At 43.9% G+C, this 288358-nt stretch overlaps 1 protein-coding gene across 2 annotated transcripts; it reads right to left on the bottom strand.

Annotated features, from left to right (window-relative positions):
* Positions 1–7589: 7589 nt before the first annotated feature.
* Positions 7590–227926, bottom strand: LOC143765059 (paralemmin-1-like). Of its 2 annotated transcripts, none has more exons than XM_077251346.1 (7): positions 227700–227926; positions 77836–77916; positions 73116–73246; positions 25048–25162; positions 24251–24272; positions 20924–21025; positions 7590–8452 (listed from the first exon to the last, which is right to left on the bottom strand). In XM_077251346.1, the coding sequence occupies exons 1-7, from the start codon at positions 227742–227744 to the stop codon at positions 7710–7712; spliced, it is 1239 nt and encodes a 412-aa protein (XP_077107461.1). In that variant the 5' UTR covers positions 227745–227926; the 3' UTR covers positions 7590–7709. The 2 variants fall into 2 exon arrangements, with proteins under 2 accessions (XP_077107461.1, XP_077107452.1); XM_077251337.1 differs by having other exon boundaries at positions 20924–21028.
* Positions 227927–288358: the final 60432 nt, after the last annotated feature.

Consider the following 288358-nt stretch of genomic DNA (forward strand, 5'->3'; position numbering starts at 1 on the left):
TGTTCTGTGTTATGTAAATTCTTTAGGATTCAGAAACCCTGAAATGGTTAAAAGAAATTACATGCTCTTTCTTCGGTGGCTTTCACTGCACAGTATGGTATTAACACCTCCAGCAGTGGAGCCACTACAAGAAAAACAGTGGTTAAAAGAAGTGGCATGCTCATTCGTCAGCTGCTTCCACTGCACAGTACAGAATGAACACCACCGACAGTGGAGCCACTACAAGAAGAACAGTGGTTAAAAAAAGTGGATAAAAGAAGTGACATGCTAATTCGTCGGCAGATTCCACTGTATAGAATGAGCACCAGCGACAATGGAGCCACTGCAGGAAAAACAGTGGTTAAAAGTAGGGACATGCTCATTCGTCAGCAGCTTCCACTGCACAGTGTAGAATGAACAGTGCTGGCAGTGGAGCCGCTACAAGAAAACAGCAAAGCCTCTTCAGCAAAATGACGCTCAGTGTTTTCCTTGAGCGACTTCGATCATGAAAATTTGGTGGCTGTGCCAGAATCTAAATGTCATTGTGTGCACATACCCTTAGATTGGACAATGCTTAATTTGGAGTGGATTCCATCAAGATCCATTTTCACTAAATGACATGCCCCATTTTCTATTCCAGGTGTTTTTCAAGACGTCTTCAGGAAAAAAAACAAAGCCCCAATACTCCTCACATGTACAGCAAAGTTGATTTCCTATAGAAATTGATAGTTTTCCAAGCGTTCTTGAAGCTGTTTTTGAGGGGAACTTTGGAGCACATTTGTGAACATGTGCTTACGAACACATATGGCAATTACTGGGAGATTTTTCTTTATCAAACCAATTAGCACTTAAGCATGTAACTTAGATACATTTTTATAGTTAAAAAAGTCTGATTAGCCTCTAGTATGGAACACATTGGAAGTGTGGGCTTACTAACTGGCAAAACTAAGTAATATTCTATACTCTTATATTGTTCTAAGCTTAGCTCTTAGGCAATAATAATCTAGAAATGTATAGGAGGAACAGGCAATGTCTGTTGATTGAAAAAGGCATTCTATGGCAATTAACTTAAGGACAAAGTGTGATTTTTATTTTTCAAAGTGTCGTTGTGAGAAGATTTTACATATTCATTTACACTGTATGAATAAGGCACAAGCATGCTGTTTATTTACAAGCAATGGTGCATAAAGAAATGTATAGACCAGGTTACTTTCAGATAGGAAGATTTCTTTCTACACTGCATAGTCGTACTCGAAGTATTAAAAAATAGCAGTGAGGGTACAGATGCATTGCCACCGTTACATGACTTACCTGGAAGCACAAAACTTTCTGTTATCACAATTATTTTTTCAGGTTTATTTTACTTTATATGGATTGGGAAGGGTTGGATTGTTAATCATTGTATTAATCCATAAGAGGTCTAATTTGTTGACATGAGCAAATCAATTTGCGGGACTCCATTCCAGGGGCCAGGTCACTGGTACTTGGTGGCTAGACAGTAGGCCGGCAAATCTTTTCCCTTCCGGGATCCCCTGGCATGGCATTTGATTAGCCAGGGCCGGTGCAACAAATATAATACCATGCCCGAGACGCCGGAAGGTAGGCATTTCGTTGGCTTCCCATCAAACTGCCAGTTACCACTGACCTGGACGCTGAGTCGGAGTCCTGCGAATTGATCTGCTCATCTCTACTGATTTGCTTTCAGAAATGGGTTAATATTTGCAAAAAGTCACATGTACAGATTCCTGGTACCCTATTTGATTCTCGGTGGAAACGAAGATGAATTGATTTGAAGGTTTTAGCATCATGCTACATCTGTGCTACCATTCAGTATGGACATCATACATTCATTTGAATACATTACATGCCTTTTAGGTACCTGAAAAATCAATATATGAAATTATCTCCTTATTTTCAACTTCTACACTTGAAATTATTACTTCTGGAAGTAATTTATTTGATAAGTTTTAGGGAAAATGAGGCTTCAAAGAGAATGTTGTGCTTGTACAGAATTTGGAAAAAGTGAAACAGAAGAAGCAGTGAGAGATACAGGAAAATAAACCATAGTCGAGTATATAGTATAAAATACGTAGTAATAATTATTTTTATCTAATTGAAGTCACATTAAAAATCTAATTTGCAAACAAACACCTTGAATCATCCACACATAGATGTTAATAAGCTGTAGATATAGAAAAACAGATCTGTAGATTGTAAACCCTGTCATTTTCTATCCTGTGTCAAAGTAAATTAAAAACTAGAATATAAACGATCTTAAAATAATGAGAAAACAGTTCACAATTTGTCTAGAATGTAAATTAAGTCATATAATAAAATAGAAAAATATGCTTAACTCATAAATGGTGTATCAAAATACTTTCCGAACATTTCTAACTAAAAACTTACATTACTATTTTTCTGTAATAAAGTGGTTTTGTTCTTTTTTTTTGCAGGTTCTTGAGCCCATACATAATAAATCTGTGCTGCGTTCTCTTGTCAGGCAAATGTTATGGATGACCTATTTATTTATTCATGGTGCCAGTGTACGGTATGTCAATGAGGATTACATAGTGTGAAATTCTAAAACTGACGATTTACGATGTGGTATTAGATCCTACTGTCAGTTCCCCTTTTAATGGCGTTGGAGTTAATTACTTGTCTTGGTTAAAGTCTTATATAACACATAGTTATTTAGCACCAAGCTTTTCCTATAAAAGTACGTCATAATAATTAGCTATTAGCTTTGTGCTTCTGTAAGTGGACATAAAATTAGAGTCTCTAGTCCCAAAGCAAACTTATAAGGCTCAAGTCATCTTGTGAGCATCAAGTGTTCTTTCGGTAGTAGTCTAGAAGGCTCCAACTTGCCCAATCCTTCTTTTTCTCTAGTGCACATTGGTAGAAAGAAAGCACATTTCCTTATACTTAAGGTAATTGACTAGTTTAAATGGTTCGGTCCATTTGTCTTTGATCTTGCTTTATAATTAATTGATGAAGAATAGTGTTAAGCTGGTCATACACATCTGAGAAAATCAGACACTTTATGCTAATCACACTCTGATCAGAATTTGATCAGAGTGTGATCATAATGTGATCTGATTTTCTAGGATAAGGAAAAGAAAATTCTCTCGTCTACTCCATTCTGTCAGTCCGTAGAAATCAGACTGCAAAAAGATGTCATCCGAGTGCAGTCCAATGTTTTCCACTGACTCATTGACATGCATGGTCGAGTGCAATATGATTATCCAAATTGGACTTGTGCATGGCCCTATAGAATAACATCGGTCTGAATGCCATCCGATGTTTTGTCAGATCGCACTCAGACCGATAATACAGTCATGTGCAGTCAATAGTAGATATCAGGGGTAATAGTTTGGGGACGTTTGCAAGGCAGTTAGATAAAAAAACAGCTAAAGGAGCTAACTGGCATTACATTCTTAAAGCAAAGCTAAAAGTGAATTTAGTAGGAAGTTTTATCTGGACATTAAGGTTACTTTAGTCCCTGGCACTGTTTTCCCAAAAGGAGAATAGACACATTTGTTCAACTGTAACAAGCAGAAGAACTAAATGAATAAACTAGGGTGGTATCAAACCGTATGACTAATTTATATGTGCGTACAGTTTCCTAGCCAGATGCCAGCCTAATGTGACAACATGGCTCAAGAATGCTTTTTCCTCTATTTCAATGGCCTATTGTTTGCAATCTTTTCTTCTTGTATGCAGTATGCTATGTGCAGTAAACATGAAAGCCTCCAGAACTACATCTCCTTGGATAATGGCACTAGGGGGAAAACAAGCTGCAACACTCAAGTGTTCTGATCCGTTTAGACTGGGATCACAGTGGCATCAGGAGTTCTGTTTTTCAACTCCTAAAAAACCTGTTCAGGTCTCTGATGGCCACAAATGGTGCTGGATGGACCCTACTAACTGTAATGGGGTCAGTATGGTTTCTATTTAGGTGGCTGTCATCTGAAGTATATCTAGGGATATAATTAATGCAAAACTCTCTGGCTACTTTTTTTTATGTTTTATGTTTTATAGGTAAATCTAAGCATGTTGCGCATAGTGAACTAGTAAAACTTATTGATAAATGACTAAAAGGAAAATATTGGAAATTTTATAAAAAATGTTGCCCATAGTGCCCAGCATAGTTACATTCAACAAAAGGCAGCTGACAGTCTAGCACATACACAATAAACAGATCCATTTTAGATTTTTTAATAACCACTTTGTGTATGGCTCAAGAGGTCCTAAACTTTGGAAAGCACATAATTCAGATTTTTCTATTCTGTTGTCAAAGCGCAAACAGTTGATTTGACTGTTCTAATATTAGCAAACTGCAGGAATATTAAAAGCATGTTAAATAATTCATCAATCTTTATCTTTGGAGCGAGATTTGGAAAGATGTTTTCCGTGCAAATGAGGCAGGTCTTAGATGTGTTTGATCCAACGGTGACGGGTGAAACAGAAAAATAATAACGGGGAGTCTTTTCAAGGTTGTTAGCAATATACTGCAGCTAAAAATATCTTCCAGAGCAAAGAAAATCGGGAATTCCACTAATAAGATAAACTGTCAGGAGTCCCAAGCTAATTTATAAATGATGTTTGTCCTTCTGTAGGTTGGGACGTCACGCTTTTAGGGATGACATAGTCTTGGTCCAGAAATGTGAGTCTCTGGAACGATTTGTATGTCTAATATAGGTCTAGAAAAGTGTCTGAAATTTGCTCTAGTAATTTTAAACATAAGGCCGGGGTCACACTCGTGAGTCCAATGCGAGAAACTCATGTGAGTCTCTCTCATCAATACCTGGCATTGCCGCCAGCAGTCGGGACCGGAGTGTGTGATTACATGTATTTCTATGCAGCTGAACGCTCCAGTCCTGAGTGCCGGCGGCAGTGCCGGGTATTGAGGCGAGAGACTCGAGCAAGTTTCTCGCATTGCACTCGCAAGTGTGACCCCAACCTAAACCTAATATCCTTCAGATAAATGGACAACGACATTAACCACATAAATAAGTATTATCTGCACCCTGAAGTTCATAGGTGTTTATGAGAAGAGGACGTTTTGGGAACAGAAATTGGGCAAGTAGAAGTGGTCTTCTCTGAAGTTACCCTACCAGTTCTCAGCTCCATTTGAATCATTATTATTCAGCGCTATACTGCCTTATATCCAATGACTTAAAGGATTCATCTGGTCTTTTTCTATAATAAAGTGACTGCAGACTTCTGATCCCTCACATCTCGAGCAGAACACACTATCAGGATTCTCCGGTGTTGCCAGCCACAGCAGTCAATCACGTGAACGCAAGTGTGAGAATTGTATACTTCCGCCCACATTTCAACTAGATGAGCATGGCCTTGCTCAATGTACCTGTATCGAGTAAGGCTGAGGACAGCAAGTGACCACATGTATGCAAAATGCATACAAGGAGTGACGCGACTGTCCGCTCACTACTACTGACAGTGTGGTGTGAGGATTCAGAAGTGTGCAGTCACATAGAGCAACTACAGACTTTTAGCAAATGATTGGACAGCCCCTTTAATATTGACATGAGCTTCAATGTCTACCTTACTAATTAAAAAACTATAAAATTCAAAAAATTTCCCCTATATATAGATTGTGAAAATAATTTCATTTGCAAAACCATGCAATAATTTCAAATAATCAGCACCATGTAACGCCCATCTCCTTCCTACATATTTTAAGGTCCCCTTTCTGCTGTGAGTGGTACCAAAGACCACCCTAGTCAGGGACAGGTGTACTGTGCAGCACAGAAGAGAGAGGATTTCATAAGTCACTAAAGCTGTGCTTTATAACATACAATAGAATCGCAAGAACATTCACTGATGTTTATAGTACGTTTTTTACAATCAGATTCTAATGAATGGACATGGGTTTTACGTCTGTTATCAGCTTCAGATATGTGAATTCATCCTTCATTTACCATTTGAAAATTTCTCATCTATATCCATAAACTGCCAAGACAATTCTGGGAGCGCCAGCTATATTATATCCTGTATATTTTTTTTTTAGCATGTACACTATAGTAAACTTATTCAAAATAATATCAAAAGTTCTTCTGTGATATGACTAACCAAACATCACCATACACAGGCACCGATATAGCTATAGCATCATTTAAAAAAGAAGAAATAAACACAAATTAGGATTAAAAACAAAGCCAAATAAAACACAATTTCAAAAATAATAGATAACATAAAAATATATACGGTATATAATAATCTTTAATTAGACTACATCTGTCCTTCATTAAAATACTTCACGATGTTCTATGCACATGAGGCAAATAATAATAATAAATAATAAAAAATAAAAGAGTAAAAAATGAAAAGTTACTTTCACTACACAGTCGTTCCTGAAAGGAAATCTATATTTCCTGTCCAAAGCTTCAGTGCATGTACTGGACTGAAAGACAGTCCAAGTGGTTTTTGGGGTCTTATATACCTGAAATAGCTGTTAGCTGAACACTTGCTTAGCCCGCAGCTATGTCTCCCATCTCTTCTATATACCTGCATTCCAGTGTTTTTATTTGGGAGAAGAAAGTAATCCTCTACTAGGTTCACATTTATCTAAGGAGTTTTTACCGATGCATCAATTTTTATGTTGGATCAATAGAGCATGAAGAATTTTTAAGGAGCTGGAACATTATCGCATTTTCTTTAGCAGACAACACGTCCCATCAAGACGAAGTTCCATGCACCCATGGTTTGGTTGGTTAGCTGGCTGTGGTTTCTTACCACGTTGTTGTTGTCTCTTATTTGTCTTGGGGTACGTCAGCTCAATAATATTATAAAATATTACAATTAGAAGGTAGGTCCACCTTTGCAAAATTTCTTATTGCTCAAAAAAATGAAATAATTTTGATTCATAGAAAAAAGTATTTGTATGCTTAATTCTTAGAAACACTTAAATGTCTTCATGGTTAAAGACCATAACCAAAAACCCGGTGTGTATTATTATCCTGCAGTTGCTTGTTACTCTCTTCTATATCTGTCCCCATCTTATTGCTAACCCACACACAGTCCGAGTGGGGGCAGCTGGAGGAACCGAACCTATGACTGAAGGATTAGACTGCCGAGCGTTGGTTGGCGGTCTGTAACAACAAAGACACATCTGGAACACAAAATGCCAGGATAAGCTTCATCAAGTCTGGTTGCAGAGGTGGACGCTTTCATTTAACGCAAGAAAAAATAACCAGGCAAAATTCCTAATGTTTGCAGACTGGAAAAAAAAAGTCCAAAAATATTAGTGCTATAAATATTATCTGTTTAACCTAAAAAAATGACGAACTTTGATGAGGAATATATGTAGACATCTATTTAAGTGTCACGTAGAGCAATATATTAGGCTATACTTTGTGCCTTCCTTAAAAATAATTGAATAGATTTGGTTTTAAGTAATTTTTACATGTGATAATTTCTCATAGTGTCTATAAGTCTAGTGAACAACTCTTCATTCAGCAAATCAGTCGTCAGATGCCATATTTGACAAAGCATGTTGTATGTGTGTATGTATAATATGTATATATATTACACATACACACACAGTATATATATATATATATATATATATATATATATATATCTAGCTAAACAAATTCAATGCGCTGTAGGCATCCACTCTCAGTACATGGCATTGTAGATCGTACACAAAGGTGGGTGATACAAAGTTGGCAGTGTCGGTGCTGTTTAGCGTAAAAGGAGAGGAATAATCACATGACAACACAGCATTTGCAGTGTGCTTTCTTATCAGTACCTGTTATTGGCTCTGTGACTAGACTCTCCTCTTTTCCATCAGGAGAGGATGGCTCGGTGGTCTCGGTGAGAAGCTTGCCGGAGACCAGTTCTGCAGCATTGCCATCCATGGTGGAGACATCAGTGACTGTCTTCTCTCGCAATGACTTCTCATCATCTTCATCAATGAGCACAAGCTCAGCTTTCATGGTGTCATCATAGCCCAACACCTTTTTAGTCTCGTCGTCATCATCAATATTCTGGTAGCCCATGAAGATCATAGTCACTGGTTGTTCTAACGTGGCGTCAGCCACGTCACTACCACTACTTCTTACTTGTTGTTGTCCATGTTTTAACGGAAGCCCTTTGATAGACTTGTGCACCATCTCTAATTTTGCTTCTTTAAAATGTAATTCCTTCAAGTTACTAGAGATTCCTTCAGTGATTAGTGTTCTCTCAGGTAAAGTGCTTTGCCCCGCTACTATGTTTGATTGTGCCGATTTGTGTATGAGTTCATCTACATCCCTTGTACTTAACTTATGGATGCCATTTTCTACCACAGCACCCGAATGGCGAAGCTCATACACTACTTTGTTACCATCATCATAGACCTTTACTCCTCTCTGTTGAACCACCTCTGGGTCAATTGCAGCTGTAGAGAGAATCTTGGTCTCTCCTGTCTTTCTGTCTTTCTCCACATTTATTTCCATGGCGTACAATGCTTAAACAGAAACAAGAAAGGAGGTGTATGTTACAACACATAAAGCAAGTGGATGGTTAATCGGCAAACATACATTGTAATGTGCGTGCACTAATACCATAACGTCATTACATAAAAAGCACGGTGTGTTAAGAGTTAACCCCAATGTTATTATATGTGAGCACACCGGACAGACACATTGATAGAAAATAACATGTCAGCTGTGATTGGTTACATTTATGATTTCAAATGAGAAGCCACGTAATATTGCCACATGACGTGTAACATTCTGGTGATTCTCGTGACATGCAATTGTCGCCTCGACGCGGGATGGGGAACATAATGTAGCACCAGAGTCATACATAGAAAAAAGCACATGGTGCCTTATAATCCATAAACCTATAGAATCCTACACTGCAGTCGAGTGATAATTATCGAGTGATAATCTCCTGCTGATAAAACATTGATTTCATTTAAATTACAACACACAGACTACTAAGTGACACATCACTGGATTCAGGGTCACTGCCCCTACATCATACTGCTCTCAGGCTACATAGCAAACACCTGCTGACAAATTTTCTTTAAAGGGGTTGTCCTATAAGTAATATTTATCTCCCAACACACAGGATAGAAGATAAAAGTATGATTGTTTGGTGTCTGATTGCTGAGATTCCCTCGATCCCAAGAATAGGAGGTCCAAAGTCCCCTATGTAAACGAAGCATTAGAGAACATGGTAGCCACTGATCCACTTACTATCTATAACTTACAGTATTGTGCAAAGGCAAGTGTAGAAAAAATGCAGCAAAGTAAGAATGCATTCAAAGGATTTGCACAAGCCTACATCCATTTATCATCTTTCCTGTGGATAGGTGATATATGTTGTTCTTGGTACTTGGTTCTTTAAGACAACTATATCTCTATATTCAGTGATGTTACATATAGTGACAAAATACTTTTTTTTCTGCTAAAAGTGCAGTTATCTTATGACCATAGGTGAAGGGTTCATTTGATGTAGAAGCATGGTGGATCTCATGGCTCAGTGGTCAGACAGTAAAATGGCTGCATTACTACATCAGTGTTACACCAATAAAATAATCATATATTGAAATTACCGGTTTATATATTGCAGTCAAATTCTAATTGGAGGTATAACATTCTCCATGCACAACCAAATCTTCATATTAGCACAATGTTCTGAAAAACTATTAGTTTCTTGCCTGCTACCAAAAATGTTTAAGGTGTCTAGACTGTTTATGAGCATTCTATATAAAGAGGCAACTACACCCTGTTGTTCTCAATCAGATCACCTAATAATAGAGAATCTGTACTGATGAAAGTTTTTTTGTGTGTCCGAATAATAACATTTCCATAGCAACTTACAGTAGGGGCACAACAAGAAGAGCAAGGGCCCAAAAGCAAACTTTTAAAGGGAATCTGTCAGCAGGTTTTTGCTGTATAATCTGAAGACAGCAGGGGATAGAGGCTGAAACACAGAATTCAGGGATGTGTCACTTGTGAAAGTGCGTACTGTTTACTAACTGTGAAGGATTCATCACTAAGGGTACCGTCACACAGTGCAATTTTGATCGCTACGACGGTACGATCCGTGACGTTCTAGCGATATCCATACGATCTCGCAGTGTCTGACACGCAGCAGCGATCAGGGATCCTGCTGAGAATCGTACGTCGTAGCAGATCGTTTGGAACTTTCTTTCGTCGCTTGATCACCCACTGACATCGCTGGATCGTTGTGTGTGACAGCGATCCAGCGATGCGTTCGCTTGTAACCAGGGTAAACATCGGGTAACTAAGCGCAGGGCCGCGCTTAGTAACCCGATGTTTACCCTGGTTACCAGCGTAAACGTAAAAAAAACAAACAGTACATACTTACATTCCGGTGTCTGTCCTCCGGCGTCTCAGCTTCTCTGCACTGTGTGAGCGCCTGCCGGCCGGAAAGCGAGCACAGCGGTGACGTCTGACGTCACCGCTCTGCTTTCCGGCCGCTGTGCTTACACAGTGGAGAGAAGCAGAACGCCGGGGACAGACACCGGAATGTGAGTATGTACTGTTTGTTTTTTTTACGTTTACACTGGTAACCAGGGTAAACATCGGGTTACTAAGCGCGGCCCTGCACTTAGTAACCCGATGTTTACCCTGGTTACCAGTGAATCTCGGCATCGCTCCAGCGCCGTGATTGCAACGTGTGACCGCAGTCTACGACGCTGGAGCGATAATCATACGACGCTGCGACGTCACGGATCGTGCCGTCGTAGCGATCAAAATTGCACTGTGTGACAGTACCCTTAGAGATTAACATTGCATTATCAGCAAGTTGCCAATCAGTGGTGGAGTTACACATATTAGCTGGACTAGCCTGCAGTGATAATCTCTTGTTTATAAAACACAGTTTGTATAATAACTATAGTAAGCAGCCTAGTAAGTGACACATCCTTGGAATCAGGCATTCCAACCCAGCAAATTTTGCTGCTCTCAGATTAAATAGCAAAAACCTGCTGCCAGATTCCTTTGAAAGGGGATTTTGGGGCATTTTTTTTATTATGAGCCCAAAAACAAACAGTCAGGTAGTTGCAAACTACCCGCCTGTCCTATCCAGCGCTGTCTCAGAGAGGTCATGGACCGCTCCTGCTGGCGATTCTACTGGTCGATGTTAAGAGCAACTGTTCTGGGCTCCTCTGTCAATAAGAAGACTGCTAGCGAGAAGCTGATTGACAGACAGCTCCCCACAGTTAGGCAGTGGGGAGCCGACTGTCAATAATCATGACATCAGCATTCACGCCTCATCAACAGAGCAAAGAGGCAGAAAAGCAGCTGCTCAGTCAACATGACATCAGTGGAAACCGAAGGATCGCTGGCAGAGGTTAGCAACTACCTGCCTGTTAGTTCTTAGGCCCATAGTAAAAAAATTAATTAGTCCCAGATAACCCCTTTAACTAAACGACTACAATCTGGGCTGCGCTGGACTCTGAAGTTATATTAGCTAAAGACACTGATGCGTGTGCCACGCCACGGCCCCAGTGCTCAATGGAGCAGTCTGTAGTATAATGTTTAATAGAATGCATTATTTTTCTAAAATGTCACTAGCTACAAAATGCTCTGAGGATAAAATTGTGTATCCAAGGGGATAAGTGGTGACACGCTGTTTGGCGTCAATCTTTTCTAGGTAGTCCTAGTCAGCCCATTATTCTCTGAAACGGGATAGGACTGACTGGGAAAACAAGGGTACTGCCACCCCAAATAAGGCACCTTTACTGCCCCCTGTGGCTTTATGAACTGATATTTCATATTTTTACTGACTCATTAAATACAGAAATTATGTCTCACTTATTGTGTAAGATTTTTATTTTATTTTTTCCTGGCAATAAAAGTTATGTTTAATTGTTTGTCTCTTTTGTGATGTTATTTTTGTGGTAGAATTGATTAGTAAACTTCATCTAGCAATAATTAAAAAGAAATAGAAGAAACATCAAAGTCATGAACAAGTAGAAAATGCTGAAAGTAGCAGATATGTGAGATATAACAAGGAATATTTAACAATAGGAAGACGCGGCACTTCTAAGCCGATATCTAGTGGGCTATGCTATCAGTTATGGCTACTTGTTCAGATGGGCCACTAAATATGATGAGATCACGATTGGCTAGATCCTGTTTTCTTTTGTCAGGACGACAGAACAGACTTTGTTCTAAGGGACATTGTTATGGATAGGACAGTGTAAATGGGAGTAGAGTAGCTTGATCTTCAGTCTTCATTCATTCATACCGAGAAGAGCCTCAGTCCAGTTCTCTAACCCTTTAATGCATCCTTAGTGTTTAGGATATTTACAGAGACAGACATTGTAAGAAAAGACATAACATGATGATAAACGCATCTGACATCCATTGTCTGGAGAAGAGGCACAACAAACGTGGACGATTACATAGAGATGGCCAAAAGTCAGACCAAGAATTTCAGGTCAGCAAACGAACCAAGCCTCGGAGGCAAGAAATAAAAATAGGATGTCATTTATGAACAGGGCAATTGACAGCAGGAGGCAGACCATTATTTATTCTCTAGAATTCCCATGTTGTATCGGCACCTAGAGCACTTCCAGTAGTAAGTGATAGACTGTTTCCTACCAGTTCTGTCCTCTGCATTTATCATGGTTGCTTTCTAACACCATGCGTTGAGGTTACTTCATATGTTTTGTTGAAAGTGACAGTCAAAAGTGGCCTGAGTATCGTCAGTGTTTTTAATCACAGCTTGGTCAGAGTCAGTTTTTACCATCAGAGTTTGACTAGAATGTCCTCAATTATTCTCGGATGAAAAAAAAACAAAACATGGATGTTTCTGAAGCTCCTCCTATTGAATAGGTCATGACATTGGACAATACACGGATGGCATCTGAGAACTGTCCAAAGTTTTCACAGATCCATAGATTTCCATTGGCGAGTTTGAGCACAAACTCGGATCAATATTGGACAAGTGTTCGTGCTTTGGTGTGGACCAATTGGTTCAAGGAAATAAATTGGACATATGAACGTCCTCACAAAATATCATAGGTACAAGTTCTATCCATGAAAACACAGATAGCACGCGTACGATAAAAACTGATGTCTAAATGAGTCCTTATAAAAAGTACTAAAATGCTGCAATAAATTCGGCATCATAGAGTACCGCCCAACTAGAGATGACACATTTATCAAATAAAGTAGAAGTGTAAATATATTAGAAAACTAGAACAAGTTTATATATGTATAAATTGTACTGCACATTACATGTCTAATCATATCATGAGTTACATGTCAACGATCCATAATACAGCCAAATTGTGGAATAGCAAGGACAGTTGTTTTTTTTTTTATTTTTCTACCTCTGGCATATCACTTGTCGATAAAGCAGTCGTCTAGTGATTCATGTATTACCAACCACCTCACTCACCTTACAGTCCCCTGGCTGTCCCCAGTCACTATTATAGCAGTATGGTTACAGATTTATGTTCTCTTTTAAGGTGGTTTATGTAACCTACTAACACTGCAATGTTTGAAGAAAGAAGTTTTATCCTGTAGTGTCCCATATTCTAGTGAGGCAGGACTAAACAGGTTGGCACTTCTTGTCATAGGGTTACTGCGACAGTGTGGAGCCAGAAGACCGCAGCATCTGCTCCTCCTCCGGCACTGATAAGAAGCACTTCTCCTTCATTTTAATGGTGTTTATTCATTCTGGCAGAACAGGGGTTAATCGGCCATGTTGGAAATCTCTGTGCCCGCAGCTGAGCTCAGTTAGCCACTCCTTTTCCCTTTATAATCTGGGCTCTGATGCAAATCCTTGTCGGAGCTAGCATTTGCTACATGGCTTCAGAAAGGAGAGGTGTTCATATGAGGAGAGTTGGAGAACTTTATCTGTGACTGTTGCTTGGTTTGTAAGTGTGGTAATTACCTATTCTTCTCTGTTTTGGTTTATTCCCCTACCTTCACTCCCTGGTGCATTCCTCTGTTATATGTGAGTGAATATTTTATATGCCTGGAGTTTTCTGCTAACCCTTGTTTGTGTTGCCTTGTTTGTCGGGTTGGTGTACTGTGGTGCATAGTAGCGCCCCTCTCTCCTGGGTGGGGGAAGAGAACAGACGGAGGGCTAACTCAGGAGATAAGGCAAGGGTGGAGGCCCCGGCATCTTCACCTTCAGAAGTATCCCGGCGAGTAGGGCAAGCTAGGGCACCCCCTAGTGATAGGGTTAGGGAGAAAGCCCCTGGTCCCTGTGCGCTGTGGTGATTCCCGGTTTCAGACCTAGGACCGGTAGGTATGTACGAGTTATACAAGCCCCCAGCCAGTGAACATGGAGTTGCTTTCCATATGCTTGTATACATATCCTTTGGTCCCGGGTCAGAAACCGGTGAATCCCCACAGCGCACAGTGCGTAAGCTATGGGGATTCATAAGTTTGCAGTCACACAGTGTTTACAATGATTGTAAACTGTGTAGAGCAAGGGGTCCTATACACAATGAGCTGCTGCGCTAGGCAGTAAACATAGGGCGCCATAATAACTGCATAGAGCATAGCTCTTGTAGTAGTAACAAAAACAACATCTGAATAAAGACAGTACAATTCTGGATTAGTTTCATATTCATGATAATCTGCTGATTATTAAACTGGACAACCCCTTTAAGATAAAACTCCACACTGATACACTATAATATCTACCATGATATGGAGTTGTATGCTGTTTCGGTTTATGAATAGTGTATGAGTTTAAAGAGGTTTTCCAGGCTCCACACACATTTCAGATTACTGAATCTTGACAGCGTGCTTATTTGCATAGTGGCACGACTCACTTGAGCGATTGTCTCAGCTGCAGGTATGAGATTCGCATACTTGTCGTCACCTACCGACTAACAACTTTCCCGCTTCTCTCAATGGTCTAATGAAAAGCAAATGAGAAGCTAATTGGCAAATTACAGCAACTATGCAAATCGCTGGCAAAAATATGGAATCGTGACACTATGCAAATTGCACACTGTCGGGATACAGCAATCTGAGTCACTGCAGAAATGGATGTGGACAGCCGCGTGCAGCGCTGAGAGGTGAGTATAGCATCATTTTTTATTATAATTCTTTTTTTTTTACACTAATATGGTTCACAGGGCCTGGAGGAGAGTCTCCTCTCCTCCACCCCGGGTAGCAACCGCACATTATCCGCTTACTTCCCGCATCGTGGGCACAGCCCCATGCGGGAAGTAAGCGGTTCAATGCATTCCAATGGGTGCAGAATCGCAGCGATTCTGCACAAAGAAGTGACATGCTGCGGGTTGTAAACCGCTGCGTTTCTGCACGGTTTTTCCCGCAGCATGTGCACAGCGGTTTGCGGTTTCCATAGGGTTTACATGTAAATGTAAACGCAATGGAAACTGCTGCGGACCCGCAGCATCAAAATCACCGCGGATCCCCGGTAAAACCCGCAAAGTGTGAACATGGCGTAAATCGAATCTTATGATCTTGATATAATTCCTATTTTTGTTTCTTCACTTCATATTTTTTATTGTAGTCAGAAAAAAAGATATACCAGTATAAAAATGTAATATATTGTTATACACGCATTCCTCATTCTATTTTTTTCTTTTTCTTCTTTCACTTTCTCTCTACCACTTTCCAGCCTATTTCTGGAAAATAGTGAAGACCCCCAACAAAACAAAGCAATGTGGTTTCAAATTTGTCAAAAAATCAAAGGGACTGTAGCAGATTTTGGGGAAACATTTTTCATAAAAAGAAATCTTTATATGTTTTGTAAGTTTTATCCCCCTTTCTATGATAATAATCTGAAAATGTGCAAAACTAATCTGTATAACTTGATGATCCAGCCCCTACTAAGTGCCACGGATGTAGAATAAATGGAATTTTACTGTATGCTGGTTTTGGTCAGACTTTATTACACTTTCTCTATGGTCATATGATAATATAGTTTTTACACGAATTAGGGCTCATTCAGGTGTCCGATTTTTCCAGTACAAGAAAAACGTAAAGATTATTCTGATTAGAGTTTGTTTGGAGTGTGGTCCAAGAGTCATCTGAATTTCTCGTATATAGAGAAATAATAAAAAAAAATCTTCACCTCCATTCTTAAGGCCCCGTCTCACATAGCGAGATCGCTAGCGAGATCGCTGCTGAGTCACAAGTTTTGTGACGCAACAGCGACCTCCATAGCGATCTCGCTATGTGTGACACGTACCAGCGATCAGGCCCCTGCTGCGAGATCGCTGGTCGTGTCGGAATGGCCTGGACCTTTTTTTGGTCGTTGAGGCCCCGCTGACATTGCTGAATCGGTGTGTGTGACACCGATCCAGCGATGTCTTCACTGGTAACCAGGGTAAACATCGGGTTACTAAGCGCAGGGCCGCGCTTAGTAACCCGATGTTTACCCTGGTTACCAGCGTAAATGTAAAAAAAAACAAACACTACATACTCGCCTTCTGATGTCCGTCAGGTCCCTTGCCGTCTGCTTCCTGCTCTCACTGACTGCCGGCCGTACAGTGAGAAGTGAGAGCACAGCAGTGACGTCACCGCTGCGCTCTCAGTGTACGGCGGCTCAGTCAGAGCAGGAAGCAGACGGCAAGGGACCTGGACACCGAAAGGCGAGTATGTAGTGTTTGTTTTTTTTGGTAACCAGGGTAAACATCGGGTTACTAAGCGCGGCCCTGCGCTTAGTAACCCGATGTTTACCCTGGTTACCGGGTGCTGCAGGGGGACTTCGGCATCGTTGATGACAGTTTCAACGATGCCGAAGTCGTTCCCCTGATCGTTGGTCGCTGGGGAGAGCGGTCTGTGTGACAGCTCCCCAGCGACCACACAGCGACTTACCAACGATCACGGCCAGGTAGTATCGCTGGTCGTGATCGTTGGTAAATCGCTATGTGAGACGGGGCCTTTACAGTCAGTGAAAATTGGACCACACTTGGATGTCATCCAAGTGCAGTCCAATTTTTTCACAGACACATTGACTTGCATGTTTGAGTTTGATCTGACCCTTGGATCAAAATAGGACATGTCTCCACGATTTTCTGTAGACCTCTCTGTCCGTGAAAGATCAAAGACATGTGAATGGGCCCAGAGGTATGAGGGCTCTCGATGAAAATCCCGGATATCACTTGTATGCAAATAGCACTGTTATATTATTGTTCGGGTGCCACAATTAAAAGGTTCCACAATCAAAACACTTCAAAAAATATTATTTGTGCTATTTTATACTATTGTAGTTCATCTTTTTTTCATCGACAACCATCTTAGACTTTGTTTTTACATTTTCATGACATTTTTGGGTATAATACAGTTGCATGTAAAAGTTTGAGCACCACAGGTCAAAACTACTGTTATTGTGAACAGTCAAACAAGTTGAAGATGAATTGATCTCTAAAAGGGCTAAAGTTAAAGATGACACATTTCCTTTGTACGAGTATTTTAGACAAAAAATATTAATTTATTTCCATTTTTTTTTTTTCATTTTAAAAATTGCAAAAAGGAAAATAGGTTGATGAAATAGTTTGGGCATCCTTGGGGATTTGTGTGCTCAGATAGCTTTGACCAAGGTTTCAAACCTTAATTAGCCTGTGAGGCTGCAGTCACACTATCAGTATTTGGTCAGTATTTTTCATCAGTATCTGTAAGCCAAAACCAGGAGTGGGTGATAATACAGAAGTGGTGCATATGTTTCTATTATACTTTTCCTCTGATTATTCCACTCCTAGTTTTGGCTTTCAAATACTGAGGTAAAATACTGAGCAAATACTGCTAGTGTGACAGCAGCCATAGGGTTATGGCTTGTTCACTAGCATTGTTAGGAAAGGCTGGGTGATGCGAATTTCCCAGCTATATAAAAGCAGCAATGGGTTCTTCTAAGCAGCTGCCTAACCCTCTGGAAATTAAAATGGTGGAGGGTCACAAAGCAGGAGAAGGCAATAAAAAGATAGCAAAGCGTTTTCAAGTTGTCCTTTCCTCAATTCGAAATGTAATTAAGAAATGGCAGTTAACAGGAACAGTGGAGGTCAAGATAAGGTCTGGAAGACCCAGCAAAATTTCAGTGAGATCTGCTCGTAGAATTGCTAGAGGCGCAAATCAGAACCCCCGCTTGGCTGCAAAAGATCTTCAGAAAGATTTAGCAGACTCTAGAGTTGTGGTACATTGTTCTACTGTTCAGAGACACCTGCATAAATATGGCCTTCATGGAAGAGTCATCAGGAGAAAACCTCTCATGCGTCCTCACCATAAAATTCAGCATCAGAAGTATGCAACAGAACATCTAAACAATCCTGCGCATTTAAGAAACAAGTCCTGTGGACAAATGAGGTTAAAATAAAATTCTTTGGTTACAATGATGAAAGGTATATGTGGAGAAAAAAGGTTCAGAATTTCAGGAACAGAACATCACACCAACCATTAAGCATGGAGGTGGATCTATCATGCTTTGGGGTAGTGTTGTAGCCAATAGCATGGAGAACATTTCACTGGTAGAGGGAAGAATGGATTCAATGAAATTTCACCAAATTGTTGATGCAAACCTAACACCATCTGTAAAAAAAGCTGTAGTTGAAAAGAGGATGGCTTCTACAAATGGATAATGATCCTAAACACACGTCAAAATCTACAATAGACTACCTCAAAAGGCACAAGCTGAAAGTTTTACAGTGGCCCTCACAGTCCACTGATCTGAACATCATTGAATATCTGTGGCTAGACCTCAAAATAGCAGTGCATGCAAGATGACCAGGGAATGTCACAGAATTGGAAGACTTTTCCAAGGAAGCATAGATGAAAATCCCTCAAACAAGAATTGAAAGACTCTTGGCTGCCTATAAAAACCATTTACAAGCTGTGATACTTTCAAAAGGGGGTGCTACTAGGTACTAATCATAAAGGGTGTCCAAACGTTTGCATTTGCCTATTTTCCTTTTTGAAATTTTTAAAATATAAAAGATTAAAATGTATATATATATATATATATATATATATATATATATATATATATACATTTTTTTTTCTTAAAATACAAAGGAAATGTGTCATCTTTAACTTTAGCCCTTTTAGAGATCATTTCATGTTCAACTTACTTAACTGTTCACAATAACAGTAATTTTGACCAGGCCTGCCCAAACTTTTACCTGCCACTGTACAATTCATCCAAAAACTGAGTAACTGGAGATATCAACTTATTCTGCAAAAAATGTATTTTCCTTTAAAAAATCAAATAAAAACAAGCTTTATTAACAAATTTGATAATTTTACACTTTTTGTTGCTGCAGTTGTAATAATACCAAGAAAATGTAATTTTTTTCATAATAAAGCAAGAAAGAAGTTTGCTTTTTGGCTTGGGATTTTCTCTCTAAACTATATTTGTCGGGGGGTGGGGTTACAATTTTTTTTGGCATGCTATGAAAAGTGATTGTTTGAGAGCTTTAAAGAGGCCCCCAATTTTTTTCACTAAATTTGTGTGTATGTGTATTGCAGTGTAGTGTGTGTGTTAATATACTCATCTTCTGCCACCTTCTCCGGTATCCTGCACTGTTCTGTTCCTCTTCTGAGTGATGTCATCACACATCAGACTCTCCAATTAGCTCTATGCTCTATAGTGAGCCACACGTCTCTTTTACAATGTAAGTCTATGTAGCCTTGTTCTGACGCTTCATATGCTCTCACTGTAAAAGCCACTTCGGGGTCACGTAGTGACATCACTCAGGTGCTGGAAATAGGCAAAGGCAGCGATAGTGGAGTATAATAACACACACACTACAGTGCATACACATACAGGGCTCAGGCAGACGTCCATGTCCATGCAACTAGCACAGACTGCAATGCACGGTCTTACCGCCGGTCTCCTCACCTAAGTGGGACAGCATCATCGAATTATATGAAGCTTTCACGCTCCAGTCGGGAGTCCCGCAGTCAGTCCTTGCATTGCGGTCCATGCTCAGACCTTGTTGCATGGATGTCTGCATGAGACTATACACAGATTTAGTAAAATTTAGCTTAGGACCGTCCCAATCAGTGTCACCTTGTCGCGGTGGGATGGCTTTTATGCTATTTTTGATCAAAAACAGTATTACCAAGAACCCTGTGTTATTTAAATGCACTTTTGCTTTTTCTTATTTAGTGACAGCAGGGTTTTTGCACATTTTGCTTCTTGTAGGTTCTGTTTGCTTTATGGCCAATGTGTACATGCGTTTATGTGCTACATGTATACCAACTTAATCCAAGCTCAATTTTTGTGTTTTTTTTTTATACACAGATTTAGTAAATATAAAAATAGTTCTTGAAAGTGCTACTTTAATAACATACTTTTTTAATATAAAATATTAGAAAATTAGCATATCTGGCATATAGTATATCTGTCAGCTTCACAGCCATGGCTTGGGGGCTTGGGGAGGAACAGTGCTACACATGAGGTAAATATTCAGGATTGGAGCAATTGCAGCTTCACGTCAGCTCTATAGTACACTGTGTGGGAACTACCAGCCACCATGGAAATGTATGGCACGACGATGCAGTAGGGGTTAGGTAGTGATTCAGATTATATAGGAAAGTGGGAACCTAAAATCAAATTCCCAATGGGGGCTAAACCAAGATTTCTTGATGGCCATCAGTATAACAATAAAGCTTCACAGCCCAACAGCTGAATGGGCATATCATGGGCATGTTTACCACATTATGGGTGTAAGTAAGCAAGTCCCAGAGTGTAAGCAGTGACCAATATCCACCTATTTCATCGTTAAATATCTATCGTGAACCAACCTGGTGCTTGGTGAGTGCTGCAATGTATAAACCACCAATAACAATAAAATGTTTCTATGATTCATACCTTTTCTCGGTTGTGTAAAAAGGCTGGGAAGGAGGCTTTCAGAAAGCATGAGGTTTTTTCCATTTCAATTTACAACCAATTAAATATCACTTTATTGACAAACCGTCCACTAACACCTTAAACATGTATATCTGATAGGGTTTTATATACTCACCAGGTGCCCTTGTGGTTCTGTCACAAACGTGAGACGGTTCAGGTTGGTGTGAGTAGAGGTTTGTGATGTCAGGGATCTGGGAGTAGATATAACTTACTGCATCTGCTTTAAGAAAGAGCAAATACGGTTAGGTTATCAGCATTGTGGAGCCCCACAACCGGAGCGGTGCTTAGACAGCAGCAGAGAGCTAAATTATCAGCCGGCACAATGTACATCAGAGCATTGTACTGGACAGCTGGATCAGAGGACACAAAGTGCAGATCATTGCCTTGTGATCGGAGTTCAATAGACTAGCTGAGGCAGGAGGGAACAAACACATCCAGGTCCCTCAAGCTTAGTCATACCATGATGGTGTTTTGGGAAATTTACACTGTGGCAATGCTAAACTGATACTTATGGCTTATGCAAATTATTTTACATTAGTACCACGGAGAAAAAATGGCTGCAGAAGGTGTATATGTAGTTTAGCCACACGAATTATAAAACAAGCCGACCAATATTTTCTTTAAAAAAAAGATGTAGTAAAATCAAAGTTGATTTTTTTTTTCAAAGCACTCAATTCTGCAACTGTCCGTTTTTTCTGACTGAACCCGACTCAGGCAAATAGAACCAATTTGAAGAAAATTTTGAAACAAAATCTGCAATGAATTGACCTTGCCAAGTATGGACCGTAATGTCAGGACCAGGTACAGGTTTCCTGACCCAAACTCAACAGCCGCATCTCTATTTGGACCATGAACATCGGAAGTGTGAAACCATTCTAAAATGTCAAATCGGGACTAGGGAAGGCAATCAGCATATTGTAACCTATAGCACGAGCTTAACATTGTTAGAAATGTCTGATTAGTGGCATCAAAAGACTAAAGCTTTAGGCCCCGGTTCAAGGTGAATTCTGGAGTAAAACACCTTGAAATATATGAACATTTGTGCAACTCGAAGTGTTCCAAAAATGGTGCACCTTTTGGAGTTTTTAAATCACTAACCGTCCAACTCCGCTGAAATTTTGCTGAGATGGGGTGGGACAGGGCTTGCTGAAGCCCACCTAGTAAATTCATCATCATTTACTCCACCTAAGTGGCGTGCATAAATTACACCAGAAATGTACCCCCGCTCCTGGCTGGAGTAACATCTGTGGCGAATACGCACAGCTTTTATAAGATGCACCAGATTCATTAAGCGCAGTGTCTTCACTAAGACTGGAGGGCTTAATACCAGCCTTAATAAATCGGCGACTTAGACTTTAGCATAACGTTGGCATAACATAGGGGGTATTACAGAATAATTGCATTTTCTGTTTTTTGTTCAAAATAATACTGTTTATAGGCAAAGATGTTTCTTTCTTTGATACTTAAAAGCCTCCAAGTACAGAGGACTACCACTAATCTGTTAACATGCAGAATTATTACCAGCATTTAAAACATATACACATATACTTAGGAGATTCATTTTAAATTGGATTACTGCTAAAAATAGGAAAACGTAATCACATTCTGCTGTAGCCATTGGTCTTGAATTCTGAATTAGATCATTTCAGCTACCAGGAAAATTAGAAGGAAGGAGATGTTACATTTTTTCATTTTGTTATTTCTGTGCAAGTTTATGAGCTCTAGCACATAAAGAAAGATGAGTGTCAGCATCCTGGTACTGTGTATCCTCATCAGCTAGGGCTTATGACTCCAAAATACCATGCCCTACAAATACCCTTTATCATCAATTATCTTTATTAATCTTGTTGTGATTATTATTAATTCTTAGCAATAATATATATATATATATATATATATATATATATATATATATATATATATATATATATATATATATATATATATATATATTTTATAAATTTATATAATTAATACAATGTGATTTTCTGGATTTTAGTTTTGATATTCTATCTCAATGTTAAAATTAACCTACCCTTAAAATGATAGACTGTTCATGTATTTGTCAGTGGGTAAATCTACAAAATCAGCATGGGATCAAACACTTATTTCCCCCACTGTGTGGGATTTTGAAGTTTAGAGCACCCAATATTCAAATTTCCCTTTCAACTAAGGGGGCATTAATAGTGATTCTTTTTCGTGATGCGTTTACTTTTTACCATCTTTAATGCTGTCCAATCATTAAAAGGCAGCGTCATAGAGGGGAAAAAACAAAAGCCCATAGGAAAGGTAAAAAAAAACCACCACATAATTAGGCATTTTCAGCGTGATTTGGTGAGACTCGATGCTTCCTATCATTACAGCACCAGCAGAGGAGGTGAGCTGCAGTGTGAAGCTCATCATGGGGGCCGCATTTGTCACATACAATGCTCTGGACCAACTACAGGTATCCGGGCATTCATTAATAGAGGCAGAAAAAGCAGCACTCACCAATCCTTTTTTAAAATGTAAAGTCCTTTATTTTTCTAATTATAAATCCATACAATCTGCAGGGTGTTAGAGAGTGTGGACTGCGGCCGTTTTGCACCTGTCTGGCATTTCTACGGGTCCAGGTGGAACCGGTGATTTTATATTTTTAAAAAGTATTGGTGAGTGCTGCTATTTCTGCTTCTATTAATGACTGTTCTTTTAAACTTCTGAGTATTAGCACCACAATCATTTAAATTGTTGCATAAGCTCACAAAAGAGTCAAGATTATACATGTGTTGCAGTTGTTGGCAGTCGTTGGTATCAGGGCATACCATCAGTCTCCTTGACACCTGCAGCAGATCCAGAGCCCTGTATGTGACAAATGCTGCTCCCATGATGGTCTTCATTGTTCCAGGCTCTAACATACTGTAACCTTCCACGGCTACAAGAGCTGTAATGACAGAAAGGTATGGGAGGGAGGACTTCTCAGCGTGGTCAAGTGAGGCACAGCATGTCTCATCAGATCATGCTGAAAATGCCCGTTTTGACCTTCTCTGTGTGCTTCTGCTTTTTTCCCACTCTATTCCACTGCCTTGTAACGATTGGGCGGCGTCATAGATGGGAAAAGTAAATTTCCCCAGGGAAGAATCTGTTATTATATTTGCAATACAGTGGAGAAAAAAAAATATTTTTATCAGCACTGTAGCCCCTTTTTAGTGTTACATACATTTATACATGTTTTGAAAGGTGATCTTTAAGTCCCATGATGTTAGTCGCACCACAACAAAATCACTGCTGTCCAAATAATCGGAAATTGTGACACTTGATCTCACAAAATTTGTATGTACTGTGAATCATAAGTGAAAATAGTAATATAATCAACTTGTGCCCAGAATGCATTCTTCAAATCACAATATGGTAATCCTCAACTACAGCCAAAGGTGTTTAGTAAACTGTACTGTGAATATCTTACCTTTATCCGGATTTGACAGACTCTATGAAAAAAGTAAAAGAAATATTTCAGAACTCCACAGAGTTTTATGCATTTAGTTATAAAATAAGAATTAAAGACAATAATAATTAGTAATTTAAATATCCTCTTCACAGAGTAAAGAGCCGGGATCCTAGGGCCACCAATGCTACTTCCAACAGGTGGTACTAGAGACCCTGCACTCTTCCTGTGAGAGTTTCCCAGGGTAGCATTGCATGGCCTGTAAGTGTCCGTGCACCAACTTGGCACCCTCCCAAATAATTAAATTAATTAATAATTAAAATAATATATATACACGGTATGTGTCTTTTGATAGTGTTCTACATATGTGTGATATGGAGTGAGGTAATTTGCCACTAAAGCTTTGTTGATACTTCCTCTCTTTTTCCTCAGGTTTTTGTCACTTTTGACGACCAGCATGCTGCTCCAACATGGAAGCCATCATAAGATAAAGCGATTTATTAGAATTAGCTACAAAATAGATTACGATAGTTCAATCTTGGCTCTGGTAAAATGTAATCCATGATAGCTATGTGAATGGAGCCTCAAATGAATGTTCCTAATATAAAATTGACAGCATATCCCAAGTTTTTACTCTTTCAGCATGTATAGATAGCCCATTCTCCTAATATTTGAAGATCCCAGATTTGGAACCTACCCCATCAGCCATTAAAGGCATGTCCTTAAAACACCTAGATCCCTTTATAAATAGAGTTGTGAGTGGAAAAAAAACTCACAAAAATATTTTATCACAGTCAGAGACATAGTGTTTTCTTTACCTTCTGCAGATCTACCAATGAAATTTCAGTCTCTTTCAGTTTTTCTCTCAGTATTTGTTCTTTGGCAGATATTAGTGATTCTTCACTTTCTAGCTGCACAATGTCCTGTTCTATTCTGGAAGACACAAGTGAAATAATTTGTACATTGTAGTAGATCTAGTGGGTTATATACAAGGCAGACACAAACTGGAAAGACAAAACGGTACAATACCGGCAAAGACTATTCCCTGTCAATACTCAGTGATTAATTTAGTAACTAATGAAATAAGCAGGACTGGAAATAAACAAGTACAGCCTGAGCACTAGTTAAATAACCATTAATGCTTTTGAGTTTTGCTATAACGAGAATACAACCTTAGCGGGTGAAAATGACAAAGACCTAAAGAAGGCGCTGTACAAGAGAGATTGCCCTTAGTATTAGCAATTTGTATGGACTCTTTACTAAAAGGAATCTGTCACCAGGTTTTTGCAATTGAATCTGAGAGCAGCATAATGTAGAGCCAAAGACCCTGATTCCAGTGATGTATCACTTACTGAGCTTCTTGCTGGAGTTTTGATAAAACCACTGTTTTATCTGCTGCAGAATTGCCAGTTCTGTGAATGCTGAACTATGTATAACCTCACACTCACTACTGACTGGCATTTTATGTGTACACTCTGCATAGGCAGAAAGCTGACAATCAGTGGTGGGGCATGGTTGGACTCCCTAGTAGTAGACCATGTGATAATCTCCTGTAGATAAAACAGTGATTTTTACAAAAACTACAAAAAAAAACGGTCACCATTACAACATTTAATACATGCTGTATTTAGAGGGGTTCCTTTTAATTATTTATCTCCAATGGTTAAGACTTAAATCATAACAAACAGATCAATTAAAGGGGTTGGTTGGCCACTTTAACATTAACAAATGTGTAGAGACATGCTTTTTTGTGAGACATACAGATTCTCCTTCTTTGTGATATGCAATCGGATTGTTAAAAACACTAGGAAGATTGTTTTTCAATTGGAGGAGGCTGAATGACAGGTCTGTTTACAAAAAATAGATCAATCCATCAGAGGATTATTATAACAAGCTAACAAAATTATCCCCTAAAATACAATTTTTATGCAATATATATATATATATATATATATATATATATACTGTATATATATATATATATATATATATATATATATATATATATATTAGACAGATTTAATAATGCAGGTTAACTGTCATGTTGAGAACAAGAGCTCTGCACAGTCTCTACAGGAAAATATCAAAAATGTCCTTTTTGGCAAAATTGTATTTGCAGTTGTGAGAAGAACTATGGAATCGTGCTCAGCTCTTGACTTGACAAATATTACTTTGTTTTCTTTGGTCTATTTTGGCTTGTTCAGTGATTTGGCATTAATGGGGTCTTTTAAAACTGATGGCCTATGCTTAGGATATGCTATCAATATTAGATTCATGGGGGTCCAACTTTCCGCACCTCCACAGATGAACTATTGACTTGAAATGGTTGCAGTGTTCAGTTTGGTGCCGTGATCCCTACAAACCATTCCCCCCCTCTGCCTAGAGTCAAGCCCTATTGATGTAATTAATTAACCCCCTATTCTAAGATTAAACCACCAATTTTAAGAGTCTAGACAAGCCCTTCAGCCAAACAAGTCACAAATATAAAATTGTTTTTGTGATGACCCAATAAAGTCTTCCTTTAGCTTCCTTAGCTAGACCATATGCTACCATCTGTTGCCACCTGACCATCGGAAGTCGATCAACAAGTCGTACTGATGTGTGAGATACCGTACTTTTAAGCACTTCCACGCGGTATTGAACTTTGTCATATTTAAGAAAAAAAAAATTTCAGGCAAACTGAGCAAAAACTGTTCGATGTCAATGAAGTGAAGGCATCACATCATCCATTGTTCTGAGGGTCATTGGTCATCCTTTTGTTTTCATTTTAGAAAGTTTGTTTAGTTTTTTCCTAAATGGTTTTTCCTTCAATGCAAGATAAGATAGTTTCCCTTTAAATACTAAGCTTGGCACATTAGTCAAAGCCTTGCAATGATAAGTGGGTGAAGGCTGTTTCCCAGAGGAAGTCATTAATGATGTCATTAACGATGACAGCTTTGTAATCCACATTGGGAGTCTCCATACAGGGTGGGCATTAAAACGGAAACTCGGAATGCTTCATGGAAACCATTATGTAATCACGGGCCATTTGGTTTCCCATCTATTTCAGTCACCAGATTAAATGCAAATAACGTTACTGCTTTTAATGCATACTGATGTAAAACACCCATATCATACAGATCCAAATGTCTTTTTACCTTAATAGATCATATAATAATCAAAATGTCAACTCACCGCTCATCACCTCACTTTAAGGCGGGGGCTTCACCGCGACATGCCAAAACTTTTGACTATAGTAGAGGTGCGATTTTGCTTATAAGTCACATGCACATGTGATCTCAATGTCATGTAACCCCAGAGTAACTGAGCATGTATTGGAAGAATTTGGACAGCAGAATACAGAAGGCATGTCTTCTAGGCAAATAATGGGCATATACTGTAGTAACATCATGGGTCTGCATTATAGCTACACCAGCACCAGTATTCACACCGTACCAAAAAGTGTATGGCAGTCCATGCCCCAATGATACATAAGATTCATCATAGTGCACTGCCAATAAATGATCACGAGACAGAAAACTATTATTATTATCATCATCATCATTAACACAACAGTGGTCATCGCTGTAAGTGCTATAATATTATTATTACTACCATATCTAATAATAATAATATTATAGCACTTACAGCTATGATCACTGTTTTGATAATAATAATATTTTCATAATCATTATTATTATTATTATTAACAAAGCAGCGATCATTGCTGTAATTGCTAGAATATAATTATTACTACCTTATCTAATAATATTAATAATAATAATTTTATAGCACTTACAGCAATGACCACTGTTATGTTAATAATAATAATAATAATAATAGTAATGATGATGATGATGATGATAATATTGTTTTTATTATCATAATCATCATTATTATTAAAACAGTGATCATAGCTGTAAGTGCTGTATTATTATTATTATTATTATTATTATTATTATTATGAACAAAACAGTGGTCATAGCTGTAAGTGCTATATTATTATTATTATTATTATTATTACCAAATCACATAATTATAATAATAATTATTATTAATAATAATAATGACCACTGTTTTGTTAATAATAATAATAATAATAATAATGATAATTAATAATACTATGGTGGAAATAGCAGCATTGACCATACAAGAGATATTTTTTGCAAATCTTGAGAAATAATTGAGTCAGTGTAAGAAAAACAACTAGACCATTACCACATTATCATTCTAACTGAGAAATACAAGAAAATGGAGAAAGCTGCTTGGCTCTGTCAGAAGTGCAGGGATGTGTCATTCCTGTGGGATAGATTCAAGGTTAGCTAAGTGACTCTGGGAAAATGAGCCTAATCAGGAAGCCACATGCATTGTGGGATGTGTTAGTTCTCTAGTTTCCACCCTCACTGGTTTCCTGTTATTGTGTAAGGTACTATCCACCAGTGTGTGGCTATATTGTCAGAATCTGGGCACTCAAGCTCTGGCCTTCTCATCTGTCACTCTGATTTCTGCCAAACAAGACTTAGGAACTGAAAAGGGATTCCTGGGGGAGTAATTCTATGACATTCCAGTCTTTAAAGGAAAATGGTCCTGGATTTGAAATACACACACTATCATCACGGTCCCCATTGAGGCTCACAATCTAGATTCCCTATCCGTATGTCTTTGGAGTGTGAGAGAAAACCGGAGAACCCGGAGGAAACCCACGCAAACACAGGGAGAACATACAGACTACTTGCAGATGTTGTCGTTGGTGGGATTTGAACTCAGGACCCCAGCGCTGCAAAAGCCAAACAAGTCAAACCTGTCACGAACCATTTTGGAAGCGTGGCATCTCTGGTTCCACTATGATTTAAATGTAGCTTTTTTTCTTTTCAGTCCAGCAGGGGTTAATGTCAGTTTCCCTTGCTGGCTGTGTGCTGCAATTGCAGAGTTGCTAGGTCAGCTGATGTGGGTGGTGAACACTCCCACCATCCTTTAAATAGTCACCTGATGCATCAGCTGACTGTCGGTGATAGAGCAATCTATGTTGACTAGTGTTGAGCGATACCGTCCGATACTTGAAAGTATCGGTATCGGAAAGTATCGGCCGATACCGGCAAAGTATCGGATCCAATACCGATACCCGATACCAATACAAGTCAATGGGACTCAAGTATCGGACGGTATCCCTGATGGTTCCCAGGGTCTGAAGGAGAGGAAACTCTCCTTCAGGCCCTGGGATCCATATTAATGTGTAAAAGAAAGAATTAAAATAAAAAATATTGCTATACTCACCTCACCGAGGAAACCGGCAGCGTTGTTTGCTTAAAATTCGCGCGTTTACTTCCTTACGTGAAGTCCCGGCTTGTGATTGGTCGCGTGCCGCCCATGTGGCCGCGACGCGACCAATCACAGCAAACCGTGACGTAATTTCAGGTCCTTCAGGATTTTAAAATTACGTTCTGGCTTGTGATTGGTCGCGTCGCGGTCACATGGGCGGCATGCGACCAATCACAAGCCGGGACTTCACGTAAGGAAGTAAACGCGCGAATTTTAAGCAAACAACGCTGCCGGTTCCCTCGGTGAGGTCCAGGCTGCGTCGGAGAGGTGAGTATAGCAATATTTTTTATTTTAATTCTCTCTTTTACACATTATTACATTAATGTTGTTTCGATACCGATACCCGATACCACAAAAGTATCGGATCTCGGTATCGGAATTCCGATACCCGCAAGTATCGGCCGATACCCGATACTTGCGGTGTCGGAATGCTCAACACTAATGTTGACCAAGCCTGAAGTAATGAGCTCTCTTGTTGCAATGGTGAATCTTCTGGTTTCGTGGAGCTCGTGGTCTGGGTGCCTTTCTTCTGCTGTTCAGTGCTTTGCAGGAGAGAAAGCTATTAAGCTAAGTTTGGTGTTTTCTCCTAGTCTGTCTCGTGTATGTAACTCTCCCCTGTGTTGTACCATTTGCAGTGGGGAGGCTAGCGCCCTTGCCGGCCAGTGCACTAGCCAGGGTAGTGCTAAGTTTTAGCGAGGGACAAAGTTCCTGACGGTGGTGGGGGGAATACCCACTTAGGGCATTAGGGGAGTGCAGGGACAGGCTCAGGTTTGAGCAGGAGGTGACCATCCCTCATTCCCTATTGATAGGGTCTTCCTCTTCCCATTTCCATCTCGTTGTGTGTGTGAGTTGAGCCGTCCGCTGACCACCCCCTGTTGGGTCGCTACATTTCATGACAGAACCTACTACTTTAGTGGAGGCAAAGTTTAAAAAACAAAATTAGGTACAAATACATGTATTAACAGACAAAACATAGCTCCAAATTGTTTCATTTCTGCCACCCATTTTAATGTTATAGGTCGAGATCCTAAATCCACCTCTGGTATCTATGATGGGAACCTTCTGAGGCCACAAACAATCCCTGCAATGCATGGCACCCTCTCTAATGAATAGACCACCACGCCATACATTGTTAAGTCACAGCAAGCATCACTCTTTCCAGTGGCTGTCCATTCCATTTCCTAGTGGCTAATGAAAGGTAGCTGAAATCATGGGACCACCTCTATAAAGTTCATATATATGTCATGTTTAGACAGTCCATTTTGGCTACATAACAAGAAGGTAGTCGAAAAGATGGGACAACCTCTATGTGGTTCATATGCCTAAATGGTCATGTTCAGACAGTCCAATTTGGTTACAAATCACAGCTGCACTGTATACAAGCAGTGGGGGCACCACAATACTACTGAACAACATCTGCAAGGAGTCTGTATGTTCTCCCCGTGTTTGCGTGGGTTTCCTCCGGGTTCTCTGGTTTCCTCCCACACTACAAAGACATACTGATAGGGAATGTAGATTGTGATCGCCAACAAAGCGTCATAATAATAAATAAATGCTATAATACCATATGAATTCTGCAAGTGATTTGCACAGGCTGCTCCTGGTGGTCCTGTTCTATGCCTCATTACCCGTCTAAAACACATACTGTACCCGAGCTAAAATCTGATTACAGCTGTTCAAACGTTAACCGCACAAAAGGTTTGGGCTGAGTTTAAAGAATGACAAAAACGTTGTCTGAACATTCCAAACTCCTTCACAGACAGCTGGAAGTTCTTGTACTTTATGTGGTATACAGTATATGCTGGAAGTATTTGTGGGGACACATTCCTTTCTCGGTTTCCAGTGTGTCAGCGGAGAGCATGACTGACATTACCGCAGGAGGTGGGGTTAGTAAGATAGGGTAGGCATACTATAGTAGGACAAAGTGATGAATTCCTGTTTGATTCATGGAAAATAAGAACAAGATAGCCTTTTAGGTTGGATTTGTCATGGATGTCTCAGTTGTTTCTCATTAAATAAATATTAATGTAGGAAGAGTTATTCTACAACTTCCTCATCGACTGCATAGATATCCTGCAGCTATATAGTGGCAGATAACTTCAGCAAGCTCCAAGTCTCTGGGGTCTTTTAACTACCCCTTCACACAATCACCAAATTGAGTAAGCAAACAGCTGTTTCACCGGCTTGAAAGCTCCATTGTTAGATCTAAAGCTTCTGTCACTCCAGCTCTATTCCCCACCAAGCAAAGCCTGCTTCTGATTGAGAGAAAGCTCCTTAGCCATAAGTCACACAGCATAGAGGCTGTCAGGGAAGAAGGAGGAGGTAGTGCTAACCTGAGAATAGAGCTGGAGTGACAGAGGCTTCAGATCTTCAGCCTCATTTGCATATCAATTCAAAGGCTGATTTCTCAGTAACTGAGGAATGTACTGGCCATGTAGAGGTATTGCTGGACTTGTCTTTGACAGAGCTACATGTGCATATATATAAATAGTTAGGCGGGAGGTGAAATCCTATTGACCGATTCATTTTAATGGAATTTCCAGAAATACAAAATAGAGAGAAAATTATTTGAATGCTTTCTGCTCTTATGTGTCCATACGATAAAGCCAGTATAAACTAATGCAGTTAAAGTAGAAGAGCAAACCTGCCCTAAGTAAGGGATTATTTCATATGTGTTCTAAAGGAGTTACACAAGTCAAACGTGTATGTCACAAGAACTTATATATACAGAAGACTAATGTGTTAGTATTTTTTTCTCTTTCAATGCAGAATGCTAAACAAGCACATTCAGTGGATCAAGGCCAGGAGTCTTGCTGGTGCTATGGAACTCATGGAAAGGACACCAACTGAGGCAGAACCAACCCTCATTAAAGGAGTTGTCCACTATTAGGATAACCCCTTCTTCAACCAAATGTTTGGCCCCGATAAAATAAAAAATTCTATACTCGCCTCCCATGCTGGCCAATGTTCATCAGTGTGCTGGATCAGATTTTCATTCATTTAGTCTGTGTATTCATTTTTATCATCAGTGTGTCATTTTTCTCATATAAGAAAAAACATTACTGTGATTTTCTAAACTTGTCATATCAACCAGTCAGCACATGGATGCAACATTTACAGTGCCCATTTTTGTTTTGTTTTGTAGACCCATTTACTTGAATGGCTGATTTCATCCACAAATAATATCAAAATCAGATAGATGATTATTTAAAAGAAACAGATATGTGAAAAAGACCATACACTATAATGGTTATTAGGCTCGCTCACAAGACTGTATAACACAGCGCTATCTAAAGTTTTATCAAATAGCACTCGGCCAAATGTCATACTATGGGGCAGTGCAGATATGTGATTTTTCGGCATAAAAAAACTGTGAGTGCATCCAGATCATTCGCACCCATAAAAGTCTATGGGTGACTGTGTAACATCAGACTGAAATAGGATGTCATCCCAGTGTAGTCCAACATCGGCAGACTCTAGCAATGGAGAAGATGGAGAAATTAAGTTCTCTGTCTTCTCCGCACCTGTGATGCGATTTTCTCTTGGGAGAGAATTGCATCACAGTAAGGCCGGCCTCACACTTGGCGTAAGACAATACGCCACGTATTATACGTCCGTACTACGGCCGTAATACGGAGAAATGTTCCCAAAATATTGATCCGTAGTCAGGGTGTGTCAGCGTATTTTGCGCATGGCATCCTCCGTATGTAATCCGTATGGCATCCGTACTGCGAGATTTTCGCGCAGGCTTGCAAAACCGACATCTAATGGATTTATGTGCTCAAATGTTCGGGAAACCATATATACAGTATATATATATATATATATATATATATATATATATATATATATATATATATATATATGTCATTGAGACACATATATATATATTCTGTATTTAGATTTCATTCAGTGCGATATCTGTGAACAGCCGGTAATTCAATTGCCGGCTTTTCATTTCTCCTGCACAAACCCGACAGGATATGAGACATGGTTTACATACAGTAAACCATCTCATCTCTCCATTTTTTTTGCATATTCCACACTACTAATGTTAGTAGTGTGTATGTGCAAAATTTCAGCGCTGTAGCTGCTGAAATAAAGGGTTAAATGGCGGAAAAAATTGGCGTGGGCTCCTGCGCAATTTTCTCCGCCAGAATGGTAAAGCCAGTGACTGAGGACAGATATTAATAGCCAGGAGATGGTCCATGGTTATTGGCCCCCCCGTGGCTAAAAACATCTGCCCCCAGCCACCCCAGAAAAGGCACATCTGGAAGATGCGCCTATTCTGGCACTTGGCCACTCTCTTCCCACTCCCTGTAGCGGTGGGATATGGGGTAATGAAGGGTTAATGCCACCTTGCTATTGGAAGGTGACATTAAGCCAGATTAATAATGGAGAGGCGTCAATTATGACACCTATCCATTATTAATCCAATTGTTGGAAAGGGTTAAAAAACACACACACACATGATTTAAAAGTAGTTTAATTAAATAAACACAGCGGTTGTTGTAATAATTTATTGTTCTCTCAATCCATCAGGAACACCCTCGCTTGGAAAAATAATAAACGCACAAGATACATACCTTCTGGTGAACCGTCTCGTCCCACGAAGTAATCCATCTGAAGGGGTTAACTAATATTACAGGCAGGAGCCCTGCAAATGCAGCTGTGCTCCGTGCCTGTAATCCCCGGCGAATGAATGAAATGTAGGTCATTGACCTACATTTCCTTCAGTCGCGGTGATGCGCCCCCTGGTGGATGTCCTCATATGACCTGGAGCGTGGGAAAAAGTTCCCAGGCTGCAGTTCATGAGAACATCCACCAGAGGGCGCCTCACCGCGACTCAATGTAAGTACAGATCCTGCTTTCCTTTCAGCACCCGGGGATTACAGGTACAAGCGAGTGGTTTATCGCAGCTCGTGCCTGTAATATTAGTTAACCCCTTCAGATGGATTACTTCGTGGGACGTGACAGGTCATCTGAAGGTATGTATCTTGTGCTTTTATTATTTTTCCAAGCGAGGGTGTTCCTGATGGATTGAGAGAACAATAAATTATTACAACAACCGCTGTGTTTATTTCATTAAACTACTTTTAAATCATGTGTGTGTGTTTTTTAACCCTTTCCAACAATTGGATTAATAATGGATAGGTGTCATAATTGACGCCTCTCCATTATTAATCTGGCTTAATGTCACCTTCCAATAGCAAGGTGGCATTAACCCTTCATTACCCCATATCCCACCGCTACAGGGAGTGGGAAGAGAGTGGCCAAGTGCCAGAATAGGCGCATCTTCCAGATGTGCCTTTTCTGGGGTGGCTGGGGGCAGATGTTTTTAGCCACGGGGGGGCCAATAACCATGGACCCTCTCCTGGCTATTAATATCTGCCCTCAGTCACTGGCTTTACCATTCTGGCGGAGAAAATTGCACGGGAGCCTGTTGTGAATTTGCTTTTTGCTCCCTCTAGTGGTTACTAGTTTTTTGACTCTGGTTTTTCTGTCATTCCTTTTATCCGCACCTGGGTCGTTAGTTAGGGGTGTTGCTATATAAGCTCCCTGGACCTTCAGTTCAATGCCTGGCAACGTAGTTATCAGAGCTAGTCTGCTGTGCTCTTGTCTACTGATCCTGGTTCCAGTTATATCAGCTAAGTCTGCCTTTTGCTTTTTGCTATTTGTTTTGGTTTTGTATTTTTGTCCAGCTTGTTCCAAATCTATATCCTGACCTTTGCTGGAAGCTCTAGGGGGCTGGTGTTCTCCCCCCGGACCGTTAGACGGTTCGGGGGTTCTTGAATTTCCAGTGTGGATTTTGATAGGGTTTTTGTTGACCATATAAGTTACCTTTCTTTATTCTGCTATCAGTAAGCGGGCCTCTCTGTGCTAAACCTGGTTCATTTCTGTGTTTGTCATTTCCTCTTACCTCACCGTCATTATTTGTGGGGGGCTTCTATCCAGCTTTGGGGTCCCCTTCTCTGGAGGCAAGAAAGGTCTTTGTTTTCCTCTACTAGGGGTAGCTAGATTCTCCGGCTGGCGCGTGTCATCTAGAATCAACGTAGGAATGATCCCCGGCTACTTCTAGTGTTGGCGTTAGGAGTAGATATATGGTCAACCCAGTTACCACTGCCCTATGAGCTGGATTTTTGTATTCTGCAGACTTCCACGTTCCTCTGAGACCCTCGCCATTGGGGTCATAACAGTTTGCCAGGCCCGTATTAAATGTTTAATGCATTGCAGAAGAGGGATTATAAGAAAGAAGATTCTGAGTTTTTTTTTTTCTCCTTCCCCTTTACCTCAGAGTGGCTATGCTTGCTGCAGACATGAATGTCCAGACCTTGATTACAAGTGTGGACCAGCTGGCTACTCGTGTGCAGGGCATACAAGACTATGTTATCAGAAATCCTAGGTCAGAACCTAAAATACCGATTCCTGAACTGTTTTCCGGAGACAGGTTTAAGTTTAGGAATTTCGTGAATAATTGTAAATTGTTTTTGTCCCTGAGACCCTGTTCATCTGGAGATTCTGCTCAGCAAGTAAAAATTGTTATTTCGTTCTTACGGGGCGACCCTCAGGATTGGGCTTTTTCGTTGGCGCCAGGAGATCCGGCATTGGCTGATCTTGATGCGTTTTTTCTGGCGCTCGGTTTACTTTATGAGGAACCCAATCTTGAGATTCAGGCAGAAAAGGCCTTGCTGGCTATGTCTCAGGGGCAGGACGAGGCTGAAGTGTATTGCCAAAAATTTCGGAAAAGGTCCGAGCTATTCTTGATTGGACTCAGCCCTCGTCAGTTAAGAGTCTTCAGAAGTTCTTGGGCTTCGCTAACTTCTACCGTCGTTTTATCGCTAATTTTTCTAGCATTGTGAAACCTTTGACGGATATGACCAAGAAGGGCTCCGATGTAGCTAACTGGGCTCCTGCTGCCGTGGAGGCTTTCCAGGAGTTGAAACGCCGGTTTACTTCGGCGCCTGTTTTGTGCCAGCCTGACGTCTCACTTCCCTTTCAGGTTGAGGTGGATGCTTCGGAGATTGGGGCAGGGGCCGTTTTGTCGCAGAGAGGCCCTGGTTGCTCTGTTATGAAACCTTGTGCCTTTTTCTCTAGGAAGTTTTCGCCTGCCGAGCGAAATTATGATGTGGGCAATCGGGAGTTGTTGGCCATGAAATGGGCATTTGAGGAGTGGCGTCATTGGCTCGAGGGTGCTAAGCATCGTGTGGTGGTCTTGACTGATCACAAAAATCTGATGTATCTCGAGTCTGCTAAACGCCTTAATCCGAGACAGGCCCGCTGGTCATTGTTTTTCTCCCGCTTTGATTTTGTTGTCTCGTATTTACCAGGTTCAAAGAATGTGAAGGCCGATGCTCTTTCTAGGAGCTTTGTGCCTGATGCTCCTGGAGTCGCTGATCCTGTTGGTATTCTTAAAGATGGAGTTATCTTGTCAGCTATTTCTCCGGATCTGCGACGTGTGTTGCAGAGATTTCAGGCTGATAGGCCTGAGTCTTGTCCACCTGACAGACTGTTTGTCCCGGATAAGTGGACCAGCAGAGTCATTTCCGAGGTTCATTCCTCGGTGTTGGCAGGTCACCCGGGAATTTTTGGCACCAGAGATCTGGTGGCCAGGTCCTTTTGGTGGCCTTCCTTGTCAAGGGATGTGCGGTCATTTGTGCAGTCCTGTGGGACTTGTGCTCGAGCTAAGCCTTGCTGTTCTCGTGCCAGCGGTTTGCTCTTGCCCTTGCCTGTCCCGAAGAGACCTTGGACACATATCTCCATGGATTTCATTTCTGATCTTCCGCTATCTCAGGGCATGTCTGTTATCTGGGTGATATGTGATCGCTTCTCCAAGATGGTCCATTTGGTTCCTTTGCCTAAGCTGCCTTCCTCTTCCGATCTGGTTCCTGTGTTTTTCCAGAACGTGGTTCGTTTGCACGGCATCCCTGAGAATATTGTGTCAGACAGAGGATCCCAGTTCGTTTCCAGGTTCTGGCGATCCTTTTGTAGTAGGATGGGCATTGATTTGTCGTTTTCGTCTGCTTTCCATCCTCAGACTAATGGACAGACGGAGCGAACCAATCAGACTTTGGAGGCTTATTTGAGGTGTTTTGTCTCTGCTGATCAGGACGATTGGGTGACATTCTTGCCGTTGGCTGAGTTTGCCCTTAATAATCGGGCTAGTTCCGCCACCTTGGTTTCGCCTTTTTTCTGCAACTCTGGTTTCCATCCTCGCTTTTCTTCGGGTCATGTGGAGCCTTCTGACTGTCCTGGGGTGGATTCTGTGGTGGATAGGTTGCAGCAGATCTGGAATCATGTGGTGGACAACTTGAAGTTGTCACAGGAGAAGGCTCAGCGCTTTGCCAACCGCCGCCGCGGTGTGGGTCCCCGACTACGCGTTGGGGATTTGGTATGGCTTTCTTCCCGCTTTGTTCCTATGAAGGTCTCCTCTCCCAAATTTAAACCTCGTTTTATTGGGCCTTACAAGATATTGGAAATCCTTAATCCTGTATCTTTTCGTCTGGATCTTCCTGTGTCGTTTGCTATTCACAATGTATTTCATAGGTCCTTGTTGCGGCGGTACATTGTGCCTGTAGTTCCTTCTGCTGAGCCTCCTGCTCCGGTGTTGGTTGAGGGCGAGTTGGAGTACGTGGTGGAGAAGATCTTGGATTCTCGCCTCTCCAGGCGGAGGCTTCAGTACCTGGTCAAGTGGAAGGGCTATGGTCAGGAGGATAATTCCTGGGTGGTCGCCTCTGATGTTCATGCGGCCGATTTAGTTCGTGCCTTTCATGCCGCTCATCCTGATCGCCCTGGTGGTCGTGGTGAGGGTTCGGTGACCCCTCACTAAGGGGGGGGTACTGTTGTGAATTTGCTTTTTGCTCCCTCTAGTGGTTACTAGTTTTTTGACTCTGGTTTTTCTGTCATTCCTTTTATCCGCACCTGGGTCGTTAGTTAGGGGTGTTGCTATATAAGCTCCCTGGACCTTCAGTTCAATGCCTGGCAACGTAGTTATCAGAGCTAGTCTGCTGTGCTCTTGTCTACTGATCCTGGTTCCAGTTATATCAGCTAAGTCTGCCTTTTGCTTTTTGCTATTTGTTTTGGTTTTGTATTTTTGTCCAGCTTGTTCCAAATCTATATCCTGACCTTTGCTGGAAGCTCTAGGGGGCTGGTGTTCTCCCCCCGGACCGTTAGACGGTTTTGTTGACCATATAAGTTACCTTTCTTTATTCTGCTATCAGTAAGCGGGCCTCTCTGTGCTAAACCTGGTTCATTTCTGTGTTTGTCATTTCCTCTTACCTCACCGTCATTATTTGTGGGGGGCTTCTATCCAGCTTTGGGGTCCCCTTCTCTGGAGGCAAGAAAGGTCTTTGTTTTCCTCTACTAGGGGTAGCTAGATTCTCCGGCTGGCGCGTGTCATCTAGAATCAACGTAGGAATGATCCCCGGCTACTTCTAGTGTTGGCGTTAGGAGTAGATATATGGTCAACCCAGTTACCACTGCCCTATGAGCTGGATTTTTGTATTCTGCAGACTTCCACGTTCCTCTGAGACCCTCGCCATTGGGGTCATAACAGGAGCCCACGCCAATTTTTTCCACCATTTAACCCTTTATTTCAGCAGCTACAGCGCTGAAATTTTGCACATACACACTACTAACATTAGTAGTGTGGAATATGCAAAAAAAAAGGGGATATGAGATGGTTTACTGTATGTAATCAGGTCTCATATCCTGTCGGGTTTGTGCAGGAGAAATGAAAAGCCGGCAATTGAATTACCGACTTTTCACTAACAGCGCTGCGTATTTCTCGCAAGTCACACTGCAGGTCCGTGCGGAATCCGTATTTTTCTCGCCCCCTTAGACTTTCATTAGCGATTTTTTTGCGCAATACGGTGACAAACGCAGCATGCTGCGATTTTGTACGGCCGTAGAAAGCCGTATAATACTGAACCGTAATATACGGCTAATAGGAGCAGCCCCATTGAGAATAATTGTGCCGTTTATTTTGCGAGTTTTACGGACGTAATTTCTGCGCTCTTACGTCTGTAAAACTCGCTAGTGTGAGGCCGGCCTAAGATGACACTCGGATCAAAGTCTGACAGAGTTTAACCGAGTGTCACTAGCATAATCGGCCCAATTCTCTCACATGAGAGAACATACGGCAGTGTGACCCTGGCCTGATAGTGTGAATAAAGCCTAAAGCTCATTCAAGCGGCCAACATAAGTTATAAAAATGTGGAATACGAAATGTTGGTGAATGCACTAAACAGACTTATTTTTAGGATTGCAGGACACCTTGTGGCAACTAATGGAATTTGCAGTTGGTAAAAATCCTACAGTATCACTAAAATGAAAATATTATATATTTAATAAGAAATATTTGGCAACTTCTGATATAATGTAATGCATATATGTATTATATTTAGTTATATTATTACACAGTTACAGAAGGTTGATATCCATTACACAGTTACAGAAGGTTGATATCCACTACTGAATGATATCTGAATTTGGACATTAAATAAGCAAATGAGAAAATAGACGTTAAATCTATTATAAACCTCTTACATGGTGTATGATACTATGGTACCTGACTAATTTTTGGCAGTTTCAATTAGGCCACATGCATATGTTGAGTATTTGGTGAGTTTTTTACCTCAGTAGTATTTGTAAGCCAAAACCAGGAGTGGGTGCTAAATACAGAAGTGGTGATGTGTTTCTATTATACTTTTCCTCCGATTGTTCCTCTCCTGGTTTCATCTTGCAGATACTGAGGTAAAATACTGACCAAATGCTGATAACGTGACTGTGGCCTTATATCGATAACCGTCTGCACAGTATCTTTGTCATAGGCTCAGTATTTTAGTTGTTCTTCTCTTTTGAGTAAAAGCCATCATCGATTACCATTTTTTGCTTGTCTCAATCTACTATATAATTGCCTAAGGGTACTTCCGTCTTTCTGTCCTTCTGTCACGGTTATTCGTTCGCTGATTGGTCTCGGCAGCTGCCTGTCATGGCTGCCGCGACCAATCAGCGACGCGCACAGTCCAGAAAAAAATGGCCGCTCCTTACTCCCCGCACTCACTGCCCGGCGCCCGCAAACACCGCTCACACAGGGTTAATGCCGGCGGTAACGGACCGCGTTATGCCGCGGGTAACGCACTCCGTTACCGCCGCTATTAACCCTGTGTGTCCCCAACTTTGTACTATTGACGCTGTCTATGCGGCATCAATAGTACAAAATGTAATGTTAAAAATAATAAATAAAAAAAAACAAACCTGCTATACTCACCCTCTGTAGTCCGCTGAGCCGCTCGCGCCGCCCGCCATCTTCCGTTGCAGCTTGTGGTGGCAAAGATGCTATGGCAGCAGGACCTGCCATGACGCCACGGTCATGTGACCGCGACGTCATCACAAGTCCTGCGCGGCAAGGACCTGACGTGACGTCACGGTCATGTGACCGCTACACGGTCATGTGACCGTGACGTCATCACAGGACCTGCGCTCAGACCGACCAACCCTGGGACCGGAAGCTGCCGTGGACTACAAGGGGCCCTCGGAAAGGTGAGTATATGTTTATTTTTTATTTTTTAACCTGTGACAAACGTGGCTGGGCAATATACTACGTGACTGGCTAATATACTACGTGGCTCTGTACTCTATACTACTTCGCTGTGCAATATACTACGTGGCTCTGTGCTGTATACTACGTCGCTGGGCAATATACTATGTCACTGGGCAATATACTACGTTGCTGGGCAATATACTACGTAACTGGGCAATATACTACGGCGCTGAGCAATATACTACGTCACTGGGCAATATACTACGTCCCTGGGCAATATACTACTTCCCTGGGCAATATACTACGTGGCTGGGCAATATACTACGTCGCTGGGCAATATACTACGTCCCTGGGCAATATACTACATCCCTGGGCAATATACTACGTGCCTCTGTGCTGTATACTACGTCACTGAGCAATATACTACGTAACTGGGCAATATACTATGTGACTGGGCAATATACTACGTCGCTGGGCAATATACTACGTAACTGGGCAATATACTACAGCGCTGAGCAATATACTACGTGGCTCGGCAATATACTACGTGACTGGGCAATATACTACGTGGCTGGGCAATATACTACGTGGCTGGGCAATATACTACGTGGCTGGGCAATATACTACGTGGCTGGGCAATATACTACGTGGCTGGGCAATATACTACGTGGCTCGGCAATATACTACGTGACTTCGCAATATACTACATGGCTGGGCAATATACTACGTGGCTGGGCAATATACTACGTAACTGGGCAATATACTACGTGACTGGGCAATATACTACGTGACTGGGCAATATACTACGTCACTGGGCAATATACTACGTAACTCGGCAATATACTACAGCGCTGAGCAATATACTGCGTGGCTCGGCAATATACTACGTGACTGGGCAATATACTACGTGGCTGGGCAATATACTACGTAACTGGGCAATATACTACAGCGCTGAGCAATATACTACGTGGCTCGGCAATATACTACGTGACTGGGCAATATACTACGTGGCTGGGCAATATACTACGTGGCTGGGCAATATACTACGTGGCTGGGCAATATACTACGTGGCTGGGCAATATACTACGTGGCTGGGCAATATACTACGTGGCTCGGCAATATACTACGTGACTTCGCAATATACTACATGGCTGGGCAATATACTACGTGGCTGGGCAATATACTACGTAACTGGGCAATATACTACGTGACTGGGCAATATACTACGTGACTGGGCAATATACTACGTCACTGGGCAATATACTACGTAACTCGGCAATATACTACAGCGCTGAGCAATATACTGCGTGGCTCGGCAATATACTACGTGACTGGGCAATATACTACGTGGCTGGGCAATATACTACGTAACTGGGCAATATACTACGTGGCTGGGCAATATACTACGTAACTGGGCAATATACTACGTGACTGGGCAATATACTACGTGGCTGGGCAATATACTACGTGACTGGGCAATATACTACGTCGCTGGGCAATATACTACGTAACTGGTCAATATACTACAGCGCTGAGCAATATACTATGTCGCTGGCCAATATACTATGTCGCTGGGCAATATACTACGTCGCTGGCCAATATACTACGTCGCTGGGCAATATACTAAATACTACGTGGCTGGGCAATATACTACGTGGCTGGGCAATATACTACGTGGACATGCATATTCTAGAATACCCGATGCGTTAGAATCGGGCCACCATCTAGTTAACCATATACGGTAAGTGTGAAGAATATTGGAGATATAATTCCATGTCAATCATTTGTATACTATTTGGGCAGCACGGTGGCTCAGTGGTTAGCACTGCAGCCTTGAAGTCCTGGGTTCAAATTCCACCAAGGACAACATCTGCAAGGAGTTTGTTCTTATGTTTGCGTGTGTTTCCGCGGGGTTCTCCAGTTTTCTCCCACATTACAAAGACATACTGACAGGGATTCTAGATTGTGAGCCCCATCAGGGACAGTGCCTATAATGTACGTAAAGCCCTGTGGAATTAATGGCGATATATAAGTGAGTAAAATAAATACATTTGGCATGGGATTATAAAAAACCTCTTCAGTATGCAGTTGTAACAGAAGATCTAGCAGCAGCAGGGGTGGGGGGTGCAGAGTCAAAGGGCTGTGAGTGATAGATCTCAAACCTTGACCAGCTATGAGTAGAGCAAAAGGATTGTCATGTGGATACCATGCAATCTAAATTGCTTTGTTAAGGGTACCATCACACTCAGCAACTTTCCAACGATCACGACCAGCGATACGACCTGGCCGTGATCGTTAGAAAGTCCTTGTGTGGTCGCTGGAGAGCTGTCACACAGACAGCTCTCCAGCGACCAACGATGCCGAAGTCCCCGGGTAACCAGGGTAAACAGGGCCGCGCTTAGTAACCCGATGTTTACCCTGGTTACCATTGTAAATGTAAAAAAAGAACATACTCACATTCCGGTGCCTGTCACGTCCCCGGGTGTCCGCTTCCCTGCACTCCTCCTGCATCCTGTGTAAGCGCGGCCGTAAAGCAGAGCGGTGACATCACCGCTGTGCTCTGATGTATGGCCGGCCGGCGCTGACACAGGATGCAGGAGGAGTGCAGGGAAGCGGACGCCCGGGGACGTGACAGGCACCAGAATGTAAGTATGTAGTGTTTTTTTTTTTTTACATTTACAATGGTAACCAGGGTAAACATCGGGTTACTAAGCGCGGCCCTGCGCTTAGTAACCCGATATTTACCCTGGTTACCAGTGAAGACATCGCTGCATCGGCGTCACACACGCCGATGCAGCGATGTCAGCGGGTGATCCAGCGACGAAATAAAGTTTCAAACGATCTGCTACGACGTACGATTCTCAGCGGGGTCCCTGATCGCAGTAGCGTGTCAGACACAGCGAGATCGTAACTATATCGCTGGAACGTCACGGATCGTGCCGTCGTAGCGACCAAAGTGCCACTGTGAGACGGTACCCTAAGTCAGCTATGATTCCATGAGGTGGTGTGGAGGCACTATACATCCTAGCAGTATATTTCTGAGATCTCCAGACCAGACCGAACACCTTCCAGTGTCTCAATACCTTCTAGCCTCAGAAGGTGGGCATATACGTATAATAGCTAGTAGGAAACAGATAGCAAAGGTGTGTTTGGTCTTAACGTGTAGCAGGGGCCCGGCCAGATCCGATGGCACCAGAACAGCTGCCCTAGAACCGTCCAGAAAGTAGTCTTGATCTTTCATAGGTTTTTGGAGATTTAACTACAAACCTCCAAAGGAGGGGATATTGGTCATGTTGAGTAATGTGCTGTGAAGGATCTAGGACTCCACTGGAATCCGATGCCACCTGAGGAACAGCGCATGCATGATTGAATGTCGCACCAGTAATTGACGTGATCCATCTGCTTATATCTTTTGAACTATACCCTGTATTTGCATATGTGACCATTATATATGTATAACCATAGTAAATAGTGTATTGTTTAGTGTGCCCTTAAAGTGATTAAATCTATAATTTAATCTTGGGCTGCTCTTTTATCTCGATACACACATCCATTTCTCGGTTTAACTTTCCATGCTACTGGGGCTGGTTTCTGGCCCGATATAATTCCCGTTAATGGATCGGGCTTATATCGAATGAGGAACTGGTGGCACTTCTACCGGGTTGATAAGGTTCTGTTTCACTGGAGCTAGTGAAAGGGGTCACAGCCAGTCAAGGCTGTGAGCGAGTGTGGTGCCATGTCAGTGACTGTGTGGGCTACCCCCTCTCACTCCCTGTGCCTTTCTGAGCCCGTGTGGACAGAGAGTGTCTGTGTAAAACAGTGCCAAACTGGCCTTACATGCCCCCAGGGGGTGTGGACCGTCACATTGGTAAAAGTGAGGAGACCTTACCACGTGATCCCACTGACGTAATATTGACGTCAGGCAGGGTGGCGATGTGCGGATCCTTCACATGTGGTAGCGATGGGATTCTATGTAATCTCTCTGCTGTCATCCTTCAAAGTGAGTTACTGTCTGAAGGTCTGATTCATATAGGTGTGTCTGAATATTAGTGAATTAACTCCAGTGAATTACAATTGGGCTAGTCTGAATGCAGATTTAGCGGCTAAACCGAAGCATGAATATAAATTTCAGATTCAAATATCAGCATCAGATTCTTAAAAAACAACAACTTATGGCTGACAATGGTAAATCTTTGTCAAGTGAACATGTACATGCACAAACTGAATTGTGCACGACGACACATGGAGCAGTCCAGTGTTGTGATCATCAGAGACTGCACATGCAAAGTGGAGTAAACTGCTGAAAAATGCTTGATGCAACAGGGTAGTCACATGAATGGATTTTACGATTGTAGCATCCCGTAGAATGACATTAATTTGTCATTTTTGCTGCATAGTAAACAAAGAACAAAAACTGAAAATTCAACGGACAATGGCAGATTTCCTTCTTTTTCTCATCACTATGTCCTCAACTACTACTGCAAAAATATATTTACTATAAGGTATATAAAACAAGACCTCATATGGCTATGTGGGTAGACAAACAGAATGTCACTCGATGGCTTCTACCTTCCCTGCTGTGGTCCTTGGTGATTGACACGACAGAAACGCTGCAACGTCTCAGAGTAAACCATATCTGGCTGCCAGTTGTTCGAGCAGCATGATTCTCATTAGTTTCACATTAAGTATCAAAACACCAGCAGTATTAAAGATTTCATCTCATTGTATATATACAGAGTGTGAAACCAGAAGTAAAAATATAGAATAGTATCTAAAATTATACTAAAAGTCTGAATGTAAGCCATTTTTGATAACTAATCCTGTAAACCGTGTCCAGCCGTAATAGGGCACAGTTCACTAATGACATCATCATCATATAAATGAATAGCTTTCAGCTTCCACGCCGGAAAATATGCAGCCAAAGGTCTGGTAGTCAGTAACCCAGGAAAAAGTATTCTAATTAACCTTTTAATTGCACAAATAACAGCTGCACATGTATACATGTATTGCATCTGGATACAGTATGTCTAATAAAGAACTTTCTCTGCACTGATGTTACTTTTATCTTAACTAAAACCAGGAAGACATTCCTAAAAGGAGAATATGGTCATAATTCCCCTTTATATCTGTCCTGGGATCCTGTCCGATCTTCTTTATAGTATTAAATATGAAAAGGGAGACTGTACACATGCACTTTGGCATTTTTTGTCATCATGCTAGAGTAACTTACAATTAAGACATTTTACTTTGCTTCATGTTCCGTTCATGTTCAATTCTATGGTATTTTAATGGGATAAGCATTTAGTGAAGTCATTGTATAACTTTAATATATGGCTGTGATAAAATAAATGCTGAAGGGTTTTAAGAGATTACATAAAGATTGGCTTTTTCCCCCATTTGAAGGGACTCTCCCAGCACAGAATGACTGTGCAAACCAAGCGCAGGTACTCATTGTACCCTCGGTGTGGCCATACAGTTCAGTGCTCTTTCCACTTATCTGCCTTGCATCTATCCCTGTTCCCTATTTTTTGCATGATAAGTCTGGATTTACAGTAGCTAGAGAAGGGTAGAGATAGATGAAAACAGGTAAGTACAAGGTAAGCTGAACTGTTTGGTCACACCATGGGTGCACTGAGAACAGTAATTTTGTGCTGACAGTGCTGCTGACAAGTCTTTCTTTAAGCATACATAAAAGAGAGACCTGCCGATCTTCTGTAGCAGCATCAGGAAGAGCCGACTGGGAGTGAAGCCAGACTAGTCTGGTCTCCGGTTATACACTTGGCTGGAATCATGGAACTAGGCTGCAGTTCATGTCTCCAGCAGTTTGGGCAGTATAAATTACCTAAAAGTTCCTCCCTGTGTCTTGTACTACAGTTCAAACTCATATAAAGGGGCTGAGATCCAATATTGGACATAGTTGATACATATGCAGGGGTGATGCTTTTTCTGGATAGGCAGTAGATTCTTGTTAGTAATTTTATGAAATACATAAATAAGTAAACCTAAAGCATCCATTGTCTCGCACGTAGAAGGCACTGCTATGCTGTACACACAAGAATACTAGTCACGTTGTGCCTGCCACTCACATCAAAGTCCCATCCTCAGCTGTGCATTCCAAACCCAATGGGGCCTATCGATTAAAGTAAACTCTACTTATAAGATACTGTGAAATAAAACATCTGCCCCGGTCGGGTACGGTGTACTGACTGACTTCTTCACTACAAAGTTATAAATGAAAGCATTCCTATTAGTGGCCATTGTGTTGAGTTTGTACCTTTCGTAACTTAGTAAGTGAATGTTCATTAAAGGAAACCTACCAGTTGGTTCATGCTGCCGCATCTACAGGCAGCATGAATTAGAGACCGGGCTTGCTATTGAAACCATGTATGTTTCACTCTGAAAGTCTACAGCATTTCAGAGAAAACATAGCTGCTTCTCCCTGCCCCAAACCCTGGACTAACAGGTCTTTCCCTGCACACATGGTTCGAGCAGGTTACTTTTTACAGGATCTTGTCTATTAAATAGCATAGTCTATTCAACTGTTCCACACTATGTTGTGGTATACTGAAGCTAATGTAGCCCTACAGACACAATTAGTGCATATACAGGGAAAGCTTATCTGGAGTACACAATAAATGTAGAAAAAAATTATGTGGTTGGGGTCTTAAATGTTTCTCATCAGAGCTACTTAAAACTCTCTATGATCTCATGTGATGCCAAAGAACCATTTTTTTATATAATGCCCACCCTACAACCCTTCTATTTAGCTCTGAATCCCTTATTGAAAGAGTCCATTTTGTACATAATGACCAAGCCAATTTTTACAATTCTGACCACTGACACTTTATGTGTCAACAACTCTGGAACACTTCAACATATCGCACTGATTCTGAGACTGTTTTTTTTGTGACATATTGTACTTCATGTTACTGCAAAAATTTCTTCGGTATAACTTGTGTTTATTTATGAATTAAATAGAAATTTGGCAAAAATGTAGAAAATGTTTCAAACTTTTACATTTTTTGCCCTTAAATCAGAGAGTTATGTCACAAAATAGTTCATAAATAACATTTCACACATGCTTACTTTACACAATTTTGGAAATATTTTTTTTTTCTTAGGACGTTATCAGGGTTAAAAGTTGACCAGTAACTTCTAATTTATCCAACAAAATTTACAAAACCGTTTTTTTAGGGACCACCTCACATTTGAAGTGACTTTGAGGGGCCTATATGACAGAAAGTACTCAAAAATGACACCATTATAAAATCTGCACCCCTCAAGGTGTTTAAAACCAAATGCAAGAAGTTTATTAACCCTTCAGTTGCATCATGAAAACTGAAGCAATGTGGAAAGAAAAAATAACATTTTACTTTTTTTTACAAAAAAAATTATACTCAAACTTTGTTATTTTCACAAAGGTAACAAGAAAAAAATGGACCACAAAATTTGTTGTGCAATTTCTCCTGAGTACGACAATACCACAGATGTGGGGAAAATCCACTGTTTGGGTGCACGGGAGAGCTCGGAAGGGAAGGAGCGCCATTTGACTTTTTGAATGAAAAATTGGCTGGAATTGAGAGTGGATGCCATGTCGCGTTTGGAGACCCCTGATGTGCCAAAACAGTGGAAAACCCCCACAAGTGACACCATTTTGGAAACCACACCCCTCAAGGATTTTATCCAATGGTATAGTGAGCCATTTGATCCCACAGGTATGACACAGAATTTGATAACATTTGGTCGTCATATTGAATATGTTGCTATTAGTGTTGAGCGCACGTGCTCGCTACTCCAGCTTACATTGAGTGCTCAGGTATGCACCAAGTATCGCGGGTGCTTGAGTGACATGCTCGAGTCCCTGACCCACATGTTTTTTAGGATGTTTCGCATCCACAAAAAAATATGCGGGGATCCACGATACTCCATGCATACCCTAGCAAAGCACAAGATGCAATCTCGAAAAGATAGCACTTGCGCTCAAAACTAGCCATCATCATTTTTTTAACTTTTGAAAAAGAAAACAATTCTAACTCCGACCCTAACACAAACCTAACCACAGCACTAACTCCAACCCCAACCCTAGCTGCAAGGAATGGAAAAAATGGAAATCATTTTTTTCTAATTAAGGTAGTGACGAAGGGGGATTTGATTTACTATTTTTTTTTTTTTATTGTGATCACTGTAATAAGGTCTATCGCAGTGATCAAAAGGAACCAATAGGAAAAATTCTCTATTGTTGCCGAGTAAAAAACGGCCCTGATCATGTTCTCCAGAGTCTCAACTACCCCTCGTAGTCGAGACCCCAGAGATTTTCCGACGCTAGGGGCACTATACCCTTATTTCTGAGCGCTGTTAAAAAGCGCTGAGGAATAAGTACCCTTAACTGCAGCCATTAAAAGGTGTATCTGCGGTCGTTAGCTGGTAAATGGATGAAATTACACTTTCCAGTTAAGCTCTATTATCCCATAACGCTGATGATATTAACCCCTTCACCCCCAAACCTGTTTTCACCTTCCTGACAGGGCCAAATTGTACAATTCTGACCAGTGTCACTCTATGAGGTAATAACTCTGGAAGGCTTCAATGGATCCCACTGATTCTGAGATATTTTCTCATAACATCTTGTACTTCATGATAGTTGTAAAATTTGTTCGATGTAACTTGCATTTATTTGCAAAAATATTGAAAATTTGGTGAAAATTTTGAATATTTAGCAATTTTAACTCTTATGCTCTTAAACCAGATTTGTCTCACAAAATAGTTAATAAAGAATATTTCCCAAATGTCGACTTTACATATGCATAATTTTTTAACCTTTTTTTTTGTTAGGATTGGAAGTTTGAAGGGTTAAAACTTGATTAGCTGTTTCAAATTTGAAGTGACTCCAAAGTAGCCTATAGGACAGAAAATACTCAATGTGCTCAAAACAACATTCAAGAAGTTTAATGCAATGCAATGTGGTAGGAAAAAATTTTACTTTTTTCACAAACATTTTACTTTAGCCCCAAATGTTTCATTTTCACAAGGATAACAGGAGAAAATGGACCCCAAAATGTGTTGTCCAATTTCCCCTGAGTATGCCTATATGAGAGCCGGGTATCAGCTATGATGTCAGCTGAATACTTGGTGGCTTCTGTGCGCACAAAATCGCCATAACCCAGTAATGTAGAAGGTGAGGAAGTAATTCCCATCCATGATGTACTAGGTACATCCAACTTCAGGAAGAGGTTAATGAAAAATGTTTTCCATACTAACTGGTTCTCTTCAAAAGAGCCCCCAGGAAATGTTTTTTTTTTCATAGTAATAATGTATGTGAACGTCAACTTGACACACATTAGTTCAATTTATTTGTAAAAAATGGATATTTATGACTGTTCTTTAATAGTTCAGTTTGGAAATTAGAATGTGAGAAGAGAAGTGGTAAACTAGATTTAGGACCGTCTACATGTCAGATGCTAGAACATTATTATGTTGACCATTAATTTTAAAAATAATAGTTTTCCACCAACAGCTCAGATGTAAAAAAAAATAAAAACAGGATTATGAGATCAGTTTTAATTAGACTTAAGCCGTTATTATCCACAGTCAGGGAAAATCCTCCTCGTAAACATTAGTGAAGATGATATTATGCTGGACCACCATGCCAAGCTAGGGCTGTGCCTTTCTTTTCAGTTGAGTTATTCACATGAGCTCAGCTCCTCCAGGGAATAAAATAATATTTTGCTTAAAAATGTTTATCTAGGTTTAATTAAAAGTGTTATGAACTAAACAAATGGGAGTGTGTTTTAGAAGTAGATCTAATCTGTAAAGTGATGCTTATCTTTGACTCACCTGATAAAATTGAAAATGAATTTAGCAAATTTAATTTAAACTGTAAATCCATAAATCTTATCTAAGAGCAAAGGGTTTAGTACCAGAAGGAAAAAGGAAGTGCGATAAGCTACTTTTTTACATGGACTATACATATGTGAGAGCTCCAGACCCACATGTATAAGTGCAATCATTAAAGGGAACCTGTCACCAGGTTTGGCCGGTAAGAGATACAGCCATCACCTTTCAGGGCTGATATACAGCATTCTATAATGCTGTGTATAAGCCCCAATCTGACCTGTAAGAGAAGAAAAATAACTTTTATTATATTCACCTGCGGGGCGGTCCGGTCCGATGAGCGTTGCTGCTCTCGGTCCAGCGTCTCCCATCTTCTTACGATCCTCATACTCCTTCTTGCTTTGTGTGGGTGACGCAACCCTGACCAGTGACGCACATTGGACTGGACCGCCCCGCAGGTGAGTATAACAAAAGTAAACAAAAAAGTCTTAGAAGGAATGATATGGACCCCAAAGAGCCCTGATCTCAAAATTATTCAGTCAGTCTGGGACTATATGAAGAGATGAAAGACTTTGCACAAGCCTACATCCTCAGAGGTTCTGTGGTTAGCTCTCTAATATGTTTAGAAAACTCTGAATGCAGAGTTCCTTCAAAATATACTGTATGTGCAAGACATCTTAGGACAATTGATGCTGTTTTGAAAGCAAAATTGATTTGACTTGGATTTCTTTTACGTTCATTAACTTTGCATTTTGTTAATTGATAAAAGTAATCTATTAACACTTCTATTGAAGGACCTGTTACAGAATGTCAAGATGGAAAGCTCGAACAACAGACTGCTACTCAACACAAAGAAGACAAAGATGGATGGCGAAAAACTGGAAGTTTTAAAAAGGCTCAACCTACTCAGATCAGTGATCACTCAAGATGTAGTGACGGTACTGAAAATCAATAGAAGAATGGCTATGGGCAAATCAATAATGAAGTCACAGGACAAGGTTTTCAGATAGTGGAACATTTCACTGATGACAAAAACATAGTTTGGTCTTTTCTGTGGTAACATACAAAACCTGGACGATAAAGAAACAAGACAGAAGAAGAATCAGAGCCTTCGAAATGTGGTCCTGGAGAAGGATGTTATCAATACCATAGATTGCAAGAAGAACAAACAAATCAATTTTGGAACAAATCAAGCCCGACATGTCACTCGAAGCAAGGATTACCAATCTATGGCTTGCCTGCTTTGAACACATCATATAAAGAAAGCAATCACTGGAGTCAAACATCATGGTCGGAAGAATAGGAGGAACAAGGTGAAAAGGAAGTCACCATAGCTAGACATTGAGCCAAATTACGTTAAAAAATAAATAAATAAATATTGAAACCACTCTTACTCTGCTACAGTATTTTTTCTCACCTGCCTAAAACTTTTACATATGACTGTATTTTGCTTTTAGCAAATGCCTTTTTTTTAGTAAGACTGTTTTTGTCCATGCTTTGATGATATGAACACAAAGAAGAAGACTACCATATTTTTCAGACCATAAGATGCAACGGACCATAAGACGCACCCCAAACTTTCAGAAGGGAAATAGTGAAAAAATGAATGCGTCAAATGGGGGTCCGTCTTACAGTTCGAATTTAGCTTACCAGGGGGAGGGGGTGGGTGGGTTGGAGATCTCAATCTGCACATGCGCTGCCTCCGGCGGCTATTTTCCCAGGGGCCACTGCATTGAAGCAATGGAAGTTCCGGGATTCCGGGTTTTTACAAAATGTCTCCGGAGTCCCCGCATGACTGAACACTGCCGAACCTCCCACACTATCCAGGGATGGGAGTCAGATCATCGCCCTGCAGCGTCGGACCACCAAACACCCCCTCTTCTCAGCCCAGGGCTGGCAGAATTGCCCGACTCCTGCTGCCGTCACACTCCTGGTAAATACATTCAGAATAAAAGACGCACCCCCCATTTCCCCCAAAAAATGTTGGGAAAAAAAAGCATCTTATAGTCTGAAAATTACAGTATATGTTGCAATACTTACAGGATTTCAGGGATACTTTAATTAGACATCCAATGTCCATGGGGAAAGAGAAAATATATTTATTGGTATTTAAAAATATTGTGAAATGTTGCAAATTTGTAACTTACAATTTAAAAAAATAAAAACAATGTTAAATTCAATGTTTAAAGCACCACTCCATGTATGTACATATCATGAAGGTAGAAACATACACACCAGTCTTCTCTGGGTTTCAGTGGCACTGGGATCAGCTGTGGCATCATGTGATCACATATGTAACCTGCTGAATCACTGAGTGGAGCACCCATTACTCTTTCAATGTAAGTATGTGAGCATCAAAATGAGCCTCTGCAGCCTCATTCCCTGCAGACTTGCATTGAGAAATTTCAAAAAGGTCACTGTGTTATTTGACAGGTAAGAAATGTGGTTGTGCAGTGCAGCAAAGGACTAAAGCACCGCTTAAACCAGGAGAAGACCGGTTAATATTTTACTACCTTCTTGACACTTAGGCCGGGGTCACACTTGCGAGTTCAATGTGAGAAACTCGCGCGAGTCTCTCGCATCAATACCCGAGACTGCCGCCGGCACTCGGACCGGAGCGTTCAGCTACATAGAAATACATGCAGCCGCACACACCGGTCCTGAGTGCCGGCGGCAGTGTCGGGTATTGATGTGAGAGACTCGCGCGAGTTTCTCGCATTGAACTCGCAAGTGTGACCCTGGCCTTACACACATGATCCGTAACCAAGGGAAAAAAAAAAAACTTGAGCGGGGCTCTAAACTAGAATTCTATGGGTAGGAAGCAGACTGCCTCTAAAGTTTCTGTGTAGGTCCCAGAAAAAAAAAAATATTTTACTTATTATGCTGGGGTCATATATGGACCTGTTTTACTGTCCCATTTTGGATAACCAATGGAGCCTGAAGAACCTATTGAGTTTGGTAGGGTTAATCTGGGTTCTATAATGGAGTTCGCCATTTTGGCAGAAGAAATAGCAGCTTTTTATTTTTTAATCTGCAGGTGTGAACCTAGCCAAATGTAGTTGTTTTATTTGTCTTCATTTTTTCTATGTTGAGAATTGATTAATATAAAGGAAACAATTATATGATTAGTTGCTGCAATGTGATACATCTGCTTACTTCCAGCATGCAACAGTCTTTTTTAATGCAAATCACAGTATTTTTTTTCTTAGCTAGTAGAATTCTAATTAAGAATGTCTTGCCATGTGGCATAAGCACTTATGATGGCACACAGTGCAATTTCCTAAAAACAGGAAAAATGGAAAAACAGCCATCGGGTATTCTGAAAGGACCCTGTCTGTCAAGCCATCTATGGCGTCAACATTAAGGGCTAATTTCCACTTGTGATGAAACCGGACAAATGCAATCTAATTAAAAATCAGATTGCATTCGGACCAATGTTATTCTATCATTGTGTGTTCATCTGCATTTTTTTTTCCAGCTCGGATTGGATCATGATCGAACTGGAAAAAAGTAGCAGCATGCTGCTACTGTAATCAGAATTCAGATCACATCCGGCAATAGAAGTCAATGGGTGCAAGAAAAAAATTGCACAGCACTCGGACCATGCGAGTGCTGTCCAAATTTTACACACCAATCTCCTCATAAAAGCCAGCAATTCATGTGCCGCGTACAGTAAAATCACACTGACAGGTTAGAATATAACAGATATATACACATAGAATACATAGATATTTAGATATCACTGACACACACATATATACATGTATTTATGTTACATAGATACAGTGGGTACGGAAAGTATTCAGACCCCTTTAAATTTTTCACTCTTTGATTCATTGCAGCCATTTGGTAAATTCAAAAAAGTTCATTTTTTTCTCATTAATGTACACTCTGCACCCCATGTTGTCTGAAAAAAAACCCAGAAATGTAGTAATTTTTGCAAATTTATTAAAAAAGAAAAACTGAAATATCACATGGTCATAAGTATTCGGACCCTTTGCTCAATATTGAGTAGAAGCACCTTTTCAGCTAGTACAGCCATGAGTCTTCTTGGGAATGATGCAATAAGTTTTTCACACCTGGATTTGGGGATTCTCTGCCATTCTTCCTTGTAGATCCTCTCCAGTTCCGTCAGGTTGTATGGTGAACGTTGGTGGACAGCCATTTTCATGTCTCTCGAGAGATGCTACATTGGATTTAGGTCAGGGCTCTGGCTGAGCCAGTCAAAAATGGTCACAGAGTTGTTCTGAAGCCACTCTTTTGTTATTTTAGCTGTGTGATTAGGGTCACTGTCTTGTTGGAAGGTGAACCTTCAGCCAAGTCTGAGATCCAGAGCACTCTGGAAGAGGTTTTCATCGAGGATATCTCTATACTTGGCCGCATTCATGTTTCCTTCAACTGCAACCAGTCGTCCTGTCCCTGCAGCTGAAAAACACCCCCATAGCATGATGTTGCCACCAACATGTTTCACTGTTGGGACTATATTGGCCAGGTGATGAGCAGTGCCTGGTTTTCTCCACACATATCGCTTAGAATTATCACCAAAAAGGTCTACCTTCGTCTCATCAGACCAGATAATCTTATTTTTCATAGTCTGGGAGTCCTTCAAATGTTTTTTAGCAAACTCTATGCGGGCTTTCATATGTCTTGCACTGAGGAGAGACTTCCATCGGGCCACTCTGCCATAAAGGCCCGACTGGTGGAGGGCTGCAGTGATAGTTCACTTTGTGGAACTTTCTCCCATCTCCCTACTGCATCTCTGGAGCTCAGCCACAGTGATTTTGGGGTTCTTCTTTACCTCTCTCACCAAGGCTCTTCTCCCACGATTGCTCAGTTTGGCTGGATGGCCAGGTCTAGGAAGACTTCTGGTTGTCCCAGTAGCGTAGCTACTGGGGGGGGCAGAGGGGGCCGTCGCCCCGGGCCCTGTCACATGAAGGGGCCCACTGGGAGCCAGGGCAGGGCCACTTCTGTGAGGAGGCAGAACACCGCATAGGAGCAGAGCAGTATAATGTCTGCTCCCATCTGACGGAGACTCTGCAGGCTATTAGCACAGTGGCGGCTGCAGTCTCCCTCCTGCAGTTAATGGTTTCGCCCGTCTGACCTGATGATGAAGCTTTCCCCTGCAGTTTTCTTCACTCTGTGCACGCTGGGATTGGCTCAGGCACGCTGGGTCCTAGTGCCCACATCTAGCATTTCACTTACACTTCCTGGTCCTGCCTGCAGTGCAAACTTCATCAGTAAGTGGGGATGGAAGATTTTAGGTTTATTAAATTCAGGTATGTCACTGTGAGACCATTGGGGTATTGTGGGGGCGGAAAGAGAGTGAGGGGGGACAGGGTACTCTGAATGTGAGACCATGGGGGTATTGTGGGGGAGGGGAGACAGGACACTGGGGGGGTGAATGCACTGAGACCATTTGGGTGTTGTTTGAAGGTGGGAGGTGGGACAGGGCACTGAGGGGGTGGATGTGAGATGATGGGGGTATTGGGGCTGAAGTGGGGGGGGCAGGTCACTGGGGGCTGAATATTATAATGTTTTGTTATGATATTATATGTACTCCATCATGTAATATTTGCTGTCTGGGGAGGCTGGAGATGGGGGTCGGGGGCTTTTGATACGTACCACCTGGGTCTTTTATGAGTAATAGTATAAGGAGCCCGCATACAGTAACCAAGAGCTGCCTCACATTTACAGCACCACTCCAGCATTATTTTTTATTTCACTGCTGGAGCGGTGCTGACAATCCACATCCGCTGCCCCCTGTCTGATACTCACCTTCTGGCGTTTTCATCTGTTTTAGTCTCCGCTCAGCTACGTCTCCTGCAGTTTGTGACCTGTCCGAGGCTCCAGTGTTTCATGGAGCAGCGCAGAGGTCACTAATCAATGTGAGTCTGTGGGAGCCTCGTTCTGGCCTCTTTCTCACTCTCAGGCTATGTGCACACGGTGCGGATTAGCCGCTGCAGATTTGCAGCAGTTTTCCATCTGGTTTACAGTGCCATGTAAACCTATGGAAAACCAAATCCGCAGTGCCCATGGTGCGGAAAATACCGTGCAGAAATGCTGCGTTGTATTTTCCGCAGCATGCCAATTCTTTTTGCGGATTCCACAGCGTTTTACACCTGCTCCTGTATAGGATTCTGCAGGTAGTAAAACGCAGGTGAAATCTGCACAAAAAGCACAGGAAATCCGCGGTAATTCCGCACACGAATCCACAACCAGTGCACGTAGCCTCATAGTCTTACATTGAGCGCCTGTGACATAGCTTCTAACTTCTGGCCTGTCAGAAGCTGCGCTCACAAGTTTGAGCAGCGGCACTGCAGCAGTGCCACAAAATAGTGAATACTCCGGAGGATGAGTAAATGACCGGGACATCCAAATCATGACAGGGAGCTGTGAGTCCATCATACTGTGTATACGGGAGCTGCGGGCCCATCATACTGTGTATATGGGAGCTGCGGGCCCATCATACTGTGTATAAGGGAGCTGCAGGTCCATCATACTGTGTATAAGGGAGCTGCAGGTCCATCATACTGTGTGTATGGGAGCTGCGGGCCAATCATACTGTGTATAAGGGAGCTGCGGGCCAATCACACTGTGTATAAGGGAGCTGCGGGTCCATCATACTGTGTATAAGGGAGCTGCGGGCCCATCATACTGTGTATAAGGGAGCTGCGGGTCCATCATACTGTGTATATGGGAGCTGCGGGTCCATCATACTGTGTATAAGGGAGCTGCAGGCCCATCATACTGTGTATAAGGGAGCTGCAGGCCCATCATACTGTGTATACGGGAGCTGCGGGCCCATCATACTGTGTATAAGGAAGCTGCGGGCCCATCATACTGTGTATACGGGAGTTGTGAGTCCATCATACTGTGTACTGTATATGGGAGCTGCGGGCCAATCATACTGTGTATAGGGAAGCTGTGCACACATCATACTGTGTATATGGGAGCTGTGGGCCCATCATACTGTGTATACGGGAGCTGCGGGTCCATCATACTGTGTATAAGGAAGCTGTGAGTCCATCATACTATGTATAAGGAAGCTGCGGGCCCATCATACTGTGTACTGTATATGGGAGCTGCGGGCCAATCATACTGTGTATAGGGAAGCTGTGCACACATCATACTGTGTATATGGAAGCTGTGGGTCCATCATACTGTGTATACGGGAGCTGTGAGTCCATCATACTGTGTACTGTATATGAGAGCTGCGGGCCAATCATACTGTGTATAGGGAAGCTGTGCACACATCATACTGTGTATATGGGAGCTGTGGGTCCATCATACTGTGTATACGGGAGCTGTGGGCCCATCATACTGTGTATAAGGGAGCTGCGGGCCCATCATACTGTGTATAAGGAAGCTGCGGGCCCATCATACTGTGTATACGGGAGTTGTGAGTCCATCATACTGTGTACTGTATATGGGAGCTGCGGGCCAATCATACTGTGTATAGGGAAGCTGTGCACACATCATACTGTGTATATGGGAGCTGTGGGCCCATCATACTGTGTATACGGGAGCTGCGGGTCCATCATACTGTGTATAAGGAAGCTGTGAGTCCATCATACTATGTATAAGGAAGCTGCGGGCCCATCATACTGTGTACTGTATATGGGAGCTGCGGGCCAATCATACTGTGTATAGGGAAGCTGTGCACACATCATACTGTGTATATGGAAGCTGTGGGTCCATCATACTGTGTATACGGGAGCTGTGAGTCCATCATACTGTGTACTGTATATGAGAGCTGCGGGCCAATCATACTGTGTATAGGGAAGCTGTGCACACATCATACTGTGTATATGGGAGCTGTGGGTCCATCATACTGTGTATACGGGAGCTGTGGGCCCATCATACTGTGTATAAGGGAGCTGCGGGCCAATCATACTGTGTATAAGGGAGCTGCGGGTCCATCATACTGTGTATAAGGGAGCTGCGGGCCAATCATACTGTGTATAAGGGAGCTGCGGGCCAATCACACTGTGTATAGGGAAGCTGTGCACACATCATACTGTGTATAAGGGAGCTGCAGGCCCATCATACTGTGTATACGGGAGCTGTGAGTCCATCATACTGTGTATAAGGGAGCTGTGAGTCCATCACACTGTGTATACGGGAGCTGCAGGCCCATCATTCTGTGTATACGGGAGCTGCGGGCCAATCATACTGTGTATAGGGAAGCTGTGCACACATCATACTGTGTATATGGGAGCTGTGGGTCCATCATACTGTGTATACGGGAGCTGTGGGTCCATCATACTGTGTATACGGGAGCTGTGGGCCCATCATACTGTGTATACGGGAGCTGCAGGCCCATCATTCTGTGTATAAGGAAGCTGTGCACACATCATACTGTGTATATGGGAGCTGTGGGTCCATCATACTGTGTATACGGGAGCTGTGGGTCCATCATACTGTGTATACGGGAGCTGTGGGCCCATCATACTGTGTACACGGGAGCTGCAGGCCCATCATTCTGTGTATACGGGAGCTGCAGGTCCATCATACTGTGTATAAGGGAGCTGCGGGTCCATCATACTGTGTATAAGGGAGCTGTGAGTCCATCATACTGTGTATACGGGAGCTGCCGGCCAATCATACTGTGTATAGGGGAGCATTGGGCTCATACTGTGTATAAGGGAGCTGCGGGCTCATCATTCTGTGTATAAGGGAGCTGCGGGCCCATCATACTGTGTATAAGGGAGCTGCGGGTCCATCATACTGTGTATACGGGAGCTGCGGGTCCATCATAATGTGTATACGGGAGCTGTAAGTCCATCATACTGTGTATACGGGAGCTGCGGGTCCATCATACTGCGGCGCCCCCACACCGCCGCAGGGCCGAGGGGTACCCGGAGCCGGGCCTCTAGGTCTCAGTCCTGGGGTTGTCACGGTGGCTAGACCCGGTCCGTGGCCCTGTCCGTCAGTGGGGGACGTCCGGTGAAATAAGTGGTGCTAATGGTGATGTAGCGGTGCAGTTGTGGGGTGCAGGTCGCGGTAAATAACGAGGACACCAGGTTGCAGTCTTTTTACCTCTTTACTGGAGATCTCTGAGTCCTCAGTCCAGAATACGGTTCACCAGGCTGCGCAAGTCCGGCCGGTCCAATGGCACCTCCAGAGTTCTCTTCACAGGTGGAAATCTGTGCCTTCCCTCTTAGCGCTTTGTGTTGTAGTCCTTCCCTGCTGTGCTTACGGAAAGTACCCCACAACTGTTGTGTCTGTTTCTTAAGTTCCCTCACAACTCGATTAACTGGTCTTCTGCTAATCTTCCGTCCCTTCCTGATGTTACAGTAAGAACGGCACCCGTTTGTCAGGTAGGCCTGGAGTTCTTCCGGGACCCTAGAGACGCCCCTCTCCCGCAATTGCCCCCCAAGACTTCATAGGTGATATGTGGTAGACAGCCCGCCTGAGACTGACTGTCCTGCCGCTGTTTGGAGTATGGCTTAAAGCTGTATATTATTCCACTCCCTCGGCGTTCCGGCCACCGGTAATGCGCCTCAGCAAGGTGCTGCCTCTTTCAACAAAACCCCTGCTGGTATTCTCCTTCTGCTTGATCTCGTTTCTCACTCAGCACAATCTGTCTCGCTTCTAGTCCTTTCTTGGGCACCGCCGCTATGCTGAGCAGGCACGGTCCCGTTACGTTCTTTCAATGCCAAGCCTCTGCCAGGATCCCACTGCACCACCAATGAGACGGACACCTTACTCCTGAAGTCTACTTAGAGCTGTCCTTGGGGACTCTCTCCCTATTTTTCTTCTTCCTAAACTACTCTGCTTACTTAAGTGAGATTTTTGAAAAAGACCGTAGCAGGTCGAAACGTCAACCGTATTGTCCGCAATCACTTGTTTTCTCTGTAAAAATTATTTGGTGGTGCCTGTGCACTTGAATTAAAAGAATTTCTCACATTTTGAATCAAGACTTGAGTGCGGCTACTTTTTGTATATTTGAAGTCGGATGTTTAGCCAGCACCTTCATTGAACTTTACAGTGTGCCCATTATATTCTCTTCAGGATCCCACCCCTGGCAGAGACCCTACCGTCTCTCCCTTCACAACACCCTCTGCCACCAGGTGTTGCTCCGTTCAATCCCGTCAGCGTTCTCACTAACTTCCTGCCTGACCCCCAGTTTACCCACTATGGTGGGGAGTGGCCTAATGAATAGCACCCTTAGCTCCCCCCGGAGGCCCTGCTGTGAAACATATTGGTGTCTGTGATACCTGATTGGAAGAACTCCTTCAGTGCCATCGAACATACCATGGCTCCCCTTAGTGGCGGAGCCACAGTACTGCAACGACCAGGACTCTGGGGCGCTGCACTCCCCCCTGGTTAAACACAGTACTCCGGGACTGGGAAGAAAAACAACAATACAGATTAGCAAAAAGACATACAATTTTGTTGAGTGCAAAACAATAAGCATACTGGAACAGGCTTCCCTTTATGGGAGGTGAGAACACTTAACGTTACAAACATAGTCAACTTTATAAATTACAGGCTATACATAACCCCTGTTACCCAACCGGGTATTCTACTTAGTGCAAATACTGGAACAATAAATTAACATTGCCTTTAAGAAACTTACACTCTTAGTCTATCAAAGGCCTTCCTATAATCACATTACAGGGCAAGGTAACTTCACATTCTCCTACTTTGAACCTGCAGGACCGCCTGTCCCTATGGCACCAGACCTACTGCCTCTCCTTTCTTTTACAGGACCGCCCCGTTCAGCCGGGGCCTACTGCCTTTCGCTACTATACATAGTATAGACATAACATTCCTTTCGTTTTAGAGAACTCTGAGCCAGCTCTACTCGGCTCCTTTAAGGACTCACTCTCTAACCCCTACGGGTTCGCTTTCTGTCCTTAGTAACAAAGTAACTTTCTATGGGGACGCAGGGTTTACCTTCTATCCTCACCTTCATCATTACTTCTTTACTTTCAGCTATGCAGATCTCTACTTCTACCCCTACGGGCTCTCTGCATCTTTTCCTTTTACAAAACATTATTTTTAGATTTCACAATTCAAACAAATTAAACACATATAACTTTTCATGTAAAACAGTTACATTCTTTTCAAAGCATCATCATATTACTGTTCTAAAACAGTATCGCTTTCAAGTTCAATTCCACACATCCCCTTTAAGAGGGGATCAAGCCTTTCTGAGGTAGCTCGTCTTCTCAGCCTACCAGTCCACGCAAAGGCTCTGGAATGGCATCTTCGCAAAGTGTCTTTTAACTAAAACCAGTAGGAAAGGTATCTTCGCAAAGTGTCTTTTAACTAAAACCAGTAGGAAGCACCCTTAAGAAGGTGCAAACTATTTACAAGAAGAGTTCGAATCATGCACAGTTCATGATTCAGCAGTTTTTATAACATTGTGGAACAAAAAGCAAAAATGAAAGTGAAAGCAAAAATAGAAAGCAATAGGGATCCCGGGTAAACAAAGGGATCCCTTTAAGAATAACCCTAGTCGGGTTTAAGGCAGCAAAACAGCAGGAAAACAAACAGTTAACTATGTACAGTTTCAGGTTTCCGAGGTTTAGTTGGACGGCTTCCAGGGCTGCACCTGGCACTTAACCCTTCTTGGCCTGGGCAAAGTGAGGTCCAGGGTTACACCCAGTGCTGGACAAACGCCGTTAATCCGTCTTTCATGTACGATTAAATCATGCGCAGCGATGGAGGTCTGCGCAGCTTGAGTATGGGCATCTGCTGCAGCAGAGGTAGCGGCTGCTGCAAGATCAGTCACTGGAACGGGGTCAGCAGCTGTGGCACTAGCAGTCACTGGAGGGGTGTCGGTCGTCAGGGCAGGGTGGCTCTTCCTACCTGCTTCAGTTGCGGTTCCTCCGGTGCCGATCTGCTCCGTCTCCGCTGGGGTCTGGAACGCTGGCTGGGGGCCTTGTTCTGCAACGCTGTCATCTCTGCTTGCAGCACCTCGCTTTCCGGCAGGGCCTTGCTTTCCAGCTTCGGAGCGCTGGGACTTCTTCCCTGCTCCGGACCAGATGAGGCTGCCGACAGATGTCCGGTGAGGCTCCTGATGATGGCCTTCTTCCACCCGGCCTCGGTGCTCAGCTGCGTCCGCCGGGGTCGGTCGCTGAGCTCGTCCACTCCGGCCTGCAGGAATTCAGCATCAGCGGTGGAGGCCTGGTTGCGGTGCCCCTCCGGGTGGCTGGGGGAGTCCTCTGCTCCGACCCCACGCTCCGGCTCCGGGCGGCTCGCCATGGCGTCCTCCATGTCGCTCGCTCCTTCTTCCTGGTCCTTTTCCCGCTCTCTTCTTCGTGGGCGGTTTCGTTTTCGTTGTCTCTGCCCACCATTAAGGATCAGGAGGCGGATCTCGGCTGCTGACGGACACGTCCTCAAGGGGCCGAGATATTTAGACTGGGCGGCCATTGTCTTTCGCGCTCTTCAGCTTGTTCACGCCCACTTCCACGCCCTTCTTCTTCTCCTGCGCTCTCCTCAGCGCTGTAATGGCGGCGGTTTTGGCGGGAACTTTTGGCGGTAAATGGCGCAGCACAGTCTTTGCAATAAAGTACAGTCCAAGCACAATAAATCACAGTTCCAAGGCACACATGACCTGATTCTTCAGGCTTAAGTAGATCCTGTTCGTGACGCCAAGTTGCGGCGCCCCCACACCGCCGCAGGGCCGAGGGGTACCCGGAGCCGGGCCTCTAGGTCTCAGTCCTGGGGTTGTCACGGTGGCTAGACCCGGTCCGTGGCCCTGTCCGTCAGTGGGGGACGTCCGGTGAAATAAGTGGTGCTAATGGTGATGTAGCGGTGCAGTTGTGGGGTGCAGGTCGCGGTAAATAACGAGGACACCAGGTTGCAGTCCTTTTACCTCTTTACTGGAGATCTCTGAGTCCTCAGTCCAGAATACGGTTCACCAGGCTGCGCAAGTCCGGCCGGTCCAATGGCACCTCCAGAGTTCTCTTCACAGGTGGAAATCTGTGCCTTCCCTCTTAGCGCTTTGTGTTGTAGTCCTTCCCTGCTGTGCTTACGGAAAGTACCCCACAACTGTTGTGTCTGTTTCTTAAGTTCCCTCACAACTCGATTAACTGGTCTTCTGCTAATCTTCCGTCCCTTCCTGATGTTACAGTAAGAACGGCACCCGTTTGTCAGGTAGGCCTGGAGTTCTTCCGGGACCCTAGAGACGCCCCTCTCCCGCAATTGCCCCCCAAGACTTCATAGGTGATATGTGGTAGACAGCCCGCCTGAGACTGACTGTCCTGCCGCTGTTTGGAGTATGGCTTAAAGCTGTATATTATTCCACTCCCTCGGCGTTCCGGCCACCGGTAATGCGCCTCAGCAAGGTGCTGCCTCTTTCAACAAAACCCCTGCTGGTATTCTCCTTCTGCTTGATCTCGTTTCTCACTCAGCACAATCTGTCTCGCTTCTAGTCCTTTCTTGGGCACCGCCGCTATGCTGAGCAGGCACGGTCCCGTTACGTTCTTTCAATGCCAAGCCTCTGCCAGGATCCCACCCCTGGCAGAGACCCTACCGTCTCTCCCTTCACAACACCCTCTGCCACCAGGTGTTGCTCCGTTCAATCCCGTCAGCGTTCTCACTAACTTCCTGCCTGACCCCCAGTTTACCCACTATGGTGGGGAGTGGCCTAATGAATAGCACCCTTAGCTCCCCCCGGAGGCCCTGCTGTGAAACATATTGGTGTCTGTGATACCTGATTGGAAGAACTCCTTCAGTGCCATCGAACGTACCATGGCTCCCCTTAGTGGCGGAGCCACAGTACTGCAACGACCAGGACTCTGGGGCGCTGCAATACTGTGTATATGGGAGCTGCGGGTCCATCATACTGTGTATATGGGAGCTGTAAGTCCATCATACTGTGTATATGGGAGCTGCGGGCCCATCATACTGTGTATAGGGGAGCATTGGGCTCATACTGTGTATATGGGAGCTTCGGGTCCATCATACGGTGTATAGGGGAGCTGTGGGGGCCTTAGACTGTGTATAGGGAAGCTTTAATCTCACCATACTGTGTGTAATGGAGCAGTACATGGGGGAACTTAGGGGACATTATTAAATGTTAAGTGGGCACTTAAGCATCATTGTTATAGGGGCACTCAGAGTATTGTGGCCATCAAATTGCATATGGTCACAATATGGCGGTAAAGTCAATGTTCGTTTTTGTATATAGATTTATTTTCAATAAAAGTGCGGTCATATTCTGAGGTTCCCCTATATTCACAATTAGAGTGCGCAACCGTAACTGTAATCAGGGTTAGCTGGTTAGGGGCCCACTCAGATGTTTCGCCCCCCCTAAGTTGAAACCCTAGCTATGCCTCTGGGTTGTCCCAAACTTCTTCTATTTAAGTATTATGAAGGCCACTGTGCTCTTAGGAATCTTGAGTACTGCAGAAATTCTGTTGTAACCTTGGCCAGATCTGTGCCTTGCCACAATTTTCTTTCTGAGCTCCTTGGCCAGTTAGTATGACCTCATGATTCTCATTTGGTCTGACATGCACTGTGAGCTGTGATGTCTTATATTGACAGGTTTGTGACTTTCTAAATCAAGTCCTATCAGTTTAATTAAATACAACTGGGCTCCAATGAAGGAGTAGAACCATCTCAAGGAGGATCACAAGGAAATGGACAGCATGTGGCTTAAATATGAATGTTTGGGCAAAGGGTCTGAATACTTATTACCATGTGATATTTCAGTTTTTCTCATTTGCAAAAATTTCTACATTTCAGTTTTTTTCAGTCAAGATGGGGTGCAGAGTGTACATTAATGACAAAAAAAATGAACATTTTTGAATTTACCAAATGGCTGCAATGAAACAAAGAGTGAAAAATTTAAAGGGTTCTGAATATTTTCCGTACCCACTGCAGAGAGAAGAAAAGCCTGAAATTCATCTGCTGTGCACTGTAAAATCACTGCAGGAGCAGACAGGATAGAAGAGACGATTAAGAGCTATGCATTTGATTGTTCGTCCCATAATACAGAACCATAATTTTAAAGGGCCACTGTCACCCCCTCCAGCCGTTCTAAACTAAAAGAGCCACCTTGTGCAGCAGTAATGCTGCAGTCTAACAAGGTGGCTCTTTTAGTTTTTGATTCAGTTAATCCCTCAATAAAGCCTTTTAAAGTTTGCCACAAATACCTGACTTTGTACCTGGAGGCGGTCCGAAGCCTCCTCTGTGAATCTCCCAACGGCCGTCACTCTTCTCTTCTGGGGCGCTGGTCGCCGCCCCCTGAGCGCTGTTTCTTCTTAAATCCAGCGCCTGCGCTGTGCGTGCCTGCCTGGGGCAGGCGCAGTCTTCATTGTCAGTCACAGCTCAGATGCAGGTTGCCGCAATATACACTAATCCTCACCAGCGTTTGTAATGAGGCAGCCGCAAATAACAATGCTGGAAGGCGGGGGAGCAGGGGGAGCGTCCGAGATGGGGGAGCGCCTGAACAGCGCAGTGCGCATGCCCAGGAATGCCAGCCCCGCACTGTGCATAATGAATAACACAGTGCGGGCCGGGGATTCAGCAACAGGGTGGCCGCACAGGCGTAGTCAGGCACCCTGGATCTGAGCTGTGACTGACAATGAACACTGCGCAGGCCCCAGGCAGGCACGCACAGCGCAGGCGCCGGATTTAAGAAGAAACAGCGCGAAGGGGGCGGCGACCATCGCCCCTGAAGAGAAGAGTGACGGCCGTTGGGAGATTCATAGAGGACGATTCGGACCGCCTCCAGGTACAAAGTCAGGTATTTAGGGCAAATTTTAAAACGCTTTATTGAGGGATTAACTGAATCAAAAACTAAAAGAGCCACCTTGTTAGAATGCAGCATTACTGCTGCACAAGGTGGCTTTTTTAGTTTATAACGGCTGGAGGGGGTGACAGTGGCCCTTTAATGTAATCCCATACTAGTTGATAAATCATGCAATAGATTTTTCCTAGAAGCACTAAAAACAGTAGTTCTAGAGGTGGAGATGGTATAAAGTACCCAACTAAGTGTAACATCCCTGCATCAGTGCATGACATCCCATCTACCACCATGCTGATACACCGACTTACTCACCACGCCGGGCCATGCAGTGAGGTTTGCCCCCTGCCGACAGCATGCTATAAACCACGTGTTCTCTGCTTGCTGTGTGCATACTTCCTGGCTGTATACTTAGAGCAGGGGCGCCTGATCTTCCTGATTTTTAAAGAGACAGTGTGCACATTCCTAATGTGTCCCCAGCCTATTGCCAAGAGGCACCTAGTACTTAAGGCATCTCCACCAATGGGAAGATCCCTGAGCAACATTCTCTCTGCTCATCTACTGAGTTCCCAGATCCTGTCCTGTTTCTGCGACCCTGTGGGCTGTATACTCAGGTCTGTACCTATTTTGTTTCTGCCACCCTGTGGGCTGTATACCCAATTCTATACCTGTATCTCGCCTGTCTTGTTTCCACCACCCTGGGGGCTGTATACCCAGTCCTGAATTATGTATCTTGAACTAGTACCTGTGTTTCACCTTGTCGGAACTAAGTCCAATTCCTGAACCTGTTTGTATCCTAGGACGGAGCCTTCGTTACACTGCTTCTCTGACCTTGTTACTACTCCTTAAACTCTCAGTATTTGTACCAGTACCTACCTCTATTCTGTTGTCTCTGCACAACATTTGTGACCTTAGTGTAGACTTGTTGCTTCATTGTAAGTACTTGTGTGAATCTGGTCCTGTCTGCCTCATGCACATTCTGCTCTGTTCCTGCTCCACATCTGTGCCTCTGCTCCTGCTTCGCATCTGCGGCTCTACTCCTGCTCCATATCTGCGGCTCTGCTCCTGCTCCACATCTGCGGCTCCTTGTTTGTCAGTCTGAACTGATTCCTTCCTGTCCCTGTATCCCACTCGTACCTGCCAGTGTCCCAGCCCTTTCTGAAACAGTTTCTGTCCTTCCAGTCTGAACTGTGTCTGCCTGCCTGCCAGAGTGTCAGCCGTGCCCACCAGTACATCACTCATGCCTGCCAGTACTTGCCAGTCTATACATCAGCTATCTACAGTACTCGCCTCCACCTGTCGTTACAGTGTCTTGCCCTCTATGGGGTCAGCTGCTAGTGCCAGACGCCGCCCTGGAGTTGTACCTGGCAGCTCCCTGCCGCACAAGCCTGACCTCACCACTAGAGGCTCCAGTGAACACCAAGATGGCCGCTTAGTCACACCCCTCCAGGGTAAGTCTGGTTTGTGGGGGCACGAGCGTTAAGGTACCTTCACACTGAACAACTTAACAACGATAACGATAGCGATCCGTGACGTTGCAGCGTCCTGGATAGCGATATCGTTGTGTTTGACACGCAGCAGCGATCTGTATCCTGCTGTGATATCGTTGGTCGGAGCTAGAAGTCCAGAACTTTATTTGGTCGTCAGATCGGCGTGTATCGTTGTGTTTGACAGCAAAAGCAACGATGCCAGCAATGTTTTACAATGGTAACCAGGGTAAATATCGGGTTACTAAGTGCAGGGCCGCGCTTAGTAACCCGATATTTACCCTGGTTACCATTGTAAAAGTAAAAAAAACAGTACATACTCACCTTCTGATGTCTGTCACGTCTCCCGGCGTCCGCGCTGCTGCTCAGAGCTTCCTGCACTGAATGTGTCAGTGCCGGCCGTAAAGCAAAGCACAGCGGTGACATCACTGCTCTGCTTTAGAGCCGGCGCTTACACAGTGCAGGGAAGCGGACGCCGGGGGACCCGACAGACACCGAAATGTAAGTATGTAGTGTTTTTTTAACATTTACACTGGTAACCAGGGTAAACATCGGGTTACTAAGCACGGCCCTGCGCTTAGTAACCCGATGTTTACCCTGGTTACCAGGGGACTTCGGCATCGTTGGTTGCTGGAGAGCTGTCTGTGTGATAGCTCTCCAGCGACCACACAACGACGAAACAGCGACGCTGCAGCGATCGGCATCGTTGTCTATATCGCTGCAGCGTCGCTTAATGTGACGGTACCTTTACACTAAGCATGCTTCAATGTACTTTATGTGGATAAAAATTGTATAAGCTGTCCTATTTAAAAAAAAACAAACTGTAATGCATGCCTATTGGAAAGCAAAACTCCTGTATTGCAATGCTGTGAAGATTGTTCTTCTGTGCATGAATTTCCTGTAATGACACAATGTCCCCGTTAGACAGATAAAAGTAGGCTTATTATTGAGGAGTAAAGCCCCATATCTGGCTGATCCAGAGATTCCTCTGTTAGCAGAAGGCATTTGCTGGCGTGGGCAGTGTCATGTAGGCAGGCTGTTATATTAATTGAAGCACTGCACAATGTAGCAGACAGTCATATGGTGAACACAAGCATCTGATGGTAGTAATTAATTTCAGCACTGCTTTTCTTTGCAGAGAAGGAATTCTAGTAACTCCTTAACATGGGTGAAGAGCGAAGACAAGCAACGAAAAGAAATAAATGAAACAGCAAAAAAAAGCATCACATTTCATAAATCTGCTCTGGCTGGTGCTCACAGAAAAAGGAGTGAGTTCTAAAGAATGGAAAAGGATCTGGGAAAGAATTAAGGGATGTTACGAGGTCGCATTTTGTTGGTGAGGAATAGTGCTATTTATACAGATGAAAGATTGTTTTTGGCTATTTTTGTGAAGTCCCCATTAAGCCTGTAAACAAGGACAGCTCATCATTGGCCTGCTAGTGTCTAGCCAAAAATAGAAACTAATGACCCATACTTCTCATCCATGGTGAAGGTCTAAGTACTAAAACCAACTTTTGTAATGTCTACTTACCAGGTAAAAAAAGTAAAAAATGGGTTGTTTTTGCATAACCCCTTCAACATGAATCTCAAATAATGGGGACTGCAGGGTCTCCCTCAGCCATGAGAAGCGTCCAACAGAGCGCCAAGCACAGTAGACAAATCAACCAAATGATACCAGAAGCCTCTCCTGCAAAGCTCCTTATGGCTGCCTATGTACCCCAAATACTCACTCGACATGGCTGTAATAATTATTGAAGGTACTATATACTTTCTCCTTGCGATGCTATTGTTTCAGCAAGGAGAATTGGTTCCTTTTAGGCTAGGTTCACATTGCGTTAACAGCAGCCTGTTCAACACATGCGTTAATGGGCTGCTGTTAATGCAAGTGCCGGTATTATATCGCACTAGCGCAGATAGAGCTAGCAGATGCTCTATCTGCGCTAGCAGTGATGGACCCGGAAACGCTGCAGCCCGCGTCCCAGGATCCATCGCTCAATGACGGCACATCGCTAGCGCACACCCATTGTGGGCATGCGCTAGCGATGCGTCCGACATAGGAAGTAATGACGGCGTTAACGGACTGCATTACACCACGTTATGCCGCGGTGTAACGTCGTCCGTCTAACGGACGACCAAAATGTAATGTGAACCTGGCCTTATTAGGGTTTGAATACAGAAGACCAGGTACACACAAAGCAGTTTTGTGCATTTTTGGAGAGTTTTTGTTACATACACCAAGAAATAATTTCTAAAAAGAAGAAACACAATAATACTTCTCCAGTTTTTTGGCTTTAGATCTGCTTCTTTGCTTATTAAAAAAGCATTTGGACACCTTTACCTCCCTCATAGGAAGTTGCGTCATGTGATCTTCAGTCTGACAACTAGTCCAGTACATGACAAAGGGTATAGGCAAGCAGGGCTGTGGAGTCGGTAAGCCAAACCACCGACTTTTACTCCTCAATTTCCCTGACTACTGACTCCGACCCCACAGCACTGCCTCATTACTGAACATGTGCATAAAGTGCAGCACAGATTCATCTCCGCTAAAAGCCGAGATTTAGGAATAGAACAGACATTTTTAGGATATTTCATCACTTTTCCAAATTATTATGAAAATATTTACAGCACATCCTGCACTGAACTACTGAACCCAATTTATTATATATTTTAGGAGTCTGAGCCTGTTCATTTTATACTGACTCCAACTCCAACTCCACCAAAACGGACACCGACTGACTCCAACTCCACAGCTCTGTAGGCAAGTCTTTTGTTACATGCTCCTTAACCTCTGACATACCCCATGAAATAAAAAAAATGTACACCAAAACTGGATTTAATTGCCCACAGCAGCCTTTTATTAAAAACAACGTAAACCAATTTTTTTTTAACCATATCGGAAAAAATTGGAGAGGTGGTCCTCGAAGCACGTACAAAAACCTGTATACTATGTCCATCTTGACTCAGATTGTAATTTGCCTCTAGCCACTAAGCACCAGCTCAGAGGCACCTGTTAGAAAACCTGTCAAATGACATATTGCACCACCCCTTGGCCCTTCATTCCTTCAACCTGGGATTATTCTACTGCCCATAACTACTTAAGTCCAACTGGGGAGTCCAGAACCTCTTGGCCTTCCCCCCTCAATCCGCCTTTAGCCACATCCACAAACTTCAAGGACCTCCCCCCTGCCCCCGCTGCTATGACATATAACAACAACTTTATTTTTTAACAACTTCCAGTGGTATTGAACATGTCCCAATGATGAAGGTAAAAAAAGTTAAGGGAGGGAGGGTGGTAGATTGCTTCATTGATGCAGCCCCCAAATGGCTCTCCACTTTAACATGACACTCCCCCTCTTCTGACCACTTAACCCCTTTGCTGCCTTCATTCCCCTTGCTCAGAATCCTGCACTAACCGCATCATGCCAGCCTACCTTTTAAGCCTGTGGGGCCTAGCACGGACTTTCTTGACCTAATATTGAGATAGAAAGTCAGTTTATGACTTCCTGCTTACTACAGGAGTCTTCTACTTCCCATGCATCACTCACTATATGTCCTCTTCCTTTTGCATATATTCCATGCAACTCAAGATACAGAAACTGTCTTTTATTCTACTCATGTAAAATGAAAACTATGCTGTGATTGGTTGCTATGGGCAGCAAAGCCAATTTTTCCTTTAAAATTGCTAAAAATCTAACCTATAATTTTATAAAAGAGTAGTGATATATTGACTGCAGGATGAAGATTCATCACATAGGATATATGTAGACTGCTGTATACATAACATATGATACACTGATACTCTGCAGTATAAATCATATAGGATACACTGAGACTCTGCAGTTTACATCACATAGATTATACTGAGATTGTTCTATACTTGACATTGGATACACTGCGATTATGCTGCACACATGACATATAAAAACAAACACTCTGCTGACCTTGCTGTATATATCATATACTGTATAATAAAATGAGACTGTACCTGTATACATCACATAGGATGTACTGAAACTGTGCTGTACACGTCACATAAGATAACTGAGACTGTGCTGTATACATCACATAGGATACACAGAATCTGCTGTATACATCACATAGGAGACACTGTGACTGCTGTATACATCACAAATGAAGAGAGAACAGATAATCTAAAAACTTTTTCTTTTAATAATTTTGCTCGATTGTCAAATACAGCACAAAATATCTTTTGCATTTTGTAATTTAGCATTTCCACTTAGGACATAAATCGCTCAAGGAAGGGCAATAAAAAAGTATTAGGACTCTAAAGCTACATCTATGAGTATTTGATGAGTTTTTGATGTTGCAGATTTTCTGTAGCAATTCTGTACTAATTAGGTAAATTGAGTTACTTGTGTTTTTTATTGCGTTTTTTTACATGAGTTTTTATAGCTTTTCGATGCTGCAGTTATTGTCTCTTTTTAGTATGTCATGTTCTAAATAAAACTATTGATACAGTCATGTGTTGTTCGCCTTTCATACAATTCTATGGGGAAATTCTACTCGTAAAACTCAGTGTAATATCAAGAAAAGTTGACATGTTCGGCATTTGAAACGTACACCGCAGGCCAGTCTATGCTGCATAACAAAAGAAAAGCACGGTGGCAAAGGGATTTTTAAACAAATCACCCTCTTTGCTGGAACTATAAGACACTGCGTTTTTTGGGCAGAGAAAATACGCAATGTCAAACACTCATCATAGGAACTTAACCTAATGATGGAAACAGATTGACACTAACGCCCCCTGAGGAAGCGATAATAGCGTGAAACGTGGGTTGGGGAATGTGGCCATGGTCTTGGCAGGATCTATACAAATCATGGGTAAAAACTCTTGTCATTAACTGCACCCTGTTTTTATTATATTCAATGTATGCAGCATTTAGCTAGTGATATTACATAACAGACGGTGTTTCACTGCTTGCTCTTTCATTGGATGATTTTCCTTTTAACAGATGGAGATTATAAAAGAACACATACGATGTAACGCATTATCTTATTTACCTTTGGACATTTTTTTCAAGTAACTTCAATCTCTCTTCATCTTCATCACATTGTCTCCTTCTAGCCTCTTCCTCTTCCGCTGAACCTGCTGGTGCTCCTTGCATAAGCCATTTCTCTCTGAGGGATTTAGACTGGAATAAAGACAGAAGGATAGATATTCAAAGGTGAAAGTAAAAAATAAAGAACTGCAAAATATGCAATCACCTTGCAACACATTATATGCAACAAAATCTTCTTTTGTATTTATAAATTATAGGTATACCATATTTATTGACAGTGACACTCTCACCAAACGTAATATAACAAACTTGGCACTCAAAATGTGAACAATAGGAGTTCCTTTTATTATGCATCCAGACAAAAAAAAGGGTTGTTGAAAGTTTTCAATCCATCACAGGACCTTCATCAGAACATTCTTTGACATGAAAAAAATACACATAGAATTAGGAGAAACAATTATTTAAGTTTATGTTACTTCGTTACAACATTGCCTATTTAGAAGTGAACCATGACATTAAAGAGGTTTTCCAATTTTTGGAAAAACTCCTGTCCTGAGGTGGTGGTTTGTTTAAAAAAACAAACATACAAACCTAGAAACAAACAAGCAAACTGTGCTTTACTCATCCTCCCCGGGCTAGCACAGTGGCAGACACAATGCTTGAGCCGTTTAGATCCAACAAGGTCACCAACTAGCTGCAATGTTGTCGATACACCGTCAGCGCCGCAGATAATAAAAGACATCGGGGGCACAGGTTAAGAACCTGCGCTGAGCGTAAGGCTCATCTTATGACATGGACCCACTAAGCACAAGGTCCAGGTGAGTACACAAACCCAGGGCGTCAGTGCAGCTGGCAATGGCACATGGGGAGAAATAACACACATAGGAGTTCCGAAAACAGCAGGAAGCTTAAAGAGAAGTTAGCAGAGCAGCAGGTATAGAAGCCGGTTAGCACAATGTGCACAGGAGCTGGAGAACACTAAACTAGAGTCTGGGATAACAATCTGAAGACTGAGGTGTGTGTTCGGATTGATTCTTAAATGCTCAATGTGGAGCACAACAGAGGCCAGTGGACCGAGGTGAGGGTCCAAAGAACGGCCCTGGACAGTGGTGAAACCCTGGGCCTGGGGAGAGCGAGTAAACAGTAGCTTGTTTGTTTTGGTTTTTTTTACAACAAAATAAATGGACCACACTTGATCATCTTCTATTAGGATGTAATTTCCAAACCAAACCTAGGTAAGGCCATGCCATGTATGTAGGTAAGGCCATGCCATGTTGATTATCTGAACTTTTCAAAAGCATTTAGTGCCACAAGAATGGTTGGTACATAAAATGAGAACATTTAGACAAAGGGAAAATATGTGTAATCCTAGAAACAGAGGATGGTTATTAATAAAAACCCACTCTGGGCCCTCTTATTTTTAACATTTATTAAGGAACTTGTAGAAGAGATACAAAGTAAAAATAAAATATTTGCAGAAGAAACTAAACTCTACAAGGTAATCCACACACAAGGGGATAATTTAATTGTACAAAAGGATTTACAGGTGCTTCTCACAAAATTAGAATATTATCAAAAAGTTAATTTATTTCAGTTCTTCAATATAAAAAGTGAAACTCGTATATTACATAGAGTCATTACAGAGTGATGTATTTCAAGTGTTTATTTCCGTTAATCTTGATGATTATGGCTTACAGCCAATGAAAACTCAAAAGTCATTAAGGCAAGTAGGATGGTTTCTTTTTTTGTAATGTTTTTCTGATATGTGCTATGCATACCAGGATAGGGATGAGGAGACCATGATAGGGATGAGGAGGCCATGCATACCAGGATAGGGATGAGGGGGTCATGCATACCAGGATGGAGATGAGGGAGCCATGCATACCATGATAAGGATGAGGGAGCCATGCATACCGGGATAGGGATGAGGAGGCCATGATAGGGATGAGGAGGACATGCATACCAGGATAGGGATGAGGGGGTCATGCATGCCAGGATGGAGATGAGGAGGCCATCCATACCAGGATGGGGATGAGGGGGCCATGCATAACAGGATAAGGATGAGGGAGCCATGCATACCAGGATAGGAATGAGGAGGCCATGCATATTGGGATAGGGATGAGAAAGCCATGCATACCGGGATAGGGATGAGGAGGCCATGCATACCAGGATGGAGATGAGGAGGTTATGCATACCAGGATAGGGATGAGGGGGTCATTTGTATCAGGATAGGGATCAGGGTGCCATGCATACCAGGATAGGAATGAGGAGACCATGCATACCAGGATAGGGATGAAGAGGCCATGCATACCAGGATAGGGATGAGGGAGCCATGCATACCAGAATAGGGATGAGGGAGCCATGCATACCAGGATAGGGATGAGGGAGCCATGCATTCCAGGATAGGGATGAGGGGGCCATGCATACCAGGATAGGGATGAGGGAGCCATGCATACCAGGACGGGGATAAGGGGGCCATGCATTCCAGGATAGGGATGAGGGGGCCATGCATACCAGGATAGGGATGAGGGAGCCATGCATACCAGGATAGGGATGAGGGGGTCATGCACACCGGGATAGGGATGAGGAGGCCATGCATACTAGGATGGGGATGAGGAGGCCATGCATACCAGGATGGGGATGAGGGGACCATATATACCAGGATAGGGATGAGGGGGCCATGCATACCAGGATAAGGATGAGGGAGCCATGCATACCAGGATAGGAATGAGGAGGCCATGCATATCGGGATAGGGATGAGGAGGCCATGCATACCAGGATGGCGATGAGGAGGCTATGCATACCAGGATAGGGATGAGGGGTTCATTTGTATCAGGATAGGGATCAGGGTGCCATGCATACCAGGATAGGAATGAGGAGGCCATGCATGCATAATATGAAAAATGTGGAAAAATTTGATGGGGTATGAATACTTTTTTAAGGCATTCTAGTATATATATATACTGTGTGTGTATATATATATATATATATATATATATATATATATATATATAGATAGATAGATACATCTATCTATATATAGATGTATGTGTGTGTGTATATATATATATATATATATATACACACATGTGGTTGGTTAATGGGTTAGGTAATTTTGTAATTTGAAAGATCAATTATCTGAGTTTTACAGATGCATCGATACCAAATATGCTTTGTTAAGGTTTTTTTTTCAAAATAGGAAAAGGTCTTTTTTTTAGGTTTTAAATAATTTTTCTTTTTTTTAAATTAAGAATGTTGTATTTAGGTTCAGCTATAGTCATATAGTTTTAATACATCTCCTGTTGAACCTAAAGCTTTAGCTGATGCTCTGCCTCGTCTCCATGCTTTATACAGCAGCTCTTCTTTATATTGGCTGTTCTGTATAAGCACAAGTCAACGAGAAGCTTGCAGTAAAAATAATGCTTGGAGAGCTGATCCCTATAATCACAGTGGTCTATGAACTATAAACTGCATTTCACCTCACCACCGATGAATTCCATAGTTTCCATACATATACTGAAAAGGAATCTGTCAGCAGGTTTTTGCTACCTCATCTGAGAACAGTGTAATGCAGGCACAGAGACCCTGATTCCAATTATATATTCCTTAGTTTACTGTGTGCAGCAGTTGTGATACAATCAGAGTTTTTAGATGTAGAATGTAGCAGAGCTCTGAATGCTTATCCTGCCCACACCACAGCTTTCTGTGTACATTGTACTGTATATTGACAGTAAGCTGCTAATCGATGCTGTGGGAGTGGTCGGATCAGGTCTCACGCTGATACAAGTCCGGGCAGTGATATTCTCCTGCTGATAAAACACTCATTGTATTGAAACAAGAGCACATAGCCTAATGAGTGACACATTGCTGAAATCAGGGTCTCTGCCCCTACCACATGCTGGCCTCATTTTACATAACAAAAACCTGCTGATAGATGTCCTTTAATCTAATAAGCCTCGATACTGCAACAGCCCATAACGCCTCTTTAGCACTCTCTAGGCAACTTGGTATTTTGTAGATGAGCCTATTTTTGTAATTCTAGCCTAGGAAACTGTCTCTTCCTTCAGGTATTCATGGCAATAGACACCATCTACCTGGTGTCTTGAAATATCCATACATGACTATTACTGTAAAACAGCAGATATATGCATTCACCTTTCCTCTGTACACACCTGCCATGAAACACAGATGGTGCGTAACCTGCCCCTGCTTCTGTAAAGCAATATTACAAAATACACAGAATTGCAAACACGGCGTTGTGGGTGACAAGCTGATATAATGAGCATTTTATATCCTTCTGGAAATGAAAGCATCTTACAATAATCCCTTTATACACTATGGCACCGTATCCTGTTTTATGGAAAGACCCTTAAAAATTTACCGGTATGTTTAGGCCATAAAAAAAAGTTGCTGTTATATAATATATCCCTGGAAATTGACATAAAACACATTACTATAATGAAGGCATTGCAAAGATACAGACACATCCGAATATTCTAAGAATATATATACCAATATAGTATGATTGGTTTGGATGCCAGATCCATATATATCACAGATATGACAGCGTTCTCATTACAGCCTTTCACTTGCAATGTTCCTGATTAGGGCAGACGCTTCATTCCCTCCATTGTCAATGCTGCATGTAAGAAATACATGCTTGCTTCATGTAGAACATGGATGATGGGTGGAAGGGCTTCTTCTCTACTGTGAGCTCTTACCTTTAGGTGCTGCAGTTGGAGAATTTGGTCTTCAAGCTGTTGTCTTTTGTCTTCAATCGCAGCCTGGCGTTTTCTTTTTTCCTTTGCAAGAGAAGGAAAGAAAAGACAGAGATGAGAAAATGTACAGCTGTGGTTGCCTTTCGGCAGCTGTTGGCATGTGCTAGCTCTGCTCTTCCCGGGGATAGAACATGCTATGTAGAAGACTCCCTGCTATACACTGACATGGAGAGGAAGCCACCAGCTCCCTCGCACTGATAGCTGCTGCTGCACTCCCAGTTTAAAGGGACATTCATGTGTTATGTCACAGGCTCTAATACCAGAGCTTTCCAGCAGTCCAATAAAAACATGGTATTGATCACTTGGTAGGTTCCTACACACTAGAATGTGCCTGAATTTCTCCCCTTATATTTGGAAACAGCCACATGGCAAGATGAAAAAGGCAGCAACAAATGTCTACAGATGAATAATGTACATGTACCAATACCAGTAACAAACCAGTGCTACATATCTGGTGATGATGGTTTGGGCGGAGAGAAGGTGAACCGATTTCGAGTACGCACCACTGCAGCAAACCTAGGCCCAAACCAACAGCACCAAATATTCCTCGGACTTCTAAAGAGAACTGGTCACCTCGGAAAACGCTTTTTACCTGCAGATATAGGACTAATCTTTGGGTATGTAGCCTTACAATGCTTCCTTACTAAAAACAACTAATATCCTCCCAGAGCTGCCAGCTTTCAGTCATGGGGGCATGCATGCAGCAATTCTATTCATCGCTCATTATACTGTGAGCAGGGACTGTAAGCATGCCCCATGCTTATATTGACATGTCAATCAGAGTGCTCACGGCCAGTGCTCACAGTAGAGTGAGCAGTGACTGTAGCCACTCCATGCACCCCCTTGACTCAATTTTTTTCTCCTAGTAGCCACACTATCAGTAAGGTAAAAAGCACAGTAGTTCTATTTATAGGCAACATAACCATATATCAGCAGGTAAATAGCATTTTCCGAGGAAATGGGTTCTTATTAAATGGTTCTTTCCCTTGAGGCAGGAGAATTTTCAGGTTGCTGTGTGGTTCTTAGTGCTGTGTTGTTGCACTGCAGTAGCAGTTGCCATGCAGTGCTTCACCTAATAGAATGATCAAGCATTTAATGAGTTATTTATAAAATCACAATGCAATCCTATAATAATGGACACATATATTTATTCATTTGTGCTGATGCAAGTCCTTTTTAAATCTGTCTTATTTTGCAATTATTACTCTTTGAAGGATGACCCACCAGGTTCCATGTACCCTGTTTTCCTATTGTAGCTCCACAGCTCCTGGTCAATCATGTGTAGTGACTGCAGTTTCTCTAGAGTGTATTCTACCTTTACAGTACACTTCATGTTTTTGTACACTGTATGCTCCTGAACCGTGCCTGACCGATTTTATCTTCTGCCCTCTACATCACTATACACGCTTGTTTGTTTTTATTTCATTACTAGCTGGGGTCTTTCAGAGCTCAGCTTTCCTGTACGCATCCACAATGGAGCATCTACTTACTAGGAAATCCAACACAGAGCTGTGTTTGTAGCCTCCTGGAAAATCAATGATGTGCTGCCTCTTGCGATCAGTGATGTAAAACTGCAAACACTGTTCTGTTGATGCATATGGTAAAAGATAATCCTCTGCCATATGCATCAAGAAAGCATCTGTCAGCAGTCGGCAACAAACACAGCTGAACTGTGTACTGCCTAGTTGTTATAAGGTCTGTTTTAGAGGAGTGCAGGAGAGTTGAACTGAGAGAAACTATATAACAATGATGTAAAAACAGAATCAACTATACTGATTTAAATGGCAGATAAAATTGGTCAGGCATGGTACTGTACAGAGAATGCACAGAAGCATGAGGTCAATTCTACACTCAGATTAGCTTAAAGGGAACCGTCATCCCCAAAATCAAAGATCAGCTAAGCCCACCAGCATCAGAGGCTTATCTACAGCATTCTGGAATGCTGTAGATAAGCCCCCGATGCATCCTGAAAGATGAGAAAAAGAGGTTAGATTATACTCACCCAGGGGCGGTCCCGCTGTGGTCCGGTCCGATAGGCGTCGTGGTCTGGTCCGGGGCCTCCCATCTTCTTACGATGACGTTCTCTTCTCGTAGGCACGCTGCAAAGTACTGCAGTGCGCAGGCACCGGAAAAGGTCAGAAAGGCCTGGCGCCTGCACACTGCAGTACTTTGCTCTGCCCTCAACAGGGCAGACAAAGTACCCCTGCGCCAGAACCGCAGCGTGAAGACAAGAAGAGGACGTCATCGTAAGAAGATGGGAGGCCCTGGACCGAACCGCGATGCCCATCGTACCGGGACCGCCCCTGGGTGAGTATAATATAACCTCTTTTTCTCATCTTTCAGGATACATCGGGGGCTTATCTACAGCATTACAGAAAGCTGTAGATAAGCCCCTGATGCTGGTGGGCTTACCTCACCTTCGATTTTAGGGTGACAGGTTCCCTTTAATGATAGCTCAAAGTGTATTTGGCTAGTCAAGAGCACAGAGTAGGCAGGCTCTGCAGCATTGGGGAAAAGCAAATGTTGCAGGGCAATTTAGTTTGATAGTTTAAGAACAGGAAAACCAAGCCCATTCAGCTATGTAAAGCTGGATACACGGGAACAGATAGAGACAAAAAAAAGTCCAACAACTTAGGAACATGTTGTTGATAAATCATATACTGGAAATGATTCTACTGTAGACTCTAGTCAGGCTTGTTTCCCAGACACTTCTCTAAGTGCTGTTTGGCACTTTTGTCTTCAAGCGTGCCTTCCTGCTTGTTGCTGCTGCACACTTCTACTGGGACCTCTAGTGCAGCCTCAAGTGCATATGCCCCACCAATAGGTCTCTTAACCCCTTAACCCCCGGAGCTTTTTTCGGTTTTGCGTTTTTGTTTTTCGCTCACCTTTTTCCCAGAGCCATAACGTTTTAATTTTTCCATCAATATGGCCATGTGAGGGCTTGTTTTTTGCAGGACGAGTTGTACTTTTGAACGACACCATTGGTTTTACCATGTAGTGTACTAGAAAATGGGAAACAAAATTCCAAGTGCGGTGAAATTGCAAACAAAGTGCAATCCCACACTTGTTTTTTGCTTTGCTTTTTTACTAAGTTCAATAAATGCTAAAACTGACCTGCCATTAGGATTCTCCAGGTCATTACAAATTCATAGACACCAAACATGTCTAGGTTCTTTTTTATCTAAATGGTGAAAAAAAAATCCAAAATTTGTTAAAAGAACATAAAATTGCGCCTTTTTCCAATACTATTAGCGTCTCTATTTTTTTTGTGATCTTAGGTTGGTTGAGGGCTTATTTTTTGCGAGCCAAGGTGACATTTTTAATGATACCATTTTGGTCCGGAAACGATCTTTTGATCGCCCGTTATTGCATTTTAACCCCTTAATCCCATTGGACGTACTATCCCGTCAAGGTGACCTGGGACTTAATCCCCAGTGACGGGATAGTACGTCCAGCGCAATCAGCTGTGCTCACGGGGGAGCGCGGCCGATCGCGGCCGGGTGTCAGCTGACTATTGCAGCTGACATCCAGCACTATGTGCCAGGAGCGGTCACGGACCGCCCCCGGCACATTATCCCCCGGCACATTGTGATCAAACATGATCGCAGTGTTCCGGCGGTATAGGGAAGCATCGCGCAGGGAGGGGGCTCCCTGCCGGCTTCCCTGAGACCCTCGGAGTACCGCAATATGATCGCGTTGCTCCGAGGGTCTCCTACCTTCTTCTCCCTGCAGGCCACGGATCCAAAATGGCCGCGGGGCTGCATCCGGGTCCTGCAGGGAGGTGGCTTACCAGCACCTGCTCAGAGCAGGCGCCGGGAAGCCTCCCTTCTATGCATGTCAGATTGCTGATCTGACACAGTGCACAGCAAACTGTCAGATCAGTGATCTGTCACTTTACTGTGATTTCCCCCCTTGGGGCAAGGCAAAAAAAAAAAAAATTTACATGTGTAAAAAAAAAAAAAAAAAAATCCTAAATAAATAATAATAATAATAATAAAAAAATACTGTTCCAATAAATAAATTCCTTTATCTAAATAAAAAAAATAATAAAAGTACACATATTTAGTATCGCAGCGTCCGTAACGACCCGACCTGTAAAACTGAAGTTAATCCCTTCGGTGAACACCGTAAAAAAAAAAAAAAAAAAAAGAGGCAAAAATCAAGGCTTTATTATCATACCGCCGAACAAAAAGTGGAATAGCCCGCAATCAAAAGGACGGATATAAATAACCATGGAACCGCTGAAAACATCATCTTGTCCCGCTAAAAACGAGCTGCCATACAGCATCATCAGCTAAAAAAAAAAAAGTTATAGTCCTCAGAATAAAGCGATGAGAAAATAATTGTTTTTTCTACAAAATAGTTTTTATCGTATAAAAGCGCCAAAACATAAAAAAAGATATAAATGAGGTATCGCTGTAATCGTACTGACCCGAAGAATAAAGCTGCTTTATCCATTTTACCAAACGCGGAACGGTATAAACGCCCCCCCCCAAAAAAAGAAATACATGAACAGCTGTTTTTTGGTCATACTGCCTCACAAAAATCGGAATAAAAAGCGATCAAAAAATGTCACGTGCCCGAAAATGTTGCCAATAAAAAATCAACTCGTCCCGCAAAAAACAAGACCTTACATGACTCTGTGGACCAAAATATGGAAAATTATAGCTCTCAAAATGTGGTAAGCAAAAAAATATTTTTTGCAATTAAAAGCGTCTTTTAGTGTGTGACGGCTGCCAATCATAAAAATACGCTAAAAAAAACCCTATAAAAGTAAATCAAACCCCCCTTCATCACCCCCTTAGTTAGGGAAAAGTAAGAAAAATTAAATAAATGTATTTATTTCCATTTTCCCATTAGGGTTAGGGCTAGGGTTAGGGCTAGGGTTAGGGTTAGGGTTAGGGCTAGGGTTAGGGCTAGGGTTAGGGCTAGGGTTAGTGTTAGTGCTAGGGTTAGGGCTAGGGTTAGGGATAGGGTTTGGATTACATTTACGGTTGGGATTAGGGTTAGGGGTGTGTCAGGGTTAGAGGTGTGGTTAGGATTATGGTTCGGATTAGGGTTAGGGGTGTGTTGGAGTTGGGGTTAGGGGTGTGGTTGGGATTAGGGTTAGGGGTGTGTTTGGGTTAGGGTTTCAGTTAGAATTGGGGGTTTCCACTGTTTAGGCACATCAGGGCTCTCCAAACGTGACATGGCGTCCGATCTCAATTCCAGCCAATTCTGCGTTGAAAAAGTAAAACAGTGCTCCTTTTCTTCCGAGATCTCCCGTGCACCCAAACAGGGGTATACCCCAACATATGGGGTATCAGCGTACTCAGGACAAATTGGACAACAACTTCAGGGGTCCAAATTCTCTTGTTAACCTTGGGAAAATAAAAATTTGGGGGGCTAAAAAAACATTTTTGTAGGAAAAAAATGATTTTTTATTTTCACGACTCTGCGTTATAAACTGTAGTGAAATACTTGGGGGTTCAAAGTTCTCACAACACATCTAGATAAGTTCCTTGGGGGGTCTAGGTTCCAATATTAGGTCACTTGTGGGGGTTTCTACTGTTTAGGTACATCAGGGGCTCTGCAAATGCAATATGACGCCTGCAGACCAATCCATCTAAGTCTGCATTCTAAATGGTGCTCCTTCCCTTCCGAGCTCTGTCATGCGCCCAAACGGTGGTTCCCCCCACATATTGGGTATCAGCGTACTCAGGACAAATTGGACAACAACTTTTGGGGTCCAGTTTCTCTTCTTAACCTTGGGAAAATAAAAATTTGGGGGGGCTAAAAAAAACATTTTTGTAGGAAAAAATGATTTTTTATTTTCACGGCTCTGCGTCATAAACTGTAGTGAAACATTTGGGGGTTCAAAGCTCTCACAACACATCTAGACAAGATCCTTAGGGGGTCTACTTTCCAAAATGGTGTCACTTGTGGGGGGTTTCAATGTTTAGGCACATTAGTGGCTCTCCAAAAGCAACGTGGCGTCCCATCTCAATTCCAGCCAATTTTGCATTGAAAAGTCAAATGGCGCTCCTTCCCTTCCGAACTCTGCCATGCGCCCAAACAGTGGTTTACCCCCACATATGGGGTATCGGGGTACTCAGGACAAATTGTACAACAACTTTTGGGGTCCATTTTCTCCTGTTACCCTTGGTAAAATAAAACATATTGCAGCTAAAGTACATTTTTTGTGAAAAAAAATTAAATGTTCATTTTTTTTAAACATTCCAATAATTCCTGTGAAGCACCAGAAGGGTTAATAAACTTCTTGAATGTGGTTTTGAGCACCTTGGGGGGTGCAGTTTTTAGAGTGGTGTCACACTTGGTTATTTTCTATCATATAGACCCCTCAAAATGACTTCAAATGTGATGTGGTCCCTAAAAAAAATGGTGTTATAAAAATGAGAAATTGCTGGTCAACTTTTAACCCTTATAACTCCCTAACAAAAAAAAATTTTGTTTCCAAATTTGTGCTGATGTAAAGTAGACATGTGGGAAATGTTACTTATTAAGTACTGTATTTTGTGTGACATATCTCTGTGATTTAGGGGCATAAAAATTCAAAGTTGGAAAATTGCGAAATTTTCAAAATTTTCGCCAAATTTCCATTTTTTTCACAAATAAACGCAGGTAATATCAAAGAACTTTTACCACTATCATGAAGTACAATATGTCTCGAGAAAACATTGTCAGAATCACCGGGATCCATTGAAGCATTCTAGAGTTACCGTATAACCTCATAATGGGACAGTGGTCAGAAATGTAAAAATTGGCCCGGTCATTAACGTGCAAACCACCCTCGGGGCTTAAGGGGTTAATGCAATGTCGCAGCGACCAAAAAAATGTAATTTTGACTTTTTGAATTTTTTTCTCACCTCACTACGCTGTTTAGCGATCAGGTTAATCCTTTTTTTTTTAAAGATCGGGCGATTCTCAACGCGGCTATACCAAATATGTGTATGTTTGATGTTATTTTTATTGTTTTATTTTGAATGGTGCGAAAGGGGGGTGATTTGAATATTTTTATTTTTTTATTTTTTTTTATATTTTTAAAAACATTTTTTTTTACTTTTGGCATGCTTCAATAGCCTCTATAGGAGACTAGAAGCTGCCATAGCCCGATCAGCTCTGCTACATAGAGGCAATGTTCAGATAGCCTCTATATAGCAGATTTACTGACTTTCTGTGAGCGCAGACTACTGAGTGGCGCTCACAGCAAGCTGGCATTGACAACCATAGAGGTCTCCAGGAGACGTCAGGTTGTCATGCCAACACATTGGTGACCCGCAATCACATGATGGGGGTCACTGGTGTGTGTATTTCCAGTTCAATGGCAGGAAATGCAATTTAAATGCCGCTGTCAGAGTTTGAAAGCGGCATTTAACTGGTTGATAGCCGTGGGTGGATCGCGATTCTGCCCGCGGCTATTGCGGACACATATCAGCTGTTCAAAACATCGGCGTAAATGTACGCCCGATGTCGGTAAGAGGTTAAAGGTCCAGCCTGCACCAAAATTCAGTATCCATAGCCAATATCCAACCATACTATGATTCCAAGAGGGACAATTCCCTATCATTCACTGCCTGAGCAATAGGGACTTGTAGGTTCCTGTTGGGTGTAACGTTATATCTTTTGATTTGCAATTCGGTATTGACCTGTTATTTTCCTGACCATTATGTTCTGTCTGCTAACTATCCTGACCTTCTGAATTTTATATGTGTTGCAAGAACTTTGCCAGTCCTGACTCCGTGCTTGTTTTAAAAATTGTGTCTTCTCTCTTGGTACTGGAAACAAAGACTTAGTCCTGTTAGTGGAGCTTTCCTTACAAACTGACCAGCACCTCTGAGCATATAATGGCTACACATCTGACAAACTTTGCTCCTGACGAACCCTTATGGGCCATATTTGTATACTTAAAACCATATAAATACAACTGCTCTCCAGGGGCATGGGCCTACTGCATTTAGTGGCGGCAGCTAGTACTAAGGCCATTTTTCAGACATGGATCCAGGACCATGCCCCTCTCCTTTCAAGATCTTTCTAATAAAAACCTGATGTTTCTGCCCCAGGTGAATTGGGTTGAGGCCTCTTTACATAAAGAGGGAAGGGTGCAGGCCTTTTTCAAAACTTGGGAAAGTTTAATCTCTCTGCTTCCACAACGCATCCAGGATGACATTGCAACTTGTTTTCAGCTGACGGTCTGGTACCAAGAGCAGCTACTACTAGGGGAGATACTTGTACAGTGATGTCTCTCTGATAACTGCTTCAGAGAGACTCTTCTGGGTGTTGAGGGTGTATTTTGGTGTCGTTGAGTCCTGAGCTTAAAGTTAGTCACACATGCTGAGTGTCTAATGGAAAAAAACTATGCCTGTTTCTGACTTGCTTTCCTCCCCCTTTTTTCCTCTCCCCAGTTTTTGTGTTTGTTTTGACTTATTGTCCTGTGAACCAATGCAATCTCCAGCATAGATATTTCAATACATGTGCCTCAAATAATGCTTGCATGGATATATGTATGTAAGAAAAAATCTTTGTATTCAATAAAAACAAGGTTTAAAAAAAAGTGCTTGCCATTCTGTAAGAAAAGCTGCACTAACAAGAAAAAGTGTCCAATACTTTAAAAACATCCTCATATTAGCCATTATTGGCAGAAAGTATACTGGGGCATTGATCTGAAGATTCCCTGTGGGAAAGTCCAAACCTTTGTGCAGCTATTAAGGTTGGAATCCCTTTGATTCCACTCCCTGGTTTAGACATCCAAATCTGATCCCTCTGATGCGCAGTTTTCTACAGTGGAGAAAGTAAGTATTTGATACACTGCCGCTTTTGCAACTTTTCCCACTCACAAAGAATAGAGAGGTCTGTAATTTTTATTGTAGGTACACTTCAACTGTGAGAGACAAAATTTTAAAATAAAAGCCATAAAATCACATTGATTTTAAAATAATTAAATTGCATTTTATCGCATGACATAAGTATTTGATCACTTACCAACCAGCAAGAATTCTGGATCTCACAGACATGTTAGTTTTTCTTTAAGAAGCCCTCCTACTCTATACTCATTACCTGTATTAATTGCACCTGTTTGAACTTGTTACCTATATAAAAGACACCTGTCGACAGACTCAATAAATCACATGCCAACCTCTCCACCATGGCCAAGACCAAAGAGCTGTCTAAAGACACGAGGGACCTAAATTGCAGATCTGCACAAGGCTAGGTTGGGATATAGGACAAAAGGCAAATAGGCAAGCAGCGTGATGAAAAGGCAACAACTGTTGGCACAAATATTAGAAAATGGAAGAAACGCAATATGACTTTCAATCTTCCTTGGTCTGGTGCTCCATGCAAAATCTGGCCTCATGGGGTAAGGATGATTCTGAGAAAGGTAAAGAATCAGCCCAGAACTACACAGGATGATCTGGTCAATGACCTGAAGAGAGCTTGGACCACAGTCTAAAACATTACCGATAGTAACACACTACGCCATCATGGATTAAAATCCTGCAGGGCCTGCAAGGTCCCCTGCTCAAGCCAGCACATGTCCAGGTCAGTTTGAAGTTCGCCAATGACCATATGGATAATTCAGAGTGGGCATGGGATAAGGTCATGTGATCAGATGGGACCAAAATGGAATTTTTTGGTATCAACTCCATTTTCCATGTTTGGAGGAAGAAAAAGGATGAGTACAACCCCAAGAACACAGTCCCAACCGTGAAGCATGGTGGGGGAAACATCATATTTTGGGAGAGCTTTTCTGCAGAGGGGACATGACGACTGCACTGTATTGAATGGAGGATGGATGGGGTCATGTATTCCCAAAATTATGGCCAACAATCCCCTCCCTCAGCAAGAGCATTGAAGATGGATCATGGCTGAGTCTTCCAGCATGACAATGACCCAAAACACAAAACCAGGGCAACTAAGGAGTGGCTGAGTGAGAAGCATTTCAACATCCTGGAATGGCCTAACCAGTCTCCAGACCTGAACTTAATAGAAAATCTTTGGAGGGAGCTGAAACTTCATGTTGCCCAAGGACAGCCCCGAAATCTGAAAAATCTGGAGAAGATCTGTATGGGGGAGTGGGCCAAAATTCCTTCTGCAGTGATTGCAAACTTGGTCAAGATCTACAGGAAAAGTCTGATCTCTGTAATTGCAAACAAAGGTTTTTGTACCAAATATTAAGTTCTGTTTTTCTACTGTATCAAATGCAAGAAAATGCAAATTAATTATGTAAAAATCATAGAATTTGATATTCTGGATTTTTATTTTAAGTTTCTGTCTGTAACAATTTGTTACGGTTGCGACCGCAGACGCAGCCCAGCCGACGCCCCCACTTTGCCAGACCATGACGATGTGGGGAGAGCGTCCCAGGTGGAAATGGAATGTGGACCCACTGGACCACAGAAGGGAACCTGGACCTACCCAGACTAGGAAAGGGCAGCGAGCAGGGTCTGTGGCAGCTGAGCTTCTGGATAAGATGGCGACATGCAGAACTAGATAACACTGCACAACTTCAGGTATGAAGAAACATAAAGTTTACTCAAACGAAATCACAGTACATAAACAGAACATAACTATGCCAGGCTCCGATTCTGCACATCTAGGAAGGGAACACATCTCAGGGAAACAGACGAAGGCAGGAGGACATCACGGGTTGATGCATTCCAGGGTTATCTGGCATGGGCATACTAGGACATCCTCTCTCTCAGACCTCAGGTGTAGCACAGGCTCAGCGGGAGAACATCAGACACCGACCTCGGACAGACTTCAGACAATGGCAGGGGTCATCACGGGTTGATGCAGTCCAGGATCATCTGGCATGGGCATACTAGGATGGCCTCTCTCTCAGGCCTCAGGCATAGCACAAGCTCAGCAGCTCATCAGACACCAACCCAGGACAGAGGTCATCACAGGGTGGACCCCGGGGAACATTGGGGCACAGGCAGCACATCAGGACTCAGGCAGGACATAAGGACACAGGCAGGACATCAGGACACAACCTGGATATCAGGACATCAGAACACAGGCTGGACATCAGGATATCAGGACACAGGCTGGACATCAGGACTTCTAAGCACAGGCTGGACATGAGGACATTGGACACAAGCAGGACATCAGGACTTCAGGACACACGCTGGACATCAGGACACAGTCAGGACATCGGAACACAGGCATGACATCGGGACACCGGGGTGGTGGCCCAGGTCATCAGCTGGGACACGGATGGCACATAACCAGGCAGCGGTGCCAGTCTCCGGACATCGGACACCATATCCAGGCACCAGGCTGCGGTCGTCAGATTCCTTACTCTAGCCATCAGGCTCCGATCATCAGACCTAGGAAGGAACTCAAGCGGGATGGTGCAAGCACCCCCGGGTTGGACCGGGGCCAGATGGAGTTAGCTCTGCATAGCAGACTGAGCACAGCATAGTAAAGGCTCAGCAAAAACACCGGACTCCATCTTTAAAAGACGAACCCAGGTTAGTTCACAGTCATTGGGTACAGGGTTCCAGTCACAGAGGGACTTCAGGAACATAACACAGAGGACACAGTTCAGACAGGGTCAGGTACAGGAACAGATACAGGATCAAGGGTTCAGGCCTGAGAATGCAGCCCTCAGGGAGGCGGGATCAAAACACAACAGAATCAGGCATGGATTTGCTGCCTCCAGGAAAGGTGAATCTGGGTACTCAGCCCCCAGAGCAGGCGGAGAAACAGGACACAAACAGAAACAGATCTGGGTACTCAGCCCCCAGTGCAGGTGGAAAAACAAGACACAAACAGAAATGGATCTGGGTCCTCAGCCCCCAGAGCAGGCGGAAGAACAGGTATCAGTTTTCCCAGAACTGAACGCAGACAGAACAGGAGCTGAACACCCCACACACATGGCAAGACTCAGAAACTTAATGTGAAGCTCTGGCAACACCCAACAGGAAAGAGGGAGTTTGTATAGGAGCTGCCCCTCAGCAATAGGCTGGAGAAAGCAACTCAGGTGCACACACTAACCCTAATAAAAGCGGTGAAAGTGTGGCCGCACGCACCTTAAGCACAAACAGAAACCATTGCAGCACAGTCAGCACAGGAACTGAGGCTTAGGGCACCAGGCAGCAGCTGCAAGCCTGGACACACATGGAAAGTCATGCACCAGCTGCAGAGGACCTTGCAACCCGTGGATAGCTTCCACAGCGGCAGCCAGGGACTGCACATGCGGATGGTCATTCAGCGGAGACATCAAAACACATGTACAGCTACGCAGCGGAGCAGGTAACTGAGCAGTATCCATACAGGTAACAGACAACAGTGTCCCTGCTAGTTAGGGGGAGAGGAGCAAAGGGTTAAAGCAGAGACATGCAGAGTAACGCCGGAGAAACAAGGTACAAACCCTCCGGCGTTACACAATTGAAGTGTACCTGCATTCTTTGTAGGTGGGAAAACTTGCAAAATTGGCAGTGTATCAAATACTTATTTTCCCACTGTTTGTCTTGACTTAAAAACTTTTTCCTTGAAAAATCCACCAATATCTACCATGTCCTCCAATAAGGTGCACACACAGCAGATCTGAATCCAATCCATCATCTCTAAGGTGTTGTGAATGAGATATCCACAACATGACCTTGCTGCTACATAGCTGCAACTGAGTAATCTTTCATGTTTACTAATAGACCTAGAATCAAAGGAATGTTTCAAAAACCCCATTGAATACAAGTTATAAAGAATTCTGGTTGCAGGGATTTACCCTGTCTTATAGTAAAGTGGCTATTGAGTGTAAGTACAAAAAATACTGTATAATACTTGGACACATTCCCAAAATACTAATGAAGGGTCCTAAAGATAACCGCAAGCTACTTGACAAATAGCAGTGGCGAGACAACTTAAAATAGCCAAATGGCGAAACCAGTGATGCTGTTGATAATGGTAATGTCAAGGCTATTATTGTTCCTCCACTTCACATAACTTTGGACAATGTAATTATGTTGAATACAATGGTGTAAATTGTGTGGGTGCTCATCCCAATGAGCAACGCAATAATAAAACATAAGAAAAGTTACTTCATTTAATATAACATTAAAACTGCAGTATAATTATCAATAAATAGAATAAAGTAAGGCAATGGTGGGCAATGCATTTTCCAGTGGGGCCACATGAGAGACTGTAACTGTTGTGGGGAGTTGAACCAATAAGCTGAAACTGCTCAATATTAATATTAACATATTTGTAGTAGTAGTAGTAGTAGTAGTATATTATTTCTACATACAGTTAGGTCCATATATATTTGGACAGAGACAACATTTTTCTAATTTTGGTTATGGACATTACCACAATAAATTTTAAACAAAACATTTCAGATGCAGTTGAAGGTCAGACTTTCACCTTTCATTTGAGGGTATCCACATTAAAATTGGATGAAGGTTTAAGGAGTTTCAGCTACTTAACATGTGCCACCCTGTTTTTAAAGGGACCAAAAGTACCGTAATTGGACAATTGACTCCAAGGCTATTTCATGGACAGGTGTGGGCAATCCCTTCGTTATGTCATTCTCAATTAAGCAGCTAAAAGGCCTGGAGCTGATTTGAGGTGTGGTGCTTGCATTTGGAAGGTTTTGCTGTGAAGTAAACATGCGGTCAAAGGAGCTCTCCATGCAGGTGAAGCAAGCCATCCTTAAGCTGCGAAAACAGAAAAAACCCATCCAAGAAATTGCTACAATATTAGGAGTGGCAAAATCTACAGTTTGGTACATCCTGAGAAAGAAAGAAAGCACTGGTGAACTCAACAATGCAAAAAGACCTGGGCGCCCACGGAAGACAACAGTGGTGGATGATCGTAGAATAATCTCCATGGTGAAGAGAAACCCCTTCACAACAGCCAACCAAGTGAACAACACTCTCCAGGAGGTCGGCGTATCAATATCCAAATCTACCATAAAGAGAAGACTGCATGAAAGTAAATACAGAGGGTTCACTGCACGGTGCAAGCCACTCATAAGCATCAAGAATAAAAAGGCTAGACTGGACTTTGCTAAAAAAAACATCTAAAAAAGCCAGCACAGTTCTGGAATAACATTCTTTGGACAGATGAAACAAAGATCAACCTCTACCAGAATGATGGCAAGAGAAAAGTATGGTGAAGGCATGGTACAGCTCATGATCCAAAGCATACCACATCATCTGTAAAACATGGCGGAGGCGGTGTGATGGCTTGGGCATGCATAGCTGCCAGTGGCACAGGGTCACTAGTGTTTATTGATGATGTGACACAGGACAGAAGCAGCCGAATAAATTCTGAGGTATTCAGAGACCTACTGTGTGCTCAGATCCAGCCAAATGCAGCCAAACTGATTGGTCGTCGTTTCATACTACAGATGGACAATGACCCAAAACATAAAGCCAAAGCAACCCAGGAGTTTATAAAAGCAAAGAAGTGGAATATTCTTGAATGGCCAAGTCAGTCACCTGATCTCAACCCAATTGAGCATGCATTTCACTTGTTAAAGACGAAACTTCAGACAGAAAGGCCCACAAACAAACAGCAACTGAAAACCACCGCAGTGAAGGCCTGGCAGAGCATCATAAAGGAGGAAACACAGCGTCTGGTGATGTCCATGAGATTAAGACTTCAAGCAGTCATTGCCAACAAAGGGTTTTCAACCAAGTATTAAAAATGAACATTTCATTTAAAATTATTGAATCTGTCCAATTACTTTTGGTCCCTTTAAAAACAGGGTGGCACATGTTAAGTAGCTGAAACTCCTTAACCCTTCATCCAATTTTAATGTGGATACCCTCAAATGAAAGCTGAAAGTCTGAACTTCAACTGCATCTGAATTGTTTTGGTTAAAATTCATTGTGGTAATGTCTATAACCAAAATTAGAAAAATGTTGTCTCTGTCCAAATATATATGGACCTAACTGTAATACTCATATTAACATAGTGGTATATTAAAGCTATTTAATACTGAGAAGAATTAAGTCTGTTGACTATCTGTTACAGCTAAAACATGCTGCAATAAGGCTTATTGTAGGATGTATTTTTATCAGTACTAGATAATCAAAACACTTTAATGTACTGATTTTCTTAAAGTTTATTACAAAAACAGTAAACCATAATGCTTGCCATTCAGTTTTTGTTCCCTGATCAACAGCACCCCCACGCATTATGATGTACACACAAACCCTCCCACACACACAGTATGATATTCTCATAGTCCCCCACATAATATGGTACCCCCAACACAAAGATAGTATAATAGACCCCCAACTTCCCATAGAGTATGATGGACCCCACAGTTCTGCACACACAGTACAATGCCCCCACACAGAATATGAGGCTCCAACAGTATGATGAACCCCATAGCTACCACACACAGAATGAGCCCCCAGTGCTCTCTACACAGTCTGATGCCTCACAGCTCCCAAGAGTATGATCCCCCACAGCTCACCATGATGTATGATCCCCCACAATCCCCAACACAGTACGATGATCCACAGCTCCCCACACATTATGATGTATCCACAGTCACCCAAAAGGTATTATGTCTCACAGCCACCCAAACAATATGATGGTCCCACAGCCTCCACACAGTATAATGGTCCTCACAGCATCCTACACACAGTATGATAGCACACAGCTCCCCATGCAGTATGATCCTCCACAGACCTCAATACAGCATTATGGTGGCACAGCTCCCCCCAAATAGAATGATGGCACCAACACAGTATGGTGTCCCCACATATTTCCCCCACAAGTGACTGACAAAAAAAAAACAACTACTCATCTAGCCCCTTTGCCTCCGTGGGCTGCCTTTCCTGTGTGCAAACTGAGGCTCTGCACAGCAGACCTGTTCGCGCCTGCTGCGCTGAGTCTCAGTTGCACATGTTGATTCATGGAAGAAGAAGCCAATGGCTTGCACCTCCACCATTGCAGTCAATGGTATCTGAATTAAAATACATTTTCCAAGCATCCTCACCTCACAGGTGTTATGCCACTGTTTGGTGTAACTTGACCGTCATGATCTTGGCTATCATGATTTGGCCCCATGGCTGTCATTATCTGCGTGAACAGCCAAAGGGCTGGACATAACCCATGGGATGCAGCTTGTCCAGGTCTGACATAAGAAAAAAGGCTAAACAGGATGAGTATAGGCCATAGACAACATGAAGATCTGTACATGTGCTCAGTGGAAGCTAACATGTGATGTTACAACTCACATTTCTAATAAGAAACCTGGTATAAATATTACCAAAAACTATTAGGAACTCAGTAACTAATGGCATCTCTTATGTTATAATGCAGTTATTTGCTTTCGATGGATTGATTTCTAATTAAAGCCACTTTTATATCCACAACTATCATTTACCAGTGTAACAAAACATCTTTCTTTATATCACTACCTTTAATTTTTACTTCTCCGGTTTTTAGTTGAAACATATGTCTTCCAACCTAAGCGCATCTGTAGAAGCCATTACATAACTGCTTTGAGACCTCCATGCCCTGCTTCCTCCCCGAACTCCATTTCAATTATTGGTTGTAATTCCAACAGTGTGTTCTGCAAGGCGACATCAACCTGAGCACTCTGAGGCAGGAAGTGATGTCATTTTATTAGGAAATGCAGACAGGAAGTCAAAATTTGAAGCTTAAGGCATATCACACAGGAAATGACTACAATTATACCACATTGCATGTTTGTATCGTATCAGTTATACAAGTCAAATGTCGCTGGATTAATAAATTTAGAGTTAAAAATATCAAACAAATCTTGACTACAGCTGAAAATTGCAAAATCAATAAACATATCAATGTAACTTTGATAGCGATTCCACACATCATGGAATTTTCTGCAACATGGTTGCCCCTCCAGCATCTTCTTTTTTAGGCCTTATAAATAATAAAAAAAACAGAGCTGCAACAGACTGAGGCAACGATGAGAAATTCTACAGGTAAGTATATTACAAAATCTATTATTCCACTGTTTTACAAAATCTATGACATGATCATATAATTGAGGTAAAATAGTAGAAACCTAAAAACTTCCAATAAAACTGCATGTCGATTTGAACTTGCATCTCTGAAAAAAATCATGACTTTTCAAACACATTCAGAATGATTCCAATTTGAATCAAAATCACATTTTAATAAAGAAAATAATGGCCTAAAAAATAACCGCCATTTTAATTTTCATAAATCAATAGTTCACATGAAAATTAGCAACTTTGCAACATATCTCATCAGATATAATTTATGAAATTATAAAATAAAACAGCGGTAACTCTTTAATGGGGTGATAAAACATGAGCATACTCATAAAGGAGAAATAATGATAAGTTTGGACTTAACAGTTTCTAAAGATGGTAGGGTAAAGATGCTTATACTAAGCACATCTTAATAACAGAAAAATACATACGGCAGGGCCCCCATATGGAAAGCATTTGAATAGTAAGAAATATTTGGAAGGGACAAAACTTTGTTCCGAAGATAAGTAGTAAATGCAGATATTAGATTACTTATTATCTTAAGATATTAAGTAAATAACAAGGTGGTGAAATGCTAAAATGATGATGCATGCCACAAATATAAGGTGCGGTTCGTCAAAGTTTGCTTGCCTTATGTGGAAAGTTGGTATACTACCAAAATACTATTAGAGTGACAACAAAAGCTGTTATTCCATGTCCTACAGCATGGGTAAGTGATAGTATTCCACAAAATACCTCAGTGTTTCTGCTATGTTAATTTATATTGTGGATTTTATGGATATTAACCCCTTCGCCCTGAATCTTGTTTTCACCTTCCTGACCAGGCCAATTTTTACAATTCTGACCACTGTTACTTTCTGAGGCCATAACTCTGGAACGCTTCAAAGGATCCCACTGATTCTGAGACTGTTTTCTCATGAAATATTGTACTTCATGATAATGGTAAAAATTTCTTTGATATGACTAGTGTTTATTCGTGAAAAAATGGAAATTTGGCAAAAATGTAGTAAATTTTGCCATTTTCAACTTTTTATGCCCTTAAATCAGAGAGTTGTATCGTACAAAATAGTTAATAAATAACATTTCCCACATGTCTACTTTACATCAGCACAATTTTTGACACATCATTTTTTTGTTAGGAAATTATAAGGGTTAAAAGTTTACCAGTGATTTCTCATTTTTACAACAAAATTTGCAAAACCATTTTTTCAAGGACCACCTCACATTTTTAAGTGACTTTGAGGGGCCTATATGAGAGAAAATACCCAGAAGTGACACCATTCAAAAACTGCACCCCTCAAGATACTCAAAACTAGGGTTGAGCGAAACGGATCGTTCATTTTCATAAGTCGCTGACTTTTGGTAAAGTCGGCGTCTCATGAAACCCGACCCGATCCCTGTGTGCGGTCGGCCATGCGGTACGCGATCTGGGCGCCAAAGTCGCGTTTCGTATGACGCGTTTAGCGCCATTTTTTCAGCCAATGAAGGAGCATGGGCAGAGTGATGACATAGGGGTTAGGGGAGTGCACGCCTATCACCATTTTATCGCTTGTGCGCAGTAGCGATTTGGAATGTGCAAAACAAAATTTTCTGTTCTGGGATGGAGGGGAGAGAGAGAGAGAATAAAAAAAAAAAAAATAAATAAATCCCCATTGACGTGCATAGGGTTTCGTGTTCCGGCCGATCCTCGACTTTGCGCAGTAATCAGCCGATTTCGCCCGACTCGACTTTTCCAAAAGTCGGGTTTCGCGAAACAGGACTCGACCCTAAAAAAGTCAAGGTCGCTCAACCCTACTCAAAACCACATTCAAGATGTTTATTCAGGTGCTTCACAGGAATTTTTGGAATGTGGATAGAAAAAATGGATCACAAATTTTGTTGTGCAATTCCTCCTAGGCATGCCAATACCTTATATGTGGGGGAAATCTACTGTTTGGGCGAACATCAGGGCTCAGAAGGAAGTGAGCTCCATTTGACTTTTTGAATGTAAAATTTGTGGAATAATTAGCAGGCTCAGGTTTGGAGAGCCTCTGACGTGCCTAAACACTGAAAACCCCCCATAAGTATTATTTTGAAAACCTCATCCTTCAAGGATTTTATCCAGGGGTATAGTGAGCACATCACATTGTCCTGATGGAAGCATGTACGGACCCCCTCCCTGCACGATGCTCATGTATGCTGCTGTCACTACTGACAGTGGTATCAGATGGGTTAAATGCCCATGATCGGTGATAGCACCGGTCATGGGCGTTGCTGCTGGTTGTCAGCTCTCACACAGAGCCAACACCCGTACTCAATCGCCACGGCGCTCAGCGTGAAGCCGCACAATCGGTGTGCCGTACCTGTACTGCTGTTTGCAGAAAGGGAGCAAGCAGTTTATGTATAGTGCATGTCGGGAAGGGGTTAAACAATTAAGAATCCAGTTTTTGCTTCATACAAAGTTCTGGACATTGCTCTTAGCTATAGACCATGTGCCATGGCTTTAACACGACACAGAGAAGCCAGAAAACTGCAGCTTTTCTCTTTCTCCTGCACTGTTTTGAAGCACTGCATCATCATATAATCTGGGCCCTGGCTAGCACTCATTGCCAAAGCTAGCTTATGCTGCATGGCTAGGAGATGGTGGTTTGTTCTTGTTTGAGAAGACATTCAGTGGATTTATCTGAAACCGTTGCTAGGTTTTGGGTGTGTGTTAATTCTCATCCTTCTCCTACTTTGGTTTTACCCCATCCTCCAGTCCCCAGTGGATTACTCTTTGTGTGAGTATATTTGGTATTTTCTTTTATCTCTGTTCATATTACCTTGTTAATCTGGTTGGTGTATTACGGTACACTACTACTCCCCTCTTTCCTGGGTGGCGGAAGGGTACAGACTGAGGGCAGATTCAGGAGATAAGGCAAGGTATGTGGCCCGGGTATCTTCATCATCAGATATAATCCAGGGAACAGGGCGAGCTAGCGTGCCCCTCTAGTGTTAAGGTCAGGGAATATGCCCCTGGTTCCGGAACACCGGACAACAGAGTCGTGACACCGTGTGGCCAGAATTATCATAAGTGAATAGAATGAAAGGAACTGAAATATTTTGGGTGATCACAAAAGTCACTAGCATTCTCTGGGGTCTAAGGGGTAACGTTTCTCCTTATGGAGAGTGACATACCAGCTGGCTTGTCAAGGTAAGGAGGTGGCGCTATAGAGTAAAGTCCTCTTTTTCTCAGAAGAGGCAATTTGCATATTAGCATTCTCTGAATATTATATGTATCAGAGCATTAGTTGCAGATTTGGGCATCAGTGTGGTTTGTGTTATGACCTGGTGGTTAAGAGGCCGCACTGATATGACCTGATGGCTAAAAGGCAACATGGGACAAGCTCTGAGAAGGTGGTATCTCTACTGACCGCAGTCCCTAATCCTAACAACAACACTAGTAATAGCCGTGGGATGTTCCTGACTCTCCCTAGACACCTCTTCACAGCCTAAGAACTAACTACCCCTAAAGAAGGAAATAGAAAGCTATCTTGCCTCAGAGAAAACCCCAAAAGGAAAGATAGCCCCCCCACAAATATTGACTGTGAGTGGAGAGGGAAATGACGTACACAGAAATGAAATCAGGTTTCAGCAAAGGAGGCCAATACTAAACTTGATAGACAGAGAGAAAAGGATACTGTGCGGTCAGTATTAAAAACTACAAAATCCACGCAGAGTTTACAAAAATGAACTCCACACCGACTCACGGTGTGGAGGGGCAAATCTGCTTTCCCAGAGCTTCCAGCTAGCCTGAATATGACATAGTGACAAGCTGGACAAAAAGAGACATATTTGCAAAGCAATAAAGTCCAAAACAAATGGACAAACAAGGACTAGCAAAAACTTATCTTTTGCTGACAAGGACAGGCCATATGAGAAATCCAAGGAGAGAACCAAATCCAACCAAGAACCTTGACAGCTGGCATGAACTAAAGCCCAGAGCAGGTTTAAATAACAAACCCAGGCAAGGCGATTAGTGAAGGCAGCTGCTACAGCCACCTAAAGGAGCAGCAGTTCCACTCGAAACCACCAGAGGGAGCCCAGGGGCAGAACTCACAAAAATACCATTAGCAACCACAGGAGGGAGCTCCAGAACGGAATTCACAACAGGTTTGTCATTGTGCAACGCACCACACTACATGAAGAACGTACACCAGTTTGTAACTGTTAATAGAGCCTAAGGATTCACTTTCCAAACAAATGATCATTCTTTTTTATTTTAGAACTAGCTGAAGAGCCCGGCATTGCCTGGGCATAGTAAATATCTGTGGTTAGTTATAGCACCTCACTTCTCTTATTTTCCCATCACGCCTCTCATTTTCCCCATCACATCTTTCATTTTCCCCCTCACATCTCTCATTTTCTCCCTCACACCTCTCATTTTCCCCCTCACTCCTCTTATTTGCCCCCTCACTCCTCTCATTCCCCCTTAACACTTGTCATTTCGACCTCACATCTGTCATTTTCCGATCACTCCACTATTTTCCCTCACTCCTCTCATTTTGCACTCACACCTTTTCATTTTCACCTCACACCTCTCATTTTCACCTCAGTATATACATGTTTGTCATCTCCCTTATATATAGTATACACCTGTATGTCATCTCCTGACTATAGTATATACCTGTATGTCATCTCCCCTGTATATAGTATATACCTGCTGTGTGTCATCTCCCCTGTATATAGTATATACCTGTATGTAATCTCCTCCTGTATATAGTATATACCTGTGTGTCATCTCACCTATATATAGTATATATCTGTGTGTCATCTCCTCCTGTATATACTATATACCTATAGGTAATCTGCTCCTGTATATAGTATATACCTGTGTGTCATCTCCTCCTGTATATAGTATATACCTGTATGTCTTCTCCTGTATGTAGTATGTACCTGTATGTCATCTCCTCCTCTATATAGTATATACCTGTGTGTCATCTCTCCTGTATATAGTATATATCTGTGTGTCATCTCCTCCTGTATATAGTATATACCTGTGTGTCATCTCCCCTGTAAATAGTATATACCTGTGTGTCATCTCCTCCTGTATATAGTATATATCTGTATGTCATCTCCTCCTGTATTAGACCTCGTTCACACGTTATTTGGTCAGTATTTTTACCTCAGTATTTGTAAGCTAAATTGGCAGCCTGATAAATCCCCAGCCAACAGTAAGCCCACCCCCTGGCAGTATATATTAGCTCACACATACACATAATAGACTGGTCTTGTGACTGACAGCTGCCGGATTCCTATATGGTACATTTGTTGCTCTTGTAGTTTGTCTGCTTATTAATCAGATTTTTATTTTTGAAGGATAATACCAGACTTGTGTGTGTTTTATGGTGAGTTTTGTGTGTCAATTTGTGTGTGTTGAGTTGCGTGTGGCGACATGCGTGTAGCAACTTTTTGTGTGTCGAGTTGCATGTGACAGGTTAATGTAGCAAGTTGTGTGCAGCAAGTTTTGCGCATGGCGAGTTTTGCGCGTGGCGAGTTTTATGTGTGGTGCCTTTTGAGTATGTGCAAGTTTTGTGTGAGGCAACTTTTGCATGTGTTGCAACTTTTGTGCATGTGGCAATTTTTCCGCGTGTGCAAGTTTTGCGTGTGGCGAGTTTTCCATGAGGTGAGTTTTGCACGTGTGGCGAGTTTTGCATGTGGAGAGTTTTGTGCGTGGCGAGTTTTGAGCGGCGACTTTTGTGTTTCGACTTTTATGTGGCGAGGTTGGTGTATGTGTGGTGAAATGTGCGCTGAGGGTGGTATATGTGTTCGAGCACGTGGTAGTGTGTGGCGCATTTTGTGTGTGTGTTCATATCCCCGTGGTGGTGTGGTGATTATCCCATGTCGGGGCCCCACCTTAGCAACTGTACAGTATATACTCTTTGGCGCCATCGCTCTCATTCTTTAAGTCCCCCTTGTTCACATCTGGCAGCTGTTAATTTGCCTCCAACACTTTTCCTTTCATTTTTTCCCCATTATGTAGATAGGGGCAAAATTGTTTGGTGAATTGGAAAGCGCGGGGTTAAAATTTCACCTCACAACATAGCTTTGATGCTCTCGGGGTCCAGACGTGTGACTGTGCAAAATTTTGTGCCTGTAGCTGCAACGCCTCCAACACTTTTCCTTTCACTTTTTCCCCATTATGTAGATAGGGGCAAAATTGTTTGGTGAATTGGAAAGCGCGGGGTTAAAATTTCACCTCACAACATAGCCTATGACGCTCTCGGGGTCCAGACGTGTGACTGTGCAAAATTTTGTGCCTGTAGCTGCGACGCCTCCAACACTTTTCCTTTCACTTTTTCCCCATTATGTAGATAGGGGCAAAATTGTTTGGTGAATTGGAAAGCGCGGGGTTAAAATTTCACCTCACAACATAGCCTATGACGCTCTCGGGGTCCAGACATGTGACTGTGCAAAATTTTGTGCCTGTAGCTGCGACGCCTCCAACACTTCTCCTTTCACTTTTTCCCCATTATGTAGATAGGGGCAAAATTGTTTGGTGAATTGGAAAGCGCGGGGTTAAAATTTCACCTCACAACATAGCCTATGACGCTCTCGGGGTCCAGACGTGTGACTGTGCAAAATTTTGTGGCTGTAGCTGCGACGGTTCAAATGCCAATCCCGGACATACACACATACACACATACACACATTCAGCTTTATATATTAGATTAACCCCTTCATGACCTTGCCGTTTTTTGCAATTCTGACCAGTGTCCCTTTATGAGGTAATAACTCAGGAACGCTTCAACGGATCCTAGCGATTCTGAGATTGTTTTTTCGTGACATATTGGGCTTCATGTTAGTGGTAAATTTAGGTCGATAATTTCTGAGTTTATTTGTGAAAAAAACGGAAATTTGGCAAAAATTTTGAAAATTTCGCAATTTTCACATTTTGAATTTTTACTCTGTTAAACCAGAGAGTTATGTGACACAAAATAGTTAATAAATAACATTTCCCACATGTCTACTTTACATCAGCACAATTTTGGAAACAAATTTTTTTTTTGCTAGGAAGTTATAAGGGTTAAAATTTGACCAGTGATTTCTCATTTTTACAACAAAATTTACAAAACCATTTTTTTTAGGGACCACCTCACATTTGAAGTCAGTTTGAGGGTTCTATATGGCTGAAAATACCCAAAAGTGACACCATTCTAAAAACTGCACCCCTCAAGGTGCTCAAAACCACATTCAAGAAGTTTATTAACCCTTCAGGTGTTTCACAGCAGCAGAAGCAACATGGAAGTAAAAAATGAACATTTAACTTTTTAGTCACAAAAATGATCTTTTAGCAACAATTTTTTATTTTCCCAAGGGTAAAAGGAGAAACTGGACCACGAACGTTGTTGTCCAATTTGTCCTGAGTACGCTGATACCTCATATGTGGGGGTAAACCACTGTTTGGGCGCACGGCAGGGCTCGAAAGGGAAGGAGCGCCATTTGACTTTTTGAATGAAAAATTGGCTCCAATCTTTAGCGGACACCATGTCGCGTTTGGAGAGCCCCCGTGTGCCTAAACATTGGAGCTCCCCCACAAGTGACCACATTTTGGAAACTAGACCCCCCAAGGAACTTATCTAGAAGCATAGTGAGCACTTTAAACCCCCAGGTGCTTCACAAATTGATCCGTAAAAATGAAAAAGTACTTTTTTTTCACAAAAAAATTATTTTAGCCTCAATTTTTTCATTTTCACATGGGCAACAGGATAAAATGGATCCTAAATTTTGTTGGGCAATTTCTCCTGAGTACACCAATACTTCACATGTGGGGGTAAACCACTGTTTGGGCACATGGTAAGGCTCGGAAGGGAAGGAGCGCCATTTGACTTTTTGAATGAAAAATTATCTCCATCGTTAGCGGACACCATGTCGCGTTTGGAAAGCCCCTGTGTGCCTAAACATTGGAGCTCCTCCACAAGTGACCCCATTTTGGAAACTTGACCCCCCAAGGAACTCATCTAGAGGCATAGTGAGCACTTTAAACCCCCAGGTGTTTCACAAATTGATCTGCAAAAATGAAAAAGTACTTTTTTTTCACACAAAATTTCTTTTAGCCTCAATTCTTTCATTTTCACATGGGCAACAGGATAAAATGGATCCTAAAATTTGTTGGGCAATTTCTCCTGAGTATGCCAATACCTCATATGTGGGGGTAAACCACTGTTTGGGTGCACGGCAAGGCTCGGAAGGGGAGGCGTGCCATTTGACTTTTTGAATGGAAAATTAGCTACAATCGTTAGCGGACACCATGTCGCGTTTGGAGAGCCCCTGTGTGCCTAAACATTGGAGCTCCCCTACAAGTGACCCCATTTTGGAAACTAGACCCCCCAAGGAACTTATCTAGATGCATAGTGAGCACTTATAACCCCCAGGTGCTTCACAGAAGTTTATAACGCAGAGCCGTGAAAATAAAAAAATAATTTTTCTTTCCTCAAAAATGATTTTTAGCCCAGAATTTTTTATTTTCCCAAGGGTAATAGGAGAAATTGGACCCCAAATGTTGTTGTCCAGTTTGTCCTGAGTACGATGATACCCCATATGTGGGGGTAAACCACTGTTTGGGCGCACGGCAGGGCTCGGAAGGGAAGGCATGCCATTTGGCTTTTTGAATGGAAAATTAGCTCCAATCATTAGCGGACACCATGTCGCGTTTGGAGAGCCCCTGTGTGCCTAAACATTGGAGCTCTCGCACAAGTGACCCCATTTTGGAAACTAGACCTCCCAAGGAACTAATCTAGATGTGTGGTGAGCACTTTGAACCCCCAAGTGCTTCACAGAAGTTTATAACGCAGAGCCATGAAAATAAAAAATAATTTTTCTTTTCTCAAAAATGATTTTTTAGCCCACAATTTTTTATTTTCCCAAGGGTGACAGGAGAAATTGGACCCCAAAAGTTGTTGTCCAGTTTCTCCTGAGTACGCTGATACCCCATATGTGGGGGTAAACCACTGTTTTGGCACACGTCGGGGTTCGGAAGGGAAGTAGTGACGTTTTGAAATGCAGACTTTGATGGAATGCTCTGCGGGCATCAGGTTGCGTTTGCAGAGCCCCTGATGTGCCTAAACAGTAGGAACTCCCCACAATTGACTCCATTTTGGAAACTAGACCCCCAAGGGAACTTATCTAGATGTGTAGTGAGCACTTTGAACCCCCAAGTGCTTCACAGAAGTTTATAACGCAGAGCCGTGAAAATAAAAAATGTGTTTCCTTTCCTCAAAAATATTTTTTTAGCCCAGAATTTTTTTATTTTTGCAAGAGTAACAGGAGAAATTGGACCCCAAAAGTTGTTGTCCAGTTTCTCCTGAGTACGCTGATACCCCATATGTGGGGGTAAACCACTGTTTGGGCACATGTCGGGGCTCGGAAGGGAAGTAGTGACGTTTTGGAATGCAGACTTTGATGGAATGGTCTGCGGGCATCATGTTACGTTTGCAGAGCCCCTGATATGCCTAAACAGTAGAAACCCCCCACAAGTGACCCCATTTTGGAAACTAGACCCCCCAAGGAACTTATCTAGATGTGTGGTGAGCACGTTCAACCCGCAAGTGCTTCACAGAAGTTTACAACGCAGAGCCGTGAAAATAAAAAATCATTTTTCTTTCCTCAAAAAAGATGTTTTAGCAAGCAATTTTTTATTTTCACAAGGGTAACAGGAGAATTTGGACCCCAATATTTGTTGCCCAGTTTGTTGTGAGTACGCTGATACCCCATATGTGGGGGTAAACCACTGTTTGGGCACACGTCAGGGCTCGGAAGGGAAGTAGTGACATTTGAAATGCAGACTTTGATGGAATGGTCTGCGGGCAAAATGTTACGTTTGCAGAGCCCCTGATGTGCCTAAACAGTAGAAACCCCCCACAAGTGACCCCATTTTGTAAACTAGACCCCCGAAGGAACTTATCTAGATGTGTGGTGAGCACTTTCAACCCCCAAGTGCTTCACAGAAGTTTATAACGCAGAGCCGTGAAAATAAAAAATAATTGTTCTTTCCTCAAAAATTATGTTTTAGCAAGTAATTTTTTATTTTTGCAAGGGTAACAGGTAAAATTGGACCACAACAGTTGTTGCCCAGTTTGTCCTGAGTACGCTGGTACCCCAAATGTGGGGGTAAACCACTGTTTGGGCGCACGTCGGGGCTTGGAAGGGCGGGAGCACCATTTGACTTTTTGAACGCAAGATTGGCTGGAATCAATGGTGGCGCCATGTTGCGTTTGGAGACCCCTGATGTGCCTAAACAGTGGAAACCCCTCAATTCTAACTTCAACACTAACCCCAACACACCCCTAATCCTAATCCCAACTGTAGCCATAACCCTAATCACAACCCTAACCCCAACACACCCCTAACCACAACCCTAACTGCAACACAACCGTAACCCTAATTCCAACCCTAATCCTAACCCTAATCCCAACCGTAACCCTAATCCCAACCCTAACCACAACTGTAACCCCAACACACCCCTAACCCTATCCGTAACCCTAACCACAAGCCTAATCTTAACCCTATTTCAAACCCTAGCCCTAATTCCAACCCTAACTCTAATTCCAACCCTAACCCTAAGGCTATGTGCCCACGTTGCGTATTCGTGTGAGATTTTTCCGCACGATTTTTGAAAAATCTGCAGGTAAAAGGCACTGCGTTTTGCCTGCGGATTTACAGCAGATTTCCAGTGTTTTTTTTGTGCGGATTTCACCTGCGGATTCCTATTGAGGAACAGGTGTAAAACGCTGCGGAATCCGCACAAAGAATTGACATGCTGCGGAAAATACAATGCAGCGTTTCTGCACGGAATTTTCCGCACCATGGGCACAGCGGATTTGGTTTTCCTTAGGTGTACATGGTACTGTAAACCTGATGGAAAACTGCTTCGAATTCGCAGCGGCCAATCCGCTGCGGATCCGCGGCCAATCCGCTGCCAATCCGCTGCGGATCCGCGGCCGATCCGCTGCGGATCCGCTGCCGATCCGCTGCGGATCCGCGGCCGATCCGCTGCGGATCCGCAGCGGATCCGCGGCCGATCCGCTGCGGATCCGCGGCCGATCCGCTGCGGATCCGCGGCCGATCCGCTGCCGATCCGCTGCCGATCCGCTGCGGATCCGCGGCCGATCCGCTGCCGATCCGCTGCCGATCCACTGCCGATCCGCTGCGGATCCGCGGCCGATCCGCTCTGTGTGCACATGCCATAACCCTACCCCTAACCCTACCCATAACCCTAACCCTACCCCTAACCCTACCCCTAGTTCTAACCCTAGTTCTAACCCTAACCCTAGTGGAAAAAGAAAAAAAAATATTTTCTTTATTTTATTATTGTCCCTACCTATGTGGGTGATAAGGGGGGGGGGTTATTTATTATTTTTTTATTTTGATCGCTGTGGTAGAACCTACCACAGCGATCAAAATGTACTTGTAATGAATCTGTCGGTCGGCAGATTCGGCGGGCGCACTGAGCATGCACCCGCCATTTTGGAAGATGGCGGCGCCCACCGAGGAGACGGACCGACACTGGGAGCCTCGGTAAGTATAAGGGGGGGGAGATCGGGGCACGGGGGGGGGCGTCGGAGCACCGGGGGGTGACATAGGAGCAGGGGGGGAGCGGGCAGGAGGACGGGGGAGCGAAGCACAGGACGGAGGGGACCGGACCCCATAACGGAGCACTGGGGGGGCGATCGGTGGGGGGGGGGGTCACTTCAGGTTTTCCAGCCATGGCCGATGGTATTGCAGCTTCGGCCATGGCTGGATTGTAATATTTCACCAGTTTTTTAGGTGAAATATTACAAATCGCTCTGATTGGCAGTTTCACTTTCAACAGCCAATCAGAGCGATCGTAGCCACGGGGGGGTGAAGCCACCCCCCCTGGGCTGAAGTACCACTCCCCCTCTCCCTGCAGATCGGGTAAAATAGGAGTTAACCCCTTCACCCGATCTGCAGGGACGCGATCATTCCATGACGCCACATAGGCGTCATGGGTCGGGAAGGGGTGTATTTTCTTAAAAGAATAAGGATTTTTGCAATCAAATATTTATTGCGCCAAAGTAAAATAAGCAACTTTGCAATAATAATATTTTATGCTTGTAGCTTACAGATCTTTTTTTTCAATGCTGACGTAGATCCATCATAAAATAATTTGAACTGTGCCAGACAACCAACTACTTTATGCCCATCACCAACACAGAGGGAGGGGGAGGAACCTCACTGCCAACTATGGTTGCCTTTACAGGTCTAAACTTCTGGGAACTTATGACAGTGACTAACTCTGGGCAATCCATTAAGTTTTTGAAAATTAGACTGTATTACATAGCTGAAAGGTTACACTACACTATGGGCTTTCACCTACATAAAGAGATTGCTTATACTTAGCCATAAATACAAATCCAGAGGGGTAAGATTAGACATGGGTTGTCACAGTTTGTGTTACATTGGCCACAGATTATATCATATTGCTCATCTCTATACTACTCAATGTTATATAAAAAGGTTAGTTTTCTGTTATTCCTTTATTGGAATTTCTGAAGTTTTGCTTGAAATATATGCAGTTCAATAAGGAAATCATAAGAACTATATGTTGCAATAAAGTGGGATGACTTGCAGCTACCATAACTATGCAGTCAGCCAAAAACAACACTAAATGTACTTACTTTAGATCCCATCTGCAGTCCTGGATTTCTGCCTTCTATTCCTTCATGAAATGTGGCTAAACATTTTGCTGGATGTTTTTAAAGTTTCCAAAGACATTTACCCAAATGAATTTATAATAAATGTTCCCTTTGTGTCAATCCTCAAAAGTACACTTCATCTTAAAAAGCATAACCTAAAAAGGCCTTGGCACATGTAGCAACAAGCATGGAAATACAAATCAATAGTATTTCATCGTGCCCATTTCCACAGTCAGATTTTAGGAATTTTAAGTATATTATCTTTTCATCTGTGGATTCTTTTTGTTTTCCATTCCAAATCTAGAAGTCTGCAGACCTGGGACTGGAGGGTATGTATGAGTTATACATTCTCCGGCCATTGGGTGTGGCCTCGCTCTCCATACACTTGTATGGAACAAGGCCGCGCCCTTTAGTTGGCCATGCCCAGTGGTCGGCGGCATCACTCAATACAAGTGTATGGAGCGAGGCTGCACCTACTGGCTGGGAGTATGTATATGCAGCGCCCCAGAGTCCTGGTCGTTGCAGTGCTGTGGCTCCGCCACTAAGGGGAGCTATGGTACGTCCGATGGCACTGAAGGAGTTCATCTGAGCAGGTATCACAGACACCAATACATTTCACCGCCGGGCCTCCGGGGGGAGCTAAGGGTTCTATTTACTAGGCCACTCTCCACACACTGGTAAAACTGGGGGTCAGGCAGGAAGTTAGACAGAAAGCTGACTGGGTTGGAGCCAGGCAACACCTTGTGGCAGAGGGTGTTGCAGGGGAAGATTCGGTAGGGTCTCTGTCAGGGGTGGGATCCTGACAGAGGCTTGGCAAACGGAGAGAACGTAACGGGACCGTGCCTGCTCAGTATAGCGGCGGTGCCCAAGGAAGGACTAGAAGCGAGATAGATTGTGCTGAGTGAGAAACGAGATCAAAGCAACAAGGAGAATACTAGTAGGGGTCGTGCTGTAAGACCGAGGCAACATCCTACTGAGGCGCAAACAACCGGTGGCCGGAACGCCGAAGGAAGTATTTCTATATACAGCTTCAGGCAATACTTCGAACCTACGGCAGGACAGTCAGTCTCAGGCGGGCTGTCTCACCTAAATCACCTATGCAGTCTTGGGGGGCAACTTGTGGAGAGGGGCGACTCTAGGGTCCCAAAAGAGCTCCGAGCCTACCCGTCAAACGGGTGCCGTCCTAACCGTAACATCAGGGAGGGACGGAAGATTAGCAGAACATCATCTAATCGAGTTGTGAGGGAACTTAAGAAACAGACACAACAGTTGTGGGGACTTTCCATAAGCACAGCAGGGAAGGACCGCAACACATAGCGCAAGAAGGAAGGCACAGATTTCCACCTGTTAAGAGAACTCTGGAGGTGCCATCGGACCGGCCGGACTTGCGCAGCCTGGTGAACCGTATTCTGGACTGAGGACCCAGAGATCTTCAGTAAAGAGGTAAAGAGACTGCAACCTGGTGTCCTCGTTATTTACTGCGTCCGGCACTACATTGCATCACCACCACCATCCGTATCTATCATTCACTGTACGTCGCCTCCCCACCAGCGGGGTCACGGACCGGGCCTAGCCACCGTGACAACCCCAGAGCAGAGACTCAGAGGCCCGGTACCGGGTACCCCCCGGCCCTGCGGCGGTGGGGGCACTACAATTTGGCGTCATGAACAGGATCTACTTAAGCCTGAAGAATCAGGTCATGTGTGCCTAGGAACTGTGATTTACTGTGCTTGGACTGTACTTTATTGCAAAGACTGTGGATTGTCACTTGCCGCCAGAAGTTCCCGCCAAAACCGCCGCCATTACAGCGCTAAGGAGAGCGCAGGAGAAGAAGAAGGGCGTGGAAGTGGGCGTGAACAAGCTGGAGAGCGCGAAAGACAATGGCCGCCCAGTCTAAATATTTCTGTGTGCTGAGGACGTGTCCATCAACGGCCGAGGTCTGCCTCCTGATCCTGTTTGGAGGGTGGAGACCATGGAGACGGGGCCGCCCACAAAAGAGACCGCGGGAAGAGGACACGAGAGAAGAAACAAAAATGGCGACGCCGGAAGCACCGCGTGCGAATGCCCCAACTCAGCATGAGGTTGCAGAACCCGACACAGCCCCAGACGCGCCATCGCTGCGGGAACTGACCCTTGCGGAGCTACTGATAGGCCAACCCCCATGGCCGATGTCCGAGGAGTGTGTGGCTGCAGCCGAGGCCCGGCAGGTAGCCTACCGTCTGGAAGCCGATGCCCGTGTAACCGCTCGGCTGGGCCAACCCACGGAGGTCCGCCTGTCTCCGGTGTCTCCCGCTTCCTTCGTTTCGGCCGCGGCGGCGTGTGAGCTGCAGGCACAGGGCCTGAGGATCCTGCCGGAGGCGGAGCACCTGCAGCGCCTGATGACAGCGTGGCGGAACAGGCCCCAACCGGCAGCCCAGGTCGATCTGAGGAGTGTTGAGGAGGTTCCACCGTCGCACTGGGGTGTAGTGGTATCCTTTAACTCCCGGAAAGGAAGGGGAGTTATACAGGAGATCGGGGAGCCATTGCAGGTCCATGTAGATCGGGAAGAAGTGGAGCCCTGCGGGGGAAGGTACGATCCCGATCTGGAGCCTGGCGATGCCGTGACCTACACCCGGTGGAGGAGGGAAGCGGGTGGAACAGGCTGGATAGCTCAGGGTGTCCAGCGGTGCGTCGCCCTGCAGGCTGCTACTGGAACGCCGGAGGATGAGCCTTCTGTGGAGAAGGTGCCAGAGCCCGTCCCCGCGGAACCTCAGGAGGTCCGGGTCCATCGCGTGCCTCTGGGTCGCGCTTGCCCGCAAGCTAGGAGGGCATCCCGGCGAGGGATCCTGTCGTTGCTGGAGCCAGGACCGGCCCTTGCCACACCAAGGCGACCCATTGGCCGGGTGAGGCCTGGAAGAAGACCACCCCTGTTATGGTTCTCAATGGCAAGAGAACATAGCCCAGCATACATAGGAACTAGCTCTTGGAAGGATGGAAACTTAAACTGACCATGAACTAAACCTGCCGCACAACTAACAGTAGCCGGGTAGCGTAGCCTGCGTTTTATCCCTAGACGCCCAGCGCCGGCCGGAGGACTAACTAATCCTGGCAGAGGAAAATATAGTCCTGGCTCACCTCTAGAGAAATTTCCCCGAAAGGCAGACAGAGGCCCCCACATATATTGGCGGTGATTTAAGATGAAAATGACAAACGTAGTATGAAAATAGGTTTAGCAAAATCGAGGTCCGCTTACTAGATAGCAGGAAGACAGAAAGGGTACTTTCATGGTCAGCTGAAAACCCTATCAATACACCATCCTGAAATTACTTTAAGACTCTAGTATTAACTCATAACATCAGAGTGGCAATTTCAGATCACAAGAGCTTTCCAGACACAGAAACGAAACTGCAGCTGTGAACTGGAACAAAATGCAAAAAACAAACAAGGACAAAAGTCCGACTTAGCTGGAAGTTGTCTGGTAGCAGGAACATGCACAGAAAGGCTTCTGATTACAATGTTGACCGGCATGGAAGTGACAGAGGAGCAAGGTTAAATAGCGACTCCCACATCCTGATGGGAACAGGTGAACAGAGGGGATGATGCACACAAGTTCAATTCCACCAGTGGCCACCGGGGGAGCCCAAAATCCAATTTCACAACAGTACCCCCCCCTCAAGGAGGGGGCACCGAACCCTCACCAGAACCACCAGGGCGATCAGGATGAGCCCTATGAAAGGCACGGACCAGATCGGAGGCATGAACATCAGAGGCAGTCACCCAAGAATTATCCTCCTGACCGTATCCCTTCCATTTGACCAGATACTGGAGTTTCCGTCTGGAAACACGGGAGTCCAAGATTTTTTCCACAACGTACTCCAACTCGCCCTCAACCAACACCGGAGCAGGAGGCTCAACGGAAGGCACAACCGGTACCTCATACCTGCGCAACAATGACCGATGAAAAACATTATGAATAGAAAAAGATGCAGGGAGGTCCAAACGGAAGGACACAGGGTTAAGAATCTCCAATATCTTGTACGGGCCGATGAACCGAGGCTTAAACTTAGGAGAAGAAACCCTCATAGGGACAAAACGAGAAGACAACCACACCAAGTCCCCGACACAAAGCCGAGGACCAACCCGACGCCGGCGGTTGGCAAAAAGCTGAGTCTTCTCCTGGGACAACTTCAAATTGTCCACCACCTGCCCCCAAATCTGATGCAACCTCTCCACCACAGCATCCACTCCAGGACAATCCGAAGATTCCACCTGACCGGAGGAAAATCGAGGATGAAACCCCGAATTACAGAAAAAAGGAGACACCAAGGTGGCAGAGCTGGCCCGATTATTGAGGGCAAACTCCGCTAAAGGCAAAAAAGCAACCCAATCATCCTGATCTGCAGACACAAAACACCTCAAATATGTCTCCAAAATCTGATTCGTCCGCTCGGTCTGGCCATTAGTCTGAGGATGGAAAGCAGACGAGAAAGACAAATCTATGCCCATCCTAGCACAGAATGCCCGCCAAAATCTAGACACGAATTGGGTTCCTCTGTCAGAAACGATATTCTCCGGAATACCATGCAAACGAACCACATTTTGAAAAAACAGAGGAACCAACTCGGAAGAAGAAGGCAACTTAGGCAGGGGAACCAAATGGACCATCTTAGAGAAACGGTCACACACCACCCAGATGACAGACATCTTCTGAGAAACAGGAAGATCCGAAATAAAATCCATCGAGATGTGCGTCCAAGGCCTCTTCGGGATAGGCAAGGGCAACAACAATCCACTAGCCCGAGAACAACAAGGCTTGGCCCGAGCACAAACGTCACAAGACTGCACAAAGCCTCGTACATCTCGTGACAGGGAAGGCCACCAGAAGGACCTTGCCACCAAATCCCTGGTACCAAAGATTCCAGGATGACCTGCCAACGCAGAAGAATGAACCTCAGAAATGACTTTACTGGTCCAATCATCAGGAACAAACAGTCTACCAGGTGGGCAACGATCAGGTCTATCCGCCTGAAAATCCTGCAAGGCCCGCCGCAGGTCTGGAGAAACGGCAGACAATATCACTCCATCCTTAAGGATACCTGTAGGTTCAGAATTACCAGGGGAGTCAGGCTCAAAACTCCTAGAAAGGGCATCCGCCTTAACATTCTTAGAACCCGGTAGGTATGACACCACAAAATTAAACCGAGAGAAAAACAACGACCAGCGCGCCTGTCTAGGATTCAGGCGTCTGGCGGACTCAAGATAAATCAAATTCTTGTGGTCGGTCAATACCACCACCTGATGTCTAGCCCCCTCAAGCCAATGACGCCACTCCTCAAAAGCCCACTTCATGGCCAAAAGCTCCCGATTCCCAATATCATAATTCCGCTCGGCGGGCGAAAATTTACGAGAAAAAAAAGCACAAGGTTTCATCACGGAGCAGTCGGAACTTCTTTGCGACAAAACCGCCCCAGCTCCGATTTCAGAAGCGTCGACCTCAACCTGAAAAGGAAGAGCAACATCAGGCTGACGCAACACAGGGGCGGAAGAAAAGCGGCGCTTAAGCTCCCGAAAGGCCTCCACAGCAGCAGGGGACCAATCAGCAACATCAGCACCCTTCTTAGTCAAATCAGTCAATGGTTTAACAACATCAGAAAAACCAGCAATAAATCGACGATAAAAGTTAGCAAAGCCCAAAAATTTCTGAAGACTCTTAAGAGAAGAGGGTTGCGTCCAATCACAAATAGCCCGAACCTTGACAGGATCCATCTCGATGGAAGAGGGGGAAAAAATGTATCCCAAGAAGGAAATCTTTTGAACCCCAAAAACGCACTTAGAACCCTTCACACACAAGGAATTAGACCGCAAAACCTGAAAAACCCTCCTGACCTGCTGGACATGAGAGTCCCAGTCATCCGAAAAAATCAGAATATCATCCAGATACACGATCATAAATTTATCCAAATAATCACGGAAAATGTCATGCATAAAGGACTGAAAGACTGAAAGGGCATTTGAAAGGCCAAAAGGCATCACCAAATACTCAAAGTGGCCCTCGGGCGTATTAAATGCGGTTTTCCACTCATCCCCCTGCTTAATTCGCACCAAATTATACGCCCCACGGAGATCTATCTTAGAGAACCACTTGGCCCCCTTTATGCGAGCAAACAAATCAGTCAGCAGTGGCAACGGATATTGATATTTAACCGTGATTTTATTCAAAAGCCGATAATCAATACACGGCCTCAAAGAGCCATCTTTCTTAGACACAAAGAAAAAACCGGCTCCTAAGGGAGATGACGAAGGACGAATATGTCCCTTTTCCAAGGACTCCTTTATATATTCTCGCATAGCAGCATGTTCAGGCACAGACAGATTAAATAAACGACCCTTAGGGTATTTACTACCCGGAATCAAATCTATGGCACAATCGCACTCCCGGTGCGGAGGTAATGAACCAAGCTTAGGTTCTTCAAAAACGTCACGATAGTCAGACAAGAATTCAGGAATCTCAGAGGGAATAGATGACGAAATGGAAACCAAAGGTACGTCCCCATGCATCCCCTTACATCCCCAGCTTAACACAGACATAGCGTTCCAGTCGAGGACTGGGTTATGAGATTGCAGCCATGGCAATCCAAGCACCAACACATCATGTAGATTATACAGCACAAGAAAGCGAATAATCTCCTGATGATCCGGATTAATTCGCATAGTTACTTGTGTCCAGTATTGTGGTTTATTACTAGCCAATGGGGTGGAGTCAATCCCCTTCAGAGGTATAGGAGTTTCAAGAGGCTCTAAATCATACCCACAGCGTTTGGCAAAGGACCAATCCATAAGACTCAAAGCGGCGCCAGAGTCGACATAGGCATCCGCGGTAATAGATGATAAAGAACAAATCAGGGTCACAGATAGAATAAACTTAGACTGAAAAGTGCCAATTGAAACTGACTTATCAAGCTTCTTAGTACGCTTAGAGCATGCTGATATAACATGAGTTGAATCACCACAATAAAAGCACAACCCATTTTTTCGTCTAAAATTCTGCCGTTCGCTTCTGGACAGAATTCTATCACATTGCATATTCTCTGGCGTCTTCTCAGTAGACACCGCCAAATGGTGCACAGGTTTGCGCTCCCGCAGACGTCTATCGATCTGGATAGCCATTGTCATGGACTCATTCAGACCCGCAGGCACAGGGAACCCCACCATAACATCCTTAACGGCATCAGAGAGACCCTCTCTGAAATTCGCCGCCAGGGCGCACTCATTCCACTGAGTAAGCACAGACCATTTACGGAATTTTTGGCAGTATATTTCAACTTCATCTTGCCCCTGAGATAGGGACATCAAGTTTTTTTCCGCCTGAAGCTCTAAATGAGGTTCCTCATAAAGCAACCCCAAGGCCAGAAAAAACGCATCCACATTGAGCAACACAGGATCCCCTGGAGCCAATGCAAAAGCCCAATCTTGAGGGTCGCCCCGGAGCAAGGAAATCACAATCCTGACCTGCTGAGCAGGATCTCCAGCAGAGCGAGATTTCAGGGACAAAAACAACTTGCAATTATTTTTGAAATTTTGAAAGCAAGATCTATTCCCCGAGAAAAATTCAGGCAAAGGAATTCTAGGTTCAGATATAGGAACATGAACAACAAAATCTTGTAAATTTTGAACTTTCGTGGTGAGATTATTCAAACCTGCAGCTAAACTCTGAATATCCATTTTAAACAGGTGAACACAGAGCCATTCCAGGATTAGAAGGAGAGAGAGAGAGAGGAAGGCTGCAATATAGGCAGACTTGCAAGTGATTCAATTGAAAGCACACTCAGAACTGAAGGAAAAAAAAAAAAAAAAAAAAATTTTCAGCAGACTTCTTTTTTCTCTCCTTTCTCTGCCAATTAATTTAACCCTTTGTGGGACGGTCAAACTGTTATGGTTCTCAATGGCAAGAGAACATAGCCCAGCATACATAGGAACTAGCTCTTGGAAGGATGGAAACTTAAACTGACCATGAACTAAACCTGCCGCACAACTAACAGTAGCCGGGTAGCGTAGCCTGCGTTTTATCCCTAGACGCCCAGCGCCGGCCGGAGGACTAACTAATCCTGGCAGAGGAAAATATAGTCCTGGCTCACCTCTAGAGAAATTTCCCCGAAAGGCAGACAGAGGCCCCCACATATATTGGCGGTGATTTAAGATGAAAATGACAAACGTAGTATGAAAATAGGTTTAGCAAAATCGAGGTCCGCTTACTAGATAGCAGGAAGACAGAAAGGGTACTTTCATGGTCAGCTGAAAACCCTATCAATACACCATCCTGAAATTACTTTAAGACTCTAGTATTAACTCATAACATCAGAGTGGCAATTTCAGATCACAAGAGCTTTCCAGACACAGAAACGAAACTGCAGCTGTGAACTGGAACAAAATGCAAAAAACAAACAAGGACAAAAGTCCGACTTAGCTGGAAGTTGTCTGGTAGCAGGAACATGCACAGAAAGGCTTCTGATTACAATGTTGACCGGCATGGAAGTGACAGAGGAGCAAGGTTAAATAGCGACTCCCACATCCTGATGGGAACAGGTGAACAGAGGGGATGATGCACACAAGTTCAATTCCACCAGTGGCCACCGGGGGAGCCCAAAATCCAATTTCACAACACACCCCCTACACTACAGGACTGAGTAAGCAAGAACGCTTCATTAATGTAAATAGTTCCTTGTTTGACTGTTTGTCTACTGTTTGCTGCTAAACCCGTCCTGGGTTAACTTTTAAAGGGATCCCTTTGTTGACCCGGGATCCCTATTGTTTTGTTTGTTTTTTCTAAGTTTTGCAAAAGTTTCCAGAACTGCCGCAATCATGAACAGTGCATGATACAAACTTTTTGTAAATAGTTTGCACCTTCTTAAAGGTGCTCCCTACTGGTTTTACTTAAAGAGAGACTCTTTGCGAAGATACCGCACCGGAGCCTTTGATGAGTATGGACTGGTAGCCTGAGAAGATATGCTACCTCATAAAGACTTGGTCCCCTCTTAAAGGGGATGTCCATCTGTGTACTTATGAGTAATACTGCCTTAAAACAGTAAAGTGATAACGATGCCTTGAAAGAAAATGATAATGTTTACATGTAAAAGTTATATGTATTGAACTAGTTAATTGTAGAAGAATGCTGATAATGTTTCCCGAAAGAAAGTGAAAGTTAGAAGAAAGATGCAGTGGGCCCGTAGGGGTAGACGTAGTGTCCTGTATAGTTGCTAGTAAGAAAGTAATGATGGAAGTTAATGCTTTAAGAAAATGTTGATAACGTTGATAGAAAATGAGGATAGAAGGTAAACCCTGAGTCCTCCTAGGAGCCATATAGAGATGGCTCAGTGCTCTTAAAATTGAAAGTAATGTTATGTTCTATACTGTGTATAGTAGTTGAAAAGACAGAAGGCTCGGGCTGAAAGGAGCGGTCCTGTAAGAAAGGAGAGGCAGTAGGTCTGGTGCCGTTAGGACAGGCGGTCCTGCAGATTTAAAGAAGGAGAATGAAAAAGTTAAATTGCCTTATAATGTGATTATAAGAGGGTCTTTAGCGGATATTGAGTGTACGTCCTTAAAGGCAATGTTAAATTATTGTTCAAGAATTTGTACTAAGTAGAATACCCGGTTGAGTAAGAAAAGTTACTTATAGCATGTTGCTATGATATTTAACCATGTTTGTAACATTCAAGTGTCCTCACCTCCCATAAAGGGAAGCTCTGTTCAAGTATACGTATTGTTATTTGCACTCAACAAATTGTATGTCTTTTTGCTAATCTGTATTGTTGTTTTCTTCCCAGTCCCAGAGTACTGGATTTAACCAGGGGGGAGTGCAGCGCCCCAGAGTCCTGGTCGTTGCAGTGCTGTGGCTCCGCCACTAAGGGGAGCTATGGTACGTCCGATGGCACTGAAGGAGTTCTTCTGAGCAGGTATCACAGACACCAATACATTTCACCGCCGGGCCTCCGGGGGGAGCTAAGGGTTCTATTTACTAGGCCACTCTCCACACACTGGTAAAACTGGGGGTCAGGCAGGAAGTTAGACAGAAAGCTGACTGGGTTGGAGCCAGGCAACACCTTGTGGCAGAGGGTGTTGCAGGGGAAGATTCGGTAGGGTCTCTGTCAGGGGTGGGATCCTGACAGAGGCTTGGCAAACGGAGAGAACGTAACGGGACCGTGCCTGCTCAGTATAGCGGCGGTGCCCAAGGAAGGACTAGAAGCGAGATAGATTGTGCTGAGTGAGAAACGAGATCAAAGCAACAAGGAGAATACCAGTAGGGGTCGTGCTGTAAGACCGAGGCAACATCCTACTGAGGCGCAAACAACCGGTGGCCGGAACGCCGAAGGAAGTATTTCTATATACAGCTTCAGGCAATACTTCGAACCTACGGCAGGACAGTCAGTCTCAGGCGGGCTGTCTCACCTAAATCACCTATGCAGTCTTGGGGGGCAACTTGTGGAGAGAGGCAACTCTAGGGTCCCGGAAGAGCTCCGAGCCTACCCGTCAAACGGGTGCCGTCCTAACCGTAACATCAGGGAGGGACGGAAGATTAGCAGAACATCATCTAATCGAGTTGTGAGGGAACTTAAGAAACAGACACAACAGTTGTGGGGACTTTCCGTAAGCACAGCAGGGAAGGACCGCAACACATAGCGCAAGAAGGAAGGCACAGATTTCCACCTGTTAAGAGAACTCTGGAGGTGCCATCGGACCGGCCGGACTTGCGCAGCCTGGTGAACCATAATCTGGACTGAGGACCCAGAGATCTTCAGTAAAGAGGTAAAGAGACTGCAACCTGGTGTCCTCGTTATTTACTGCGTCCGGCACTACATTGCATCACCACCACCATCCGTATCTATCATTCACTGTACGTCGCCTCCCCACCAGCGGGGTCACGGACCGGGCCTAGCCACCGTGACAACCCCAGAGCAGAGACTCAGAGGCCCGGTACCGGGTACCCCTCGGCCCTGCGGCGGTGGGGGCGCTACATATAACTCATACATACACACCGGTCCTGAATCAGAAACCGATGAATCCCTGCAGTGCACAGTGCGTGCACAGAGTCACACAGAGTGACTGCAGACTTATCGGTTTGGAACAGTCAACCCCTTTAATGCAGCCAAATCTTTAAAGGGACTCTGTCACCTGAATTTGGAGGGAACAATTTTCAGTCATATGGGCGGGGTTTCCGGGTGTTTGATTCACCCTTTCCTTACCCGCTGGCTGCATGCTGGCTGCAATATTGGATTGAAGTTCATTCTCTGTCCTCCATAGTACACGCCTGCGTAAGGCAAGATTGCCTTGTGCAGGCATGTACTACGGAGGACAGAGAATGAACTTCAATCCAATATTGCAGCCAGCATGCAGCCAGCGGGTAAGGAAAGGGTGAATCAAACACCTGAAAACCCCGCCCATATGGCTGAAAATTGTTCCCTCCAAATTCAGGTGACAGAGTCCCTTTAAACCCTTTCACGGCATATGACTTATATTTATGGATGAGCTATTTACTAACTAAAAATACTATTTGAGTCTTAAACCATTCACGACATCCACCATAGTTAAGCAGTGCTGCAGGAGGTGTGTTTCCACAAACTGCCGTACATGTGCGGCATCATGATCATGCGTGTTCACTCCAAGCATCAGAGGGTGGGCCGGCGCTATCTGAGATCTTACACCCTGCGGCAACTCCCACAATCGGTGCTGGTGCCCTATCACGAGCATTTAACCCCTCTCATGCTGCTGTCAATAGTGACAGCAACATAATTGGCATAGCTCTCTCTCTCTCTGCTTCAATCTGAACAACACAATTGTGATCATGTTGTGCCAATGGTCTCTATGGAGACTTCGGGCCAAAAGATGGCTGCGGGGTCACCCAAGTACAGTAGCCAGTAAGCTCCTGCTCAGAACAGGGGCTCACACGCCTCCTCCCTGTCTGCAATGCACTGAGCTAATGCCCAGCAATGCAAAATCATTTCAGAGTATTAGATCAGTGATCAGGGAAGGGTAAAGGTAAAAAAGTAAAAGTAAAGTTTTTAAAAATTGTAGAAATATACATTAAAAAACCCACCACAACATCGGGGGCTTATCTACAGCATTACAGAATGCTGTAGATAAGCCCCTGATGATGGTGAGCTTACCTCGCCATCGATTTTGGGGGTGACAGGTTCCCTTTAAATCATTCCAACAAATGTGCACCACAACATAGCGCTCCTTCTGAAATTTGCACTGTGACGCAAAAGTAGTTTTCAACCACATATTAGGTATGGGCATATTCAGAAGTAATTGCATAACATATTTTGAGTCCATTTTCTCCTATTATCCCTTTTGGAAATTGAAAACTTGGGGCCAAAACTAACATTTTAATTGAAAAAAAACTGTAATTTTCCATTGACTCAGCCCAATGTTATATAATTCTGTAAATAGCTTGAGGGTTAAAAATGCTCACTACACCCCTAGATGAATTTCACAACATGTATACTTTCCAAAAAATTTGGGGTCACAAATGGTGATTTCAACTATCCAGACATTCAATGGAACTCTTCTGATTGTGCTAAAAGTTGCAAGTTCTTATCCACAGTTCAAGACAAATACCTGACTTTGTTGGTAGATGAGCCAACCTGGGGACATCATCTGCTGGATCTGGTTCTATCAAATAGACCAGATACATTTCAGATCTACAGGTCATGGAGCATTTGGTATGCAGTGACCATAATATGGCAGGTTTCAATATAATATTCAATAAAAAATTTCAAAGGGGAAATGCATAAACCTGGAACTTTAGGAAAGCTATTTTCAACAAATTAAGGGAAGAACTTAATTGATTACACTGGGACTAAACATGGCAACTGGGGATACCAAGAATGGCATGTTTAAAGAAATGCTACTAGAATCCTGTAGAAAACTTATACCCTCTGATAATAAAACATCAAGGAATAAAAAGAAACCGATTTTTGGATAAATAAGGCATTTCAAAGTTTAATAAGACAAAAATAAAGAGAATTTAAAATCTTGAAGGCTGAGGATATAGAAATAGCATTTCAGAAGTATAAAGATCTCAATAAGAAATGTAAAAAAAGAAATTAAATTATTATCTTTTGAAACACAAATCGCTAGCAACATTAAAATAAATCCCAACATTTTTTATAAATACATCAATGCCAAAAAAGAAAAAAAGGATTGTATTGGACCCTTAAAAGATAACAAGATAATTATAGAGGACAAGGAAAAGGCTGAGATATTAAACAAGCACTTTTCATCCATATTCACCTATGAACTGACTGTTCCAGGGATCATTCAACAAGGCAAAAATAAAAATTCACCACCTGATATAACTAGTTTAACATTATAAGTACGCCTGCATCTGAGCAAATTAAACATTGACAAATCTGCCGGCCCAGATGTAATTCATCCATGGATATTAAGGGAATTGAGCTAAATAATTGACAGACCGACCACTATATCTCATATTCTTAGACTCTCTTGTAACAGGGGTGGTGCCACATGATTGGAGGATGGCTCACATGGTACCAATATATAAGAAAGGTAAGAAGGTGGATCCAGACATCTACCATCCGGTAAGCCTGACATCAGTAGTGTGCAAAGTTTTTGAGGGCATTATAAGAGCTGATCTGCAGAGATATATTGCAGAGAATAATATAATAACTGACAACCATAATAGATTTATACCACCCAAATTCAACATAATGAGAAGTATGACCATTGGCCAGCGCCTGGAGTTTCTATTGACCATGAAAGTTGAGCACATCTGATCAGCTGTATCAACACCCCATCTGGTTGCATTATAAAATGTCATTATTTCCGTCTTTTTTTGTGCTTCAGACCAAGGATCGATGGCATCGTCATCATGAAGTGTTGAGACAAGAAATACACTTTTCTTTTTGCGCGGTACTTAGGAAACCAAAACCTTTCCATTATTGAATGCAAACATACTGATGTACTGTTTTCTCCCTTTCACATTTACACACTGTGGAGGCAATTCTTTTTTTATTTTTTCTTACAGTACCTACATATGAAAGATTCTGCATTTTCAGATAATCAATCAGATCACAATTTGAAAACCAATTGTCAGCAGTTATATTGCGACTTGATCCAAATAAGGGCTCAGCCATTCTTTTCACAACATCACTGGGTTTGTTGCTGACACGGTATGGACTTTCTGGCTGTTTTCCTGCATAAATGTCAAGGTTGTATGTGTAAGTCTTCCTGGCATCAACAAGGGCATAAATTTGAATTCCGTATTTGATAGGCTTTGATGAAATGTATTATTGACGAAATTCACATCTGCCACGAAAACCAGGGAGCATTTCGTCAATAGCGACGTTCTCCCCATTGCAATAGCTTTTCTTACAATTTTCAACTGTAAGAGAGAGAATATGTAGTCGGGAGTGATGTGCCTGAGAAGCACACTTTTATTTGTGAGAAAACCTTACTTATTTCTATGAAATAACCACAAACTTTGCACTATCCATTCATAAAACAAGCTAAATTAACAATTGTGATGACTAAAAACATAAAATACCGACCTTATTTAGTGTGATGTGTTCAGGAACAATGTGTCTGAGAAGCCAGCACAGTTCTATCTGCTCTCCTGAGTCTCTGCAGGTTTCACAAAGCATCAAAAGTCAGGAAGGTATTGGAGGGTGGAGGATGAAACTAAAAGAGCTGCCACTGTCAGATCAATTGTTCCTGATGGAGCGTTAATAGGTACTATTCATCTTGACGGAAACCATAGTAATCCATTTTACAATGAAGTGAAATCTGTGGTCTACATAAGAAAACGTTTAACCTTAGGAAATTGCACTTCCATGGAAAGGCACACTATACACTATATGTAGTAGACTAAACAATGTAAATGTGCTGAGCATGAGCATCTGGCGTATAAAACAATGTTCCTTCCATAATGTCAGTCCCTAAAGAGCAATATATAACATTAGCACCTTTTCAAACAACAGCTCGAGGAACCAGCAAGTACAATACTTCAGGTTACATTGCAGGAGACGTTCCAGGAGGATATTCTTCAAGGATAAGTCGCATAAACATGAATGGGTTGTTTATGTAATGTGCTAAGCTAAATGTACCACTATAATTCTTGTCGAGACGCCGTAAACAATGTTGAGGGCTAAGTGCACACTGTCTGTGAAATCAGGTTCTCTGCTGCTACATTATGCTCCGCTCACATTAAATAGCCAAAACCTTCTCACAGATTCCCTGTAACTACTGCCACATATCTAAAAAAAAAAAGGGTTGTCCATAACTGTACAAACCCTATTTGATTGATTAAGTGCCCCCACATGGTTCTATTAAATCAGTATTAAACTCTTGATGATACTATAATTTGGCAATGTATCATTTACGGTAATCTCTGATATTGATACATTTGCTAACTAGAGAATGAAAAGGTTTCTGATGGTATAAAGGAAGTTCTATGGAAGTGTTTAGAAGTTTTCCTGAAGGATATCAGCCACCTACCTCTAATTAGATAAGAAACACAATAGCATTTAAAGGGGATGTCTCAATTTCATAACTAAGTGCTTGTAAAACCAAGCAACTTTCAATTTATCCTTTATTAAAAATCCTCTCTTTTCTCAAGATTTTTAATTTTATAGTGTAGCGCCCCCACTCTGCCGCAGGGCCGAGGGGTACACGGTACCGGGCCTCTGAGTCTCTGCTCTGGGGTTGTCACGGTGGCTAGGCCCGATCCGTGACCCTGCCGAGGGGCGCACAATCAGTGGTAGATATGAAGGATAATGGTGGTGGTGTGGTGCAGTAAATAACGAGGACACCAGGTTGCAGTCTCTTTACCTCTTTACTGAAGATCTCTGGGTCCTCAGTCCAGAATACGGTTCACCAGGCTGCACAAGTCCGGCCGGTCCGATGGCACCTCCAGAGTTCTCTTAACAGGTGGAAATCTGTGCCTTCCTTCTTGCGCTATGTGTTGCGGTCCTTCCCTGCTGTGCTTACGGAAAGTCCCCACAACTGTTGTGTCTGTTTCTTAAGTTCCCTCACAACTCAATTAGATGATGTTCTGCTAATCTTCCGTCCCTCCCTGATGTTACGGTTAGGACGGCACCCGTTTGACGGGTAGGCTCGGAGCTCTTTTGGGACCCTAGAGTCGCCCCTCTCCACAAGTTGCCCCCCAAGACTGCATAGGTGATTTAGGTGAGACAGCCCGCCTGAGACTGACTGTCCTGCCGTAGGTTCGAAGTATTGCCTGAAGCTGTATATAGAAATACTTCCTTCGGCGTTCCGGCCACCGGTTGTTTGCGCCTCAGTAGGATGTTGCCTCGGTCTTACAGCACGACCCCTACTGGTATTCTCCTTGTTGCTTTGATCTCGTTTCTCACTCAGCACAATCTATCTCGCTTCTAATCCTTCCTTGGGCACTGCCGCTATACTGAGCAGGCACGGTCCCGTTACGTTCTCTCCGTTTGCCAAGCCTCTGTCAGGATCCCACCCCTGACAGAGACCCTACCGAATCTTCCCCTGCAACACCCTCTGCCACAAGGTGTTGCCTGGCTCCAACCCAGTCAGCTTTCTGTCTAACTTCCTGCCTGACCCCCAGTTTTACCAGTGTGTGGAGAGTGGCCTAGTAAATAGAACCCTTAGCTCCCCCCGGAGGCCCGGCGGTCAAATGTATTGGTGTCTGTGATACCTGCCCAGATGAACTCCTTCAGTGCCATCAGACGTACCATAGCTCTCCTTAGTGGCGGAGCCACAGCACTGCAATGACCAGGACTCTGGGGCGCTGCACTAGTGTATGACTTTTTGGTTCCTTTGCACCCTGAAGGCACAGCTTGGCTTGTTACGCACGGCCCTTAGCAGTTCATGATTTCAGGATTTCCTCAGTATTGCACATGTGATGGAATTATCAGAAAGATATGAAAGACTGTGCAATAATAAGGAAATCCTGAGAACATGATCTCTTATGTCCTGTGAGGACTGGAGTTTGGGAAACATTGCTCTATGGTTTAAAGCCTGGTTCTGACTAGCCCCTGTACTTCTTGCATGTTGTAGAGCAGAGCTGCTTTCGCTAGCTGCCTGGGAAAGAGCACAGTTTGGACCAGTGGCACAACCCACAACCATGTCGCTGGTCTGAACTGTCAATCGTTAGGAGCGCAAAGCAGGAAGCCAATCAGGAAGCCAAGGACTGGGAGAGGTGTGCTTCTGTAGTATCATCTAGAGGCACAAGTGCTTTTCAGCATGAGAAAATGATGAAATGGAAAAGTAAGTGAAGGCAAGCGATTACAAAAGCTTTGCTCAGTCACTCATATGAAGAATTGTAAGTATTGATTGTCCTATAAAAGATAGCAAACTAAGCCTTATCTCCTACATATAGTAGGCAACTCTTGGGTCATGTTACTGTTTTATACTCCAGAATTTGAAAATGCAGAAAATGCATTTATACTCCAGAATTATAGTGAATTAGTGTTCCAAGGTATGCTCGTTTCACGATAATCTTGCCTTCTAATCAGGCAGCCGATCACCTGATGAAGAAGCAAAACGATAGTTTGTTCCGTGAAATGATCCCTTGGTTTGTTCTTGGCAGCACACCGTCCTATGTTGCACAGGATTAGTGACGCCAAGAACAATGCGCATCTGAAGCGCAGCAGGACAGTGTACATTTTTTACCCCTAAATGATCGAGCCAGTTTTGACCTTAGTGACCAAGCCAAATTTTGCAGTTCTGACCAGTGTCACTTTCTGTTGTAATAACTCTGGAATGCTTCAATGGATCCCACTAATTCTGAGAATGTTTTTTCATACTTAATGATAATGATAAAAATTTCTTCTATATAACTTGCGTTTATTTGTGAAAAAACGGAAATTTGGCAAAAAGTTTGAAAATGCTGCCATTTTCAAACTTTTAATTTTTATGCCCTAAAATAAGAGTTATATTGCATAAAATAGTTAATAAATAACATTTCCCACATGTCTGCTTTACATCAGCATAACTGTTTAAACATCATTTTTTTAGGAAGTTAGAAGGATTAAAATTTGTCCATTTTTCCAACAAAATTTACAAAACCATTTTTTTAGGGACCACATCACCTTTGAAATCGCTTTGAGGGACTTATATGACAAAAAATACCCAAAAGTTACACTATTTTTAAAACTGCACCTCCCAAGGTGCTCAAAACCACATTCAAGAAGTGTATTAATCCTTCAGTTACTTCACAGGAACTGCAGCAATCTGGAAGGAAAAAATGAGCATTTAATTTTTTTCACTAAAAATTTCCTTTAGACCAAAACTTTTTTTATTTTCACAAGGGTAACAGGAAAAAAATGGATCCCAAAATTTGTTGAGCAATTTCTCCTGAGCATGCCGATACCTTATTTGTGGGGGAAATCTACTGTTTGGGCACACGGCAGAGCTCGGAAGTGAAGGAGCGCCATTTGACTTTTTGAATGTAAAATTTGTGGAATAATTTGTGGGTGCCATGTCGCGTCTGAAGAGCCTCTGATGTGCCTAAACAGTGGAAACACCCACAAGTGACCCCATTTTGGAAACCACACCCCTCAAGGATTTTATCCAGGAGTAAAGTGAGCATTTTGAACCCACAGGAACGACACAAATTTGATAAAATTAGGTCGGCATATTGAATATGTCGTCATTAATATTGAGCTCAAGTGCTCACTAGTCCAGTTTTCATCGTGTGCTTGGGTATGCACCGAATATCACGGGTGCTCAAGTAACATGCTCTAGTCCCCACCTCGCATGTTTTGCAGCTGTTAACTAAATACTGTATATTATTTTCATGCACTATGTTATTAATTTATTTAGTGCAAGGTATTTAATCATTATGTTTCTGTCTTTGTTTTTTTTTCTGGCAGGAATCACAGTAAGATTTGGAAACTTTTAAAAAAAATTTACATCAGAAATCTGGACAAATTACTTACATGAATCGTGGCCATAGTGATTTTGCTACATTTATTGCCGTCCAGATATAGGTGTGTAAAATCCACATTACTAAGTTCATGAGAATGACCAATTTTATCAACCTGTTGCAGAAAATGTCTGCACAGAAACACACAATATGGACATTTGTTGTTCTTTTTTGCTAAGCAAAGAGTTAAATCTGTGGCCAATCTGGAAAAAAATCCACAGCAAAATCTGTAATTAAACACATGCAGACTTCACTGTAGATAAGCTATGGAAAAATCCAAAGCAAATCTTCTACTTGTGCTTACACGTGTCTATGGCTACCATGTAATACGTGGATGGGCTGTGTCCTTTGGAGCTGTTTTCATTCTGACATAATTCTACAGCAGCCAAATTTGCGACAATTATCTGCTTGGCTTCATGGGATGACTTAATTTTGAAAAATAAATAACCAGTCCTTAATTAACTTCGTATAACCCTGCCATACTGCTACTACTAGCCTGGGCTTAGAACACCAAGGAAAGCGAATCGCAAAACGCTGAGTTTTCTTGGTCAGAAAGTTTTCTTAGCAGAGTTTTCTTGGTCAGAAATGCTCCATCCAGAAGTTATTTTAAGTTTATAGAAATTTACTTAAAAATCTAAGGCAGCATTTTTATTTTTGGGGGCTTGTGTTGTTCATGTCACAACATAAGTTGATGCCCTGAGTAAGGCTGGGTCACACTTGCCAGTTCAATACGAGAAACTCGCACCTCAATACCTGGCACTGCCGCCGGCACTCGGTTCCTGAGTATCGGTGGCAGTGCCGGGTATTGAGGCGAGAGACTTGTGAGTTTCTCGCATCGAACTCACAAGTGTGACCCTGTCCTAAGGCACCTTTCTCTTGACTTAAAAAAACAGCAGAAAAACACAAGTTTCAATTGTTACAAAAGAAAAATACCAATCAATGCTTGTAAAAATACTATGAAAAAATCTAAAATGTCATGTTATTTTATACAAAACTGAAAAAAATTAGGTGTTTGAATAAAAACGAGTGAAAGAGAAGCCTTCTTTTGTCGTAGAAAACATTGAGACCCCCTTGTGGAACTTTGAGGTTCTCAAGAAATCAGTTTGAAAATAGCTGACTTCCTTATGAGACATTTTACTTTAGATTTACACATCAAATTTTAGTGACTCAACGAAATACAACAATGGTTTTAAGATCAATTTAATAGCCACAAAACCGCTAACCATTAAATATGCGCTATTTTTTAAAGTAATTTCTATGCTATTTTCATATGTAATTCTAACAAAGTACATTAAGAAAAAAAGCTCCATCCCTATGTCTGTTTTCCATATAGCTGAGGAAACCGTTTTCAATGTGTACCACTTGTTCGCTTATAAGCGGTTGTAGAAATGATGTAATCAAATCATTATTTCCAAAATGCTTGCTTGTTCTCTTCAGACCAGTTCATTTGTCCCTTGTACTGTTTAATGGCTGTAAAAAGTAAAATGCTCTATTAATGGCTAATGTGCTCCAGACAGACAATCCCCCCTGTACAACCAGACTACAATTTCACTGGAGCGATGACTTAGTGCCGCAGTGATGTAGACAAAGAGGCCCTGTTCTGCTGCCTAAAATGAAACACAGCTGGAATCCAGCTGCACTGCATTCACCTAAGCCAGTGCCCCAGACGGGATGAAATTCAATAATGCACTGTTATGATGTGCAGGAATTCCCAATGACCCAGTAGATTTTCATATTTCAGGAAAACTGCCAAGAACCTCAACATATTCTCCGAAGGAATGCCAAGCCGTTACGTGTGACCACTACAGCACCACATGTTAAGGTAAAACTCAGCAGCCCCTCCTGTAGTCTAGTGGAACCATATCCTCTGATAACAGCTTAGAAATGGACGGAGACATTCCTAACTTTCATCTACCAAAGTGTGGACACCTGTGTAAATGGATGGATGAGGTCAAATGTAAAAGGACTTATACAGGACTTTTCCATGTTTCTCTAACTACATGCGCTCAGAGAGGTTATAGTAGACCACTCATGCCAACGATTCTGCTGCTTTATTTGACCCCCACATCAACAGAGCTGCTCTTTTTCTTCCGCTTTGCGCCATCGACGGCCAACATTGCTGACGTCATTATGATTGACAGCCAGCTCCCCGCAATAAGGCTGCTAACTTGCTTGATGAACTTCGGACGTTACGGTTTATGAGTCAGAACAATTATGCGTCATCTAAGTTACTATTTCTCATGGGACTTGCTGTATCACTGAGCAGAATATATGCATATTCATGTATCTTATGAGGCTTTTAATGAAGATGACATAAACAGCTATTTTAGTATGTGCTGTTTCTGCTAAGGATTTTTATTTGGGTAGAATATAGACCATGTGCACCAAGTGAACATAGTGAGTGGACTACATCATGATTTTATTTGAGGGTAAGCTGTTCTTTTTTACCCATACCCTGATAATCCTCTGCTCTACATAGATTATAGAAGCGGTGCACTAATTCTATTTAGCATATAACATTTCTATATCATGTACAGTGTAGGATTGGGGTGACAAGAGCCCACCAGTAACACTGACTCTGGGGGCCCACCATTCAGCCACATGCCAATCTCACATAACCATCATGGACAAATTTACCTTTGCTTTTGTATAACAACAAACTAATTAGTTTGTTGAATGAATGAACGATGAAATGTTGCTTTTGTCTGTAAATCAAATGCATTGAGCCAACTGCTACTCATGTTGGTGGGTAAGATACCTATTCCTGCAGAGGGCTATTCACCTGTCTCTTTATGGGCAATTCTGATTTGCGATGACAGAATCTGCCTAGGAGAGGAGGGGCACAGGAGTATCTTCTGCGGCAAGAGGTGATCGCAGCCTGTCATCAGTATTACAGTACAGCCTGCAGATCACTGCTCACCGCCGACCTGTTTAGATCACAGCAGGGAGATCATCACACTGCTGTGCTCCGAACACACTAAATAGAACACAGCACTGCCCCCTGAGGAAGCCCACATGAAACGCGCGTTGGGGCTGCTTTGTCTGACCAGTGCAAGGACCTATTTAGGTGAGATATGACACTCTATATCTGATTTATATTATTTGGGTATCGCTACATAGGGCCATGGTCATGGTGATGATGTGGTTTTGATTAAATATATTTGATACCCTGTACTGTGTGACAGTGCTGCAGTATACATATTACGGCTGTTGTAACTCCCGGTCCTTTTTACATACAAGTGACTGTGTCAGTCCTGTTTGTGTCCTTCACGATACAATTGTTTGTCCATTTATAACCTTTTAGCATTGTGTATTAAATATTATCTTTTATATTGATTACTAATAAATATTTGATATATATTATATGGGTAGTCTGGTACTCCTTTTTTGTTTGTCTATAGTTGTAATTTGGAGTATGTTTTATGCCTGTTTTTAACAGAACTGATTTTATTATTTTTTTCTGGGTGTTTTCATTTATACTATGTGGGCTCTGCTGTATACTGTTATGTGGGCAGTGCTGTATACTACTATGTGGGCAGTGCTATATACTACTATGTAGACTTTGCTGTATACTGCTACATGGGCTGTGCTGTATACTGCTACGTGGGCTGTGTTATCTGATCTGCTATGCTGGTTGTGCTATATACTATGGGGGGTGGCCATGTTATATACTATGTGGCTGTTATATACTATTGTGGGGGTATATTATATTCTATGGGGGAGGCTGTGTTATACTATGGGGGGCTGCATTATATTCTATGGGGGCTACATTATATATTATGGGGAGGTGGGCTGTATTATATTCTATGGGGTGGCTGCATTATACTCTGAGGTGGCTGCATTATACTCTGGGGTGGCTGCATTATATTCTGTAGGGTGGTGGCTGCATTATACTATATGTGAGCTGCATTATACTGTATTGAGGATTACGGGGAATACGTTATACTATATGAAGAACTATGGGGTGCATTATACTATGGGAAGTGAATTGTACTACATGGATGACTATGGCAGTGCATTATACTATATGGAGCACTATGAGGAGTGTATTATGCTATATTGAGGACTATGAGGAGTGTATAATGCTATATGGAGGAATGAGCAGTGTATTTTAGTATTTTAATATATGGAGGACTATAGGGAGTGTATTATACTATATGGAGGACTGTGGTGCACATTATAATATATGGATGACTATGGAGTGTATTTTACTAAACAAGTAAAATGCTGCATATTCAGATTGTTTTTGCTGGAACAAAAATCATTGTTCTCAGCAGCGCATTGCCAGCGTAAACTGTAGATGTGCTACTGATATCATGATACTGTATGGTAATCTGTTAGTGATCTACTAGTGATCGTTCTGTCCCATCATTATTCCTCAGCTGGTGGAAAGAGGCCGGGAAACAAGCGCTGAACAACTTCAGTATTGTTGATCAAACTCATTTAGCGGCCTGAGATCAGCGCAAGTAAATACAACCGAAATTCTTTTGTGTGATGTGCAATATGTTAGCATTTGGGGCCCCATTTTAAACTTTTCCCAGATGTAGGGCCCCACTTTCCCTAAAACCGGCCCTGCCTACAAGTGTACAAAGATATTATACAGTCACCATGTGACAAGTGGGCCTGTGTAACTTCAAATGCCAGGGGTAAATTTTAGTCGCAGTCCGGCCCTGGTCACTCCTCTCCTGCCCCCTGGGCTAAACCTAAATTCTCCCTCATGCCTCTGGCAGCTAAAAACTCCAAAATCTAACATGAGTCATAACTCTTTAATGGAAGGCCCTAGGGAGGTGATTTTGGTGCTATCGGATCCGGCCATGCCCCTGCTATGCATTAAGACCAAATATCTCTTTGCTATCTGGTTTCTAGTAGCTGTTCTATATATCTCCATATGCCCGGGTGCTAGAACGATTTGAGACCCAGGCGGGCATTTGCCATGTTCTAGGGATCTCGGAAATGTAAGCGATGTACAGCTAGGATGTATAGTATTTCCTTATGGAAATCATGTTTCTAGAATGTTCTTTGGCAGCTGCAGCATGTCTTTATATTGCAAGCAGCTCTATTATATAAAGCAGGGCTTTATATTGCAAGTCCTGCTCTGAGCTCACTCAAGGTGTGAGATCTGTCACTCACACCCTTTGGAAAATTGGACCCCCTCCTGAGCTAGCTACACACCTAGGTCTAGGTGTTCTGTTACAGCTGCACACTGAAGGGGGGGGTTTATAATCTCATGACACAAAGGATACGAATGAGTGACATGAAATTATATCTCCATATTCTTCACACCATCATGTGATAAACTACAAAGAGCCCTGTATCTAATCTCAGCATGTGTTAGGGTACTGTCACACTCTGCAACTTTCCAGCGATCACGACCAGCGATACGACCTGGCCGTGATCGTTGGAAAGTCGTTGTGTGGTCGCTGGAGAGCTGTCACACAGACCGCTCTCCAGCGACCAACGATGCTGAAGGCCCCGGGTAACCAGGGTAAACATCGGGTTACTAAGCGCAGGGCCGCGCTTAGTAACCCGATGTTTACCCTGGTTACCATCGTAAAAGTAGAAAAAAAAAAACAGTACATACTCACATTCCGGTGTCCGTCAGGTCCCTTGCAGTCTGCTTCCCGCTCTGACTGAGTGCCGCCGTAAAGTAAGAGCAGATCACAGCGGTGACGTCACCGCTGTGCTCTGCTCTTACTTTCCAGCCGGGAAAGTATAGTATACTGTGACCTCTGTGGATCCAGCGAAGGTTGTTCCAGTAGTACGTATTTACACTGGAAACTACTACATGTCACAGGACCACTGAAGCCTGTGACTGGCTGCAGCAGTCAGATGAGTAGAACAGCCTGTCATAAGAGAAATACCTAATGGTGTACTATTGCAGTCATTTGACCACTGCAGCGAAACACAGGCTTCAGCAGTCCTGTGACATCTAGACAGCACATTCATCATTTGCAGAGCCTGTGCAAGCCAATGGTGTAGCTTGCTCTGGATCAGAAGTAGCACAGCAGGCAATGATCTCTCTGTTATTTTTTTGTTGACCAAAAAGTAGCCTAAAGGATTCTGTACATTTTCAAACTATCAAACAGATTAAGATATGGAGATACATGGGGAGCAAGAGTTTGTGGGAACACAGGATCTCAATTATCAGCTCAACTAAAATGCCACCAATCATGAGATTAACGAGAAAAATGGTAATTTGTCAGTTGCACTCATTTATAATCCGGCTTAAAAAAATCATCATTCTTTGCAGCATATTGTCTTGTGGGAACAGGAGATGTGCTGCCGAAATCATATTCCATAAGCACATTTCGCAATCACCATGTGTGCACAGGCCATTCAATGACCAACGACCACGACCGTTAAAAAGCGCTGAGGAATAAGTACCCATAACTGCCACCCTTAAAAGGCGTACCAGTGTTCGTTAAGAGGTTAATAATAACAATGATAATGATAATTTACACAGCACTTTACAATTAAGCGGGGACAATCATAAGTTTTCTTCTATCACACTAGTTTTTTTTCTATACAGCTTTTCTTAATGTGATTGCTCTGGGTTGGATAGAAAATTAATTAATTTTTCCATCAGCATCATTTGGGAATGTTCTGAATTCTACCTATCCATTGGAGGAAATCCCTTTCTAAGAACATCTACATCATGTTTACGAATATGGTACAAACTTTTTGAAAAAGCCCTTTGCTTTAGTTATATTTTTTACATTATTCACTGAATGTGGTCAAGTACAGAGACATTTGCTTAATTTTGACAATTTTTATTTGATGCCAACATATTAGGCCCTTGCGTCTGCTACGTGGTCTGCACAACTTCATGCTGATGGCGATAATGAAATGAGTCGGTTTTAGCTAAATCCCTTGAAAATGAATGCACATGAGAACGAGACTCAGGAAGTGATCCATCAATCTCTTGGGCTTCTGTTTAATCTTTGCAGCTTAATTCCATGTATTTATATATAGGATCTTTTAACCACAGGGTATAATAATCACCATGTAGGCTGCAATCTTTCTGTAGAGCTCGTTTTGAATTCCTGTCCTTGTATATGATAAAAATGCCTATAATTGCTGCTGCTAGGATCAGACAGTGCTCTATAGTAGTCTAGCAACAGCAAGTGAATGTATTTCAGATTCCGCAGTACTTCACCCATATACAGTATGTACAGAAGAACATCTGGTTGTTGTAATAAAAAATTATAATGGAACTAGATGGTGGCCCGATTCTAACGCATTGGGTATTCTAGAATATGTATATAGTTTATTTTTGAAGATTTTAGAATAATGAATACACAGAATTCGGCTGGCCGGGCACGACCAATTAGCAAAGCGTGGTTCAAATCCTGCGCCAAGTCGCGGCCGGAGTGCGCCTGTCACTGAGTGTTTGCGGCCGGCCACGTAGTATATAGCACAGCCACGTAGTATATAGCACAGCCACGTAGTATATAGCAGCCCACATAGCATATAACACAGCCACGTAGTATATAGCACAGCTCACGTAGTATATAACAGCCCACGCAGTATATAGCACAGCCCACGTAGTGTATAACACAGCCCACATAGTGTATAACACAGCCACGTAGTATATTGCACAGCCCAGGTAGTATATTGCACAGCCACGTAGTATATTGCACAGCCACGTAGTATATTGCACAGCCCACGTAGTACATTGCACAGCCAAGTAGTATATTGCACAGCCACATAATATATTGCACAGCCACGTAGTATATTGCACAGTCCTCATAGTATATTGCACAGTCAACGTAGTATATAGCACAGCCCACGTAGTATATTACACAGTCCATGTGTTATATAGCACAGCCACGTAGTATATTGCACAGCCGACGCAGTATATAACACAGTCCATGCAGTATATAGCACAGCCCACACAGTATATTACAGCCACATAATATATTACACAACCCACGTAGTATATTGCACAGCCGACGTAGTATATAGCACAGCGACGTAGTATATAACACAGCCCATGCAGTGTATAACACAGCCCCACATAGTATGTAGCACAGCCAAGTAGTATATTGCACAGCCACGAAGTATACTGCACAGCCACGTAGTATATTGCACAGCCACGTAGTATATTGCACAGCCACGTAGTATATTGCACAGTCCACGTAGTATATAGCACAGCCATGTAGTATATTGCACAGCCGACGCAGTATATAACAAAGCCCACGCAGTATATAGCACAGCCCACGCAGTATATTACACAGCCATGTACTATATTACACAGCCCACGTAGTATATACCACAGTCACGTATTTTATTGCACAGCCGACGTAGTATATAACACAGCCCACACAGTATACAACACTGCCCATGCAGTATATAGCAATGTAGGCACCATATCCCTGTTAAAAAAAATAATTAAAATAAAAAATTGTTATATACTCACCCTTCGACGGCCCCCGGATCCAACCCAGGCCTTTCCCGGTCCCAAGCTGCAATAACACATGATGATGTAGCGTTCTCGCGAGGCCGCTACGTCATCTCCGGTCATTGCCGCAATGCATTCTGGGGACCGGAGCGGCACGTGAGGAGCGGGAAAGGCCTGGGCTGGATCCGGTGGGCCGTTGGAGGGTGAGTATATAATGATTTTTAATTTTTTTTAATTATTTTTAACATTATATGTTTTTACTATTGATGCTGCATAGGCAGCATCAATAGTAAAAAGTTGGTCACACAGAGGGTTAATGGCAGCGTTAATGGACTGCCTTACACCGCATTATGCCACGGTGTAAGGCAGTCCGGTTAACGCTATGTAGGCGCTGGCTGGAGTAGGGAGGGGCCAATTTGCGGCCGGACTGTGCCCGTCGCTGATTGGTCGCAGTCTCGGGCCGCGACCAATCAGCGACGCAGGATTTCCGTGACAGGCAGACAGACAAACAGACAGACAGACAGACAGAAGTGACCCTTAGACAATTATATAGTAGATGGCTGCAGACTTATTTTCTGTAGACAACAATATATTTTCAGAGGACGATTTTGCTTGTGATCAATGTGAATTCCAGCACTTATATTTTGATACTCCAGTTCATTTAAAATGGGAAGTGAGATAGTATTCCGCTCCGCTCTGTCGACGGGTTGGGACTTTCAGTGTCATTCTGATTGACAGCCAGATTCCCGCTGCCTAATTGGTGTTATAAGCGATTTTCTGATGTCAGGTTCCTTTCAAAGTAGCCTGGGTTGCCAACTTGATTTTACATTTTTTCTGGACGGCGTATCAAAAATTCACAAGCAATATTTTTTACGGACTCATTGGAAAACCATAATAAATAATTCTGGTCATAAGTGATCTATGTCTACAGCCCATAATTGTTATGATGACATGATCTACATTCACTGAACTGTAAAATAATGAGAATTACGGTGGAAATAATCGGTAGAAGTTTCTTCAGACAAAAAGAGAAAAAAAGCCAGCTCACCATTTCCAGCAGAGCACGGAACCCGATCCTGACAAGATGCAGATTAGTGGAAAAAAAAAAAATGTTCCAGCTCCAAATGAATAAAATGAAAAATTTTAATGAAAACATTAAAAACACAATAGAACAATGCTCCATGCGGACAACACCATACGTTCTCGTGGAAATGAACTGATTCTCTTGATTTAGAGTTGACTGGCATCCCTGATCAGTTCATTTCCACGAGAACGTATTCTAAACCTATTTCTGGTAACACAATTTTACGTGCCAATAGCAGCCATCCCAGGCATACAGTAAAGTCGATTCCAGTAGGTGAATTTACCAGGCTAAAACGTAATTGTAACAACAATGACCAGTTCAATAATGATTTAATTAAATCCTGCAATAAATTTCATGATAGGGGGTATCCAAATTGGATGTTGAATCGGGCGTACAACATAGTTTCAAATAAAAATCAAAGTGATCTCATTTCATCTCATTCTCATCACAAGTCACATAGGCAAAAAAAGGAATTTTCCAACAAGCCATTTATATGCTTGCAATATAGCCCACAATTTAATGCTATCAAAGCCATCATTAATAAGTCAATACCCATATTATATGAGGATCCTATTTTAGCCAAGATACTTGATGGGGGTTGCAATATTGTGGCAAGGAGAGCACCAACATTAGGCAATATATTGTCTCCCAGTATGTTCGTTTCTAAAAACAATAGTAGATCGGGGACCTGGTTGGACTGCAAAGGTAGCTATAAGTGTGGTACGGTTAATTGCACTACTTGCAAACAGATGGTTGTAACCAAAGTATTTCATGATTTCAACAATACTAATTCTTTCAATATTCATGAATTTATTAATTGCAATACCCGATACGTAGTCTATAAAATTGATTGCAGCCTTTGTCAAAAATCATATATAGGTTGCACTATTAGGAAATTAAAGACTCGCATCACGGAACATTTATATGATATTTCCAATACTAGAAACACTAATCGCAATATTTCTTCTGTGGCTAAACATTTTATCGAGTTACATGCACGCAATATTAGTTCCCTAACAGTCACTGGTATAGAGAAGATGAAAAAAACCTCCTCGCGGCGGCGATCTCGGCAGAATTTTGCTTACTCGTGAAGCATACTGGATTTTCAACCTGGAGACTAGGTTTCCTGACGGGTTGAATAGGAGAAATGAAATCATGTTCCACTATTGAGCAAACTGTTTTTGATGTATATGCATTATATATTATTGTTATTATTATTTCTGTATGTACATAATTTCTTTTGTACTTATTTGTTCTTATTTTTCATCACACTTGGGCTATGTGCACACGTGGGGAATGTGGTGCAGAATTTTCCTCACTAAATCTGCACTTGCAGATTTGGTGCAGTTTCTGTGCAGTTTCTGTGCAGTGCGGTGTGAATCGGTGTGAAGGGGAGGGGGCTGTGCGCGTGGTGCAGAGGGGTTTGCGCGGAGGCGCTGCAGAGCTGCACAAGGGAAGCGACATGCACTTCTTTGGGGTCTGTGGCATTTCTGCACGGATTTTTCTGCACCATGTGCACAGCCTTTTTTTTTTTTTTTTCACATTGATTTGCATTGTACTGTAAATCGCGGTGCAGTTCTGCAGCGTTTCTGTAGCAGAAACATCTGCTGCAGTTCTGCACCAATTCTGCACTAAATCTGCATCGTGTGCACATACCCTTATTGTTTTTGGTTCAAGCATTTTATAGGCAATAGGACCTTTTGAACATGTGACCTCTTTGGAGCTGCCAGATTGGCAGAAGGATTCCATTTATTCTAATTGGAATCATGGTAGTTGAGCTTTGACAAAGACCTTTCCGGTCGAAACGCGTAGCTTTACTCACTAGGGTTATGGTGTTGTCCGCATGGAGCATTGTTCTATTGTGTTTTTAATGTTTTCATTAAAATTTTTCATTTTATTCATTTGGAGCTGGAACATTTTTTTTTTTTTCCCAGAAGTTTCTTCAGCTTGAAAAAAGAATCACAGATGCCTTAAATTATTTTTACAGAAAGGACAAAATAATGCCCTATTTTTATGGACTGCCTGGAATTTCTGGATGTAGCTTTCTAAAAATACACCAATAAGTTCCATTGCTATATCACAAATTGTAATAGTCATGTTTATAAGGTATTTTCAATTATTCTGCTTTCCTCAAGCCAGTTGTTCATTGGCAAAATTATGAATATTAGAAAAAATCTAAAGGATATGTCATTATTATTAAATTCATAAATACCTTTACTTAGGAAATTACACTAATTTTGCCTAGGGAGGTAAGCAATACAGAATTCTAATGCCCGCTGTCTTGTTACACTGAGAGAAACCTGTCCTGTAATGTTAATAATGCCTGTGAGAATGTGGAGTATGAAACTTTGTCCTCTCTCTTTATGTGTAAGATGTCCTCCCCGTGGATATTCTGACTGCTTACATTGCTGTCCATCCTGTCTTGCTGATCTAATACTGGAGGAACCAGAAATGCTTTGCACTGACGAGGGCCAACAGCCCGAAACACCGTGTCTGCGAATTGAGATACTGATTTGGCTTTTATCCTAAGTCATATTGTACGACTCGTTAAAGGGTTGATTGTGACTTGTAGGATCGCTACTTCCAACAGGTGGCGCTATAGAGTTAAGTCCTCTTTTTCTCAGAAGAGGCAATTTGCATATTGAAATTCCCAGAGGAGCATTGCACGGCGAATAAGCCTCCTTACCTTGACAAGCCAGCTGGTATGTCACTCTCCATAAGGAGAAACGTTACCCCTTAGACCCCAGTCCAGAGCCTCTCACCTAGCCAAATCAGTTCTCATGCTTCGCACTGGCGAGGGCCAACAGCCCGAAACACCGTGTCGAATTGAGATACTGATTTGGCTTTTATCCTAAGTCATATTGCACGACTCGTTAAAGGGTTGATTGTGACTTGTAGGATCGCTACTTCCAACAGGTGGCGCTATAGAGTTAAGTCCTCTTTTTCTCAGAAGAGGCAATTTGCAGAAGGAAGAATAGGCTGTTCTTACTCACACTGTTGTCCACCCTGTCTATCTGATCCAAAACAGAGTTGTTGACGTAAGAAGAGGCTGCTTACACTGCTGTCTACCTTGTCTTTCTGATCTAAAACTGGAGATACTATTTGTGGTGAGGCAAGAAGAGGCTGCTTACACTGGCTTTCTTTTTTATGTAATACTGGATATGTCAGGGTCCTGAAGTACGAAAAGGCCGCTCACACTGCTGTCCATCATGCCTTTCTGATGTAATACTGTAGATACCAGGGATGCTGAGGTAAAAAGAGGCTGCTCACACTGCTGTCCACCCTGTCTATTTTATCCAATACTGGCGATACCAGAGGTACTGAGGTAAGAAGATTCTGTTTATATTGCTGTCCTCCCTGGCTTTCTGAATGCTGACCAGCTGCCGTCACCTGGAGATAGTTTGACAGTATATGGCATAGGTTATCTCCAGGTCACAGCAGCAGAGCTTCATACTAGACATGCTTACAACCATCCATCCTACTATCATTCTAGGACAGGTTTCATTCAGTGCAATTGTGGAGACACAAGGGTCAGTGGGTGCTCGTCGGGCCTTTTGAAAGACCATATGGACAGGGCTCATCCTAATGAATGCACGTACTCCTTCCCCATTGTCAGAATACAACTCAGACAACATAGGGTGAGGGTAGAACAGTGTGACAATACTTTATTGAACCACCAACAGACAAAAACATATAGCGCAGGACAAGCAAATACACAAGATTAAAGAAGCTGCAACTTCAGGGCTTTCAGGGTTGACTAAAACCACCAGTGGCACCCCGCTTTTGGCGGGCACCCACAGAGAGGAGGTTATGACAAGCTTAGGATGCTTACAGTCCATTGAGTTATGTGGCCAGGTGACCTGATTGTCCCAATCTGGCTTCTCTGACTGTCTCTATGAGGCCAGGTGACCTGATTGTCCCAATCTGGCTTCTTCAAACATCTTCATAGGGCCGGGCAACCTGACTCAATCTGGATTCTCCAAACATCTTTAAGGTTTCAGTGATGGTCAATGGAGCAGATCTATAATCCTTCAGCTGGGGCTGTGGTCACTTAAGCTGTCATCTTGTAGAATATCTCAAATCTGTATACCTCCGGTTAAAGCCATGGTGTACTGGCTACTGTTCTGTAGAATCTCAGTGCATAAGGATACAGTTTCTCTTTTATACCCACATCTGTCCTTCAGGACATCTTCAACAGGTCAGTGGGAAGGTGTAATTAGGTGAACGCTCATAGTTTCAGTATTTAATCAATCTGCATAGTTTGTCATTCACTGTTTGCAGGTCAACAAGCTACATGGACTTATACAATGGGTAATCAACATACAGTATTAGCAAACATCGATTTGTTCAATGACCCTGTGTCCCTGTCCTCCAAGGATACCAGCACAATAAACTGTAGGAGCAGATATAAAAGGTAAACAGCAGCCATTCAACAATTCACAAACATCAATTCAATCTGCATCAAGAGTCAACATTCAGACTCATATGAACAATAGTCTATGTCCCCTGACCTACTTAAAAATACATTTGGCCTAATTAAGAATAAATGCTGTGTCGTCACAGCAGCAATACAGCAATCATTTTAATGTGCAATAGTGATTACCTACTTAGACAAACCAAGTGTGATTTACTAATTGAAGGTATTTTGGAATTTATTTAGAATCTATTTTTTCTATTGCCAGAGTGCCTTTTTAAGCAGAAAGTCATCTCATTATCCCCAGGAGTATTTAATAATTTCTACGTAATGTTTATGCAGCTCACATCAGGATGCAAGAAGCTGTTGTGCAATTATGGACAGTTGTTATTTGCACTTACAGCTCCATTGCCCTCTAAAGCCGAACGCTTCATGAATGCTTACAAGGTACATTTTACAAGGAAATATATGCTGAGTTATCAGTTGTAATGGCTATCTGTAATATACTGTAAATATGATGTGTAGAGAATATCTTAATGGGAATCTGTCAACAGGATTTCGCCCCCAAACTATTTGTATGCACATGTAGCTCCTTGAAAGACAAGTCCAGTAATACCTTTACATTGCTTGTGCATTCCTCCATTGCTGAGAAATCAGGGTTTGAACTGATTTGTAAATGAGCTGTGTGTAGATCTGAAGCTTCTGTCACTCCAGCTCTATTATGTGCCCTGTTCCGCCTCCTGTTGCTTGACTGATGGCCACTATGCTGTTTGACTTTAGGCAAAGAAACCATGACTCAAACAGAAAGAGGTGTCACCGGGTGGTGAATAGATCTGGAGTGACTGAGGCTTTAGATTTACAATAGTTCTTCAGCACCATTTACATATAAATTCAAATGATTCCTCAGTAATGGAGGAGCAGACTAGCCATGTACAGGTATTACTGTAGCGGTCTTTGAAAAAGCTATTATATAAATTGCTATTATAGGCACAAATCACCTTCAACTGTTTTATTACTTATAATAAATATTAGATTACAATATATTGTATTGGTAGTATTCAGATAGATGTCTTCTACATTTATTCTACAGAGAGGGAAGAAAATGACAAAATAGAAATTAGCATATGTAATTCATAACGGATAGGAAATTATCTAGAAGGCATATCACAATATAATGAACATCTGCTAAACTCACCCAATATTTACAGAATGTATTGCAATGACCTGCCTAATTTGACATGAAAAATTGCGCGGATACCCCACTAACTACATTATAGGTCAAAAAGGTAATCATCCAGAGTTTTCATAGGAAAATCACAATAAAATGACATGACTGCTTCATCTCTGTGTTCTAGTGACATACTCGCATTTGCCAATATCAGCCCTGAACATGCATGTGCAGATGTGCATACAGAGCCAGATTGCTAGAAAAAAAAGGTATAATCAACACAAATGCCTGGATGTTATATCAGTAGGGCAAACTGTCCATATAGCCATATAGTTTATATACAACTGTCTATCCAAATTACTGTGTTGCACACTTTGGCCTCATGCATAGTTTGCTATTTGATCACTAATTTGCATCCTTTCTTTTAAAGTCAATATCAGGAGTTGAACCCAAACAAAAAAATATAACAGAAACTACTTTTTTGCCTTCCGATTTAGGCTTAAAAGGGATACAGATTAAACACACAATATGAATGAGGCCTTTGCATTGCTAATAAATGGGGTGTGAAACTATCATTTATTAGAATTGTTGCAATACAGCTCATACCATGCAAAGACATGAACCAAGGCAAGTCTGGTACCCCTATTTATTTCATACCATGATAATATAAAGATGAAGGGGAAGAAAGAAACGGTTGAATGAATAGAGAAATGTAATTTAAGATGCCCAAAGCAGGATAGTAAATTAATTGACCTTACTTTTCAAGGTGACAGGAGCAAAGCAGGATTGTGTTATGTTCTGGATGACCCATATCATCAGTTTTGTTGGAAGGCTCAGAGGCGTAACTAGGGGCAGGAAGGCAGGGCATGTGCACTGGGCGCAGCTGGCCTAATGAGGAGGTTTGAACTGTCTGCCCCTCGGACTGTGAGACGGCCGCTTTCTGAGCCAGCTGTCAAGATATGAGTATGCAGCGCCCCAGAGTCCTGGTCGTTGCAGTACTGTGGCTCCGCCACTATGGGGAGCTATGGTACGTTTGATGGCACTGAAGGAGTTCATCTGATCAGGTATCACAGACACCAATACATTTCACAGTCGGGCCTCCGGGGGGAGCTAAGGGTTCTATTCACTAGGCCACTCCCCACCATAGTGGGTAAACTGGGGGTCAGGCAGGAAGTTAGATCAGAAAGCTGACTGGGTTGGAACCAGGCAACACCTTGTGGCAGAGGGTGTTGTGGGGGAAGATACAGTAGGGTCTCTGTCAGGGGTGGGATCCTGACAGAGGCTTGGCAACTTGAGCGAACGTAACGGGACCGTGCCTGCTCAGGATAGCGGCGGTGCCCAAGGAAGGACGAGAAGCGAGATAGATTGTGCTGAGTGAGAAACGAGATCAAGGCAATAAGGAGAATACCAGTAGGGGTCGTGCCGTAAGACCGAGGCAACACCCTACTGAGGCGCACTACCGGTGGCCGGAACGCCGAGGGAGTATTACAACATCCAGCTTCAAGCAATACTCTAAACAGCGGCAGGACAGTCAGTCTAAGGCGGGCTGTCTCACTTAAATCACCTAAGCAGTCTTGGGGGGCAACTTGTGGAGAGTGGCGACTCTAGGGTCCCGGAAGAGCTCCGAGCCTACCCGTCAAATGGGTGCCGTCCCAACCGTAACATCAGGGAGGGACGGAGGATTAGCAGAACATCATCTAATCGAGTTGTGAGGGAACTTAAGAAACAGACACAGCAGTTGTGGGGACTTTCCGTAAGCACAGCAGGGAAGGACCGCAACACATAGCGCTAGAAGGAAGACACAGATTTCCACCTGCTAAGAGAACTCTGGAGGTGCCATTGGACTGGCCGGACTTGCGCAGCCTGGTTATCCAGATTCTGGACTGAGGACCCAGAGATCTTCAGTAAAGAGGTAAAGAGACTGCAACCTGGTGTCCTCGTTATTTACTGCACCACACCATCTACATCCTCCCTATCATTCACTGTGCGCCCCTCGGCAGGGTCACGGACCGGGGCCTAGCCACCGTGACAACCCCAGAGCAGAGACTCAGAGGCCCGGTACCGGGTACCCCTCGGCCCTGCGGCAGTGGGGGCGCTACAACTTGGCGTCACGAACAGGATCTACTTAAGCCTGAAGAATCAGGTCATGTGTGCCTTGGAACTGTGATTTGCTGTGCTTGGATTGTACTTTATTGCAAAGACTGTGCTGCGCCATTTACCGCCAAAATCCGCCGCCATTACAGCGCTGAGGAGAGCGCAGGAGAAGAAGAGGGGCGTGGAGTAGGCGTGGACAAGCTGAAGAGCGCGGACGACAATGGCCGCCCAGTCTAAATATTTCTGTGTCCTGAGGACGTGTCCGTCAACAGCCGAGGTCCGCCTCCTGATCCTGTTTGGAGGGTGGAGACCATGGAGACGGGGCCGCCCACGAAAGAGACCGCGGGAAGAAGACACTGGAAAGGAAATAAAGATGGCGATGCCGGGAGCACCGCGTGGAGATGACCTGACTCGGCATGGAGCCGCATCACTGGACACAGCCTCGGAGACGCCATCGTTGCGGGGACTGGCCCTCACGGAACCACCGATGGGTCGACCCAACTGGCAGATGTCCGAGGAGTGTGTGGCCGCAGCCGAGGCCCGACAAATAGCACGCCGCTTGGAGGCTGATGCCCGCCTGCTCGCTCGGCTGGGCCAGCCCACGGAGGTCCGTCTATCTCCGGTGTCCCCGGCTTCTCCCAACCCGGCCGCGGCTGAAGGTACGCTGCAAACGCAGGGCATGAGGATCTTGCCAGAGGCCGAACACCTGCGGCACTTGATGACGGCGTGGCGGAGCCGGCCCCAGCCTGCAGCTCAGATTGATTTGACCAGTGTGGAAGAAACCCCGCCATCACACTGGGGTGTAGTAGTGTCCTTCAACTCCCGACACGGAAGGGGAGTTATACAGGAGATTGGGGAGCCGCTACAGAACCGTGTAGACCGGGAGGAGGTAGAGCCCTGCGGAGGAAGGTTCGCTCGCGACCTGGAGCCAGGTGACGCTGTAACCTACACCAGGTGGAGGAGGGAAACAGGTGAAGCTGGCTGGATAGCGCGGGGCGTCCAGCGGTGCGTCGCACTCCAGGCCGCCGCCGAAACATCCGAAGATGAACCTCCTGCCGAAAAGGCAATGGAACCTGTCCCTGCGGAGCAGCGGGGAACCCGGACCCACCACGTACCTTGGGGGCGTGCCGGCCCATCAGTGAGAAGAGCATCACGGCGAGGAATCCTGTCATTGCTGGGACAGGAACCGCTCCTTGGATCGGCAGCGCGACCCGTTGGTCTGGTGAGGCCCGGAAGGAAACCACCTTCTGTACCGAAAGATGTGTAAGATAATACTACTCTTAAAATATGTATATAGTTTCTTAACTGTTTGTTCGTTTCCTGTTTTGCTGCTAAACCCGTTCAGGGTTAACTTTTAAAGGGATTCCTTGTTGAACCGGGATCCCTATTGTTTTGTTTATTTTTCTAAGTTTTTGCACAAGTTTCCAGAACTGCCGCAATCATGAGCAGTGCATGATGCAAACTTTTTGTAAATAGTTTGCACCTTATTAAAGGTGCTCCCTACTGGTTTTACTTCAAAAAGGACTCTTTGTGAAGATACCACACTGGAACCTTTGCTGAGTACGGACTGGTAGCTTGAGAAGACATGCTACCTCATAGAGACTTGGTCCCCTCTTAAAGGGGATGTTCATTTGTTGCACTTAAATGGTGATATTGCTTTAAGATAGGTAGCAGTAATGTTTTGATGAAAAGAAAGTGATGATAATGTTTGTATGAGAAAGTTATATGTATCCAACTAGTTAATTGTAAAGAAATGCTGATAATGTTCCTGAAAGAAAGTGAAAGCTAGAAGAAGGATGCAGTGGGCCCGTAGGGGTAGACGTAGTGCCCAGCATACATGTCAGTAGGAAAAATAATGAGAAGGTTTAATGTTCTATAGAAAATGTTTGATAATGTTGATAAACAACGAGGACAGAAGGTAAACCCTGAGTCCTCATAGGAGTCATGTAGAGATGGCTTGGTGCTCTTAAACTGAAAGTAATGTTATGTTCTATACTGTGTATAGTAGTTGAAAAGACAGAAGGCTCGGGCTGAAAGGAGCGGTCCTGTAAGAAAGGAGAGGCAGTAGGTCTGGTGCCGTTAGGACAGGCGGTCCTGCAGATTTAAAGAAGGAGAATGTAAAAGTTAAATTGCCTTATAATGTGATTATAAGAAGGTCTTTAGCGGATTCAGAGTGTACGTCCTTAAAGGCAATGTTAAGTTATTGTTCAACAAGTTTGTACTAGTAGAATACCCGGTTGGGTAAGAAAAGTTATTTATAGCATGTTGCTATGATATTTAACCATGTTGGTAACGTTCAAGTGTCCTCACCTCCCATAAAGGGAAGCTCTGTTTAAATATACTTATTGTTATTGCACTCAACAAAACTGTATGTCTTTTTGCTAACTTGTATTGTTGTTTTCTTCTCAGTCCCGGAGTACTGTGTTTAACCAGGGGGGAGTGCAGCGCCCCAGAGTCCTGGTCGTTGCAGTACTGTGGCTCCGCCACTATGGGGAGCTATGGTACGTTTGATGGCACTGAAGGAGTTCATCTGATCAGGTATCACAGACACCAATACATTTCACAGTCGGGCCTCCGGGGGGAGCTAAGGGTTCTATTCACTAGGCCACTCCCCACCATAGTGGGTAAACTGGGGGTCAGGCAGGAAGTTAGATCAGAAAGCTGACTGGGTTGGAACCAGGCAACACCTTGTGGCAGAGGGTGTTGTGGGGGAAGATACAGTAGGGTCTCTGTCAGGGGTGGGATCCTGACAGAGGCTTGGCAACTTGAGCGAACGTAACGGGACCGTGCCTGCTCAGGGTAGCGGCGGTGCCCAAGGAAGGACGAGAAGCGAGATAGATTGTGCTGAGTGAGAAACGAGATCAAGGCAATAAGGAGAATACCAGTAGGGGTCGTGCCGTAAGACCGAGGCAACACCCTACTGAGGCGCACTACCGGTGGCCGGAACGCCGAGGGAGTATTACAACATCCAGCTTCAAGCAATACTCTAAACAGCGGCAGGACAGTCAGTCTAAGGCGGGCTGTCTCACTTAAATCACCTATGCAGTCTTGGGGGGCAACTTGTGGAGAGGGGCGACTCTAGGGTCCCGGAAGAGCTCCGAGCCTACCCGTCAAACGGGTGCCGTCCCAACCGTAACATCAGGGAGGGACGGAGGATTAGCAGAACATCATCTAATCGAGTTGTGAGGGAACTTAAGAAACAGACACAGCAGTTGTGGGGACTTTCCGTAAGCACAGCAGGGAAGGACCGCAACACATAGCGCTAGAAGGAAGGCACAGATTTCCACCTGCTAAGAGAACTCTGGAGGTGCCATTGGACTGGCCGGACTTGCGCAGCCTGGTTATCCAGATTCTGGACTGAGGACCCAGAGATCTTCAGTAAAGAGGTAAAGAGACTGCAACCTGGTGTCCTCGTTATTTACTGCACCACACCATCTACATCCTCCCTATCATTCACTGTGCGCCCCTCGGCAGGGTCACGGACCGGGGCCTAGCCACCGTGACAACCCCAGAGCAGAGACTCAGAGGCCCGGTACCGGGTACCCCTCGGCCCTGCGGCAGTGGGGGCGCTACAAGTACAATTGAAGCTCTGACCACCGTGTTGGAGTGATGTCAGCAGCGTGATCAGGTCATGTGGTCAGGCTGCTGACTTCATTCACCAGCATGCATAGGTGTGAAGAACATTGGTGGTAAGTGCTCCAAACCGGTGGAGCTGAAGACACCGAAAATGAAGTGTATTGGGGGAAGATTTAGTATGTGGGGGAGATTTACTGTGTGTGGGAGATTTAGTGTGGGGGGAATTTAGTGTGGGGGTACATTTAATGTGTAAGGGAGGGGTGTGGGAGATTTAGTGTGGGGGAGATTTATTGTAACTGGGATGAGGAAGATTTAGTGTAACAGGGAAGATTTCAGGACACAGTTTGGGGAAAAGGAAGGGACAGGTGTAGACACAATTTGGGCAGTGGTAGAAATTTGAAGACAATATGATAAGTAAGGGGAAGATGGGAGTGGTGTGTGGGCACAGAATGGTGAGTGGGGGATGGGTGCAGACACAGTATGATGAATGGGGTGGGTGCGGACACAGTATGAGGAGAGGTGGGAAATGTATGAAGGGGATGGATGCAGACACAGTAAGGTGAGTAGGGGATAAGTGCGGATACAAAATGGGGAGGATGGGTGAAAATGCAGTATAGGGAGCGAAGAGGGGGAATATATGTGGACACAGTATGGGGAGTGAATGAGGGGATGGGTGCCGAGACAGTATGAGGAGTGGGGGATGGGTGCAGGCACAATATGAATAGCAAGGGTAAAAATGGATGCGGACACAGTATAGGGAGCGAGACTGATGGGATCAGTGAAGACCCAGTATGGGGAGTCGGGGGATGTGTGAAGAGGCAGTATGGAGAGTGAGGGGGTAAATATAAGGAGACAGTATTATGAGGAAGGGGAAATGTGTGAGAAGACTTGAGGGGAATAGTGCGAGGAGATGGTATGGGGAATAAAAGTGTGTGCACAAAATAAAGACTAAGTAGTGCGGGGGTAGCATGGGGAGACAGTGTAGGGGCACAGCCAGGAGGGGAGAGTTAGCCAAGGATGGGGAGTGGGATGAAAGGGTCACAGTATAGAGACTGGACCCAATAGGGGAACACAGTGTGAGAGGACAGTGTGAAGAGGAGGCCCAGTATGGAAAGGAGGGGGCATTGTGGAGGGTATGAACCATAAGAGGGTGTGTGGGTCATATTTTGTGCAGAGAAAACAGTGAGGGGCAATTATTTATTCAAGGGCACCATGTAAGGCAAATATTTTTATTCAGGAGTATTATAATATCGCTGCTATTTTTAAGAGCATCGTGTCAGGACGTGCTGCAGAAGACCTGAGAAGATGAAAGTCTGCAGAGACGGACAAGTTGAAGAAGAAAAGAAAGAGAACAACTCCAATCAGAGACAACATCATCTATAACATACCTGGAGATAAATGTTTTTTGTGATATTAATTCTCATATTTTTATTTATGTTAGGAACATTAACGCCTTTATGACCTTGGGCATATAGGTACGTCCAAGGTCACCTCCCCCTGTTTGCTGCTGGCTCCGGTGATGAGCCGCATCTTTTCCAGCACATGTCTGCTGATTTCATTAGCTGACATGTGCCCCTAACAGCCTCAGGTGGAATCAAGATCCACTTGCGGCTGTTAACATTAGGGTTGAGCGAAACGGGTCGTTCATTTTCATAAGTCGCCGACTTTTGGCAAAGTCGGCGTCTCATGAAACCCGACCCGATCCCTGTGTGGGGTCGGCCATGCGGTACGCGATTTAGGCGCGAAAGTCGCGTTTCGTATGATGCGTTTAGCGCCATTTTTGCAGCCAATGAAGGAGCGGTAGAGTGCTGACGTAGGTGTTAGGGGGCGTGCACAACAACAGGCATTTTTTTTCGCGTGCATTACAGCGATGTGCAAAGTGTAAAATGAGCGTTCTGGGAGCAATGTGGAAAATCAGCGTTTAGGGGGAGAGAGAGAGAGAGAGAGAGAGAGAGAGAGAGAGATTTAAAAAATAATATTAAAAAAATTTCTTCATTGGGTTTCGTGTTTTGGCCGAAACCCGACTTTTCACGGTGGTCGGCCGATTACACTCGACTCGACTTTTAAGACAGTCGGGTTTCACAAAACCCAACTCGACCCTAAAAAACTAAAGGTCGCTCAACCCTAGTTAACATGTTAAATGCCGCTGTCAATCTCTGACAGCGGTATTTATTGTGATCGCACTGAAATCACATCACAAACTCAGCAGCGCTCATAGCAGTTGAACATTTCTGTTACGCAGAGCAGGGCTGAAGCACTGCTATATGTAGCACAAGCGATCAGAAGATTGCAGCTTCTAGTCTCCCATGGAGACTATTGAAGCTAGTAAAAAGTAATAAAAAATTTTAAAAAAAAATATTCTAAAAATAAAAACATATAAAAGTTTAAATCACCCCCATTCAAAATAACACAATAAAAAAAAAATAAAAAATACACATACAGTATTTGACATCACCGTATGCATAAACTCCTGATCTATCAATATATAAGAAACACACTCTCAGGTTATATTCCCTATTTCCCTTATTTAGTTTATCTAATACTGAGTCTCTATTGAACCTTATATCTCTTAGGCTGCCATCACACCAGCAGTATTTGGTCAGTATTATACATCAGTATCTGTAAGCCAAAACCAGGAGTGGAACAATTAGAGGAAAAGTATAATAGAAACATATGCACCACTTCTGTATTATCACCCACTCCTGGTTTTGGCTTACAGATACTGATGTAAAATACTGACCGTGTGAAGGCAGCCTTAAAGTGTATTGAACATTGTCTGCACTATATCAAGTACTTTTATGCACAGCACTTTGCTGACTAAACCTAGGTTTATGATTGCATCTTTGTACTCTTCATACTATACTTTATATACTCCTCTGCACTATGCACTTTTTTGTTTAGGCACTCGACCAACCACTATGTATTTAATAATGGAGAGTTGGGACTTACCAAATATTATATACTTCTCCTATGTCACAGCATGATTTTTTCTGTTTAAAACTCTATACTTTAGCCGTAAGGCATTTAAATACTGAGGATATTTCTTTTGTATAGTAATATTATTTGGCATTACATAGTGCCTCTACTCTGACAGACTAGTTGTCTTTTGATGAATCTTGGGTGTGTAAATAATCTTGACATTTATGAAAAGTTCTGAACCCCTAAGGAATATGTTTTGATGTTGCCTGTAAGTGTGGTTTTCTGTAATTTCCCCCCTAGTTTTATGGTTTTTACAGTTGTCATTTGATGTTATTTACTAATAAAGATTTTCTGTGTATTTTCAAGTGGCTTTAGCTTCCGTTACTGTATAGGTTCATTTATTAAATAAAAAAGAACCCAGACCTGTTTGGTGTCTATGAACTCATAATGACATGGAAAAACATGATGGCAGGTCAGTTTTAGCCTTTAATGAAAATGGTAAAAAAAAATAGCGGAATTGCAGTTTTTTTGCAATTTCACCGCACTTTGAATTTTTTTCTGTTTTCCAGTACACTATATGGTAAAACCAATGGTGTTGTTCAAAAGTACAACTGATCCCGCAAAAAAGGAGCCCTCACATGGTCATTGACATAAAAATAAAAAAAAATTTGTGGAAAAATAAAAAAAAAATTGTCTCTAGGAAGAAGAGGAGCAACAATGGAAACTCAAAAACCAGAAAAACCCAAGGTAGTGAAGGGATTAAAGAGGTTGTCCAAATTTGTGATGGGTCTGGACCTATGTGCCATCGGTAAGCCATCTGTGCATTCAAGAAATTCCTGTTTTTTATGTGTTAAAGATGTGCAAAGATAGATAATTAGATACATCATAGATAGATAGATATCCGTCATATATATTTTGTGCCTTGCATGTGCAGCTTACTTTACATGTATTAATCTAATAAATGAATGAATTAGAAAAATGACGTGGGGTCACCATGTTTTGGCTACCAGCAAAGGTAAAGCAGACAGCTGAAATGATCAGGCTGGGAAGGTCCATGGTTACCAGCCCGTAGCCGCCCCAGAACAGGAGCATCACATGAGATGCTCTAAATCTAGCACTTCACTCTTAATGATGCCCTGGTGATGGGGCTGATGAAGTGTACAAACACAGTACAGTGTGACCTAAAATGTATGAAGAACGGTAACGTTACCGATATCACCGCTCTTCAGAGATGCCAGTGTAACAGGCCATATTATACCCCGAGTACTATACCTGGGGAAAACATAGCCCAGGCTTGATTATACCCAGGGAATATTATGGCCTAGGCTATTTCATACGCCCTAATGCCTGATTATACCCCCTTGATATCAACATATATTGAGTAATATACACAAGAGTTACTTAATTTTTCAACATCTTATTGGGGATTCAGGTTTGTTAGGTAAGTTATGTGAGAATATAACTGACTTAAATCTTATAGTTCTAAACACATGGACTTTTATTACTTGAACCAAAAAAACTTCAATCAGTAAAAATATTAGACTTCCACAAGATATAATGAGGTAATGAATCCTACTGCACTTCTCAGTAGTTACACATTAAGGCTATGTGCACACGTAGGAAGACTGTTGCAGAATTTTCTGCACAAAATCTGCCTCTCCTGGCAGAATCTGCAGCCGCGGATTTGCTTCGGTTTTAATGCGGATTTTGTGCGGATTTGCCGCGGAATTGATGCGGATTTTCTGCGGATTTTCTGCGGTTTTTGCCACTGCGGATTTCTATCATGGAGGGATGTCGAAAAGCTGCAGATCTGCACAAAAGAAGTGACATGCACTTCTTTTAAATCCGCAGCAATTCCACACTGATTTTTCTGCACCATCTGAGCAATCTTTTTTTTTTTTAAATTGATTTACATGGTACTGTAAATCACAGTGCGGATCTGCAGCATTTCTGCGCGGAAAAATCTGCTGCGGATCCGCAGCAAATCTGCATCGTGTGCACATAGCCTAAAAGAAGCTGTGTGTCTGAGTGTCTGAAAGAGAGCTGCACACTTTTCAACCAATCAGGGACAGAGTGAGAAAACCATTCAAGTGATAAGTTACAATTGCAGGTAAAAGCCCTTATCTTACTGGACAACAGTGTAATCTCAGATGTAATGAGAATTGTAAGATCAGCTTTCATCATGTGATAAACAACACAAATAGCTTCTCACTATGTATAATTTTAAGTTATTAAAAATGGCATCTAAAATCTATCTCATTTACAAAGGCTCATAAAATAGAGGGGTATATTGTCGCCTGGAGGGGTATAGTTTGGCTAAAGCTATTTTACACTCCCGGGTATAGTTTGGCATAGGATAGTTTATCCCCTGGAGTATACGCTTTCCTGGGCCAAATTATTCACTGGTTTAATCTGGACAGGGGTTAATTTGGCCTGTTACACCGCGTCTTGTGCAGCACTGTGTGACACAGAAGTGTTTGCTTGCAAAGTTGCCAGTTTCAGAACGAGGCTCCCTAGTCTTTGAACGCCGGATTTGCAGGACTTTGACAGATACGCTGGATTGTATCAAACCTGCGTGAGAGTTTTTTACTTTTTATTTACTTTTTTTTAATAAAGTGGTGAACCACGGAAAGTGTCGAGGAGTGTTTATTTAAATTAAGTATGTTTTTATGTGTCTATTTTTTATTACTAGGTTACTAATGGGAGTGTCTGATAGACACCTTTCCAAAATAAGAGAGGTGGAACCAGGGCCGGACTGGGACTAAAATTCAGCCCTGGCATTTGAAGTTACACAGGCCCACTTGTCACATGGTGACTGTATAATATCTTTGTACACTTGTAGGCAGGGCCGGTTTTAGGCAAAGTGGGGCCCTACGCCTAGGCAAAGTTTAAAATGGGGCCCCAAAAGCTAACATATTCCACATCACACAGAAGCCTTTCTGTTGTATTTACGTGCGCTGAGTTCAGGCCGCTAAATGAGTTTGATCGACAATACGGAAGTTGTTCAACGCTTGTTTCCCGGCCTCTTTCCACCAGCTGAGGAATAATGATGGGACAGAACGATCACTAATAGATCACTAACAGATCACCATACAGTATCATGTTTTCAGCAGCACATCTACAGTTTACACTGGCAATGTGCTGCTGACAACAAGGCTTTTTGTTCCAGCAAAAACAATCTGAATATGCAGCATTTTACTTGTTTAGTAAAATACACCCCATAGTCCTCCATATATTATAATGTGCTCCATAGTCCTCCATATAGTATAATACACTCCCTATAGTCCTCCATATATTAAAATACACTGCTCAGTCCTCAACATAGTATAATACACTCCTCATAGTCCTCCATATAGCATAATACACTCCTCATAGTGCTCCATATAGTATAATGCACCGCCACAGTCATCCATGTAGTACAATTCACTTCCCATAGTATAATGCACCCCATAGTTCTTCATATAGTATAACGTATTCCCCATAGTCCTCGATACAGTATCATGCAGCCCACATATAGTATAATGCAGCCACCCCAGAGTATAATACACCAACCACAGAGTATAATGCAGCCACCCCAGAGTATAATGCAGCCACCCCAGAGTATGTAACCCCCATAGAATATAATACAGCCCACCTCCCCATAATATATAATGTAGCCCCCCATAGAATATAATGCAGCCCCCCATAGTATAGAATATAATATACTCCCCATAGTATATAGCAAAGCCCGCATATTATATAGCACAAACCGCATAGTATACAGCACAGCCTGCATACTATAGCACAGCCCGTGTAGTAGATAACACAGCCCACAGAGCAGTATTCAGCACAGACCACACAGTAGTATACAGCACAGACCACACAGTAGTATACAGCACAGCCCACGTAGTAGTATACAGCACAGCCCACATAGAAGTATACAGCACAGTCCACACAGTAGTATACAGCACAGCCCACAGAGTAATATATACAGCACAGCCCACAGAGTAATATATACAGCACAGCCCACAAAGTAATATATACAGCACAGCCCACAGAGTAATATATACAGCACAGCCCACAGAGTAATATATACAGCACAGCCCACAGAGCAATATATACAGCACAGCCCACAGAGTACTATATACAGCACAGCCCACAGAGTACTATATACAGCACAGCCCACAGAGTACTATATACAGCACAGCCCACAGAGTACTATATATAGCACAGCCCACAGAGTACTATATACAGCACAGCCCAGAGAGTACTACATACAGCACAGCCCACAGTGTACTATATATAGCACATAGCACACAGTAGTATACAGCACAGAACACAGCCCACAGAGAACTATATACAGCCCACAGTAGTATACAGCACAGAGCACAGCCCACAGAGAACTATATACAGCCCACAGTAGTATACAGCACAGAGCACAGCCCACAGAGAACTATATACAGCCCACAGTGGTATACAGCACAGAGCACAGCCCACAGAGAACTATATACAGCCCACAGTAGTATACAGCGCAGAGCACAGCCCACAGAGAACTATATACAGCCCACAGTAGTATACAGCACAGAGCACAGCCCACAGAGAACTATATACAGCCCACAGTGGTATACAGCACAGAGCACAGCCCACAGAGAACTATATACAGCCCACAGTAGTATACAGCACAGAGCACAGCCCACAGAGAACTATATACAGCCCACAGTAGTATACAGCACAGAGCACAGCCCACAGAGAACTATATACAGCCCACAGTAGTATACAGCACAGAGCACAGCCACAGAGTACTATATACAGCCCACAGTGGTATACAGCACAGAGCACAGCCCACAGAGAACTATATACAGCCCACAGTGGTATACAGCACAGAGCACAGCCCACAGAGAACTATATACAGCCCACAGTAGTATACAGCACAGAGCACAGCCCACAGAGAACTATATACAGCCCACAGTAGTATACAGCACAGAGCACAGCCCAGAGAACTATATACAGCCCACAGTGGTATACAGCACAGAGCACATCCCACAGAGAACTATATACAGCCCACAGTAGTATACAGCACAGAGCACAGCCCACAGAGAACTATATACAGCCCACAGTAGTATACAGCACAGAGCACAGCCCAGAGAACTATATACAGCCCACAGTAGTATACAGCACAGAGCACAGCCACAGAGTACTATATACAGCCCACAGTGGTATACAGCACAGAGCACAGCCCACAGAGAACTATATACAGCCCACAGTAGTATACAGCACAGAGCACAGCCACAGAGTACTATATATAGCACAGTAGTATACAGCACAGAGCACAGCCCACATCTCTTCTCTTCCTCCACCCCCTCCCCTCACCTCCTCCGAGAATGGCCCTTGTTATGGTTCTCAATGGCAAGAGAACATAGCCCAGCAAACATAAGTACTAGCTCTTGGAAGGATGGAAACTAAACTGACCATGAACTAAACCTGCCGCACAACTAACAGTAGCCGGGTAGCGTAGCCTACGTTTTTTATCCCTAGACGCCCAGCGCCGGCCGGAGGACTAACTAATCCTGGCAGAGGAAAATATAGTCCTGGCTCACCTCTAGAGAAATTTCCCCGATAGGCAGACAGAGGCCCCCACATATATTGGCGGTGATTTTAGATGAAATGACAAACGTAGTATGAAAATAGGTTTAGCAAAATTGAGGTCCGCTTACTAGATAGCAGGAAGACAGAAAGGGCACTTTCATGGTCAGCTGAAAACCCTATCAAAATACCATCCTGAAATTACTTTAAGACTCTAGTATTAACTCATAACATCAGAGTGGCAATTTCAGATCACAAGAGCTTTCCAGACACAGAAACGAAACTACAGCTGTGAACTGGAACAAAATGCAAAAACAAACGAGGACTAAAGTCCAACTTAACTGGGAGTTGTCTAGCAGCAGGAACATGCACAGAAAGGCTTCTGATTACAATGTTGACCGGCATGGAAGTGACAGAGGAGCAAGGTTAAATAGCGACTCCCACATCCTGATGGAAACAGGTGAACAGAGGGGATGATGCGCACCAGTTCAATTCCACCAGTGGCCACCGGGGGAGCCCAAAATCCAATTTCACAACAGTACCCCCCCCTCAAGGAGGGGGCACCGAACCCTCACCAGAACCACCAGGGCGATCAGGATGAGCCCTATGAAAGGCACGGACCAGATCGGAGGCATGAACATCAGAGGCAGTCATCCAAGAATTATCCTCCTGACCGTATCCCTTCCATTTGACCAGATACTGGAGTTTCCGTCTGGAAACACGGGAGTCCAAGATTTTTTCCACAGCGTACTCCAACTCGCCCTCAACCAACACCGGAGCAGGAGGCTCAACGGAAGGCACAACCGGTACCTCATACCTGCGCAACAATGACCGATGAAAAACATTATGAATAGAAAAAGATGCAGGGAGGTCCAAACGGAAGGACACAGGGTTAAGAATCTCCAATATCTTGTACGGGCCGATGAACCGAGGCTTAAACTTAGGAGAAGAAACCCTCATAGGGACAAAACGAGAAGACAACCACACCAAGTCCCCAACACAAAGCCGAGGACCAACCCGACGCCGGCGGTTGGCAAAAAGCTGAGTCTTCTCCTGGGACAACTTCAAATTGTCCACTACCTGCCCCCAAATCTGATGCAACCTCTCCACCACAGCATCCACTCCAGGACAATCCGAAGATTCCACCTGACCAGAAGAAAATCGAGGATGAAACCCCGAATTACAGAAAAAAGGAGACACCAAGGTGGCAGAGCTGGCCCGATTATTGAGGGCAAACTCCGCTAAAGGCAAAAAAGCAACCCAATCATCCTGATCTGCAGACACAAAACACCTCAAATATGTCTCCAAGGTCTGATTCGTCCGCTCGGTCTGGCCATTAGTCTGAGGATGGAAAGCAGACGAGAAAGACAAATCTATGCCCATCCTAGCACAGAATGCTCGCCAAAATCTAGACACGAATTGAGTTCCTCTGTCAGAAACGATATTCTCCGGAATACCATGCAAACGGACCACATTTTGAAAAAACAGAGGAACCAACTCGGAAGAAGAAGGCAACTTAGGCAGGGGAACCAAATGGACCATCTTAGAGAAACGGTCACACACCACCCAGATGACAGACATCTTCTGAGAAACAGGAAGATCCGAAATAAAATCCATCGAGATGTGCGTCCAGGGCCTCTTCGGGATAGGCAAGGGCAACAACAATCCACTAGCCCGAGAACAACAAGGCTTGGCCCGAGCACAAACGTCACAAGACTGCACAAAGCCTCGCACATCTCGAGACAGGGAAGGCCACCAGAAGGACCTTGCCACCAAATCCCTGGTACCAAAGATTCCAGGATGACCTGTCAACGCAGAAGAATGAACCTCAGAAATGACTTTACTGGTCCAATCATCAGGAACAAACAGTCTACCAGGTGGGCAACGATCAGGTCTATCCGCCTGAAACTCCTGCAAGGCCCGCCGCAGGTCTGGAGAAACGGCAGACAATATCACTCCATCCTTAAGGATACCTGTAGGTTCAGAGTTACCAGGGGAGTCAGGCTCAAAACTCCTAGAAAGGGCATCCGCCTTAACATTCTTAGAACCCGGCAGGTAGGACACCACAAAATTAAACCGAGAGAAAAACAACGACCAGCGCGCCTGTCTAGGATTCAGGCGTCTGGCGGACTCAAGATAAATTAGATTTTTGTGGTCAGTCAATACCACCACCTGATGTCTAGCCCCCTCAAGCCAATGACGCCACTCCTCAAAAGCCCACTTCATGGCCAAAAGCTCCCGATTCCCAACATCATAATTCTGCTCGGCGGGCGAAAATTTACGCGAGAAAAAGGCACAAGGTCTCATCACAGAACAATCGGAACTTCTCTGCGACAAAACTGCCCCAGCTCCGATTTCAGAAGCGTCGACCTCAACCTGAAAAGGAAGAGCAACATCAGGCTGACGCAACACAGGGGCGGAAGAAAAGCGGCGCTTAAGCTCCCGAAAGGCCTCCACAGCAGCAGGGGACCAATCAGCAACATCAGCACCCTTCTTAGTCAAATCAGTCAATGGTTTAACAACATCAGAAAAACCAGCAATAAATCGACGATAAAAGTTAGCAAAGCCCAAAAATTTCTGAAGACTCTTAAGAGAAGAGGGTTGCGTCCAATCACAAATAGCCTGAACCTTGACAGGATCCATCTCGATGGAAGAGGGGGAAAAAATATATCCCAAAAAGGAAATCTTTTGAACCCCAAAAACGCACTTAGAACCCTTCACACACAAGGAATTAGACCGCAAAACCTGAAAAACCCTCCTGACCTGCTGGACATGAGAGTCCCAGTCATCCGAAAAAATCAAAATATCATCCAGATACACAATCATAAATTTATCCAAATAATCACGGAAAATGTCATGCATAAAGGACTGAAAGACTGAAGGGGCATTTGAAAGACCAAAAGGCATCACCAAATACTCAAAGTGGCCCTCGGGCGTATTAAATGCGGTCTTCCACTCATCCCCCTGCTTAATTCGCAACAAATTATACGCCCCACGGAGATCTATCTTAGAGAACCACTTGGCCCCCTTTATGCGAGCAAACAAATCAGTCAGCAGTGGCAACGGATATTGATATTTAACCGTGATTTTATTCAAAAGCCGATAATCAATACACGGTCTCAAAGAGCCATCTTTCTTAGCCACAAAGAAAAAACCGGCTCCTAAGGGAGATGACGAAGGACGAATATGTCCCTTTTCCAAGGACTCCTTTATATATTCTCGCATAGCAGCATGTTCAGGCACAGACAGATTAAATAAACGACCCTTAGGGTATTTACTACCCGGAATCAAATCTATGGCACAATCGCACTCCCGGTGCGGAGGTAATGAACCAAGCTTAGGTTCTTCAAAAACGTCACGATATTCAGTCAAAAATTCAGGAATCTCAGAGGGAATAGATGATGAAATGGAAACCACAGGTACGTCCCCATGCGTCCCCTTACATCCCCAGCTTAACACAGACATAGCTTTCCAGTCAAGGACTGGGTTATGAGATTGCAGCCATGGCAATCCAAGCACCAACACATCATGTAGGTTATACAGCACAAGAAAGCGAATAATCTCCTGATGATCCGGATTAATCCGCATAGTTACTTGTGTCCAGTATTGTGGTTTATTACTAGCCAATGGGGTGGATTCAATCCCCTTCAGGGGTATAGGAGTTTCAAGAGGCTCCAAATCATACCCACAGCGTTTGGCAAAGGACCAATCCATAAGACTCAAAGCGGCGCCAGAGTCGACATAGGCATCCGCGGTAATAGATGATAAAGAACAAATCAGGGTCACAGATAGAATAAACTTAGACTGTAAAGTGCCAATTGAAACAGACTTATCAAGCTTCTTAGTACACTTAGAGCATGCTGATATAACATGAGTTGAATCACCGCAATAGAAGCACAACCCATTTTTTCGTCTTAAATTCTGCCGTTCACTTCTGGACAGAATTCTATCACATTGCATATTCTCTGGCGTCTTCTCAGTAGACACCGCCAAATGGTGCACAGGTTTGCGCTCCCGCAGACGCCTATCGATCTGGATAGCCATTGTCATGGACTCATTCAGACCCGCAGGCACAGGGAACCCCACCATAACATCCTTAATGGCATCAGAGAGACCCTCTCTGAAATTCGCCGCCAGGGCGCACTCATTCCACTGAGTAAGCACAGCCCATTTACGGAATTTCTGGCAGTATATTTCAGCTTCGTCTTGCCCCTGAGATAGGGACATCAAGGCCTTTTCCGCCTGAAGCTCTAACTGAGGCTCCTCATAAAGCAACCCCAAGGCCAAAAAAAACGCATCCACATTGAGCAACGCAGGATCCCCTGGAGCCAATGCAAAAGCCCAATCCTGAGGGTCGCCCCGGAGCAAGGAAATCACAATCCTGACCTGCTGAGCAGGATCTCCAGCAGAGCGAGATTTCAGGGACAAAAACAACTTGCAATTATTTTTGAAATTTTGAAAGCAAGATCTATTCCCCGAGAAAAGTTCAGGCAAAGGAATTCTAGGTTCAGATATAGGAACATGAACAACAAAATCTTGTAAATTTTGAACTTTCGTGGTGAGATTATTCAAACCTGCAGCTAAACTCTGAATATCCATTTTAAACAGGTGAACACAGAGCCATTCCAGGATTAGAAGGAGAGAGAGAGAGAGAAAGGCTGCAATATAGGCAGACTTGCAAGAGATTCAATTACAAGCACACTCAGAACTGAAGGGAAGGGGGAAAAAAAAAAAAAAAAAATCTTCAGCAGACTTCTCTTTTCTCTCCTTTCTCTGTCAATTAATTTAACCCTTTTTGGCCGGTCAAACTGTTATGGTTCTCAATGGCAAGAGAACATAGCCCAGCAAACATAAGTACTAGCTCTTGGAAGGATGGAAACTAAACTGACCATGAACTAAACCTGCCGCACAACTAACAGTAGCCGGGTAGCGTAGCCTACGTTTTTTATCCCTAGACGCCCAGCGCCGGCCGGAGGACTAACTAATCCTGGCAGAGGAAAATATAGTCCTGGCTCACCTCTAGAGAAATTTCCCCGATAGGCAGACAGAGGCCCCCACATATATTGGCGGTGATTTTAGATGAAATGACAAACGTAGTATGAAAATAGGTTTAGCAAAATTGAGGTCCGCTTACTAGATAGCAGGAAGACAGAAAGGGCACTTTCATGGTCAGCTGAAAACCCTATCAAAATACCATCCTGAAATTACTTTAAGACTCTAGTATTAACTCATAACATCAGAGTGGCAATTTCAGATCACAAGAGCTTTCCAGACACAGAAACGAAACTACAGCTGTGAACTGGAACAAAATGCAAAAACAAACGAGGACTAAAGTCCAACTTAACTGGGAGTTGTCTAGCAGCAGGAACATGCACAGAAAGGCTTCTGATTACAATGTTGACCGGCATGGAAGTGACAGAGGAGCAAGGTTAAATAGCGACTCCCACATCCTGATGGAAACAGGTGAACAGAGGGGATGATGCGCACCAGTTCAATTCCACCAGTGGCCACCGGGGGAGCCCAAAATCCAATTTCACAACAGGCCCTACAGTCCAGAAAAAAAAAAAACTCTCCTCACCTCTCCTCTTGCCAGCATTGCTTCCGCCTTCCTGCTCCTGTCTCTGTCTCAGCAGCGTGCAGTCTGCCCGGGACACAGCAGGTGCGCGATGATATGACGTCATCGCGCACCCGCAGTGTCAGAGGCAGAGCGGGGAATGATGGGAGAGGAGCGTCTGTAGACGCTCTCCTCCATCATTGAATTCAACTGTACCGGCGTCTATACGCCGGTATAGTTGAATGCGACGGCGGGGGCGGGGGGAGGCGGATCGAGCGGCCCACTACTGGCACCGGCCCTTCTGGCATTTGCCAGAAGTGCCCGATGGCCAGTCCGGCCCTGGGTGGAACCACTGTGCCATGGTCCGAAGAAATCCGTGAGGGGCATGACTAGGTGAGAACATGACTTTTCACTAGAGCCCCTGATGGTGGGGTTAGGCTTGGCGCTGGAGGGACACCAACTGCTACTGCAGGACAGACCTCGGATGCACAGCAGCTGCACGGCTTATATACAGGCTGGCACAGCAGGTGCAGGCGGGTCCAGCTGATATACAGTCTGACACGGTAGGTGCAGGCAGGTCTGGCTGATATACAGGCTGGTATGGCAGGTGCTGGCGGATGCGGCCAAAATGCAGACTGGCACCGTAGATGCAGGCTGGCCCGGCTGATATATAGACTGGCATGGCAGGTGCAGGTTGGTCTGGCAGATATACAGACTGACATGACAGGTGCAGGTTGGTCTGGCAGATATACAGGCTGGCACGTCAGGTGCAGTGTTATGATCCCAGTGGCTTAGGATCACAAATCTAACCAGCTAAGTCAGAGAAAATAGGACAAGCTCTGGGGATGTGGTAACTGGACTGACCGCAAAACCTGATCCTAACCAAACACACTAAAGGTAGCCGTGGAACGTTTCCTGAAATCCTAGACGTCTCTTCACGGCCTGAGAAACTGACTACCCCTAGAAATAAAGTAAGACCTCACTTGCCTCAGAGAAATAACCCCAAAGATATAGAACAGCCCCCCACAAATAATAACGGTGAGTTAAGAGGAAACGACAAACGCAGAGATGAAACAGGTTAAGCAAATGAGGCCCGCTAACACTAGATAGCAGAAAATAGCAAGGGATCTGTGCGGTCAGTAAAAAACCCTATACAAAAATATCCACGCAGAGAATGCGAGAACCCCCACACCCACTAACGATGTGGGGGGAGCAACTCAGCACCCCAGAGCTACCAGCAAGCAGAGAAATTACATATTAGCAAGCTGGACAAAACTCATAATATTCTAGGAAACATAATGAACATAGATGAGCAAGAATAAGCAAACAGAACTTAGCTTCTCATGGAGAGACTGATTACGGATGTAGACAGGAGCAATCAGAATAGCACTGAATACAACGACAGCAGGCATAGACTGAGAGTCCAAGTGAGCTTAAATAGAAAACCAGCACACAGATAACATGACAGCTGATGCCAGTCACAAACCTGCAGAAAGACAGCACTCACACAGTACCACTTGTGACCACAAGAGGGAGCCCAGAAATAGAGTTCACAACAGTGCAGGCAGGTCTGGCTGATATACAGGCTGGTACGGCAGGTGCTGGCAGATTCGGATGAAATACAGACTGGCACTGTAGATGCAGGCTGGACCGGCTGATATATAAACTGGCATGGCAGGTGCAGGTTGGTCTGGCAGATATACAGACTGGCACGACAGGTGCAGGTTGGCCAGCAGATATACAGGCTGGCACTGCAGGTGCAGGCAGATGCGGCTGATATACAGGCTGGCACGGCAGGTGCAGGCAGATCCGGCTGATATACAGACTGGCACAGCAGGTACAGGTCGGTCCAGCAGATATATAGACTGGCACAGCAGGTGCAGGCTAGTACCGGCTGAAATACAGACCGACAAGGCAGGTACTAACAAGGAGGTTAGGGACGGACACACACTAGCGGACAGGGACCTGAGAACTAGCATGCCTGTTTTGGAACAGACTAACAGTGTTGCACAGCCACCTCCATACAGGTGGAGGTGCCTTAAATAGTAAGCATCTCCCAGCCATTGGCTGGGGACAGTTTAGGATGGCACGTGCAGTGCCTTTAAGAAGGAGGGAGCACACCTTAAGCACAGTGCCCAGGGATCTGCGTGCCGTGTGTGCACTCTGAGCAGCAGCAGATGAAGAAGGAGGAGGAAGAGTGGGACGGTTAAAAGCTGTGTATTACCATATGTTTGATACATATTTTACTCATGTATTTAGCAAGAAGTTTACACCTTAGAATGAATTTAAGTGCTAGTATTTTGCTTCCAGTATCAACAATGGTAGTATTACAATATCCAGATATTTTCCTTAAAGTCTGGACAATATCACCAAGTTATGCTGCTGTCAGTGACAGTGACAAAGCAAATATTATGTGTTGCTATGGAAATATGGAAGGCATTTCCCAGACATAATAATAATGGAAACTCTACCAGAGGAAAATAAATTAGATTGCATGTTTACCTGAGATGCTGTAAAATAATTGTAACCAACTCTTGCACTTAGCTTTACTATATGTTTAAAAAGTGGAGATGGATTATTATTTAAACATATTACAGGCATCATATATTATGACAATGCGAAAACAGGTAAAACTGGGAAAATGTCAATGTCAAATGGATCATCGGAACACTGTCATAAAGCTCATAATTAGCCTAAAATATCAATTTTTCTTTAAGAGTATATGTGACTTAGTAAAAAAAATTGTGCTAGAGAACTTTAAAAAAAATCACTGAGCTCCCCTGATTCTGTCACTCTTTTCTGCTTTGCTCTGTTACTTTGTTGGAGAGATATTCACAGTTGTTTCTTCTGGAGCACACCATGTGAATGTTCTACTTGTAGTGTAACTTTCAGAGTGTTTTTCAATGTTGTTAAGAGTCTTCTCTGGGGGTGTGCACTTTCACCCCTCCCTCCCAGATGCTTCTAATCACAGCATGATCTGGGCCTGGTAGACTGGTAGATCAGCTGTTATTGACAGCATCTGGGAGGCATGGGTGAAAGCGCACACCCCCAGAGAACAGTCTGAAGAGATTTCACATATTGCTCTCCAAAAGAAGCAAATGTGAATATCTCCTCAATGGAGAGACTCAAAGTGCAAATTGGGAAAAAATGCCAGAATAAGGAGTACTCAGAGATTTTTTTTTTACAAGACATTAAACTCTATTTTTAGCAAGTCACAGGTCTTCTTTAACTACACTGTATCACTTGCCTTTACAATTACTAATCCAGCATTAGTTCTGTATTAGGCCAAATTCATACTTCTGCTTTTTTTTTTCCTCATACTCAAGAAACCAAACAATTTTTATCAATGTACTGAATCTGATTGTTATCCGTTATTAGTCTGCCTGTCCATTTTTACCATCAGTGTGCCATCTGTTCCTGTATGAGGAAAAAAAACTGAAGTTTCCCAAGCTTCTCCTACGAATCAGTCAGTGAAAAACAGCACAAAGATGCAAATCAGATGGCATCAGTATGCTGTCTGTTTGTTTTCATTGGATCCATTCACTTCAATAAGAGGGATGCAAATCAGAACACCATTGGACAGGTGTCCATTTATTTTTGACAAAAAGCCCCAAAACGATATGTGAAAAGACCTAAAGACTACAATGGGTAAATCTTCTATCTGTGAAATAAACATATAATATGTGTAGTTGAGAATCGGGTACACAAATGAAGCATGCATGTTACATTTACAATTGTGCAATGTATTCTTGGCCAGGCTGTAGACAACATACTAGCTGGTATATTAAAGAGGTGGCCCTCATCGATTTACACCTTTTAACTAAGTATCTTTGTAAATACCTTATGCTGCCATACGTGCCTGTGAGCGGCGCTATCTCTGCTCGCTCAGTCCATATCAAATGACCCCAGCTGCAGCCACTGCTGACATCTGCTGATGTTCCCTAACTTCCAGATTTCCTGGATTCATAGAAGCGTGACCCAATCATCTTTCCTTATTCTCAAACACAGCTCTGGAGCTCCCATCTCCAGGCACACCCAACATTGAATGAGCCTGAAGGCTGTGTAGTTATCCACTGGACTCCAACTTGGGGTGCAGATATAGTGAACAGCCTCCCACCCACTCTTCATATGTTCACTAAACCTAGCCTAAACATGGCAGATTAACACCTCTCAGCACTTAGTGAGCTGGAGCAATTTTCTAGATTCATATCGTTAAAGCTAATAACCTCCATGATACATATCTTCCCTCTAGTACTTTACCCGTGACTTTGTCACATATCCCCCCTCTGCCCAAAGCCAGGGGTTTTGGAAACTTCAGTCACCAGACAGGGAAGTCTGACAGGGCATTTGCATTACTGTGTTTCCATGGCATATGTTCTACTTGAAAGTTGATGTCCTGGGGCCTTAGAAACCATCTAGTCACATGTGCATTGTTCCAATTCCTTTCCTTCATCCATTTCAGGGGCGCATGATCTGACACTAGCCTGAACTCTGGCCTAACAGGTAGTACCTCAGGGTATCAATTGCCCATTTGATGCCCAAGCATTCTTTTTCTACAATGGCATAGTTTTTCTCACAAGAGGAGAGTTTCTTACTTAAATACAGGTCTGGATGTTCCTCCCCATTTACTTCCTGGGACAACATAGCTCCCAGTCTGACCTCTGAGGCCTTCCATATGGACCACAAATTCCCTACTGAAGTCAGGTGCAATCAAGACTGGTTTCATACACATGGCAAACTTCAACCTTGGAATGTCATCTTTGCTTCAGGAGACCATTTGGTCATAGAAATCTTCGTGCCCTTAAGAAGGTGTGGCAATCATGGCGAAATTGGGGATAAACTGCTAAAAATATCCCACAATTCCCAGAAATGCCTGAACCTGCTTCTTGAAGACCAGTTGTGGGCAATTTTGGATTGCCTCCACCTTATTCACTATTTTGCTTTATTTCACTTCTTTCAACAATGTAGCCCAAGTTTTGCCTCCTCGGTCCCCATGGCACACTTCTTTGGGTTTATGGTAAACCTCGCTGTGAAGAAACCAGATTGTATCTTAATTTCCCAGACAACCATGTTTTTTTGCAAACCAAAAGAACTGGCTTTTTATCTGTATATTGGCATGTGAATTTAAGTGTTTATGTCTGGTGGGTCAAGAAGACAGACTTGCCAACTGATATACTATCTAACATACTGTGTAAGGGTGTAAGGGTACCATCTCACAGTGGCACTTTGGTTGCTACGACGGTACGATCCGTGACGTTCCAGCGATATCCATATGATATCGCTGTGTCTGACACGCAGCAGCGATCAGGGACCCCGCTGAGAATCGTACGTCGTTGCAGATCGTTTGGAACTTTATTTCTTCGCTGGATCTCCCGCTGTCATCGCTGGATCGGTGTGTGTGACACCGATCCAGCGATGCGTTCACTTGTAACCAGGGTAAACATCGGGTTACTAAGCGCAGGGCCGCACTTAGTAACCCGATGTTTACCCTGGTTACCATCGTAAATGTAAAAAAAAAAAAACAGTACATACTCACATTCCGGTGTCCGTCAGGTCCCTTGCCGTCTGCTTCCCGCACTGACTGTGAGCGCCGGCCGAAAAGCAGGGCACAGCGGTGACGTCACCGCTGCGCTCTGCTTTTACTTTACGGCCTGCACTCACAGTCAGTGCGGGAAGCTGAAGGCGAGGGACCTGACGGACACCGGAATGTGAGTATGTACTGTTTGTTTTTTTTAGATTTACGATGGTAACCAGGGTAAACATTGGGTTACTAAGCGCGGCCCTGCGCTTAGTAACTCGATGTTTGCCCTAGTTACCTGGGGACTTCGGCATCGTTGGTCGCTGGAGAGCTGTCTGTGTGACAGCTCACCAGCGACCACACAACGACTTACCAACGATCACGGCCAGGTCGTATCGCTGGTCGTGATCGTTGGTAAATCGTTTAGTGTAACGGTACCCTAAAGGTACCTTCACACGAAACGACATCGCTAGCGATCCGTGACGTTGCAGCGTCCTGGCTAGCGATATCGTTTTGTTTGACACGCAGCAGCGATCAGGATCCTGCTGTGATGTCGCTGGTCGCTGAATAAAGTCCAGAACTTTATTTGGTCGTCCGATCGCTGTGTATCGTTGTGTTTGAAAGCAAAAGCAACGATACCAGTGATGTTTTACACTGGTAACCAGGGTAAACATCGGGTTACCAAGCGCAGGGCCGCGCTTAGTAACCCGATGTTTACCCTGGTTACCAGCGTAAAAGTAAAAAAAACAAACAGTACATGCTCACCTGCGCGTCCCCCAGCGTCTGCTTCCTGACACTTACTGAGCGCCGGCCCTAAAGTGAAAGTGAAAGCACAGCGGTGACGTCACCGCTGTGCTGTTAGGGCTGGAGCTCAGTCAGTGTCAGGAAGCAGACGCTGGGGGACGCGCAGGTGAGCATGTACTGTTTGTTTTTTTTACTTTTATGCTGGTAACAGGGTAAACATCGGGTTACTAAGCGCGGCCCTGCGCTTAGCAACCCGATGTTTACCCTGGTTACCTGGGGACCTCGGCATCGTTGGTCGCTGGAGAGCGGTCTGTGTGACAGCTCTCCAGCGATCAAACAGCGACGCTGCAGCGATCGGCATCGTTGTCGCTATCGCTGCAGCGTCGCTTCGTGTGAAGGTACCTTTAGTCTGTAATAGTGACTGTACATTGAGTGTGTTAAGCTTTGTTTATTGATGTGTGCTTATATGCTAATAGTGCTGCTTAATCCCATCACCATTGTTTACCTTATCTTGATGTTGGATTGAAAGACCCTGGCAAATTCTAAAAATAGCTTACATGCCTTGGGTATAAAAAGACTCAGATATCACATCCTGGGAGACTGAAGTAACACAGAGCTATCAGCCAGACATTCTGCAAACCACCCAACAAACAAGAGAAAGGACTGCAGCCAATTCATCATGGCACCATCACGAGGGACACTGATCTATGATTCTATAGGAAACAACCCAGGGGTTTTCGGCTCTGGTTGGAAGGACACAGATCTGATCCAGTGACCATCTCTGAACCATGGATCTGTTTGGAGAAAGCCAGGGTTGGGACCCGCTGGTCACCTGGTTCCATGGAGATGGTCAGATAAGCCAGGTGGTGACTCTCGTGTCAACTGGCTTTGGACCTTGTCATATTAAAAAGAACCAAAGGAAGCTTTTTTATATATAAAATTAGTAAACTTTTATTTATAACAATCCACACAATTTAAAAATTGATAAAAATTACAAAATACAAGCACATATCAAAATAATGAGAGTGCCCAAAAACGCAAAAGTGCAAAAAAAGACACCAGAAGTTAAGAGGTACACCGCACAACAAATTTTGCCATATGTAATTATAGTTATATTGTAAACAAGGTGCTGACATAATGCTCTCCTACATGCTGATCTGAAGGGAAGCTATCCCTGTATATAGATAGCCTTTTCTGTGGCGTTATTCCATCTTACTCCCTCTAGCAGGGAAGTTTAGTTACACCAATCAGGATCCCATAAGTAATAATAAAATTTAAACCATAGTGGTATCAAATATGAAGACCCAATGATGGGAACATTAAGAGAGCATGTCTCACCTAGTGCAGGGTAAACCTCAGCACGCACCCCGACGCGCGTTTCGCCGCTGTCAGCCTCGCTTTGTCAAGAAGAAGTGTGGTCTGAATGGCTTCTAGAACCTTTAAATATCTATGGTAACGTACCATGTGACCATCACATGGTAGCACTTACACCTATGTGTTGTGAAATTGGATTCTGGGCTCCCCCGGTGGCCACTTGTGGTATTGAACTTGTGTGCATCATCCCCTCTGTTCACCTGCTCCTATCAGGATGTGGGAGTCGCTATATAACCTTGCTCCTCTGTCAGTTTCTTGCCGGTCAACAATGTAATCAGAAGCCTTTCTGTGCATGTTCCTGCTACTAGTCAACTCCCAGCTAAGTTGGACTTTTGTCCTTGTGTGTTTTTGCATTTTGTTCCTGTTCACAGCTGCTGTTTCGTTACTGTGTCTGGAAAGCTCTAGTGATCGGAAATTGCCACTCTGGTGTTATGAGTTAATGCTAGAGTCTTAAAGTAATTTCTGGATGGTGTTTTGATAGGGTTTTCTGCTGACCATGAAAGTGCCCTTTCTGTCTTCCTGCTATCTAGTAAGCGGACCTCGATTTTGCTAGACCTGTTTTCATACTGCGTTTGTCGTTTCATCTTAAATCGCCGCCAATATGTGTGGGGGCCTCTGTCTGCCTTTTGGGAATATTTCTCTAGAGGTGAGCCAGGACTGTCTTTTCCTCTGCTAGGATTAGGTAGTTCTCCGGCTGGCGCTGGGCGTCTAGGGATAAAAAAACGTAGGCATGCTACCCGGCCACTTCTAGTTGTGCGGCAGGTTTAGTTCATGGTCAGTATAGTTTCCATCTTCCAAGAGCTAGTTATCATATATGCTGGGCTATGTTCTCTCGCCATTGAGAATCATGACAGTTTGACCGGCCCAAAAAGGGTTAAATTACTGCTGAGAAAGGAGAGAAAAAAGAAGTCTGCTACAATTTTTTTTTTTTTTTTTTTCCCCTCTAGTTCTGAGTGTGCTCTTAATTGAATCACTTGCTAGTCTGCCTATACTGCAGCCTTCCTCTCTTTCTCTCCTTCTAATCCTTGAATGGCTCTGTGTTCACCTGTTTGAAATGGATCTTCAGAGTGTGGCTGCAGGTTTGAATAATCTCGCCACAAAGGTACAAAATTTGCAAGATTTTGTTGTTCATGCACCTATGTCTGAGCCTAGAATTCCTTTGCCTGAATTCTTCTCGGGGAATAGATCTCACTTTCAAAATTTTAAAAATAATTGCAAATTGTTTTTGTCCCTGAAGTCTCGCTCTGCCGGAGACCCTGCACAGCAGGTCAGGATTGTAATTTCCTTGCTCCGGGGCGACCCTCAAGACTGGGCTTTTGCATTGGCACCAGGGGATCCTGCGTTGCTCAATGTGGATGCGTTTTTTCTGGCCTTGGGGTTGCTTTATGAGGAACCTCATTTAGAGCTTCAGGCGGAAAAGGCCTTGATGTCCTTGTCTCAGGGGCAAGATGAAGCTGAAATATACTGCCAAAAATTCCGCAAATGGTCTGTGCTTACTCAGTGGAATGAGTGCGCCCTGGCGGCGATTTTCAGAGAAGGTCTCTCTGATGCCATTAAGGATGTTATGGTGGGGTTCCCTGTGCCTGCGAGTCTGAATGAGTCCATGACGATGGCTATTCAGATCGATAGGCGTCTGCGGGAGCGCAAACCTGTGCACCATTTGGCGGTGTCTACTGAGAAAACGCCAGAAAATATGCAATGTGATAGAATTCTGTCCAGAAGCGAGCGGCAGAATTTTAGACGAAAAAATGGGTTGTGCTTCTATTGTGGTGATTCAACTCATGTTATATCAGCATGCTTTAAGCGTACTAAGAAGCCTGACAAGTCTGTTTCAATTAGCACTTTACAGTCTAAGTTTATTCTATCTGTGACCCTGATTTGTTCTTTGTCATCTATTACCGCGGACGCCTATGTCGACTCTGGCGCTGCTTTGAGTCTTATGGATTGGTCCTTTGCCAAACGCTGTGGGTATGATTTGGAGCCATTGGAGGCTCCGATACCTCTGAAAGGGATTGACCACCCCATTGGCTAGTAATAAACCACAATACTGGACACAAGTGACTATGCATGTTAATCCGGATCACCAGGAGGTTATTCGCTTTCTGGTGCTGTATAATCTACATGATGTTTTGGTGCTGGGATTGCCATGGCTGCAATCTCATAACCCAGTCCTCGACTGGAGAGCTATGTCTGTGTTAAGCTGGGGATGTAAAGGAACTCATGGGGACGTACCTTTGGTTTCCATTTCATCATCTATTCCCTCTGAGATTCCTGAATTCTTGTCTGACTTTCGTGACGTTTTTGAAGAACCCAAGGTTGGTTCACTACCTCCGCACCGGGAGTGCGATTGTGCCATAGACTTGATCCCGGGTAGTAAATACCCTAAGGGTCGTTTATTTAATCTGTCTGTGCCTGAACACGCTGCTATGCGAGAATATATAAAGGAGTCCTTGGAAAAGGGACATATTCGTCCTTCGTCATCTCCCTTAGGAGCCGGTTTTTTCTTTGTGTCTAAGAAAGACGGCTCTTTGAGGCCGTGTATTGATTATCGACTTTTGAATAAAATCACGGTTAAATATCAATATCCGTTACCACTGCTTACTGATTTGTTTGCTCGTATAGAGGGGGCCAAGTGGTTCTCTAAGATTGATCTCCGTGGGGCGTATAATTTGGTGCGAATCAAGCAGGGGGATGAGTGGAAAACCGCATTTAATACGCCCGAGGGCCATTTTGAGTATTTGGTGATGCCTTTTGGTCTTTCAAATGCCCCTTCAGTCTTCCAGTCCTTTATGCATGATATTTTCCGCGATTATTTGGATAAATTTATGATTGTGTATCTGGATGATATTCTGATTTTTTCGGATGACTGGGACTCTCATGTCCAGCAGGTCAGGAGGGTTTTTCAGGTTTTGCGGTCTAATTCCTTGTGTGTGAAGGGTTCTAAGTGTGTTTTTGGGGTTCAAAAGATTTCCTTCTTGGGATACATTTTTTCCCCCTCTTCCATCGAGATGGATCCTGTCAAGGTTCAGGCTATTGGTGATTGGACGCAGCCCTCTTCTCTTAAGAGTCTTCAGAAATTTTTGGGCTTTGCTAACTTTTATCGTCGATTTATTGCTGGTTTTTCTGATGTTGTGAAACCATTGACTGATTTGACTAAGAAGGGTGCTGATGTTGCTGATTGGTCCCCTGATGCTGTGGAGGCCTTTCGGGAGCTCAAGCGCCGCTTTTCTTCCGCCCCAGTGTTGCGTCAGCCTGATGTTGCTCTTCCTTTTCAGGTTGAGGTCAACGCTTCTGAAATCGGAGCTGGGGCGGTGTTGTCGCAGAGAAGTTCCGACTGCTCCGTGATGAGACCTTGTGCTTTTTTTTCCCGTAAATTTTCGCCCGCCGAGCGGAATTATGATATTGGGAATCGGGAGCTTTTGGCCATGAAGTGGGCTTTTGAGGAGTGGCGTCACTGGCTTGAGGGGGCCAGACATCAGGTGGTGGTATTGACTGACCACAAAAATTTAATTTACCTTGAGTCTGCCAGGCGCCTGAATCCTAGACAGGCGCGCTGGTCGTTGTTTTTCTCTCGGTTTAATTTTGTGGTGTCGTACCTACCGGGTTCTAAGAATGTTAAGGCGGATGCCCTCTCTAGGAGTTTTGAGCCTGACTCCCCTGGTAATTCTGAGCCCACAGGTATCCTTAAAGATGGAGTGATATTGTCTGCCGTTTCTCCAGACCTGCGGCGGGCCTTGCAGGAGTTTCAGGCGGATAGACCTGATCGTTGCCCACCTGGTAGACTGTTTGTTCCTGATGATTGGACCAGTAGAGTCATCTCTGAGGTTCATTCTTCTGCGTTGGCAGGTCATCCTGGAATCTTTGGTACCAGGGATTTGGTGGCAAGGTCCTTCTGGTGGCCTTCCCTGTCACGAGATGTGCGAGGCTTTGTGCAGTCTTGTGACGTTTGTGCTCGGGCCAAGCCTTGTTGTTCTCGGGCTAGTGGATTGTTGTTACCCTTGCCTATCCCGAAGAGGCCTTGGACGCACATCTCGATGGATTTTATTTCGGATCTGCCTGTTTCTCAGAAGATGTCTGTCATCTGGGTGGTGTGTGACCGTTTCTCTAAGATGGTCCATCTGGTTCCCTTGCCTAAGTTGCCTTCTTCTTCCGAGTTGGTTCCTCTGTTTTTTCAAAATGTTGTTCGTTTGCATGGTATTCCTGAGAATATCGTTTCTGACAGAGGGACCCAATTCGTGTCTAGATTTTGGCGGGCATTCTGTGCTAGGATGGGCATAGATTTGTCTTTTTCGTCTGCTTTCCATCCTCAGACTAATGGCCAGACCGAGCGGACTAATCAGACCTTGGAGACATATTTGAGGTGTTTTGTGTCTGCGGATCAGGATGATTGGGTTGCTTTTTTGCCTTTGGCGGAGTTCGCCCTCAATAATCGGGCCAGCTCTGCCACCTTGGTGTCCCCGTTTTTCTGTAATTCGGGGTTTCATCCTCGATTTTCCTCTGGTCAAGTGGAATCTTCGGATTGTCCTGGAGTGGATGCTGTGGTGGAGAGGTTGCATCAGATTTGGGGGCAGGTGGTGGACAATTTGAAGTTGTCCCAGGAGAAGACTCAGCTTTTTGCCAACCGCCGTCGTCGTGTTGGTCCTCGGCTTTGTGTTGGGGACTTGGTGTGGTTGTCTTCTCGTTTTGTCCCTATGAGGGTTTCTTCTCCTAAGTTTAAGCCTCGGTTCATCGGCCCGTACAAGATATTGGAGATTCTTAACCCTGTGTCCTTCCGTTTGGACCTCCCTGCATCCTTTTCGATTCATAATGTTTTTCATCGGTCATTGTTGCGCAGGTATGAGGTACCGGTTGTGCCTTCCGTTGAGCCTCCTGCTCCGGTGTTGGTTGAGGGTGAGTTGGAGTACGTTGTGGAAAAGATCTTAGACTCTCGTGTTTCCAGACGGAAACTCCAGTATCTGGTCAAATGGAAGGGATACGGTCAGGAGGATAATTCTTGGGTCACTGCCTCTGATGTTCATGCCTCCGATCTTGTCCGTGCCTTTCATAGGGCTCATCCTGATCGCCCTGGTGGTTCTGGTGAGGGTTCGGTGCCCCCTCCTTGAGGGGGGGGGTACTGTTGTGAAATTGGATTCTGGGCTCCCCCGGTGGCCACTTGTGGTATTGAACTTGTGTGCATCATCCCCTCTGTTCACCTGCTCCTATCAGGATGTGGGAGTCGCTATATAACCTTGCTCCTCTGTCAGTTTCTTGCCGGTCAACAATGTAATCAGAAGCCTTTCTGTGCATGTTCCTGCTACTAGTCAACTCCCAGCTAAGTTGGACTTTTGTCCTTGTGTGTTTTTGCATTTTGTTCCTGTTCACAGCTGCTGTTTCGTTACTGTGTCTGGAAAGCTCTAGTGATCGGAAATTGCCACTCTGGTGTTATGAGTTAATGCTAGAGTCTTAAAGTAATTTCTGGATGGTGTTTTGATAGGGTTTTCTGCTGACCATGAAAGTGCCCTTTCTGTCTTCCTGCTATCTAGTAAGCGGACCTCGATTTTGCTAGACCTGTTTTCATACTGCGTTTGTCGTTTCATCTTAAATCGCCGCCAATATGTGTGGGGGCCTCTGTCTGCCTTTTGGGAATATTTCTCTAGAGGTGAGCCAGGACTGTCTTTTCCTCTGCTAGGATTAGGTAGTTCTCCGGCTGGCGCTGGGCGTCTAGGGATAAAAAAACGTAGGCATGCTACCCGGCCACTTCTAGTTGTGCGGCAGGTTTAGTTCATGGTCAGTATAGTTTCCATCTTCCAAGAGCTAGTTCTCATATATGCTGGGCTATGTTCTCTCGCCATTGAGAATCATGACACCTATGCCATGCTAATACGGCGCATGCGCGCGCCGCTATCCCGGTCGACCCACCCCCACCCGGACATATCCAGCCCTGAGTACAAGCAGGCACCAGCTGGTCCCGATTGCACCCACCGCAGGACGCCGCCGGACGAGGAGGGACGACCGCGGAGAGAAGGATCGCGCACGCGCACCATAGCAAAGGTGTCTGTAATCTGTGTCCACCTAATGTAATAGTCCAACAAAATAAAGAAACATGTGAATATATAATACGGACTTTCTCCTCAAAAGGGGGAATTCACAGAAGGCTGGATTCTATGTATTCATCAAATACGTCGATGGCAACTACATGGCTATGGACCTTGTATGGACTCTATGGACAGTTCTTGGTCATCTCCCTATGCTTGTCGTTACCCCTTCTCTGTGCATTCATCCACAGATGGAGTAGCGACCCTGGGAGCTATGACATCATGTCAACTGGCTTTGGACCTTGTATGGACTCTATGGACAGTTCTTCGGCATCTCCCTATGCTTGTCGTTACCCCTTCTCTGTGCGTTCATCCACAGATGGAGTAGCGACCCTGGGAGCTCTGGCATCGTGTCAACTGGCTTTGGAACTTGTATGAACTCTATGGACAGTTCTTGGTCATCTTCCTATGCTTGTCGTTACCCCTTCTCTGTGCGTTCATCCACAGATGGAGTAGCGACCCTGGGAGCTCTGACATCGTGTCAACTGGCTTTGGAACTTGTATGGACTCTATGGACAGTTCTTGGTCATCTCCCTATGCTTGTCGTTACCCCTTCTCTGTGCATTCATCCACAGATGGAGTAGCGACCCTGGAAGCTCTGACATCGTGTCAACTGGCTTTGGACCTTGTATGGACTCTATGGACAGTTCTTGGTCATCTCCCTATGCTTGTCGTTACCCCTTCTCTGTGCGTTCATCCACAGATGGAGTAGTGACCCTGGGAGCTCTGACATCGTGTCAACTGGCTTTGGACCTTGTATGGACTCTATGGACAGTTCTTGGTCATCTCCCTATGCTTGTCGTTACCCCTTCTCTGTGCGTTCATCCACAGATGGAGTAGTGACCCTGGGAGCTCTGACATCATGTACAAAGAAAATGGCGGGCACCACAGAAACAATTTTAGTCAGGGATCAGCCACATGCATATAAAAAGCAATTGAGTCTGAACAAGAAAAAAGATATGCATATTAATGGGATCACCATGAAAAAATATTTACTTTATCAATACACACAGCAAGGTGAGACATACATTAAAAACATTTAAAAACCAAACTGCATACACAGAGCTAGTAGGCTATGTGCAACCCCCCATACAAAATGGAACCAAATACCCACAAGCACCTTTCAACAAGTTAATCTTACACATATAAAGTGTGTTAACCATAAAAAAAGTACAAAAATATATATATATGCACAGAATAATACACATATATCTGCTACCAATTATACTGTATGAGTGTATAGACACCAATAACAGTTTCGACACCTGCTAAACATCCCTTAATACCCAATATATCAACAGGGGGAAAAATATACCCTCGACAAGATGTATAATAATAATTACCCGTTCACCATTGGCAATGTTTCCACAAATATCGTGCAGATTATATCAAATAGCACAGATCAAATATCAAACCCTCACCCCTGGCATGTCTGCCAGGCATTACCATACAGGGATGGAGGTTGCAAGATGGTGAAACGTATCATCAAAGACCAGGGAACCAAAATCCCAAAATCAGGGAAGGACTAAGCATAAGTGCAGCAGTAGAAGATAAGGTGCTTGTGCTGGGGGGAGAAGAAGCCCCACGCGTATCGACGCTACACGAGCGTCTTCATCAGGGGAAATGTGGGATAAGAAGTCCAACCCTGCTCTTTTATAGTCAAATAATCAGAGGTAATAGTTACCATTTGTGAGAACACGCCGGCGTGTGGCTCCTTCATAGCGTGCACAACCTGGAGTCCACTTCCGGTTTAGCAGTCATACCCCTTGCATCTGCGCAGTATGTATTTTCCGGCGTATAAGACGACTGGGCGTATAAGACGACCCCCCAACTTTACCAGTTAAAATATAAAATCTTCTTAAAAGTCGGGGGTCTTCTTATACACCCTATGTCGTCTTATAGGGCCGGTGAATATGTGCCTTTTGGGGGGGGGGGGGGGGGAGTGATCCTGATGCCGAGGGGGCGTCTCACAGGAAAGTGAGTATCCCCCATTACCTTATCGTAGCGGTGCAGCGTGGGGGTCTCAGTGCTGGGAGTGGCGGCGGCGGCTGCTGTGCTCTGGTGCGGCGGTTGCTGTGCTCTGGTGCGGCGGTTGCTGTGCTCTGGTGCGGCGGCTCCTCTTCTGTGTGGGGCCTCTGTGCTGTGAGGTGGCGGTGGCGGCGGCATATCTTTATCCAGTTGGGGCTCCTCCGGCATCTCCTTAGCCCTGGAGGCCCCGCCGCAACTCCATCGGTGCAATGCAGCGGCCATTTTCCCGGAGGCAGCTCAATAGGTGCGATGCGGTGGCCTCCGGGAAAATGGCCGCTGCTCAGATTCAGATCTCGTCCCGAAATCTCGGGACACGAGATCTGAATCTGAGCAGCGGCCATTTTCCCGGAGGCCACCACATTGCACCGATGGAGTTGCGGCGGGGCCTCCAGGGCTAAGGAGATGCCGGAGGAGCCCCAACTGGATAAAGATACGCCGCTGCCGCCGCCGCCACCTCACAGCACAGAGGCCCCACACAGAAGAGGAGCCGCCGCACCAGAACACAGCAGCCGCCGCCGCTCCCAGCACTGACACCCCCACGCTGCACCGCTAGGATAAGGTAATGGGGATTACTCACTTTCCTGTGAGACGCCCCCTCGTCATCAGGATCACTCCCCCTCCCCACCCACCATATACACCGGCGTACACGACGATTCCCGGCGTATAAGACGACCCCCGACTTTTAAGAAGATTTTCGGGGGTTAAAAAGTCGTCTTATACGCCGGAAAATACGGTATATATTTTTGTACTTTTTTTATGGTTAACACACTTTATATGTGTAAGATTAACTTGTTGAAAGGTGCTTGTGGGTATTTGGTTCCATTTTGTATGGGGGGTTGCACATAGCCTACTAGCTCTGTGTATGCCGTTTGGTTTTTAAATGTTTTTAATGTATGTCTCACCTTGCTGTGTGTATTAATAAAGTAAATATTTTTTCATGGTGATCCCATTGATATGCATATCTTTTTTCTTGTTCAGACTCGGGAGCTCTGACATCGTGTCAACTGGCTTTGGACCTTGTATGGACTCTATGGACAGTTCTTGGTCATCTCCCTATGCTTGTCGTTACCCCTTCTCTGTGCGTTCATGCACAGATGGAGTAGCGACCCTGGGAGCTCTGACATAACATCTACCCTTGTCTCGACGAGTCAGCGGAAGGGTGAGACCCTGTGGTGTCCACCATCTTGGGGTGGTTGGTGGGAGTGTTCTGTTTGCTATTGTGTGCTGTGGTTCAATAAAGTATTGCCACACTGTTTTACCTTAACCCTGTGTTGTCTGTGTAGTGTATTGCCCACTGGGAGATAGAGCGGGCGTTCAGTGGTATGAGCCGTGGTCCATGCAGTCTTGCTAAAGACAGCCGGGCCAGCAGACCAGAGCACCCACTGACCCCGTTTCTCCACACTCACCTTCCTCAGCACATCCAGTATGGCCTGGACCTTCGGCAGATGACTTCCCCATACTTTTTCCGAGGGGCTAGGATCCGGTGTATGGCCCATTCGAAGGTAGCTGGGGCTCCTTGCAGCTTGAATAGCTTTCTGGTATACTGGAAGCACCCATCAGGTGTAGAGAATTTGGACACCTCATTGAGTTTCCTGTAGTTGTTACAGAAACACCACTTTCCATCAGGATTTGGCACAAGTACAATAGGGCTGGACCAGCCGTTCTTTGACTCATCGATGATGTCCAGGCTCAACATTCTCCTCACTTGCTTCAAAATCTGGAAATTGTAGCTGCTGCTGATGGTTTGGGATCAGGTGCTTGATGAGCTCCTCCATTTTGTCTGACCTTTTTCCATCCCTATAGCCGCCTTCCAGCCAGGACATGCAGTTTGTTCATAGCTGTCATATTTGCTTCCTGAGGATCTTGCCCGCACTTTTAGCCACAACCTGTTCACTTGTCTGCACACAGAAATAGACACAAGAACGCTGTCTCTTTAAATTTTCCACTGGTTTATTGAGGTACCGCATAAACCATTGCAGGTTCAGCAACATAAACACGGCCTTTCTGGCCTAGCGGGAAAACGAAAAATAAATGGTACTACCGTGTTGCTCGGAAACAAATAGAAAAAAAAGGTTCAACTTTCCTATGTCCAGGAAAACCCAACATTGAATGAGCCAGAAGGCTGTGTAGATATCCTCTGGACTCCACACTGGGTTGGAGATATAGTGAACAGCCTCTCATCCCCACTATTCACCTGTTCACTAAACCTAACCCTAAACATGGCCAATTAACTGCTCTAAGCACTGGTGACATAGTTAAACTCTATGCCTGGCGTCAAACCAACACAGCTTATCATCCCAAGAACACCATCCTCACAGTGAAACATGGTGGTGGCAGCATCATGCTGTGGCAATGTTTTTTGGCAGCAGGGACAGAGAAAATGGTCCAAGTCGAGGGGAAAATGGATGGTGCGAAATATAGGGATATTCTTGAACAAAACCTGTTTCAGTCTGTCAGTGATTTGAGACTGGGATGGATGTTCACCTTTCAACAAGACAATGACTCAAAGCATACTCCTAAAGCAACACTTGAACGGTTTAAGGGGAAACTTGTAAATGTTTTGGAGTGGCCTAGTCAAAGCCCAGACTTCAATCCAATTGAGAATCTGTGGTCAAACTTTGCCACAGATTCTCAATCAAAGATTGCTGTTAACCAGAGGAAACCATCGAACTTAAGGAGCTGGAGCAGTTTTGAGTGGGTAGATATCCCTGTGAGAAGAAGTGGAAAGCTCATAAAGACTTATCCAACGCGACTTGCAGCTGTAATTGCTGCAAAAGAAGGTGCTACAAAGTATGGACTTTAGGGAGGTGAAGAGTTATGCACACAGAAGTTTTCAGTCATTTTGTTTTATTTGTTGTTTCACAATAAAAGGAAAACCAAATGATCACAGTTGTAGGCATGTAAACTACTAAAATGAACTGATGCTAAACCTAAAAAAGTGACATTCCAGGTTCTGAGGTGGCAAAACATAAAAATGCCAAGGGGGAAATACTGTTGCAAGCCACTGTATATACAGTGACATATAAAAGTTTGGGCACCCCTGGTCAAAATGACTGTTATTGTGAACAGGAAACAATAAGAAAAACACCAGCGCCTTCACTGTGGAAGTTAGGAAAGAGCAGTAGGAAAGCAATAAGCTGCAGACAAACCTTGGATTCTGTATGATAAACCCAAACAATAAACAAAAAGGAAAAAGATATAACTATTGGTACGACGCTCTATTTGCTATACAAGTGACTGATTAGTATGAAAAATAGAAACATGAATATGTGAAAAGGTGACAAGTTTTATTGGTAACAATCATAAAAAAAAATAAATACAGTGTAAAAAACACTCCCTCATTGAGCCTGTTCCCATAACAATATATGACCAGAATATCACAAAAATACCCCAAATGGCACTGAAGATAATACAAATGGTTACTACTAGGTAAAATGCATGGCACACAAACAATATTATTAGATAATGAAAATTGTCTCTTAAGTGTGGTCAGTCCCAATAGATGACCATACACTGAGAATCCCCCCAAAGTGCAATAGAGTGCATATATGGTAGTAAGACCCCCAGTATAAAACACACCGGCATAAATACAGAATCCAATAATGCCTGGGATGAGAGTCAAAGCAAGGAGGGGTCAGCAGCTGTGGAATAAAAATAAAAGACCACAGCATAGACAATAAAGGCTGCACCAAAACATAACCTAGTGATTTCTAGGAGGTAAATAACCTGAGCGGCCACTGGAGGGAACAAGGCGGAATAGAGGGAGGACCCCCATGGTGGAGGATATGTCATACTTTGGGGCTGCTTTTCTGCAAAGGGGATAGGACGACTGCACTGTATTGAAGGGAGGATGGATGGAGTCAGGTATCTCAAGATTTTGACAATTACCTCATTCCCTCACTAAGAACATTGAAGATGGGTCGTGGTAGGGTCTTCCAGCATGACAATGACCTAAAACACACAGCCACGGAAACTGAAGAGTGACTCAGTAAGAAGCATTTCAAGGTCCTGGAGTTGCTTAGCCAGTGTCCAGACCTGTCACAATAGAAAATCTTTGGAAGGAGAGGAAACTCAATGTTGTCCAGCGATAGCCTCTAAACCTTAAAGATCTGGAGAAGCTCTGTGAGGAGGAATGGACCAAACACCCTGCTGTAGTGTGTGTAATCGCAAGATTACTTCTTGCGCAAGCAAGAACTACAGAAAACGTCTGACCTCTTTAATTGCAAACAAAAGTTTCTGTACCTAATATTAGGTTCTATTTTTCTTTTGTATCTAATACATATTTAATGCAATAAAGTACATATAAATTATGTCAATGGCATACAATTTGCTTTTCGGGATTTTTTTTTAAGATTTTGTTTCTCACATTTGATGTGCCACTATGATAAAAATTACAGACCACTCCATTCTTTGTAGGTGGGAAAACTTGCAAAATCGGCAGTGTATCAAATACTTATTTTCCTCACCATATATATTGTCATTTTTTACTTTTTAAAAATTACAAAAAGTGAAAAGACAGACGCAAACGTTTGGGCACCCTGCATGGTTAGTACCTCATAGCACCCTCTTTTGAAAGTATTACAGCTTTTTGTAGCCAGGAGTCTTTCAATTCTTACTTGAGGGATTTTAATCCATTCTACCTTCGACAATTCTTCCAGTTCTGTGACATTCAGTTAATTTCTGTCCCCGGCGATGGCAGGGACACAGCAGCACTGCGGCAATCAGTGATTTATACATGTAAGTGTACTATTAATCATAGCCCTTTTTCTGTCCACTTGGGAAGATTTACCCAGCGATATTTCTTTACCTAAGGCTTTACCCCAACTTAATTACTATGACATGTATTTGTAACCACTTGGTGTATATATGTGTATCCCTGCATCAGTGCTCAGCAGCCTCTTTTGGTAATTTTTGCATCTTTGTTTATTTTAATTGTTTAAATAAATCTTGTTTTATGGGTTTATATATTCTTTGGGTTTTTTCTTGCCCTTCCTTGTGACATTAACTATTAATTGTTGCCTGGAATTTGTTTCATATGTACAGTGGATATGGGTGGCCTGTTATAGATGGTGTTATATTTGCATCAAGAATTTGTTGATATTTCGTCGCTTTTATCCTAAGTCATATTGCACGACTCGTTAAAGGGTTGATTGTGACTTGTAGGATCGCTACTTTCAACAGGTGGCGCTATAGAGTTTAAGTCCTCTTTTTCTCAGAAGAGGCAATTTGCATATTTGATATTTCGTTGAATCCATTCTTCCCTCTACCATTGAAACACAACCCCAAAACCATGATTGATCCACTTCCATGCTTAATGGTTTGCTAGATGTTATTTTCCTGAAATTCTGTACCCTTTTTTCTCCACACATACCTTTGATCATTGTGGCCAAAAAGTTCTATTTAATGTCATCTGTCCACAGGACTTTCCAAAATGCATCAGGCTTGGTTAGATGCTCTTTTGCATATTTCTAATGCTGAACTTTATGGTAAGTACGCAGGAGAGGTTTCCTTGTCATGACTCTTCCATGAAGGCCATATTTGTGCAGGTGTCTTTGAACAGTGAAAACAATGTACCACAACTCCAAATTCTGCTAAATCTTTCTGAAGGTCTTTTGCAGTCAAGCAGAGGCTCTGATTTGCCTCTCTAGCAATCCTACCAGCTGAAATTTTGCTTGGTCTTTCAGAACTTATCATGACATGTTCCTGTTAACTGCCATTCTTAATTACATATCTAACTGAGGAAACGACAACTTGAAAATGCTTTGATATCTTCTTATAGCCTTCTCCTGCTTTGTGGGCCTCCATTTTCATTTTCAGAGTGCTAGGAAGCTGCTTAGAAGAACGCATAGCTGCTATTTTTTGGCACAAGGTTAAAGGAAACTGGATTTTTTTAAAGCTGAGAATTTTGCATGACCTGTCCTTCCCCAACGATGATAGTGAACAAGTCATAACTAGTGTTGAGCGATACCTTCCGATATGCAAAGGTATCGGATTGGATCGGCCGATACCCAAAAAATATCGGATATCACCGATACCGATACCCGATACCAAAGCATATCAATGGGACACAAAATATCGGAATGGTTCCCAGGGTCTGAAGGAGAGGAAACTCTCCTTCAGGCCCTGGGATCCATATTCATGTATAAAATAAAGAATAAAAATAAAAAATATTGATATACTCACCCCTCTGACGGCACCGGCTCTCACCTGTCCAAGCGTCTCCCTCCGTTCATAAGAATGCAGAGTGAAGGACCTTCGATGACGTCGCGGCTTGTGATTGGTCGCGTGACCGCTCATGTGACCGCTCACGCGACCAATCACAAGCCGCGACATCATCGCAGGCCCTACACTCACTGCATTCTTAGGAACGGAGGCTGCCGGTTACATCGCTAAGGTCCAGGGTCCGCCGGAGGGGTGAGTATATCCATATTTTTTATTATTATTCTTTATTTTTTACATGAATATGGATCCCAGGGCCTGAAGGAGAGTCTCCTCTCCTCCAGACCCTTGGAACCATACACTGGGAACTTCCGATTCCGATTTCCGATATCACAAAAATATCGGAACTCGGTATCGGAATTCCGATACAGCAAATATCGGCCGATACCCGATACTTGCGGTATCGGAATGCTCAACACTAGTCATAACCCTAACAAGTTAATTAAGGTCTTAAACCTTGGTCAGCGTTATCCGAGCACACAAATCTCCAAGAATGCCCAAACTTTTGCATTGGCCCATCTCCCTTTTTTTAATTTTTGAAAATGAAAAAAATCTTTTTGCCTAAAATGCAAAGGAAATGTGTCATCTATAACTTTAGGCCTTTTAGAGATCATTTTATCTTCAACTTCCTCAACTGTTCACAGTAATTTTGATTAGTGGTACCCACACTTTTACATTCCACTATCTATATATATATACTAGCTGTACTACCCGGCTTCGCCCGGGTTAATGACTGCTGTTAGCAAAATAGAATGTGTTAACAAAAATTTATTCTGCACACAAAAACCACAAAACAAATAGATAGAAATGTAATTATTAAAAGGCAAAAACTAAGCTAATAGAAGAATTTCACAACATATATTAGCTTTGTTATACTGAGAATGTCTTTGTTGCCTATATTAACCAATCAGAGCTCAGGTTAATTAACTGTAGCAAAATAGAAGCTGAGCTGTGATTGGTTGCTATTGGTAGCCTGATAAATCCCCAGCCAACAGGAAGCCCTCCCCCCTGGCAGTATACCGTATATTAGCTCACACATACACATAATAGACAGGTCATGTGACTGACAGTTGCCGTATTTCCTATATGGTACATTTGTTGCTCTTGTAGTTTGTCTGCTTATTAATCAGATTTTTATTTTTGAAGGATAATACCAGACTTGTGTGTGTTTTAGGGCGAGTTTCATGTGTCAAGTTGTGTGTGTTGAGTTGCGTGTGGCGACATGCATGTAGCGACTTTTGTGAGATGAGTTTTGTGTGGCGACATGCGTGTAGCAACATTTCGTGTGTCGAGTTACATGTGACAGGTTAGTGTAGCAAGTTGTGTGCAGCAAGATTTGTGCATGGCGAGTTTTGCGCATGGCGAGTTTTATGTGTGGTGCGTTTTGAGTATGTGCAAGTTTTGTGTGAGGCAACTTTTGCATGTGGTGCAACTTTTGTACATGTGGCAATTTTTCTGTGTGTGCAAGTTTTGCATGAGGTGAGTTTTCCATGAGGTGAGTTTTGCACGTGTGGCGAGTTTTGCGTGAGCCTAGTTTTGCATATGGCGAGTTTTGAATGTAGCGAGTTTTGCGCGTTGCGAGTTTTGAGTGGTGACTTTTGTGTTTCGACTTTTATGTGGCGAGGTTGGTGTGTGTGTGGTGAAATGTGTGCTGAGGGTCGTATATGTGTTCAAGCACGTGGTAGTGTGTGGCGCATTTTGTGTTTGTGTTCATATCCCCGTGTGTGGTGAGTATCCCATGTCGGGGCCCCACCTTAGCAACTGTACGGTATATACTCTTTGTCGCCATCGCTCTCATTCTTTAAGTCCTCATTGTTCACATCTGGCAGCTGTCAATTTTCCTCCAACACTTTTCCCTTCACTTTTTCCCCATTATGTAGATAGGGGCAAAATTGTTTGGTGAATTGGAACGCGCGGGGTTAAAATTTCACCTCACAACATAGCCTATGACGCTCTCGGGGTCCAGACGTGTGACTGTGCAAAATTTTGTGGCTGTAGCTGCGACGGTGCAGATGCCAATCCCGGACATACACATACATACATACACACATTCAGCTTTATATATTAGATATACCTGTATGTAATCTCCTGTATATAGTATATACCTGTGTGTCATCTCACCTATATATAGTATATATCTGTGTGTCATCTCCTCCTGTATATAGTATATACCTGTATGTCATCTCCTCCTATACATAGCATATACCTGTATGTCATCTCCTCCTGTATATACTATATACCTGTAGGTAATCTGCTCCTGTATATAGTATATACCTGTGTGTCATCTCCTCCTGTATATAGTATATACCTGTATGTCATCTCCTCCTGTATGTAGTATGTACCTGTATGTCATCTCCTCTATATAGTACATACCTGTGTGTCATCTCTCCTGTATATAGTATATATCTGTGTGTCATCTCCTCCTGTATATAGTATATACCTGTGTGTTATCTCCCCTGTAAATAGTATATACCTGTGTGTCATCTCCTCCTGTATATAGTATATAGCTGTATGTCATCTCCTCCTGTATTAGCCCTCGTTCACACGTTATTTGGTCAGTATTTTTACCTCAGTATTTGTAAGCTAAAATGGCAGCCTGATAAATCCCCAGCCAACAGTAAGCCCACCCCCTGGCAGTATATATTAGCTCACACTTACACATAATAGACTGGTCATGTGACTGACAGCTGCCGGATTCCTATATGGTACATTTGTTGCTCTTGTAGTTTGTCTGCTTATTAATCAGATTTTTATTTTTGAAGGATAATACCAGACTTGTGTGTGTTTTAGGGCGAGTTTCGTGTGTCAAGTTGTGTGTGTTGAGTTGCGTGTGGCGACATGCATGTAGGGACTTTTGTGAGATGAGTTTTGTGTGGCGACATGCGTGTAGCAACATTTTGTGTGTCGAGTTGCATGTGACAGGTTAGTGTAGCAAGTTGTGTGCAGCAAGTTTTGCGCATGGCGAGTTTTGCGCGTGGCGAGTTTTATGTGTGGTGCCTTTTGAGTATGTGCAAGTTTTGTGTGAGGCAACTTTTGCATGTGTTGCAACTTTTGTGCATGTGGCAATTTTTCTGCGTGTGGCAATTTTTCTGCATGTGCAAGTTTTGCGTGTGGCGAGTTTTCCATGAGGTGAGTTTTGCACGTGTGGCGAGTTTTGCATGTGGAGAGTTTTGCGCGTGGCGAGTTTTGAGCGGCGACTTTTGTGTTTCTACTTTTATGTGGCGAGGTTGGTGTATGTGTGGTGAAATGTGCGCTGAGGGTGGTATATGTGTTCGAGCACGTGGTAGTGTGTGGCGCATTTTGTGTGTGTGTTCATATCCCCGTGGTGGTGTGGTGATTATCCCATGTTGGGGCCCCACCTTAGCAACTGTACAGTATATACTCTTTGGCGCCATCGCTGTCATTCTTTAAGTCCCCCTTGTTCACATCTGGCAGCTGTTAATTTGCCTACAACACTTTTCCTTTCATTTTTTCCCCATTATGTAGATAGGGGCAAAATTGTTTGGTGAATTGGAAAGCGCGGGGTTAAAATTTCACCTCACAACATAGCTTTGACGCTCTCAGGGTCCAGACGTGTGACTGTGCAAAATTTTGTGCCTGTAGCTGCGACGCCTCCAACACTTTTCCTTTCACTTTTTCCCCATTATGTAGATAGGGGCAAAATTGTTTGGTGAATTGGAAAGCGCGGGGTTAAAATTTCACCTCACAACATAGCCTATGACGCTCTCGGGGTCCAGACGTGTGACTGTGCTAAATTTTGTGGCTGCAGCTGCGACGCCTCCAACACTTTTCCTTTCACTTTTTCCCCATTATGTAGATAGGGGCAAAATTGTTTGGTGAATTGGAAAGCGCGGGGTTAAAATTTCACCTCACAACATAGCCTATGACGCTCTAGGGGTCCAGACGTGTGACTGTGCAAAATTTTGTGGCTGTAGCTGTGACGGTTCAGATGCCAATCCCGGACATACATACATACATACATACACACACACATACACACATTCAGCTTTATATATTAGATTGTCTAAGGGTTTTTTCATCTGTCTGTCCTGGAAATCCCGCGTCTCTGATTGGTCGAGGCCGCCAGGCCTTGACCAATCAGCGACGGGCACAGCATGGCAACGATGATGTCATAAAGGTTGCCTCGACCAATCAGCGACGGGCACAGTCTGCCGCGAATTCGCCTCGACCAATCAGCGATGGGCACAGTATCGACGTAGATGTCATAATAGTTGCCATGGCGACGATGATGTCATAAAGGTTGCCTTGACCAATCAGCGACGGGCACAGTCTGCCGCGAATTCTGGAATCATCATTGTCCATATACTATGGGGACATGCATATTCTAGAATACCCAATGCGTTAGAATCGGGCCAGGCCTCGACCAATCAGCGACGGGCACAGCATGGCGACGATGATGTCATAAAGGTTGCCTCGACCAATCAGCGACGGGCACAGTCTGCCACGAATTCGCCTCGACCAATCAGGACGGGCACAGTATCGACGTAGATGTCATAATGGTTGCCATGGCGACAATGATGTCATAAAGGTTGCCTTGACCAATCAGCGACGGGCACAGTCTGCCGCGAATTCTGGAATCATCATTGTCCATATACTACGGGGACATGCATATTCTAGAATATCCGATGCATTAGAACCGGGCCACAATCTAGTATATATATATATATATATATATATATATATATATATATATATATACAGGTGCATCTCACAAAATTAGAACATCATGTCATTATCTCAGTAAATTAGAATACAGGGTGGGCCATTTATATGGATAAACCTAAATAAAATGGGAATGGTTGCTGACATCAACTTTCTGTTTGTGGCACATTATTATATGGGAGGGGGGAAACTTTTCAAGATGGGTGGTGAACATGGCGGCCATTTTGAAGTCGGCCATTTTGGATCCAACTTTATTTTTTCCAATGGGAAGAGGGTCATGTGACACATCAAGCTTATTGAGAATTTCACAAGAAAAACAATGGTGTGCTTGGTTTTAATGTAACTTTATTCTTTCATGAGTTATTTACAAGTTTATGACTACTTATAAAATGTGTTCAAAGTGCTGCCCATTGTGTTGGATTGTCAATTCAACCCTCTTCTCCCACTCTTGGCATACTGATAGCAACACCGCAGAAGAAATGCTAGTCTAAGGGGGTAAATTTTAGAGCACTTCATGATTCCCTCTACCAAAAAGCTTTTTGGAGATAGAAATTTAATTCTACAGCTGGACTTGACACCTGTCCACACTGCCAAAATACCAAACTTGGTTTACAAACAACAGAATCACTGTGCTTGATTGGCCAGCAAACATGTCTGACTTTAACCCCATAGAGAATCTATGGGGTATTGTCAAGAGGAAGATGTGAAACACCAGACCCAACACTGCAGATTAGCTGAAGGCTGCTAGCTAGGGTTGAGCGAAACGGATCAGACAAATTCAAAAATCACCGACTTTCGGCAAAGTTGGGTTTCATGAAACCCGACCCGATCCCAGTGTGGGATCGGCCATGAGGTCACCGATCTGCGCACAAAAGTCGCGTTTCATATGACGCTTTCAGAGCCATTTTTCAGTCAATGAAGGAGGACGCAGAGTGTAGGCAGCGTGATGACATAGGTCTCGGTCCCCACCATCTTAGAGAAGGGCGTGACAGTGATTGGCTTGCTTTCTGCGGCATCACAGGGGCTATAAAGGGGCGTGCACGCCGACCGCCATCTTACTTCTGCCGATCTTAGCATATGGAGAGGTTGCTGCAGCTTCACCAGAAGAAGGGTTATAGTTAGGGAGGGAAGATTAACTCCCAAACTGCTTGTGCTGTAGCGATTTCCACTGTCCAACACCACCTTTTTTTTGCAGGGACAGTGGAGGCTATATTTTTGTGCATCAGCTCTGTAGCTTATTAGGCTGCCTTATAAGGCTCCCTGATAGCTGCATTGCTGTTTGCACACTGCTGTGCAAACCAACTGCTTTTTTAAAAGCAAAAATCCTGTTGCTCTTTTCTGCACAGTTATCTTGTTTATTTGTCCACACTTTTGTGTGCAGCAGTCCTTTTTATTGCTGCCATACTTGTCCTGAGATCATTGTAGGGAGATTGAAATTGTACTACAGTCCTTGTATTTTTTCATATATCTTCCAGCCACTTTCTGCCACTTACATTGTGTTGTTTTATACACTGGGCCTGAGTTTTGGTTCAGTCTCCAAAAAAAAAAGTGAGATTCAAATTCTCACAAAGTGGATATACTTCTGTCCTGTTAGTTTGTCGTATATCAGCCAGCCACTTTCTGCCACTTAGATTGTGTTGTTATATACACTGGGCCTGAGTTTTGGTTCAGTCTCCCCAAAAAAAAGTGAGATTCAAATTCTCATAAAGTGGATATACTTCTGTCCTGTTAGTTTGTCGTATATCAGCCAGCCACTTTCTGCCACCTACATTGTGTTGTTTTATGCACAGGCCCTGAGTTTTGGTTCAGTCTCCCAAAAAAAAGGGAGATTTAAATTCTCAACAAGTTTATATACACCTTCTACCTTGTTTTACACTACCATATAACGGTTGTTATTTTGGTTAGATTTTCCAAAAAATAAGGAAGTCTGGTGGAAGAGTCCGTGAGCGGTGGTTGCCAGCTGGTACTGATGGTGGTGGTGGTGGTGGTGGTGGTGCATCTGGTGGTAGTGGCAAAAGCACAACAGCACCTAAGGCTGGAGGTGTTGAGCCAGCGTCATCGTCTGGCTACACAAGGCCTCGAAGGCTCCCTTATCTGGGACTAGGAAAACAGCTTTTAAAGCCGGAGCAGCAGGAAAAAGTTTTGGCTTTCCTTGCTGATTCAGCCTCTAGCTCTTTCGCCTCCTCTTCAGAATGTTCCAAATATAAAAGCAGCGAGTCGTCAGTGGATGCTCCCGGTCAGGAACAAGACGTTTCCTTGTGTCCTTCACCCAATCCAAAAGAGAAGGATGCGTCAGGCGACACTACAGGTTACTCCATGGAGCTCTTTACACATACCCCTGAACCTAGCTATGCCACCTGTTTATTTATGAACAATTTTTTGGCAGACATTTAGCCCACTTTATTATTTGGGCTTACTAACTTAGTCTGCTACTAATTACAGTTTTCCTCCACTGAACAAAGCAATGCCACCTGTTTAGTCCTGTTACCACATTTGAACTGCATTTAGCCCACTTTATTATTTGGGCCTATATCTGTGTTTCCTCCTCATCCTGCCCATTGCCCAGGCACTGCTAGATGAGTCTGCTGGTACATTGACCCAGACCACTACATTTCCCTTGCATGCTACACAGCCAGAATCTGACCCTGCTGAAAGTCAGGTTCCCCTTCCCGCATACTATACCACCTTACACGGGGACAAAGAGGAAGGTGCAGATGAAAGTGCAGGTTCCTTCATCAGGTGGGGGGCATACTCGTTGGCGATGTCACTGGCACAGGGCCCCTCATAGTACGCAAAAGTGTCTCTGCCAGTGGGAGGCGCCACCCGCTGTCAAACACACCGCCGTACTATGAGGGGCCCTGTGCCAGTGCCAACGAGTGGGCCCCCCCTGCTTGCTCAGGATCACAGCACTTGCAAAGTTGAAATACTTACCTCTCCCTGCTCCACCGCCGTGACGTATTCCGCGTTTCCTGGGCCCACGAAAATCTTGAGCCAGCCCTACCCCCACAAAACTTTAGCCAAATGACCCCCAGTTTTCAATGCCTAACTATTATTATAAAGTAAATTAAGATTGACAAGCTTAAGTAATAAGATTTGATGTTTTTGGCATTAAAATAGGCACTGTAGGTGTTTTCCTGTCCTCCACTCACTGCCGACTTTTATTCCCCATTGACTTGCATTGGGTTTCGTGTTTCAGTCGGCCCCCGACTTTTCGGAATAATCGGCCAATTTCACCCGACCCAACTTTTCACAAAGTCGGGTTTCGCGAAACCCGACTCGATCCGAAAAAAGTAAAAGTCGCTCAACTCTACTGCTAGCAAAGCAACCTGGGCCTCCATAACACCTCAGCAGTGCCATAGGCTGATCGCCTCCATGCCACGCTGCATTGATGCAGTAATTAATGCAAAAGGAGCCCCAACCTAGTATTGAGTGTATTTACTGAACATACATTTCAGTGAGCCAACACTTCGGATTTTAAAATCATTTTGACAAGCTGGTGTTATAAAGTATTCTAATTTACTGAGATAATGACTTTTACGTTTACACTGGCTGTAAGCCATAATCATTAACATTCACAGAAATAAACACTTGAAATAGATCACTCCGTAATGACTCTATATAATATATGAGTTTCACTTTTTGTATTGAAGAACTGAAATAAATTAACTTTTTGATGATATTCTAATTTTGTGAGATGCACCTGTGTGTATACAGTTAGGTCCATATATATTTGGACACAGACAACATTTTTCTAATTTTGGTTATAGACATTACCACAATGAATTTTAAACAAAACAATTCCGATGCAGTTGAAGTTCAGACTTTCAGCTTTCATTTGGGGGTATCCACATTAAAATTGGATGAAGGGTTTAGGAGTTTCAACTCCTTAACATGTGCCTCCCTGTTTTTAAAGGGACCAAAAGTAATTGGACAGATTAAATAATTTTAAATAAAATGTTCATTTCTAGTACTTGGTTGAAAACCCTTTGTTGGCAATGACTGCCTGAAGTCTTGAGCTCATGGACATCACCAGACGCTGTGTTTCCTCCTTTTTGATGCTCTGCCAGGCCTTCACTGCGGTGGTTTTCAGTTGCTGTTTGTTTGTGGGCCTTACTGTCTGAAGTTTAGTCTTTAACAAGTGAAATGCATGCTCAATTGGGTTGAGATCAGGTGACTGACTTGGCCATTCAAGAATATTCCACTTCTTTGCTTTAATAAACTCCTGGGCTGCTTTGGCTTTATGTTTTGGGTCATTGTCCATCTGTAGTATGAAGCAACGACCAATCAGTTTGGCTGCATTTGGCTGGATCTGAGCACACAGTGTGGGTCTGAATACCTCAGAATTCATTCGGCTGCTTCAGTCCTGTGTGACATCATCAATAAACACTAGTGACCCAGTGCCACTGGCAGCCATGCATGCCCAAGCCATCACACTGCCTCCGCCGTGTTTTACAGATGATGTGGTATGCTTTGGATCATGAGCTGTACCACACCTTCGCCATACTTTTCTCTTTCCATCATTCTGGTAGAGGATGATCTTGGTTTCATTTGTCCAAAGAATGTTCTTCCAGAACTGTGCTGGCTTTTTTAGATGTTTTTTAGCAAAGTCCAGTCTAGCCTTTTTATTCTTGATGCTTATGAGTGGCTTGCACCGTGCAGTGAACCCTCTGTATTTACTTTCATGCAGTCTTTTCTTTATGGTAGATTTGGATATTGATACGCCTACCTCCTGGAGAGTGTTGTTCTCTTGGTTGGCTGTTGTGAAGAAGTTTCTCTTCACCATGGAGATTATTCTGCGATCCTCCCCCACTGTTGTCTTCCGTGGGCGCCCAGGTCTTTTTGCATTGATGAGTTCACCAGTGCTTTCTTTCTTTCTCAGGATGCACCAAACTGTTGATTTTGCCACTCCTAATATTGTAGCAATTTCTCGGATGTTTTTTTTTCTGTTTTCGCAGCTTAAGGATGGCTTGTTTCACCTGCATGGAGAGCTCCTTTGACCGCATGTTTACTTCACAGCAAAACCTTCCAAATGCAAGCACCACACCTCAAATCAACTCCAGGCGTTTTATCTGCTTAATTTAGAATGACATAACGAAGGGACTGCCCACACCTGTCCATGAAATAGCCTTGGAGTCAATTGTCCAATTACTTTTGGTCCCTTTAAAAACAGGGTGGCACTTGTTAAGGAGCTGAAACTCCTAAACCCTTCATCCAATTTTAATGTGGATACCCTCAAATGAAAGCTGAAAGTCTGAACTTCAACTGCATCTGAATTGTTTTGCCTAAAATTCATTGTGGTAATGTCTATAACCAAAATTAGAAAAATGTCGTCTCTGTCCAAATATATATGGACCTAACTGTATATATATATATATATATATATATATATATATATATATATATATATATATATATATATATATATATATATATTTCATTATGTGCTAATGTAGATTTTGGTGGTACAGTTGCAGTTGTAAGGCAGCAGCATTTTCGCCAGTGAATTTAGTGAGACAGTGACAAAGGCAAGTTAAATAAATATCCTTTATTATCCAAATAGTGCACACATGAAATCGCTCACCTCAGGATCTCAGCTGGGAACATGTAAATAACGTGCAGTGCCACTGGCACTTGGAAACCTGTACGGTTCACTGGTGCTATCATGGTTGCCCACGTCGCAGGTCTGTGTTATCTTCATACAGGCAGGCATCTGTCCACAGCACCTTCAGCTCTGCTACATATGAAATTCAAACACAAAACTGACACACCCAAATCTTAACTGGTTTAAATGAAAAACCCAGGCTTTGGGCCACTTGTAAGGCCCGGGCTGGAGGAAGAGATCTGTCCCACTACCATCCTACAGATCTCTCCAAAAATAATAGCCGAAAACTGGTTTTCCTAAACTGACTTGGTAAAATGACTTGAGCCAGTCCACACTTACTTTTTTTTGCATTGTAACCACATCCGGTGTGGTTGGGGCACTACCAGTTGATCTATTATTTTGTTGTGCATTTTGTCAACCAGGTATAACAACTCCTGGATGACCGCCTTACGAGGAAAAACTGCCTTTGCCCCAGTTTGCTGTGCCATCCCATTTATCATTATCACCCATTCCCATGCCTGGGCTAGTGTAGGATCCTAGAGCTGAATTGTCCCTAAATTCCCATGGGATACTTCCAGCTCTGAAATTGATGTAGTCTCCTTGACCTCTCCTGCCAAGACCACTAGGGGAGAGCTATCAATGTTACACTCTTTCCCTATGATGGTGACCCCTGCGACAGGTATCCCTGACTTGGGATCTTCGAGTTCAGTGCCTGGATTTACCTTTATCTTTGGAGGGTTAGTTTTGCTTTCCTATAGGGACCAGAATAGAAGTAAATCTCTTCCAGAAACAGTCCTGAATGAAAGGGTATCTACCACTCCAACTGTATGTTTAGTCTCCTCACACGGGGAAGAAAAGGTAACCTCCGCCATCGGAAACTCTCAGAGATCCCCATATATATAAACAACCTCCCCGGCAACCAATGACCTGTCAACAAGTATCACTATGCTCCCTGAGTCTACGAGAACCTCCGTCTGGTACCCAATGACGTGCATTGGGCACAGATGGGGTTCACTTCATGTAGAGTCTGCGTCCATGGTGCAGACAGTCTGGACATACATAGATACCCGATAAGTAAACCCGCAGTCCATGGGCTCAGCAGTCAGGGGGCAGTTGGCAGCCACATCTCTTGGGCATTGGCACAGCCTGCACCTGATAGCAATGGTACCTTTGGTCCATGAGCCTGGTTTAGATGATACTGAGCTTCACCCCTCAGATTTGACATGGTTCGGACTAACCCTAGCAGAGTGTCATATCCCTTTGTCAGGCTCCTGAGCTTGTAGGGCTCAGTGTGATACTCACAGTGGGGCAGAGTCCCATACGAAGTCCTGGGTGGCCACATAACTCTCAATCAGGCTAACCACCTGATCTAGGTTGCCTGGCTGCTCTTCCCCCACACAGGGATGTATGACTACTGGCAGAGATCGCATAAACTGGTCTACTTCTACCCTCTCTACCATTTGGGCTATGCTCAAGATCTCAGGCTGGAGCCATTTTATTCAACTGCTGCAAGTCATATGTCGGAGACCTAGTGGGTGGGGGCTCCACAAAAGACTACTGGTACACTCCTTCCCGTACATAAGTATTAACTCCCAGTTGGGCAAGGATCTCACCTTTGAGATTCCCATAGTACTGGGCATCCCCCCGATGCATCTTAAATGCAGGTTTAAATGAAAACCATGGACATGGGCCACTTGTAGGACCCGGACTGGAGGGAGAGATCTGTCCCACTATCATCCTGCATATCTGTCCAAAAATAAAAACACAAGACAGGTTTTTCTCAACTGATAGGTGAAATAATTTGATCCATTCCACATTTAATTTTATTTTGCATGGTAACCACAGCCGTGGCTTTGATTCAGTATGATTCTAAGCACATTCTGGGGGGATACATAACGGCCCTCGCATATGATTCCCTTCACTGTCTCACACAGTATATATTGAAATAAATTTGCAAGTGAAAGACCAAATGTTATTATCCCGGGCAAAAGTTCTGTGGTGGACTACAGGGGTTATATAGTAAAAAAATGTTTCAAACAGAGGCTGGATTGAAGTATATGCTTTTATAACATTTTTGTTAACATGGGCTCTATTAAGCACAGGATGAACACTTCTTCATTTCATGACATACGCTCTTGAGAAAATGTCTTTTGTTTTCATTTCAACTAATTGTGCTATTATTACTAGCAAACTAGCCCACTGTGAATGAGCACACAAAGACCCCTGCAGTACTTTGCAAAAGTAAGCTAAAGATAAGGCCCCGTCTCACTAAGCGATTTACCAACGATCACGACCAGCGATACGACCTGGCCGTGATCGTTGGTAAGTCGCTGTGTGGTCGCTGGGGAGCTGTCACACAGACAGCTCTCTCCAGCGACCAACGATCAGGGGAACGACTTCGGCATCGTTGAAACTGTCTTCAACGATGCCGAAGTCCCCCTGCAGCACCCGGGTAACCAGGGTAAACATCGGGTTACTAAGCGCAGGGCCGCGCTTAGTAACCCGAAGTTTACCCTGGTTACCAAAAAAAACAAACAGTACATACTCGCCTTTCCGTGTCCGTCAGGTCCCTTGCCGTCTGCTTCCTGCTCTGACTGAGCCGCCGTACAGTGAGAGCAGAGCGCAGCGGTGACGTCACTGCTGTGCTCTCACTTCTCACTGTACGGCCGGGAGTCAGTCAGAGCAGGAAGCAGACGGCCAGGGACCTGACGGACATCAGAAGGCGAGTATGTAGTGTTTGTTTTTTTTTACATTTACGCTGGTAACCAGGGTAAACATCGGGTTACTAAGCGCGGCCCTGCGCTTAGTAACCCGATGTTTACCCTGGTTACCAGTGAAGACATCGCTGGATCGGTGTCACACACACCGATTCAGCGATGTCAGCGGGGCCTCAACGACCAAAAAAAGGTCCAGGCCATTCCGACACGACCAGCGATCTCGCAGCAGGGGCCTGATCGCTGGTACGTGTCACACATAGCGAGATCGCTATGGAGGTCGCTGTTGCGTCACAAAACTTGTGACTCAGCAGCGATCTCGCTAGCAATCTCGCTATGTGAGACGGGGCCTATACACATGTAGTAATGTATGCCTGAACACAGCAAGAATAAAAAATGGAATTTAGAAAGAAAAATATTTACTGATATGGATGAATATATACAGTATATATATATATATATATATATATATATATATATATATATAATATTTATATAAATATATTCCATATGTATGCAAAGGTTAGAGGAGAAGAGTGCAAGAATTAACATGCTGACATGATCATTATCACATTGTCCAGAATACTTTCACTTCTTATGGTAGAGCAGTGCACACTATTGTGCTGCTGAAGAGGTTTTAATTAGGGGAAAATTCTTTAGGGATCTGGGGGCGTACAATGCTATCCAGAATTGCCTTAAGCTAAAGCTAGTTTATTTACAATGGAGTGAAAGCCTGCCAATGTGAATTGTTCCTTTGTGCTTGCAACGTCACAGCTTTGCTCTGCGTACAGGCTTGTCTTTGCTATAGAATTACCTAGACTATACGGACAGTTTGGTTGTACGACAGTTATCAAAGTCTTTGCTGCAAATAACATTTTTGTTAATGGCATTTTAGTGACACTTGTTGAGAAACATACATAGGCATCTAATAGAAATAATACTGGCTAAACATAAACAAGTTGTTTTCAACAGTAAGGCCGGCGTCACACTAGCGAGTTTTACGGACGTATGAGCGCAGAAAATACGTCCAGAAAATACGCATTGCACACGCCCAATGATTCTCTATGGCCCAGCTCCTATCAGCCGTATATTACGCATCCGTAATATACGGTCTTGTACGGCCGTAGAAAATCGCAGCATGCTGCGTTTGTCAGCGTATTGCGCAAAAAATACGCCAATGAAAGTCTATGGGGGCGAGAAAATTACGGATTACACACGGACCATGCGTGTGACTTGCGAGAAATATGCAGCGGTGTTCTATAGAAAAGCCGGTAATTCAGTGCGATGTACAGTCAAATCACACTGACAGAATAGAATAGAATAGAATAGGTAGAATAAATGTGTACACATAGAATAGGTATATATATATATATATATATATATATATATATATATATGTCAGTGAGACACACACATATATATATATATATATATATATATATACATATATATATATTTATATTTAATTCAGCGCTAGATAGCAGAAAGGCCGATAATTCAATTGCCGGCTTTTGCTCTCTCCTTCACAAACCCGACAGGATATGAGACATGGTTTACATACAGTAAACCATCTCATATCCCTTTTTTTTATGACATATTCCTCTTTACTAATGTAACAAGTGTCTCTGTGTAAAATTTGGGTGCTCTAGCTATTAAATTAAAGGGTTAAATCCCGGGAAAAATTGGTGTGGGCTCCCGCGCAATTTTCTCCGCCAGAGTGGGAAAGCCAGTGACAGAGGGCAGATATTAATAGCCTAGGGAGGGACCATGGTTATAGGACCCCCCTGGCTAAAAACATCTGTCCCCAGTCACCCCAGAAAAGGCACATCTGGAAGATGCGCCTATTCTGGCACTTAGCTTCTCTCTTGCCACTCCCCTGTAGCGGTGGGATATGGGGTAATGAAGGGTTAATGTCACCTTGCTATTGTAAGGTGACATTAAGCCAGGTTAATAATGGAGAGGCATCAATTATGACACCTATCCACTATTAATCCAATAGTACCAAATGGTTAATAAAACACACACACATTATTAAAAAGTATTTTAATGAAATAAAGACACATGGTGTTTTAATATTTTATTATACTCTTAATCCACCTGAAGACCCTTGTCACCTGAAATAAAGTTAAACAAAACAAACAACAATATTCCATACCTTCCGTCGTTCAGTCTTGTCCCACGCTGTAAATCCATCTGAAGGGGTTAAATCATTTTACACCCAGGAGCTCTGCTAATGCAGCTGTGCTCCTGTCTGTAAAACTTGGTGAATGAATGGAATGCAGGGGAATGTACTGTAGTTACCTTGAGTTGCGGTGCTGCGCCCCCTGCTGGATGAATTCATATGATCTCGAGCCTGGGAACTTTTCAGAATATTTTCCCACGCTCGAGATCATATGAGTTCATCCAGCAGAGGGCGCAGCACCGCGACTCGAGGTAACTACAGTACATTCCCCTGCATTCCATTCATTCACCAAGTTTTACAGACAGGAGCACAGCTGCATTAGCAGAGCTCCTGGGTGTAAAATGATTTAACTCCTTCAGATGGATTTACAGCGTGGGACAAGACTGAACGACGGAAGGTATGGAATATTGTTGTTTGTTTTGTTTAACTTTATTTCAGGTGACAAGCGTCTTCAGGTGGATTAAGAGTATAATAAAATATTAAAACATCATGTGTCTTTATTTCATTAAAATACTTTTTAATAATGTGTGTGTGTTTTATTAACCATTTCGTACTATTGGATTAATAATGGATAGGTGTCATAATTGACGCCTCTCCATTATTAACCTGACTTAATGTCACCTTACAATAGCAAGGTGACATTAACCCTTCATTACCCCATATCCCACCGCTACACGGGAGTGGGAAGAGAGAGGCTAAGTGCCAGAATAGGCGCATCTTACAGATGTGCCTTTTCTGGGGTGACTGGGGAAAGATGTTTTTAGCCAGGGGGGTCCTATAACCATGGTCCCTCCCTAGGCTATTAATATCTGCCCTCTGTCACTGGCTTTCCCACTGTGGAGGAGAAAATTGCGCGGAGCCCACGCCAATTTTTTCCGGGATTTAACCCTTTAATTTAATAGCTAGAGACCCCAAATTCAAATTTTACACAGAGACACTGGTTACATTAGTAAAGAGGAATATGTAATAAAAGAAGGGATATGAGATGGTTTACTGTATATAAACCATGTCTCATATCCTGTCGGGTTTGTGAAGGAGATAGCAAAAGCCGGCAATTGAATTACCGGCTTTTCTGCTATCTAGCGCTGAATTAAATATAAATATATATATATATATATATATATATGTGTCTCACTGACATGTATATATATATATATATATATATATATATATATATATATATATATATACAGTATATAGACTGTATATATGTTTTTAAGAATATTTGAGCCGATGGATCCATGATATGTCCATTTTGCAAGCCTGCGTGAAAAAATCGCCGTACGGAAGCCATACGGATGCCATACGGATGACACACGGATAAATTTGTGCGTAAAAATCGCATCCTCGCATTGAATATGGAACAGTGTTTTGGGACAATTACTGCGTATTACGGCCGTAAAAAACGGACCGTATTTTCATACGCCTAGTGTGACGCCGGCCTTATTGTCATTATAAATCATGCAATGCTGCATTACAAAAAAAAATGGACATCATACAGCAGAGTCCTCTGCCTAACTGCTATAAACCAGTGCAAAGGTTGTTCATGCACAGTAGTATGGCCAGATGTAGCCTCCGCTGTCCATAATGGATGATTACTTGGGATTTCTGGAGCAGGACCCCCAGTAATCAGATGAAAGCAGTATTGTCACATTAAGAAAAACCCATAGATTTCATATCAACATGCCATGCACAATTGGAAATCCACTTAGTCATTTTAATCACATGAAGAGATTAGATTTACTTTTCTGAACATCACCCTATATGTGGAGTTGGCAAAATAAGGTTCCAAGGGGTAATATTTCTCCTTGTGGAGAGTGACATGCTAAGCCCGGCATGCCAATGCAAGGAGACTTTTAATCCTTGCAATGCTCCTCTGGGAAATTAAATATGCAAATGACTTTTCGGATTGCTACTTCCAATAGGTGGCACTAGAGTTCTAGTCCTCTTCCTCTCTGAATAGGCAATTTGCACAAATAAGATGAAAAGATGGACTGTCTGCTAGGTTTCTAGTCCTCTAAATCACTTCTGTAAAGGTTTTTCTTAGTGTGTTTCCTTCAAATTATATCATGCAGTTAGCACTACATGGATGCAATACATACTGGGTAATAGGGATCCATGCCATCCATAAATAACCGTTCAATCCTGCAGGGAGCATGTGCAAATAATCACATTTGAAGGCTAAAAGTTACGGTATATTGATGGAGCTCGTGTGCTCCTCAGTTAGACCAACATCTACCACAGCATGGAGTTTGTATGTTTTCACAACTTTTGTATATGTTTTCCATACTCAACCCCCCCCCCCCCTCCCAATTGGTTCATTTGCTTTCTGTGAAAATGCCTTTAGCTTTGAGCTTAGGGACTGATGTCATGACAGAGACTATACAGAACTGTGCAATATGTTGATGCTATATAGGCAAAAGGAAATATAAAACATAATAATAACATACCAAGATCATACTGTATGTGTGTATCCTCAAATTCAATAAATTCAGGGAATCCTCTCCAAAAGATCACCAATATATGAAGACTGACCATTGTTCAGTCCAAATGTACTAGACACATTTTCAGCTCCATTATATATTAGGTTTATTTTCCAGTTTTTTTTAGAAGACCACTTTTCAATATAATGGGGTGGTCACCTCAAAGAGGTTTTACTGGATGTATATTGGTGCAGCACAAGCTACCACAAGGTGGAGAAAATTACAGACACATTTCTATCTTTAGTTTGCGATGTGCATTCTTCCCGTTGAAGCTTTGTGTTGCCAAACTGTAGGTTTATTTCCATTCATAGAGGCAATATTCTGTATCCAAGAAACAGCTGAAGAACCCACTATATACTATAGAAGATAACCATACTGAGGTGTGGAGGACCTCTAAAGAACCTTTAACTTTTGTTAGCCAGTGTCGGGCTGGGCTGTTAGGTGTCCACTAGTCAGGTACGGACTGGGGCTGATATTCAGCCCTGATATTTGAAATCACACAGGCCCATGTTGTCCCCATGAACCAGATGGGATATATTACTAATATTACCCTGGATGGAGGAAAGGAAGATTTTCTACAAGACCAATATTTCTTATGTTACCTGTGGCCTGCTGGGGTAAGTGACGGAGTCAGTAACTTTGTGCTCCATCACAACTCTTAACAGTATGGGTGTCTTGAGAACACCGATTATGTTAACAACGTATCAGACAAGGCAGCCCATGACCAGACAGGCCCTTCTGGCATTTGCCAGAATTGCCAGATGGCCAGTCCAGCCCTGCCACCAGTGATATTGATTCTGAGGACCCACGTTTTAGATACATGCAAATATTACATTACTCTCATTGACAAATTTCCTGCTGACACATCACCATACATTTGAATGAAAATGTTCCTGTTTACTGCAGTTTTACCACATAATGTTTTCATTTTCACATTTATGTTTAATGGAGGCAGGCTTTTGCAAATGAACAAGAAGTTTTACCTACTATCCTGAGTTGCAATTACCAACCAATTTGAAAAGCCATGCGGTTTGATGGTAAAAAAAAAATGCATGTCAGCGTAGGGGTTGTGATATTGATATATTTTATGCCTTTAATATGTTCATTTAATGGTATACTGCTACACTATTTGGTGTATTATCACTACTGTATTTTTGGTACTGCTACACTAATAACGTGTATTACCATTAATGTTCTGATGTATAATATGTTTTGCACATTTACTATTTGTTAGGGAAAGTTAGCACCCCGGTCTGGTCACTAGTTGAAGGTATAGTGCCAAGGGGAGTAGTACCTCAAATTGGCCACTAGATGGGGGCATTGTAGGGCTAGTCTTATAGCTTAGAAGTAGTTAGGATAGCAAATAGTTAACTGTAGGAGGGGCACGGTGGGATAAGTAAGTGAGGTCTTCCCGATTTTAGTCAGTTGGGGACCGGGGCGCCCGTGTAGCTCACTAGAGCTGTCTATCCCAGGGCGACACTGTGCCACATGATGTTACAAGAAGAGAGGGCCCAGCATCTAGCATCCAGGGGGCCAGAGCACAGGAGAGGGCACAGCAGCAGAACAGCCAGCCCATGCAGAGTGAATAGGGCTGTAGCAATGAGGAAGAAGGCTAAGCAGAACAGGAGCAAGTAATCAACATGTGGCAGATTTTTGCCTGGGCCGCTATTCTTAGGACCATGGCGAAATGGCAGAGAATACCTCACAAGAATCAGAAATTCTGGGCATTGAGGACACTGAGGGACCGGAGGATGCGGTCCGTCCCGGGGACAGGCTTAGCGGCAGGGAGAAGAAGCAAGGGAAAGCGTTGCCAATTGCTGTAATTGATTGTGCCCTGGATGATGTTGTGCTGAGTAAAAGAGTTGAAGTTAAAGTGAAGCCAGACTGTGACTCTTTATTTGTGGAACCATCTGCAGAGGAAATAACCCCGAACCGGGAGAACCCAGATGGCTTAGAGGAGCAGCACCGAGGTACTCAGAAGGGAAGGGGCCAGCGGGTGATACAGGGATTACTGTCGGCCATGACTACAGCCCTGGCCCCATCCTACATCAGTTCGCATTATGGACGCATAGTAGTTGCATTGTGGCTACTACAAGTGAACTCTCCTTTATAGGGAATCTGTGATATTGAAAATGGTATCTGATCTGCAGGCAGAGTGTTAAAGAGCAGGAGGAGCTGATCAGATTGATATATATTTTTCTGGGAAAAGTTTCAGTAAAATTTTAATTTTATTTATTGCAATCCTTGATGTTTGTATGTATATAAGTCCAGTGGGCAGTCCTATTTAGTGCTGGACAGTCTTCGCTGTATGACTGTGCATGCAGAGATAGGAGTTGGCAATCACTAGTAGGACCGCCCACTGGACTCATTTGCTTACAAGCTACCAAAGATTTCAATGAATAAAATACAAGTTATTCTGATTCTTTTACAGCAAAATAATTTTTCGTAGCCAGTCACGGCAATCGCAATCCTGTCGGTGTGCATAATTTCACTGACTGATCCGTGACTGAAAAAATAAAATCGCCACCCCTCTGACTGAAAGAGAAAGTATTTGAGGGAATCCCCTAACGATATAAAACTTTGACAAAAACATGTTAGTGATGTATATTGCATTACTACCCACACATTGAGGCCAGTTTAACCATTTCACAACCTATGATGTATATATATGTCATAGGTCGTGTCCCTGCATTCCATGAGGACTCCAGCTGACATGTGCCGCTAACAGCCATGGGTGGAATCGCGATCCATGTTAAACATGTTAAATGCCGCTGTCAAGCGCCGAAAGCACGTCAATAATCTCGCCCATCGGCGCCGCTGTCACATGAGCAGACCCCTGTGGTTGTCATTGCTAATCTGATATGAGCGCCGCCCCGTGGTCGGCACTCATAGCAGATGAACAATTCGGCTACACATAGCGGGACTGAAGACTGAAGACAGAATATCACAGCTTCAAGCCTCCTATGGAGACTATTAAAGCAAGTAAAAAGTAGAAAAAAAGGTTTTAAAAATATAAAAACAATAATAAAAAAAAAAATTTCAAATCACCCCCCTTTTGTCCCATTAAAAAAAACAATAAAAAAATACGCATATTTGGTATCACCACATTCATAAATGCTCTAATTAATCTGATCGGTAAAGGCGTAACAATAAAAAAATCAAAACACAAGAATTAAGATTTTTTGGTTGCTACAACATTGCCTTAAAAAGCAATATCAGGCGATCAAAACATCATATCTGCACCCTAATGGTATCAATAAAAACGTCAGTTCGGCGCTCAAAAAATAATCGCTCATCCTGCCTCATATCCTGAAAAATGGAGAAGCTACGGGTCTCGGAAATGGGCCATTTATTTTTTAAAACTCTGGATTTTTTTTTCATCACTTAAATAAAAAAGAATTGTGAGGATATTGGAGCTTACTAAATACTATAGGACGAATGGACGCAGAGCGGAGTCCACAGCTCTAAGACAGAGACTTTTTCCAGCACGCAGCACAGCTTACATTAATATTATTGTAATTTAATAGTTAATTTGCTTGATGTGTTTTATTAGCTATTTGCTTGCTCATCAGTTCATCCTCAGGAATCAATGTTTCTATTCAGTGGCAGCCAGCAGAGGAAGTCGAGCAGGGTAGATCTTATGTAAACCTAAGGGTACCTTCACACTCAGCAACTTTACAACGAGAACGACAACGATCCATGACGTTGCAGCGTCCTGGTTAGCGATCTCGTTGTGTTTGACACGCAGCAGCGATCTGGATCCCGCTGTGATATCGCTGGTCGGAGCTAGAAGTGCAGAACTTTATTTCGTCGTCAGATCGGCGTTTATCGTCGTGTTTGACAGCAAAAGCAACGATGCCAGCAATGTTAAACATGGAGCTAACGACCTGTGAGAACGATAAGTGAGTCACCGTTACGTCACAGGATCGCTCCTGCATCGTTCTGGAGCTGCTGTGTTTGACATCTCTACAGCGACCTAAACAGCGACGCTGCAGCGATCGGATCGTTGTCTATATCGCTGCAGCATCACTGAGTGTGACGGTACCTTAAGGCCAGACTCTATCATCTGTATCAAGGTCTCACTCCCATTGTACTCCCAAAACCAAGGCCCATTGTGTGGTTGAGGATAGAAGACCCAGGGGAGCAGTCACCATGGGAGGTCTCACGTACAGTCCCAGTAGATGGAATATGCTTTGTTCTGTGAGCAAAAGGAAAATGTTTAAGGGGGAGGGAGAAAAAGACAATAATGTTGAATAAGGCAGTTGTTGGGGGGACTTCGAAGTGAGAGGATCCAAGTTGGGATGGATGGATGTTCTATGGAGTTTTGGAGATCGGCTACCGACTGGAGGGGTATCCATGAACTACGGTCATGATATCCATCATCTGGAGGAACATTGGCTGTGACTGCACATTATGCTGGCTGGAGATACCAAAAGCTGTGGGCCAACCAAAACTTGGGAGACAGTGGGTATCGCCTGGTATGGGGCCAGTGGAACTATCGATCTCAGATTGGGAACTTATGGACTGCCCTTTTTTTGCAATTTCACCACATTTTTAATTTTTTTCTCATTTTCCAGTACAAAATACAGTAAAGCAAATGGTTTTGTTCAAAAGTACAACTCATCCTGCAAAAAACAAGCCCTCACATGGCCATATTGACAGAGAAATAAAAAAAGTTATCACTTTGGGAAAAAAGGGAGCAAAAACCAGAAACTTTAAAATGGAAAAGTCCAAGGTCGTGAAGGGGATAATAGCTAAAAAACGAGGTGGCAGGTTCCCTTTAAGAAACATTCTTTCCCGTATAATGACTTTGTAAATATGGCAAAATTTAGAAAGGATTACAAAAAATAATAATTTATGTAAACCAAAATTGAAATTTTTATTATTAAAAATAGTAAATTTCAGTGTAATTTATGAAGGAAGCAAGAACTGCCAAAAATGTGAAGGAAGAGGGACTCAGATACACCCTGTATTGGACATAAAGGTGGCCTCATACACATTCTGCTCAAATTATGTAGTGGTATTCCTAGACTTATAAAGACTATGCACTAAGTGCAAAGGCTGGCAAAAATTACAAGTATGGTCATCCATACACCCTTTAAGGCACCAACTGTAGTATCTCATTCAAATATTGTAAACAAAGAGTAGTTGTGGCACTCCTACAGTTATATAAGCTCTACACACATTGCAAAGCATGCCAAAAAATACAAGCAGGGTCATCCATATGCCCTTGAAGGCACCAACTGGAGTGCCTCATAAAAAAAATAAAAAAGTGTAGTTGTAGAACTTCTGTAGTCAAAAAGGAAAAAATTATAAGGAAAGTAATATAATCATCCATAAACCCTTGAAGGCAACAACTGGCAGGCCTCATTCAAATATTTTGAAAGTGTAGTTGATGTACACCTACACTCATAAAGGCTTTGCACAAACTGAAAAGCCAGTAAAAAATTATAAGTAGGGTCATCCATAGACTCTTGAAGGCAACAACTTGCGGGCCTCATTCAAATATTGAAGATTAAAAACACTTTATGTGCTGTCATCTGGTGGTGTAGAAAAGTCGAGGATTATCCAAGCTTTGTTAATTTTTATTAGAATGAGCCTGTCGGCATTTTATGTTGACAGCCGAAAGCGTCTGTCTGTTTGACCCCCGATGGCACTGAAAACCACTCATAGAAGATGCAAGCGGCTGGGTAGCCCAACACTACCAAGGCATAAAGGGACAGCTCATGTTAGGCGTCCAACTTTGAGACCCAATAGTTGAAGGTTGCAGAGGAATTAGGGAGAATTCTGGTTTTGTCATCCAGGTGTTTCTTGACCATCTTTAAAAACTTTTCTTTCCTTGTCAAAAATACCCGGTCATCAGGTAATGGATGCTGGGAGGGTGTCTTGAAATTGGTCCACGCCTTTGACAGTGTACCCATGCCTCTGCTTTACCTTGTGTGTGTCTCCCTCACCTCTCCTCCTTGGTTGGGCAAGGAAGCTTGCCCCATGCTGCAAGTTGTTTAATGGGAAATTTTCAACATATTTTCCACAATGATCTACTGCTACAGCACCATTTTAAGAAAGAATCTCAATGAACAATTAAGCAGCATTTTACCAAAAGTTTTTTTAGTCAGAGGTCAACAAAAAGACCATCAGTCTTTCCATTTTACTAGCCGCAAAAGAGTGGGACATATAGCAGGCCAAATCGCAACAATCATTAAATAGATAACCAAAGAACAAAAAAAAGCGATCAAAAAGAGGCCAAAGTAATAAAAAGTAGAAAATACTTTATTATACAAACAATCAGCAGGAAATAGCAGTGGGTACTCCCACAGGACAAATGTACAATCTAACAAAAACGCGGGACATAGACTGATGGCGGCAATAAAGTAGTAATGCATATATAACTGAAAACAGATATTATACATATCACCCCTCGTTATAATAATTATAATAATAGTGACATGGTCATGAAATATACATACATTCATAGCATAACTGGTGGCCAAAGAGATTGCCTAGGACCATGTGAGGAACCCGGGAACTATATAGCAATATATCAAATGGAAAGTCTAAGAGTCATAAAGACGCTAGTAGTTTAAGAAAATCTCATACCTATACAGGTCCTTCTCAAAAAATTAGCATATAGTGTTAAATTTCATTATTTACCATAATGTAATGATTACAATTAAACTTTCATATATTATAGATTCATTATCCACCAACTGAAATTTGACAGGTCTTTTATTGTTTTAATACTGATGATTTTGGCATACAACTCCTGATAACCCAAAAAACCTGTCTCAATAAATTAGCATATCAAGAAAAGGTTCTCTAAATGACCTATTACCCTAATCTTCTGAATCAACTAATTAACTCTAAACACATGCAAAAGATACCCGAGGCTTTTAAAAACTCCCTGCCTGGTTCATTACTCAAAACCCCCATCATGGGTAAGACTAGCGACCTGACAGATGTCAAGAAGGCCATCATTGACACCCTCAAGCAAGAGGGTAAGACCCAGAAAGAAATTTCTCAACAAATAGGCTGTTCCCTGAGTGCTGTATCAAGGCACCTCAATGGTAAGTCTGTTGGAAGGAAACAATGTGGCAGAAAACGCTGTACAACGAGAAGAGGTGACCGGACCCTGAGGAAGATTGTGGAGAAGGACCGATTCCAGACCTTGGGGAACCTGAGGAAGCAGTGGACTGAGTCTGGCGTGTGCAGGAAATGGGCTACAGGTGCCGCATTCCCCAGGTAAAGCCACTTTTGAACCATAAACAGCGGCAGAAGCGCCTGACCTGGGCTACAGAGAAGCAGCACTGGACTGTTGCTAAGTGGTCCCAAGTACTTTTTTCTGATGAAAGCAAATTTTGCATGTCATTCGGAAATCAAGGTGCCAGAGTCTGGAGGAAGACTGGGGAGAAGGAAATGCCAAAATGCCTGAAGTCCAGTGTCAAGTACCCACAGTCAGTGATGGTGTGGGGTGCCATGTCAGCTGCTGGTGTTGGTCCACTGTGTTTCATCAAGGGCAGGGTCAATGCAGCTAGCTATCAGGAGATTTTGGAGCACTTCATGCTTCCATCGGCTGAAATGCTTTATGGAGATGAAGATTTCATTTTTCAGCACGACCTGGCACCTGCTCACAGTGCCAAAACCACTGGTAAATGGTTTACTGACCATGGTATTACTGTGCTCAATTGGCCTGCCAACTCTCCTGACCTGAACCCCATAGAGAATCTGTGGGATATTGTGAAGAGAAAGTTGAGAGACGCAAGACCCAACACTCTGGATGAGCTTAAGGCCGCTATTGAAGCATCCTGGGCCTCCATAACATCTCAGCAGTGTCACAGGCTGATTGCCTCCATGCCACGCCGCATTGAAGCAGTCATTTCTGCCAAAGGATTCCCGACCAAGTATTGAGTGCATAACTGAACATTATTATTTGATGGTTTTTTTGTTTGGTATTAAAAAACACTTTTATTTGATTGGTCGGGTGAAATATGCTAATTTATTGAGACAGGTTTTTTGGGTTATCAGGAGTTGTATGCCAAAATCATCAGTATTAAAACAATAAAAGACCTGACAAATTTCAGTTGGTGGATAATGAATCTATAATATATGAAAGTTTAATTGTAATCATTACATTATGGTAAATAATGAAATTTAACACTATATGCTAATTTTTTGAGAAGGACCTGTATAGCTAGACAAAGACCACCAGAGTGATAGATGTAGGAGCCGTCCACACAGTCCACGTCACCCCGACGCGCGTTTTGGCAAATCCTTCGTCAGGGGGCATGGCTGGAACTAGTAGTGCACGTTTAAATAAGAAACCGGAACCTATCAGTGAATACCCGGAAGTATTATCCCGTCACCATAGTAACCCAATACTGTCAATGGGCAGCCGCTAGTACGATGGGAATGTGGCGTAACTTATCGCAAAGTGTAAAACCCATCTAAAATGCGGCATGCAACATTAGAATGCAAAGTTTGGTAAATATGAAGTGTCACACCACTACCTTAATGACGCATGCGCTGCCGAAAGCCGGGCCCTGTCAGCCGGCGTCAGCGTCACGGGGAGGCGGAGCCAGGACACAACATGTGACCTGACTCACGTGACCCCTCAGACGCCGAGAGCCGGGAGACACAACCAAGCACAGCGCGCATGCGTACGGAGCGGTGTACAAAAATACGGGATCTCCGAAGGACCAAGGCAAGAAGGCAGATATAAATATAGCGTCAGGTATCCATGACAAGGATAAATCAACTACATTTAAATATTAGTGATGGATAATACAATAATCACAATACAAATGCGGTCAAAAGTATTACAAATATTATATAATATAGTACATGTGATCTATAACTATACATATTATAAGTAAGATAATATTAAAATCCTTCCATGGACCAGTTGTGGTATATTCAGACGAACGAGAGATGCATCTGCCTCATTTATCTTGAACCAGGGAATATGATAAGTGGAAAGAACACCAGGAACACAACAAGGTTTAGGGCAATCCTAGAATTTAAAATAGAATTAAAAACAAAAGTAAAAATAGATAGACATAGTCAGATGGAACAGAGACTATCAGACACCAGCTTAGAGGAAAGGGGCAAAACTAATCTGTTCATTCAGACCATTAGGATGAAGTGTATTTAAGGACCAAATCCAGCGGGATTCCATTTGGGCGAGTTTTTGTGACATCCTACCACCTCGGATATTGCTATCCAAAGAATCAATACCCCTTGCACGAAGAAGGGAGGCATCACTATTATGATGCAGCCAAAAATGCTTAGGAACAGTTTTCAATAATGATGTATCTGTGTGTTCCTTGGCTGCAAGGATATCTCGTACGTGTTCCCTTATATGTACTTTCAGGGGGCGTGTGGTGAGCCCAATATAGATGAGCCCACAAGGGCATGTAGCAAAGTAAATTACATAACGAGTAGAACATGTAATATACTTCTTAATTTTAAATGTCCTTGACCTGTCCGCATTAAAAAAGGAATCACATCTTTCGATGTTTGGACAAGCCACACACCGCCCACAGGGAACACAGCCCACTCTTCTGGGATATTGATCTAGAAACGTGGACTTGTTATCAGCGTTATAGTGGCTATGTACCAATATATCTTGTAAATTTTTAGAACGTCTGGTAGAAAAGGCAGGCCTTTCAGGTACATACTTTGCAATTACGGGATCTGCCCGTAAAATGGGCCAAGATCTCGTAAGTGCCTCCCTCAATGATTCAAAATGGTTATGGTAGTTTGTAACAAATCTCACCATATCAGTTTGTAATTTATAATCAGATTTGTACAATAGATCATGGCGAGAGGAATGTCTAGAACGATTATAGGCGCGTTTTACCATTCTGTGGCTATAACCTCTCTCATAGAATCTTAATTTAAGATCAGTAGCCTGCCTTTCGAAGTCAGCATTACTTGAACAGATTCTACGCAGGCGGAGAAACTGACCTATAGGGACCGATCGAATCACATGTCTCGGATGCGCGGACGAGGAGTGCAGCAAAGAATTTTTCGATGTAGGCTTTCTAAAGACGTCCATTTGGATACTATCACTACCATCCCGTTTAACCAAAACATCCAGAAACTCTACTCTCTCCCTGTCAAAGTGGTACGTAAGTTTGATATTACATTCATTTCTGTTTAGAGATCCCATGAATTGTTCCAGTAAATCAACTGGACCCTGCCAGATCAGGAAAACATCATCTATGTACCGCGTCCAGAGAGGGACGCGGTCAATAGATGCGGCACGATCTGACAGGAAGAGGTCCCTCTCCCCAAATGCCGCCCCCATGGCTGTCCCCTGGAGCTGCAGGAAGAAGGACCCCTTAAATGTAAAAAAGTTATGAGTTAGAGTAAATTCAAGGATTTCCAACACAAAATTCTGAAATTCAACAGGGTAATCCGACATGCTCATAAAATACTTCACGGCATAGAGGCCATCGGAATGTCTGGTGCTCGTGTAGAGTGATTCTACATCAGCCACTACCATAAGTGCATCAGAATCAAGATGTAAATCATCGATGATCCTGAGGAACGCTCCGGTATCCCTTAGGAATGAAGGAAGACTGATAACAAATGGCTGAAGTATGGAATAAATCCAATGATTGACATGTTCCAAGAAATTCCCCGCTCCAGAAATAATTGGGCGTCCAGGGGGGCAAGTGTTGTTTTTATGTAGTTTAGGTAACAAATATAGAGTAGCGATGGTAGGTTCATTTATTACCAGAGCCTGTGCCAGTTCTTTTTTTATAATACAGTTCTCGACTGCCCTACACAGCACCATTTTAGTAGACCTCTCTGCCTCAGGAAGAAGATATGCAAGGTCCTCCTTGTAGGGTGGTTCTAGCCAGGCTGCCACTTTACGAACTCAGCGCATGCACATTTTGCTGCCTTTCTTGTACTAAGTGTAATAGCTTCCTTGAATGCCGTGAGGATACTATCTTAACGCATGCGCAGTTTCATTTTGTGTGTCATTTCACCTCACATGGGCCTAGACGCCTGCACATTAGCACTATTGACCATGGCAGCATTGCTTACCTAATTTCCGGATAACCTGGCGTCTCGCACAGCTGATATAGATCCTCTGGTTTCGGTATACAGTGGGGCAAAAAAGTATTTAGTCATTCAGCAATAGTGCAAGTTCCACCACTTAAAAAGATGAGAGGCGTCTGTAATTTACATCATAGGTAGACCTCAACTATGGGAGACAAACTGAGAAATAAAAATCCAGAAAATCACATTGTCTGTTTTTTATCATTTTATTTGCATATTATGGTGGAAAATAAGTATTTGGTCAGAAACAAACAATCAAGATTTCTGGCTCTCACAGACCTGTAACTTCTTCTTTAAGAGTCTCCTCTTTCCTCCACTCATTACCTGTAGTAATGGCACCTGTTTAAACTTGTTATCAGTATAAAAAGACACCTGTGCACACCCTCAAACAGTCTGACTCCAAACTCCACTATGGTGAAGACCAAAGAGCTGTCAAAGGACACCAGAAACAAAATTGTAGCCCTGCACCAGGCTGGGAAGACTGAATCTGCAATAGCCAACCAGCTTGGAGTGAAGAAATCAACAGTGGGAGCAATAATTAGAAAATGGAAGACATTCAAGACCACTGATAATCTCCCTCGATCTGGGGCTCCACGCAAAATCCCACCCCGTGGGGTCAGAATGATCACAAGAACGGTGAGCAAAAATCCCAGAACCACGCGGGGGGACCTAGTGAATGAACTGCAGAGAGCTGGGACCAATGTAACAAGGCCTACCATAAGTAACACACTACGCCACCATGGACTCAGATCCTGCAGTGCCAGACGTGTCCCACTGCTTAAGCCAGTACATGTCCGGGCCCGTCTGAAGTTTGCTAGAGAGCATTTGGATGATCCAGAGGAGTTTTGGGAGAATGTCCTATGGTCTGATGAAACCAAACTGGAACTGTTTGGTAGAAACACAACTTGTCGTGTTTGGAGGAAAAAGAATACTGAGTTGCATCCATCAAACACCATACCTACTGTAAAGAATGGTGGTGGAAACATCATGCTTTGGGGCTGTTTCTCTGCAAAGGGGCCAGGACGACTGATCCGGGTTCATGAAAGAATGAATGGGGCCATGTATCGTGAGATTTTGAGTGCAAACCTCCTTCCATCAGCAAGGGCATTGAAGATGAAACGTGGCTGGGTCTTTCAACATGACAATGATCCAAAGCACACCGCCAGGGCAACGAAGGAGTGGCTTCGTAAGAAGCATTTCAAGGTCCTGGAGTGGCCTAGCCAGTCTCCAGATCTCAACCCTATAGAAAACCTTTGGAGGGAGTTGAAAGTCCGTGTTGCCAAGCGAAAAGCCAAAAACATCACTGCTCTAGAGGAGATCTGCATGGAGGAATGGGCCAACATACCAACAACAGTGTGTGGCAACCTTGTGAAGACTTACAGAAAACGTTTGACCTCTGTCATTGCCAACAAAGGAAATATTACAAAGTATTGAGATGAAATTTTGTTTCTGACCAAATACTTATTTTCCACCATAATATGCAAATAAAATGATAAAAAAACAGACAATGTGATTTTCTGGATTTTTTTTCTCAGTTTGTCTCCCATAGTTGAGGTCTACCTATGATGTAAATTACAGACGCCTCTCATCTTTTTAAGTGGTGGAACTTGCACTATTGCTGAATGACTAAATACTTTTTTGCCCCACTGTATGTATTTAATTATAGTAGTGTATTAGATCCGTCATATCCGCCCCTGACAAAGCCACTGTGTGTGGTGACACGCGTCGGGCTTTGCTGCCCTATGGACCATCATTGACTCCACTGCCAATTTTTCTTGTGCTCAATTGGTGTCTGCACTCACTCCATTGTGAAGGAAGGCTTAGCAGACTTTGCTGCTCAACGAATCTGCCACTATATCCATCCACATCTAAACTGGTCTCCTCAATAGGTATTGCCTGCACTCATTTCCATTGTGAAGGCAGGGTTAATCATTTTCTTGTGTGTCATATCTATTATTAATTTGTGACATGTATTTTTGATATTTATCTGCTGATATACGAGTATATATCCATGACTGTTACCATGTTGGGTAATTTACTTGAGGATATGTGACATGTAATTTTTGAAAGTCATTGGGCATCCATCCATGCCCCTGATAGTATTATTTTTGGGATTGGGACTGCAGCTTCTCCACTTGGAAGTGCCTGATTATGGTGCCTTAGAATGTGCAAGGATAGGTGCAGGGCGGGAGGCATCTGGCCAGTATCAGAGACAAGGGATTGCAAAGCACCTAGCACAGGGTAAGAGACAGTGGTGTCATCCGCTAGCACCATGACAAAAAGACTGACTGGCACTTCCAAGCTAATGTAAACAGCTGCATACTAGGAGCAGCTGCCTTCATATATAATAAACATAAAATCAGACCTGCCTAATATAACTACCCATAAATTCAGACTTGGAAAAGTCTACCCAGGAATTCAGACTTCAGTCTTAGAGAGGTATTCACACTAGACATGTTAGGACCCAGCAGTTTTGAGACCATCTTGTCGTTGGTTGCTGGGCATGCATGAATTGGCCAAATTATGTGCTAAGCGTCTCATTTTTTCCTACTATTCAGAAGCCGTATTGCTATTCATATTTCACATATTTCATATTGATATGCTTTAGCACTACAGTGTGCAACTTTTTTGGTTTATTGTATATGGAGTTAGTTGCTCCTAGTATGCACCTGTTCATATTAGCTTGGAAGTGCCAGTCAGTCTTTTTGTCTTTGTATATTTGCTCTCTGATCGAGCACTCCGTCCTTCAGCATGTGGTGGATTTTAATTGCAGCAGGGTCCTACCTACACATATAATCATACTTGGAAAAGAGGTATGCACATCTACCCAGGAATTCAGAATTCAGTCTTAGAGAGGTATTCACACTAGACACGTTAGGACCCAGCAGTTTTGAGACCACCTTGTCATTGGTTGCTGGGCATGCATGAATTGGCCAAATTATGTGCTAAGCGTCTCAATTTTTTCTTATTATCCCGAGCAGTATTGCTATTATTATTTCATGTATTTCATATTGACATTGTTTAGGACTATAGAGTGCAACCCACTGGCACCAGGTGTTCAGCCCATCAAATCGAGTGCTTAGATGACATGTGACTGATCATGCTGATGGTTGTTATGGATTTTTGAGATGTCTAACAGCCGTGAAACATGCGGTGCAAGGACTGGAGCATGTCACTCGAACACAAGCGATATTTGGTGCATACCCGAGCACCCAATGGAAACTTGAGTAGCAAGCATTTGCGCTCAACACTAATGACAACATATTCAATATGATGACCTAATGTTATCAAATTCGGTGTCATACCTGTGGGTTCAAAATGCTCACTATACCTGTGGATAAAATGTTTGAGGGGGGTGGTTTCCAAAATGGAGTCTCTTGTGGTGGATTTCCACTGTTTAGGCACATCAGGAGCTCACCAAACGAGACATGGCGTCCACTAATTGTTCCTGAAAAATGTTGCATTCAAAAGGTCAAATGGCGCTCCTTTCCTTCTGAGCTCTGCCGTGCGCCCAAACAGTGGGTATCCCACACACATGGGGTATTGGCATACTCAGGAGAAATTGCACAACAAATTTTGGGGTCGATTTTTTTTCTTGGTATCCTTGTGAAAATAAAAAAAATTGGTCTAAAGTTTGTGAAAAAAGGTAAATGTTCATTTTTTTTCCACACATCCTAAAAATTCCATTGAAGCACCTGGATTACCCTGGAATGTGGAGTACCTTGCTATGCTCCTATCTTTAACTTTATCTTGTCCCTCCCTCACCCAGCAAGGTGTGAGGCTGAAGTGTATAGAATAACATTAACCAGACTGACAGACAGCAAAAGACAGACAGTGATGAAAAAACTACAATCATACAAAATACTCACAAAACAACAGAGGGGAACACAGGTGAAGGATAGCTAGGAGAAACCAAGTTGGAGAGGACGTGGATAAACATGCAAATCAACTCTACTCAGACATCTCCAGAACAACTCTCCAAATGCCTACTCCAAATACTGAATAACTCCTCTAACACCTAATCACGAAGTAGAACTATCACTAGCAACTCTCAAGTGCCAGTGGCAAGCATATATACCAAAGGGGAGTGGCCAACCCAGAACAGCTGTGACAATTCTCAATGGAGAGCTCCAATGCTCTTAAAGGTTGATGTGCACATAAAGTTTATACTAGATTTTTTTTGAGTAGTTCTCTATGAAATAGGTATCATTTTTACTGGAGGACAAGGGTCTGGTCTGCGCAGCCCACGCACTATTTTCGTGGTAAAGCATGCTGACAGGTTCCCCTTAACTGTGAATAAGGCAATGAGAAATAACTTGCTACGGGACATGAAAATAGATTAAATAGACCAGCTGCAGCTGCTACATAATGCACATATGAAACTTAATTGATTTTATCAGCCTGGCTCGTTCCAGTTCCTCCCGTTTCCCTCCCTGGCATTGTCTGAGAGGTGGCAGCAAAGTCTATATTTAGACTTACTGAGACCAGACTGTTACTCCACCCATCTAAGTGTTCTGTCCAAGAGATGAGAAATAAAGCTGGCACAGAGCAGAGGGTCTTAAATGAAAGTCATCTGTGTAAACACATCAGATTGCTGGCTATGCATTGTATCAACCCGCACACATCCTGGCTATGCTAGCTAGCATCAGGAGGTTTCCATCTGTCATGAAAAAGTTTAAGAATGGTGAACACTGGTCTTGTTGGCAGCTTATAGGGCATAAATACTGTGTATATTTAATGACAGTCCATATCATACAATCACAGCTAGCCAGGGTTGTCAACCGTCCAGAAATACCAGGACAGTCTGTAAAAATAGGGACATTTTTTACCTTATTTGGAATTATTTTAAAAGCTTTCGTGATTTTTTTGAAGCTGTAGAAACTTACAAAGATTATTTTGGCTGTAATTATAAAAATAAAATACAGTTTAGAGTGACTGCAGCTGATGTCTTAATTTAGGATTTATGGACTGTAGACCTGCATAACTTTTAATCATATTGATTTATTAAGGTTGTTCAATGTGTCTGTAAAAAATATTGTCTGTCTGCGATTTTTGGATAAGCTGCCCAGAAAAAAATAAAAAGTCATGTTGGCAACCCTGCAGCTAAGGGTGCTTTCATATTGCATTTTATCACTCATCCGTTGATGCAAATATGGATGTGTTGAGGACAAGTGCCGTAAACCTCAGTGACCCTGGAAACAGAAATCAGCGCAAAGGTGTAAATTGAATGTGGTGTATCAAATAAAAAGCTATTATTTAATGTAGGCATGCTTACCGGTATCTAAAAACATACATTAAAAAGTTTATTTTATTTAGTAGAGAGATGGCAAAATGGCCTTTAGCTTCCCAAGTAGTGCAGATTATTTTTGGGTGCTCTGCGAACAATCTAAAAATGTGAAGGTCTCCTAACTTAAAGAAATGAAGACCATTGGTAACACTTTGTTCTGCCAAAAGCTGATCTGCTACCAGAAGCATCTGTAAGTCTTCCATTGTATCGGTGTGATAAAAGAAGTTCCCTTATTACGCTGCAGCACAAGCTGAAACTCTGTCCTTCAACATTGAAAGGACTATGAAAAAAAGAGCAGTAAACTGCATGAACTGACTACAGGCACTGCAGTGTGCCATTTGTCACATGTTTTTGGTGCAGATTCTGCATTGAAACATTACAAGAGGATAACCTTTCATCATTAATATGTGCCCTAACTGCACAAAATAACATTAGGTTTTTCTCTAGGATCAGAAGTAGCTTTTATTATATTATTAGTAATTATTATTATATTTTATTTTCTTTATTTGAAAACACATCAAACAATAAAAACAGGCAATATAAAAAATGTATACAAAAGAATATTCACAGGAATTATGTACAAAAAAACAAACAGAAGTGAGACCAGCAGTCCTGGAGTCAGATATCAGTGTATAACCCAGATGTCCCTTGGAGTGTTAATATGTCTGGCAGTCAGTGCTGCTAATCTGTCTGTAATTCCGTGGCTCCAGCGCTATGGCTAACAATATGTGGCAAGTCTGTCTTAAAAAAATAATATAACATGAGGTCACTGCTCTAAATGAGCCGCATAAAAGGGATTGATGTAACTGTAGAAGGGTTCAGAATCAGGAGCCATCTCAGTACAGTAGGAATGCAGGCAGAGGGGATGGGCGCTGTACACACAGACATGGCATGTTTGATGGCAGGAATGAAAATAAACTACACGTATTACAGCTTACGTTTAAAATTCTAACATAAAAATATCATTTTGTCTTTTAATAGGGATGCACTTAAATATGGCAAAGTCATACCTCCCAACGCATAGCACACAGCCGCAAACCTTTCTCCACCAGCAGGAGGAGATATCATAGGGGTGGTGGTAGTGAGGGACATTCAGCAGGCACCCGAGACTGTAGGGCATAGACCCAAATCCAGGACCGTCTGCAGTATCCGGGACAGTTGGGACTAGAGATGAGCGGATGGATTCCCAGGTCTCTGGTCCAGCATCCAGATCAGTGGTACCTGGGGACTGGACAGGAGGCTGCGAATCTCTTACCTTCTGGCGTCCCAGCAAGACTTTTAATAATAATAATAATAATAATAATAATAATGTTTATTATGTATATGTAGTTGTTTATTATTTTTGATTGTTTACAGGAGACATGGGCATTGAGGTTTGAGCATTAAGGTAAGTATACAGTGTTTCTTATTTTTATTTGAATATGTATTTAATTATTTTACATTTTTTTAAGTTTGAGCACAAGTGCTGGCAGATGAGAGACTACTTCTCCCATCAATGGCGCCTGCTATCACTATTATCAGTGACAGCAGACGTAGCCTGATGGGAGTAATAGTCTCTCATCAGCCAACGCTGGTGACCTGCTGTAAGCTTTTCATAGTATCTCTGTGGGGTCACGCTGAGACCGACGGTCTTATTGGCGACAGCATTATCACCGATCAGAACCGCTGCGCCAATGTTTCCCACGCTGTCACACAGATGACGGCATGGGAAACAACTTAGGAAGCCCATAAAAACCCAAGAAAAAACTCAGCACATCCGTGGCAAATCCGCAAACATTTTTATACTTGCATTTCTGCTGATGATTTGACTGACTCAATTGAAGTCAATGGGTGACGCTAAAAATCCGCACAAAGAATTGACATGCTGCAAGAAAACCACACTGCAAATGCTGAAGGAAAATTACTGATCAGGATTCTCATTGAATTAGCTGGCATAAGGATTCCACAGTATTTTTGGCCCATTTCCACACTGAAAAAATGCTGCGAAAACTCATCATAAACGCACCGTGTGTACACAGCCTTAGAGTTGAGCAAAATGATTCGCGGGACCCTAGTTTCATGGCTAAATCAGTACTCCATGGCATTACAGACCAGAGCACTGTAAACTTCCCATTCTGGGTGCCTCTGCTGATTAATATGCAATGTCATGACCTACTAATCGAATGAGGTGCCCAGGATGCCAGTGGATAGCAGGAAGTTAACAGTGCTCAGGTCCTGCATGCCACTGAGTACCACTGAGTACCACCATGGCTGCTGGACCAGAGTGCTGAGAATCACTTTGCTCAAATCTAACATTGGACCATTGTTCAGTGCAATTTTTCAGTGCAATTCTAGGTGCTCATCTAAAAGAAGTTTGCCTGTATAATTTAAAACACATTTATCTGAATAGTTATATTTCTACATCAATATTTAAATTCTGTTTTACATTATTTTCTTTTTTTCAGTTTCCCTCTTTTCTGAATTATCAAAGGGATACATCATCCTTTACTAAACTGCAGCATGAAATACTGGATTCTGTTGTGGTTGAAATGTATACCAGTGAGCGTTGGATGCATTCCTAGTGCTGAACTTCACATTCCTCTCTACAACAATGGATATTAGTGCACATTTACCCTCCTGTTGTATATTTTTCTATAAAACTGCATGCCCTTTTGCTTTTTTTTCACTCACTATTTAGCAGTATCCTGTGTTTAATCTGAATTATGAACTTTCAAGAATACTTTAGGTTTGTTCTGACGAGTGTATAAAATCCGATACAAAAAGTTATATACACAAATTAAATGTTGCTCCTTTGCTCTTCATAATGAAGATAATTTTGACGATTCCTGTTCAACAGCATTGTATTATATGTGAAATCTTTCATTATGTTTTCTTTTTTAAAATCAGTGGGTAAATACCTTGGCATAACATTTCCATAGATGAAGCCTTAGGGTGTGTTTACACCTACCTTTTTTTGTAGCGCTTTTAAAGCAGCATTTTACTGTAACAGCGTAATCAATGAGATTTCTAAAATCTCTATGGCACACATTATATTTTTTTCCAAGTTTTATTCTTTTGCCAAGCAGACAACTTTCTGCAGCATAGCTGACTTTCCCTTTACCATTTTACAGTTTTGGCTTTCTACCATACTTATGGTAATGGAATATTTAAAGTAAAACAGGATACGGTACCACTGAGTCTGCAGGATGTATATTTAAGGGTCTTACTTAGACATTTTCCAAAATCGCTAAGAATTATACAAACCTTTCTGACTGCAAAAAACAAAGGACCTGCTTATTTGTAATGAGATGACTTATTTCATGAAGCTCATACTCATCTGCGCTTAAAACAGACCAGTGCAATCTAATAGAAAATCAGATTGCACTCTGACTAATGTTAGTCAATGATTGTGTTCATCTGTGATTTTTTTCTCCACTCGGATTAAACTAAGAAAAAAAATTGCAGCATGCTGTAAGTGGCTGCATATATCGGACGAGACTCTCCATTGCAAGTGGAGCGCCCCGTCAGGGCTGTGGGGTACTCGGTACCGGGTCCGCTGTTCGCAAAGGGGGATGTCACGGTGGCTGACCCGGTCCGTGGTCCTGGGACGTCCGTATAAAAGGGAAAGGTCTTTAAAGGGATAAAGTATATGTTTGTGACGCCACCTGTGGTATTCGGTCAGGGTGACCGACGCTGCTTTAAGGGGTCCGCTGGGGTGATGTTATGGCAGCTAGATGGTATACCTTCCCACAGGTGAAGTATATCACCCAGGGCTTCCCAGTGTGTAGATGGTGAATGGTGAATGGCGCAGTGAAGAACGAGGACACGAGTTTGCAGTCTCTTTACCTTTACGGAAGACATCAGCATCCACAGTCCAGGGCACCAGACCACAGGGCAGGCAAGGTCCGGCGGGTTCAGAGGCAAGTCCAGAGTCCCCTTATCCAGGTGGAAATCAATAGCCTTCCCTTGCGCTGTAGTGGTGTAGTCCCTTACTGCATAAGCTTCAAATAAGGTCCTCACAGATGTAGTGTCTCTCTCTCTGTCCCTCATATATGATAGGACAAAAACCGTATGACTGGTGACTTGAGCCTGTTTATAGGGTCTCTTAGATAACCCGGCTCTGTGGGGTGTCACCGTGCCTCCTGTGTATAGGTGCAGATAGGTAACGTGCAATTAGCTGTCCTGCCGGTCTCTGAAGCAAGGCGTAGAGGTCCTTACTCCCTCGGTGTCCCGGCTACCAGTGTTCTGCGCCTCAGAAGGAGGCAGCCTGTTTGGGGCTGGTCCCCTTCTGGTATCCTCTCCTTTGCTTTGCCTTACTTCACGCTCGCTGCAATACAGTTCTGCCTTCAAAATGTCTCTTTCTGGGAGCTGCAGCTCTGAGGGCATGCACAGCTCCATGGACCCTCTGTCCTCCTCAGACTCTGGTCTGGAACTTTCTTTGCTGATGTTCTTTCCTTCTCAGTTTCTTCTTTCTGCCAGGAGCTGCAGACCCCCACGTCTGCTCAGCTATTCTCCTATCGTACCAGCTCCGCCTAGCTGATGTTCCTTGACAAGCTCCCTTCTGGCAATCTCTCTCTCTAGCACATCTTTCTGTTTCCTTCCCCTCTGTCTCTCTGACAGGATCTGACTGACTTTCCCTACTGACACCCCCTTGAGGAAGGTCTATCCGAAACGTGCGTCAGGAGGGTGGGGACGGCATGGTGCAGCATTCAACAGTCACTACTTCCTGGTATGTTATATTGTATATATGTCTGGCTGATATTCCTTGCAAGGGAAACCCTGTGCATGTCAGGTAGATGCTTTATTGCACTTCTTTAAATGTTTTACTGACATTCTTATTGGGGCAATATACTAGATGTAATTACGTGTGCTGGGATGTTTGCGCCACTCTGTTCTCTTTCAGGCAGTTGAGATGTGGTTGCCGATTTTAGCCTCTGTTGCCATTTTTTGACCGTTTTTATTTGTATTTGTATGGATATCTAATAAAAATTTATATTTTATTATTCTGGAATAGTACACTGTATTTTCTTCTGTGGTGCTGTGACTTTCCCTACAGACTACCAGTTACATATATAGGGAGTCACCTAGTAAATATGATCAGAAGCTCTCCCTGGTGGCCTGGAGTATGAAATGTGTTGCATGTTTGTGATACCTGGATGCAGTTATCCTTCCTTGCCTCCAAACGTAGCATCACTCTCCCCGGGAGGAAAGCGACACTACTGCGATGACCAGGACCCTGGGGCACCGCACAAATCTCATACCCCAAGTGGCTTGCAGCTGTAATCACAGCAAAAGGTGGCGCAACAAAGTATTAAGTTAAAGGGGCCGAATAATATTGCATGCCCCACTTTTCAGTTTTTGAATTTCCACAAAAATTTAAAATAGCCAATAAATTTCATTCAACTTCACAATTGTGTTCCACTTGTTGTTGATTCTTCACCAAAAATTTACATTTGGTATGTTTATGTTTGAAGCATGATATGTGGGAAAAGGTTGAAAAGTTCCAGGGGACCGAATACTTTCGCAAGGCACTGTACATAGAATAAATGCAAAGAAAGATGTTAGTGACATATATAATTAGTGCAGTGCATGTGTAGTTTAATGTACATGTATTTAGTTAAAAAAAATAACTAAAAGAAAAAAATGCCTTGGGTCCCACAAATTTTTCTTAACTAGCTGAGGGAAAGCTGACAGCTAGGGTCTGATGTTTATAATCTGGGTAGAAGGTAATAAACATGGATCTTCCCAGGCTATTATTATCAGCTCACAGCTGTCTACTTAGCCTTTACAAGTTATTAATAAGGGGTGACCCCCCCAAAAAAATGAAGTGGGGTCTCCCCTATAATTGATAACCAGCAAAGGTTAGGCAGACAGCTGTGGGCTATTATAGGTAAACTGTGAAGGATAAAACAGCTGCATTCTCAATTATTTGCAAAAGTATTTAATAAATGAAAATATTCACACCACAAAAGAAACAAAAAATAAATCTTGTGTGATAGGAAAAATTAGCAAGTAGCGTATGCTGTTTTGACCTCATCTGGGTCTTTTTCAAACAACGCTAGAAGGCAAGTAGAAATATGTCAATTATATGTCACAAAAAAACAAAAATTACAACACAGTAAAAAACTGTGAAAAAAATATACATTGGGTATACAGACATTGTTAAAATATATAGGAGGTATAATATACAGATAAGTGCTCGCAAACATACAAGACTAATAAGTTGTTACATATGACTGAATTACAAAGCCAAAAGTGAAAAATAATTTTGTATAATCAAAATAAGGTATACAAAGATATATAAAGAAAGGGGGGGAAAATATAATAAAAATAGCAGGGGGGAAAGGGAAGGAGGAAAAAGGAGGAGAGGTGGGGGAGAAAAAAGGGGAGAGGGAGGTATTGTAGAGTATTAAGGGAGAGGAGAAAATACATGAGCTTGCAAGCAGAGTATAAATAAGTTGGACTAAATATAAGGATAATTGCATAAGTTTTTTACAGATATAAGAACAGGCACTGACCTAGAGTTGATTTTATAAAAAAAAACAATTTAAACCATCATAAATAATTCATGAGTTTGATCTTTCGCTTCTTTTCAGTTTAAAGTTTACAATTTGTAAAGTAGCCTAACATCTAGTTGAGGATTTAAAACAGGATTTTTTACGAATCATTTGGCCTGTAAATGTCAATGTTTTTGTAATTACAGGTATAGTGATCGCTTTGTATACACATGATGTTGGAGGTATTGGGAGGGGGTTAAGTCCATATAAGAAGACAAGCGTTGTCCATGGAAACCCACCAGAGTCCAACTTTCTTAATAAGGGTTAGAAAAAGTAAGCAAGCATCTGATTTGTTGCCATAGCAACGCCATTGCTTTCTCCTCTGCACTGTCCCCCACTGTGTCAATGGAGCTCTATAGAAATTATAAGGCGTGGGTGAAATAAAATCTGCATCTACACCTATTATGCTGCTGGGTTGGAACCTATCGAAAACAAGATTTCAATATACTTTCTTCATTGAATACAATCCCTATTCCAGAGCCTGATCTGCAAGGACGCCTACAACTGTAAGAAATACAGGTAACATGCTTTCTGCATCATGCTTACACATAAATATCCTTCACATGTAACTACTGAAGACATAAAGACACAAGTAAATATTGGAAGCTTCTTAAATGTGGCAGGACGTCTACAGTAAAACTATAAAAGGGTAAACAACCTCTTCCAAAGGCCAAAACACATTTATAAAATAAATCTCCCATTGGATGACCTTGGAGGAGTTTACTAATGGTACATCCAGATGGGCCGATCTCAGAGTGCCAGTGGACAGTGTACAAGTCAAGTGGTGCTCGTTTACTGACCTGTTTCGAAAAAGTGATGAACACTGATAGGAATAGAACGATTGGTAATAATTTCACCCCATACATTTATGGGTGATAGTTTTACACCCATACAAACATTAAAGGGGTAATCCCATCTCCCAGATCCTATCCCAATGTGTAGTAGGTGTATTAGCAAATACCTCTAGTGATGAGCGAGTGTGCTCAGATATTGTGTTATCTGAGTCCCCACGGCTACATGTTTCGTGGCTGTTAGACAGCTGCAACATATATGGAAATTTCCTGTTTGTTAGGCAATCTCCGCATGTGTTGCGGCTGTCTAACAGCCTCGAAACATGCAGGTGCGGGGACTCAAACAAATTATTCTAAGATACTTGGATAAGACCAAAACATGCTCAGATAACACGATATCCAAGCACACTCGCTCATCACTAATACCTCCAGTTAGAAATGTAGTATAGTTCTGATTTGCTATGTCGCTTACCCCATGTGCAGGGCCGTAGCTTAGATATCCATGGTTACGACCACTAACAGCTAACTGTCACTATACGAGTGGTTGTAACCATGGACTACTGCAATGCCCTGCACATGGAATAAGCAACATAGTTTCTCAGAAGAACTATACTACATTTCTAATTGGAGCTATTTGCTAATATTATTACTGTAGCTACTACATATTGCGATAGGATCTTGGAGATGGCAATACCCCTTCAAGTTATTCCACCACATTCTGTGTTTACACGGGGTGATGCACTGACAATAGCAATGATGTTCATGTTGGCATAAGTGCCCAAATCACCTGACAAATTAGCTCTCTATTGAAAGTCGATTGGATCTGGCAAGATGAGTACACAAAATTACCCATCCTAGATATTATGGCTCATTTAACAATAGAAGCCATGAAAGTAGAAGACATGGTGTCTGAATCAGTTGCCAGTAATGCAATACACGACTCATTTGTGCCGGTATAGTGCCAGACAATGGCATAAACGCGTTATAAAATCTTCCTGAATAACTCCCTATGCCCACACCACATTTTTTAAATCTTCTAATGAAAGAGCATTCACATGGCAGTGACAAACAATTATGCATTTAGACGGCTGATACATTTCCTAATATATTATTACGGTGGAAAATTGCATTTTTTTTTTCACTTTTCCTATGTATGCACATCAAAACTTTGTCAAATATAATAATAATGCTTTTACACAGATTTTTAGAAAAAAACATTGTTCAGATGCCAGAAAAGTTCCTTTGGGTAGCGATGGTTGAAGTCTGAGCACATGTCTCAGATGATTGTCATGGCACAGCTCTGACAGAAATAACAATGGCCCATTCTGTCAGCATTTTCTGACGTATCACGTTTCTACAAGACAGTAATTGTGTGGCTTTTTGTTTGCACTTTTTTGGCCTGCATTATTCATGCTATTACTTGATTTCAAGACACAAAGTAAGACGATACGCACAAATCCTCCAAATATGCACAACGAAAAACGTAAACTATGTAATTCCATTAAAAGGATGTGCAAAAACACAATATAACACTGAAATGGGCAAACACACATTTAAAACAATGCATATCATGATTGGGAAGGCCTCATTGAAATTTCATTTCAACACTGTAATCAAAGCGTCGTAAGGGCAACATATCATTTGGAAGGTTGTTCGGTTTTCATAACATCCACCATATATTCTACAATGTTTTGGGTGTAAGACTCTGTACATATATCATGTATAAATGGAACCACAACACAGTGCTGGATTCATCAATCAGCATTTGGACTCCACTAATGAGGTCCACGAGGGTTTCACCATGGTGTCTGCTTCCTTTACAATGTATTAGTTACCCCATTTACTATTTTTACTATCAAATACAACAAACCTGTCTCTTTAGGACCCCCATACTCAATAAATAACTCTCATTCAGCCGACAGCCATCTTCCCCATCTCTCTCATACAGAGGAACACTCCGCTTGACTAGTGTTCCTGTTTTCTTTATAAGAGAGCCATTACCAAACTTCTCTTATCTCAGTGTTGAACAAAATGATCGGCTGTTGGACATCTATCGGTGGAGAGTCAGTAGGCCCCTTTTGACATTAGATTGTCATCTGGTCTCACTGATATTGATGTGTTCGGGATCTTAAGTCTAATGTTTGTGAGAACTTCAAGTCTACTAAGGGTGCCTCCGATGCAAATCTAAACACGACCTAATAGACGGGGTCGCACAGCTAGGACACCCTTCTATTGTCCAGAGATAGTAGTGGCTCCTGTTCTGGACAACCCATCTGTGCATTAAACACATGGCCAACTGATTTCAATTTACTAGACATAACAGCTATTCGTCTGGGGCCACGGCCAACAGAGACAACTTGCCAATTACAAAACCAGTCTTGTTCGACCAAGCATCTACAATGGCAAAATCTTGTCATTGCTGAAAACAACAAACCCAAATTTTGCAACATTTCTCAGAGAGTGATGACTTCTCTTTGGCCGGTGTCACACTTGCGTGTGCTATGCGAGAAACTTGCTTGAGTTTCTCCTATTGCACACGCAAGTGTGACACCGGCCTTTGGGTGAGTCTTCAGAGATTTCCTAATATTTGGCATGCAGGTAGCACCCTACGTTAAAGTTGACCAAGGATGGAAATCTACTGTTTTCAATATTAAGGGGCACATTTACCAGCCAAACCCCTTTAACTTAGGATTTATTTTAACATTGGCGCACAATAAATGGATTTCAAAGGTCAGACTGACAAATTATAGAGGCAAAGATAAGTTCAGAAGTGTTGTCTTTTTCTTGGCATGATACCATAGGGCATTGGGTGTAATATGGTGAAACTATGTGCCTTCTTGGCACCTTTGACTAATCGATGCCAACTGAGTAGCAAGACACGTTATTGCATATATGCCATGCTAGAACTTGCCCCCCCCCCCAAAAAAAAAAAACTTCTGAATTTTAGGAATGTTGGGCTTTCATATTGCAGCCTCAAGATATTCTGCAAAAGCTTCCCCACACTGACGAAAGATGCAGCAGTATTTCCAGTCACGTTCTATAGGTTAGAGCAGCAGCCCAGTTATCAGTGCAGATGAGGTACTGCAGACAGCATGAGACATTGTGCTGCCTCCATTCAGCAACCGTTACTATGTAGGAATGCTCGGTCCCCTGTGAGGAGCCCTCCCAGCACATACAACAGAAAACCACTGACTTACTGCTATGGCTTGTAGGCGCTCCCTGTGCAGCTCTGCCTCCGCCATCCTTAGGTTCCAGTAAAAGGTTCACTTAGGCGCTTGTCTCTGAAGCTTTTATTCCGTGGAGTGTCTCCCTCACTTGTTTGGCTCACAGTGACTAGAACGGTGCCTGTCTGCCTCCCATCCCTCTGCTGCTGCTGTCACACAAGCCATGCATTTGCTCCCTGGAAGCTGGAAGCTCTCACTGCACCACTGCTACGCCTATGCTCCTCCTATATGGTGTCAAGTCACCATAGGAGCCCAGCATCAGGAGCAGCTTACTCATACAGATGGTCTGTGACTGTGCGCAGACACATCTCACTATGGCACTTTATAAAGAATCACCCCTTATAGTATTTGTAGGGAAAACAAGTCAAAAGGAAGCCTCAATAAATACTGGGATGTCCCGATATAGAGAAAATTATTGACATTCTTAATGATTTGTCTCTTATTTAATAAAACTAGTCGCAGGCATTGCTCAGGTGGAATTTTTTCCCATTCCTTCACACAAACACTTTTCAAATCCTGAAGGGCTTGTGGGCTCCTATGAACTCTGAGCTTTAGTTCCATCCATATATTTTCTGTTGGATGCAAGTCAGGTGATTGTCTTGGACATTCTACCAGCTCTTTTTTCTTTCTCTGAAACCAAATGAGAGTTTCCTTTGCTGTGTGTTTGGGATCATTGTCTTGCTGAAATGTCCAGCCTTGTTTCATCTTCATCACATTAGTAGATGGCAGCAGATTTTTTTCAAGAATGGCTCAGTACATTTGTCCCTTCAACCATATGAAGTTTGCCAGTGCCATATGCTGAGAAATAGCCCCACACCATGATATTCCCACCTCATCACTTCTCAGTTGGTATGGTATTTTTGGGGTAATATGCAGTGCCTTTTGGCCTCCAAACAAGTTGTTTGATGTGGCATCCATAGAGTTCAATTTTGGTCTCATCTGACCAGACTATATTATTTCAGTATATCACGCGCTTGAACATGCTGTTTGCTCAGCAATGGAGTTTTGCATGGTGAGCATGCATACAGGCCATGGAGGTTGAGTGCATTACTTATTGTTTGCTTTGAAAAAAACAATGCCATCAGTATGTTTGGCAACAATAAGGTTGCAAAGATCTTGAGACAGCTCACTGGTTTTACCCATCATAAGATATTTCTTGTGCGGCATCTTGGTAATGAGACACCTTTTCATAGGCCATCAGTTGAACCAGCTGATATTATTTTTCACTAAGTGGCAGGATTGCTTTCTAATTACTGATAGATTTCAGCTGGTGTCATGACTTACCATGGCTTTTTGCAACTATCTTCATTCAATTACCACAAAGACATCTTTGTGGTATTTCCTGAAGAAGAAGTCATATAGACTTCGAAACGCATAGAATAAACCACCATTACGTTTTCAACCACGTCGGTATTTGAATTGTTTGGCAGCGCAGATACAATCCGCAAATTTCCTCTACAACATTTCTCATTATTATTACACATAACTTAATTTAACCCATTCACCACCTTGGGATTTTTCGTTTTTTGCTTTTTCATTTTTTGCTCCCCTTCTTCCCAGAGAAATAACTTTTTTCCTGTCAATTTGGCCATGTGAGGGCTTGTTTTTTGCAGGACAAGTTGTAATTTTGAATATCACCATTGATTTTACCATACAGTGTACTGGGAAACGGAAAATAAATTCCAAGTGTGGTAAAATTGCAAAAAAAAGTGCAATTCTAAATAGTGTTTTTTGGTTTTGTTTTTTTACGATGTTCACTAAATGCTAAAACTTACCCATCATTATGATTCTCCAGGTCATTACGAGTTTGTAGATACCAAACATGTATAGGTTCTTTTTTATTTAAGTGATGAAAAAAAATCCAAATTGAGTAAAAAAAGAAAAAAAATGGCGCAATTTTTCAAGACCCGTAGCGACTTCATTTTTCAAGTTCTGGGGCTGGGTAAGGGCTTTTTTTTTTCACACCAAGTTGACGTTTTTATTGATACCAATTTGGGGTTGATATGATGTTTTAATCATCTGTTATTGCATTTCATTGCAATGTCGCGGTGACCAAAAAAACATAGTTCTGGTGTTTTGATTTTTTTCTCTCCCATCAACTGCCACACAGCCTCTGTGGCCGATGGGTGTGTAAGGGATGTGCCGGGATCGTGCAAACATCCCTTATTCTCATGATGTTGTTTATATGTGCAATACTCCTGTGTATTTACATTCACTGGTTAGTAGGGAAAGTTACCTCAGATTGGCCATTAGATGGAGATAGTGAACCTAATATAGGACAGAGCTATAACAATAGTGTAAATAGTTAACTGTAGGAGGGGTCACTTTGGTTAGAGGAAGAGAGATTCCTGGTTGTAGTCAGAGGGACCTGGGAGACCGTAAAGCGCAGAAGGGCTTATATGCGCAGGAGCCGGTTAGATACCCCGCAACAATGGTGCTTAATAGTGATGATCAAGTGTAGTTGCTCGGGTTTTCTCCGAGCACGCTTGAGTGACCTCCGAGTATTTATGACTGCTCGGAGATTTTGTTTTCATCCCGGCAGCTGAATGATTTACAGCTACTAGCCTGCTTGATTACATGTGGGGATTCCCTAGCAACCAGGCAACCCCCACATGTACTTAGGCTGGCTACTAGCTGTAAATCATTCAGCTGCCGTGATGAAAACTAAATCTCCGAGCAGTCATAAATACTCGGAGGTCACCTGAGTGTGCTCGGGAAAACCCAAGCAACGAGTACACTCGCTCATCACTAGTCCTCAAGCTTAATGCCCAGCCATCCAGCATCTTCATTACCAGCTGTCATGGTTAGGACATGGTTAATGTCCTGTTTTCTTAGAGTTAATTTTGCTGCCCTCCCTTTGGATCTGGGAGGGGTATTTTTACTCACTCCAGACTAGGATTCCTTGTCAGCTATACGTTCATTCTAGTCTGTGTGCCTGACCCCTGGAGTGTGTGCCCGGTTTGCAATTGTGTTCCTTGCTCTCCGTGCGTTACTCTGCTCATTGGTTCTTTTGGATGTCTGATCTCTGGCTTCTCTTCTGACAGTCCCCTGTCTCTCCCCTTTGGTACCTCGTGATCTCCTGGTTTTGATCTTAGCTTGTTTGACTACTCTCCTGTGTGTGTCATCTCCTCTGCACCCCGGCATCTGGCTGCGCCCTCAACCACCTCCCACTCTGTCACATGGTTCAGGTCCTGTTTGTTACCTGGTTAGTAACCCGGTGCTTTGCTCAGCTCCCTTGCTTCTGTGTGCAGCTCTCCCCGCAGCACTAATACCTAGGAGTTGGCACATTTTAGCTGACCGTACAGTGTTTTCCACCAATGTTGATGTCCTCAGGGATGGGGGTAGTCAGGTAGTAGGATCCATAGGTTCGGAACAAGGAGTTGGTTCGGGTTAGATACATCCTAGCAAATGTGAGGGATTTGCTGATGTAACACCCCAGGAAATCGGTTGTTACAGTGGTATTGCCTTCCTTACGGGGTGGGTGATGTCATGCCTGGAAGTGAGGGAGGGTCCCTTTAACAGGCAACACATGCATGCAACATGTTCTGACTCCAGCTAAGAAGGGGGAGCTCGAGACCCGGATTCAGGGGAACTTCCCTATATATATATTTTGGCTTGGAGGAGGAGTTAGTCAGTCTGTCAGAGGGACAGAGGAGAGAGAGTCAGGAAGAGAGCTGGAGCTATGCAGACGTGAGGTACTGCAGCTCCTGTGAGGAAAGCTGGGGCCGTGCAGACCCGTGGTTCTGCAGCTCCTGGAAAGGAAAGATAGAGACAGAACAGTCTACAAAGAGTGTGAAGGATGAAGGAGCACAGGAGAAGTAAGGAGCTGGAGAGGAGCCTCGACTGGGCTCCCTCCACGCAAAAGCGCAAGAAACCGGTGGCCGGAGGACCGAGGTTGTGGGGGTAACTGTATGCCCCACAGCAGAAACCGGTGGACAGGAGATTGCAAGTCGCCTATCCACCGTTAACACCTGAAGGCACAGCACATAGAGCCTGGAGTAATCATAGAGACACCTGTTAAAAGGCTCAAGTTGCCTGCCATGCGGGTAGTGTCCTACCTAAAGGGACAGAGGGAAAGTGAGGACCTTGTGTGAAGCCCCTTAGGAAGCAGGGGACTACAACACAGCACAGAAAGGAAGGCTTCCAACCCCACCTGTCTAAGGGGATCTCTGAATCACTTCCAGGCTGGCTGGACCAAACCATCACCTGTGATCTCTACCTTGGACTGTGGCTGCTTCATAACAGTAAAAGGTAAAGAGACTGCAACCTTGTGTCCTCTGATTCTTTCTGGCACCACACTATCTTTGCCTACTACACTGGGAGCCCTGGGGATCCAGCTTCACCTGTGGGAAGCCATACCATCTGTTATGATCCTAGTGGCAAGGATCGCAAGTTTGACTAGCTAAGTAACTAAACCGACGACCAGCTCTGGGGAAGTGGTATCTGGATTGACCGCAACCTGATCCTATCCGCAAACAACTATAGGCAGCCGTGGAACGTTACCTGAAAATCCTAGACGCCTCTTCACGGCCTGAGAAACTACCTATTCCTAGAGGGAAAGTAAAGTCCTTACTTGCCTCAGAGAAATGACCCCAAAGATATAGAAAAGCCCCCCACAAATATTAACGGTGAGTTAAGGGGAAAGCACAAACGCAGAGATGAAATAGATTTAGCAAATGAGGCCCGCTAACACTAGATAGCAGAAAATAGGAAGGGAGCTGTGCGGTCAATAGAAAACCCTAAGCAAAATATCCACGCAGAGATTGCTCGAGCCCCCGCACCAACTAACGGTGCGGGGGAAGCAACTCCGTACCCCAGAGCTTACCAGCAGCAAGAACTCTCATATTAGCAAGCTGGACTAACCTCATCATACACTGAAATCATATTGCAGACTGATGAGCAAAAAATAATCAAACAGAAACTTAGCTTCTCCAGAAGAGACTGAAAACGAAGATAATCAGGGGAGATCAGAATAGCACTGAATACATCGACAGCCGGCAACAAGTGGAGGTGAAGCAGAGCTAAATAGGAAACTCCCTAGTGCATAACGAGGCAGCTGATTCAGCCACAGATCCGCAGGATAACAAACAAAGCCACCAGGGGGAGCCCAAAAACAAAACTCACACAATACCACCTGTGACCACAAGAGGGAGCCCGAAAACAGAGTTCACAACAGTACCCCCCCTTGAGGAGGGGTCACCGAACCCTCATCAAAAACCCCCAGGGCGATCAGGGTGAGCCACATGGAAGGCACGAACCAAATCAGCCGCATGAACATCAGAGGCGACAACCCAGGAATTATCCTCCTGACCATAGCCCTTCCACTTAACCAAATACTGAAGCCTCCGTCTAGAAATACGAGAATCCAAGATCTTCTCCACCACGTATTCCAATTCTCCCTCAACCAGCACAGGGGCAGGAGGCTCAACCGAAGGAACCACAGGCACCACATACCTCCGCAACAACGACCGATGGAACACATTATGAATAGCAAACGATGCTGGGAGGTCCAAACGAAATGACACAGGGTTAAGGACTTCCAAAATCTTATAAGGACTGATAAACCGAGGCTTGAACTTGGGAGAGGAGACCTTCATAGGAACAAAGCGAGAAGACAACCACACCAAGTCCCCAACGCGAAGTCGGGGACCCACACAGCGACGGCGGTTGGCAAAGCGCTGAGCCTTCTCTTGTGACAGCTTCAAATTGTCCACCACATGATCCCAAATCTGATGCAACCTATCCACCACAAGATCCACTCCAGGACAGTCAGAAGGCTCCACCTGACCCGAGGAAAAACGAGGATGAAACCCCGAATTACAAAAAAAATGCGAAACCAAAGTAGCAGAACTAGCCCGATTATTAAGGGCAAATTCGGCCAATGGCAAAAAAGCCACCCAGTCATCCTGATCAGCAGAAACAAAACATCTTAAATAGGTTTCCAAGGTCCGATTAGTTCGCTCGGTCTGGCCATTCGTCTGAGGATGGAAGGCCGACGAAAAAGACAAATCAATGCCCATCTTAGCACAAAAGGTCCGCCAAAATCTAGACACAAACTGGGATCCTCTGTCGGAAACAATATTCTCAGGGATCCCGTGCAAACGAACCACATTTTGAAAAAACAGCGGAACCAACTTGGAGGAGGAAGGCAACTTAGGCAAGGGCACCAAATGGACCATCTTAGAAAAATGATCACACACCACCCAGATGACAGACATTCTCTGAGAGACAGGGAGATCTGAAATAAAATCCATGGAAATGTGCGTCCAAGGCCTCTTCGGGACAGGCAAAGGTAACAGCAAACCACTGGCACGAGAACAGCAAGGCTTAGCCCGAACAAAATTCCACAAGACTGCACAAAGGAACGCACATCCCGCGACAAGGAAGGTCACCAAAAGGACCTGGCCACCAAATCTCTGGTACCAAATATTCCAGGATGGCCTGCCAACACCGAAGAATGAACCTCGGAAATAACTCTGTTGGTCCATCTATCTGGGACAAACAGTCTCTCCGGTGGACAACGGTCAGGTCTATCCGCCTGAAACTCCTGCAGCACTCGTCGCAAATCTGGGGAGATGGCAGACAAAATCACCCCTTCTCTGAGGATACCAGCCGGCTCAGAATCTCCAGGAGAGTCAGGCACAAAACTCCTAGAAAGAGCATCAGCCTTCACATTCTTCGAACCAGGCAGGTACGAGACCACGAAATCAAAACGAGAGAAAAACAACGACCAACAAGCCTGTCTAGGATTCAGCCGCTTGGCCGACTCGAGATAAATCAGATTTTTGTGATCAGTCAAGACCACCACATGATGCTTAGCTCCCTCAAGCCAATGTCGCCACTCCTCAAATGCCCACTTCATAGCCAACAACTCCCGATTACCGACATCATAATTCCGCTCGGCAGGCGAAAGCTTTCTTGAAAAGAAAGCACATGGCTTCATCACAGAGCCATCAGAGCTTCTCGGCGACAAAACAGCCCCCGCTCCAATCTCAGAAGCATCAACCTCGACCTGGAAAGGAAGAGAGACATCTGGCTGACATAAGACCGGAGCCGAGGAAAACCGGCGCTTCAGCTCCTCAAAGTCCTCCACAGCCGCAGGAGACCAATTAGTAACATCAGAACCCTTCTTGGTCAAATCCGTCAAAGGCTTAACAACACCAGAAAAATTAGCGATGAAGCGACGGTAAAAATTAGCAAAACCCAAGAACTTCTGAAGACTTAACAGATGTAGGCTGAGTCCAGTCATGAATAGCCTGAACCTTGACTGGGTCCATCTCAATAGTAGAAGGGGAAAAAATGAAACCCAAAAAAGAAACCTTCTGGACTCCAAAAAGAAATTTTGAGCCCTTCACAAATAAAGCATTGGCACGCAGGACCTGAAACACCATCCTGACCTGCTTAACATGGGACTCCCAATCATCAGAAAAAAACAGAATATCATCCAGATACACAATCATAAATTTATCCAGATACTCGCGGAAGATGTCGTGCATGAAGGACTGAAAGACAGAAGGAGCGTTAGAAAGTCCAAAAGGCATCACCAAGTACTCGAAATGGCCTTCGGGCGTATTAAATGCAGTTTTCCATTCATCACCCTGCTTAATACGCACAAGGTTATACGCACCACGAAGATCTATCTTGGTGAACCAACTAGACCCCCTAATGCGAGCAAACAGATCAGATAACAATGGCAAAGGATACTGAAATTTGACCGTGATTTTATTTAGAAGGCGATAATCAATACAAGGTCTCAGGGAACCATCCTTCTTAGCCACAAAAAAGAATCCCGCACCCAGAGGGGAGGAGGAGGAGCGAATAAGTCCTTTCTCCAAAGACTCCTTTATATAACTCCGCATAGCAGCATGCTCCGGCACTGACAAATTGAAAAGTCGTCCCTTAGGAAACTTACTACCAGGAATCAAATTTATAGCACAATCACAATCCCTATGAGGAGGTAGAGAACTGAGTTTGGGCTCATCAAATACATCCTGGTAGTCCGACAAAAATGCAGGGACTTCAGAAGGAGTGGATGAAGCAATTGACACCACAGGAGCGTCACCATGAATTCCCTGACAACCCCAACTTGACACAGACATTGCTTTCCAATCCAGGACTGGATTATGAGTCTGCAACCATGGCAGACCCAACACGACAACATCATGCAAATTATGCAGAACAAGAAAGCGAATCACCTCCTGATGAACAGGAGTCATGCACATGGTCACTTGCGTCCAGTACTGAAGTTTATTCATAGCCAATGGTGTAGCATCAATACCCCTTAGTGGAATAGGGAATTTTAAAGGCTCCAAAACAAAACCATAGCGCCGGGCAAATGACAAATCCATCAGGCTCAGGGCAGCACCTGAATCTACAAAAGCCATAACCGGGTAAGATGACAGGGAACAAATCAGGGTAACAGACAAAATGAACTTAGGCTGTAAAGTACCGATGGTGACAGATTTATCAATCTTTTTTGTGCGCTTAGAGCATGCTGAGATAACATGAGCTGAGTCACCACAATAAAAGCACAACCCACTTTGCCGTCTATAATTTTGCCGTTCACTTCTGGTCAGAATTCTATCACATTGCATAGACTCAGGTGTCTGTTCAGAAGACACCGCCAAATGGTGCGCAGGTTTGCGCTCCCGCAAACGCCGATCAATCTGAATGGCCAGAGTCATTGACTCATTCAGACCTGCAGGCGTAGGGAACCCCACCATGACATTCTTAATGGCTTCAGAAAGACCCTTTCTGAAATTTGCAGCCAGGGCACACTCATTCCATTGAGTAAGCACCGACCATTTCCGAAATTTCTGGCAATACACCTCTGCTTCATCTTGCCCCTGAGAGAGGGCCAACAACACTTTTTCAGCCTGGTTCTCAAGATTAGGTTCCTCATAGAGCAATCCAAGGGCCAGAAAAAACGCATCCACACTGAGCAATGCAGGATCCCCTGGCGCCAATGCGAAGGCCCAATCTTGAGGGTCGCCGCGCAAGAAAGAAATAATAATCTTAACTTGCTGAACGGAATCACCAGAGGAACGAGGTTTCAAAGAAAGAAACAATTTACAATTGTTCTTAAAATTCAGGAACCTAGATCTATCTCCAGAAAACAACTCCGGAATAGGTATTCTAGGCTCTGACATAGGACTGTGAACAACAAAATCCTGAATACTTTGTACCCTTGCAGCAAGATGATCTACACTGGAGGCCAAACTCTGGATATCCATGTCAGCAACTGAACTCAGAGCCACACCAAGATTAAGAGGAGGAGAGAAGCTAGACACACAGCAGCTAGACACAAGGCAGCAAAAAAAAAAAAAAAAAATCCTCAAGGCTTCTCTTCTCCTGCTTCTGCCATGCAATTAACACTTTATGGCCGGCTGTACTGTTATGATCCTAGTGGCAAGGATCGCAAGTTTGACTAGCTAAGTAACTAAACCGACGACCAGCTCTGGGGAAGTGGTATCTGGATTGACCGCAACCTGATCCTATCCGCAAACAGCTATAGGCAGCCGTGGAACGTTACCTGAAAATCCTAGACGTCTCTTCACGGCCTGAGAAACTACCTATTCCTAGAGGGAAAGTAAAGTCCTTACTTGCCTCAGAGAAATGACCCCAAAGATATAGAAAAGCCCCCCACAAATATTAACGGTGAGTTAAGGGGAAAGCACAAACGCAGAGATGAAATAGATTTAGCAAATGAGGCCCGCTAACACTAGATAGCAGAAAATAGGAAGGGAGCTGTGCGGTCAATAGAAAACCCTAAGCAAAATATCCACGCAGAGATTGCTCGAGCCCCCGCACCAACTAACGGTGCGGGGGAAGCAACTCCGTACCCCAGAGCTTACCAGCAGCAAGAACTCACATATTAGCAAGCTGGACTAACCTCATCATACACTGAAATCATATTGCAGACTGATGAGCAAAAAATAATCAAACAGAAACTTAGCTTCTCCAGAAGAGACTGAAAACGAAGATAATCAGGGGAGATCAGAATAGCACTGAATACATCGACAGCCGGCAACAAGTGGAGGTAAAGCAGAGCTAAATAGGAAACTCCCTAGTGCATAACGAGGCAGCTGATTCAGCCACAGATCCACAGGATAACAAACAAAGCCACCAGGGGGAGCCCAAAAACAAAACTCACACAATACCACCTGTGACCACAAGAGGGAGCCCGAAAACAGAGTTCACAACAACCATCCCTGCTGCAGTACCATCATCCCTAGTGGACCCCTTTAAGCAGCGTCGGTCATCCCTGACCGAATACCACATGTGGCATTGAACACTCTTTATTCAAACAACCCCTTTACTTTAATTTGGATGCCCAGGGCCACGGACCGGGTCGCTGCCACCGTGACTACCCCTTTAACGACCACCGGACCTGGTACGAGTATCCCCTAGGCCCTGGCGGGCGCTCCACTGTCCCATTTGGAAGGGGGTAGGTAGACTCTGGGGCATTTAGCTGTATGGGTCAGCTCACAGTTTATGGGGCATGGTTTTTCGGGCATGGGATCGGTAGTGCAGAGCACATTTTTCCGATCTGGTGTCTGTGTCGGTGCAGACGGAAAAAGAGAAGGAGTGTAGGATTCACTTGGATGATAGGGCTCATGGTGAGGTGTACGTCTGTTTTGAAGGTCCACTGTCAACTCACCTTAAAAGGAAGTACAGGAATAAATTTGGAAGGACCTGATCCCTCAAACCTAATCCCTGATTTGGCGCCTGATCCCTCAAACATTTGTTAATTGGCCTCAGGCTTTTGCCATTTTGGCAAGTGTTAAAGGTGAAAAGGTGCCGGAGAACTTCTCTCCCTTATTCTGTTATATGGACTCCATTGGGGAGGCCCATAGGATTTATGGGGGACAAGCATGGTTCCGCTATGATGAGCAGTTTCGTCAGAGGAAAGCTATTCGTCTGGCAATTCGGTTGGATCAGAAGGATATAGGTCTGTGGTTGTGTGTTATGGCGCCGACTAGATTTGGCCATTCCTTTCATGAGGAAGCCGGGGTCACAGGCAAGTCCACTAGCCAGGCAGATACACAGGGGGCTGGGGGGCTATCAAGGCAGTCAGGACTTCAAAAGCTTGGTTTATGTTGGCAGTTCAATGAAAGCCAGTGTAAATTTAGATCTAACTGCAAGTTCAAGCATCTCTGCTCGCACTGCAGTGGTGCCGCCAGAAGTTTTAAAAAGAACAAGGAGAAGTCAGGAAACAATAATACCCCAGGAAAGCTAGTCACGATGGTCCCCTATCTAAATAGGTTTCCGGATAAGTGTAAGGCAGAGATGTTGTTGTCTGGTTTTAAGGGCGGTTTCAAAATTCCCACACCACCTTTTTAAATATCTCGGGTTCTTAAAAATCTTAGGTCGGCAAAGCAGTATGCAGAAGTGATTTCGGAGAAGTTGAGAAGTTGCTTTGGGTCGGATGTCTGGACCGTTTAGTGACCCTCCTTTTGTGGATTTGGTAGTCTCTCCCATGGGGTGTCGTGCCTAAGAAATAAATTTTGTCTCATTCACCGTTTGTTTTATCCCCGGGGAGGTTGGTTAATGATGGAATTGACCCAGAGCTTTGCACCGTGGTTTATATGTCATTTGATGAAGCGGCATGTTGGGTTCGGAGTTGTGGGAGGGGGGCACTAATGGCTATGACAGACATAGAATCTGCATTTTGGTTGTTACCGGTTCATCCTGAGAGCGTTAGATTGTTGGGTTGTTATTGAAGTGGGAATTTTTCGCTGGAAGATATTTACCAATGGGTTGTTCACTGTCTTGTGCATTTGCATTTTCAAAGCTTTTAGTTAATTTCTTCAATGGGTTGTACGTGATGTGTCAGGTTGTGACTCATGATACATTATTTGGACGATTTCTTTTGTATTTGTCCCAGTGATTCTGTCCATTGTGAAACCATTCTGATGGCGGTTGAGTGGGTGGCTGAGCATTTCGAGGCATCATTAGCTACAGGAAAAACGGAAGGGCCAAGTATGTGCCTTTGTTTTTCGGGCATTGTAAGCATTGTAATTGACTCAGTTAATTGGGAGTTCCATTTGCCAGAGGAGAAAGTGGTAGCGCTACGGGAGGAAGTGGCTAGGGCGCGACATCTGAAAAAATTGTCTTTACAGGAAGTTCAGACTCTTCTTGGTAAACTGAATTTTCCATGCATGCCGCATTATCCCAATGGGACAGTTTTTTTGCGTCAAATGACTAGTGCCACTGCGGGAGTACGAGCTCCACATCATGTTTGGAGGCAGTGGACAACTGCGACTTGGATTTATTTACAGATGCTTCAGGTGGGGTCGGTTTTAGAGCCCACTTTAGAGGTCAACGGTGCGCATCCAGTAAGCCTGAAGATTGTTTTTTGTCAGGCCTGGTCAAGAATATAGCGTTGTTGGAGATTTCCCATTTTAGTGGCGGTGCATTTATGGAAGAGGGAGTTTTAGGACAGGAGGGTGCTTTTTAACTGTGATAACATGGGGTAGTGTGTGCTATCAATAGTATTACGGCGTCTTCATCTTCAGTATATTCTGGCAGTTGGTCTTGACTTGTCTGTCTATAAATGATTACGTTACGGCGTCTCATGTGCCAGGTGTGCAGAATTATTGCTGACTCACTATCTCATTTACCATGGGAGCATTTTCGGCTGTTGGCATTGGATGTGGAGGACAAGGGGTTGGAGTTCCCAGAGAAGCTTTGGAGCGTGGTCTCTGGGCCGCAAAGTCTTTGATTGGGTTGTTAATGACTGCAAGCACGTGAGCCACTTATAAGTTGGTATGGTGTGTATGGGAGAAATGGTTGGCTTCATGTGTTGGTCAGAGGAATGTTGAAGATCAGGTAGGAGCGTTGCTGCTGTGGTTGAGTCAGGGGGCTGCAGAAGGTTGGTCATCAGCAAAGGTCTCGTGGATTATCGTGGCTCTGGGTTTTGGTTTAAAGTTACGGGGTCAGAAGGACTTGACAAAAGGGTTTTTGGTAAAACAGGCATTAAAAGGGTTTAGGAGAGGACATAGTGAGGGGATTATAGGCGTTTGGTTTCTTTCAACATGCTTGAAAACTTAGGGGGGGGGGATTGGACGATATCTGTAGTTTGGATTTTGAGACTTGTTTTTTTCGTTTAGCCTTTTCGCTTGTTTTCTTTGGAGCACTAAGGGTGGGGGAGATTATGCTTCCCAGTAAAAGAAAAGGGGAGTGCCTCTAGCTAGGGATGTTGTGGCAACAGCAAAGGGGATGGAGTTCTTGATTAGGTGGTCAAAAACTGATCAGGAAGGGAAAGGTAAGAGGGTAGTTCTAGGAGTGGTACCAGAATCCATGATGTGTCCAATACACTGCTTGCAGCTTTTTCATGTTTTTCAGCCCTGCCAGGAGGATCTATTATTGTGTCATGCAGACGGTTCCTTTTTGTCAAAATACCAGTTTACTTCTGTGTTTAGGAATGGCTTGGTTTTGTTGCATTTGGATGTCTTCCGTTCTGCATCTTATTCTTTTCGGATTGGGGCTGCAACTGAAGCAGCACTGTGTGGGCTTGGTCCGGACATAGTGCAGCAAATTGGGAGGTGGGATTCCTGGCGCTATCATAGTTACATCAGGCTTCAGGGTTTGGGGGCAGAATTGCATAGCTAAGGTTAACTTGTTGTTGAATGTTTATGTTAATGGGACAGGGAAGATATATATCTTGGTACCGTGTTAGCCAGTGGATAGAAAAATATTTAGAATTGAGAGTCCTCAGTGGTTACTACCTTTTAATGGCTAACTGAAAAGATGGTAACAAATTGCAAGCTTTCGAGATTACTCAGGTACATATATACATAGGTATGCACACACACAAACACCTACACACATCTACTAGCAGGAACAAAGCAGATGAGAACACAAACACTTCTATTTGTTATTGGTGTAGAAAAAGAAAGATAAATAGAGAACAAGTGACTTAATGCCCTAATATACATGCATTAGATCAGTGCTCTAGTTCAGTCCAAAGGGTGATCTAGTGTCCAATTTTAAATCCAGAATGTTTCAAATAACAAAAGTGCTGCAAGATAGTCACCTCTTCATTTAGAACTGTCTATCTGCTTTATGCCCATAACGCCAAGCAGACTGGTGTTACTGTTGTTAACTGTAGATTGGGGCGATTAAATCACATGTTCCCTGATTCTTGTTGTAATTTGCACGTTCAGTATTTGATGAGTATTTTACATCAGTCTTTATAAGCCAAAACCAGGAGTGGGTGGTAAATACATAAGTGGTGACGTGTTTCCATTACACTTTTCATCTGAATGTTCCACTCCTGGTTTTGACTTACAGTCTCAGATACTAAGGTAAAATACCGACCAAATACTGAACGTGTGAATGTGGATGAACTCCTCAAATGACACTCTCTAGATTCAATGGGAAAAATGAAGTGGGCAGTGTTGTTTCAGTTTATTATTTAGTTAATAGAAAAATCTGTTGGTTATAAAAAGATGAAACTTGTTTAGTTTGAATATGTTTACATAAACTGCATCTATTCTGTATACAATTGTAGCAATCCATAGTATTTAACCCCTTAGTGACAGAGCCAATTTGGTACTTAATGACCGAGCCAATTTTTACAATTCTGACCAGTGTCACTTTATGAGGTTATAACTCTGGAACGCTTTATCGGATCCCGCTGATTCTGAGATTGTTTTTTCGTGACATGTTGTACTTCAAGTTAGTGGTAACATTTCTTCGATATTACTTGCGATTATTTATGAAAAAAATGGAAATATGGCAAAAAATTTTAAAATTTTGCAATTTTCAAACTTTGTATTTTTATGCCCTTAAATCAGAGAGATATGTCACAAAAAAATAGTTAATAAATAACATTTCTCACATGTCTACTTTACATCAGCACAATTTTGGAAACAATTTTTTTTTTTGTTAGGGAGTTATAAGGGTTAAAAGTTGACCAGCAATTTCTCATTTTTACAACACCATGTTTTTTTTAGGGACCACATCACCTTTGAAGTGATTTTGAGGGGTCTATATGATAGAAAATAACCAAGTGTGACACCATTCTAAAAACTGCACCCCTCAAGCTGCTCAAAACCACATTCAAGAAGTTTATTAACCCTTTACGTACTTCACAGGAACTAAAACAATGTGGAAGAAAAAAATTAACATTTTACTTTTTTTTGCAAACATTTTACTTCAGAACCATTTTTTTTAATTTTCACAAGTGTAAAAACAGAAATTTAACCACAAATTTTGTTGTGCAATTTTTCCTGAGTACGCCGATACCCCATATGTGGAGGTAAACCACTGTTTGGGCGCACCGCAGAGCTTGGAAGTGAAGGAGCACCGTTTGACTGTTTCAATGCAGAATTGGCTGGAATTGAGATCGGACGCCATGTCGCGTTTGGAGAGCCCCTAATGTGCCTAAACAGTGGAAACCCCCCACAAGTGACACCATTTTGGAAACTAGACCCCCCAAGGAACTTATCTAGATGTGTGGTGAGCACTTTGAACCCCCAAGTGCTTCACAGAAGTTTATAACGTAGAGCCGTGAAAATAAAAAATCGCATTTGTTTTCACAAAAATGATTTTTTCGCCCACAAATTCTTATTTTCACAAGGGTAACAGGAGAAATTAGACCACAAAAGTTGTTGTGCAATTTCTCCTGAGTACGTCGATACCCCATATGTGGAGGTAAACCACTGTTTGGGCGCACCGCAGAGCTTGGAAGTGAAGGAGCACCGTTTGACTTTTTCAATGCAGAATTGGCTGGAATTGAGATCGGATGCCATGTTGCGTTTGGAGAGTCCCTGATGTGCCTAAACAGTGGAAACCCCCCACAAGTGATACCATTTTGGAAACTAGACCCCCCAAGGAACTTATCTAGATGTGTGGTGAGCACTTTGAACCCCCAAGTGCTTCACAGAAGTTTATAACGTAGAGCCGTGAAAATAAAAAATCTCATTTTTTCTACAAAAATGATCTTTTTGCCCCCAAATTTTTATTTTCACAAGGGTAACAGGAGAAATTAGACCACAAAAGTTGTTGTGCAATTTCTCCTGAGTACGTCGATACCCCATATGTGGAGGTAAACCACTGTTTGGGCGCACCGCAGAGCTTGGAAGTGAAGGAGCACCGTTTGACTTTTTCAATGCAGAATTGGCTGGAATTGAGATCGGATGCCATGTCGCGTTTGGAGAGTCCCTGATGTGCCTAAACAGTGGAAACCCCCCACAAGTGATACCATTTTGGAAACTAGACCCCCCAAGGAACTTATCTAGATGTGTGGTGAGCACTTTGAACCCCCAAGTGCTTCACAGAAGTTTATAACGTAGAGCCGTGAAAATAAAAAATCTCATTTTTTCTACAAAAATGATCTTTTTGCCCCCAAATTTTTATTTTCACAAGGGTAACAGGAGAAATTAGACCACAAAAGTTGTTGTGCAATTTCTCCTGAGTACGTCGATACCCCATATGTGGAGGTAAACCACTGTTTGGGCGCACCGCAGAGCTTGGAAGTGAAGGAGCACCGTTTGACTTTTTCAATGCAGAATTGGCTGGAATTGAGATCGGATGCCATGTCGCGTTTGGAGAGTCCCTGATGTGCCTAAACAGTGGAAACCCCCCACAAGTGATACCATTTTGGAAACTAGACCCCCCAAGGAACTTATCTAGATGTGTGGTGAGCACTTTGAACCCCCAAGTGCTTCACAGAAGTTTATAACGTAGAGCCGTGAAAATAAAAAATCTCATTTTTTCTACAAAAATGATCTTTTTGCCCCCAAATTTTTATTTTCACAAGGGTAACAGGAGAAATTAGACCACAAAAGTTGTTGTGCAATTTCTCCTGAGTACGTCGATACCCCATATGTGGAGGTAAACCACTGTTTGGGCGCACCGCAGAGCTTGGAAGTGAAGGAGCACCGTTTGACTTTTTCAATGCAGAATTGGCTGGAATTGAGATCGGATGCCATGTCGCGTTTGGAGAGTCCCTGATGTGCCTAAACAGTGGAAACCCCCCACAAGTGATACCATTTTGGAAACTAGACCCCCCAAGGAACTTATCTAGATGTGTGGTGAGCACTTTGAACCCCCAAGTGCTTCACAGAAGTTTATAACGTAGAGCCGTGAAAATAAAAAATCTCATTTTTTCTACAAAAATGATCTTTTTGCCCCCAAATTTTTATTTTCACAAGGGTAACAGGAGAAATTAGACCACAAAAGTTGTTGTGCAATTTCTCCTGAGCACGTCGATACCCCATATATGGGGGTAAACCACTGTTTGGGCGCACCGCAGAGCTTGGAAGAGAAGGAGTGTCGTTTTACTTTTTCAATGTAGAATTGGCTGGAATTGAGATCGGACGCCATGTCACGTTTGGAGAGCCGCTGATGTGCCTAAACAGTAGAGACCCCCCACATATGACACCATTTTGGAAACTAGACCCCTTAAGGAACTTATCTAGATGTGTGGTGAGCACTTTAAACCCCCAGGTGCTTCACAGAAGTTTATAACGTAGAGCCGTGAAAATAAAAAAATCGCATTTTTTCTACAAAAATGATCTTTTTGCCTCCAAATTTTTATTTTACCAAGGGTAACAGGAGAAAATGGACCCCAGAAGCTGTTGTACAATTTGTCTTGAGTACGCCGACACCCCATATGTGGGGGTAAACCACTGTTTGGGCGCATGGCTGAGCTCGGAAGCAAAGGAGCGCCATTTGACTTTTCAATGCAAAATTGACTGGAATTGAGATCGGACGCCATGTCGCGTTTGGAGAGCCCCTGATGTGCCTAAACAGCAGAAACCCCCCAAAAGTGACCCCATTTTGGAAACTAGACCCCCCATGGAACTTATCTAGATGTGTAGTGAGAACTTTGAATGCCCAAGTGCATCACAGAAGTTTATAATGCAGAGTCGTGAAAATAAAAAATATATATTTTTTAACAATAAAGATTTTTTAGCCCCCAAGTTTTTATTTTCACAAGGGTAACAAGAGAAATTGGACCCCAAAAGTTGTTGTCCAATTTGTCCTGAGTATGCTGGTACCCCATATGTGGGGGTAAACCACTGTTTGGGCGCATGGCAGAGCTCGGAAGGGAAGGAGTGCCATTTTGGAATGCAGACTTTGATAGAATTGTCTGCGGGCGTTATGTTGCCTTTGCAGACCCCTAATGTAACAAAACAGTAGAAACCCCCAACAAGTGACCCCATTTTGGAAAATAGACCCCCCAAGGAACTTATCTAGATATGTGGTGAGAACTTTGAATGCCCAAGTGCTTCACAGAAGTTTATAATGCAGAGTAGTGAAAATAAAAAATATTTTTTTTCCCACAAAAAAGATTTTTTTAGCCCCCAAATTTTTATTTTCACAAGGGTATCAAGAGAAATTGGACCCCAAAAGTTGTTGTCCAATTTGTCCTGAGTATGCTGGTACCCCATATGTGGGGGTAAACCACTGTTTGGGCGCACGGCAGAGCTCGGAAGGGAAGGAGCGCCATTTTGCAATGCAGACTTTGATAGAATTGTCTGCGGGCGTTATGTTGCGTTTGCAGACCCCTAATGTACCTAAACAGTAGAAACCCCCACAAGTGACCAAATTTTGGAAACTAGACCCCCTAAGGAACTTATCTAGATATGTGGTGAGAACTTTGAAAGCTCAAGTGCTTCACAGAAATTTATAATGCAGAGTAGTGAAAATAAAAAAATATATTTTTTTCCAACAAAAAAGATTTTTAGCCCCCAAGTTTTTATTTTCACAAGGGTAACAGGAGAAATTGGACCCCAAAAGTTGTTGTCCAATTTATCCCGAGTACGCTGATGCCCCATATGTGGGGGTAAACCACTGTTTGGGCGCACGGCAGAGCTCAGAAGGGAGGGAGTACCATTTGACTTTTTTAGCGCAAAATTGGCTGTCGTGTTTGGAGACCCCCTGATGTACCTAAACAGTGGAAACCCCCCAATTCTAACTCCAACCCTAACCCCAACACAGCCCTAACCCTAATCTCAACCCGATCCATAATCCTAATCACAACCCTAACGATAATCACAACCCTAACCCCAAAGCAGCCCTAATCTCAACCCTAACCATAACCCTAATCAAAACCCTAAATCCAACACACCCCTAACCCTAATCCCAACCCTAACCCTAATCCCAAACATAACACTAATCCCAACCCTAATCCAAACCCTAACCCTAATCCCAACTCTAACCCTAACTTTAGCCCCAACCCTAACTTTAGCCCCAACCCTAACCATAACTTTAGCCCCCGTCGTCACAAAAAAAGTTCAATGTAACCTTTTTTTTGTACGTCGCGTCCGCCATTTCCGCGGATGCGTGGCCGTAACTCTGCCCCCTCCTCCCCAGGACATAGACTGGGCAGCGGATGCGTTGAAAAACTGCATCCGCTGCCCACGTTGTGCACAATTTTCACAACGTGCGTCGGTACATCGGGCCGACGCATTGCGACCGCCCCGTACCGACGCAAGTGTGAAAGAAGCCTTAGGCTACTTTCAGACATAGCGCATTTTTGAGCGCTATTTTGCGGGCGCTTTTCAAAAATGCGCAATGTCATTTTCGTCTGCCGGCAAAGTGAATGAGAAATTCACTTTGCCGTTCAGACACACCGCAAAAAAACGCGGCGCTTTTGTCTGCAAACACGCCGGCGTAAAAAGAATTGACATGTCAATTCTTTACGCAGCGGCGTGTCTGCGTATCCCCCTAGGGCCCCATATTACCTTCCACACACAGCGCCTTTGTCCTGGGTGTCGGCGTCTTTGTACGGAGGGGTTGACACCCAGGACCGGACGTGACGTCGGACAGGAAGAGGGAAGCCCCCGCCCCCCAGTGAAGCAGCATGGAGTCCTTCTGTGTGTGTGTGTGTGTGCGTGTGTGTGCGTGTGTGTGCGTGTGTGTGTCCCCATGCGACGCTAGTGCCACCATTGTGCTAAGTCGCCGTATGGGACTACTACTCCCATCCGGTATTAGGATGGGAGAGTTGTCCCTGTGTCCGGCGACTTAGCACAATTGTAAAGTTACACAAAACACCTACACACAATACACATACATGACACACAGTACATACAACATATAACACAGAGTATATACTCACCAACAGCACACTTGTAGGCGAAGCCCTCGATCCTCCAGGAAAAAATCCAAAAATAATAAACCAAATTCATACTCCCTGTCCGCAGAATCCATAAAACGAGTGTCCCACGCCGATCGGCTGCTCTCCGGCGATACACTGCCAGGAGCGAAGCTCCTAGCAGTGTATCGCGTACTGTTCCGGAGTTCAATGACTCCGGCGTCTCGGTTAACAGCAGTACAGCTGCGTTGAACTTTCCCACGCAGCACTGCCGTTAAGCGAGAGTGCCGGGGTCAATGACCGCCGGTAAACTCGCTCGCGCATGCGCAGTGACACACCGACAGGAACTATGGCTCCTGTCAGTGTGTTGCTGCAGCCGTGGAGAGCAGACATATCTCTGGATGTGTCTGTTCTCCATGGAAAATCTTGATACGTGGCACTTAAATATGTGGCAATTAAATACGTGACACGTGGCACTTATACGTGATACGTGTCACTTAAATACGTGGCACTGAAATACGTGATACGTGGCACTTTGATACGTGGCACGTGTCACTTAAATACGTGGCACTGAAATATGTGGCACGTGGCACTTTGATACGTGGCACGTGTCTCTTAAATACGTGGCACGTGGCACTGAAAGATGTGGCACGTGGCACTTTGATACGTGGCACGTGGCACTTTGATACGTGGCACTGAAATATGTGGCACGTGGCACTTTGATACGTGGCACGTGGCACTTTGATACGTGGCACGTGTCACTTAAATACGTGGCACGTGGCACTGAAATATGTGGCACGTGGCACTTTGATACGTGGCACGTGTCTCTTAAATACGTGGCACGTGGCACTGAAAGATGTGGCACGTGGCACTTTGATACGTGGCACGTGGCACTTTGATACGTGGCACGTGGCACTGAAATACGTGGCACGTGGCACTTTGATACGTGGCACGTGGCACTTTGATACGTGGCACGTGGCACTTTGATACGTGGCACGTGGCACTTTGATACGTGGCACGTGGCACTTTGATACGTGGCACGTGGCACTTTGATACGTGGCACTGAAATATGTGGCACGTGGCACTTTGATACGTGGCACGTGTCACTTAAATACGTGGCACGTGGCACTGAAATATGTAGGACACGTCGCACAAAAAAGTTACATGTAGTTTTTTTTGTGTCGACGGTCCGCTGAAGCACGACGCATCCGTCGCACGACGGATGCGACATGTGGCAATCCGTCGCAATGCGTCGCTAATGCAAGCCAATGGAGAAAAAACGCATCCTGCAAGCACTTTTGCAGGATGCGTTTTTTCTCCAACGACGCATTGCGACGGAAGCCAAAAAACGCTAGTGTGAAAGTAGCCTAACCCTAACCCTAGCCCTAACCCTAACCCTAAATTTAGCCCCAACCCTAACCCTAACCCTAACTCTAACCCTAACCCTAACCCTAACCCTAACCCTAATTTTAGCCCCAACTTGTCTTCTCCTGCCGGCCGGCAGATGGCAGCAGATGGCGGGCGCACTGCGCATGCGCCCGCCATGATGAAAAAGCCGGCTGGCAGGAGAAGACAGAAGAGGACCCAGGGACCCCGGGTGAGTATGATAGGGTCCCCGAATCCCCCTATTTCTCTGTCCTCTGATGTGCGATCACATCAGAGGACAGAGAAATAACTGATCGCTTTTTTTTTTTTTTTTTTTTTTTTTGCGGTCGCCGGTAAACTGTTAATTACCGGCGATCGCAAAGCAGGGGTCGGTGCAAATCGACCCCGATCATGTTCTTTGGGGTCTCGGCTACCCCAAAGAACATCCGGGTGCCGGGCGGCGGGCGTACTGCGCATGCGCCCGCCATTTTTTCCCGGAAAAAAGATGGCGGCGCCCATGGGGAGACACGAGGAGCACCGGGGGAGGTAGGTAAGTATTGGGGGGCTATTGGGGGCCATCGGGGACCACATTTCTCTGTCCTCCGATGTGCGATCACATCGGAGGACAGAGAAATTAAACGGCAAATCGCGTTTTTTTTTTTTTGTTGCGACCGCCGGTAAACGGTTAATTACCGGCGATCGCAACTCGGGGGTCGGTAAAAACCCCCCGAATCATGTTCTCTGGGGTCTCGGCTACCCTCGGCAACCGAGACCCCAGAGAAAATCCGACTCTGGGGGGCGCTATTCACTTTTTCCACAGCGCCGTTAATTAACGGCGCTGTGGTTTAAGTACCCTTAGCGGCCGCCGTTAAAAGGCGTATCGGCGGTCGTTAAGGGGTTAATGGTGTTTATGCAGGGCTGTGATATTGATGACCTATACATTGGATAATTCATCAATTTCAATTGGTGGGGAACTGACACCTAGCAACCTCACCCGTAAGCTGTTATCAGCATCATCAACGGTCAGATATAAATAATATACGAAGTCGAAAAAGCACATCTTTATACACTGTGAGGTGGCTGTTCCTTAGTGCTGCTGCTCAGCTCCAACTGAACCATACCTCCCAACATTTTAAGAACAGGAACCAGAACAAATTATGCATCAGGCATAGAACTATGGCAAATATTGATCACGCCCTGGGCCACACCCCAATCCACACCCATTTATAATTTCTTTCTACTCTGGCAGGAGGAGATATCAGAGGAGAGGTGACAGTGAGAGAAATTCAGTAGACGTCCAAGACTGCAGGGTGTAGACAAGTGATGAGCAAACGTGCTCGCAACTACTCGCTACTTGCCCAAGTATCACTATGCTCGGTATACTTGGCAAGCACCGATTATTTCTGAGATTTTTTGGCGGGAGCTCGGGTCTCCGCCCTGCAATTCTGGCGCTCTTTAGAGCAGAAAACAAATGGTAAATCACCTGCACTGGTGTGTGGGTCTGCAGTTGCACTAGGGAAGAAAGGCCGTACTGGCCCCTAGGGCCATCAGGGGAGGCCGACATGACGGGGTCACATGCAAAATCAGGTCCACAAGGGGTTAATGGGCAGTTACAGGGTTAAGTGGGCTGCGGGGAGTTATTTAAATTGGTGAGGGGGGAGGGACCCAGAGGGGCGGAGTGAAGGGGCTTTGGGCTGAGAGACTGCAGGGCAGTTATAGGAAAACTGCCAAGGACGAGTCAGCATTCGGCTGGAGCACGTAATTACCTGCGGTTTGCCAGCAAGCGAAGCTCCAGCCTGCCGACAGCATGGATGTGGAAGTGCTCCTGCAGAGCCTCAGAGACGCAGCCAGCATGCAGGGGACAGCATGGCTGCAGCAAAATGTAAGCAGCCTTCTCCAGGGGGTGGCGAGCGGATCTCCCCAGGTCCCCACAGGAGGGCGCCGGCTGCGGCGGTCCCGGCCGCCGGCACGCTTAAGCCCCGATGTCCCCCCCCGGGCCCGACACCGAGTTAGGAACCCCTCTGGGGACCCTCCAGCTGATGTCGCGCGCCGCGGGACTGCTGGGTCCCGAGGGCGAGCTGGGAGGAATCCAGTCACGCGACGGGGCCTGCAACAGGGGGAGGCGGCGGCCTCCTCCTCAACATCCAGACCACGTAGGGTGTCGGGAGCAGGAACGGCCGGAGCCACCAGGGCAGGTGAGCCAGCTCAGCATGTGACAGGCAGGCGAGACCATATACGGGGGCCTGATCCACAGGCGCCTCAGCGGGGGGCGCAAGGCGGGCGGCTAACAGCTGGCCCTAGCAGCGCTGCCTTACCAGGCACAGCGCAGAGCAGCAGGGAGTCAAGCGTGGCTCGAGTCCTTGGGCCGATGATCGGTGCTGCGCAGGCCCCATCCCCCACTCCAGAGCGCAGGGACCACCAGCGGCGACAGTTCACGGATGACGCGGGCTCCCAGTCCACAGCACAGACTTCCGCGGCTCTTCCGATAACGCCAAGGAGAGCGTCGCCGAGCAACTCCCGAATGGATCACGGTGCACCAGACCACGACAGGAGGACGGAGGAGGAGAGGCAGCATCAGGCTACCGGACCGTTGGCTGCCGGGTCCACAGCGCTCGGGCAGCTTGGTGAGAACATCCCTTTTTTACCTTATCCCCCTTTGTTAACCTCGTCTGGTAGGGGTAGTCACGAGGGGGTCCCAGGGGGGGTTAGCGGGGGATTAAATATTCTTATGCACGGTTTAAGAGACTTAGCTCTTCTGTGGGGGGCTGGGCAGACTGCTGCTCCACCATCTACTGCATGGCTGGGGTGTACAGGTAGGAGCGCTGGGCAAGGGGGCATGTTTGGTGAGCTATCCAATGTGCAGGCTAGGGATCCATTGGCAGAGAATTTAAGGAACGAGAGCGGAGGGGATGGTGCAGCCGTTTCTTCCGCTACAGTGTCAGTGGCCAGTCAGGTAGGAGACATGGAAAAGGAGAAGGAGGATACAGTGAGGTTAGACGATACAGCACGTGGAGAGGTATACGTCTGTTTTGAGGGCCCTTTAGGAGCTCACCTAAAAAACGAGACTAGGGAAAAAATATGGAAAGGGGAGTATGTGGAAATTTTTGCTTTATTGCCCCTAGAACGGTTTAATTTAGATAGAGTGAGGAGAGATGACTCTAAAAAAGAGGACGAGGAAAGGAGGAGGTACAGATTGATTCCGAGAACTTTTACAAATTGGCTGCAGGCATTTGCCATTTTGACCAGTGTTATAGGAGAAAAGGCTCCCGAAAATTGTTCAGGATTATTCTGTTATATGGACGCCATAGGGGAGGCTTATCGCGTTTACGGGGGTCAGGGGTGGCTGAGATATGACGAGCAATTTCGTCAGAGGAAGGTAGTTAGGCCTAACATTCGGTGGGATCATAAGGATATCGCTCTGTGGATGCGGGTGATGGTCCCATCCAGAGCGGCGCCTAGCACTCAGTCCTTTCCCAGGAGCGCAGGGGGCTATTGTCAGCCAGGACATTCAACAGCCATACAGAAGGGTTTGTGCTTCGCATTCAACGAGGGGGCGTGTAGATTTGGCGCAAAATGCAAGTTTAAGCATGAGTGTACAATCTGTGGAGGAGCACAAGGATCAGCTAAATGTTTCAGGGGAAACAGACAGAGAGGAGCGGAGGGATCTGAAAAAAGGGGTGACGCCAATTCAGCTGGGAGAGATGGTACATTACCTAAATAGGTACCCAGATAGGATGGTAGCCAGGTTGTTGGAAGATGGTTTCAGGGATGGTTTTAGAATCCCGTCAGTTGATACGGAAGTAAATTTATCAAAAAAAAATTTAAAGTCAGCGCAGCAATTTCCTGAGGTTGTGTCGGAGAAGTTAGAGAAGGAAGTCAGTTTGGGTAGGATGGCAGGTCCGTTTGCTTGTCCTCCTTTGCGGAACTTAAGGGTATCGCCATTAGGTATAGTCTCTAAGAAGGAACCCAATAAATTTAGAATGATACATCATCTGTCATTTCCCAGGGGGTCGTCTGTAAATGATGGCATTGATCCGCAATTGTGCTCAGTGGTGTATACTTCTTTTGATGCAGCCATGCATTGGGTGCGGGTGTGCGAACAGGGTGCCAAGTTAGCAAAGACTGATATTGAAGCAGCATTCAGGCTGTTACCTGCCTGTCCATCCTGATAGTATGCATTTGTTGGGTTGCTATTGGAATGGAGGTTATTTTGTCGACCGCTGTCTTCCCATGGGATGCTCCCTATCCTGTGCGTATTTTGAAGCATTCAGCACCTTTTTGGAATGGGTGATAAAAGACGTGTCAGGTTTAAATGCATGTATACACTATCTTGATGATTTTTTGTTCATAGGGGCGGCTCAGACTGCTGACTGTTCAATATTATTGCATTCAATGGAGAAGATTGCTAAGAGTTTTGGGGTCCCATTAGCGGCAGATAAGACAATGGGCCCAGTTACTGTTTTAAGTTTTTTAGGTGTTGAAATTGACACGATGGAAATGGTTTGCAGATTACCAGAGGAGAAAGTAGGCGCGCTGCGAGAGGAAGTATTTAAGGTGCACAGGGCGAAAAAACTGAGACTACGTGAAGTGCAGTCGTTGTTGGGAAAGTTGAACTTCGCTTGTCGGATCATGCCGATGGGCCGAGCATTTTGCAGGAGGCTTTCATTGTCAACAGCAGGTTTAAAATCTCCAGTTCATTTTATTAGATTGAAAAAAGAGTTACGGGATGATCTGGCAGTTTGGGCGAGATTTTTGCAGGATTATAATGGTAAGTCCATTTGGATTGAAACGGTGATAGACGCGGATGCTTTTTGGCTTTTTGTCGCAGTGGTAGACGGACGCGGTTTCGGACTGTTTTTTCAGGGAGCTTGGTTGTTGGCAGAATGGCCTGAATTTTGGAGGGAGCAAGGTTGGACAGCGAATCGGGTGTTGACGTACCTGTTTCCCATTTTGGTGGCCTTGTCGTTATGGGGTAAGGTTATCATGAACAAAAAGATACGTTTTCCATGCAGGTCAGAAAGTGAGGCGAGGGTGATGAATTCATTGTCAGCGGATTCCCCGTTAGTGGTAAAAATTTTGCAACGTCTGGTTTTCTTGGGTTTATCGTATAACTTGTGGATTGTGGCCGAAGTCAGGTCAATGGAGTGTAACTCAGTCGTTGTCGCTCTTTCTCATCTTCAGGAGGACCGTTTTCGAGAGCTGGTGCCTCAAGCGGACTCAACAGGCATGGAGTGTCCGGCGGATTTGTGGAATCTTCCTGGCTGGCTTTAGAGGGTTTGTTGGTGAACTCCTTATCCGATAGGTCCTGGAAGCAGTACGATCATGCATGGGGAGTGTGGGAGGAGTGGAAAGGTTGTTTAGGGGAGCGTTTACAAGATGAACCCAGATTGCTTTTGTTGATCGGTCACCTAAAAGAAAAAGGTTGATCTGTTTCTAAATTGAACAAGCTGTTAGCAGGGTTAGCTTTTGGTTTTAAGGCCCGTGGTTCAAAAGATGTTACAAAATCGTTTTTGGTGTGCCAAGCGGTAAAAGGATGGAGAAAGGGTTGGAAAGTTCAGGATTTAAGGCGCCCGGTTTCGTACGAGGTGTTGTTGATGTAAGGTGCACAGTTGTCGACGGTTTGTGGATCACAATGGGAGATCGATCTTTTTAGAGTAGCATTCACTTTAGCCTTTTTTGGTGTTTTTCACCTTGGGGAATTGGTTAGCCCCTCCAAACTGAAGAAAGGGGGTGTACGGAGGGAAGATATTAATGTGTTTGGCGACAGAGTCGAGATATTACTGAGGTCCTCTAAGACCGATGTCTGCGGTAAGGGTTGCAAAATAACGTTGTTTGCGGTTCCGGGTTCATTCATGTGTCCAGTGTCGTGCGCGAATAATTTCATTAGACACGGTGGTGCGTTATCCAACCCCATTTTGATACACGAAGATGGGTCTTTTTTATCGCGATTCTAGTTTATCGCGGTGTTCAAACGGTGTTTGGCAGCTGGGGTGTTTCGCCTAAGTACTACAGTGGACACTCGTTTAGGATTGGTGCGGCGACGGAGGCGGCAAGAAGAGGATTAGGTGAAGAAATGGTTAAGAGAATTGGTCGATGGGAATCGATTAGATTCAGATCTTACATCCGCCTGAATTTGGGGGATTAGTTTTCATGGGCTTCATAAAGTTTTTCTTACTTACAGTTTTTGTTATTTATTTCAGGCAGTACATCCCGTTTGGTCTGGATTTTAGGCCATTCATTCGTGTTCTGGGCGGCGCTAAGGGCAGAAGTTCGGCCGGATGGGCGTCAGCTGGGGTTCCAGAGAGATTCCACGACGTTGCGATGGATCGGGAAGCGCGGGATGGTTTGGAGTCAATTCTTGCCGGAATTTCACCGATTCGTGCGCTTAGATCGAGCCCCAGATGTGGTGGTGGTTCACTTGGGCGGGAACGACTTGGGAAAAAGGCCATGCCGGGAGCTGATAACGGATATAAAATTTGACATGCTGCGGTTGTGGGCGTCGTTCCCGAAGTTGTTGGTGGTGTGGTCTGACATTGTTCCTCGAAAAGTGTGGCGGGGGGCGAGGTCGGTGGAAGGAATAAATAAGGCAAGAATCAAGGTGAACAGGGCGATTTCGAGCTTCATGTCACGAAATGGAGCTGTGGTTGTACGGCACGTTAATTTAGAATCGGGAACAGGGGAATATTGGAGGTCAGACGGGGTTCACTTAAATGCGGTAGGGACGGACATGTGGTGTCTGGCCATACAAGAGGGCATTGAAACCGGCCTCAGGGTTTAGAGGGACATAAATGTTTGAGGTGTCAGAACATTTATGCTGGTGGCGGGGGAGGGAGGTCCTCGAAGTTGGTGGAAAGGGCGATGGCGGATTGCAGGGGGGGGAATCTCTATTGGTCCTGGACTCCCCCGGAGTAGTTTACGAGGAAATGTGGTCGATCAGTCGGTGGAATGGATAATTTTGGGGAATTGGTATTGGTTGGTTTTGGCCAGGCTGGTCATTAGCTGCCTCCAAGCTGGTGCTTTGCGGCTGGGGGCAAGACTAAGCCTGGAGGCCAAAAGGAATATATAAAATAGGAACATTGAAAATCCTTAATTTTGTGGCTTCGAGGACCACCTCTTCCTAGTTTGGATTTTTTATTTAATTGTGTAATTGTTAGTTAATAAAAGGCTGCTGTGGCCATTTAATCCAAAACAGGTGTAATGTCATTCTTTTTGGGTATTACAACTGATGTTACTATAGGGTGGGGGCGGTATGGATAAAAATTTGGGAATAAGGGGATAGTATCGGAGGCGCTGGTGAGTCAAGTGTACCCCAGACGTCAAGAAAGGCCGTACTGTCCCCTAGGGCCATCAGGGGAGGCCGACATGACGGGGTCACATGCAAAATCAGGGCCACAACGGGTTAATGGGCAGTTACAGGGTTAAGTGGGCTGCGGGGAGTTATTTGAATTGGTGAGGGGGGAGGGACCCAGAGGGGCGGAGTGAAGGGGCTTTGGGCTGAGAGACTGCAGGGCAGTTATTGGAAAACTGCCAAGGACGAGTCAGCATTCGGCTGGAGCACGTAATTACCTGCGGTCTGCCAGCAAGCGAAGCTCCCACCCACCCTCCCTTAATTTTCGAAATCGGGATTTGATTTGTTAAGTTTGTTAACGGTATTTATGCTTATGTTAAATAGTGAGTGTTAATTTTCTGTCATAGCAGTAAGGCGGGGGAGGGAGGTCCTCGAAGTTGGTGGAAAGGGCGATGGCGGATTGCAGGGGGGGGGGATCTCTATTGGTCCTGGACTCCCCCGGAGTAGTTTACGAGGAAATGTGGTCGATCAGTCGGGGGAATGGATAATTTTGGGGAATTGGTATTGGTTGGTTTTGGCTGGGCTGGTCATTAGCTGCCTCCGAGCTGGTGCTTTGCGGCTGGGGGCAAGACTAAGCCTGGAGGCCAAAAGGAATATATAAAATAGGAACATTGAAAATCCTTAATTTTGTGGCTTCGAGGACCACCTCTTCCTAGTTTGGGTTTTTTATTTAATTGTGTAATTGTTTGTTAATAAAAGGCTGCTGTGGCCATTTAATCCAAAACAGGTGTAATGTCATTCTTTTTGGGTATTACAACTGATGTTACTATAGGGTGGGGGCGGTATGGATAAGAATTTGGGAATAAGGGGATAGTATCGGAGGCGCTGGTGAGTCAAGTGTACCCCGGACGTCATTGTGCATGCGGGCAATGATAAGCAAATAGAAGGTTTACAACAGGTGTAATTGTGTACTTACTGGATGCCGACAAGGTGGTGTGCGCGTGGATCCTCCTAGTGCTGGGAGTCCGGTTCCGTGCTGCAAGGTCTTGGGATCAGGGGATAGGAGTCGCGGCTAGCTCCGTGTGAGATAGGTCTGCTGGAGAGACGCCGGAGTCTAGCGGGAACCGCCAACTTCTGGCCGGAAGCAACGCCGAAGCGGTGGCGGAGTGTGGAAGGGGATAGGAGCCGCGACTCCTATCCCCTGATCCCACGACCTTGCAGCACGGAACCGGACTCCCAGCACTAGGAGGATCCGCGCGCACACCACCTTGTCGGCATCCAGTAAGTACACAATTACACCTGTTGTAAACCTTCTATTTGCTTATCATTGCCCTCATGCACAATCCCTAGTGCAACTGCAGACCCACACACCAGCGCAGGTGATTTACTATTTGTTTTCTGCTATTTTTCAGTACTCACAGGGTGGCACACAGACCCTGTTTCTATCACCAGCAGCTTCGATTATTGTCACCTTTTTCTCTCCCCGTCCTTCCCCCCACTCTCCACTCTCCGAGCGCCAGTGTACTGTTTTTTCTTCATTAACTTAGGCTCTTTAGAGCACCAATGACAGTGTAGGGATTGTCAGCCATGCACTGTAATGCCGCAGAAATCTTTGTTGTGGTATTACAGTGATTGGCTGGCCGCACAGCGTCATCAGGTCTATAAGAGACCGGACGCTGCCTTGCTCGCCACATTCTGCTGCGGACTTAGCGAGTGTAGGGAGAGCTGTTACTGAGATAGGGTTAGAATCGTCCTGTTAATAGTTAATGTAGGTCTGCAACTGTTGAGTTCATAGCTCCTGATAAACCAACAGTCCTTTTTAGGGCTAATTCGGGGGTCCAGAGATTGCAGCGCTGGTAGGCAGAGGAATCTATGTGCGCATATCCACATCAGTGCAAGGTCTGCAGGCACTGTATGTGCGTACATAGCTCTCACTGCATACCTCCAAAAGCTCCATTTCTGTCTGTCTGCTGCTGCTTTTTTAATATATATTTAGCTGCGGTTTTCTGTGGCTTTTTTTTCTCTTCACCTGATACCTGCTCCTTTTATTCTAAAGCAATCCATAGCCCCCTTATTGTAACATTTATTTGCTTGTTTACGCTGCCTACTACAGCCAGGTTATTGAAATCTAACAACGTGCAAATCTACCATTTTTTTGTGTCCCACACACCAGATATGAGTGCTCCAAAAAAATCTTTTTTTTGTGTGTCATAGCCAACTTGTTGACACAATTTAGTTGTGCCTAAAAAAATCAAGGCCAAATTTAGATCAGTCTGTTATCTGAGGCTGACGGCTAGTGTATCAGTGGTGGAAAAATCATAGTATCATAGTTCTGTGTGCTAGCCTTGTTCTCCTTTTTTCTTTTTTTTTTTCAAATATTCACCTCCAAAAAAGTCTGTTATGTCACGCTGAGGCCTGGTGTATCTGTGGTGGAAAAATCGTAGCTTCGCAGGCATAAGTTTCATAGTTCTGTCTGCTAGCCTTGTTCCACTCTTTTTTTTTCATTTTAAAGGGAACCTGTCACCCCATTTTTTTCAAGATGAGATAAAAATAGCGTTAAATAGGGGCAGAGCTGTGCTTTACATTAGTGTATTTTTTGTGCCTTTATTCCCCACCTATGCTGCCAAAATACCTTTGTTAAGTCGCCGTTTTGGGCTGTCACTCACGCTGGTCTGGTCATATGGGCGTGGTGACATCGCTGTTTCTCCCCCAGATCTTGCTCATCTTTTCGTTGGTGGCGTAGTGGTGTGCGCATGCCCAACAGGCGAATCCACTGCGCAGCTGAAGGAAAAGAGCGCGATCTGCGCTATTCAGCGGTTTATCGGTGGGCGCGGCCATCTTCCTGAGGCCGCGCCTGCGCAGATGGTAGTGCTTGGCTTCCCGGGGCTTCAGGAAAATGGCCGCGGGATGCCGCGCGTGCGCAGATGGAGATCGCGGCGGCCATTTTCCTGAAGCAGAGATGCGAAAGGTATTTCGGCAGCATAGGTGGGGAATAAAGGCACAAAAAATACACTAATGTAAAGCACAGCTCTGCCCCTATTTAGCGCTGTTTTTATCTCATCTTGAAAAAACGGGGTGACAGGTTCCCTTTAATAATTCTCCAACCCCCCCCCCAAAAAAAAAAATAATTATACAGTCTGTTATGTCAGGCTGAGGCCTGGTGTATCTGTGTTTGAAAAATGGTAGCTTCGCGGGCATCAGTTCTATAGTTCTGTCTGCTAGCCTTGTTCCACTCTTTTTTTATTTTAAAAATTCTCCAAAACCCCTCCCAAAAAATTATACAGTCTGTTACGTCAGGCTGAGGCCTTGTGTATCTGTGGTGGAAAAATCGTAGCTTCGCAGGCATAAGTTTCATAGTTCTGTCTGCTAGCCTTGTTCCACTCCTTTTTTTCATTTTAATAATTCTCCAACCCCCCCCAAAAAAAATTATACAGTCTGTTATGTCAGGCTGAGGCCTGGTGTATCTGTGTTTGAAAAATCGTAGCTTCGCAGGCATAAGTTCTATAGTTCTGTCTGCTAGCCTTGTTCAACTCCTTTTTTTCATTTGAATAATTCTCCAACCCCCCCAAAAAAATTATACAGTCTGTCATGTCAGGCTGAGGCCTGGTGTATCTGTGTTTGAAAAATTGTAGCTTCGCAAGCATAAGTTCTATAGTTCTGTCTGCTAGCCTTGTTCCACTCTTTTTTTTTTTTTTTTTAATTCCCTAAAAAAAAAAAAAAAAAAATTTACAGTCTGTTATGTCAGGCTGAGGCCTGTTGCATCTGTGGTGGAAAAATCGTAGTTTTGTAGGCATACTGATCAGATATAATTTTGCTCCAAATAAATACATTTGTGTTGAGCTTTTGAAATAGTTCAGTAGTCCATTTAAAATGGGCAAGGCAAAGGGCAAGGGACGGAGAAGTGGACGTGATGCTGATGGTGCATGCAGAGGATGAGGCCGTGGCCAAGGTGAAAGTGGGCCACAACAAAGACCCACATCTTCTCGCTCAACCTTCCTGTCCCAGTTTCTAGGGGATTGCAGCACACGACTATTGAAGCCAGAGCAGTGTGAAACAGTTGGTTGAATAGCGGATAATGCTTCCAGTCACTTAGCCACCACCACCACCACCATGTCTTCCACACGGTCAAGTCTGAGTAGCCGTGAGTGTGGACCGGATATTCCTCACCCTGATCCTCCTTCTTCCCATCATGCCGAGTGCCCTGAGACAACTGATCCCACACTTGGACACTCCGAAGAGCTGTTCAGTTTTCCTTTTCAAGATTCCGTACTCTCGGCTGGTCAACTTGAAGTGGGGCCAGATGACATTGCATGTAGCGATGCCCAAAGCTTTGACCAGCCACGGTAACACGAAGGCGATGGTGGGAAATTGTCACAAGAGGTGGACGATGATGAGACACAATTGCCAGAAAGTCAGGAGGAGGAGCAGGGTGCGGATGTGGAAGATGAGGTGGTGGATGACAGAGTGACTGACTCAACCTGGCAGGAGGACATGCAGGGTGAGTACGGCAGCACACATGGGGAAGGAGGCATATCACCCCAACAGGCAGGAAGAAGCAGTGTGGTGGCCACAGACAGAATCCATTCCCCGTAACACCAACATGAGGGAAGTTGCCATTCCAACTGATCTTCCCGAGTCTGGTTATTTTTTAAAGACTCTGCCAATAACCCCAAACAGGCCATTTGCAGCACCTGCCATGCTCGCATCAGCAGGGATAGCAAAACTACCAGCCTGACCACCACCAGCATGATCAGGCACATGGCAGAAAAGAACCTGACTTTGTGGGCCAAACCCCAGGCTCCAGGAACACTGTCTGCAGGTGACACCACGGTTTCTTCCACTGTTTTGTGTAGAAGCCAATCCCCAGTCCACCGTGCATGTGAAGCTGCCTCTAGCCCTGCACCTGTTGTTGCCCACAGTCAAGCAGCACCATCTTCAAGACCGTCCACGTCCTTGTCCCAGCACAGCCTTCAGTTGTCAGTACCCCAGTCATTGGAACGCAAGCGGAAAATACCTAGCCAACGACCCACAGGCCACAGTACTAAATTCTGACATTTCTCTTCTGTTTGAGCTCGAAATGTTGCCTAAATGGCTCATTGAGACAGAAGCTTTTGGCAACCTGATGCTGGCGGCCGTCCTAAGGTACTCGGTCCCCAGTCGCCACTATTTCTCCCAGTGTGCCGTACAGGCATTACACCAGTATGTGTCCCACAACATTGCCCATGCCCTCAACAATGCTGTTACCGGGAAAGTCCACCTAACCATGGACACGTTGACAAATGCTTGTGGACAGGGACGGTACATTTCACTGATGGCACACTGGGTTAACATAGTGGAATCTGGGACCCAGTCAGACCTTGGGATGGAACACATCCTTTCCACGCCGAAGATTGCTGGCCCTATGTCAATCAGGGTTGTCCTAACAGTTTACAGCTCCTGTACCTCCTCCTCCTCTTCAGCCTCCATCTCTGAAATCAACGGATCAGTCAGAAGCTGGAAGCGCTGCAGCACTGCCTCAGCCAAGCGGCAACAGGCTGTGCTGAAGCTAATCTGCATAGGTGACAAACAGCACAATGCAGAAGAGTTGTGGACAGCGCTGAAAGAGCAGTCAGATATTTGGATGACTGCTGAGCCTACAGCCAGGCATGGTCGTGTGTGACAATGGCCGGAACCTGGTGGTGGCTCTGAGGCAAGGTGAGCTCACATATGTATCTTGCCTGGCCCATGTGCTTAACCTCATGGTTCAACGTTTTCTGAAAAGCTACCCGGAGCTGCCAGATCTGCTAGTGAAAGAATGCTGCCTGCCCATTTTAGAAAGCCAGCTACAGCTTCAGCCGGCCTTGCCGTGCTTCAGCAGCGTTTGCAGCTCCCAGCTCACCAACTGGTGTGTGATGTCCCCACACGTTGAAACTCTACGCTGCATATGTTGGAAAGGATTTGTGAGCAGAAGAGGGCAGTTGTTGACTACCAACATCTACAAGGCCATTGATATTCAGTTCAAGCTCCACACATAAGACCTCAGGAGTGGACATGGATGTCAAACATATTTACCATCCTACAAAACTTTGATAGTGAGCAGCAATGACGCCATAATTAGCATCACCATCCCGCTTCTCAGCATTCTGAAAACCTCTCTGCTCACAATGAAAGAGGATGCATTACAGGCAGAGCATGAGGACATGGACCAAGGAACCATACAGGGAGATTACACTCAGCCCAGCCTCATGTCTTCCCAACATAGATTGGTGGGCAATGAGGAGGAGGAGGAGGAAGAACAGGAGCTACTTTCATGAGCTATAGATGGTACTACAGGCACAGCTGTAATACTGTCTGCTCAGCGGAAATGGCCTGAGGACAGGGAGGAGGAGGAGGAGGACGGCATGTTCAGTCGTCCAGTTGGTGAGGACACGGAAGTTTTGCCTGTTAGCAGTCTGGCACTCATGGCTGACTTTATGTTGAGCTGCATTTCACGTGACCCTCGCATTATAAAAATTTTTGCTAACACTCATTACTGGTTGGTGACACTTCTAGACCCACACTACAAGCAGAACTTTCAATCTCTTCTGCCAGAGGCAGAGAGGTGTACTAAAATGTTGCAGTACTAGAGGGCCGTTGTATCGGAATTACTTAGAAAATTCACATGTGAGAACACTGGCTGCAGACGTCAGAGTTTGTTGTACAACCAAGGAGTCCAAGCGAGAGAGACAGAAGTACAATCCAGCTCAGGCAGGGGAACAATGGCAAAGTTCTGGGACAGTTTTCTCAGACTCTCCCATCATGCTGGTGTGGTATATCGTGGCACAGCTGTGGTGGTGCACAAAGAGGGTTCCCAAACCCGAAGATATATGAAATAAACTCTGGCACTCAACTTGCGGTAATATGAAAATTTTTAATGGCAGTCACTTGTACAGACGTTTCGGTCAGATACTTTGACCTTCTTCAGTGTACTGCAGTAATATTAAACAATAAAGCAATAAATATACATGACAAAACCAGAAAATCAAAAAGCATAACATAAAAGATAACAGAATATCAGGAGACTGATATATATATATATATCTTGTGCATATATAGTGATGGATGGGAAAGGGAATGGGGGTAGTAGAACAAAAGAATATAAAGAATATAAAATATATAAAGTATAAGGAAGCACTCATACCTTGGACCCAGACCTCTGCCTTCACCCGGTAAGACCTGTCACCACTGTCAGCGCTCCCTCTCCCCCCCTTTTTCCCCCCTTGGGGACACAGCTATTTTGTTCATCTAACTCGGACACCTCTTCTTCCATAGATAAAGGGATTCCTACATTTTGGTCCATTTCTGGATCCACAATCTTGTATGAATATTTTCGTTCAATATCAAACAGGGTATGTACGATTACTATAAGTACTCTCTCCTCCCACATGTCCATATAAGTCCATATATATGAACGTACCGTTTCTCCATTAGACCCATTCTACTACCCAGACGGGTAACAGCACGGCTCATGATACCGTCTCCCGCCACCGTATCTTCATCCGCACGGATGCATGGGTTAGTTCGCAGTTTCAGATCTCATCCTGACCCCCATTTACTGCACCTGACTCAATAGACATACCTTCTATCTTAGGATCCATATATAGGACCTTATCCTGACCTCCAGCCACACACTCATAGTGCATTAGTGACCAAGGTATGAGTGCTTCCTTATTCTTTATATATTTTATATTCTTTATATTCTTTTGTTCTACTACCCCCATTCCCTTTCCCATCCATCACTATATATGCACAAGATATATATATATATATATATCAGTCTCCTGATATTCTGTTATCTTTTATGTTATGCTTTTTGATTTTCTGGTTTTGTCATGTATATTTATTGCTTTATTGTTTAATATTACTGCAGTACACTGAAGAAGGTCAAAGTATCTGACCGAAACGTCTGTACAAGTGGCTGCCATTAAAAATTTTCATATTACCGCAAGTTGAGTGCCAGAGTTTATTTCATATATCTCCCATCATGCTGGCACAGAGGAAAGGGGTGCTGTCACAAGAAGTGCAATGTTTGGGAAGATGCTGAGGGAGTACCTTGCAGATCGTACAAACATCCTCCGTGATTCCTCTGTGCCTTTTAATTATTGGGTATCCTAGCTGGACATGTGGCATGAACTGGCTCTCTACGCCTTGGAGGTCCTGGCCTGCCCTGGGTTTTTAGTGCCGCTGGTGGAATTATAACAGATAAGCACATCCGCCTGTCAACTGAAAATGCTAACAGGCTGACTCTTATAAAAATGAACAAGGGCTGGATTTGGCAAGATTTCTGTACACCACCAAGTGAAAACAGTGAAACATAACCTGTAATGCATTGTCTTTTTTGTGGAGGTGGCTATCCGCTTCCTGATTTCACCTGTTTGGTGTTATCCTCCTCCTTATGCTCATCCTCATCATCCACAACCAGTACAACACCAGGTGATGCAAAAGTCACTCAATTTTTGTGCAAGAGTGTTTTTATGATCCTCGATACTAATTAGAAACGAAAATAAACTCCCCCAGGGGGGACTGCCATCAAAATGAGATGTACATATATTTTTCCCATTTGTTCTTATATATTCCAGTTTTAATATCTCTGCACCGTCCTTTTATGACCCAGTGTATCTCTACAATATGAAAATATTGAAATACTATTATATATTTTTTTACATCCCTGTCTCTGAGCTGTTGCTAGGGACAAACATGTGTCGTTGGACACAATCTGGCATCATATATATGAACCTGTGTTCGCCCCTCCCTTTTGTTATTTACTTTCATCGGTGGATTCACATCTTTTTTTTTTTATTTCAGTATGAGTTATCTTTGTCTCCTCATTCTCCACCACTTGATCACCAGGCTTAACGTCTTCTGCGCCGCTACAGGCAGTCCAATTTTTGGCAAGGGTGTCTTTGATGCCCATAGTATAATTTAAAAAAATGTATCCCCCTTGGGGAAATGTTTGTCAGCCCATGCACTGCGTGTATAGGCATTACTAGTCTAGGAGACACACTCCTTTACATTGTGTCTTTTTTTTCATGAGGCCTTCAGCAATGTCTCCTCATTCTCCACCACTTAATGCTTAACGTGTTCTGTGATGCTGCAGGCAGTCCAATTTTTGCCAAGCCTGTCTATGATGTCCATAAAAGATTTTTTAAAAAGGTACCCCCCATGGTGAAATGTTTCTCAGCCCATTCACTTCATGTATGGTCGTTACAAGCCTAGTAGACCCGCTCCTTATTATTGGGCTTAGTTTTTAATGAAGCCTTCTCCACCTCTCATCATTTTCCACCACTAGATCACAAGGGTTCATGTGTTCCATGCTGCTACAGACAGTCAATTTTTTGACAAGGGTGTCTGTGATCCCAATTAAATATTTTTTTTTAAAATGTATCCCCCATGGGGAAATGTTTGTCAGCCCATACACTTAGTGTATGGGCATTACGAGTCTAGGAGACCCGCTCCTTTGCAATGGGACAGTTTTTTTATGAGGCCCTCCTCCATGTTTCTTCCAAGGGGGATTGGGGTGCATGCAAATTTAGGTCAATGTATAAGGGAACGGTATGGCAGGACCAACTGAAGAATGTGAAGTGGGTTTTCCTGTGGCCATCCAGTACCTGGTTTCAAAGGCTTATTAGAGTGCATATGACTTGATAGCAGGGCAGGCCTTGCAGGTAGTACAGTACATAAGAAAACAGTATGGCAGGACCAACTGAAGAATGTGAAGTGGGTTTTTCCTGTGGATATCCAGTACCTGAGTTCAAAGGCTTATTGGGGTGCATATGACTTGACAGCAGGGCAGGCCTTGCAAGTAATACATAAGAAAACAGTATGGCAAGACCAACTGAAGAATGTGAAGTGGGTTTTCCTGTGGATATCTAGTACCTGGGTTCAAAGGCTTATATGGGTGCATATGACTATATAGCAGGGCAGGTCTTGCACGTAATACATAACGAAAACAGTATGGCAGGACCAACTGAAGAATGTGAAGTGGGTTTTCCTGTGGCCATCCAGTACCTGGATTCAAAGGTTTATTGGGGTGCATATAACTTGATAGCAGGGCAGGCGTTGCATTCAATGCAACATTTTTTCAGGAAGCCCTTCTGTACCTCTTGTGAAAGGGGTATTGGGATGCGCTGTTGGCAGCCCAGCCTCTCACTTCATAGGTAATAACAGCATAGGAGACCCACTGTTTAATAATGGCCCTTTAAGAATATTAATGCCACCTGATGCCCCTCTAAAAATAGGCTTTGAGACTTTAAGACTGAGTCCAGGGCCGTATTTATAGTTTCTGCTGCCCTAGGCACTTTTAGTGCTGCCTCCCCCATTGGTGAGTATGACACTATCGGCAGTGACTTTGGTAAAAATCGCTGATGTGAAAGTAGCCTTTTGCAGCAGATCCGGCAGTTTTTCCGCATCTGCCACGTAACGGATCACTTATGGCAACACTGCGTTCGGCCTCATTCATTCCCTATGGGACTTGCAGACATGTGCGGCACTTGCGGTTTTGCCGCGATCTGGCAAATGCGGTACTTGCAGCAATGGAAAAAAACACTGCTAGCAGTGTTTTTTGTATCACCGCAAGTGTGAAGCGGCCCCCAAACGCAGGGCAGTGGGGTACTCGGTACTGGGTCCCTTCTGTCTCGGTTCTGGGGATGTCACGGTGGCCCGACCCGGTCTGTGGCCCTGCTATGGGGCGCCCAATTAAAGGAGTAGGTGAGAGTTTGTCAAGTGTTTGGGACGCCACCTGTGGTATTCGGTCAGGGTGACCGACGCTGCTAGGAGTCCGCTGGGGTGATGGAATGGCAGCTAGATGGTGTAACTTCCCACAGGTGAAGTATGTCCCCAGGGCTTCCCTTAATGAGTAGATGGTGATGGTGTAGGTCGCAGTAAATGACGAGGACACAGGGTTGCAGTCTCTTTACCTTTTTACTGAAGGCTTCGGCATCCACAATCCAGAGCACTGCTAACAGGGCTGGCTGAGACCGGCCGGTCCGAAGGCACATCCAGAGTTCCCTTTGCAGGTGGAAATCAGTAGCCTTCCTACTAGCGCCTGTGTGTTGTAGTACCTCCCTGCTGAGCACCACGGGATAATCCTCACAACTGTCGTGTATGTTTTCCGTTCTCTCTCTCCGTCCCCCAGATGGTTTGGATAGGACGCACCCGTATGACGGGGTAGGCCTGGAGTTATTTTATAGGGACCCTAGAGATGCCCCTCTCCCACAACTTGCCTCCGTGGTCTTCGTAGGTGTAAAGGGTGGACAGCCAACTTGGAATTAGCTGCCCCTGCCGCTATCTGGAGTAATGCGTGTAGTCGGTACTCCCTCGGTGTTCCGGCCACCTGCTACGCGCCTCAGAAGGATGTTGCCGATCTTGGGGCACGACTCCTCCTGGTTCTATCTCCTAGTGCTGTGATCTCGTTTCTCACTTCTCCACAAAACACTTCGCTTCTTGTCCTTTCTTAGGAAACTGCCGCGATGCAGTGCAGGCGCAGCTCCGTAACGATCTATCTGTGCTCGGACGCTGTCAGGATCCCACCCCTGGCAGGTCCTCCCTGGAACTCTCCCGGCTGCTTTCTGAACTCACTTCCTATCCAACCCCCAGTTTTACCCATGTGTGAGGAGTGGCCTAGTAGATAGGACCTTTTGCTCCCCCTGGTGGCCGGAGTGTGAAGTGTAGTGTGTGACTGTGATACCTGGTCAGGTGAACTCCTTTAGTGCCATCAGACGTACCATCACTCCCCCTGGTGGAAGAGCGATGTTACTGCAACGACCAGACTCTGGGGCGCTGCAAATGCAAAACCGCAAGTGCGGCACATGTCCGCAAGTAGCCATCACTACCTGTCCCTGCACCTTGCTAGCTCATCCCTATCCATCCCTCCCTGACCTAAAACTACACTATAAAGCTCTAGAAAAACAATTTATTAACTGACATATTCTATTGACATATAATGAGGGCTCCAGGCTACAGCATAGACTGGGACGGGCAGTCTCTGGGTCTCCATTCTCTCTCTGTGCACATCCTCAGTCCCTGCCTCACTGCCTGTGCACAGACGTCCCTCCACCGGACCCGGTAATCGCCGCTCGCAGTAGCATACCGGCAGAGGTGTATCTAGGGTTTCTGGCACCAGGGGCAAGAATTAATTTTGGTGCCCCCCCTCCGCCAAGGACATATGCGATTTGCACACTCAGGCATGTGCCCACGAGCTCCTCTCTCTAATGCTCTCAATGATCAGTGAAAAACTGAGAGAAGCAGAAGAGAAGCTCGGTGTCACAGGACCATAAGTGTAAAAGTCGCATGTGAGTGAAGTGTCCATCTGACGACTACTGGAACCTGCAGAGTTGAATCCTGACATCGCAGCTTCTGAATTCTCACAACTCATGCACTGCACACTTTTAGAATTCTCCCTTGCCGGTGGACGGTCATGTCAGCACAAGCATGCGATTTGTATACTTCTGACCACATTCCAACTAGACGTGCCCGCCTCACTCAGTTCATTTTCATTGACCGAGGCCACACATGTCTAGTCAGCATGTGACCGCATGTATGTAAATCGCCAGCATGAGAGAATTCTGACAGTGTGCAGTGCGCACTGTGAGAAGTCAGAAGTCTGCAGTCACAAAGAATGACTGCAGACTCATTACAAACCTGGACATTTCCTGTAATGTTCCTAACATAAATAAAAACATGAGAATTAGTATCACAAATAACATGTACATCCAGGTACCTTATAGATGACGTCGTCTCTGGAGCCTTTTCCTTTTTTTCTTCATCTTGTCCAGACCCCATGATGAGTTTTCTCATCCACAGCCGTCTCTGCAGACTTCCATCTTCTCCGCTCTTTTGCAGAAAGTCTCCACATGACGCCCTTAAAGATACAAGTGTCATTATAATGCTCCTATACTATATTGTCTGCACAAAATATGACCCCCACACTGTCCCTCTAATGGTACATACTCTTCACACTGACCTCTCCTTTCTATACTGGCCCCCCTCTTCACACTGTCCTCTCATACTGTGTCCCCCTATAGTGCCTAGTATTTATACTCCACCATATTTATACTCCATCCTCCCACCCTGTGTGCATGGCTCCTCCATCCTCCCACCCTGCGTACATGGCTCCCCCATCCTTCTCCCCTGCGTGCATGGCTCCTCTATCCTTCTCCCCTGCGTGCATGGCTCATCTATCCTTCTCCCCTGCATGCATGGCTCCCCCATCCTTCTCCCCTGCGTGCATGGCTCCCCCATCCTTCTCCCCTGCGTGCATGGCTCCTCTATCCTTCTCCCCTGCATGCATGGCTCCCCCATCCTTCTCCCCTGCGTGCATGGCTCCCCCATCCTTCTCCCCTGCGTGCATGGCTCCCCCATCCTTCTCCCCTGCGTGCATGGCTCCCCCATCCTTCTCCCCTGCATGCATGGCTCCTCCATCCTTCTCCCCTGCATGCATGGCTCCCCCATCCTTCTCCCCTGCGTGCATGGCTCCTCCATCCTTCTCCCCTGTGTGCATGGCTTCCCCATCCTTCTCCCCTGTGTGCATGGCTCCCCCATCCTTCTCCCCTGCATGCATGGCTCCTCTATCCCTTTTCCCTGTCATACCCACCTCTCACCGGGCGGCGCAGAACTTCCCGGCATCTCTGCAGCGTCTTCCTTCCTGTATGAGCGGTCACGTGATACCACTCATTAAGGTGATGAATATGCGCATATTCATCACCTTAATGAGCGGTACCATGTGACCGCTGAAGACAGGACACACTGCCGGCGCTGAGACGCAGTCGCAGCCACCGCTGGAGGAAGGTGAGTATTACGTCTTCAGGCAGGGGGACGGGAAGGAGGGAGGGCGTAGGGGGGGCGGGAAGGAGGGAGGGGGGGGCGGGCACTTGACCCTGGAGTTTTATAAAAAAAAAAAAGCCTAGCTCAAGTGCGCCCCCCCCGCATCCCGCCGCCCTAGGCACGTGCCCTCAAGTGCCTAGTGGCAAATACGGCCCTGACTGATTCCCTCTTTCATAAATTAAACAAGATGTGTCTCCTTATGCGTCAAACACCACATGGCCAGCTAGGGTTGTTAAATGTTACAATGGCATTTCCCAGTGAATGTATTTGTATTGGTTGAAAGCAATGTAAAAGTTGAAAAACGCATCAAAAACGCTACGTGTGAACATAGCCCAAGTGGTAGAGGAACATTTTGGTCTGGGGTTAATTATTTTGCCTTATATACAAGTCATTACCCTGGAAAAGATGTACCTGAAAGGGAACCGGTCACCCCCCCCCAGGCATTTGAAACTAAAAGAGCCACCTTTTGCTGCACTAATGCTGCATTCTGACAAGGTGGCTCTTTTAGTTCTTGTTCCTGGCACTGCTGCAATAATCGTTTTTGAAATTTGTCACTCATACCTCGAAATTGCCACAGGGACAGGTCTTTCCCCCCTAATCCAGACGCACCACAGCCATCACTCATGGCCTCTGCGCACCGGGCGCCGCCTCCTCTTCCTTCATTAGCGTCCCTAGCAGAGGCCATGAGTGACAGCTGTGGTGCGTCTGGATTAGGGGGGAAAGACATGCCCCCGTGGCGATTTCGAAGTATGAGGGACAAATTTCAAAAACAATTATTGCAGCAGTGCCAGGAACAAGAACTAAAAGAGCCACCCTGTCAGAATGCAGCATTAGTGCAGCAAAAGGTGGCTCTTTTAGTTACAAATGCCTGGGGGGGGTGACAGGTTCCCTTTAACATATTTCCCAGCAAAATCCAGTTTGGTTTCTTTTTGTATGTTTTTTGTTGCACCTGTAAAAATCGCTTGAAACTCTTCTGATAACATTGCTTAGAGCTGTGAACTTGGAGTCAGAAATGCTTCCAGGGGCGATCTCCATGATGTTCCCATGTCATTTGAGTAGTGTTTCCATCATTTTCAGACATTTTTAGACCTTAAAATGACCCCCGGGGGAGAACGCGGTAAAAATACTCTAGTTTCCCATAGACTTACATTGGGCTCGTTGCTCGGGTCGAGTACCCGAGGATTCCAATTTAAAGGTAAAAGTTATAAGACCATCTCCAAGCAGCTTGATGTTCCTGTGACTACAGTTGCACATATTATTCAAAAATTTAAGATCTATGGGACTGTAGCCACCTCCCAGGATGAGGCCGCAGGAGGAATATTGATGACAAATCAAACAGACGGATAATACGAATGGTAAAAAAAAGAGCCCAGAAAAACTCCTAAACAGATTAAAGGTGAACTCCAAGCTCAAGGAACAACATCCGTATTTGTATGAATCACAGTGGACTTCATGGGAGATGACAAAGCAGGACACCATTGTTGAAAAAAAATCATAAAAAAGCCAGACTGGAATTGTCTACACTACATATTGACAAGCCACAAAGCTTCTGGGAGAATGTCCTATGGACAGATGGACAGATGGGACAAAAATGGAACTTTTTGGCAAGGCACATCAGCTCTATGTTCACAGATAGAAAAATAAAGTAACTCAAGTAATTCAACTCTGTGAATTTCACAGTGCCAAATCTGACTAACCAGAACTACCAATCCTGGAAATTCAAGGTAAAGATGCTGCTTATAAGAGAAGGTGCGTGGAAATACACACAGGAGTCTAGCTGACCCACTACCAGAAGACTGTGTAGAAAAGGATCAAAAAACACAAAAGACTATCTCCCTCAGTATAGATGATGATCGGATTGCACATATAAATAAATGTGAAACTGCGAAAGAGATATTGGAAAAGCTGCAGAAAGTGCATGAAAGGATAAATCTTAGCAGTAAGCTCTATTTAATGAGAAAGCTGTACCTGTCTAAGCCAGGGGTCTCAAACACGTGGCCTGCGGGCTGCATGCAGCCCCTGAGGCTGCTTCATGCGGCCCGCAGGCACTGTAGATCCCTTGCCATTCCTGACCGCCAACAGCAGTGTTTTCACTTTACACATTCAATTGAAATGATGTACCTGCTGTGGTGGGGAGGTGGGGGAGCCGCAGTGGCTGAGCAGCGGGTCACAGGAGGCAGGAGCTGGTGGCTGCGCTTACTGTGCCCACTGCTAAAGAGAAATTAATATTCACGACTCTCTGCGCCCATGGGAGTGGAGAGCAGTGAATGTTCATTTCTCTTTAATAGAGGGCACAATAAGCGCAGCTGCCGGCTTCCTGCAGTGGCAGGGCAATCACATGTGCCCGCTACTAAAGAGAATGAATACTCACTGCTCTCCACGCTGGGACTATAGGAGCAGAGAGCAATGAGTATTCATTCCCTTAAGTAGTGGGCACACGTGATCGCCCGGCTGCAGGAAGACGGCTACTGTGCCCTCTATTAAAGATCAATGAATATTCGCTGCTCTTCATTCCTATAGTCCTGGCATGGAGAGCAGTGAGTATTATGGAAGCTGTCCTCTGCTTGTAGGCAGCACATGATGTCACTGCCATGCGCTACTTACAAGCATAAATCAGCTGCTGGCATCGGAACAGGACGCTGCGAAGGAGCGCAGGGAAGGTAAGCAGGACTGTTTTTTTTTTAATGTTTCTCTGATGGGGGTCATGCATATCAGGATAGGGATAGGGACCATGTATACCAGGATAGGGATGAGGAGGCCATGCATGCCAGGATAGGGATGAGGGGGGCATGTGTACCTGGCAGCTGGGCTTACAGTGCGGCAGCCGCGTTTGAAAACGCCATTAACCTGCGGATTAACCCTACATCTGCAAGTTAATGGAGTTTTTCACATGACAGGTTCCCTTTAAAGGTGAGTTCTTCCTTTTTATAATACAGTACAGAGAGTAAAATTACAACAAGTGTCATTTTTTCCATACTGTTTTGTATGTGCTTTTAATTTCATTTTTTAAATTAAATCAAAAGTTTTCTCTAGAGCAGAATAGCTAAGAAGTATAATTGTGGTGGACAATTGTCATTACTAGAGTAGTGTGCTCTTCACTTTGCCAGGTTTTGAAAGGCAAATCTCACTGAGGTCATAAATCTGGGTAGTAGTAACACCTATTTTCTGTGCAGTCAGTTCTGTATGCGCATTTTCAACAGGCACCCTCTTTGACATTCCAGACCAGTGTCATGTGAATGAACAGAGCTGATGAAATGAGTTGTCTGCTTTGGAAAAAACACAGAATTATCAGTGTCGGAATTTAACAGTGAGTGCCGAAAACAGTATGTCAGGTAGCATAAATATATTTTCTCTCCTGAAGCAGTCCTGTTGTCTTACATTACTCACAAATAGGAATGACTGAATATGACTCCCACAGACTAGAGCATGATGTTGTGCTACAGGAAAAATACAAAGGATTGCAGTATGACTTCCAGCTAACACTTTACTTACAGATTTTATGGTTCATTTCACTCTGCTCTTTGAATTGTTCTTCAAAATTCATCTAGCGTCATGCATAATGTATTATTGCAAATAGATTTTAATTTAGTGGAATTCATAGACCTTCTCTATAAATATAGTGCTGAGGCATTTGCATGGAAGGACAGTGCAATTAATGTCTCTTTTGTATACAAAGTCTGATGTGTCAGCTGCAAACCACCTCCAGCCCCTCAGAAAGTATTGTAGAAGATGTTTGAAGGCTCCTACAACATTAGGGCTCTGTTCACATCTGTTCTTTCAAGGATGTATACATAAGGAGTATTTCTCGAACTATACCTCTGACAGAAGCAAGGTATGTAAGCCACTAGGTAAGTTTATTTTGGCATTAGGAACCCACTGTAAAAGAAAACAGACCAAAAAAACCCCTTTATACTCCAAAGTCTAAAATTTTCTTACTGAATACCTTTAAATGGAATATTGTAGCACATTACTGTACATCATACAATATAATGTATCCCGGTGCATAGTGGCTCCAGCATGTGCCAAAAGGATACTTTACCCTTTAACTTTTTACAAATAAAAAATAATTGACTATTCCGTGGATATTTCCAATAGTGAAGGAATAAAAACCCATTTGTATGATATAAGAGTTTATATTTATAAATACCATTAAAGGTGAATTTACATTACTCAATAAGGGGAATTAAATGATCACTGAACAGCCACTTGTTTGCTGATCATCGGTCATTTAGTAACCTATGGCAGGCAGCAATTCAAATGCACATAGAACAATCAGTAATAGATAAATCAGTGCATGTCGGTCGGCATTGTTCTTGGCAGCAAAGGTCTTGTTTGCACAAGACAATGTGCTGCTGAGAACGAAAATCTTTTATACAGCCAAAAGAACGAGTGTTTTGATCATTTGTTGCGTGATCAACAGCCTGTTATCACTGTGTGATTATTGTGAATTGAGCGTGAGAACCCCTCAATATGCACAACCACTTTTGTTCAAAGATAATTTGAAAGTTCCTTTATGTGCATACATATTGGGCAATGAGCATTCGGAAATAGACAAATTATGGACATTTTTGTTTTGTGTCAACAGTCCTTGATCAAGCAGACCAATTTTAATATCTGAGCAATCATAGCTCCCAAATGCAATGTTATAATGTCACGAGTCATGTTTTAATTTGTGGCAGCTCTGGTTCCGCTATAATTTAAATGTAGTTTTTTTCCTTTCAAACCAGCAAGTGTTAAAGTCTGCTTCTTTGCTGGCAGCTGCTGAATTACTGGTTAGCTGATGTGGGTGGTGACCACTCCCTCCATTCTTTAACCCCTTAGTGACAGAGCCAATTTGGTACTTAATGACCGAGCCAATTTTTACAATTCTGACCAGTGTCACTTTATGAGGTTATAACTCTGGAACGCTTTATCGGATCCCGCTGATTCTGAGATTGTTTTTTCGTGACATGTTGTACTTCAAGTTAGTGGTAACATTTCTTCGATATTACTTGCGATTATTTATGAAAAAAATGGAAATATGGCGAAAATTTTTAAAATTTTGCAATTTTCAAACTTTGTATTTTTATGCCCTTAAATCAGAGAGATATGTCACAAAAAATAGTTAATAAATAACATTTCTCACATGTCTACTTTACATCAGCACAATTTTGGAAACAATTTTTTTTTTTGTTAGGGAGTTATAAGGGTTAAAAGTTGACCAGCAATTTCTCATTTTTACAACACCATGTTTTTTTTAGGGACCACATCACCTTTGAAGTGATTTTGAGGGGTCTATATGATAGAAAATAACCAAGTGTGACACCATTCTAAAAACTGCACCCCTCAAGCTGCTCAAAACCACATTCAAGAAGTTTATTAACCCTTTACGTACTTCACAGGAACTAAAACAATGTGGAAGAAAAAAATGAACATTTTACTTTTTTTTGCAAACATTTTACTTCAGAACCATTTTTTTTAATTTTCACAAGTGTAAAAACAGAAATTTAACCACAAATTTTGTTGTGCAATTTTTCCTGAGTACGCCGATACCCCATATGTGGAGGTAAACCACTGTTTGGGCGCACCGCAGAGCTTGGAAGTGAAGGAGCACCGTTTGACTGTTTCAATGCAGAATTGGCTGGAATTGAGATCGGACGCCATGTCGCGTTTGGAGAGCCCCTAATGTGCCTAAACAGTGGAAACCCCCCACAAGTGACACCATTTTGGAAACTAGACCCCCCAAGGAACTTATCTAGATGTGTGGTGAGCACTTTGAACCCCCAAGTGCTTCACAGAAGTTTATAACGTAGAGCCGTGAAAATAAAAAATCGCATTTGTTTTCACAAAAATGATTTTTTCGCCCACAAATTCTTATTTTCACAAGGGTAACAGGAGAAATTAGACCACAAAAGTTGTTGTGCAATTTCTCCTGAGTACGTCGATACCCCATATGTGGAGGTAAACCACTGTTTGGGCGCACCGCAGAGCTTGGAAGTGAAGGAGCACCGTTTGACTTTTTCAATGCAGAATTGGCTGGAATTGAGATCGGATGCCATGTCGCGTTTGGAGAGTCCCTGATGTGCCTAAACAGTGGAAACCCCCCACAAGTGATACCATTTTGGAAACTAGACCCCCCAAGGAACTTATCTAGATGTATGGTGAGCACTTTGAACCCCCAAGTGCTTCACAGAAGTTTATAACGTAGAGCCGTGAAAATAAAAAATCTCATTTTTTCTACAAAAATGATCTTTTTGCCCCCAAATTTTTATTTTCACAAGGGTAACAGGAGAAATTAGACCACAAAAGTTGTTGTGCAATTTCTCCTGAGTACGTCGATACCCCATATGTGGAGGTAAACCACTGTTTGGGCGCACCGCAGAGCTTGGAAGTGAAGGAGCACCGTTTGACTTTTTCAATGCAGAATTGGCTGGAATTGAGATCGGATGCCATGTCGCGTTTGGAGAGTCCCTGATGTGCCTAAACAGTGGAAACCCCCCACAAGTGATACCATTTTGGAAACTAGACCCCCCAAGGAACTTATCTAGATGTGTGGTGAGCACTTTGAACCCCCAAGTGCTTCACAGAAGTTTATAACGTAGAGCCGTGAAAATAAAAAATCTCATTTTTTCTACAAAAATGATCTTTTTGCCCCCAAATTTTTATTTTCACAAGGGTAACAGGAGAAATTAGACCACAAAAGTTGTTGTGCAATTTCTCCTGAGTACGTCGATACCCCATATATGGGGGTAAACCACTGTTTGGGCGCACCGCAGAGCTTGGAAGAGAAGGAGTGTCGTTTTACTTTTTCAATGTAGAATTGGCTGGAATTGAGATCGGACGCCATGTCACGTTTGGAGAGCCGCTGATGTGCCTAAACAGTAGAGACCCCCCACATATGACACCATTTTGGAAACTAGACCCCTTAAGGAACTTATCTAGATGTGTGGTGAGCACTTTAAACCCCCAGGTGCTTCACAGAAGTTTATAACGTAGAGCCGTGAAAATAAAAAAATCGCATTTTTTCTACAAAAATGATCTTTTTGCCTCCAAATTTTTATTTTACCAAGGGTAACAGGAGAAAATGGACCCCAGAAGCTGTTGAACAATTTGTCTTGAGTACGCCGACACCCCATATGTGGGGGTAAACCACTGTTTGGGCGCATGGCTGAGCTCGGAAGCAAAGGAGCGCCATTTGACTTTTCAATGCAAAATTGACTGGAATTGAGATCGGACGCCATGTCGCGTTTGGAGAGCCCCTGATGTGCCTAAACAGCAGAAACCCCCCAAAAGTGACCCCATTTTGGAAACTAGACCCCCCATGGAACTTATCTAGATGTGTAGTGAGAACTTTGAATGCCCAAGTGCATCACAGAAGTTTATAATGCAGAGTCGTGAAAATAAAAAATATATATTTTTTAACAATAAAGATTTTTTAGCCCCCAAGTTTTTATTTTCACAAGGGTAACAAGAGAAATTGGACCCCAAAAGTTGTTGTCCAATTTGTCCTGAGTATGCTGGTACCCCATATGTGGGGGTAAACCACTGTTTGGGCGCATGGCAGAGCTCGGAAGGGAAGGAGTGCCATTTTGGAATGCAGACTTTGATAGAATTGTCTGCGGGCGTTATGTTGCCTTTGCAGACCCCTAATGTACCTAAACAGTAGAAACCCCCAACAAGTGACCCCATTTTGGAAAATAGACCCCCCAAGGAACTTATCTAGATATGTGGTGAGAACTTTGAATGCCCAAGTGCTTCACAGAAGTTTATAATGCAGAGTAGTGAAAATAAAAAATATTTTTTTTCCCACAAAAAAGATTTTTTTAGCCCCCAAATTTTTATTTTCACAAGGGTAACAAGAGAAATTGGACCCCAAAAGTTGTTGTCCAATTTGTCCTGAGTATGCTGGTACCCCATATGTGGGGGTAAACCACTGTTTGGGCGCACGGCAGAGCTCGGAAGGGAAGGAGCGCCATTTTGCAATGCAGACTTTGATAGAATTGTCTGCGGGCGTTATGTTGCGTTTGCAGACCCCTAATGTACCTAAACAGTAGAAACCCCCACAAGTGACCAAATTTTGGAAACTAGACCCCCTAAGGAACTTATCTAGATATGTGGTGAGAACTTTGAAAGCTCAAGTGCTTCACAGAAATTTATAATGCAGAGTAGTGAAAATAAAAAAATATATTTTTTTCCAACAAAAAAGATTTTTAGCCCCCAAGTTTTTATTTTCACAAGGGTAACAGGAGAAATTGGACCCCAAAAGTTGTTGTCCAATTTATCCCGAGTACGCTGATGCCCCATATGTGGGGGTAAACCACTGTTTGGGCGCACGGCAGAGCTCAGAAGGGAGGGAGTACCATTTGACTTTTTTAGCGCAAAATTGGCTGTCGTGTTTGGAGACCCCCTGATGTACCTAAACAGTGGAAACCCCCCAATTCTAACTCCAACCCTAACCCCAACACAGCCCTAACCCTAATCTCAACCCGATCCATAATCCTAATCACAACCCTAACGATAATCACAACCCTAACCCCAAAACAGCCCTAATCTCAACCCTAACCATAACCCTAATCAAAACCCTAAATCCAACACACCCCTAACCCTAATCCTAACCCTAATCCCAACCCTAATCCCAAACGTAACACTAATCCCAACCCTAATCCAAACCCTAACCCTAATCCCAACTCTAACCCTAACTTTAGCCCCAACCCTAACTTTAGCCCCAACCCTAACCATAACTTTAGCCCCCGTCGTCACAAAAAAAGTTCAATGTAACCTTTTTTTTGTACGTCGCGTCCGCCATTTCCGCGGATGCGTGGCCGTAACTCTGCCCTCTCCTCCCCAGGACATAGACTGGGCAGCGGATGCGTTGAAAAACTGCATCCGCTGCCCACGTTGTGCACAATTTTCACAACGTGCGTCGGTACATCGGGCCGACGCATTGCGACCGCCCCGTACCGACGCAAGTGTGAAAGAAGCCTTAGGCTACTTTCAGACATAGCGCATTTTTGAGCGCTATTTTGCGGGCGCTTTTCAAAAATGCGCAATGTCATTTTCGTCTGCCGGCAAAGTGAATGAGAAATTCACTTTGCCGTTCAGACACACCGCAAAAAAACGCGGCGCTTTTGTCTGCAAACACGCCGGCGTAAAAAGAATTGACATGTCAATTCTTTACGCAGCGGCGTGTCTGCGTATCCCCCTAGGGCCCCATATTACCTTCCACACACAGCGCCTTTGTCCTGGGTGTCGGCGTCTTTGTACGGAGGGGTTGACACCCAGGACCGGACGTGACGTCGGACAGGAAGAGGGAAGCCCCCGCCCCCCAGTGAAGCAGCATGGAGTCCTTCTGTGTGTGCGTGTGTGTGTGTGTGTGTGTGTATGTGTGTCCCCATGCGACGCTAGTGCCACCATTGTGCTAAGTCGCCGTATGGGACTACTACTCCCATCCGGTATTAGGATGGGAGAGTTGTCCCTGTGTCCGGCGACTTAGCACAATTGTAAAGTTACACAAAACACCTACACACAATACACATACATGACACACAGTACATACAACATATAACACAGAGTATATACTCACCAACAGCACACTTGTAGGCGAAGCCCTCGATCCTCCAGGAAAAAATCCAAAAATAATAAACCAAATTCATACTCCCTGTCCGCAGAATCCATAAAACGAGTGTCCCACGCCGATCGGCTGCTCTCCGGCGATACACTGCCAGGAGCGAAGCTCCTAGCAGTGTATCGCGTACTGTTCCGGAGTTCAATGACTCCGGCGTCTCGGTTAACAGCAGTACAGCTGCGTTGAACTTTCCCACGCAGCACTGCCGTTAAGCGAGAGTGCCGGGGTCAATGACCGCCGGTAAACTCGCTCGCGCATGCGCAGTGACACACCGACAGGAACTATGGCTCCTGTCAGTGTGTTGCTGCAGCCGTGGAGAGCAGACATATCTCTGGATGTGTCTGTTCTCCATGGAAAATCTTGATACGTGGCACTTAAATATGTGGCAATTAAATACGTGACACGTGGCACTTATACGTGATACGTGTCACTTAAATACGTGGCACTGAAATACGTGGCACGTGGCACTTTGATACGTGGCACTTTGATACGTGGCACGTGGCACTTTGATACGTGGCACGTGGCACTTTGATACGTGGCACGTGGCACTTTGATACGTGGCACTGAAACATGTGGCACGTGGCACTTTGATACGTGGCACGTGTCACTTAAATACGTGGCACTGAAAGATGTGGCACGTGGCACTTTGATACGTGGCACGTGGCACTTTGATACGTGGCACGTGGCACTTTGATACGTGGCACGTGGCACTTTGATACGTGGCACGTGGCACTTTGATACGTGGCACGTGGCACTTTGATACGTGGCACGTGGCACTGATACGTGGCACTGAAATATGTGGCACGTGGCACTTTGATACGTGGCACGTGTCACTTAAATACGTGGCACGTGGCACTGAAATATGTGGGACACGTCGCACAAAAAAGTTACATGTAGTTTTTTTTGTGTCGACGGTCCGCCGAAGCACGACGCATCCGTCGCACGACGGATGCGACATGTGGCAATCCGTCGCTAATGCAAGCCAATGGAGAAAAAACGCATCCTGCAAGCACTTTTGCAGGATGCGTTTTTTCTCCAACGACGCATTGCGACGGAAGCCAAAAAACGCTAGTGTGAAAGTAGCCTAACCCTAACCCTAGCCCTAACCCTAAATTTAGCCCCAACCCTAACCCTAACCCTAACCCTAACTCTAACCCTAACCCTAACCCTAACCCTAATTTTAGCCCCAACTTGTCTTCTCCTGCCGGCCGGCAGATGGCAGCAGATGGCGGGCGCACTGCGCATGCGCCCGCCATGATGAAAAAGCCGGCTGGCAGGAGAAGACAGAAGAGGACCCAGGGACCCCGGGTGAGTATGTTAGGGTCCCCGAATCCCCCTATTTCTCTGTCCTCTGATGTGCGATCACATCAGAGGACAGAGAAATAACTGATCGCTTTTTTTTTTTTTTTTTTTTTTTGCGGTCGCCGGTAAACTGTTAATTACCGGCGATCGCAAAGCAGGGGTCGGTGCAAATCGACCCCGATCATGTTCTTTGGGGTCTCGGCTACCCCCGGCAGCCGAGACCCCAAAGAACATCCGGGTGCCGGGCGGCGGGCGCACTGCGCGTGCGCCCGCCATTTTTTCCCGGAAAAAAGATGGCGGCGCCCATGGGGAGACACGAGGAGCACCGGGGGAGGTAGGTAAGTATTGGGGGGCTATTGGGGGCCATCGGGGACCACATTTCTCTGTCCTCCGATGTGCGATCACATCAGAGGACAGAGAAATTAAACGGCAAATCGCGTTTTTTTTTTTTTTGTTGCGACCGCCGGTAAACGGTTAATTACCGGCGATCGCAACTCGGGGGTCGGTAAAAACCCCCCGAATCATGTTCTCTGGGGTCTCGGCTACCCTCGGCAACCGAGACCCCAGAGAAAATCCGACTCTGGGGGGCGCTATTCACTTTTTCCACAGCGCCGTTAATTAACGGCGCTGTGGTTTAAGTACCCTTAGCGGCCGCCGTTAAAAGGCGTATCGGCGGTCGTTAAGGGGTTAAATGATCACCAGACCCATCAGCTGACTGTTGGTGATAGCATAATCTATGTTGACCAAGCCTGGAGTAAGGAGCTCTCTGGTTGCAGTGGTGAATCAGCTGGTTTCGTGGAGTTTTTGGTCCTGTTTCCTTTGCTCTGCTCAGAGGTGCTTTACACCAGAGACAGTTGTTAAGTTCCCCTCTGTCTGTGTTGTGTTTGTCGCTCTCCCTCTGTTGTTTATCATTTGCAGTGGTGAAGGTAGCGTCCTTACCGGCCAGTGCACTATTCAGGGATGGCGGTGGAGGGAAGGACCCGTTTAGGGCATTAGGAGAGTGTAGAGACAGGTTTGAGTTCAGGAGCCTGTAAGTTCCCGTCTGTCTGTCTTGTGTTTGTCACCCTCCCTGTGTTGTTTATCATTTGCAGTGGTGAGGCTAGCATCCTTGCCGGCCAGTACACTAGCCAGGGATTAGTGAGGTGACAATCAGGTTTCAGGCACGTGATGGCGGCGGGGGAAAGGACCTACTGAGGGCATTAGGGGAGTGTAGGGACAGGCTCAGGTTGCAGGTCAGGAGGTGCCCCAACTGGTGTTCCACTGGTTGGGCCCAGTCCTTTTATCTGCTCTTATTCACACTGAGGTCAAAATTGACACATGGTAAGGTTTTATCCTCTTTCTGCCAGCAATCGAAATAGTACGTTTGATGGCAGTATCCCCCCGCTTTGATGTGGGCTCCGGCGGTGAGCCGCATCAAAGCCGGGACATATCATCTGTTTTGAACAGCTGACATGTGCCCGCAATAGATCGCAATTCCACCCGCATCTATTAGCTAGTTAAATGCCACTGTCAAACTCTGACAGCGGCATTTAACAAGCGCTTCTGGTCATTTGGCCAGAAATGCGCACACCGGTGAACCCGTCACGTGATTGGGGTCATCAGTGCGTCAGAATGACAACCAGAGGTCGCTGATTTTGAAGTCGGCCATTTTGGATCCAACTTTATTTTTTCCAATAGGAAAAGGGTCATATGACACATCAAACTTATTGAGAATATCACAAGAAAAACAATGGTGTGCTTGGTTTTAGCGTAACTTTATTCTTTCATGAGTTATTTACAAGTTTATGACCACTTATAAAATGTGTTCAAAGTGCTGCCCATTGTTTTGGATTGTCAATTCAACCCTCTTCTCCCACTCTTGGCACACTGATAGCAACACCACAGAAGAAATGCTAGCACAGGCTTCCAGTATCCATTGTTTCAGATGCTGCACATCTCGTATCTTCACAGCACAGACAATTGCCTTCAGATGACCCCAGCATCTGAAACAATGGATACTTGAAGCCTATGCTAGCATTTCTTCTGTGGTGTTGCGGTTCTGCAAGATGGGGAATATATATACCAGAATGGGCCCAGGATTGGGAACATACCGTATATACCAGGATGGAGGTCACATATACCAGGATGGGGAACATGTGTACCAGGGTGGAGGGCAGACAGTCATGACCAAAAGTGTTAGCACCTTTGAAATAGTTCCAGTTCTTCAGGTATGTCAGTTAAAGATTACATTGACCCTGAGCTTTGTTCGGTGGCATATACTTCGTTTGATAAGGCGGCACGGCTTTTGAGAAAATGTGTAAGAAAATGTTGAGAAAATGTTGGTCTAAAACCAACGTTGACCCTGTCTTTAGGTTGTTGCCTGTTCACACAAACAGCGTTCAGTTACTGGGTTATTTTTGGGGAGGGGCATGTTTTGTTGATAGATATTACCCATGGGATGTTCTCCCTCGTTAGCATTGTTTGAGGCATTTGGCTCTTTCTTGGGAGTTTGGCACTCCCCTTGTGCCCGGAAAGACTGAGGGCCCCACTGTACCGCTGCTGGGTTTATACCTTGTTTCTTCAGCATTACTCTGCATGTCTGCATGTGGAGGCTGCATACCCAGTACCTGATCCTGTCTGAACTGTGTCCGTTGTGTTATGTTCCTGAAGTCCTTTTGTGTCTGACACCCCGCACCCAGTGACTGAACTTTCAGGGCTCATCTTCTAAAGATGGAGCCCGGTGTTCTTGCTGAGCGCTTACTATGCTGTGCTCAGCCTTCCATGTGATGCTAACCCCGTCTGGCCCAGTTCCAGTCTGGCGGTGCTAGCACCATCACGCTTGAGTTCCTTCCTAGATCCGATGCCTGGAGTCTGACGGCCATAGCTAGGCTAATCTGGGCTGCCACGCCAGTGTCCCAGATGTCCTGCCTGTGTCCTGATGTCCTGAGGTCCATCCTGTGACAATGTCCTTTCGGGATCGGTGTCTGATGTTCTCCTGCTGAGCCTGTGCTACGCCTGAGGCCTGAGAGAGAGGCCATCCTAGTAAGCCCGTGCCAGATGACATTGGACTGCATCAACCCGTGATAACTCCTGCCATCGTCTGACGTCTGTCTAAGGTGTCCTGCCTGTGTCCTGATGTCCTGCCTGTGTCCTGATGTCCTGCCTGTGTCCTGTTGGCCTGATGTCTAGCCTGTGATCCGATGTTCCACCAGTTCCCCGGGGTTCACCCAGTGACGACGTCCTTCTGGGCTCAGTGTCTGATGTTCTCCTGCTGAGCCTGTGCTATGCCTGAGGTCTGAGAGGCCGTTCTAGTAAGCTTGTGCCAGATAACCCTGGACTGCATCAACCCGTGATGACTCCTGCCATCGTTTGACGTCTGTCCGAGGTCGGTGACTATGTTCTCCTGCTGAGCCTGTGCTACGCCTGAGGCCTGAGAGTGAGGCCGTCCTAGTATGCCCAAGCCAGATAACCCGGGACTGCATTAACCCGTGACGTCCTCCTGCCTTCGTCTGTTATCCTGAGACGTGTACCCTTCCTAGATGTGTGGAATCGGGATCCTGACATCTTTATATTTTGTTATGTACTTTGCTTTCATTTGAGTAAACTTTGTTTCTTCATACCTGAAGTTGTGCGGTGTAATCTAGTTCTGCATATCGCCATCTTGCTCACATGCTCAGCTGCCACAGACTCTGCTCGCTGCCCTTCCCTAGTCTGGGTAGGTCCAGGTTACTCTATGTGGTCCAGTGGGTCCACATTGTGTTCCTTTTTGGGACGCTCGCCCACGTCTTCATAGTCAGGTGACGTGGAGGCGTCGGCTCGGCCGCGTCTGCGGTTGCAGCCGTAACACCCACCATGTGTATATGTTTTTTGGATATTATTATTGACTTGTTAAAGTAGGATCTTTAGCTACCTGAGGAGAAGGTGTTGTCATTAAGGGCTGAGGTGGCCAGGGCATGCCGGGTTAAAAAGCTGATGTTGAGGAAAGTTCAATCTTTGCTTGGTAAACTCAATTTTGCATGTCGCATCATGCCAATGGGGAGGGTATTTTTTTTCAAAGGTTGACTAGTTCCAAGGCTGTGGTTTGAGCTCCTCATCATTATGTCTGCTTGTTGGAAAAGCACAACGGATTTGGCAAAAATTTTTGGAGCATTATAATGGTCAATCTTTGCTTGAGCTATATACAAATGCTGCGGTAGCTTTGGTTTTGGGTCCTATTTTAATGTACAGTGGTGTGCAAGCAGGTGGCCTGAGCTGAGCAGTGGTTTAGGTCTGGTCTGGTAAAGAATGTTGAATTACTTGAAATGTTTCTGCAGCGCCCCAGAGTCCTGGTCGTTGCAGTACTGATGCTCCGCCGCTAGGGGGAGTGTTGGTACGTCTGGTGGCACTGAAGGAGTTCACCTGACCAGGTATCACAGACACCAATACACTTCACAGTCTGGCCTCCAGGGGGAGCTAAGGGTGCTATGTGTTAGGCCACTCCTCACAATCTGGTAAAACTGGGGGTTAGATAGGAAGTTAGACAGAAAGCTGACTGGGTTGGAACCAGGCAACATCCTGTGGCAGGGGGTGTTGCAGGGGAAGATTCAGGGGGGTCCCTGTCAGGGGTGGGATCCTGACAGAGGCCTAGCGAACAGAAAGAACGTTACGGGACCACACCTGCACTTCATCACGGCGGTACCCCAAGAAAGGACAAGAAGCGAGGTTTATTGTGAAGAGTGAGAAACGAGATCAACGTAACAAGGAGAAAACACCAGTAGGAGTCGTGCTGTAAGATCGAGGCAACATCCTACTGAGGCGCTTAGCCGGTGGCCGGAAACGCAGAGGAAGTACTGGCTCCAAGCCTTACTTCAAACCAACGGCAGGACAGTCAGTTATAGGCGGGCTGTCTCACCTAAATCACCTAAGCAGACATAGGGGGCAACAGTGGGAGAGGGGCGACTCTAGGGTCCCAGAAGAACTCCAGGCCTACCCGTCATACGGGTGCGTCCTAGCCATATCATCTGGGGGACAGAGAAGAACATCAGAATCAGTTGTGAGGGAACATCAGAAACAGACACAATAGTTGTGAGGACTATCCCGTGGTGCTCAGCAGGGAAGGACTACAACACACAAGCGCTAGAAGGAAGGCACAGATTTCCACCTGCAAAGGGATCTCTGGAGGTGCCATCGGACTGGCCGATCTCAGACAGCCCTGTTAACCATACTCTGGATTGAGGATCCTGAAGCCTTCAGTAAAGAGGTAAAGAGACTGCAACCCTGTGTCCTCGTTATTAATCGCACCCTGCACCACACATCATCATTCTTAACTTTTATTGGACGCCTGTTATGACCTGGTGGTTACGGAGAAGCACTGATATGACCTGGTGGGTAAAACGAAACATGGGACAAGCTCTGAGGAGGTGGTAACTTTACTGACCGCAAACCCTACTCCTAACACCAACACTAGAAATAGCCGTGGGACATTCCTAACTCTCCCTAGACGCCTCGTCACGGCCTAAGAACTAACTACCCCTTAAGATGGAAACAGAAAACTATCTTGCCTCAGAGAAATTCCCAAAAGGAAAGATAGCCCCCCACATATATTGACTGTGAGTGGAGAGGGAAAAGACATACATAGAAATGAAAACAGATTTTAGCAAAGGAGGCCAACTTCTAATCTAGATAGACAGAAATAGGAAAGGATACTGTGCGGTCAGTATTAAAAACTAAAAATCCACGCAGAGTTTACAAAAATGATCTCCACACCGACTCACGGTGTGGAGGGGCAAATCTGCTTCCCCAGAGCTTCCAGCTAGCCTGAATATATCATAATGACAAGCTGGACAAAAAGAAACACGACATGAGCTGAGCAATAAAGTCCAAAGCAGATGGACTAATAAAGAACTAGCAAGAACTTATCTTTTGCTGAAATGGACAGGCCATGAGAAATATCCAAGGAGAAAACTGAATCCACCCTGAGACATTGACAGCTGGCATAGACTACAGACCAGAGCCAAGTTAAATAGCAAGGCCAGTGGAGTCGATTAGTGAAAGCAGCTGCTGCAGAACTTCAAGGAGCAGCAGTTCCACTCGAAACCACCAGAGGGAGCCCAAGGGCAGAACTCACAAAAGTACCATTCATAACCACAGGAGGGAGCCCAAGAACGGAATTCACAACAGTACCCCCCCCCCCTTGAGGAGGGGTCACCGAACCCTCACCAGAGCCCCTAGGCCGATCAGGACGAGCCAAATGAAAAGCACGAACCAAATCGGCAGCATGGATATCGGAGGCAAAAACCCAAGAATTATCCTCCTGGCCATAACCCTTCCACTTAACCAGATACTGAAGCTTCCGCCTCGAAAGACGAGAATCCAAAATCTTCTCCACCACATACTCCAACTCCCCCTCAACCAACAGGGTTGGTCAACGGAAGGGACCATGGCCACCACATATCTCCGCAACAAAGATCTATGGAACACATTATGAATGGAAAAAGAAGCTGGAAGGGCCAAACGAAAAGACACAGGATTGATAATTTCAGAAATCTTATAAGGACCAATAAAGCGAGGCTTGAACTTAGGGGAAGAAACCTTCATAGGAACATGACGAGAAGACAACCAGACCAAATCCCCAACACGAAGCCGGGGACCAACGCACCGACGACGGTTAGCAAAACGCTGAGCCTTTTCGTGAGACAACGTTTAATTGTCCACCACATGAGTCCAAATCCGCTGCAACCTGTCCACCACAGAATCCACACCAGGACAGTCCGAAGGCTCAACCTGCCCCGAAGAAAAACGAGGATGAAAACCGAAGTTACAAAAAAAAAGGCGAAACCAAGGTAGCCGAACTAGCCCGATTATTAAGGGCAAACTCGGCCAACGGCAAGAAGGTCACCCAATCATCCTGATCAGCAGACACAAAGCATCTCAAATAGGTTTCCAAGGTCTGATTGGTTCGCTCCGTTTGGCCATTTGTCTGAGGATGAAATGCTGACGAAAAAGACAAATCAATGCCCATTCTAGCACAAAAGAACCGCCAAAACCTAGAAACGAACTGGGAACCTCTGTCAGACACAATATTCTCCGGAATGCCATGCAAACGAACCACATGCTGAAAGAACAATGGAACCAAATCAGAGGAGGAAGGCAACTTAGGCAAAGGTACCAAATGGACCATCTTAGAAAACCGGTCACAAACCACCCAGATGACAGACATCTTCTGA

The sequence above is a fragment of the Ranitomeya variabilis genome, chromosome 1, assembly GCF_051348905.1.
Source record: "Ranitomeya variabilis isolate aRanVar5 chromosome 1, aRanVar5.hap1, whole genome shotgun sequence".
In the NCBI taxonomy this organism is placed as follows: Eukaryota; Metazoa; Chordata; class Amphibia; order Anura; family Dendrobatidae; genus Ranitomeya; species Ranitomeya variabilis.

What these genes read in the sequence shown, in the direction of transcription:
- LOC143765059 (XM_077251337.1), bottom strand. Translation starts at nt 227,744, where the DNA reads ATGGCGGAGGCAGAGCTGCACAGGGAGCGCCTACAAGCCATAGCA. An exon ending in TCCAACTGCAGCACCTAAAG is followed by an intron (nt 73,247 to 77,835) that starts GTAAGAGCTCAC and finishes TCTTTATTCCAG; the next exon opens with TCTAAATCCCTCAGAGAGAA. An exon ending in CATTGGTAGATCTGCAGAAG is followed by an intron (nt 24,273 to 25,047) that starts GTAAAGAAAACA and finishes CTTTTTTCATAG; the next exon opens with AGTCTGTCAAATCCGGATAA.